The sequence below is a fragment of the Chelonia mydas genome, chromosome 9 (assembly GCF_015237465.2).
Source record: "Chelonia mydas isolate rCheMyd1 chromosome 9, rCheMyd1.pri.v2, whole genome shotgun sequence".
Taxonomy (NCBI): Eukaryota; Metazoa; Chordata; order Testudines; family Cheloniidae; genus Chelonia; species Chelonia mydas.
The window spans coordinates 77,472,989-77,693,659 of NC_057855.1; the positions used below are offsets into that span (position 1 = coordinate 77,472,989).

Below are 220,671 nucleotides of genomic sequence, written 5' to 3' on the forward strand. Positions count from 1 at the left end.
GCAGCACTGGCAATGAAGAGAATGGTAGAAACAAACCCTTTGTTTCTTCTTTTGTCTCCCTTCTTATCTACTTGATAAGAATAAAAAATCCTGTTTAGCACCACAATATTCTGTCTGCTCCTCTAGATTTTATTTCATTACAGTTTTGAATGAGGAGCAGAATCCGAGCTTAGGGAACGAAGATACGAACAGCATTTTAATGTTGTGGTAAGGAATGTACTGCAGGTGGCCAAGAGAGATAAGTAAATCCAAGCTCCTTTGCTGAAGGGGAAGGGACAGAGGAAGGTTCAGTTGTTAGTTTCTTTAATTACAGGTGAAACAGACAATCTCCAGATTGCAATGTTTATGCATAACTATCTCAGAATGAAGCAACAGAGCCCAACTGGAATAAGAGTGGGGTTATCAATTCTCACATGGAGTGGTCTTCCCACTGAGGTAGTAATGAATCAACATCCTGCCACAGTGCCCTGGGGATGAGATGTAAAACTCCACTCCAACACGTGTTCATTAAATATCCCCTGGCGCTTTCCCAAGAGAGCGGGGGCATTCACCCTGGCGTTCTGGACATATTCCATTTTGGGTATTCAGAGTAACAGCCATGTTAGTCTGTATTCGCAAAAAGAAAAGGAGTACTTGTTGCACCTTAGAGACTAACCAATTTATTTGAGCATAAGCTTTCGTGAGCTACAGCTCACTTCATCAGATGCACTGGTTAGTCGGATGCATTGGTTAGTTAGGTGCCACAAGTACTCCTTTTCATTCTGGGTATTCACATGCTGTCTCACTTCCCCCTGCAGTCCCAGCTGAATTCGTTACTTGTCACTTATGTACCTTGTGTGGCTAGGAATTGTTAATCCATTCCCACCTTCAGCACCAGAGAGGACAGCGTTAGCGTGGCACATGAAATAATGTGTTTTTAGGGGTTTCTCCGGCGTGAATGAGAGTTGTATTAATTGTTACTGTTCTTTCATTCTAGAGTTCAGCAGAGAGCAGGCACTCTCGCCCGCTCACTCGCTGCACGGTAGGTTGATTTTGCTGTGATCTCCTTCTCCCCTTCCTCTCATGCCAGTCAATGAATTCTCCTCAAGGAAGGTGCTCCCAAAGCTCATTACTTCAGCCTCTTCTTCATCCGTAACAGAGCTGATAGCTGGACTGAACTTGCCTATGACCTCAGGCCTTTTGTTCATCTTTACCTCACATGTCCGAAGTAAGCATGCCTCCCTGGAGCCTTGTCCTCTGCTTTATTCTTTCCAAGTGCTCAGGGCTAGGAATAGAGGACTCTACCTTAGCTATGCTGGCAGCATAATCAAATGAACTCTGGGGTTTTGCTGGGCCCAGGGTGGACACTGCGAAACCAGTAGCCTGAGCAAATGTAGCTTGCAGGCTGGCTGGGGAGTGGTATTGGTAGGCAAAACTGGGCCAAGGCCAGCTGGGGGCTTCCTGTGAACACCAAAATGGGGGTCCCCTCCCATTCCCCCCAAGATTCTGAAAATGACCTCCACTGATACTAGAGAAGAGCATCAGTGGAAACAGAGGTTTACAGGTACCAGGGGCTGTTCCTGGCACGATATTACTTGTGCATATATAATCTCGAGTTCTGCATTTGGCAAACCCAATCGGAGCTCTCCCAGGCTTAGCTGCATGAGAAAATCTAGTGATAGAAATGCCCTGTCATCCCCACAACTTCCTCTACACCAGACATCAGCAGACAAGAACACAGTTACTGGGCTGATCACAGGAGTGGGGGACAGGAACCCCTGACTTCTAGTCCTGGTTCTGACACAGATTCACTGTGACAGCTTGGCAAAGTCCCTCCTGCTCTGCTCTGTAACATAGATACAATAATGTTGACCTGGGAGGGACACCATGATGATGAATAGATTAATATCATAGTGTTCTCTGAAAACCTAAAATGCTACATATGTTCTGAAACATTTAGCTACCGTTTTATAGTTACCACAAGTGAATATGCTCTCCCATGTTGGCAAATAAACATTACAGCCCATCCCATTTCACACTTCCTGGCCCCTTCAGTATTCAGCAGTATCTGCCGATAGAGAAGCAGTATCTGCCTTCCATTTCTATTTAAACCACCAGAGTCCATTTCTCCTGGCATGTCACGCTTGATCTGCATCCACCTTAAGTGTTTACAGTGTCATGCAACATCCCCATATAGGCCACAGGGTTATCTAGCATCCCTTCTCCCATGTCTTGAAGCCCGAATAGCCTTGCAACGTAGACTTGGCTGCTGGGTATTTTCTCTCATTGGCAAGAGGTCAGTTCCTTCCCTTTGGGCCTCTCAGGATAACTTAGCAGGCTTATAAATATTGCAGCACTTGTCCTAACCCAGCATCAAGTAAATGTGCTTTGAATCTATGTAACAAGCTGCCAGGCTGAAATCAGAACAGGTTAACTTTCCAAGGTCAGGCAGTGAAGGTGTATGGATTCTTCTTGATCAGTCCTATAAACTGCTCCTTAGTGCCTCACTTGGAACAGGAGGGTGATGCTTGGGGAACAGCTCAGACACTGAGATGAAGGGCTGTCAAGTGGAGCTAAGGGAGTTTGTATAGCTGACAGAGCAGCACCCCGGGGCCTAATGGACATAGGGGAACCCAGAATAGATTATAAATCAAGATTAACACATAGCAAGGTGCATGGTTATACCGGTTGCATAATTTATGTCTGGGTTCATGGATGGACCAGATATACTCCTACCTAGGGGCAATAATCACACCAGGTATAAACTTATACCAGCTAGATACCTCCACCCTTTAATTAAAATTGGGTGTTTTACGCTTGCATAGAAATTGTCTAATGAATCCTGGCTGAATTCTTCTGGTCAGAACCTTGATTCTGTTTAGCTTACAATTCTTGCACAAGGTCCTCTTAATACAATGATGAATCAGTCCAAGAGGGATTTCTTTAGCGAATAAATGTTGTTATACAATACATGCACACATCATTGGACAGTATGTGTCTGTGAGCTGAAGCTGTATAGGTTTTGTAAAGTTAAGCACATGGTGTGTTTGCAGAACCAGTGCCTTATGTATTAATTCTAAGTGCCCATCTTTCTTTGCAGCATTTGGAATACTAAGCAATCTTGCATAAAATTAAACAAAAGCTGAACATAATGATCAGGAAAACCCCATCCACTTCATAAAAACTGTGTGTGGGGTAGGGGGTGGGGGGAAGTGTTGCACCATTTCACTGCCAGTCAATTATAGCATAGTTCATCTTCTGTGGAACAAGTTTGCTGCTGAAATATAAAACAGTATTACTTGCCATCTTCCAGCTAGATGCACGCACACAGGGTAAGCTGTTCTGGGCAGAGACCATTTTTTTTCATTCTGTGTTTGTACTGCACCTAGCACAACAAGCCCTGGTCCATGACTGAAGCTCCTAGGTCTGACCACAATACAAATAATGCCACCTATTTATGCACCACACAAATATTATATATCTATGCTAGGTATGTGGAGGTGATATCGAAATCATAAATTGGAGATAAAAATGATAAATGGCACTGGCATGAGATCAGTGCCTCACCTTTGATCACATCACCTACCCTCTGCCCAGCAATCCAGCTCCCTGGAAGCTATTCTGACCTTCCAAACATCTGTGTCACTTCAAACAGCTGCCTTTTTAAAAAAATAAAGCGACTACTAGTTTAAAGATTCTTTTCCCCACCAAAAAAGTGCAGGCTTTCAACTACTGCCCAGAGATGAGATCAAAGAGCAGGTCATTGTAACAGCTACTTAAACTGCCATTATCTTTCTTTGTACTTGACTTCAACCTGACAATGAAAATATATTTACAGAAGGGACCAGTCCTGAGATATGAAATAGATAAAGCAGAGCAGGGTGGTTGTTTTCTGCTGGGAGAGGTGTTCAAAGTATCCAGTTAGGTTTGTTTGAATTACCCTGCTGTAAACCTTGAATAAAACCCCCAGAGCTCATGCACAGTCACCTGCAGTGATCAGATCAAAACATGATTTGGATTTGTAAGTTGCTGGGCATACTGATAGTGTGTTATACTAAATATATAGTATAGATCTATATCAGCTGGACCAGATTTGTCACTGGCTTAACTCATCTGACAGCACTGGAGTTAGGCAATTCCATGAATGTGAAGCAAACTCCTAAGATAAGTGGGTTCAGTGGTCAGCTTTCTGAAAGTGAATCTGGTGCTGGTTGAAAGGTGCCGGAATGACAGCCTCTGCTTAGCTACAGAACAGGCACTGCCAGCTTCTCCCATGGTTCAGCACCAATGTGTATGCATGCCCTGCCCTGGAGGGCCCACCTCTAGTGGTAAAAGGGGAGTTCAGGCTCCCATTCATTCCTAGGCCCAAAGCTGAGACTGTCAAGGGGACCAATTGGAGCCACTTGGGATAGGGAGTCCTGTGATGTGGGATGTCACGGCAGTGGAGGGAAGGATGATCTCTTGGATGGCTAGGCTCAGTCCCCAGAGGGCTTGGAATATGAAGGCAGAGATCTTGAACTGGATTCTGTAGTCAATGGGGAGCCAGTGTAAACAGCAGAGCACTGGGGTGATGAGCTCACAGCAATCTATGATACTGAATAAAAGTGTTTTGTACCAGCTAGAGCTTTGTGAGGGTGAATGTAATAGGGGAGCGGAACTGAGCTGGGTCGCCCTCCACCAAGGAGACCTCCGAAGGTGAAAGTGGCTGAATGCTTCCAACACTCACCCAAGCTAATCTCTGCACCTTCTGAGGTTCAACCTTCCCGAGGAGCGTTGCTTCTGCTCCTGGCACCTGCCGGTCACCTAGGGACATAATGGATCCGGAAGCTCTGGCACCACTGCACTGAGGTTTGAACTAGATGGGACACCTGCCTTCTGAAAGATTTTGGTGCGAGTATGAATACCACAGGAGTGTGGGAACAAGGGGCTGCCAATTGTCTGTCTATAAAAAGATAGATCAGTTCAGCGTCTGCTCCCCTGCACTAGCCACACCCCCATTTAACGTCGTTAAAGAGATCAGTTTCCCCTGTGTAATGGCTGATGAACGCATTCTCTTTTTTGAAGCAGAAAAGCCTTACTGAGAAGCAGCATTTCACTTCAGAGCAAGGCAGCCATATATGTTACTGTTGCTAGGGAGATGAAGATGCCCAGAAATTACACAGATTAACAATGATTACTTGTAAGCGATCTATTCCCCTGAGCAATAGAAACCATTAGTCTCTTTTCCCAGAGGTAGGGCGGTGTGAGAACAGACTAGGCACTGGCTGACAAGGAACCCTGGTTCCCTACCTGAGCCAGCTCCACTTTGGGGGTCCTCAGACAATTGTTCCCCACTCGATCTATGAATGTAAATATTTTCCAGTGGCGGCAGCTGCTGTGACCATTATTAGTTGGTTTGTGACACATCCAGTTGAACAAAGACTGTATTTTCCCCTTATTTAGCAGGGTCAATATCTCGATAAAACCGGGCAGGAAATCAGACCCCTGAGTTCTTGCAGCCAGCCCGCTACTCCCCTGGGAGGGTGGGAGTGCCGTTTCAGAAGAGATCACAGGATTCAGCAGAGGTAGGTGTGCTTGCTGCTTCTGCTGGGACATAGCAGACCCAAATGGAGGCATGGAGCCTGAACTCTGGACTGGGAGATAGGTCCAGGAAAGAGAAAAGGGCCAGGGTTTTTTTGGACTCTTATCTAACTAAAGATCTACTCCTGACCAGCTTTGAATCTAGCCGATTCATAATTTCTTTTGGTTACACACATACATACTGCAACATACATGCCTCTTTTTGTTGTGACACGTGTAGCACTACACATGTATGCACACACACTCTGAGACAGTGCACACAAGTGTGCATACCATGGCATGCCTGTGTGTGCTGGGGTGGCAAAATCAAGGGGGCTTGCGGGGCTAGCACCCTCGCAATGGAAATATTGTGGAAGATCCACCCCCATGCAAACTCATTCATGCCCTGGGGAGAGACAGGGAGCCGAAGCAAGAGTGAGACCTAGAAAGGCTGCAGTGGCCACAGTGGACCAAGAGAGGCTGGAATGGGCCTGGGAGCAGAGAGGAACCCCCAGGACGCCCCTTCCCAGCCTGGAACCAGCTTCCCCCGGTCAGTCTCAGTACCTCCCCTCCCCTTTTTTCCCTTTGCAGGGAACACCCCCTCCCCCACCCCAGCACACCTATGGATTGTGGCATCTTCTTTGTTTCACATCAGACTATGATAAGACATCTCTCATGTCCAGTCATCCACAGTCAGCAGAGAAGTTAACTCTTTAGCATGCTGGTGTTTGCCAGCCAGCCAAATGAATACTGAAGTTAAGCCCAAGTGAAACTCTGCCATCCTGTAGACTAGAGCAGACGTCTCTGGCTAACAGATCAAGTCAACAAATGGCAATCTATAGGCTTGTAAAGGGACACCTTCAATCTGCTGTTTGAGACCTGATGCCGCCCTCTTCATAAATGACAGAGTTTAGAGACTAGAGACTTATTAGAGCATGAGGATGACAGAGAATGAACCCACCTATGACAGATGTTGGTCACGTTGGATGTAGCGTTTGGATGCTGGAAGGCATCGATACTACCATGACGAGGGGCATAAGAATTTACATAAATAAACAAAATCTTCCCGTCTCTGTCTCAGGGGTCATTGCAGAATAGGTACCAACGTTTTCTAATGCTTTGCCCAGTCTTCTTAGAGAATTCCTAAGAGCTGAAACCTTCCATTCATTCTCTTGGGAGACTGTCCTCAGCCCAGCACATCACATGGTCAGGAAGTTTCTCCTGTCTGTCTAAGTTTTTACCTTTTTTCATTTTGTTCCATTAATCCTTAGTTATACCTCAATTCAACACCCTAACCACTTCTTCTTCTCCTTCAAATACACATAGGTGGTTTAATAACAAGCTACATTCAAAAAGCCCGTAAGAGGGGACAATCAAAAGCATAAGCTTCATTGTTCATTTTTAAATGCTGCATTTAGCAACTTTATTCCAAAACTCAAATAAGATTTCACTCAGTCTACAAATACTCTGTGTGTCTGTGTGTGTGTATAACTACTTGCTATTTCATTGCCTTTGTAGGCTAGTTTAATTTATGCCTGTAATTAGTTTATCACTGGGGTTCACTAAAGAAACAATCTTATAATAAGACCACCGTCTCCTCCCCCCACAGGAAGATGATTGCTGCTGCCGGCGCCTAGCACGGTGACAGAAAATCCAATTACTGCTCAATGGCCCTTCACTGTGGGGGAGCATGTCGATAATAGAATTCATGGAAGATGAAATTCAGCTGATTCAATTTACATTTAAACCCAGTGCAAAGCAAGTGCATGTTTAAGATTCAGGCAGCCATGCCAGCTGGCTGGAATCCTCTGCCATGCAAGGCTTTTGAAGTTCCTTTCCAGAAACAAGGACGCTTTCTTGAAATGAAGACACCTTGAGCTATACTCCCAGCATTATTACACAGGGAAGAGGCTTCTCAGTGTCAGAGATGTGCAGCCCATAAGGCCAGAAGGGACCATTGTGATCAGCTAGTCTGACCTGCTTAACTCAAACCGCGGAAATTAATCCAGTGACTCCTGCATCAAGCCCATAATTTGAGGCTGAGCTGATGTGTATCTTTTAGAAAGGCATTCAATTTTGATTTGAAGACTTCAGGTGATAGACAATGCACCACGTTCCTTGGAAAATTGTTACAATGAGTAATTACCCTCACTGTTAAGAAATGTGTGCCTTAATTGTAGCCTGAATTTATCTAACTTCAGCTTCCAGCCATCGGATCTTGCTATGCCTTTGCTTGCTAGGTTAAAGAACACTCAACTATCCAAAATCTTCTCCCCATGTAGGTTCTTCTAGCCCATATTCAGCTCACCTCTTAACTTCCATCAGTTTAGTTTATCAAAGAGGGCCTCTGAAGTCTTTCACTGTAAGACAAGTTTTCCAGACGTCAAATCATTCCTCTAGTTCTTTTATGAACCCTTTTCAATCTGTGAACATCATGTTTAAAGCGTGGACACCCGAACTGGACGCAGTGTACTGGTCATAATGCCATAGGCTGTGGTAACCCTAGGCCATTCGCTACACAGTGAGTCAGGACTGATTTCATTATCCTTAATCCACCCATGAGAGTTATCGTCAAAAAAGTTGATAAATCTGAGAATCCAGGCATCCGCATCCTGTGCACAGAAATATTTCCACTTGTAGTTGCCTGCCCCCGCCCCCCCCCCCCCCCCGAGCTTTGATTTTCCTCATAAAAGCATGAGAATAACATCTCTGTCCCAGATTTCTTCCTTTGCCTTATTTAATAAACATCCCCCCACAACCCCCTGTATTTCTTATCGACCACACTGATTACTATATGGCTCTGCCATTGTTTAACCTCCCCATCTGTCATCAGTATCATCATCCCAGTTCTGGGGATAATGTTGATTTACTTCTGCTCCAGCTGCTGGGAATGTGTCAAAGGGCTGTATACCGAGTGGCTGTGGGGGAGGGGTCCCTATTAATTGCTTGGTGATGCAGTGATAGCTTTAAAAATATATCTGTTTGGACCGTGGATGTCATTTTCCATGAGCTCAAAACAATGTTAAGAGCAGTCAAATTCTGGAAACAGAACACTTGAGTGTGCCCTTTCAGAACATAAGATCAGGCCCTAACTTCCACCAAAGTCAATAGAAGACACCCGTTGGCCCATCTCATGAATTGTAAATTAAGCTCTAATACCTTCTTAAAGATGACGCCCCTTGTTACAACTGCCATGTTCCAGACCTTGGCAGTGAATCAGAAGGTGACTGACTAACCCAGTAATTTCAAACATGTAAGCATCTGCCTCAGAGAAGAATAATTAACGGCTCTCTGGTTCATCCACAGAGCAGAAAAAGTCTCTGTCCTACAGCTCCATGTGTGGGACTTTTTAAACAACAATTTCCCATCACAGCACTTAGCTGCTTTTAATTGTTGTGTCCCTGACAGGCATTTCAGCTAGTACGGAAAACACATAACCAGACACCGGAAGCCCTGGATAAACATACACAAAAAGACAGCACGAAAATCCACTGCTGCAAATGCTGGCAGATGTTCTAAATAAAGCAGTTCTTTAACTTTGCACTGAAGTCATCTTCCAAACATGGCTATGGAGCATGAAAGTTAGTTAATATTTGTACACACGATTATACCATGCACTATGAATCCTAAATATTGTTACTGCAATTATTACAGATCCTGAAGCCCTTCTGGTTTTACCATGTCCTTACTCAGGTAAAATTCCTACTGAATTCTTGAAACTTGTGAAAGATCTTCCATCCTTACCTGAATTCACTGCTGCTCAGTACCTTCCAGACAGGCAGAGGTACAAGTGCAAATCGATATGTCAGTGTTAAGATGGCAAATTAAACATGAACAATCAAGAATGCCCAGCTGATTGTGAATACTCTTGGGAGTCTACATCCTCCCAAGGCTCTAACCAGCAGCAGCTCATGAAAGACACACTGATCCTCCCACATGCCTAATGGCCAGATAGTACCTGTGTGTTTCTCACAGCAACCTTCCAAAAGGTCCCCCCACTCTCTTCTTAATAGGAAGGTTGAGGGAACATGGACTGAGCCCGTTTACTGGGATCCCTCACAGAAACAGGAAATGCTGGAACAGCCCAGCAGGGTTTGCCATACCAGCTACATATCTCACCACCTGCTGTCTATGAAACGGGACTTTGAAGCCATATTCTCAAGGGGTTTGGAATTCCTGTAGCAAGCTAGTGACTGACGTGGGAAAAATAATTCCTTCGGAGTAGACATTTAAGCAAGCTCCCTCCAGTCTATTTCCAATGGTCTGTCCTGGCACATCAGAGAAACTGTCGCATTCTCTAAATTTTGGTTTCCCAGCCAAGATCCTCAGTGATGCAGTAACCAAGGTGGCACACAGATATCTAGCTCCCTGCTGTGTAAAGTGCTTTGGGATTGCTGCAGTAATGAAACAGCACTAGAGAAAACAAATTCTCTTCTGTGAGCCTGGACCATAATAAACAATGAGGTGAAAATATTGTGGCACGAACAGAGACAAACAGCATGGAAGAAGATGATCATAACTAGAACTGGCCAGGAATTTAATATTTCATCTCTTCCCTGGTCTTTCTGGGCAAATTCATTTTGATTGGCAGCAGTGCTGGAAAAGCAGGATGCTAATGGCGAGCGTTAGCAATATAATGAAAAGTGAAAGAATCCTGCTATTTTAACCACACATGGCAATGGGCTGGGGCAGCGGGTGCCCAGCTCTGTATATGAGGATAGTGCTGCTGAGAGCTAAAAAATCTCTTGAACTCTAGACAAAAAAAGAGGGGAAAACTGGCTTGGTGTATTGAAGAGCGAGGTAGATCAAGGTAGAAATCTCTTCAATAATAAAACAAGGAGAGAATAAAGAAAACTCCTGCTAGAAAAATATCCACTTGGAGTTATTGTGTATGACTGCACTTAGTTCAAGACCCCACGGGACATGCATGTCACCAGTTATGGAGCTCAGCCAGGAGTTCACCTGCACTTTTGTTTTTAAGATATGATTTCAAGTTTACTCCAGAGTAAGAGTGCCAGTGTCACCCTGTGGCTAACTTCGAAAGGCACTGTGGACTTGTTGACGAGACTAGAATGGGGACCTGTCCCCCAGCATCCTGCAGGACATGGTGTGGGAAAGGTTGGGCTTGGGGCTATAGGACCAGGATTGGGAGTCTGGGTTCGGTTTCTACCTCTGCAACTGACTTCATGTGCAGTTTTGGCCAAGTCACTTAATCCCTCTGCGCTTCAGTTTCCCCATCCATTCAGTGCAGATAATAACACCTGGGGTTAATATTAATGTGTGTAAAAGCCAATGAGCTCCTCAGACATAAGGCACTAGACAGCAGGACATCAGTAGTAGTAATTAATTAATTTATTCTTATGCCACAACCTGAAACCATAATCCTTATCTCTCTGACATCACAATCATTGCTACCTCACCATTGTGGTGCCACTCAGAGGAGTCTAACCTTACCTGGGCAATAGCCAGGACTCTGTAGCACCAAAGATCCTGTTTCCCTGTCAGATACTCCTTGTAATAAAATGAATAGGGAAGAGCAATGCCTAAAGTGCCTGCTAGTAGGCAAAACTGTCTCTAAATAGTAAGCTTTCAGGGGGAGTCCTTAGCTCTTTAAATCTAGCAGCTTTCCAGCCTGTCCCCCTGAGAAGCAGTCTTCAGAGTAATACATGGCTTCTCATGCAGCTAATAATCAGGCTACACTTTGTATGACTTCGTGTTGGTAAGCACAGCTAAATGGGGATCCCAGACCCATGGCTCTTCCTCCTCCATTCAGCAGCATGCTTACAAGTGATGCAAGGACACGTCTGCTCAGAGCGCGAGGTGCAATGCCTGTCAAGGCCTCTAACTCTCCAGAGCAGCAGTTGCACAGGGAGCAAAGTGGCTGACTCTGTCATCCTGAAAATAATCTAAAACGGCTTATCAGTCCATGTTGGGCTGCTCACAGATCATGTCACCTTTTCATTTGATCCTTCTCAATGTGACCTGTAATCCCCTAGCCTTCTGTGTCTGCAGTTCCTGATTTCCCAGCTCTCTGTCGTCTCTGTGTCAAAGAGTCCCAAGGCACATTCTGAGTGAGTTTCTATGTAAGCTAAGCTCTCCCTTTGCCTCTGTCCATGAGCTCTTCCTGAAGTTCTCCCAGAGAGTCCTCACTTAGTAGGCGGATGTTCCTATCGCAGGATCAGATGCTGTCCCCCGTTGCAGCTGTGCAATTTCGCTGAGTCACTGAGATTATGGGAGACACTGGCCCATAATGCTGTGTGCGCTTTTGATCCAAAGTGAAAGTCACAATGATTCTCACACAGTGGCAAACCTGCTCCATTCTTTTTCCAGAGCCCACAGGGAAGTTCTTCGCTTCTTTACTGCATCGTGACTTTAGTAATTATATGTGTTCAGCTCTGTACAGAACAAGTAGAAAGACATAAGTCTCTGCATCCATTCTGTAAAGTCAAGCAATACATTAGACCAGAGGTGGGCAAACTATGGCCCGCGGGCCCATCCTGCCCAGCCCCTGAGCTCCCGGCCAGGGAGGCCAGCCCCCGGCCCCTCCCCTGCAGCTACGCCCAGCCCCCTGCTATTCCCCCTCCCCTGCAGCTACGCCATTGCACGGGCAGCACTGCTTGCGCCCGCCCACCTCCCAGGCTTTCCAATAAGCCAGTCCTGCCACTCTGAGCGGCATGGTAAGGGAGAGGGGGGCAGGAGGTCCTGGGGGACAGTCAGGGGACAGGGGGCGGTTAGATGAGGCGGAGGTTCGGGGGGGGGTCGGTCAGGAGACAGGGAGCAGGGGGGGTTGGATAGGGGGTGGGGTCCTGGGGGGCAGTTGGGGGCAGGGGGTCCCCTGGGAGGGGGCGGTCAGGGGACAAGGAGTGGGGGTTGGATGGTTCAGGGATCTTTCGGGGGTGAGGGTGTGGATGGGGTCTGGGCAGTCAGGGGACAGGGAGAGGGGGGTTGGATAGGGCGTGGGGTCCCGGAGGGGTGGTTAGGGGCGGGGGGTCCTGGGAGGGTGCGGTCAGGGGACAAGGAGCAGGAGGAGTTGGATGGGTCAGGGATTCTGAGGGGGGCAGTCAGGGGGCGGATAGGGGGTGGGGGCCAGGATGTTTGCGGAGGCACAGCCTTCCCAACCCGGCCCTCCATACTGTTTTACATCCCCGATGTGGCCCTTGGGCCAAAAAGTTTGCCCACCCCTACATTAGACACACTGAGCCGGGCTGTCAAAGTTAGGTATGTACAAAGCGTTTAGTGTATGTGTGCAAAATGTCCAGCATTCAGGCATAATTTCAGGAGGTTGCAGCAGTCAGTGTGAGAGATTATGGTTATTGCCAGAGGGCTGGAGAAGAAAGAGAATGGATTTTGGAACGACTGCAGGGGAAGAATCAATAAGAGGCAGAGAAGAGTTTAATGCAAATCCTGTTGTGTATTAAAGAATCACAAAGCACCCAGCTGGATTTCCAACAAAATGCTTGACTTATTAAATAATGCAAAGATTTCCATGGCATAATAGAAATAACAGCATTTTATCAGCTTAAATGCCTTTGGAGCAGCTCTCATCAGAGCTCTTCTGTAGACAGACACAGGTGCAGGGTAGAGCATTAGCTGCAATGAAGCATCCTCCCCTCCTCCTCCCCCCACATGCTCACAATTCCAGTCAACAGGACCTCAACAGGCACCCCATGTTTTTGTTGACCCAAGTGCAATAGACTCAGAGATCATTAACGTTTTACTTCCTGGAGTAAACAGTAGCATTATGCAAAGCCCATGTCTAACAAATGCAGCCTTAATGTATCACTACAAAAGAGGTCGACAAATTGAAGAAACTTTAAAAGAAAGCAACATGAATGATTGTGACTGGAGGGAGCAACTTGTGAGAAAAGATTACTGTGAGGTATTGAAAACGGTGATAAAATTACAAACTATCATTTTAATTTGTAAGGGGTTTCCCAGTCCTGCTTGCAGACTGGGGGGGTTTGCAGGGAAGTGTGCAAAAGGAGTCCTCCTGCCCAGAGCCAGCCTAGAAGGTGGGGTGAGTCATGTCTCGGCTTTAGGGAGCAGCTTGCTTTGTCTCTCTGTTCGGGGGTTCTTATGTGTTATCGTTCTGAATTTTAAGAAATGAAGTCATGTTACATTGCAAACTCCCAGCAAAAGTAATGTGTTTGTATCTTCGCCTCTCTGTGTGGATGCCATGCACACACAAATTACAGGCGCGTGTAAGTGATGAGTGGTGGGGGATAGAGAGATCTATAACTATTTGGGGCACAGGCGCCAGCTTCCAACTTTCCCCGGGGATGCTCAACCCCCACGCAGCCCCAGGCCCACCCCCACTCCACCCCTTCCCTCAAGCCCCCACGCCACCTCTTCCTGCCCCTCTCTGTCCCCACCCCGCCTCTTCCCTGCTTCTTCCCACCCAGTTCTGTCCCCTCCCTCGAGCACGCCGCATCCCTGCTCCTCCCCGTCCCTCCCAGCACCTCCTGCATGTTGCGGACCACTGATCACACCGGGCGGGAGGCACTGGGAGGGAGGGGGAGGAGTTGATCAGCAGGGCCGCTGGTGGGGGGAGGTGCTGGGGGGAGAAGGGGGAGCTGGCTGCCGGTAGGCGCTAAGCACCCCCTAATTGTTTTCTGTGGGTGCTCCAGCCCTGCCCTGGAACACCTATGGAGTTGGTGCCTGTGATGTGGGGGGTAAAAACACTAAGGCTGGGATCTTGTGGGGTCCCACAAGTGTGCAACTGGAAGAAATAGGATGAAATAAATAAGAGGGAAATTTAGGCTTACTGTCAGGAAACATATGTAGTCACCGACATCGGTTAGGATCCCCAAAAGAAGGAGCAGAAGCCCCGTTGCTTGGGAGCGTGTTGGTACGAACCTCAGGGCAGACTGTTAGGAACCAGGGCACAAACCCCAAATTGGTTGTAAGTTCTGTACTTAGATTTCACCAATCAATTATCAAGTGTCAACTTCTCAGTCATTATAATAGCATGGAGTCACAGACAGTCCTCTTGGGTATCTGATTTATCTTGCTACACAGGTGAGTGTACCTTTGTGACAGCTGGTCCCTTACACCAAGCATCACAACAATATTCAGATTACTCCCAGCCCCAAGGGACCAATCACTTGCCCCAGGTCTGTTGCACCTTAGATCTCACCTAAAGATATTAGGGTTGGAAGGGACCTCAGGAGGTCATCTAGTCCAACCCCCCTGCTCAAAGCAGGACCAATCTCAAATTTTTTTTGCCCCAGATCCCTAAATGGCCTCCTCAAGGATTGAACTCACAACCCTGGGTTTAGCAGGCCAATGCTCAAACCACTGAGCTATTCCTCTGTCCCCCCCTCCCCTGACTATGCTTGTAGACAATCCTATAATAAACTCTATAAAGATTTATTAAATAAGAAAAGCAAATGAGAGTTATTTACAAAGTTAAAGCAGGCAAACATTGATACACAAATGAGTTACAGTCTTAAGTTTCAAGAGATAATAGAAGCTTGTATAATAAGCAAGCTCTATAAGTCCCTTAGGGCTAATCCAGGCTAAGCAGCTGGGGATCTCTTGCTTATGCCTAGAAACACCTTGCCCCCCAAAGTCTAAGCAGCATAGAGGTAATAGTTCCTGTTTATTAGGGGTTTATTCCTTTCTTCTCACATGCTTTTGGCTGCAATATTCAGCTGATGGGAGAAGTACTTTGCATGATTCATCTTCATGGGCAGGAGGCAGAATAACAACAAAAGTCTTTTGTCCCCATGTTGATGCTACATAGGAAAATTCCAGGTGCAATGTGCCACAATAGTCTGTTGGGTATCTATGGGTCTTTTCTTTTGGGAAGGGCATAACACCTTCTGTTGAAGATCAGCCTTTCACCCTAATTAATGTCTCTTTTCTGTCTCCTGATTTACACAGTCACAGAGGATCCTAATACAGCTGCTCAAATATTACTTTACACGGGATACAATGTTGTAAATGAGATTATTGAATGCTTGTGGGTGGCTGCAATTATTAAGCCTAAACACTAAATACATTCTTATTCTAGTACCTATTTTACCAATACTAACACATAGGTGAGCCATAGCAGGTGATTCCAGCTATGTGTGTGTCAAAGTTCATTGGAGACATGGGGATCTTGGCATGAGCTGGCACCTGGCCTGCCAGCATCACAGGGATATTTAAAGCTACATTGAAGAAAGTACTTGAAAATGTACAGTTAGGACACATGGCACCTCTGGGCCCTTCGTGGCCTCCTTGAGGGCACTGCAAACAGGTCTCCAGCCTCCAAAGCCATCTCCTTTCTCAGGGCAGGAACCTGCAAGTCTCTCCCTCCAAACCAGGGATTTAGGCTGCAGTTCCTCCTGCCCTTCACAGTAATCATCTTAGGTCGGCTGAGTTCAGCAGTTGCTGTTTGTTATCTCCCAGAGGCTAGGACAAGCTTACGGGCGAGCAGCCAGCTTTCACAAACCACAAATCTGGGACAAAAACAGTACAGAGAAAACATCATAAAACAGAGAAAAACATCATAAAACAATAAACAGTCTACAAACATGCTAAATTTATCAGCCATTATTCATTTTCTACATGGAGACCCTGGTAGATTTCAGAATCCTTCAGACCTGTGGGTGAGAGCAGCACTCTAAGTATCAGAATGAAAAAGTACCCGCAGTGCTGGAAACACCACAAGAGGCCACTCCAGCTCCCCAAAAAAGTGCTGGAATGATGTTCTGGAGTCTTCCAGCATGATGCGAATGCTGCTTCAAACCCATCCAGCAGGTCTCTGCCCTCTTGGTTAAAGTCTCATGTCAGTTCTTAAATCAAGTGAGAGTCAACCTTGAGTTGTTTCAGGCTGATATGTCACAGGCTTTGTTCCCCAGGCCTCCTGAAAAAGGTAAAACCCCTCATTGTCACTTTCCCCGGAGAGCAACACTTGAAAGGGCTGGGTATCTGCATAACTGGCATTGGGACTCTGCCTTAATCTCTCCCCAGTGGTTCCAGATTCCACAGGCAAGCCACCCAGCGAGCCAGGAACACAAAGATACATATCATACTTATTGATACCGAAGTCTGTGAACAGCCCCTGTAACCATAACATCTGGCACATGTAAATGTAACAGTCTTTGAAGTTTCCATGCTTTCTGGGTCTCATCTCCACATCTCCCTCATCAGAAGAGAAAGAAATTAACTCCTTTGTCCTGGGTGACAATACAAGATGAGAAAGGAAACTGAGTCACAAATTTCTTTAATACAAATAAACCTGAAGTTTCCCAGTTCTCTATAGATCAGACCTAATCGGAGATGATCCTCTCTCTTATTTCTGATTCCGTAGCTCCCTGGAAAGGAGAGGTCCAAGTCAAAATCCTGACTAGGAACCCTCAAATCTTTGGTGGAATTTCACAAGCCAAAACTTGATCCCATTCCAGTTTTGTCTGTTCTTGAACCAAACCAAAATTCCAAACACCCCTGATCTTTAGGAGAGTTAAAAGTCTGGATCCAATTTCTGCAGCTCAGCCCCAACTTGGAATATTGTGGTGGTGTAACTTTGAGTGATTGATTCTTCTTTGATGTTGCATGCGATGCTGCATATGTGTAACTCCACGCAGATGTCTGACATACCAGACCCTGAAGTGTTTTCATAACATTCATTCTGGACTAATTCTGCCATTTTTGTGTTATTTTTGTAGCACAGGCATCTGTATTATTTTTGCAGCAGGCTGCATGCCCACAGGATTTCATTTCAGCCAGACACTGAGAATTTTCTCTTTACAAGACCTTCGTATTTTACCTTCCCATGTGTAGTCAGGACAGCTTTCCTCACAGCCTAATAGCTAGTCACAAGTCACACTGCTGGGTCCCTGGGAATTACAGGGTTGAAGCATCATCGTGTTTTGTGAACCCTCAACATGGATTTTCATTTTGGACCTTTGATTTGTCTTTTAAATAAGTAGCTGTGGTTTTGAAGTTTAAGCAGCTGATAATATCTGTCATTTTGAGATCCTAGTGCAGTGTCCCCAGTGTTCCAGGGTTTAAACTTCATTGTGTAGTGATGAAAAGCCAGCTTGCCCTGTGATATCAAGCCCCAATCTAGCTTCTAGTACAGCAAGCCAAGCTTCTAGCTTTGATGGTGCAAATCTGAAACCTCCACAAAGAGAATGAAATTTACACTCCTCTTCTCTAAAGAATTTTCACCAGGCTAAACCATTTTTAAACCCTTAAAAGTTCCCCATCCCAGGGAAACACAACTGCTTTCCCAACTACTTTAGTTTCTGTTTGAAAAAGAAACATTTTGATTCTCTGTGTTTTTTCCCCTGCTGCAATCTCACCGTGGTCAGTTTTTAGCTTCAAAGTACCCTTAGATTTTAAATAAATTTGATATAGAGCCATACACATTTTATGCCTGGACCTTTGAAAGCTCCTCTCTGCTTCCTTATGATATTGCGGTAAGAATGATTGACCTAGTCAATATCAGAGGGGAAGCCTGGGGGGGAAGTCTTCTCCCAGTGATCTCATTCCTTTAAAATTGGAGATAAAGGAGGAAATGTGTTACCATGCAAATTGCAATTAGCAATTCATTGGACTTCTTTGCATGCAGCAGAAGCCCATTGGCTGGGGTCTCATGAGAGGGGAGGTGTTATGTCAGGCTGAGTATTATTTCATGTATAAATGATCTGTAAATCAGGGAAGTTTCACACACAGCTTTGACCACGCTGCACTTCTGGAACTGCAGACTCAAAGCAATGTCGCTTGAAGGTTGTTTTTCTTTATGAACTAATATTGCCAGGACTCAGAATGATTGAAAGTGTATTGCACCCCTGCACCCCCCAAAAAACCCTCACACTGCAACAAACCCCAAAATACCCCAACCAGAGTTTTTGCAGCTTTGCCCTAAAAAAGGAGGTGATCCAGAGACTCCACAGAGTTCGCTCTAGAAGCTTTGCTTTTGCTATTGATTTTATGTGGAACATGCTCAGATACTAGGTGAGGGGCAGCAGTATAAAACCCATAGATTAGATTAGATTTAGATAGAAACCTGAATGACACCAGTGGAGGAGGCTCCTCAGGACAAGAAGTGTCAGTATTGCCTTCCCTCTCCTTTACCTACTGCTAAAGCTGGTTTGGTTATTCTTTTCCAAATCATTTATCTGCCATGTTTTTGTGTGTATAAACCATTCCTGGCTAATTTTGGTCTTTAGTCAGCTGGCTCTACAGAGAGTTGAATAACGTTTGGAGAAAAGTGTATTTCATGAATTTTGCCCTTCAGTCTAATAGATCTGTGAACAAATGTTGTCACTGTTCAACCGGCTGCAAACTGTTTTTTAATCCCACCTTCACATGCCAATTTTGTTTGCCCAATTTCTAATGGCACCAGCCTACATGGTGGCCTTATCGACATTAGATTGTTAGCCACTGGAATAGCTGCTCCAGTGCAAACCCCCAATACAGACATGATTCACACTAGTGCAACAGGATTTGTGCTGATACGGTTCACCCTGATTTCAAACAGGACACGTCCCAGGGCTTGGAAACAGCAGGTACATGCCTATATACACCTCACTGGCACCTCTCTGAAGCAGTTGCCCCCTGTTCTCCAGAACCTCAGCTGTCATGTAAAATAGAAAGCAAGAATCTAGGTGTTATGATTGTAGAGAAACTGCTGAAAGACGTGAACCAAGTGTAACTAATGCAGAGAGGCGTCTGCCCATTCATTTCAGGGAGGGGTTAACTCAGACGGACAGTGAGCATGATTTCAGTGTCAAAACTGTAACAATTTCATTGGTTATGTGAGAAAGTGGGGGGGGGGGCACAAAAATCTGCACAATTTACTGTGGGCCATGCTTTAAATGGGTGGCGTTTGGAATATATCAGCCCTTGTGACTTTCCCGCCAAAAAGAGGAAAGGCCAAGGAAGCAGACATTTCTTAGAAATGTTTTCACCTAGGGGGTTAGAGCAGCAACTTGTGTAGATTGGACTGCTGGGTTCTAATCCCAACACTAGCAGGCATTTGCTGTCTGACCTTGAGCAAGTTTCTTTGTCTCTCTTTGCCTCAGCTAGTCCATTTGGAAAACTCAGATTGCCTGCTAGGGGTTGTTGTGAGGCTCAGTCATTAAGGTTTGTGAAGTGTATTGGGACCATAGAATGGAAGGTGCTAGAGATGGACAAAGTAACATGGCTAAATTATAAACAAAGCCTGTACCTTGGCTGCTGATAGATCAATAGAAGACTAGGGGCCTGCTCCTGCCCCCAGTGACTGAAACAGATGCACAAGCAGGCTGAAGAGAGGTTTTCTTCCTGCAAATTTTGCTGCGAATGGGTCTATGTCCAGGAAGGATGGAAGGCAGATTGTGACAAGATACTGTACATAGTACATCAATTCCACAGACAAGCACGGTCCTTCAAGATACCAGTACCTGAGTGATGGCTGGCTGATTTCTTTGCCATTTTAAGGTCACCTTGGTACAGGGTTTTGCTTTGGAGGAATGATGGAAGAGACGTTGATCAGGGTGGGCCACCCAGGAGTGGCACCCCCTACAGCTATAGAATGGGGACAGGTTTCAGAGTAGCAGCCATGTTAGTCTGTATTCGCAAAAAGAAAAGGAGTACTTGTGGCACCTTAGAGACTAACCAATTTATTTGAGCATAAGCTTTCATGAGCTACAGCTCACTTCATCGGATGCATGCATCCTTTTCTTTTTGAGAATGGGGACAGTTACAGTAATGGGAGCACCAGGAACCTAATCTGTCTTGTCTTCAGTTCTGCTGGACACCTGTCCAGAGCCTAGATCGCTACCCTATTCCTTTCACTGAGGAAGTGAGTACCTGGCCCTTTTGTTGGTGCACAGAGGAAGGTGCAAAGAACCTTGCCAGTCTCTCCCCACTTCCTCCTCCTGCAAAGACCAGGCACAATTTTGATTTCTATGTGCAGAGAGACAGCTGTCTCTTAGGGCCCGCAAGGGAACTAGCAGGCCCAAAAGGAAGGAATGAGAGGAGGAGGGAAAGTGAGCCCATGGAAAATGGAGTGTGATGCAACGTGATGTGTGCAGGAGACCTGAGGCATAATCCATCCCAGAGCTCCCCAAGGATGGTACAACTCCATGCTGTCCTCTGTTTGGTCCTGTGCCCATCGAGAATAACCTGGCCCATTAGGAGGTTGTTACAGCAGGCAGGAAGATAAGCAGTGGCTATGGAGAGAGGCCTGATTTCTGGTTACATCTCTACTCCAGCCCCTATATAGTACTACAATTTCTCTGCTTCATCATCCCCAGCAATCTCCTTCCAGCAATTGCCTCACAGATCCCCAGGCACACAAGTCCCAGAAGTCAGTTGTCACTTCCAGTCCATTGGGGTCTTATGAGCCATAAATAAGCAATGTATATAAATTGCTCTATACATGAACCTTATTATTGAAGCTAGTGGCAAAGGCAGGAATAGAGCTCAGCCCAGGCTGGCTCCCGGTGCTGGGCTCAGAACCCGAGACACCTTTTCACAAATGTGAAGCAGTTTGCAGGAAACGCTACAGGTGCTCAAAAGTTTCATGAATTCAAAACCAGGCGTCTTTCTTTGAGCAAACCATGCACTGCTGCTATTTTCCCCAGCACTAGCTGGAATCCATCTCTAAGGCCTGGTTTACACACAAGTTTTGTAGCAGGGTAACTACTATTTCAGTTGGGGATGTGTGTGTGTGAAATTTTACAGTTATCCTAGTACAGAGGTGGGCAAACTATGGCCAGCGGGCCACATCCAGCCCGTGGGACCGTCCTGCCTGGCCCCTGAGCTCCCGGCCGGGGAGGCTCACCCCCGCCCCTCTCCTACTCTCCCCTAACCCCCGCAGCCTCAGCTCGCCGTGCCACCAGCGCTCTGGGAGGCGGGGCTGTGAGCTCCTGCCAGGCCGCGTGGCGGCGGGGCTGGCTCCGGCTGGGCAGCACGGCTGCCAGTCCTGATGCTCTGAGCGGCATGGTAAGGGGGCGGAGAGCGGGGGTTGGGGGGGAGGTTTGGATAAGGGGCAGGTGGTCCTGGCGGGCAGTCAGGGGACAGGGAGCAGGGCATGGTTGGATGGGGTAGAGGTTCTGAGGGGGGCAGTCAGGGGGCGGATAGGGGGCAGGGGCCAGGCTGTTTGGGGAGGCACAGCCTTCCCTACCCAGCCCTCCATACAGTTTTGGAACCCCGATGTGGCCCTCGGGCCAAAAGGTTTGCCCATCCCGTCCTAGTATGTCTGCTAGTGTGGAACCAGAGATATCAGTATAAAGGGGTCAGTTCCTCCTCCACTATGGGAATAGCCGTACTGATATAAGCAATTTTATATGGATATAACTGAGTCCATGCTAGGGTGGTTGTACCACTTCACTCATCTGTTATAGGTAAAGCAGTACAACTGTGTGTGTAGGCCAACCGGATGGAAGAGAGAAAATTGCTGATCTGAAGCAGTGTTCATTAGAAGTCATGTCCAGCAGAGGGCCCCCTTGCCAGGTCCTCGCTGTACCATTGAAAAAAATCACCCCCTCCTCTCATCTCCTACTCAGGACCTGGGCATCCTGCAGGGAAGCCACTCAGAGACTCAGCTCCCCTCAACTGCACAACCATGTGAATCAGCAGACACGCAGCAAGGACTAAAGGGTTGTTTGCCTTTGGAATCCTCCTCAGCAGAGGCAAGTGAAACAAAGCAAACGAGCCTTCTGCATTTTAAGCCAGATCCTCTCAGGTTCATGTGCCATTTCCCTAGAGGTAGGTGAGCCAGGTGCAAGTGGGGAAAAAAAAGTCAACCAGCTAACGCCCGTGGTGAAGGAAGATTCCCCACCCGCAAACGTAAATGTGAGGGTGAGAGGAACTGCAAATATCTTCTGGTCCTGGGGCCGCTTGCCACTTTCACTAGTTTGGGGCGCAGGAAGAAACGAGGCTTGATGGAGGCCACCAGCACCTTGCAGAGAGGAGCCTGCAGCATCTCCTGGGCTGGTGTGTGCAGTTGTGGGAGAGCAGAGCACATGTGCACCTATTAGCAGAAGAAGAGCCACATCTTCTCCAGAATTCCCTCCTCTCCTCCCCTTCCTCTTATTGCTTTACAGTAACCCAGAAGACTTCTCAATCTTTACTAGCCTGGGATTATAGTCTCAAGAGCTGCCGGCATGAAGCTTTTCCTCATTATTCTGCCTTCTCTTTTCCAAGCTGTTACAAGTAAGTGTCCGTGCTTGCAGTTCCCTTTATTCAAAATGGGGAGAAAATCAAAATGTTTGGTTGTGGGTTTTGGGAATGAGGGTTTTGGGGGTAGATCTAGCACATGTTAACTGGGATGGATGGATAGCTTGGAGAGCGGAATGCTAATTTCTGTCAAAATCTGCACCACTGTTGGTGTCTCCTTATTTCCTTGCTGCATCAGTTCTTTAGTTGAAGCAGAATGTCTTTGTGTCTGTATGCCTGTGCATACCTCTGTCCGTTCTGTCATCTGTTCTGGGCTTCCATGTTACCTGGCGTCTGAGAGGGAAGGAGAAACAATGGCAAGTTACAATTCTGTTGCTTGTCCAACAGGAAGAGAGAAGGTAGATTTGAATGACAGCAGATCGAGAAGCCATGTTAATTTCATTGTCTTAAGGTGAGCTGACAGACACAGGTATAAGTTTTGTGGCCAGAGTGGACAAAGAAAGGATGAAAAAGGGATCCTTAAAGCTGGATTTTAGAAAAGGATAAGGTGGCAAAGCCAGAAGTTCTTCAGTGTGCCAGTTTTACTGTGATGTGTTGTTTTGCTGTTTACCAATGACAATGGAAACTTTTCCCTGTCGCCACCTGTGGTGGGGAGAGGAGAAAGATATTGAACCCAGTGAGAAGGCCTTTACCCCCCCCCCCAACTCCCCCAAATCAAATAGCTTTTTATTAGCATCTCCCTTCAAATGATTTGGTTTTGGAGCAGCCCATCGCACCTCAGCAGTGAGTAACTTGCTGTTAATAGCGGGAGGGGTGTGTGTATTATATGTGCATGTTGTATATGAGTCTGAGCGTGTGTGCCAGGCAGGTACCTGGGCCAAAAGGGGATACCCAGACCTCAAGGGCAGGGGTACATGCCAAGGGGCCCAAAGGGCTCTGTGTAAGAAGACGTCCCTCCCAGGGGCTGCACGTTCTGGTCCTGTATCTGTGCTGCTGGTTTTGTATTTACTTGTTGCATTAGCTGTTTTATTTCGGGGGGATGTGGGGATTAAGGGAACGTTTCACCAAGTGAGAGGATTCTGTTGGGGAATTGATTTATTGAACTAAGTGTACAATAAGCTTAATATAACTCAAAACCAGCTCAGGGTTCTGATCTGGGGGGAAAGATTTTCTGATGGGAAAGAAACAGGTCCCCCAAGTCACATCTCTGCCTTTGCAATGTAGAGTTCTAATGTTTGTTTTAAGTCCAGGAAAATCTGGCTAAAGGCCCAGGAGATGGAAAACTGTGCTAGGGAACTGTACACTGAGATGATTATATATAGTGCTTTCTATTCTTGGAGAAACAGTAACTTAATCATCACAACTTCCTGTGAAGTAGGTCAGTAGCATCACCATTCTACAAATGGAATGACTGAAGTGCAGAGAAGTCAAATGATTTGCCCGAGAGCACGCAATAAGGGGAAGTCAGGGCCAGACCAAGAATTCAGGCGTGTGTGGCTCCCAGACCAGTGCTTAGTCCATTAGACCATACTTCTGTTCAACAATTGCTCGTGGTTGAGTTTGCTGCTAACCCACTCCCTTTGATCCTGGCTCTGGGAATCAGGAGAGGAATGCAACTCTCTAACTTGGTTCCTCTACGTGACAGCCGCATAATGTTTTGGGGAAAGCCAGGGCTGAATTTGGATTGAGGCTGGGGCTGGGTTTTGGGTGGACAACACATGGAATGCAGCAGTTTCAGATTTGAAACCAGGCAAAGATTGGTAACTTCGCCTGAGTGTCACTTGGACTGTTTGGATTGCTCAAACTCCAGACCCAAAGCCCAGCCCTCAGGGTGCAAGCCCCACATGAACCAGAACTGATAAAGGCCTCCCCCAGCCTGACACTGCCTGCAGCCTGAGACCATGGGGTGTCATGCAGTGCTAGTGAGCTTGCCACCAAGGCAAAAATCAGGATGTGACCTCAAAAATACTGCTAGCTCTGCAGGTTGGTATAACAATCCAGGCAATAGAATTACAGCTTCAGAATGCAAGCAGATCAGTTAAGACGCCAGGAAGGAACTGTCTAATACACAACACTGCAAAACTGGTCGCATGTATTATCTGCTGTCCTCTTAAACACAGAATGTATCTGCTTCCTTGGATTAGTTCTTTACCATCTCTTTTCCCTTCCTTCTCTCCATTAGTTCTTTCCTGCTTTTCCTGTGTGTCTCCAGTTCTTTTACCACCATCAGATTTTCTTATGCTGCATAATAATCATGTTCTTGGTCTCTGCATAGGGAAACCCCAAACTTTGTGCTATTCATAATCCAAACCCAGATCCACAAGGGACAGCTCAAAAGCTTGAGTTTGGCTGTGAATTTGTGACTTGACACCATCTCTTGGGAAAGCCTATGTGAATAAACTCTTCGTTGTTGTTTACACAGCTCCATATAGGGATAGGAGCTGTGCAACTGGGGCCTGATCCAATACCCAGTGAAGTCAGTGGAAAGATTCTCATTGACTGCACTGAGCCCTAAATGAACTGAAACAAAGAAATAGCAGGGACCCCACTTGATGTGTGAGTGCAATTCAATAACACCTCACTGTGTACGTCGAGATGGGCCTTAGACACAAAGTCCAGGGGCGGAGTGGATCCAAGATTCATATTTGGAATTGGACCCATCTTTAAATCCAGGGCAAAGAGCGGATGATCTGTGGTCCTCTAGCTGCAAGGCTTCATAGAAGAGGGGAGAGAGGAGAAGAATAAAGAGTTAAGCACTGTTTCTCTCCATTATTACTCTTTTCTTGCTCTCCCTTTTCTCTCCGGATACACTCTCCTCCAAATACAGCCTTATGCCAGAAATGTAAAAGGGAAAGCAATAGCCGTATTAAGGGCTGAGTTAAATGTTACCATTTCCTCCATCGCTCCCTCGGGACCTCTCTCCTCCTCCCTTTAATTACCTTTTTCTGCGCTTGTTTCATTAGGTTTTATCTGCAGTTGCTCTGAAATCCGGAGCCCAGCATAAAGAACCCGTGTGTTGAGAAAGTGGAATTGGCTCCAGAGGGGCTCATTTGTGCTGTGGCTCCAGGCACATCCAGGATGCAGCAAACACTTCCCTGAGCCAGGTCGTCCTCTATTCTTTAACAGAGCGGGAAAGGGCTTTTCATGGGAATGATGGCCTAGGGCCTAAGTCTTAGCTCTCTGGCTCTCACTCAGAATGGATGCATATGGCGTTCAGAGTGCTGCCTGTCAGCATCCTCATGGCTCAGACCCTTATGTCTTCACTGGGACAAACCTCTCATGGGCTATGGCAGGAGTTATTCCTGAGTCTGCCCTGGGTAGGAACTGAACAAGGAGCTCAGAATTTGGCCCTAGCATCACAATGCCAGCAACAGGTCCATTCAGTGGTACATTTGTGATATTCATTGGCTGCAAAGGGCAGGCGACAGATGCCTCTACAGCTGATGACTAAGGTCAATATGAAAGTCTCATGAAAGCAAATGATAGCACAACTCTCAGGAGGAGAAGGGGGGAATCTGTCACCTGACTGGGAAGTTCCTGCAGTTTAGACCTAAGGAGTGGATTTTTGAGGGAAGGAAAGTCTCTCTTCCCCCTCCCACTGGTTCCATGCGGCCTCTCTGGCCCTGGGTCTTTGACATACCCTCTGCCCCAGATCTCAGGGCTCCTGCGCTGGTGCATTTAAAAGGTTTTCCATTTGGCAGATCCTGGCAGCCTGATTGCTGTTTTAAACCCTTTATCTGCACTTTATCTTTGTTGGTGTTTTAATTCATGCCTGAATTGTTTGTGTTGCAGGGTACCTGTATAGCCGTGCCTGGTAGTGTCAAAGTACAGTGTGTGATCGGCATTAGGGGAGGAAAATGGTAACAACTGTGTTAACCCGTGATGTGACAGAGGTAGTAACAGACCCATTGTGACTGTGTTTTTAAAGCCTCCTTAAATAGACCAGGGAGCATCGAATCTAGCAGGCAGGTCAGCTAACCCCCAACTTGTCCACATTCTGTGCAGCCTGAAGGCGCTGTCTCTGAAAGGGTTTGGGGATCTCCTAGTACTGGTCACGACATCATAGACGCTGCTGTCGGACCCCCTCGAACCATTGCCAGCACCTCGTCATGTGAGTGATGCTGAGAAGGGACCAGCTGAGTCCCCAGGACAGTGTAGAAGAGGTGCACATGGGTCATTAGTTTTTAGCACCTCTGCAGCAGCAAATAGAGCTTTTGAAAGCCCCTATGTCTACACAGCAACTAGACACCCGCGCCTGGCCTGTGGCAGCCAATTCGGGCCCGCAGGGCTTGGGCTACAGGGCTGCTTCGACTTCCAGGCTGGGGCTGGAAGGAAGTCAGGCAAGAATGACTCTGGTGCAGGCACCACCTAGGGCAGACCCATTCATGTACGTAGGGCTGCTGGAACTGAGAGCAGGTCCCTCGCTGCTTGAGTTACGCTGGGAGCTAGTTTTGCCCCCTACCAGCCCAGAATTCCGAGAGAGCATTGGTGGGGCCCTGGGGCAGAGCTTGTGTGTTCTGTACCTCCTGGAGGGGCCACACACAAACATCACCCTATATACAAGGCCAAATCCCGCTTGTCTCGCTCGTAAGAATGGGCCCATGTAAGTGAAGGGGATGATTGGCTTAAGTAACATAAGCAGGCCTTGGCTGAGGACTCATTTCAAGGCACAACTTTCAGCTGCCTTGAGAAGCTTTACAGCAATATATGTCACAAATCTGTACTTTTTGACACAACGTCTTGTTTTTATGTAACTTTGCACTGCTGTTTATTATGGCCTATGATCTGCCAACATCAAATATTTTTAATAAATAAAACTCTTTTAATGAAATACATTAACACACGAGAGCCACTAGAAAGAGACCCTTACATTTCCACCTGACTTACATTTAGTTTTATCCCAGGCTCCAAACTTACAAATGGGCAGGTGCTGCAGAAAATTAAGGGAGCAGTCTGAACTTGGGTATGCCTTTGTCAATGCTTTAGCACGTGTTGTTTTGTATCTTGCAATAGCTTCTTGCAAAAGTCCCCATTTGACACGTACATTTAACAAAGTTTTTTGTTACTTATTGTTGCTAACTTCTTGAGTTTTCCAAGATTGTTGATCCAGACCCCATGTTGCACCTTCAGTGGTAAGGCTATAGTTTCTTGAAGAAGAACTGTGATTAACAGTTTTGACTTTTGCGGGGAGTTTCCTCATTTTATAATATAAAACTATTTCTGTGACTATATTCCAGAGTCCCATCTGCTCAAGCTTTCTTTCCAGCTCACTTAAAACTTTTAGCGTCAGAAGCAATCATAAATTGCATTTATTTCCCCCAAAAAACTGTGGCCAGCTGCCCAGCCCAGCAACAGTATGAAGTCTGTTGAGTCTGGCCTGTTCACGCAAGCACCATCTGAGGTACGTGAAGGAGATCGTTACTGACAAAGCTATGTCCTTGAGTAAGATAGTGTTCCAGACAATTTGAGTGTTCCACACAAATAATTTAACTCACAATGCAATATTTATGTTTGTTTTCCTGAAGGCAGCAGCTGTTTACCTAGAAACTATTCAAATCAGAGAGATTCAGGCAAGAATTAAAATTTACTGGTGGTCTGTTCAGCATATAGAAAGAACTTCTCCACAGCTAAAACTGAACATTTCTCCAAGATCCAACTACCTGTACAGTGAGTGCAACAGAGTTTGTAAGATTGTCCTTAATAGCTCAGTCCACCTGGTGATTTCAGGATATTACACATCCTGTCTATCTTTGATACTATAGTAATGAGGGCCATATAAGTACCTGAGTGCCTCACAATCTTTGATGTATTTATCCTCACGATGGCCCTGTGTGGTAGGGAAGTGCTATTGTCCTCATTTTTACAGATGGAGAACTGCAGCACAGAAAGGTTAAGTGACTTACCCAAGCGCACGCAGGAAGTCTGTGTCTATAATCTATTTATGGTATTCACAGGGTGACTAGCACCTTGGTATGTAAGCACCATATAAGAATTTAACTCCCTGGGCCTACATGCATTTGTAAGAGTTCTAGCATTGGGCCCTATGCTAGCAATCAAATCATAGTATTGTTCCCCTCTGTATTTAAGGGTAGGGAGCGTCCTTAGAAAATTAAACCTTTACTGCTAGCCATTCGTTGATACAGGAGGGAGACAGAGAGACAGAGACAGAGATGGAAGGTTTTCTAGATGATGTCAGTGTGTTTTATAGAACAAGCGAGAAGGTGAGATGATATCTTGAATCTTTGCATCTTTAGGAATCTCTGATCTTCTTCTAGTACCCTGAAAAGAAAAAGAAGACCTTTAGCACATACACAATATGCTTGCCCCACTCATCCATCGACTCTTGCACCATGTGTCTGTTTTACATCTGCTGTATTATAAGAAGAGAAAAGATATTCTTTGTCCAACTCATCGGACTAGAGGTGACACACAGATTTGCTTCATTCATAGAGAGAGAGAGAGAGAGTGGTGAAACACAGTCATGCTGTTTCATGAGGTATTGATCTGTATGTTTTCAAGCTTCTTCTGCACAGTGAAACACGTAATAAATATACTACCACCTCACCAGGAGCACAAGTTGTGCCAAACACACAATTAACACAACTATTTGTGCAAGCCACTTCAGATAATGTAGTAATAAAACATAAGTGAAATTACAAAGCTTGCAAAAATTAATATAAAATGAGGGATATATTTTAAAAGTTCCAGAGAAACATTAGCTGAAGTTCTTTTCATGGGTTGTGAATGTGTACAAAACACCTCCATATTTGTTTTGCATACCTTTGGTTTGCTTAGATATATTTGCCGCTGTCATCCCCAAAGATGTCAAAGCAATTTACAAAGAGCCCACAGAAGTGCAGCCACCTCTGGGGTGGTGGGCAACAGGGCCCAGAAGCACAGTATACTGCACAAAATTGGTAAGAAATTTTGGCCATGGAGACTGGGGTAAGCCCTGACTCTTACAGAAAGGGCCACGTGATCCCCATTGTCAGCATCTGTGTCCCAGGCCATTATTAATCCCTCTGGTATTTGTGGCAGCAACTCTGTTCATCTCCTGCAGAAAAACTCCTGGCTCTCAAATACAGGGAGAGTGTAACAAAAGGTGCAGCGTGGAAAGTAAGAGAGAGGAGAGAGAGCCTCACTGTTTGACTCACTTGAATACAACTTGGCGCCGCCTTTGCCGTGATTGGAGCCCCGTCCAACGGGCAGTGGTTTCCCTGAATGTAGCTCATATCTGCAAACCGTCCTTTGAAATGTTTGTCCATTTGTTTGCTGTCTCTAGCTTTCCACAAACGTGCACGGGCAGCTGTTCATAGATGTGTTGAGATCAGGCCTGGCAGAGGTGGGAGTACAGCCCAGAGCTCCTGACTGCAGTGTTTTACCCCAGGAGCACAAGGCTGTAATCGGCCACTGCAGTTTTTTCCTGTTGCTCTTTAATAGTATTTTTTACATCTGGTACACTCCACTGTATTTGAAGGGAAACATGGTGGTGCATTAAGATTGGATTCAGTCTGTGGGAACTACTCTGGATGTTCTAGCCATGAGTGTATCTCAGGCACTGAAGTGAGGGAACCTAAATAAGTTTGTTCCCTTCTACTCAGATTGACAGCAGCCTCCCAGCCGGTCACAGCCAATGATTAAGACAGAGGTGTCATTAGCAGGGACTGAAAGGGATCCTAATGTGACTATCGGTGAATTTCTGTGGATGTGAAATTCAAGATCTATTAGAATGTGCTGGGAGAGCACTTCACATTCATTTCGGGATCAGGAACCAGAGAAGGCTTGACGGTTGTCAGTAAGTCTTGGAGCCTTTCACCTGAAAGCCCTTTCTAATCATTAGCGAATTAATCTTCAGTCTGCCTATGGGGGAGGGAAACATTATTACCCATTTTCTGGAGAGAAATGATTTCCCCTAAGTCAGAGGCAAGCCTAGGACTCAGGAATTCTGGCCCCCAGTTCTGTGCTTCGGCAGCTAGACCATCCCCTCCGTGAAATAAATGCTGAGTCTCGGCCCATCTCCCAGTGGACAGGCATCTGCATCACTGAAAATACAACTAACACCTCTCGACTCCCCTGTAGGCATGTTTAGTACAGAAGTTATGGACTGACTGAACCATGGAGTTTGAACTCTCCTGCTGGTCACACTGGCGAGGGACACTTGCCCTGCTGCTACCTGGGCTGTCCTTCTTTTGTGGACATTCAGTCTCCAGGGCTATCAGTCTGGCAGATTTTCACCATCATGTTGAAGGAAGAGTAGATGTCCATACTGGCACTGTTAGCGCTACCTCTGATACTGTTGACTGAGAGAGGTTTTAGACTCCTGAAGAAAGTAGCAGGAGTGGACAAGGATGATCTTGGTGGCTCTGTTCATTCCTTACTGAATGGCTGGTGATGAGCAATTGCTCAGCATCCCTAAGCGAGCTGGGTTCCACCTTGCCTCCCCTCCTGTTCAATGAGTATATGGGGCTGCTGGGAGGGCTGATGGGGAGATGTGGGCTAAGAGGTTTCTGTATGGTGATGACATCCAGCTCATCTGACCCAATCAGTGCTGTTGAAAGCCTAGCCCAGGGTCTGAGACCAGGGCATGGATGAAAGCTACATGCCTGAAGTCCATGCAGATAAAACTATGGTGGAATTGGTTGGCAGAGGAAGTCCTTCTTTTGCCAGGTGTGTCTGCCTCGTGTGGTCAGAGTTTGCTGTCTGGGGTGAGTGCTGGTCCAGAGTTGCTGTTAGAGGCTGGTGGAGCTGCAGTGACCAAAATGGCTTTTTTCATCCTTGTTTGGCCTGAAGCATGTGATCGTTGCTATTGACATGAACTTTGCTACCGAAAGCCATGTCTTTGTCTCCTCCAGACTACACTGCTGCAACGTGGCCTACACGGGGAACTTCTGCAGACTGCAATGGTGCTCTATTTTGTTGGAATGGCACAAGGGCTCCAGAGTCAGCATTGGCTGCTACCTGTTGGCTTCCAGGTGCAGTCTACGGCATTGTGTGTTTTCCTCCAAAGTCCCCCTGAATAGCTTGGGACCTGTATGCTGCAGCAACAGCACTCTCCTTCTGTGGCATTGGGGGTACTCAAGCTGGAGCCCCCTTTATAGAGGAGAGAGGAGGCTGATTGATTGCAGAGTGTTCTCTGTGAGGAGCCCTCCACTTTGGAATGGACTCCTCGCTTGGGCTGAAATGGCTTGGTCCTGCTGATTTTCAGGCAGGGTACAAGACCCATCTATCTCCCCAGGCTTTTGGGGCAGATGTGGTGTCTGAAGCTCAGGATAGACGCGGCTTGATGTCTGTTATGAGCCTAAATAAATACATTCACTTCAAATAAGAGAACTACATATTCAGCGCTCTGCAATGGAGACGCTGACCCAAGGCAAAGAGCCTGAAATGGAATCCTGGGATGCCTCCAGTTCTGATGGAAGGAGAGCAAGCCCAGCTGCTGGAGATGCCCAGACATTGACGTGTGATACTGAATACTCCCCAGCTAACATCAGATGCTGCCTTCAAAACGGGAAAGAAAGAGCTCAGGGCGGCGGGGCAGGGAGATGTCCGTTTGATCCCAGTTACTGGATTAATTCTCAGGTGCTGGACCGTGCCCGAAGTGCCCAGGCTGCACCTAGAACAGTTCTAGGAAGTTGTAACTTTCCCGACAAATGGCTCTGTGTTGTAACTTAAGATGCAGCAAGGAGGACAAGAGCGGGCTGTGGCTGTTAGAAATGTTGTTCGGATCAGTTTTATGGCCTAAGATGGATGTAGCTCTCTCCAGCAGTTTTTGGGAAAGCTCCAGTTTTTAGGGAAAGATTCATGGATTCAAAGTCTATTGCTGCTCCAAATCTTAAACACTTTGAATCATGTTGATAAGCTCCAGCGGGTGTTGCAGGCATTTTGGGCCCTTGTTTCCCTCAGAACAAACATCCCAGACGCACCAATAAATCTGATAAAAGGCTAGCGGGTCCCCAGGGCCCATATGGAAGATATACGGCTGGGGACCTGGCCAGGATTTGCTGTTTTGCTGCTCCAACCAATTGTTACAGAGAGGCTGCTGAAACGCTGAGCTAATGTGGAAAAATACTTCCGATCCAGGCAGTGTCAGCTGTGAAAAGATAGGGCATTCATGCAGATGAGCCTTTGGGTCAGACAAACTGTGAGACTGTGTACTGTTCAGGACAGGGCCTGCCTCTGTCCAGGGCGTAGGAGCTTTTGGGTGCTATTTTGTACTATAAAGAATGTTACTGTGCACATTGTGTGCTCCCTGCTGTTAGCCACTGGGGTAGTAAATCAGAGGCAGCTTCAAGGGCGTAGCCTGTTGACTGCAAACTGCTTTGAGTTCCAGCTGTTCCTTTTCCTTGTCTTCTGGAGCACCTCTCTAGAAATGGGTCATCTAGAGAGGTTTCTATGCTTCATGGAAGGACCATCCTGATTAGAATCCATTTTGTGGCGCTAAAACACGCTCTCTGCATTTCTCTGGTCACTAAGGGCAGTGGCAAGAAATTGGGATCTTTGCTGCCTAAGAGTTCAGTGACTCCTGCTGCAAAAACCAGCTGCAATCTTCTCCAAGAGTCACAAGGGAGAGGGGTGCCGTGAACAGGATTGTGGTGACCCTGATGGTCTGTGAACTCCCCTTACCACCAGTAGAAGAAATTCAGTTAGCCCCTAAGAATCTGATAACCCTGTGACCTACCCAGAATAAAGCCATGTGTAGAGGGGCACTTGGAAGGGAGGAAAGGGTCACCGCCCTCTCTGCTATCCTGCAGCTGTGGCAGCTTTCCAAGCGCATAGCATGCTGTCTGTGATTCCATTGCACCCTGCTGCCCGTATAGATTGCCATATGCCCCTATACTTGGAACAGTCTCTCACTTCTCCTGCAGCTCCTCTTTGAGACTCACAGATCTCCCTTTAAAACTCATTCCTCTTGCCTTCCACCACGGGCCAACTTTGACTGTGACTGATGCCTCTCTCCCACCTCTGACTGTTTGGACTATAGCTGTCTAAGCTAAACTGCAAGCTGCTTGGGGCAGGGACTGCTTTAGATAAAGTGCCAGCTTCACACTGACGTATACCATGTGTCATCACTTACTCCTGAACCGGCAGCCAGTCCTGTCTCTACGTTCCTCTTCCTTTTATTACAGCTTGCCTCTGGGGGTCATAATAGTCTCGGTAAAATGCACCAGCTTGAATCCTTGGGACTCGGGGAGGGGCGGGGGAGGGTGAGACGGGGGAGAGTGGAGGAATGACCCAACCACCCAAAACACATCCATTGCCAGGTGAAACGGTGAGTGGTAGAAATGACACTCACTGCCCCTTTATGAAAAAAGAAAAGGAGTACTTGTGGCACCTTAGGGCATGTCTACACTACGAAATTAGGTTGAATTTATAGAAGTTGGTTTTTTAGAAATCGGTTTTATATATTCGAGTGTGTGTGTCCCCACAGAAAATGCTCTAAGTGCATTAAGTGCATTAACTCGGCGGAGTGCTTCCACAGTACCGAGGCTAGAGTCGACTTCCGGAGTGTTGCACTGTGGGTAGCTATCCCACAGTTCCCGCAGTCTCCGCTGCCCATTGGAATTCCGGGTTGAGATCCCAATGCCTGATGGGGCTAAAACATTGTCGCGGGTGGTTCTGGGTACATATCGTCAGGCCCTCGTTCCCTCCCTCCCTCCGTGAAAGCAAGGGCAGACAATCGTTTCGCGCCTTTTTTCCTGAGTTACCTGTGCAGACGCCATACCACGGCAAGCATGGAGCCCGCTCAGGTAACCGTCACCATATGTCTCCTGGGTGCTGGCAGACGTGGTACTGCATTGCTACACAGCAACATCAACCCATTGCCTTGTGGCAGCAGACGGTACAGTATGACTGGTAGCCGTCATCGTTATGTCCGAGGTGCTCCTGGCCACATCGGCCAGGAGCGCCTGGGCAGACATGGGCGCAGGGACTAAATTTGGAGTGACTTGACCAGGTCATTCTCTTTAGTCCTGCAGTCAGTCTTATTGAACCGTCTTATGGTGAGCAGGCAGGAGATATGGATTGCTAGCAGTCCTACTGTACCATCTTCTGCCGGGCAGGCAAGAGATGAGGATGGCTAGCAGTCCTACTGCACCGTCTTCTGCCGAGCAGCCATGAGATGTGGATGGCTTGCAGTCCTTCTGCACCGTCTGCTGCCAGCCAAAGATGTAAAAGATAGATGGAGTGGGTCAAACAAGAAATAGACCAGATTTGTTTTGTACTCATTTGCTTCCCCCCCTCCCCCGTCTAGGGGACTCATTCCTCTAGGTCACACTGCAGTCACTCACAGAGAAGGTGCAGCGAGGTAAATCTAGCCATGTATCAATCAGAGGCCAGACCAACCTGCTTGTTCCAATAAGAACAATTACTTAGGTGCACCATTTCTTATTGGAACCCTCCGTGAGGTCCTGCCTGAAATACTCATTGATGTAAAGCCACCCCCTTTGTTGATTTTAGCTCCCTGAAGCCAACTCTGTAAGCCGTGTTGTCAGTCGCCCCTCCCTCCGTCAGAGCAACGGCAGACAATCGTTCCGCGCCTTTTTTCTGTGCGGACGCCATACCAAGGCAAGCATGGAGGCCGCTCAGCTCACTTTGGCAATTAGGAGCACATTAAACACCACACGCATTATCCAGCAGTATATGCAGCACCAGAACCTGGCAGAGCGATACCGGGCGAGTAGGCGACATCAGCGCGGTCGCGTGAGTGATCAGGACATGGACACAGATTTCTCTGAAAGCATGGGCCCTGCCAATGCATGCATCATGGTGCTAATGGGGCAGGTTCATGCGGTGGAACGCCGATTCTGGGCTCGGGAAACAAGCACAGACAGGTGGGACCGCATAGTGTTGCAGGTCTGGGACGATTCCCAGTGGCTGCGAAACTTTTGCATGCGTAAGGGCACTTTCATGGAACTTTGTGACTTGCTTTCCCCTGCCCTGAAGCGCATGAATACGAAGATGAGAGCAGCCCTCACAGTTGAGAAGCAAGTGGCGATAGCCCTGTGGAAGCTTGCAACGCCAGACAGCTACCGGTCAGTTGGGAATCAATTTGGAGTGGGCAAATCTACTGTGGGGGCTGCTGTGATGCAAGTAGCCCACGCAATCAAAGATCTGCTGATATCAAGGGTAATGAGTCTGGGAAATGTGCAGGTCATAGTGGACGGCTTTGCTGCAATGGGATTCCCTAACTGTGGTGGGGCCATAGACGGAACCTATATCCCTATCTTGGCACCGGAGCACCAAGCCGGCGAGTACATAAACCGCAAGGGGTACTTTTCAATAGTGCTGCAAGCTCTAGTGGATCACAAGGGATGTTTCACCAACATCAACGTGGGATGGCTGGGAAAGGTACATGATGCTCGCATCTTCAGGAACTCTGGTCTGTTTCAAAAGCTGCAGGAAGGGACTTTATTCCCAGACCAGAAAATAACTGTTGGGGATGTTGAAATGCCTATAGTTAACCTTGGGGACCCAGCCTACCCCTTAATGCCGTGGCTCATGAAGCCGTACACAGGCAGCCTGGACAGTAGTCAGGAGCTGTTCAACTACAGGCTGAGCAAGTGCAGAATGGTGGTAGAATGTGCATTTGGACGTTTAAAGGTGCGCTGGTGCAGTTTACTGACTCGCTTAGACCTCAGCGAAACCAATATTCCCACTGTTATTACTGCTTGCTGTGCGCTCCACAATATCTGTGAGAGTAAGGGGGAGACGTTTATGGCGGGGTGGGAGGTTGAGGCAAATCGCCTGGCTGCTGGTTACGCGCAGCCAGACACCAGGGCGGTTAGAAGAGCACAGGAGGGCACGGTACGCATCAGAGAAGCTTTGAAAACCAGTTTCATGACTAGCCAGGCTACGGTGTGAAAATTCTGTTTGTTTCTCCTTGATGAAACCCCCCGCCCCTTGGTTCACTCTACTTCCCTGTAAGCTAACCACCCTCCCCTCCTCCCTTCGATCACCGCTTGCAGAGGCAATAAAGTCATTGTTGCTTCACATTCATGCATTCTTTATTCATTCATCACACAAATAGGGGGATGACTACCAAAGTAGCCCAGGAGGGGTGCTGGAGGAGGGAAGGAAAATGCCACACAGCACTTTAAAAGTTTACAACTTTAAAATTTATTGAATGCCAGCCTTCTGTTTTTTGGGCAATCCTCTGTGGTGGAGTGGCTGGTTGGCCGGAGGCCCCCCCCCACCGCGTTCTTGGGCGTCTGGGTGAGGAGGCTATGGAACTTGGGGAGGAGGGTCGTTGGTTACACAGGGGCTCTAGTGTCAGTCTGTGCTCCAGCTGCCTTTGCTGCAGCTCAACCATACACTGGAGCATACTGGTTTGATCCGTCAGCAGCCTCAGCATTGAATCCTGCCTCCTCTCATCATGCTGCCGCCACATTTGAGCTTCAGCCCTGTCTTCAGCCCGCCACTTACTCTCTTCAGCCCGCCACTTACTCTCTTCAGCCCGCCACCTCTCCTCCCGGTCATTTTGTGCTTTCCTGCACTCTGACATTATTTGCCTCCACGCATTCGTGTGTGCTCTGTCAGTGTGGGAGGACAGCATGAGCTCAGAGAACATTTCATCACGAGTGCGTTTTTTTTTTCTTTCTAATCTTCACTAGCCTCTGGGAAGGAGAAGATCCTGTGATCATTGAAACACATGCAGCTGGTGGAGAAAAAAAAAAGGGACAGCGGTATTTAAAAAGACACACTTTATAAAACAGTGGCTACACTCTTTCAGGGTAAACCTTGCTGTTAACATTACATACATAGCACATGTGCTTTCATTACAAGGTCGCATTTTGCCTCCCCCACCGAGTGGCAAACCCCTCAACCCTCCCCCCTCCCCGTGGCTAACAGCGGGGAACATTTCTGTTCAGCCACCGGCAAACAGCCTAACAGGAACGGGCATCTCTGAGTGTCCCCTGAAGAAAAGCACCCTATTTCAACCAGGTGACCGTGAATGATATCTCACTCTCCTGAGGATAACACAGAGAGATAAAGAACGGATGTTGTTTGAACGCCAGCAAACATACACTGCAATGCTTTGTTGTACAATGATTCCCGAGTACGTGTTACTGGCCTGGAGTGGTAAAGTGTCCTACCATGGAGGACGCAATAAGTCTGCCCTCCGCAGAAACCTTTTGCAAAGGCTTTGGGAGTACATCCAGGAGAGCCGCGAATGCCAGGGCAAATTAATCCTTTCACATGCTTGCTTTTAAACCATGTATAGTATTTTAAAAGGTACACTCATCGGAGGTCCCTTCTCTGCCTGCTGGGTCCAGGAGGCAGCCTTGGGTGGGTTCGGGGGGTACTGGCTCCAGGTCCAGGGTGAGAGACAGTTCCTGGCTGTCGGGAAAACCGGTTTCTCCGCTTGCTTGCTGTGAGCTATCTACAACCTCATCATCATCATCAGCTTCTTCGTCCCCAAAACCTGCTTCCGTGTTGCCTCCATCTCCATTGAAGGAGTCAAACAACACGGCTGGGGTAGTGGTGGCTGAACCCCCTAAAATGGCATGCAGCTCCTCATAGAAGCAGCATGTTTGGGGCTCTGACCCGGAGCGGCCGTTTGCCTCTCTGGTTTTCTGGCAGGCTTTCCTCAGCTCCTTAAGTTTCACGCGGCACTGCTTCGGGTCCCTGTTATGGCCTCTGCCCTTCATGCCCTGGGAGATTTTGACAAAGGTTTTGGCATTTCGAAAACTGGAACGGAGTTCTGATAGCACGGATTCCTCTCCCCATACAGCGATCAGATCCCGTACCTCCCGTTCAGTCCATGCTGGAGCTCTTTTGTGATTCTGGGACTCCATCATGGTCACCTCTGCTGATGAGCTCTGCATGGTCACCTCTGCTGATGAGCTCTGCATGGTCACCTGCAGCTTGCCATGCTGGCCAAACAGGAAATGAGATTCAAAAGTTCGCGGTTCTTTTCCTGTCTACCTGGTCAGTGCATCTGAGTTGAGAGTACTGTCCAGAGCGGTCACAATGGAGCACTCTGGGATAGCTCCCGGAGGCCAATACCGTCGAATTGTGTCCACAGTACCCCAAATTCGACCCGGCAAGGCTGATTTAAGCGCTAATCCACTTGTCAGGGGTGGAGTAAGGAAATCGATTTTAAGAGCCCTTTAAGTCGAAATAAAGGGCTTCATCGTGTGGACGGGTGCAGGTTTACATCAATTTAACGCTGCTAAATTCGACCTAAAGTCCTAGTGTAGACCAGGGCTTAGAGACTAACCAATTTATTTGAGCGTAAGCTTTCGTGAGCTACAGCTCACTTCATCGGATGCGTTCAGTGGGAAATTATCTAATAGATTCGTCTTCAGTGATAAACACAGACCGTCAGCCACTAATCTGTGGGAATGTTAGCAGCAGCAGAAAACCTTGAATGACAAGCCCGGGCTGTTCACGCTGTTCTGTCACAGACATAGACTGCGATAGCTTTCCCGGGCCCTGATCAAAGGCGAGTGCATGGAAACATTTTGCTTGATCTGGAGAGTGCTTTTGACACAGTTAATTGTAGGATATTAATGAACAAAGCTGAGTGGCTGGGGTGCTTTGAAGCTCTGATTGACGTTTCAGAGCTGCCTGATGGAAAGGGCTCAGCAAAGTGGAGGTTTAAGTTACTGAGGCTGATGATCACAGGGAGTGAACTGCACCTCAGGGGAGGGTGGCTTTTCCAGAGGGCTATGGAGTTGGTTTGTTATACTGTAGTTAATAATGTGTCTGAGTCTCTTCTGCTTTCCTTGGTGTATATAACTCCATGGGAAGACCTCCTGTTCCCAGTTCTGCTTGTACACCAAGCTGCCTCTGCTCTGCTGCCTGGGACCACTCAGAGAAGGGGCTGCCACTCCCCACGCCAGGGGGTCCCTCTCCGCTTCTTCCTGAGGTTGCTGCCATATTAGAGGAGCAGTCAGTGTGAGTCAAGCCACCTCCTGCTCCTCTGCCGAGGTCCCATCTAGTCCAGCCCCCTGGCCAGTGCAGGTTTGGCCCCTATAGTCTATTCTCCAGTCTGATTTTCAATGACATAAAGAATGCAGCAGCCACCATTTCACAGTCTAATAGATCTCCAGTTCCTTTGTGTCTCATTAGGGAGTGACCCAACGTTGGCTGGAAGTAACCTGGCCAGCCATGAAGATCTGATGTCTAACCCAGCAGGACTTATTTTATTCCCCTTGGAACATAAGAGGGTTTCAGCTCCAAACAGAATAGAAGTGACAGCGACCTCCTGCCTGAAGGCCCTTCTCTTGATTGTCACTGGCACCCCATCACCTCATACATACCCCATCCAGCATGGCCCACGTGCAGTGAGAATGCGGAGCAGTCCTGCCACCCGAAACCCAGAGGGAGGACGCTTTGGACAGTTGGGACATGCAGGCGAGAAGTCAGTGACGTGTCTTGTGTCCTTCTTTGTAGTTTTCTTGTGGTGGGGAAAGACGCTGGATTGACAGCCCTGGAGACCGATGGCCTCAATTTCTCCTCAGAGCAGGCACAGCACGGCGCCCCCTCTTCATCCCCCTCAATGTGCCTTATCCACCCCCATGAGACCCAACTCCCTAGGGGACTTCAGTCTCAAAGACCAACCAAATCCCTCCTGAACCTCACCCCTCTCCTGTCAGGCATTTCAAGGGACATTCACCCAGCAGATAATGAGGATTTAAAAACTAAATTAACCAAGTTACAAGAAGAGACCATGTGTCTGTGGCTGTATCGAACTTAGTGCCACGGTGGGCTTTGTACCACAAGAACCAACTCTCCCCTTACATAACGTACAGCAGCAAGCTGTGTGGTTCTCAGTAAATAGCAATAATCCGGTGGCAGAACCTATTAGCATTAACGTCCTGGTGATTTTGTGGCATGTCTTTCACGTCGGCCACAGAACAGCTGTTTGATGGGCACGTCTTGCTGTCACTGCTGACCTGTGCTGGATTCTTTTTCATAATGATGATTTTTCTGCATGCGTTTTTCTGAGATGCCTCCACTGTCCCAGATGGAATTGTCGGATGGCGGCGTAGAATTTGCAACTGCTTCTGTTTCGTGTTCTCTCATTTGAGAGGGAGGAGGGGAAGTGTCTCTTGGCTATGGTGAGACATCGCCTCATGCTGTTACAATGTCAGGGCATGTCTCCTCTTTGCAGCTCTCAGACCCTGCCAGAGCGCTGGGAGACAGCTGAACAATCAAGGAGCATGGTCCAGATGGACTGGTTTTGATACAATCCCACTGATTAGTCATGCCAGCTGGGACTGGGTTAATCTGCAGTAACAGGGTACCATACAGTAATGGGTTACCGTGTCCTGGCAAGATCAGCACTAGTAAGCCAAGGGTGAGAGGTGGTTCTTAAACCAGCCGTAGGCAGGGACGGGACTGGCCTGTTCAAGGATGCTTTTTGACTGTGTCTTGCTTTCCTTTGGCAGAGTCTCTTCTGGTTCATTCCAGGCTGGACAGCTATGCCTGCCCTTTGGGACAGTTCCCCTGTGGCAACCTGTCTGTCTGTTTACCCCAGCTCCTGCACTGCAACGGAGAGAAGGACTGCGACAACGGAGCCGATGAAGAGAACTGCGGTAATTAGCTAACCTCACAGCCTGCCCCCTCTTTCCATTTCTTCTTGCCGCCAGACCAAAGGCAGATGCCCTGTAGTTAATAAACCATGTGGACCTGGAAACCCCAGATCCAGAACCAGCAAGATTGTCAAAGGGATTCTGGGAACATGAACACGGGGCGGACTTTAAGGGTCACTTATGGTTACGTGGCTGCCTTGCAGCTATCACTGAAGGTATAAACCTCTTACTGGGAGAGTACAATTTTGAATCTTGCCCATATGCTCAGGGTTTAGCTGATTGCCATATTTGGGGTCGGGAAGGAATTTTCCTCCAGGGCAGATTGGAAGAGGCCCTGGAGGTTTTTCACCTTCCTCTGTAGCATGGGGCACGGGTCACTTGCTGGAGGATTCTCTGCTCCTTGAAGTCTTCAAACTACGATTTGAGGACTTCAATAGCTCAGACATAGGTGAGAGGTTTTTCGCAGGAGTGGGTGGGTGAAATTCTGTGGCCTGCGTTGTGCAGGAGGTCAGACTAGGTGATCATAATGGTCCCTTCTGACCTAAATGTCTATGAAATCTATGAAATTTCCTCTGACCTTCTAATAATGATACAGATGTCTAGGTAAGGGGTTGCTGGACGGAGATCACCCCAGCCTTACATGTAGGAGTGTAGGACCAAGCAGAAGAGGAATATTCTGTCAGGACACAGTAGAGAGTCAAAGGGGCAGGGAGCAGGAGCTAACGTAAACTAGAGATGGGCTTAAGTCACCAAATATGGGGCTGGAGGCAGGTTTTGAACACCCCATGTTTCAGGGGAGTCAGATCTAAGGCTTATAAAAATGGGCTCCAACGGCAAGAACCAGCTTCAGCTCCGATTCTGAATTCCCACGCTCTGAATGCAGGGCTATTCTGATCCAGGTGCTTGGTTCAGGCCCAGGCCCAGCATCTCTCGTGCTAGCGGTACGATCAGGAATCAGAGTGGGGGTGAGCGAGTCTGGGGGAGGCTGGGCATGGGGAGGAGCAGTGAGTGAGTCTGCTGTGAGCAGGGGGGCGGACAAACCTCCATGACTTCCGCCTTCTCTTTTCTAGTGGATAATAGCGGGTGGCTGCAGATTTTGGATGACATGCAGCAGACCAAGGGCAGCAGAGCCACTGAGGAAGAGAAGACCCCAGTCTGTGGTGAGTACTTCCATTCCTGGGGCTGGCTTTGTATTCCCTCCTCTTCTACTGTGTCTTCCCCAGCCTCCCCATGCTACTGACCAAGCCCTCCTGTCTCCCCCTCTTCCTCCCCTTTTGTGCTCTTTCTGCCCCCTTTCCCCTCTCATCAGCCCTCTGTTTCACTCCTTTCTCTTACGCCCCTCCCTCTGGAGTGGGATAGAGTTGCTCAAAGGTTTGAACCCAGCCCTAAAGGTGGGATCCTGGGAAGTTGGTAAAATTTCATCCTGGAGCCCCACCCAAAATTCAGACCGAGCTTTGCTCAGGTTTGGGGGAGTTCGACTCACCCTCCCTCACTCCCACCAGGGTGAATCAGATTTTTGGTTTTCCTGGTTCTGTCCGGGCCTGGATGTGCTGAAATACCCTGACCAAGGCTGGCCCTGCGAGATTCCCAGCCCAGGCCTGAGAAGTTCAAGAAAGCATCTCTCCCCTTCTGCTCTCCTCTCCCTTCACACACCCTGCCTCTCCTCTCATCACCTCCTCCATTCTTCCACTGCTACCGCATTGCTCTTTAGGAGTGTGTCTGCCGTCCCCTGCCTGCCCCTTTGACCCCGACATATCCAGCCAGCCCTGACCCTTCTCTGTGCACCAGTGTGTCCTTTTATCTGCTCACCTGCCCAGCCATACACTGAGATCCTGTCTGTCTCCAGTCTCACTGTTTCCTTTGTGCTTGTCCCCAGTGCTTGACCGGTTCCCAAAGGAATGCCAGTGTTGGGGAAGGACGATAGACTGCACCGGCCAGAACTTGCGCACCGTCCCCTGGGTTTCCTCCAACGTGACGAAGCTGTGAGTAACAGGGGCCACCATGGGGTAAATGTGCCCCTTTCTCTGCAAAATTGGAGCCAGTGGGAAATTCACCCTGGTGATTCCTATTTTTAGCCTGACTGTGCTGCCTCGCATCAGTCATCAAGGGGGTAGTGCCACCTAGTGGTAAGGCTGCAGAGGACGCTAGTTCCAAAGGTGACAATGCAGAGAAATGTTTGTGCCTGTTATCGTAGCAAACTGAGCCAGTGTATCATACGCAGAAGTCTGGAGAAGCTGTAAGTACCAACCCCTCAGAGCAGCCGGCTCAATGACAAGGGCACAGGGGGTGGTGAGGGAAGAGTAGCAGCACCACATTTAAAAGACTACACCCATATTATGCAGGGCCAGCTTTGGCTAGGCAAGAGATGATGACCTTGACTTCTTCAGTCTGGCAGGGCCCTGTGTCCTCAGAGGCTGCGGCTTTTCTCATTTTAATAATCCACCATCACATCTCTTGAGCGTTCGGCTTCAGAGTCAAAGGAGCAGAGAAAGCGGGAGGGTTGGGTAACCCCTTGTTTACAATTGTTCCTTAGTTAGTTATCACTGGGCCGTGGGTTGGCTGACTGTCAGTGCTTGTGTTACTTCACATATGGCCCATGGAAGTCAGTGGGTATCTGTCATAAATATCATGGACCCATACTGCACTGCTTCCATTATAATGTGCTAAGTGGGTGGTGAGGAATCAAAGTGACCTTTTGCTCGCATAACGTGGGGTCTGGGAGGTTCAGAGTCCAGCATGACTATTTAATGACAGAGGGGAGAACAGCAAACAGCTTTCTGTTCTGGAAGACTCCAGCACCTTTTCTACAAGTCATTTCACTTGGGTAAACAAGATCTTTCCAGCCTGACACATCGGCGTGTTTATGATCTGAGATCACTCGGAACGCAAGAGAACAGATTTTGTTCTTTCAGGTTGGAGCCTGGCCTAGCGCCCTTGCTTGTAATAATAATAATAGTAGCATGCTTGTCTCTAGTGCACCAGGATCTCAGAGCTGCCATTAATGATTTCCAAGCATTTGTTCTTTCATCTTCATGCCCCTCGGATGGGGAAACTGAGGCAGAGAATGCGGAAGTGACTTTCCCAAAGTTGCACAGAAAGTCTGTTAGCAGGGCCAGGACTCAAACCCTCAACTCCTGACTCCCAGTCCTGTACTTTTGTCCATAAAAACATCTTCCCCTTCACTGTGGTTCATTCCCGGTGCTGGTTTCTCACTCCCTGGGCTACTGGGGATGGGAGTGCTGTACATTGCTGTGCAATAGACGGTTTCATTTCTTAGTCCTGATCAATCTGGGGGGAGGGAGGGGAAGAGCTGCTAGCACTCTGTACTTCTGTGCAGAAGTGATACAGGTTTGATTCATTCCTGGGGACCAGGAGGGCCTGGGAGCACTGTGGAAACCCTATTAACCCTGAGATATTTCTGTTCTGTTTGTAAACAGCCTCTTACAACACAACGAAATCCAGGCAATACTGCCCCATGCTTTTGCTGGACTTTCCAAGCTTAAAATGCTGTGAGTAAAAGGTTTTCATGTTGTGGGTCACAGGGGCGAGGGGGTTATTGACAGTCTCTGTGTTTCAGCACTCTTAGCACAGAATGAATGGGAGGGAGGGATAGCTCAGTGGTTTGAGCACTGGCCTGCTAAACCGCGGGTTGTGAGTTCAGTCATTGAGGGGGCTGTTTGGGATCTGGGGTAAATATTGGGGATTGGTCCTGCTTTGAGCAGGGGGCGTGGACTAGATGACCCCCTGAGGTCCCTTCCAACCCTGATAGTCTATGATTCTGTGATTAATGCAGTCTGAACGCACGTGGTCTAGCAGCACCTCTGGAGACATGTGGCTGAACAAAATATACCTGCCATCCCCAGCAAGAACGATGTTTGAAATTACAGCACCATGTTATGGGGGAGGGAGGACTTCTGGCTCTTACAAATGTTTCTCCCTCACGTTCCCCTCCCCCCATCATTCATTCCAAATCAGGCTTGCCCCTGCAAAATGCAGATGACTTGAGGATATCCCCATTCACATCCCTAAAATAAGGCTTAGGGGAGCTGCTGGGGGGAAATGGATGATGAATAAAAACCAGTTTAACCAACAGCATCAACCCAAGGTCACTTTTCTTTTCTTCTCTTTAACAATTCCAGGTTCCTGAGTCACAATAACATCACTGAGCTGAAGCCAAGAGTCTTCCAGGATCTGCGTCATCTTGAATGGCTGTAAGTGCCTCTTTCCACTGGGTGGCCCACCGGGGTCCAATGAGGAGTAAGGGGATGGAATTGAGTTTAAGGCCAGGTTTGCCTGAATATCAGGGATAATACTTGCACAGTGGGATTCATTAGGCTGGGCAATTGTCTCTCCCCACACCACAAGATTTCGTTGAGGCCAAGAGTTTAGAAAGATTCCCACATGGATTAGACCTCTATATGGATAAGGAGAACATCACGGTGATAGTAGACAGGATTAAGCATATCAGAGATATAAACCCTCCTGCAATAGGGCATAAGACAACTGGTAACCTATGGGGTTAGGAAGAAACATTCTCTCTGGGCAGGTCAATCCGTAATTGCCCACAATGGGGTTTCTTGCACCTTCTGAAGCATCCATTGCTGGCTGCTACTGGAGACAGGATACTGGCCTAGGTGGACCAAATACTGGTCTGATCAGACAGGACAGGGTGTGTGCATGTGCATATACCAGTGTGGCTCCCCACAAAGATTTGGTGGCAGATTGGCACCCTGGACCACCCTGAGTGAGCTGCTCCTCAGGTTTTGGCTAGGCTATTTAAGGGAGAGGTTGGTTGATCATGTGACAAATTGTGAGGATAGGACTCTGAAGGGCTGGGAAGTTCTCTCTCCAGGCTGAGCTAAGCTCAGTAAGGCAGCCATCTTGCAAAGCAGACATTATTGTTCCTCTTCACTGGTAACCCCTGTATGGGGACCCAGGCAGTTCTTCCTCAGGTCTGTGGTGCTGCATATGGACCCCATACAGGGGGTCACTAGCGAAGTGGAACAATAATGTCTGCTTTGCAGGATGGCTGCCTTACTGAGCTTAGCTCAGCCTGGAGAGAGAACTTCCCAGGCTCCCAGCCCTTCAGAGTCCCATCCTCATAATTTGCCACATGATTAACCAACCTCTCCCTTAAATAGCCTAGACAAAACCTGAGGAGCAGCTCATTCAGGGTGGTCCAATCAGCCCCCAAATCTTTGGGGGAGCCGGATTTGCCCTTAACTCTCAAATTCCCCAAATGGACTTTTAATTTATCATTTATTTTTGTAGCAAAAGAAAAAAATCCAGCAGCCCCCTGAATGTGAAAGAAGCCAGACTCTGAACTCGGAGCAAGCACATCAGCCAGAATGCTCTGGGTAGAAATTCAAAGGGGTGGTCTATGTACTCATCTCCTCTGGCTTGGGCAGGGGATGAAGATGGCCAGGGGAGGGACCAGGCAGTGAAGGAGAGGAGGAAGCTGATGTTACTTGGATTTCTGCTGTCAGGGAGAAAGGGAAGAAACCATCTCCTTCAGGGACAATTTAGAGCTAAATGTAAGCCTGTGAGATGGTCTCTCCTTCCTAACCTCGTAGAGCCCCAACTTTGTTCCTATGGAGTTGCCTCTCCATCTCAAGACTGTTCTTCTGGGGCACCACCTTTCCCTCTTCTCCTTCCAGAATGCTGGATAACAACAGAATTGCCAAGATCCTCCCAGCGACTTTTGTGGGGTTGAAATCTCTGTACTTCCTGTAAGTCTGGAGCCAGTCCTCTGGGGTCTCTGGGGGTCCCACTTCCATAATGTCCTTGATGCTGCATATCTCATTCCCATCCCCTAGGCCAGTGTTTCTCAACCATTTCAGGCTGGTGATCCCTTACTTAAAGTGAACATTTTTCATGACCTCATTACATTTACTATAAAAATAAGAGTGAAAAAAATGTATAACGATAATGCTAAGGCTATACAATTGATGTGTATGTTTCAAGAGGTTGACAGAATGTGTTACTCTGAAGGAAAAGGGAGTGTGGGGATCGGGAAAGCAGGATTTTCTTTGCTTGAGATAATAATAAAAGTTTTAATGCTTTGGACTTCCCTTCCTCCCCCGAATTGTCATTTGTGAGTGACTCCCTCCCCACAATGCTTGTGACCCACCGGTTGAGAAACACTGATCTACACCTGGGTGGCCAACCTGTGGCTTCGGAGCCACATGCGGCTCTTCAGAAGTTAATATACAGCTCCTTGTATAGGCACCGACTCTGGGGCTGGAGCTACAGGTGCCAACTTTCCAATGTGCCGGGGGGGGGGGGGGGGGGCGCGCGCTCACTGCTCAACCCCTGACACTGCCACAGACCCTGCCCCCACTCCACCCCTTCCCACCCCTTCTCCTGAGCCTGCCATGCCCTCGCCCCTCCCCCAGAGCCTCCTGCACACGACAAAACAGCTGATCGGGAGGTTCAGGGAGGGATGGGGAAGCATTGATCAGCAGGGATGCTGGCGGGTGGGAGGCACTGGGAGCGGGGGGTAGGGAGCTGATGGGGGCGCTGCTGACGTATAACTGTGGCTCTTTGGCAATGTACATGGGTAAATTCTGGCTCCTTCTCAGGCTGACCACCCCTGATCTATACCATTCCTTTCCCTTGCTGCACTGTATTTAAGGCCAAATCTTACAGCTATTATTCTGTCCTAATGCGGGCAAATCTCCAGTGGGAGTTTTGCCTGAATAAAGATCTCAGTGTCTGGCACTTAATTATAGGCAGAGCTGCTACTGCCACCTATAAATTATGTTGCCCAACACTTCACAGTCTATGGCCCTGTTTTCATTTTCTTACAATTTTGCCAAACTTTAATTGTTTGTCTGACATTTTCCGTTCCAGGCATGTGCCTCAGGCTGAATGGTTTTGGGATATTTCAGCAAAAATGGTTCAATCGGAACAAGATTAGGGGGGAATGCTTTGTTTTGCTCCTGTTAAAAAAAATTCTACAGCCATTTTGTTGAGATGCTCGAGCACCTCCATGCCCTGGAGCAGGGACTTGGCAGGGATGTGTCTTTCGTTGTTCTTGGGGAAAACTACCTACGTTTGGCCACGTTGTAAACCTTTGGAAAAATCTAAGTTCCCACCAGCTTGGCAGAGCCTTGCTAGGGTTAGGGAGCTACATTCTCTGAAACTGCTGTCTGCAGCAAGCATGCTCCAGCCAGGGCTACCCAGACTGAGCAGGCCTTTCCCTGCGATTGCTGTGGGTTGCCTGTGCAACCTGATTTTGGCCCTCCTGTATGCCTGCATTAGGATACGGTCTGCCACTACACGATCATATGCCATCATTTCCACAGGAACCCCGCACCCTACTTTGCCAGGTTTGCAGTTCAGCTTTGGCTGAAGATAGTCTTATCTATAAATTGTGGTTATCTGTGTCAGTACCCTAAAGAAAATGAGTGAAACTAAGAGCAACCACTAATATCTGTGCAATGGATGGGCTCAATGATCTGTCATCTTTGGACACAGTGGATGTGACTCCCTCCTACCGCGGGAGCCATTGGAGCGCTGTCTATGACAGACAGACTGCGAGGACAGGCCTAGTGACATGTTGCACGTACTGTATTCTGCTTAGGGGAGTAACTGCATTTCAGGCTCAGAGGCATTAGTGACTGTCTGTGTACTAGGCACATGTACTAGGCGTTAATATAGGTTTCCTTATTGCTTCCCAACCAGGTACATGCTGAACAATTCCTTGAGTAGCATGCCCAACACTTCCATTTGTGCAGAGATGCCAAAGCTCAGCTGGCTGTGAGTACCTGCCCTGGTGTGGAGGTCTGGCAAAGGCTGTGGCATTGGGTTAGCCAGAGTAATGCACAGGCACCTCAGCCCACCCCCGCCAATGGCATTCTCGTGAGCAGGCTGGGTGGGGGTTTTGCCCGTGCAGGCTAGGGGAGAGGAGAAGCAGCTGTGTCTCTCTTGGTATTCTGCAGGGCAGCGGGGTAGACCAGATCAGAGCAGAGGTTAGCTTGAGGTGATTTGGCTGGACTTGAAAGGGGGCAGGGGCAAGGAGGGCAGAGAGGAGAAGGCTGCTGGAGACAAGCAAAGGTGTTTTAACAGAAGGCAGGGAGGGGAAAGGGTGGATATTAGATAGGAAGCAAGGAAAGGCCAGAGTGAGATCCTGGATCAGAGAAGGGAAACAATAAGGCTAGGGAGGTCGTGAGCCTGGGAGACGAGGGGATAGTGGAATTTTTGACAGTGACGCAGAAAGCAGGACCAGAGGCTACGATCTTTGGGGTCAGTTCTCACACCCCTGCCAGGCAACTGGGGTCAGGAGCTCTGCTCTCATGGGTGGCATCGGGATAAGCTCCCTTCTGTCCAGGGGGAAACGACAATTTGTCTGGCCGAGGACATCTAGGTTGGAGGGGAATCAATAAGGTGAAGGATTGCTATCCAAGAAATCTCAACTACTGCTCTTTCTCTAGGGAGCTGGAAGGAAACCAGATCCATACTCTGAGAAGCTCAGTGTTCCAGGAATGCAGCACCTTCACTGTGCTGTGAGTACCAGCCCTCCACCGGCCGAACACTAAGGTCGGGGGGGGGGGGCCGGGGGGGAGTGGGGTCTGGCATAGCTATGGAGTCACACCTTCAACCCTCACCTGCATGGGTGAAATCGCCAGGGACCCCATCTCTCAGCTGGGTCATGCATGTACAGTCGCTGGAAGGGACGCTATGAATTGGGTGTAACACCAGCGATCCTGGGCCAGGTTCTCAGCTGGTATAAATCAGTGCAGTTCCAATGACTTCAACAGAGCTAGGCTGCTTTGTCCCTACTGCAGCGCTTGCATCTTGAATCTATTTTATGGCACACAAGCTGTGTTTATAAACAGCAACAATAGAGACAATTTCGTGGTATTTTAAATATCGGTTATACATCTGCATTTATACTTGATAATGGGGTCCAGAGATTTCACCTCTAGTTCGCTGCTTTGACATCTGCTCAGGTTAGTAATGAGCAAAAGCCATTGATGGCCATCCGGTGACCAACAAGACATGAGCTGGTGAGTGTCAGTCCAGTGCCTGGCTAACACCTGTCCACATCACAGACCATGGAGAGTGAGCTAGTACCCCTGGATGCAGGGCTAAGGCAGAGGGTGATATGTGGAGACAGCTCACCTTTCTGCTGCCCACCCTGTAGCTGCCGTGTGGGTAAAGCGATTTGCTCTCCACCCAAAAACTTTCACTAGCACTAACATCCCTTTTACATTCATCTGTTAGCCTGCCTAGCAGGTTCTCAGCCTGTTAAACACCTGCGAGTTCTTTTTTTTGCCCTTCATTCCTAAAGCCTATTTTTGGTCAATTTAATATCTGGCCTGCAGTGTTCGTTTACAATATCACGTTATAGCACTAGTGCTTTCCAGGAGCTCACACAGCCAAAGAATTCTCCCAGAGACGATGCAGCCCTGTCCTAGAGTCTAGTTTTCCTAAACATGATGTTGATATATTTCCCAGAAGGCTCAGCCTCTGGAGCCCTGCAAGATAAGGATAATAAACTTACATGCCATGTATATGTTATTCATATACACAAGCTACAAATTGTCCATGGGACAGTGGCATGAAAGGAAGGAATGGAATGTGCAGTCAAGCCTGTCCTCCCAAAGTGAGGGGTGATTATTATCCAGGGCACTGGATCCTTTCCCAAAGCTGTTAGATTGGAGTAGGTGAGTAAATCCAAGGTTTATCCGAACAGTAGCTGATAGTGGCTTTGGCAGGATCCCATCCTGTATCCATAGGAAGATTTCCCCATTCCCCAAGCATAGTTATGATGCTGTGTTAACAATGGTATAATCCCCAAGTAAGCTTGACGCACCCAGTTACTCACTCACCCGGAAGGGATTTGGAAGGCTTAAATAATTAATCATAGAGCCTCTGATAGTGTGGCTGATGTGATTAGGCCCTATGATGGTGTCCCCTGAATAGATATGTGGACACAATTGGCAATGGGCTTTGTTGCAAGGATAGGTTCCTGGGTTAGTGTTTTTGTTGTGTGGTGTGTGGTTGCTGGTGAGTATTTCATAGGGCCTAATCACATCAGCCACACTATCGGAGGCTCATTCACCTGCGCATCTACCAATGTGATATATGCCATCATGTGCCAGCAATGCCCCTCTGCCATGTACATTGGCCAGACTGGACAGTCTCTACGTAAAAGAATAAATGGACACAAATCAGACGTCAAGAATTATAACATTCAAAAACCAGTCGGAGAACACTTCAATCTCTTTGGTCACTCGATTACAGACCTAAAAGTGGCAATTCTTCAACAAAAAAACTTCAAAAACAGACTCCAACGAGAGACTGCTGAATTGGAATTAATTTGCAAACTAGATACAATTAACTTAGGCTTGAATAAAGACTGGGAGTGGATGGTTTTACACAAAGTAAAACTATTTCCCCTTGTTTATTTCCCCTCCTACTGTCCTTGTAAACTGCAGGAAATGGCCCACCTTGATTATCACTACAAAAGGTTCACCCACCAACCCCCCGGCTCTCCTGCTGGAAATAGCTCACCTTTCCTGATCACTCTCATTACAGTGTGTATGGTAACACCCATTGTTTCATGTTCTCTGTATATATAAAATCTCCCCACTATATTTTCCACTGAATGCATCCGATGAAGTGAGCTGTAGCTCACGAAAGCTTATGCTCTAATAAATTTGTTAGTCTCTAAGGTGCCACAAGTACTCCTGTTCTTTTTACGGATACAGACTAACACGGCTGCTACGCTGATTCCAATTGAGGCATTTCATCCTCGAGTGATCCCAGGTGTTTCCAAATGCCTCAGCCCAGGGGACTGGACTAGATGAGCTCTCGAGGTCCCGCCAGCCCTACATTTCTATGAGTCTATGAAACCTTGTAATTCTGAGCTTTCCCAGACCCCCTGGGAACAAGCCTGCCGCTGATGGAGTATCGGCAGCACAGTCCAGAACTCAATACCCAGGAGTTCCTGCTCTCTCTGTGTATGGTGCCCAGACTATGCCCCTGTATGCTCCTGCCCCCTCTAGAGCTGGGGTTCAGCTCCCTGCAACTGAGGAAATGTCTACACAGCAACTAGACACCCGTGGCTGGCCCATGCCAGCTGACTTGGGCTCACGTGGCTCGGGCTAAGGGACTGTTTAATTTCAGTGTAGCTATTCGGTTAGCGCATGGTCTCTAGGACACTGTGACGTGGGAGGGTCCAAGAAGAGCCTAAACATCTACACTGAAATTAAACAGTCCCTTAGCCCAGCCTTGCCAGCCCCTGAAACAGGCCAGCGGGGGTGTTTGCTTGCAGTGTAGACGTACCCGAAGTGAGCCTGATGGCTTTGTAGCGTGTGGGCATTGTGGGAGTCCCAAAGCAGGGAGCAGTACAGTCTCCACTGAAGTAGCAGCCTTACAGCCTTTCACTTTCCTTGCTGGGCCCCGGCCCGTCTTTGGCATGCAGCTTTGGAGCAGGGCGCTTCATACTTCCCTGCCCTCTATAACCCATTTGTAGGGACTGCCAACACTTATTACTCCCAGGGAAAGTAAGAAGTGAGCAGCCATTAACAAAGGGACTGAGACAGAGACTCGTGCGTGTGTCGCACGGGGGCTGGATTGCAGACTGAAGATGCGTTTGTATTTTGCAGTGATTTCCAGGGGACGTTGTCAATGATCCACCCTCAGCTCCCCCCTTGGTACCTTCTCAAAGGAATGAATGCTTTGGAAGGACCTATTTTCAGCCACAGAAAGCTGGGTACAGCTCCTTGAACCAGCCTGTATGGGTCACAGAGGAGGCCACAAGACATTTTATCCCAAGAGGCTGAGCCCTGTGTTCCCTTAGCAAGAACTCTCCCTGCCCCATGCTGCCAAAGATGGGAGGAGAGTGAGTGGCTCCCTCCCCACAATGCAATGCTTCCTTCAAGCCAAGCAGCCAAGCACTTTTGGCTTTGATCAGGAATGTGTTTCTAAGAACAGTTATGTCAGCGTCATGGAAACATAAGCCGGGGCAAGATGGGAGCATAAACACGCCCTGCCATTGACACCAGCACAAGTGACAGCTTTATGAGGAGATGAAACAGACAGGAAGAGGCTAATATGTGGGGTAGTGTGAGACAGCGGGAAGAGCCTCCCCAGCCCAGCGCTCCTTCCCTCACTCTGTCTTCTCTCTGCGCCTATCCCAGCCTAGCTGAGGTCTGGTGATAGTGAGGATCTGACAACTAAGCATTTGGGGTGGATATTCCTATATTAAATATTTGGCAAGGACTTGAGCCTCTCTCAGTGCAGCATTCCCATTCGCTCCCCCACAATTAGGGCAGCCACAGCCTGGCTGGAGAATATCTTCCATAGACAATAAACACACACACACACACACACACACACACACAATGGTCATGAGCAAACTACATCCAGGGCAGGACCTCCTGTACCACAACTCCCAACCTGGGGAGCTGAGCACCATAGTTCAGCTAGTAAAAGGAGTAGCTGATGTATAGGTTTGAGGGGTCTGGAAATATCCTCCATGTGGCAGGGGCAGCAGTTCCACTTCCTCGCCAGAGCCATGAACGAATGTTCAGGGCTTCAGGAAGTTGTCTGAGCATGTTGTTCAGTTATATCCCTCCCTTGATTTTTCACTGAGGGCCTAGGGGTCAAATCCAGAGATTGCACTGAAACTCCCTCCAAACTGCCACCTCATTAAGTGACACAACGTGTGGCTGCACTGGAAAAACCATGGTTCATTCAATACTGGATACAGATGGTCATACCAAAGGTGCCCAAATCGCAGACAACGAACCCTCCTGAGTTCTGAATTTGTCTTGGAGCCAGCTGAGCTTTGTGCAGTGTTGGGTTGCACTGTCAGCTCTGTTTGGTTTACATTCATTGCATCTCTCTCTCTCTCTGGCTACCCAAATGGTCTCTGACAGAGTCTCCCCAGCTCAGGCTGGAGGTTCTGACAGATTCTTATGGACTCATCTGATTCTGTGTTTAGTTGTGAGCTGTCCCTGAACCCCACAGTTCACCCTGGAGCTGCTCTTCCCCAAATATAAGTGTTTGGATGTGGAGTTTGGGGCCATGTGAGTGTATCAGTGGGACTGTCACAAGTTTAGCAGTAAACACGTGCTATGTAAGGAATAGAGCAGGCCTGGGTGCGTGGCCTCAAACAAGCCTCTCAGAATTCCAACGTTAAGATCTCCTTCGTGCCATGCTCAGTTCTAAGGTCATCAGAGTCCCCGGAAGTAACTGGGAAATGAAAGGCTGCTTTTCACTAGAGCTTCTCTCTCCTCCATCAGGATTCTGCGCAGAAACAAGATCAAATGGATCCAGGAAGGGGCATTTTCCAAACTGAACAGACTGGTGGAGCTGTAAGTCTCACTGTTGATTTGCCCAGCTGCAGTGCCCCTCTCCCACCCCTCGTGATCAACGGCATGTCAGTGGTTGTTGTGATTGTGTCACTGTCTTGACTGTGATCATTTGCTCATGATCCTGTGGGGGGATCTATTCTTCTTCCCTTGGTGAATAGTTTCCTGACACTTGATGTGCTTGGCTGCTCCACCTACAGGTAGCTTTTAATAACCTCTACATCTATTTGATGTTTATGAAAGTGGAACGCTGATGTTGCTGGATATAGTGCTGGTAGGTGGGTCCAAGCTTCCCCTTCTCCCAGCTCTGCACCCTTTCCTGTTCCTGTCCTGCACTCCCACACAGGCTGGGCAATATCAGCATGTTCACAAGTGATCTGGAAAATGAGGTGCAAAATTTGCAGACGATACAAAATTACTCAAGATAGTTAAATCTAGGAAGAATTCCAAAGGGATCTCTCACCCCATCTCAAAAAATATATTGGAAAGACTTTGGAAAAAATACAGTGAAGGGCAACAAAAATGATGAGGGGTATGGAACGGCTTCCGTATGAGGAGAGATTAAAAAGACTGGGACTTTTCAACTTAGAAAAAGACAACTAAGGGGGGGAGACAACAGAGGGCTATAAAATCATGATTGGTGTGGAGAAAGTGACTAAGGAAGTGTTATTTACCCCTTCACATAACACAAGCACCAGGATCACCCAATTAAATTAATAGGCAACAGGTTTCTAACAAACATAAGGAAGTATTTCTTCACACAACACACAGTCAGCCTGTGGAACTTGTTGCCAGGGAATGTTGTGAAGGCCCAAAGTATAACTGGGTGAAAAAAAAGAATTCGATAAATTCATGGAGGATAGGTCCATCGATGGCTATTAGCCATAATTATCAGTGATGCAGTCCCATGCTCTGGGTGTCATTAAGTCTCTGCCAAAAGAGGGGACTGTATGACAGAGGATGGATCACTTGCTAATTTCCCTCTTCTGTTCATTCCCTCTGAAGAATCTGGCACTGGGCCCTGTTGGAAGACAGGATACTGGGCTAGATGGACCATTGGTCTGACCCAGGATGGCCGTTCTTATGTTATGTTCTAATGCACCACAAGCCTAACCAGCAGCACTGCCTGCTATTCCAGTCCTGGGGTCCCCCCTTAGCTCTGCCAAGCACCTCTGCCCTAATCTGCATGCCTTCTGCTATGCTTCACCTGCCCCCAATCCTGCCCACTTACAAAGAACTCTGCAAGCACCTTAACATGCACAGACCTGCAACGTTCTAGTTACTCCAGCTCTGAGCCATTCTTGGGACTATCATTTGCTACCCAGTTGTAACAGTTTTATGATGTGTGCATATAGTGCCCTTCCCCCCCCCCCCGAACCTCAACAACCAGCTGTCTGAAATCTTGCTTCTGTTTACACAGTGACCTGTCTAACAATAGACTGGAGGAACTTCCACCATCTTTATTCAGTAACCTGCAAGACCTCCAGCAGCTGTGAGTACTGTATTGGAGCTCCCCAAGCCTTAAACTGAGACGACCCTCTGGCATTTGTTACTATAAAGAGTCTTCAAGGGGTACCACAGGGAGCAGCATAGGCAGCCAGCTGTCCATGAGGGGTGCGCAGAGTGCAGCTCTAGGGGGACCACCTGGCTCAGGGGATTGTTAATGGGCTGTGACCAGGGTCCCAGTGGGGGCCAGCTGTGGTCACTCCATTAGGGTGAACTACAAAGAATGGGGCAGCCAAACCCCAAAAAGCTGGTGGATAGTCCAATACTTAGATTTACCAAGCCAGCCTAAAACAGCTTCTTTATTACCTCACTGGTTACTCAGAAGTCCAAACAACACAGTTCCCTTAAAGTGATCCAGCCTTAGGCCTCCATCCAGGCACCCACGTCAAATATGATGAAAATTTCTGTAAATCTTATTTCATCATATAAAAGAAAAGCTTCTACCAATCCCAAAGGATCAGACACATTACCTCCCAGGTTAATGAATATTCCAGATCTTACCCAAATACACACTACAGCCGATTCTTATTAACTAGACTAAAATTTATTAAAAACAAACCAGAGAGCGAGAATGGTAAAAAGATCAGTATACATACAGACATGAGTTCAATTCATTGAGGTTCAGATTCATAGCAGGATGGTGAGCTTTGTAGCTGCAAAGAGTTCTTTCAGAAATAGTTCATAGGTTATAGTCCAAAGTCATTGCAGGATGTTCCAGTTTAAGACTGGGATCTCAGTCCTTTTGCCTAAGCTCCCCCTGTATGAAGCCTCAAGCAGATCTGAGATGAAAGAATCAGGACCCAAGGGTCTTTTATACAATTTCATGTCCTCTTTGACAAGTTGGGAGTTCCTCGGGGAACAAAAGGTAATTAGGATGACTTTGAAGGAAGTTCATCACTGGTACTTAGCTAGAGAATTAACATAAGGCAATTTGCTTGTTCCTCCACCATTCACAGTACATTTCAAAGAGTGTTGAATACTGAGATATCCCGTGTTTACAATTCATTTAAATGCTAGGATGTTCTTTTGATTCAGAATACAGCATAGACAGGGACTGTTGATTACATTCTGGACCCTATTCATACATATGTAAATACACAAAACCATAAACATTATCTCCCCACATGTCTTTTGAGGGTTATTTGTTTTGCAGGATGTTTAACCCTTTCTGGCCATGCCTCACAGGTGCTAACCAACCTTTTGCTTCTGAGTCAGTGCGTCAAATCCAACCCAGATAAGTGACACCCGCAATAGCAGCCAGTTGTTGGTTGGCCTAATTGAAAGGAACCAGTGGTCTGGGCCCACAGCACTGCTTGGCCCTGTTCTGGCAGCTTCAGCAGAGGAACAATAACAGTACCCAGCTCTTATCTTGTGCTGTTCATCAGTCCATTAGACTGCTCTGCCTTCCAAGACACAGTGCATTCCCTCATACTTGCAGGTGGTCTCCCTAGGTTGACCGTGACAGTGGCAGTCAGTACGTAACAGCGGGTATGTTACTGTTTCAAGGGAGGCAGGGGAGTCTGAGGCCAGGGGAAGGTCTGCCATGGGTTTGCTCCTCGTGTGTCCTTGGTTTATGTGTTCCCAGTTAATAGTTTGCAGCTAAGGCATAGAACCAGACTGAACACGTTCGGATTCGAGCCTCCAGGGCAGTTACAGATTTAGTGAAGAACTGTGATTGATCCAATGGGGGATAGAATCAAAATAAAATAATCAGTTCAAACCAACAGCCATTACACTATAACCTCACGCTGCAGTGGTCCCCGCAGTCCACGATGAACTGGTGCGTCGGGGGGTGGGGGGGCTCACTCCCTGCATGAGAAGAAGGGGTGTATAATCCTTTCTCTAATGGTACCTTGATGGTGGATGAGCGTGCTAACCTAAAAGTAGAGCACTACCCTTTTATAATCAATTATACGAACACCCCGTAATCAATTAGCATTAAGCCTCCCTTTTACCATATCTATATTTCTGCTACCATAATTAAATATTTTTATTTTCTTATTGGTTATTTAACACTAAACATCATTTTAATTAACATCTGCGTAAATACCGCTCCGATAACTATCAATACAGATAACATGCTGCCAACACATTCACATTTTGTCTAAACCACTTGTTAAAACCAAAATATGTTTACAACATGACCTGGGGTTATATCCTAGCTTATCTCTAACTTGCCTCTGAATTGTCTCACTTCCCTCATATATTACTAGGCCTTATTATTATCAAGCCCAAATTTAGGCCCACAAACTGCTCTCTACTCACATTTCAGCATATTTCTATTTAACATAAGCAAGCATCATCTCTATGGGCTGCACTGGGGAGAGCTCTGCTTTCAGGTAGTGTGGGGAGTTTCTAGAAAGAAAGACTCTGTTTTTTCCATTTGCAGGAATATTTCCTACAACCCCCTGAGGCAGATCTTTGCCAACCAATTTGACAGCCTGCCCCACCTGCGCTCTCTGTAAGTGTAAACAGCAGCACAGACACTGAATACACTGAATAGCTCTGCCTCCCCTCAGGCCCCTTGAGCCTGTCGCCTCAGGCCAGGTGGAGAGCCAACCTAGCTCATGTCTTCTGTTGCATTGATTTTTACAGGAGTATTGAAGGTCTGGAGATCCCCAATGTCCAGACCCGCATGTTCCAGAAACTCACCAATCTGTCTCACATGTGAGTACTTGGGAGTGGGGAAAAGGATTGGGAGGGGGAGCTTCTGTTGCAGTGGTAGAAGTTAGTGCCAGGAAAAATTAAACAAACCCTGCTCAATCCTCAGTCGATATGTCCTTCTCCCATGCCCAGAAAACAGCTGGATCTCCCCAGATAGATATTCCTATGGCACCCCGCACAGAGGGTGTGCCAGGATCAAGACACTGCTTTCTGGGAATCCCTAGCTGGCAGAAAGGCCTCTCGAGGGTCATAGCCAACAAGGCTTAGTTTAGAGCAGCCACAGTCTATGTGCCGAGATGGGGGAACAAGTTCCAGGTCTGGGGACACACAAATGCCACAATATTTAAAGGTGTTTTATCCAGCATTAATCCGTGTGTGTGTTTGTGTAATGATGTGTAGCTGTGAAGGTTATAGAGTTAGATTATAGTTGACAGTGAAACTGAAAAAGGGACGTTTTCAGGCCAGATAGTATAAAGCTGTTGTTTAGTTCTCTGCAAACAACTGCTAAATAACCCAAATGAGTGGTCCTTTTGGCACACTGCTTGGGCATAAGGAGTTAAGAACAAGACTGATGTATTGATACACAAACTGGACAGGCATCTTGGAAAATGGGGGCAAATTTCACTAACCAGCCAGCTGTGAGCTGCTTTGTCTTTTCTTGCAGAGAACAAAGCAGTTAGTTTTCTCCAATTATAAATGTTTAAGCATACACAGTGCAAGGTAACTGTACATTTCACTTTCTGTCATTGGTCTGTTTCGATTAAAAACCTGGGTAATGTTAATGAGCAATAGCAAAGGACATCATTTTCTCCCCCCTTTATGTGTAAAATTAGAACTGAAATGAGCCTTGCTTTGAAGTTTGCCGTCCTTTTAAAATGCAGAGTTTTGCTAAGCTGATACAGGATTACTTTTATGAGGTTTTAAAAGACAGGATTTATATGAAATAACCCTTGGATAAAATGTGAATCCCTGTTACTGGAATTTTAAAGGTTTTAATGATGGATTGATTTTGAAATGTTGTATGTTGATAGAGGTCCTGAGTTGGAGGGAATCTCTGTACACATTAGTTTAAAGTACTGAATAGTTATTGATTAAAATGCATCATTACATAGTTCATGATTCAACAAAGCACTTAGGCACATGCTTAAAGTTCTGCAGATGCCTAAGTGCGTTGCTGAACTGGGGTCAGGATGCACCGTGAGGGCGATTGCTTACACGTTGACCTTGCATTTTGGGATAAAAAGCAGTTGTGATCTTGTACGAACGTGGGCATCCCAAACAAGGAAATTGGCCCATGGGTAGTGCAGAGCCATCACTCCCCCTTAAGGGATGGCCTGCGATTTTCAACCCCATCCTTGATCCTGAGGGGGTTCAGTGCTCGTGAGTCTAAAGGGCTGTATATGCTGGCTAGAGCCTTGCAAAGTCCTTGGTGCTCATCCATCGCGAGCTCTGCTGACACGTTCCCAGCTCCTGCCCTGTTCCCCCCGCCCATGCTGGCACATCTCACTCGGTGTTTAGACATTTATGATCCGTTTAGATTGAATGTGCTCCAAGGAGATGAAAAGAGTGGCTCAGGAAATGGAAGGAGAAGGGCATGGGGACTGTTTGGGAGAGGTGAGGTGGGGAGAGGAAGGAGGAGCACAAGGGGATGAGATTGGGGAGGTGCATGAGGCTCTGTGCCAGGCGGGCAAGCCTCTTCCCAAGTTAGCCTCTAGGGGTGGAGCCCCTGTCCTGGGCATGGATCTAACGCAGGCAATATCCCTTTGTCTGGCAGCTACTTTAAGAAGTTCCAGTATTGCAGCTACTCTCCGCACGTGCGCAGCTGCAAGCCCAACACCGATGGCATCTCCTCCTTCGAGAACCTCCTGGCCAACATCATCCTCAGGGTCTTCGTCTGGGTCATCGCATGTGTCACCTGCTTTGGGAACCTCTTTGTCATCTTCATGAGGTCCTTCATTGTCATGGAGAACAGCCAGCACACCATGGCCATCAAATCACTCTGCTGTGAGTCAGGAGTGGGGATGGAGGGGCTGGCTAGGACGATGTCAGGCAAGAGTGAGCGTGTGTGCGTGCATCCGTCCGTCCAAGGGCAACATTTGGCCTTCTGTTAACAGCAGCTGTATAAGGGCTTATTGCGCCCATGGGCCTGTTGCCAAGGGTTACCCTCGTGGGTTGATGCTCCACCATTGTCTCCGTCCCAGGTGCAGATTGTCTGATGGGAATCTATCTCTTCTTCATTGGAGCCTTTGATCTCAAGTTCTCCGGCGAGTACAACAAGCACGCCCAGGTGTGGATGGCGAGCATCCAGTGCCAGCTGGTAGGCAGCCTGGCTATGCTGTCCTCGGAGGTGTCTGTCCTGCTGCTGACGTACATGACCCTGGAGAAGTACCTCTGCATCGTCTTCCCGTTCAGCCATTATGGGGCGGGCAAGAAGCAGACCCTCTCCATGCTGATCGTCATCTGGTTGTTGGGCTTTTCTCTCACCCTCGTCCCCTTCTGGTGCAAGGAGTCCTTTGGGGACTACTACGGGAGGAACGGGATGTGTTTCCCACTCCAGTCCGACGAGACCGAGAGACCAGGAGCCAGGGGCTACTCCACCGGGATATTTCTGGGTAAGGAATCATCAGGACATGGGGCATGACTGCTCCGCTACAGCAGTACCACCAAGCCTTGGGGATGGTAAGCACCATGCAGCTGTAGACAGGGGTCTGGAACTTGCTTTCCCTGATGTGTGCTCTGCCCCAGAGTCAAACAGGAAAGTCAGCGTAATGGAAAGGTGCAGTGAGAGGCAGGATGGTCCAGTGAGCAGGGTGCTAGCTTGGGACACACAAGGTCAATTTTTTTGCTGCACCACAGGGGCCTGTGTGACCTTGGGCAAATTGCTTAGTCTCTCTGTGCCTCTGTTCCCCATCTCCAACGGGGATACCACACCTCACAGGGCTGCTGTGAGGATAAATGCATGACAGCAGGAGATGCTCAGGCCCTGCAGTGATAGGGGCCGCAGCAGGACAGCTGACGGTGATTGGTCACATGATTCCATCAACAGGCTGCTGCTTGTTGTTATCATCTGGCTCAGTTCAATCTGCAACCAGGATGCCAGGGGCTGAAATAGGGTTGATCCCGCACAGCTAAGGAAAGCAGCAGCCCTAGGTGTGTGGGGAAGGGAGGGCAGATAGGATGCTGTTGCTAGAGATGAAGGGAGAGTGGGGGAGAGCAGTCAGCAAACTAGCCCCTTAAGGAACATCGCTGCCAGGGGACCAGGGAAGTTTGCCCCTTAGGGCTGGTAGCATGTTGGCCCCGGTACACGCCCGAGGGCTGATGAGAAACATTATGCAAAACTTTGGATTTTTTTTTTGGCCTGCCCTCTTGACCCCTTCGTGGTCCCACAAAGCCCCCAAGCCTGGTGCAGCATTTCCGTGCTCTCCGTGGGAGGGGTGGCGTACGGAAAGGCACAGCACACGTCCATGCCTGTGGCAGCAGAGCTGAGGGTGTGCAGCCATGCAGTGCCAGCGTCAGGGAGATGCTGAGTATTGGTGTGTAGATCCAGGAGCTTTAAGGCAGACCCAGGCTGCTGTTATAAATCACTGCTCACCTGCTTGTTACTGCAGTAGAGGGAAAGTGGCTTAACAAACCTCCTGCCACTCCACAGGCCCGAGGCCACCTCCAGCTAAAGCACTCCTGGGAGAGCAGGGCCAGACTTAGACCCTAGGAGACCAGGGCCTCATGCGTGCAAGGGCTAGAAGATTAGCATGGTGCAGACACATCTGAGGAGCAGGTGGGGCAATGAGTCCTAGCCAGGCAGCAGGACACCCACAGCGCTGCTGCCCTTGAGTGCTTCACCAAAGCTCGCCTGTTATGTTAGCAGGGCAGAAGCTTACTGTTGAATCACATTACGGCTCAGGTTGGCTGTGTCCACGTGGCTCTCACTGCTCCCTTGGGGAAGAAAGGGGTCATTGGCCCTAAGAGGCTGCTTTATTAGAAGGCATCTGCTAGCTGATGTGTCACCCACCGTGTTTGGCACAGGCACACCTGGGCTGGCTCTCTGACACACTCATAGCTGGTTGTTGTCCCCCCCAGGTCTGAACCTCATTGCCTTCGTCACCATCGTGTTTGCCTACACCAGCATGTTCTACTCCATCCACACCACAGCCACCAAGACGGCTGAGCGCAGCGTCTTCTCCAGGGAAGTGGCCATCGCCAAGAGATTCTTCTTCATCGTCTTCACTGACGCCCTCTGCTGGATCCCCATCTTCCTCCTGAAGCTTCTCTCCCTGCTGCAAGTGGAAATACCAGGTGACTGACCTGGCTAAGCTGGGGCCCACGCCAGCATCAGCCTTTCTGTACAGAGAGGCCTTGATATGCAGAGCAGTGCCATGCGGTGGCTCCCTGCATGTGTCCCTCATGCGCTGAGTAGGCACCCCAGAGCACCTGCATTACAATGAAGCTGTACAACAAATGCCATGCTAATCCTGGCCTCTTACCGGTTTCATACTACCCCATCTTGCCAATGCAATCCCTCCAGCTTACAGCAGGGGGCACCTCATTAGGCCTGAAATCTGTGCAGAGCTGGCCTGCAGCGTCTGACACCCATGCTCAAAATGCTCCAACCCTGAGAGGTAAAAGCTGAGAGACAAAAGCCAGACAAACTCACATCACTTCTGTCCCTTGGCCCCCTGCTGAGCCCAGGCAGCACCTTCCATCTCCTGTTGGTTGACAGCCTCTTGCCACCAGCCTCATCTTCCCATACAGAGATGCCCTGGAGTCTAGGCAGGTTCCTCTCCAGTTCTGGCCTGCCAGCGCATTGGAGCTGGCTCCCAGCCTGCAGCTCAGAGAGGCTGGGGCTGGGGAAGCAGAGGTTCAGTCTCTAGGCCCAGGTCTGTGGTGGGTAGGGGCAGCCTCCTGTGATGGGGGGAGTTGAGTCTGCTTTCTCATGGCTGAATTTGATTGCAGATATGTTGGGGATGGGGCAAGCTAGGTAAAGGTGAGAGAGAGAGAGTATGCGGGGGGGGGGGGGGGGGAACGGAGTGGGAGCAGTTGATCTCACTGACCTCCTTTAGTGGCTTTTCCTGCCATGCACACTCCCAGCTCAGTGTGCAAGGCTCACCTGGTTTGCACCCCTGCTGAACACCAGATAGGTGGAAGTTACATCAGCACTTGCTTTGTGATCAAAGTACACCCAGTGTGTTACTTTCTCTGCCATGTGTCACCGCTGAATTCAGCCCAGAGATGGGAGTTGCACTCGCCCTAGATCCTTAGCTCTCCCCCATTATGCCTGAGTAATTCAGCCCTTTGCTGTAAATGTCCTTTAGCTGAAAGCCTCGTATTGCACAATGGGGTGACGTGTCTGTAAATGATCCTCCTCAGCGTGTAATGTGTTCAGCGCTAGAGGTGTCCGAGCAGGTTAATGCATTTTTCTTTGAGCTTTGGCGCCCTGGGTTTGAATCCCAGCTCAGCTCACAGGTGGTAATGAGTTTGGTGCCTCTCCCATCCTGGTCCCTCTTTGCTCACATCACAAAACCAATCACAGCCCGCAGACGGGCTAGAGAGGCTGTGCATTGTCAGCTACCACTCATGCCTGGGGAGAGCCAGCCTCTGCGCTCACGTAGGTGTGAGATCTGGAGTAGCTCTTACTTAAATGGGGTTCTTCTGGCTTTATGCCTGTGTGTCTGAGAGCAGACTGTGGCCCTGAGGCTCCAGGCTAAAAGCCTCTGGCTGAATTATTTCCTAGGAAGTGGGCAACCAACCCCCATGATTACTAACATACTCTCCTTATTGGAACAGACACCGTGACGTCTTGGGTGGTCATTTTCATCCTGCCCATCAACAGTGCCTTGAACCCCATTCTGTACACCATGACCACCACCCCCTTCCAGGAGAAGCTCAAGCTGTATTTGCAGAAGAAGCAGCTGCAGCAGTTGTCACTTCAGGACCCAGAAGAGTCCAGAAAGAGCTTTACCCTGGTATCCATACACACCAGCAACTCCTGACAGTCCCCAGCAGCTTAGCCTGGGATTGGTGAAAGGCCTCACTGCTTCATGCATGTAGCTATGAAGGACCATGTCTCTGTCCTCCCCAGGAACCTCCCCTGGCTGGTTCATTGCCCACCCCAATAATAGCCATCGTGGGGGCAGAAGATGCCAAAGGGGAGCTGCCACCACTTTCCAACTGGTGTTATATAGAGGGCTACAGACGAAATGGTCACAGACAGCAGATGGGGCCTGAACTTCGCTCGTGTGCCCCACTGTTGAAAGCACTGGAATGCTGCCTGCCCCATGCAGGCTCATTGCTGTGCGTCAGCACTTTGGGGCTGTGGGTTTAGCTGATGCTGGTTCAGCACAAGGATTAACCAGCTGCTGTGAAAGGGATGTTGTATTTCATCCTAACCCTCTGTCTCTGTTGCATGGTCCTTGTAGCTCCCTGCCCCTTCACCCTGGAGAGAAGCCGCAGGGGCAGCTGCTGCACCAGCCTTTGGAACCGCCGCCCCCACTGCAGAGCCCCAGAGAGGTGTTTTCTGCATTGCCGGAAGCAAGTCTGGGTCCAGGGGAAGGAAGGTGGGATGAGAAGCCTTCAGTGCTTTGATTTGGGGCCAGAGGCAGCTCGAGCAGATGCCAGCGTGATCCTGGCGAAAGTTGTGGGCCACTGGTTCTGCCAGGTGGAGTGATGAACTATTGAGGCCACCCTCAGCCCTTGGGGAAGCCTTGGCTGTGGGACCCAGGCAGCAGCTGCTATTGTGGGTGAAATGCTGCAGAAGGTGTTGCTGTCCCCTGATACTTCCTACACCACCCTGACCGCTAGGCCCGTGTTCAGGGCAGGTGTCCCCATTCAGGGCCTGCTACCCCAGCCACTACGTTCAGCAGGGACTCACAGCCACGCCCTGTTCTCCACTCATACCCGGGCTAGCTCCTTTAGAAAATGAATCCTTGCAACTGAGGCACCAACTCCCCAGGGCTAATGCAGCCTGTGCCCCAAACCATTCCTAGGGAACTGCTGCCAGCAGTAAAATAGCAACCCGGGGGCCGGTTGGTGTTCCTTCCCTAGCCTCTGCTGCGCTCTGATTTACTCCTGGGAAGGAGGCAAGAATTGCCCTTCTCCAGGGGGTGGCTGGGCTCTGCCTTGGCAATAGCAGTTCTGTCTCCCTGCCATACGCTGCGTGGGCTGGCTAGCCCCACCCCCAATCCCAGGTGAGATTAACCTGGCAGGGCGTACCACCCCGAGCTCCGCTGGTGGCCTAGAGCCAGTGAAGTTTGTTTCAGCCGCCCCCAGGGCCGGAGTTACTGACGTCCCCCGTTTGGTTTTGGAATGATCCCAGCGCTGGAGCAGCAGGCTCTTGGGGCACGGCTCGCTCTGCGGTGGGGCGGGGAGAGGGAGCAGAGCAAGGGATTGAAAGTTAACAGCTCTCAGCTCGCTGGGGTTCTCTTTGGGCACAGCCTTAGGACCACAGCATGCTGCACATTGTGACGATGGCCTGGAGTCCCAAGGGAGCCACCTCCACGTGCGTTACCCCCCTGCATTGGGGTGTGTGAGGTGCACAGAACAGCGAGCAGGAGAGACGGGCTGTGCCTCTACTCTCAGGGAACCCAGAAACCGTCTGCCCTAGTTTTGCATGTTGGATGCCACAGCTCCTTTTGGAGGAGCTAGCATCTGGTTGAAGCCAAGGCACTTGCAGCTGCAGGGTAGGAGCCCTGGGCAGGTGACCAGGTAGATACCAAGTGCTGGTAGCAGGGAGGAGGAAAGAAAAGGGAGTCGGGGAGAGTGCATCAGAAATGCTGCTTAATGACACTGTGGTTCTTCTGGAGGGCTATGTTTGTACACGTCTTGTGCTAAGTGATGGGGGCAGCTGGTAGCTGTGGGCAACACTGCAGGGCTCCAAGTAGGCTAAAAACCCAGAGGGTACCACTCTGTGAGCTCGATGAGACGCTGCATTAGCTGCCAAGAACAGTGGGGCTTTGAGAGAATGAGATTAACACATGGAGGCCTTAAATTGACAGGCCGACCCACCCCTTGAGGCATGGATATGACCATTTAATGCACTGCTTGCCGGTCTGTCCTCCGCCCCCTAACTCCTTTCAGCCCTCCTGTGAGGCCAGCAGTTCAGATAACACCAGCCTCGTTCATGGTAGCGTACTGGCAGCCTGGGCCCAGAAGGAATTTCCATTGCTTAGCAAACACACTGCCTACTCCATCAGTCCACCCTAGGGTCCTTGCTGTCTCAGTTGGTGCTGATCAGAGCCTGATGCTGAGCCAGGCAGGGAATCTGGAGGAAGGACAGCCCAGCCCCTGCCAGCAGCTCAGAGGAATAGAAAGGAGGGCCGGCCATTTGTACTCTGGGGCCAGAGGGAAAGTCAACGGGGAAAATCAGATTGTTTGGGAGCAACGGGAAGGGTCCTCTGATGGGTGTGAAGCTAACTTGTGTGAGACCCATAGCAACTGCCCCCCAACTGCAGCAATAATAATAATAATAGCCCTTGTCCATTTCTTTTTGCCTTCCACATGCTTTACAAAACACTAATGAATTACACACTGCGCCTCATTCTGTCATGACATGGGGCTGTGGTCAGGTGGCTTCACACCCCCGCTCTACTGCCCTGGAACCTGTGCCAGGCTGGTGCTGGGTAAGAAGGAAGCACAGACCTCAGCAGTAAGGGTCCATCAAGGTTTCATCATCAGCCAGCGGATGCCATTAGTACTTTATTATTACACGGCGGGGAAACCGCTGCCCCCTTTGGAGTCAGACAATCTGCAGCGGCTGCATCTGATACAAAAAAGAAGTCCCTTAAATAGAAAACACACATCGCTCTGGTGTTCATCATCTAGCACCAAGCTCTTACCGCCTGAGTTATATATTAATATTCCAACTGTACAGTATTTATAGATAGAAAAAGAAACATAAAAAAATGAGGCAAGAATCAGTCCCAAACGTTAGTTATACAAAACCAAACACAAACAGAATATAGCTGGTGTGCACTAGAAAGAGGGAAAGTTTGTTACTGGGGAAACTGACAATTTCTACTGCCAGTGGGTTTTGTTGCCTTCCAATTGGAACCATGTCCAGTTGTTTGGGTCTCTGGTTAAAAAAGAAACCCCGTCAAGTGCATGTCATGGTCAGAGTGTTTGTGAGCTTGGAGGGAAAGTGGTGGAGTGACATAATCACAGAAGTGGGATCCTTGGATCAAGAGTTATGGCGTTGCCTTTCCCTCCCCTCTGCAGTGCAGCGAGCACTGCTTCTCTGGGGGGAGGGAATTAAGGGGAGATCAAGTGTCCATAACAATGTGAGCAAACTAGACTGTACTAACCCAATCCCTGCCCATCTGGTTGACTAAAATGGCACTAATGTAGCACAGTTTGGGGCAACTCACATTACTCTCTTAGTGGAAGCAGACTCTGCACAGTGGAGTTATGAGACCAGGCCCCCTGCACTCCCTCTGGTCACACCTCACTGGCCAACGCTATTAAACCTCCCCTGCATGCAGGCTATAGTTTTCCAGCAGGATGATACATTTTTAGGGTGTCTTCATGTAATGGAGGGGGTTTTCTTCACCTCCCGCACACCCCAAGGCAAATGGAACTCTGACCCTGGGAGTACCTTGATGCTTACTAAACCCAGCCAAAGGGGGATCAGGGAGCTGCACTGTGCCATTTTGGTCTCACCCCCAGCCTTGTAATGGCAACCCTCCATGTACAGCTGACACACAGATACAAGGACAAGGGTGCATGCTTTGGAATTTGGACTCATCAAACTCGGATCTGATCCAATTCATTAAAATGAATGGCTAAGCTCCCACTGGATTCAATCGGGATTAGGACTGGGCCCCTGGTTAGCAAAGCATTTGCACCCTCATTCATCGGTCCACATGGCCCTGTGCTAAAAACAGGGGTGCTAGAGATTCCCTGTGTCTGATCAAGTAGAAAGCACTGACCTGGAGTTCCTTCCCCAGTGAAATTCAGCACCCAGAGTAAAATAGCTTCCTTTTTGCCATTCAACACATGGCAGTCATTAATTATAAACCAAAATAACAACAGCATCCATCTGACATTAACCAGCTCCTCAGACCACGATTGCCTGTGCGCCACGCTGCTAGGTACAGCACACACACACTGTAACATCCCTAGCAGACGCTCCTCCTAACACCACACACGGCCATACAGACACTGCACCAGCTCCGCCGTCTCTCACTTCTCCTACACATCAGCATCATCCTTGGTCACTTCAAGCACCATCACTCTTGTGGCTGAGTCCAGCACCTGGGCTGAGAGGGTGAGCCCATGGTCAGTTTGGCAAAGGGGGTTAATGGGTCTGACTCTGGTCCAGTTGCTTCACGGCTCAGCCTGCTGTATGGACTCCCCAGCCCCACTCTCCCCAGGGTGGGTGGGCGATTGCTGGAGAGAGCTGTCCCACAAGCAGCACACTGGTTCGTTTCTGCAGAGCTGCTCTTCAGAGCTTTAGGGCGGAGACTCACTGCCTTCCAACCAGCAACGGGCATTCTGGAAGCAGGAAATGATGGCTTCCGTTTGGCCCCTGGTGCCCAGGAGGGCATGTTGCTGGGCACAGCTCTGAAGGTCCCTGGTGTGTAAGAGAAAAGGGATCACACAACGATGGAAAAAACAACTGGCTCGTTCAGGGTTGGTGGTTGGTTCAAAGGAAGGCTCATCCTCAGGTGCCTGGAAAGGCACTGCCCCCACCCAACCAGATGCCAACAGCCTGCTGATGGCCATGTTCCCTCTCCATGCTCCACCCCACGTTGTCTGGGAGGTTCATGATCAAACAGGAGCGAGCATCTTCCAGTCTCCTCAGATCTTTGTCTCAGGGCCACATGGGTTAAGCACTGAGAAAGACTCTCGTATCCTTGCCAGCTCCATGGCACAAAGTTGTCCAAAGACCTTGCTGTACCACTCGGGAGACCGGCCCCTGGAGAGACAACAGCACAGAGAAGAAGCCATTGTCAAATGCTGGAGAATAACATGGTTTTTCATGAAAGCAGGGCCCATTTCAGGATAAAAGGGACTATCAACATACATGCTCTGGGGCAGTGTGAGCAAGCACCAGCAGACATAGGGAATATTCCCTTCCCCATTCTCCCACACTGCATATGCCATGCAAGGCATGGGCATGATTATAAAGCAAGACTGAAGGCTGCACTGGCTCCCTTTCCTAGCTAAGGCTGCTCTACCCTAGTCTAGTTTGCTGCAGAAAATTAAGGGATAATGCAGAGGGTCTTGTTTTTCCCAGATATACGGTACAATTAGCATTCCCAACAGAGACACATGAGCCCCTAACACTGCTGCCTGCCAGTGTCTCTCATCCCAGCCTGGAGGGACTCCTACCAGTGATGCTATGGGATGCCAGCAGCCTCCAAGGAATTGGACTGGGATCACCAGTGTGTTACACACAGGCACCTGGACAGCCATCTGACGGGAATGACTGTGGGTCAATAATGATCTTGGACAGACTGGAAGCTGTGACCCAGCAGTAACTTGTCTGGCCAGCTCCCTGGGGACCTGCTGGGGTAAACCAAATTGCTAGAGGATACCCCTGTAACTTTTGAGATCCTACATAGCTCTGACCCCTCCTACTTTCCATCCTTCTGATCACTTTGGCAGTGCAGGCGTGGCCTCGAGGCCCCATTGCTCCCACCACCATCTCTGTGCAGTCTACTAAACTCCCCCTTCTGAGTTGGGTCACAAGGCCTCTCTCTCACCAGTCATATTCCTCTAGAAGAGGCTGAGAAGCCACACAATCTTCCCACAATCTTCCTTCCTACATAGACTATGGTAGTAGCCGAGTAAGTGTCTCTCAGCCATGACATGGATTTTATCCATGTGAGCTAGGGAAGCAACACCCCCAATTTACAGATGAGGGACAGGGTAATTAAGGTCACACATGAAGGCCGTGTCTGAGCTGGGAATGGATGTAGATCTCCTGGGTCCTAGGCCAGTGCCCTATCCATAGACCATCCTTCTTACCCTAGGTTGCAACCCTTCTCCAGCCTCCACCACTCCCACACTTGTGTTTTGCTGCACCATGTTGAACTTAGATTGTAAGCTCCTTGGGACAGGGATCATCTTTGTGTTCTCGGTTTGGATAGTGCCTAGCACAATGGGTCTTGGCCCATGATTCCTTGGTGTTACTGCAGCGCAACTAATAATTTACCTGCCTGTGAGCCATCTAGCGTGTTTGTGTGGGGGAGGTGTTAAATAATAAATGATAATTGATGGAGGGGTAGGGAGTGCTAGCAATGATTGTATGTATACGGCACAGTGCGGAAACTAATTACACCTCCCAGCCCCCCTGCAAGTAAGTGTGTATGCTCCCCATTGTGCAGACCAGAGAGGTCACAGTGAGTCACTGTCGGAGCCAGCGTTGGTACCCACAGCTTCCTCACTCCCAGTCTGTGCTCAGATCACATCTCACACTGGACCAGCATTTGGCAAGAAACAGAGTAAAAGGCCTTTACCTGAGATCAGCTCTGCAGACGTGGGTCACTTTGGACTGACCCAACCCACATGGTTCAATCAGATACTGAGATGTTAACACCACAGCCCTGACCCCTCCTTCCACCTGCAGCTTTTCATGTTCCAGTGACATGGAGACCAACAGGCAAGCCCCTCGCAGTAGGTCCGTGTGCCACTTCCTGTAGGAGGGAACAAGCAAAGCTAGGGTGTCCATATTTCCCCAAGGGAAAACAGGACAGTGCGCGGGCCCAAACCGCTCACCCGAGCCCCTCTCCCCTCCCCATGCAGGGCTGACGTCGCTGCTCACACAAGCCCTGCCTGCTCCCCCACACAAGGCTGGTGTCACTGCTTGCTCAAGCCCTGCCTGCGCCCCTCCCCAACCCTGCTTTCCCCCTGCAGGGGGCTGGCATCACTCACTATTTTGACAAAAGTGGGCATTTGTTGGCAAGAGCAAACAGGACAAATGCCCACTTTTGCCAAACAAGTCAGGATGGCCGGGACAGGGCTTAAAAAAGGGATTGTCCTTGCCAAAATGGGACATAAGGCCACCCCATCGTCACTCGAGAGAAAACGGAGCAGGATGCTGCAGCCACCCTCACCTTTAACACAGAGGTGCAGCCCACAGAGAATACGCTTCCCAGAAGGAAACATGCCTCCTTGATCTGTATCTGTCTAAGGCATTTTCAGGCTGCCCAACCCCTGAGAGCAGTATGTTGTCGCTGATGGAGAGGGAGCATTCCCAGCCAGGACCTGGAATCTCCACATGCCTCAGGGCAGCCACACCGCAGACCTCTGGGGACCTCCTTTGGTCTGTAGTCTGCCTGGGTAAATTGCGGGTGGGTACGTTGACCACCCTCTGATATAAAGGCACGGGACATTCCACACCAGGACCAATAGCTCCCTGCCTAGATAGGGGAGTTGGAGAGATTGCACCTTGCCTCCATGCTGGTCCAGATTCCCTCCCCTCGAAGTGCTTCCTCCTCCCACCTCACCTGAGAACGATGAAGTCCCTGCGGGGATGGGGCGCCATGCTGTCCGTGACATAGTGATAAACCTCCATGTTCTTGTCCAGGGCCTCTATCACTTCACCTTGCAGCAGGTCCTCATCCCAAAAGTGACGCTCCCGAAGTACCCTTTGCAGCACCATGTAAGGAGGGGCCTTCATCTCTGTGGAGACCTTCCACAAACGCAGCGGATGTCCGTCACCAACCTGTGGAAGCCCGGAGTGGAGGAACTCAGTCAGGCTTTCAAGCCAAGAAACCTAAGGGCAACAAGTGGCCCCTTGAGGCCTCCCTGCCATGGGGGCAGGGGAACTGCCTTACATGGGCTGGCGACTATGTGCAGCCTGCCCCCTACTTGATGGAACAGGGGAGACCTGCTCAGGTGTTAGCAGCTCACTGGGCCTACTCTATTGGCTCACGGGTGAGAGGCCTCTATGTCTGAACCAGCTCATCTGCAGTGAATATAAAGGGGATTCTTTAATGGGCCTGCTGGCACAGAGTACTCTGTGCTTGTCTCTGGTTATCCAGTTCCTTGGCTTCTGCCAGTTAGTGTCATCACACTGCCATGGAAGGAACTGCTGTATACACTACCTAGCCAAAGGGTATGAGGTCTAGTTGACAGAGCAGTTTAGCTGGCAGCCATGCTGTGTGTATCTGTGGCTCACGAAGAAATCTACCAGGATGCAGGTCCACTGATTAGTCTGATGCTGAATATCTCCATATACTCTAAATACACCTGCATGTGCAAAGCCTTCCCAGCATGGACGTTACCTTTTTGCAAGAGAGCTCTGTGTTCTGGGGCCCTGCGGTGCTGAGCCACCCTTTGAACCTCTCGGAGGACTCTTTGAGCAGGTTCTGCACGTTGTCTTCCAAGTAAGCCTGGACATCCTTGCCCTCCCCTTGCAAGCTGTGGCTCAGTAGCTCAGCCAGGGAGAGCGGGTGGGCGTCTGCTGCCACATAGGAGTTGCCCAGCTGAAGCATCATGTCGGGGGGTATCTAGAAACCAAATACATGGGACTGAGAAGTTTAAAAACCCAAGAGTCGTCGCTAGTAATTGCTCACCCACTCTGTCTCCTGAAATCACTCCGCAACAAACCCCGAGCTCACCTCTCTGACCCAGACTGACTCTGGGATGCCAATACCAATAGCCCAAACAATGCTGCACACCAACCAGCAGGACAGATTGGGTCCAGTGACATCGGGGCTCATTGGGTGTCGTCACACCTCCCCCACCTATCACCTGATGTCCCAAATGTTAAGATGGGAGCAGTCAATTTAGGGAGGGTAAAAAAGTATTTCTACAAGGGAGATAAGCCTCCCTGCTTCAGGGCCATAAGCCACTAACTTTGGGAGTTAGACAGAAACATCCCCTGCGGGCAGCAGGTTATTCCATAACTGCTCACTGGGGGCTTCCTGCACGTTCCTCTAGAGCATCTGGTAGTGGGCACTGTTGGCAAAAGGAAACTGGACCAGATGGATTCTTGGGCCAATCCAGTGCAATTACTAGGTCCCTGGAACACTGAGAAAATCCCACCTGGACAGTGGATGAATGAGGAAGATACAACACAGCCATCCTGTCTGGGTCTGTGCCCTGTGATAAGTGCTCTGCAATGCTACTTGAGACACACCTGGGATTGGTTAGCAGGCCTGGCCTATTGCTCCCCAAGCTGGGATTGCTGCGTAGCAGCACAGTGCGTGCTCAGGAGCATGTGGGGAAGGGGAGCCCCGCTGGACAAACAGGAGAAATGGCCTGAAGTAAATAGGATGAAATTCAATAAGGGACAAATGCAAAGTACTCCACTTAGGAAGGAACAATCAGTTGCATACATAAAATGGGAAATGACTGCCTAGGAAGGAGTACTGCGGAAAGGAATCTGGGGGTCATAGTGGACCACAAGCTAAATATGAGTCAACAGTGTAACACTTGCAAAAAAAGCAAACATTCTTCTGGGATGTATTAGTGGAAGTGCTGTAAGCAAGACAGGAGAAGTAATTCTTCTGCTCTACTCCACGCTGATAAGGCCTCAGCTGGAGTATTGTGTCCAGTTCTGGGTGCCACATTTCAGGAAGGATGTGGACAAACTGGATGAAGTCCAGAGGAGAGCAACAAAAATGATGAAAGGTCTAGAAAACATAAGCTCTGATGGAAGATCAAAAAAATTGGGTTTGTTTAGTCTGGAGAAGAGAAGACTGAGAGGGGACATGATAACACTTTTCAAGTACATAAAAAGTAGTTACAAGGAGGATGGTGAAATATTGTTCTTGTTAACCTCTTAGGATAGGACAAAAAGCAATGGGCTTAAATTACAGCAAGGGCGGTTTAGGTTGGATATTAGGAAAAACTTCCTGTCAGGGTGGGTAAGCACTGGAATAAATTGGCTAGGGAGGTTGTGGAATCTCCGTCATTGGAGGTTTTTAAGAACAGATTAGACAATCCTCTGTCAGGAATGGTCTAGTTATACTTAGTCCTGCCATGAGTGCAGGGGACTGGACTAGATGACCTACTGAGGTCCTTTCCGGTCCTACACTTCTCTGATTCTATCGCACTTCATAGAGTTTTCCTCGGGCAGGCAATGAGTAACAGTGAGTGGTTTCAAAAGAGAATCTTGGCCTTTCCCAGGTACCATGACAAGGCGCTGATGGGTGTCGGGGAGGAGTATATTGGGATGAAGGCAGACTCTGCTGTGAGAGTTGAATTCCCTCAGAGCAGCATTCTACACAGACTGGCACCGTTTCTGTCAGATTCCTCTCCAGTTGTAAGCCAGTCCCCAGAGCACACAGGGAAAGTGCACGGGCACCTGCTACTTCTACACATCTCCTCCCAGACCCTTTCCACAGTCGTTTGACTTGCCGAGAGGAAAAGGGTTTCATCGTTACACGATCACAGGCGAGACAGGGCCTGCTGCTGGCTAGCTTCTGTACGGCAATGGCAGAAGGATGGTCTAATGCCCAGAACTTGGAAGAACTGAGCTCACTTATCAACCCAGCCAAGGACCTGCCATGTGACTTGGGCAAGTCACTTCATCTATCGTATATCTCAGCTGTACCGGGCGGAAGGCAGCATTACCCTACTGAGCAGGGGTTCTGTGAGGACAAAATCCAGGGGTGCTCAGATTGTACAGCAAGGAGGGGCCAGGTAAGTACCTAGACAACGAAGAATCGCTCACCTGGAGCTGCAGCTACCTACCTGGAACAGCTTCTTACAGTCTGTGATCATATGGGAGAGCCCCTGGGTGGCAGCCATGTTTTCATTCAGGTCCTTCTGGTCAGGCTTTCCTATGGTGCCTCTCTTCTGAATCATCCTGCCCAAGAGAATGCAGACTAGTGAGACCCAGCAGACGGAGTGACTGCCGCGAGAGAGCTGGGAGTAAGGGTTCAGCCGGAGGCACCCTATGCATCCTTGCAACAGGGAGGGATACTGGCAGGGGAGGAATCACTGTATTGTACTAATTGAAAAGATGGAGCCCTAAGGAGAGTCCTGCTGACACCCTGTGGTGAAACATCAGTACTGCAGCTTCCTAATCCTATCAGTTTTCAGCAGAGCTGGGCTGGCCGTAGACTCCTTCCCCTCCTGCCCTCACATTGGGAACCTCACTATGTCCCTCACTGGGGACTATATGCTGCTGTACTACCACCAGGGTGATTACTCTGTTACTGCTGTGCTCAGCCCAGGAGGAAGATTAGGCTGTAAGCTCCTTGTGGCCCAGGCCTTATGCCACTCGTCCGCTGTGCCCATGTGGCATAAGGTCTGGCATAAGGCATAACTCTGTGCCTGTGTCATGGCTCTCAGAGGGACTCCCGCAGCACTGTGCTTGAGAGTTAGGACCTTAGCTGGAAGCTCCTTCCCCTAGCATGTCCTCTAGGAGTCCCTCGCAGCCCCTGATGGAGAACATGAGCAGAGGGAACCCATTGGAATGGAAGCCCTTTCCCCCCTTTGTCTGACCCAGCCTCAGTGTAGATGGCACAGCGAGTGCACCAAAATCTAACTGGGCCAGCCAGGGTACCACCAGGCTGTGTCTCCAGTACGGAAGACAGGGAGAGGGATCGTGGAGGGGAGTGCTGGGAGTCTGAATTGACTGTGCATTACCTGGGTGAGGTGCTCTCCTTTTTGGACACGTTGAGGTGGAAAATGGATGGGGCCAGACACACCGCCAGGTTCCCGGATGTCATCTGGTTCTCCTCAGCTGAGGCAATGTCACTCAGGAAGTACAACAATGTCTGGAGCACCTCCCGGTTCTCATCTGGCATCAGGATGATGGCTGCCTGGACAGCTTGCAGCCTCTGCTCTTTTGGGACAACTGAAGGCAAAGCGAAGGAGCCTGTGGTCAGCCAGGCTCTGGGACCCTACACCTTAGGAGCTCCTCTAGACTTGGCTGATTGAACCAAGAGGCAGCTAGGTGTGGCCCCAGAAAATAAGGGTACTTGCTCTCCTCATACCGAAGCTGCTGTCCAGTCAAAGAGCCCCAGGATACCTTACTGCCGGCCTCTCATTGTGTGGAGCTGGTCACAGCAAAATTTGTTCATAGGCCATTTCACAGCAAAAATCTCCCCTGGTGACACTTCTCTCCTAGCAGCATGTTCACAGGGCCTGGGATGAACCACAGCCCATGTATTCCTCTGAGGGCAGCACTGGGTCACAACTAAGAGCCGTGCAACTGCATGCCAACAACCACCTCAATGGTGCCAAGCAGTGGGGACTGAAGAAAGGGCCCAGCCATGCTCTGAAGCACCCCTCACTACTCCGGCTCTGCTCCCTGGTTAGAAGCCTATGCCGACCAGTCAGTTTTACTCCACTGCTGCTGGCAGAGCGTTTGCAATGGGGTGAGGCTATAGCAGTGGGAAGTCCCCTCAGGACGCAGAGCTAGAATAAGGCTAAATAGAGCCTAGGTCCAACAAATCAGCCCCCTTACTCCACAGATCATCTCTCTCCTCTCCGTTTCCCCATCTCTCAAGCAGACGCCTCTTCCCAACTCCAATGGGTGAGCTCCTAGGTCCTTGATTTTCCTCCCAAGCCAGGCAGCCCAGCCCAGCGGCCACCGCACCACCTCCTGCAGCTTTGACCCAACTCCCTACTGAGCCTGGACCCACTCCCAGCCCTGAGGGCCCTGCCTAGCTCTGCCACGATGGGGGCCTCTCCCAGGGAGACTTTTGGTGGCACTTACACTGATAGATCTGCAGGAAGGTGTCGGTGAGCTTGCTGGTGAAGATGGGCTCTGGCAGGTCGCGGAAATACTGCTTCAGCAGGTCAGCCACGTCGTAGGCCGACTGCCCTTCATAGTTTACATTGTCGGGGGAAGCTTCGTTCATGTGTCTGAGCACCTGGATCCGAGACTTCACCCCCGACTTCCGGAAAATGCCAATCTGCCCAGGAGAAGCGCAGAGTCCAGCAGTCAGCCAAGGCAACCCTGAGCTCCAGACAGAGTAACTGGCTCGGTCTCAGGCAGGTGCTGACAGCCCTCAGCTCAGCCTCTGCTACCCAGTGAGAAGCCAAGACACCCAGCTGGCCAGGGAGTCTCTGTGGTGCCCATCAGGAGACACCGTCCCAGCATGTCTGCGTTCCCCCATCCTGGGAAGGGGGCCCTGGGCAAAGGAAGGTCGAGGAGGCAACAATGCCTGAGAGGAAGGGTGTCAAGTCACTGACTAGGTAAAAGGTCGTGGGCTCCACTCCCCACACGATGGCAAGAACATTGTTGCCCTTCCTGAGATGCTCGCTGCTGTGTGCGGGCTGGGCCAGGGCACCCAGGTGAGGCACCTGGTTTGGCAGGCAGAGACTGGGGTGACCACAAGAACAAGCCCCAGTTTACTGCAGTGCCCCAAAGCTCATTACCACCTTGCTGGCCTTCCAACCAGCCCACACACCTTCAAGCTTCCCCTCAGCGACAGGTCCATACCCCAGTCGGCTGTGCTGGTGGATGACGCAGGGGTACCAGCAGGGGCTGACACTGGTTCCTTAAATAAAGTGCAATCTTCCTGCCCCATTGAGAGGGCTGCAGGGCTGCGGAGCTACACTGGAGCCCAAGGCAGGGGCTGTGGGCAAAGGCAATGAAGCTGTACACAGTTCTAACGCTGCAGTACGCTCCTATGGCAAGCAACTCTGTATCTCCCCCTCACAGCAATCTGAATGCATTGGGGTTAAGGAGCAGCACCCTACGGAGTTAAGCCAGTGGGGCCAAAGCGAGAGGTTGCCTCCATCACTCATGCACCCTGACAGAGACACAGAGATCCCCGGAAAGTGAGCACCCTGATTACCATGGCTGCATCTACTGCAGGGCTCTGGCAATGTTGAGAGGACCCAGCCAGCTGACACAAGGTGAAATGAGGGTGGGTGAGCTGTGGGCAAGTGAATGGGAGGTCAGGGTTGTACTGCAGACGGTTGGTCCTCACCTGGTCCAGGCACTGGCTGCGGATGTGGCGCATGGCTTGCTGGATGCTCTGCGGCAGAGGCTGCCCTGTCCTCTGCATGTTGATGATTGGCGGGACCCCAAAGACCATTTTGTCCCTGTAGTCGGGGGCTTTGCTCCTCTTCATGAACTTGGGGACAGTCCTGTGAGATGGGGACAGGGGGCAGACAGGCCAGTCAGAACAACCACCATTTGCCTGGGGCAGAAGCTCACAGCCGCAAGCAGGAGGTGAGGTGGGGACACGCGCACACCACGTGCACATACACGTGCACGCATGTACACCTCATGTCCATGCATGCACGCCCACGTGCACACATGCCATATGCACCCCCCCATGTGCATGCGCTCATATATTTACATACCATATGCAGGGATGCACACATGCAGCATATGCATACATGTACACATGGTGCGTGCACACACACTCACATGCATGCATACACACGAGCGCATAACCACATGCTCACACGCAAACAACTCTACCTTGTACAGATACTCTCAGGTACAAAAGAACCCCACCCCACCCCAGTAGTCTGTTATGTTTCTACAGCACCTTCCATCCCAAAGTGCTTCACAAACAATCCGTTCAGCACTGCTGAAATGCAGTCATTTCTGGGGTGGAAGGCAGGGGCCAGGGGAACTGCCTACAGCAAACTCCTACAGGGAGCCCAAGGCAATGTTCCATGTGCATGCAGAGCAAAGAGGGCTTCCCCTTCATCCCCCAACACACACACACACACACACACACACACACACACACACCCACACACCCACACACCCACACACACACACACACACCCTCACTCTCTGCCACAGGAGGATGAAAGGCTGAGTCAACTCTGCTGGGATCTGAAGCTCTGGTTTCAGGGAGCTCATGCTTGGCCCCACTCAATCATGCCCTGCAGCTTTCCTTCCCCACCCCCATTTCGCCCACACTCACCAAGCCCAGGCCTGCTTGTGGGGCACAGAGTGCTTCTCCATGATGGCAGTGAGGCGAAGCAGTGAGCACTTCTGCAGCAGGTTGAGCTGAGCGGAGGACTGGCGGTTGATCTCCAAGGAGGCAGAGTTCAAGCTGGGACGATGGGAGTTCTGGAAACTGTGCCAGCGTAGCTTCCTGCAGGGGACAGCAGGGTGAGGGAGCAAAAGGTCACACTGGCAGCCATGTCACTTCCCCAGGGGAGGAGGACGCCTGCTTCCCACGCTGCCCAGTGCTCCTGAGGGCTGAGCAGGGGTCCAGCAGAAGTAGCACCCTCATGCCACCTCCTCCAGCAGGGACTGGAATACGAACTACCCTAGGCCGTGGGAGGGATGGACCCATTACAGTGTCCAAAGCTGCCCTCCCGTGCAATACGAACACAGCAGGGGCATTTCCTTTGAGAGCCCCAATGCTGTGGTTACTGGTCTGCTGAGCCTGGGGATTTAGAGACCTGCTGTCCTGGGGAGCAATGGGGGCACTGGGTGGAGGGCAGTGGCATTTTCTTTTGCTTCCCGGAGCTACACCTTCCCCCGGTGAAGTACACAACACTGGCAGTAACAAAGAACCCCGCTATCTACCCAACCCTACCGCAGCAAAATCACAATGCTCTAGGGCCACCATCCGGCTCATCAGTAACAAGGGATCCTGATTTCCACAAGTCTGTACTGGGTCTCATTCTCTCTCTCTCTCTCTCTCTCTCTCATTTATTTATTTATTTATTTTTGCATAGGACAGGGGCAGAAGGGCCTGGCCCAGCAGCAGCAGGAGGAGCAGCCTCCCACCTCCCTCCAGGCCAGAGGGCTACAGCAAAGCAGTCCTGTTGGGATCTAGGAAGTGGGCGGGCACTGCTAAAGGACCGCCCCCCAGCCTAAGGGGAGGATCCACAGGTCCGGGATTCCAAATGATTGCAGGGGACAACTAAAGGGATAACAGGAACGGGAGTGAGGTCACAGGGCTAAACGAAGGGAACCTGACAGGAACACCAAGCAGAGAACCCCGGACAGTGCCCACTGCTCCTCGAAGGCGGCCTCATGGAAGGGCCTAGACTCCTATCTAGCCATCCCGCCAGGTCTTTACATCACAGCCAGCCCCAGGGTATCAGTGTCTGGGAGAGAGACGCAAGCCTGCAGGTCTTTCACAGAACCCCACATTTGCTTTGCGTGGGAGGCTGTTGTGTTCAGATAGTGGGAAGCAACACCACAATTTGACCCTGTGTCATCACTGTGTCATCACTGTGAAATCAGGGTGACACAAATACCCCGAGTCAATGCTTACTTTCAGCAGAACGAAGGAAATCAAACACCCTGACTGACTCGCTGTAGGGAGCTTGCTGGTGAGCTCTGACTCTGCTGAACTTTCCCAAGTCCATGTTGTTCTGAAAGGCCCTGGACATCCACCAATGCACTGGCATAAATCTCCAAGCACAGGGGTGGGAGTGACTTTCCCCGCTGACTTGAATGGGTCTAAATCCCCACCCATCAATCACCTACCAGCAGAGGAGTTACCATCCACTATCTAAACGTGCAGGCACCAGTTAACTTAGGGCAAGTGGGAAGCTGAGCAGATGCCAGAGCTTTTCAGAGGGATTTTCATACCAGGCAAACTACCCCACTTGAGCCTGTTTAACAGCAAATCCATGGACAGTAACTTCCTGATTTCATAACTAATAATTTTAAGTCAATGTGGCAAAGCACATCCGGGGGGAAAGGGGGTGGAACCGGGTCTGTGTGTGACACAACAAACATGCCCATATTAATGTTGCCTTCAAACTGGCAGTAGTGAAGGGTAGATGAGCATACAGGTCCCTCTGAATGCTCTTGGTGCTTGCTTCAGGCCACTAGAGGGCACCAGAGACTAAAGCGGTGTTCACCCGCTGCCCTTAGAGACCCAAACTAAGTCTCACACAGTGCAGCGGCTCCTGGAGCAACTGCTTCTGAACAGGGTCTTCATTTGTTCCACGCTGGCTCAGTCCCGGCAAAAGCAATAGCATACACAGATGGCACACTCACCATGTCTGTCACCTACACCAACGCCAGCCTGCCTCGGAGACCAACATCACCGTGACATTCCCTCCTCTCCCAAGTGCTGGTGGCCCAGCGGAGCTGTGCAATAAGCAAACGCCAGGGTTTATCCAGGAGATGATTTTAGATCTAGGGTCTCCAAAGGGTCTCCCAGAAGAAGTAGAGCCCCTCACACTGTTCTCTAGTGGCCTCTCAGGATTGATCTACATACGAGCAACACTGAGGCATCGGACAGGGCTTGCTCCCAGCTCTGGGGGAGACTGGAATGCAAACCGCCAGCAGAGGCCTGTGAGCACCCTCCCAAAGGAAAAGCCTGGTGGCGACTAGGGGCCAGCTGGTTGCGCCTGTAGAAAGTCAGCCCCAAGACTAAACTCTCCACCTGCCACACACCTGCTGTTAAAGGGACACTGAGCTGCCAGGGACAGCGGTGTCTGAGGGGAGTTGTGCCTAGACCTGAGCTTAGTGACGCTTCCAACCCACTTACCTGCAAGGTCTGGTGAGGGACGCTCCTACACCTGAATCCCTGCGCTCTCTCATCTCGATCTCCTCCACCTCATTCAAGGAGTTGCCTGTGCTGTCGAAGTCGCTGGCAGAGGTGCCCACGTCAGATATGGACTGCTCTTCCAAGTTCAGATTGGAGGGGAAGGTGGGCTCCCCTCCTGAGTCCGTCTCCTCCTCCCCTTCCCTCTCTCCCTCCTCATCCAGGTTGAGGCTGAGCGCCTTAGACCAGAGCTCCACCTTCCGCTGCAGCCCCCAGACGTCCTGCAAGATGTCATCGAGATTTTTGTAGCTCACCTCCCCATCCATGCTGAAGAAGTCTTCGCTGCTGCCAAACTCGGGCACGTTGTCATACACGCTTGTCTGGCTGCCCACGGAACTGCATGAGCCCCGCCTCTGCCGGCACGCAAAGCCCCGTGGCGAGGGGTCGTCCATGCTGCTGCTGCTGCCGCCCTCTCCACACCCCGAAAGCCCCACCGCTTTGTTCCCAGCTTTCCAGTTGGCCAAAGGGCTGCCATCGAGAGGACACAAGCTTTCGATGGAGAGAGATTTGGGGAAAGTCCCCGGCTTGTGGTCCCCAGGGAGGTGGATCAGGCAGTCACCCTGGTACACGTGCCGGTGGCACAGTTCTCCAGCAGCCCAGCTGGTGCTATTTTTCAGAGCCGTTTCATAGTCCTCCAGATAGATCGCACCGCATCTCAGTTCAGAGCCCGGCTTCCTCTCACCCGAGTTTGACACGCCATTAGTCCTGTAGCCCACCGAGAGAAAGTGTTTGTTGCCATGGAAAGAGGAGGACGTGGCTCTTCTGGGGGAGGTGGTCATGGCAGCAGTAAGCTCCCCATTGCCATTCACAGAGTCCCACCCTGGTTTGGTCACTGTCCCGCCGCTAGTGCCATCCTTCGCTTTGGAGTCAGATTTCTCTTTGTCCTTCCTTCGGAAAGACTCTATCCTTTTTAGGAAGCTGAGGGACCTCCGCGTCTTGGACTTTTCCTTAGAACTCCCATTCTGGTTTGGGGATTGGTCTGTCACGAAGTGGTCGCTCAAGCTCTGGCTGGATTTGGTGATGTTTGGAGAGTCCTGGCCGGGTGACCCGTCAGGCAGGGTGGCCACAATGCCAACTGTGCCAGCAGTGCTGCCCGTGCTGGTGTTGCTGTGGAGCGAAGTGGCTTCCAGACTGGCACTGGGGTCCGTAAGGATGCTCTCACGGCTGGATGTCTGCCGCATGGTGGAATTCAGCACCTCTGGACTGTGGGAGAGAAAGTCGACAGAGCCAATTCTGGACCACCTTTTGCTGTCCCTCTGGAAGGCCCATCGGTCGCTGATGGCACAAAGATCTTCTTCCTCTGAGTCTTCATTCTAAACCAAGAATAAGGATCACAGAGTAAGACACAATCAGCTGGGTCAGCCAGTCTGACCACCCTCCCCCGGAGTTTTGCATGTCTACTCACACCCACCAACCACAGCTAGGGTAGGGGAATTTACAGTTGCATAACCATATCTTCTCTTGATGTGGACATGTGCTATGTACAATACACTTTACGAGACCCAGCAAGCACACTCCACCTTCTATGCAATTGCTTTCCATAGGAGAGAGATAAAAGATCCATTAAGTCTCATTCTGTCCATTCTCTGGGGGCTAGCGCAGGGTAGTTCTCTACAGCATGTTCCTGAGGGCTCTGTCCATACTAGTTCTAAATGTTTCATATGGTGGATCCAGCCAGTTCACAGGGTTACAAAGCAGGGGGAAAACACCATCCCATGCAAACAGACTCCAGAATTGGTAATAGTGTCCTGATGCTCTGCCTGTCTCTCTCCTGCCAGGACAGGTGGCACACTGGAGAAGCAGCTCAGCAGAAGCACACCGTACTGTTGTCCATTAGAAAGCACTGTCCCTGCCATGCAGCCAATCCCAGAGCCTTTAGACTTAGAACAGAGGGTTCCTTGCCACACAATGGACTGAGTCCTACAAAGAACAGACTGCTCCACTGTAACTGAACCAAAGGGGGAGGGGACAGACGGAAGCTGTTGCTTTCTAGATACACTTGCTGGTATGAAAAGGGTTTCTGGGGCCACAGGTCAGGTGCTGGAACAGAATGGCTCATGGCCTTGCCAAGCCAACATACAAATCAGAGATCAGGTGAAGCTTGTCTTCTGGTGTCCCCAGGAGTTGCTACAGAATATAAGCTTTCACTTCAAACATTTAAGCCTCTGTTAGACCTGCAAGAACGATGCAGCTGGGCTGACTTACTGTAGCTGAATTAAAGGGCCCTTTGCTGTAGACTGGGGTGGAGGGGGGAGGGACAGCAAAACTGTGAACTTCCACCATACTCATCTAAATAGGGTGTTCACTCTGAAACCCAATGATGGCAGCTTAAATATTAATCATGGTCAACTATTTCACTGCTGATCCTTTTATCAGAAACATCCCACTACCATGGGGCTAAAGGTAGCTATCGGGATGGAGGGCTGGTTTTCAATACAGCAGCACCTGCCTGAACACAAACAAAGGGGAATTTGGAGCAAGATGTGCATATAAATAGCAGCTTCCATTCCTTTAATACCAACTGTAGTACATCACACACACACGTGCCATTATTTATCATTTATTGAGGGAAATATGGAGGCCACAAAGTTTCCTGCTAACAGGACCAGAGGACTTTATTGTTCCCTATCTAAAACCAGGATATTCAACTTCCTGTTAAGGATTCTAGATAGTGTTGTCCAACACAGAGGTTCTCAGACTGGGATGCACACCCCCTGAAGGGGGCAGAATGTATTCTGGGGGGGCATGAGAAGACACTCTGCCTTCAGAGCTGGGTGGCTGGAGAGCGATGGCTGCTGGCTGGGCAGCCAGTTCTGAAGACAGCTCCATCACTGGTAGCAGTGGAGAAGTAACGATGGCAATGCCATGCCATACCACCTGCTGCTGGCGGCGGCTCTGCCTTCAGAGCTGGGCAGCCATATATGTACTTGTGTGGCAGGAGCGGGAGGGAGAGAGAGCATAAACTACTACAGACACAAAGAAGGGAGGCGCGATCAAATACGTTTGAGATCCACTGGTCCAAGAAGCATTTCCTGTAGTAAGGAGCAGTATCATTAGAATCACCACCAGAAAGCACTCAAAACACCATGTGTATGTATCCCCACACTGTAGCGACCAAGCACATCATGTACACTACAGTAGGAAAATTAAAGCAATTTATTGTAAGACCTGGTCCAAAAATAGGGGGGAAATGGGCCGATATATTTTAACTGTTTCCTATCAAAAGTCAATATTTACAAAAATATTCAGCAAAACTGTGAACAGTTCTAGTTAAGTGGTAAGAATAGCTCCCCAGCAATCACGCTGCTTTGGTGGTGAGGTAGGGTATGTTCGGAGTTAACAGTAGCAATGCCTTCTGAAGAGGGAATGCAAGGGCAAACAGCTACCACCAAAACCTGTACTGGGATTACAGTTTTGGGGACAGCTGTGACATTTCTCCCAGCCCACATACTGATTTCTTGATCTGGTCAGTCACGCAACATTTTTACTAATTCCTATTAGATTTATCCCCAAACGCCATTGTCCTAGTGACAATCTCCTCTATCTGTGGCATTTCTATGTTTAATATAGCTACCTCACTGTTTCTGCACTCGGTGAAACTAGCGCAAATAGCTTGAAGCTATCCACTCGGCCCTGGCCCCCTTTCCACCTTCATTTTTTTTCTCTTGTTTGTGTTCTGCAGAACCAGAGATCCGGACACCGGAACAATGTTCCAAAACCATGACCCCTTCCTGCAATTCTGCAGGACAGGTGAGAACCTTTGGCACTAAGGTGCAGAGCCTGCAGCCGCCACAGGGTGCAGGTGGGAATGGAAAATATGAAACCACAATAAACAATGTTTTAAGAAAAGCATTTTATTGTCTGAGACACATGGGTAAATTTTATTCCCCCCTGAGGGAAACTCCCCTCTGGGGTTATGTTTCCTCACTAATCCATTCTGCCAGACATTTGCTCAAGGAAATCCCCTTCTAGTTCACGTTTAATGGCATGGCACTGCATTAGGGCTGGCCTGGAAGCAGCTGCAACCAGACCCTACTAATGGTTACCATATGAGATATCTGCAGTAAGTCTCCTGGTGATGGGAGCTCACCACAAATCAGGGGCCTAAGTTCAAATCTGGATGAGCTCATGAAACGGGCTTGCTGAAGCAGCTTCTCCAATGGTCGGAATGGTTACAATTTGGATCTCATAATGGTTACACTGAAACTTGACAAATGGGAACACAGAACTGGCCATGGACAAATACAGGCATTCAGCAGAACAAACCAACAAACAAAGGAGGGGGGGGGGGAGGGAAAAGAAAAAAAAATCAGGGTTCTTCCCCTGTGAAATCCTCCCTCTGACATCAGGAGCAGGATGACAAAAATAGATATTAATATATGGGAAGCAAAAGCAATGCTGGCAGGACCCCAGATAGCACAGTTTAAAAAGCCAGCCAAAGCCACTTGTCCCTGGCGATCTGTTAGAGCAGGGTTCTCAAACACCCTCCAAGAGTGCACCTGAACTTTCTGGAGAGATTGTCTTGTTGACTCACACACACCCCCTTCCACCTGCAGGGAAGAAAACCATTCCCTGGACTCCACCTCACCCACCGACCCCGCACCCTTTCACAGAACATCCTCATGGAAAAGACAGCAATTGCTTATGTAGAAATCTTACCATTCGGAAAGAAATTTCGGTGTAATTTAGCAGCTGAAATGAGGAGGCTCAGCACAGTATGACAAACCACGGAGCACACACTGACACAAGCCTTCCCTACCTCAACCCTGCAGCATGCAAGCAGGGATTCTAGATAGCTGTGCTCCTTCTTTACTCAGCACTACGCAGAAAGACCCATGACCCAGGACAGAGCAGGGGAAGGCATCTGATCCAGGAACGATACTTTTCTACATGAATGAGCAGTGTTGGAATTGTTCGTTTTTAAACACAGGCTCATTGCCCCATCCGTGTGCATGTGTTTTCCCCACAATGCACCGTGGCTTTGTTTATACCCTTGAAACCTCACCACTTACCTGTTTACGCTGAAAGTGGACTTCCAGCTTCATAGAGGCACATGTGTTCAGTGTCATCAGCCTCCTGCAAACAAACAAGAGACGCTTTTGTCTGGTTTGGCTTTCGCTGCGGCAGTTTGTTTTTTTCTCAAGGGCTCATGTTGCGGCATTGTCACCTGTCACCAAACAGCTGGGGAGCAAGCGGATGTGTGGAGCTTGGGACAGGCCCAAGATCATTTCCCGCCGAGTGCACATTTCCCAGCTGCAGTGCTTAATTTGTGCCAAGACTTAGCCCCATCACCTCTAGGCTTGGCAGTTCACAGCCCCAGCACCTTTGCGCTTGGCAGTTCACAGCCCCAGCCCCTCTGGCCTTGCTGCATCAGGTATGAATGCTAAAAAATTGCTTGAGCCCCAGCACCTAATTGCTTGAGCCTGGGCATCTCTTTCATTACAAATCAAGCGCTGCCCAGCTGGCACAGAAAGGAGAATGGGAAGACGCTTCTTTGGACTCCTCGTGTTTCCCTTTTCCCAAGGGTGAAAGCAGAGCCACATCTGCCTCGGCATCTCCCCTGAAGAGTTCAGACCGCTCCAACATGCCTGTGGCCTGAGTGCTTTAATGGCTCGGGCCAGAGCCATTTCACAAGTATCCAAGCCAGAGAGATGCCCCACTGCTTTTCAGTACAAGTCCCTGGATGCTCTGGCCAAATTGCAAGTACCTGCAACTCCTCTGGTTACACTTCAGCTTACTACCCCTGTGGCCAGCATCAGATTCAGCACCCACTGCTGCACACATCCACCACTGCCAGCCACTGTACATTGCACCCCTTCCTGCGATTGACTCTCGCGTGGATTCCGATTACTTTGTACGTCCCATATTTGACTTGGGACCAGAAGCCACTTCCTACCTTTTGAAGTTTGTTTCTTACCCTTCCCATAGCTACAAGTTAACCCCGTTCACTGCTGCTGCAATGTGACTGGCCTCCATAGAATGTCAGGCTGGTCCAGGCACCTCCGGTCACGTTGGGGACGAGGGGAATGCATTTAATGGAAATACCCAATACTTCACTCTGGCCCTGAAGAGGTTACACATCTTAAATACAAAAACAGCCCTTTCCCCACAAGATAAAACAAATCCATCCTTTAACAGTCAGAAGAGCCCCTCTCCAACAGCACCCCTAAGCCCTGATCTCACACTGATTTTCAGATGACAAGGAGAGGATTTAGAAATAGGAACCCTATAACTACCTCTAGGTAATGGGGGGGAGGGAACAGTGGCTCACTGGTCTTAGTGCCCAGGCCATTTTCATCTCCAGAGGCCTCAGATCTTCAGTCCACACCTGAACATGTGTTTAGCTGGTAGGCAATCTTTTCTCTTCTGCTCCAGAGGAATCCAGGACTGGAGTAACGGGGGTACTGCCGAGCAGGATTAGGGTGCACTGGTTGTGCTTTTGGGAGCGGGTCAGGTATGGCACAGGATGCTGCAGACTAACAGGGAAGTGCATTGGCATAGCTGTGCAGAAGTGAAGGACAGGGAAGGTTGGAATTGAAATGCAAGGGAATAACTGGAATAGGAGCAAATGCGCCTTCATCCAAACCTGCAGCATCAGCAGAGGTGGGCAGTGCCCAGCTTGGAAGCTACAGGTCAGGAATGAGGTGAATTGAGAGGACTTCAGAACACAAGATTAAACAATACGTGTGATGCTGCAGGCCAGGACTCAAGTGAATTGGCAGAGTTTCCCCACTCCAGCCTTGGACTACAAAGGAGGGCCTGCAGAATGTCAGCATGGTGGTGTTTTGGCAGAATTGCACAGAGGAAGCTGAACTGATCTTGGCCACATCACACTGGACTCTGTCCAGCAATGTGACTTCACCATCCCTTCAGCACTGCATTCGGAGCGGGTACAGAATGATTCATTCCAGTTACTGCTCAATCTGTTTGCTCCGCCCCTGTGGTGACCTCATGATGAGATTCCCTCTAGGGCACCCAGGTAGTTTCCGCTATTTCCAAGGTTGTTGGGCACATGCCTATAAACTTTAGAATAGCTACAAATCTGCCACCATCATTTAGTGGCTAGGAGCCTATCTGCTCACACTGGAGTGGAAAGGCTAAACTTGGCGGTTGGTCTGCAAGAACCGTTAATCTCCAGGTCCAGAAGTGATTTACGTCTGTGTGCGTGGGAGCTAATTGGAGTGAGAGACTGGAGTATACACTGCAGTTTGTCAGCTCACGCTCATGACTGCAGGAAACAGACTTAAATACAACACAGGGCAGCTCATTGAAAAGTGAGATAGAAATCCAGACAGCTTCTCTCCATGCATGGAAGCAAGTTGCTAGTGTGAACGAGAATGAGAGAGTAAGGAGAAGAGCTCATCACGGCTGGCCTCTTGTAGATGTCTTAGCATTGAGGCCATGGAGGCTGGGTCTCTCCGCTGGAGCTGGTTCCTTCACAGCAGTGGCGGGAGCTGACTCGCCACCGCCCCGGCATACCTGCTCAGATGATAAACAGAGGACTCCAGCCTCCAGGGCTGCAAACCCAACGCCTTTCACCAGCAAAGAACTCTCCAAAAAATAATCTCTCTTTTAAAAAGCCAGGGGAAGGAAGTGGCAGCAGGAGGTGAAAGGAAACGAATGAACTGCATCCCCTCACAAGGCGTTTAATGAAATGCTCTGAGGCGGGGGAGGGAAGAAGCTGGCTGGTTTGGGCTCAGTCTCTGCTCTGAGCATGAGACACATGACCTGCTCGCCTGTTATTAACTTGTTCAGAGCAATCGACTAAACGGCTTTGACACTTAGCTGACAGTGGATTAAGCCTCACTCCCTTTTCCCATTGTTTAGATTCCGGGCAATTTAATAACAGTTTCCCCAAGGAAGCTAATAATATAACGGGCAGTGTACAAGCAGGGAGGTAGAGAGAAAAGCCACCAGGTGGGATGGCAAATCCTCGACATTAATTTAATTAAATCTCTGCCAGCCTCTATTGAGGACACCCATTCCCTCTGCATTTTCAAGGACCCTGAGAAGAAGGCAGGTGTCGTCTATAAAGCACAATGCGGAGGAGATTCGCAGAGTTCGCTGGAGGAGGTGGTTAGCCACCCAGTACTGACAGGCATTAAAGGGCTATAGTTTCAAAGGGGCTTCCTGAACTGGTTCCACAAAAGTTATGAACCAGCCAATTTACATGCATGAGTGCAGGTTTTGCACATGGAAATGGGGGGGCATATGTAACATAATCGAAGGGGGTTACACATGCAAGTTCTGCAGGCACAACAGAGGGGCACCTTCAAACATCTGACACGGAAAGAAACGCAGGCTATTCAGCGAAGAAACATGAAGTGACTCTGCCAAATTCACAGAGGGAATCAGAGCTGGGATTAGAACTCAGGAGTCCCTGGCTCCCACTGCTGAGCTGAGACCACTGGACAGTGCACCTCCAGGGGTGTGTGGACTAGAGTTTGTGGTCCTGCTTTAACTTGACTTAATAGATTGCCAGTTAACACAAGTTAATTAGCACCTTTGTCAACGTTAATATACACACTACACAAAGGTTCCAGGACACAAGGGCTATGTCTTCAGGGCCAAGAAAGGTATGTTTTAACAGCAAGGTGACTCACACACATGAGCTATTAGCGATCTCATTGTAAAATCCTGGTGGAAATAAGGCTCAGTTGTTTTTAACACCAGATGGCAAGGAGAGGTCAATCACGGGTGGGTGGTATAGCACTGATCTCTCCTAATCACAGTGAACAGTCATTAGTTATCCTGCTGTAAAAAAACCCACCATTTCTGCAGGGAAGATAAAGCCAGTCAAAAGTTTGTGGTTTCCCGTAGGGCTCAAACTAGTATTCAGCTGACAGTTCGAAGAGCTGGTTAAGACTGGAGTGAATATTCGCAGACGTTTTCATAAACTGGGCAGAAAATCTGAGATGCAGGCTGCAGAGGGACTGAGACAGAGCCTGTGTTCATAAGAACATAATGATTCCAGGGGTGAGGAGGAAGATTTTCTAGAACTGCCTCCTTCCGGGGCAGGGGCAAAGGGATCAAGTGGGCACTTGGAAGCACAAGAAGTGGTTTGATCCAATACAGGCAGCTGCAATGCCAGACGCACGCCTGGCCTGCCACCCATCTGGAAATAAGTCAAACAGCCTTTCACTTTGTCTGTTGCTGGCTGGAGAAGAAAGTTCAAAAGCAAAGGGATTAAATTCATGAACTTTTGGCAGAAGGAAGATGAAAGAGAGGGAGAGCAGGAGGGGTGAACACGTGTGTATGGGATTTCATTTTCTTGGAAGAGCCATTTAATTTCCTTTTCTGACCTGCTAATCAGCTAAATGCTGCATGTGGCCACCTTGCATGCCCCAGAGATTACTGGATGGCTTTGGAAAGCTGGCTTCAGGCATGCCTGTCCAAAAGCCACGGGTCTACCCATGCCACCCACCGTGTGCTCTCTTCCCAAAGGGGTTGGCAAGGATGCAGGCTCCACTATGTAAAGTGATCACCTGAGCAGGCAGAAATGACCTGTTCCAGGTTACCGGAGCGAAACAACTCCAGAAACTCCTCGAGCCTCCTGAATGCTAAGCCACAAGTGGAAACAAAGAAACAGAAAAGCCTTGACAGGGATGGACTATCACCCAGGAACTTCAAAACCTTCATACAACCTCCACTGCACTGCCCCAGCAAGGAGAAGCAGCTCTGATCCACCCACAGGAATCACAACATTACAGCAGCCTCATTATGGTAAAAGCCTAGCAGAGATGTTTCCATTGCTCCTGTGAGCGAGAAGGGCACTGATCATAGTAAATATCCACCCGACCTCTCAGCTAGAGGGTCACTGCAGGGATGTAGCTATGGAGAGGAGTATGGGAACCCAAAACATGGGAGCTAAAAATCCTGGATCATTCACAGTCCTGGACTGGACTAGGTATTTATAGTCACAAACCACAGGGGATCTGACAGCCCCTCTCCATTAAGTATCCCCCCTTGGTCATGACAGTGGTATTAATAGTGTCCACCATAGGGACCAGGCCACCTCCTCTCCCCAAAAATATATGTACAGAATCTAGTGGTGCTATTTTCAACCCTGCTGATATAAAGAGAGAATGTGTTTTGGTGCAAGGACTCCATAGTTTCTCCTCCCACGCATTTGGGATGACTATGTTAATCATATGAACTGTACTGACACTTCCAGACAATCACTTCTTCAAAAGGAAATCCTTACTCAGAGCAACCAGACAACTGTTTATTCCGCGAAAGAAAATTAATCTACAAGTAAAGAACCCAAGAGAGATAAGGTGGATCCAATCTTTTATTGGATCAATTTCTGTTGGTGAGAGAGACAAGCTTCAAGCCACACAGAGCTCTCAGCCCACAGTAAAATGCAAGGTGGAACAGATTACAGGCTAAACAAAGAATCAGCTGAAGAGAATCCACTACCACAGAACAAACACACAACTACAGGATCCACTGCAGAGTCTCCACTTCCTCCCAAACCACTGTAAGGGATAGTTGACAGGGTCTAATATCCATGTAGCATCTTTTATTTTTCAAAAGCTCAGTAAATCACTCACGGAGAGTTTTCTTTTATTTACACATGACATACACAAGTCACCCAAGTGAAATTCTGCTCACAGATGGCGTTTCTGGCATAAGGAGCCCTGTTGTGAATCCAGTCTCAGCAGAACAACAAGAAACAAAACTCCCGCACTGAAGCCTGGAGAGAGGATTTTCAAATACTCTTCAATTGTTAGAGAAGTGATGAAGCACCATCACTATAACATAGATCGGAACAATGGGAAAGTGCTTCACTTCTTTCTGGATCCCATATGCACAGGGAGAACTATGTAGAAGCTAATGGTAAAAGAGTGGAGAACGGGCAGATGGTTCAGACACAGAACAAGTCCCTCCTTGAACCTTTGCCCATTTTCACATCCCAACCCAAGTGGAATCTTCTAGAAAAGTCTGAGATCTTTGGTTAACTTCTGTGCCCACTCTTATCTTTCACCTTAACTGACTTGGTGTAATTTCTGCTCCTCTCTGCACATCTGGGCAGAATGGGAAAGGGGGGGGGCTACAAGTCCTTACGAGTGAGGGCTCCTCGTACTCCCTGGCCAATTCTGAAGTCCCATAAAGTCCAGCAAAGACTGAGAGACATGGCCCAACTCGGAGATGCTCACCCCAACCACATCCTTTTGGGATGGATAATCGATGGCCAGACTTTCTGCACGTAGCACCTGTTTCACTTCCAAACACAGCCGCAAGAGACTGGGATTGCACAAGCAAAAAGTCAAAACACAGACAAACACACAAGGTAAATCTAGAAAGGGCATTTTTTGGAAGATGTGTCTACTGTTCAAGAGCTCGGTGTGTGTATAAATAATACAATACTTGGGTCTTGCACCTTCTATCCAAGGAGCTCAAAGCATGTTACACCTGAATGAGTAAAGCATCCCAACACCCTGTTGTACAAATGGAGAAAGTGAGGCTGTAGTCACTCAGTCTCTTTCAGCAAATCAGTGTCGGAGACAGGGTTAGAACCTACGTCCCCTGAGCCCCACTAGCCTGTGCTGTCTCCCATCCATGTTACCCCTTTCCTGGAGAGTCTCAGAAGGCTCTCTGAGGACTAGCCCTGGGCCTGGCACAACGCAGCACAAGGCAGCAGAGACAGAGACAGCCTAAGGCACGGTTCCTCCATTCTTTGCAGAGGTTAGTTTGGTTTGTGGGAAGCTTTACCTGCAAAGGGATTTGAGGGAATCCTGGTCCAGAAAGCTGTGGTCTTTCTTCACGGACGTGATGTCAATAGGGAACAGCGAGTCTGAGGGGGAGAAGAGGAAGAGGAGAATTACAGTCACAAGTTGAGTCAGCAGCTCTACCAGGAGACAAAGTGGGCACATGGGGGAGGGGAGGGAGAGGAGGTGTGACCTGGAGATGGGAAGAGCAGGGAGGAAAATGGGAGAGCCACAGAAGGGGGGAGGGTGGGAGGCTTCTGAACCCCAGCCATGAAGACTGTGAGCAACAGGTGAAAGATAAGATTAATGCTTGGGCAATGCATCTGCGTTCCACATGGAGCAGCTTCGCCATGGGACAACATCCGGACACTTCCTGGGATGGTAGAACGGGAGGGAGAAGCAACATTGTCCTTCCCAGAAGGTAGCGAGCATCATATCACCGCTCTCCAGACAGCCCCGAACTGCCAAGAGGAGCTCCCAAGGGGCAGGGCTCAAGGGTCACACTCCAACAGCGCAGGAAGGAGGCTGGCCAGACATTCCCCACTGAAGGGACAACTTGCGGCTTCATGTTTGGCAGCTTCTGTAGGGCAGCCGGAAAAGGAGAAGGGGGAGAGATCCGGAGGTGGAAGAGGGGAGACTCAGTGGTGCCTAGCTGTCATGGTGATGGGCACAGGAGAAATGCAGAGATGAAAAGGATGAGTTAGACTGTGGAGATGGGCGGAGGGGGAGAAACAAAGCCCGCAGAAAACGAGAGGGCAGCACCAGGGATATAAACCAAAGCACGATGTAAAAAGAGCACTAAGAAATGTAAACCCCGTTACTCAGCAGCTGCCTATCTCACCTGCTTATTCTCAGACACAGTTTCCTCCCTGCAGGGTAAATACTCCATGGTTAAATGACCCTGGCATGTGCTGCTTGGAGCCGAGCGCGCCTCCCGGGGAAACACTTTCCATTTTTTTAACCTATCCCATCCAACTGTATTGACAGATCAGCCAATTCACAAATAAACACCCATCTGCACTCAATGTCCCACACAGCCCTCACGCATCCACGCCCCGACAGGTAAGCACATCTCTCCCCCACCTTGCCACATCTGGAACGCAGGCTGCAGTCACACCCATGGGAGGGTAGAGTGCTGGCACTGCAGAGGGTAAACCTCTCCCTGCACAGGGTCTGACTTCCCCTTTGGCACTTGGCCAGCTTTCTGAAAGTACCTGAAGGATGAAAGCAGAGGGGAGAAGAGGTCACCAGGAAAAGGGGAGGGGAATAGGTTACTGTATTATTTCCCTCTTCAAACAGCCCCTTCGTGCTTAATTTGTTAAGCCACGTGTTCCTGAATACTTAGGGTTTCATTGGGAGCTTTAAATTAACAGGTACATGTATGTGTCAGAGCACAGGTAACTGACCCCATCCCCAGTGGCTACCCAAGAGAGGAGGCTGCAAGACAGCAAGTTATTCCACCTCAGGGCAGGAATCACTGATGCTCCTGAACTCGTTTCAGACAGTGATGATAACACTATGCGTTTCTCTCTCCTCTTCCACGCGAGGATCTCTCCCTGCTTGACTAGTGGGGGTATGATGATCCCTGCTAAGTGACTTGCCCAGGGTCCCACAGTATGTCTGTGGTGGAGCTGGGGACAGAAGTCCGAACACCTGACTCCCTCTAACTTGTTAGATCACACTCTCTCTCGAGTATGCAGAATAAGAATAATCTTACTAAAGGCACCTGCCTCTGGAGCACCACTGTCAGGAGTGGGGGAGACACATGGATCTGGACCCATGCCATTTTTTTGGAGTGTGGCAGCATCCCCAAAATCATCTGTTAAGCCTCTCAGCCCACTACCAAACAACCCACTTTTGGAGCCAAGCATGAGTGGCTCAGACGGCAGAGTTGCACTCTCTGAAAATGCACTGCTCACAGTGTTTCCAATGCTCCAAATCTAGACCCAACCCAAACAATAAGGCCCCTGTTTTCTGGAGAAAAGCCAGTTGTTCTACATCCAGTAGCCACAGCAGTGATGTGACGTATCGGGGCTTCCTACTCAGCCAGCGAGCATGGACGGGCCCCCAGCTGAGAGTGGCTGGTTTGAATATCTTTCATCGGCATTCAAAGCGCCCACAGCTTTGGCTCAAAGGAAAAATCCACATCTGCACCCACAGGAAGGAAAAGAGGAGAGCAGTGAGAAGGGTCAGGGTAGGGAGACTTCATTAGCTGTGCTGCAAACTCTCTCAGACAGACACTCTCCCTCTGCTAACCCACCAGGCCTGTGTCAAGCGAGTGGTATGGAATGTGCACAGCAGCATGGCTGCTCCGGGACCTCACTCAGCCTCTCCCAGACCTGACTCAAAAGTCATGAGTCAAGTTTCGGAGGACAGACACGTTGGCTGGCGTCCGGGCAGGGGCTGGGGGGAGGAGGGAAGCTAGCATATGTTTAGAAGAGTCATGTCTTTAAACACAGCTATCACTAGCAAACAGCTATCATAGGGTTTTCCATAATGCACATCATCACTGTAGTATCTACAAGCCTTCCAGGTAGATTAGATCTGCATAGCAAGGTCCTTAGAAAACCACATGGAACTTTCTGCTTCTTTCCCTCTTCTAGGAAGCTCTGCTGGGGACATACATATATACTTTTTATTCTATTCATGAGGGCAGAAGCCTGATTGTAACTGAAGCCATCCAGTGCAGGTTGCAACACAGGGATGAAGGGAATGCTGAGCCCACAGTGAACAGGAAGAAGTTGAGAGAGAAGCTGCAGAAGGATGTAGAAGGCTTTGTTAGACCAGCACTGAGTTTAGACTGTTTCTTGACAGACTCCAGTGTCTAGAACCCAATTCTTGTCTCGCTGACAGTGAGCTGTAACCAGCCCACAGGCAATCAGATCTGGGCCAAGATTCCAGAAATCTGGTCAGTCTTTACACTTGGATGCACGCAGAGGTCACCCCTAAAATAGAAACTAGAAACAAAGAGGCAGGCTGTAAAGCTATCAGCAAGGAGGGACTATCTTGCTTTGTGTGCTTATGTTGCTGGGAGGGGGCAAGTGGAAGTGTCCCAGCTGAACAATAGCTGGCTTTGCACATTGCCTGGAGGCCAGGCTTCCAGCTATTGTTCTAGCCTCCTCCTTCCTCAGGCTAAGCTGAGCCAAAGCTGTGATTTTTCAACCTCCATGGGGACCACTGGCCTTCACCATGTGTTAGTAAACAAAGTTGGGTCCAGAAACACACTCTGCAAGGGTTCGTTTGCAGACGGGGTTTGTGAACCCTGGTCTACACTACAAACTTATGTCAGTATAGCTACATCGCTCAGGGATGTGGAAAACCCGGTGTAGACAGTGCTATGTCGACAGGAGAGCTTCTCCCATCTACGTAGCTACTGCCTCTCAGGGAGGTGGATTAACTACGCTGACAGGAGCAGCTCTCCTTTTGGCATAGGTAGCGTCTTCACTAAGCGCTACAGTGGCACAGCTGCACCAGGGCAGCTGCATCAGAGCCACACTGTACATGTAGACAAGCCCTGAGAAACACACAATGCATGAGCAAGTCAGCTGGATTCATCCAGCCGCCTCTCCTAAAATATCCTTCCTTTTGGGACCTCCCAATAGAGAAATGCAGCTCCCAGCACGGAGGTGCTATACGCGGGGAGCGCACAAACCTGGCTCCTGCATACTGAGTTGGGGAATGGCATTTGCCAACAAAGACAGTTAAGCAGAGTGAGAAAGAAATCTTCATTCCCACTCCTGTGCCATGGCCAGTTCAGCTGCACATGCATCACCAACTCCAGCAAGAGCTTATTAAAATACCTGCCAACACTGTCATCTATGCAAATCTGTCTTCCCCCTGGCCTGGTCAGGCATCCTGGGAACTTTCTAGTGGTGCTGCCTGAAGGGCAGAGGTTTAGGAATGCAGAAAGGCCGATAATAAGACTCGTTCTCCAGGCCTCTATCAAGTCGGAAGGCTTCAAGTTGTAACATATAATCATACAATTAGCAAACTGCCCCCTCCATCTCTTCCTCTTCCCCAGTATTTCAGTCTGGCTCCAGTGATCTGAGAACTTCCCCTGCCATCTGCATCTAGTTAAGACACACACACACGTCAGGTATTTCTGGGTCATCAAAACTGGAAAGAATAGGGAAGGCCTGGAATGAATAGCCCCATGGTCTGAGCATACCATACCATCAGGTCTACTCCCCAACCCAGGCTCCAGCTAGCCAAGACCCTAAGCACAGCTGCCAGGGACAATGTTGTCATGGATCAGAGCACAAAATCAGACAGACAGTCACTACCACAGTGACAACAAAAGTATAGCTGCCACTCTCGGGTAGCAGCCATCCCTGATCACATAGGGAGAAGGCTGCTGTTCAGACACATCTCCAGACTTGAGCAACCAGCTACACCCAGTCTCACTCTGCAGAACCCATCCTGATGAGGAACAGGATGATCCTCTGGATTTGTTCTCATTTTCCCATCCATCCAAGGCTGACGATACCTGGAGCTGATCAACACTGCATCGAGCACTGGCCCAAGAGCGCTGGGCGTCATCTCTCCTCTTGGGAGTTAAGTGCTGTCTCACGGGTTCTCTCAGCTCTTCCTGGCTAAGGGAGCACGTGTAACAGCTCAGGACTAGAACCCCAGTCTGGTGGGACTGGCATCCCTTCTACACATGGTGCAGTACTGTTTTCAAAGGCATGCTCTTGGAGAAATGAGAGTTCTACCTCTCCCCCCAGCGCTCCCCCAATCCAGAGAATGCAGGAGAGGTGACACTTACCTTCATAAAGTTGTGCATACTGAGGAAATCCTGCTGCACGCAGCCAGTCACAAGCTTTCTTGGCCTCGACTTCTGAAACAAAGCAAACGAACTACTTTGAGAATCTCAACTTCATTATCTCCGAAGTATGGCAACATGCACTAGGGTCTGGGCCAGTCCAAACACTCCCGAGCTTCTGAACTACATCTGGATCCAACCTTCGTGGCCTGAACCCATTTTTAAATGCACTCCAGCCAAAGTAAATATATTTACATGAAATGGGATGTGTAAAACCCACAAATCCCCCGTTGGCAGCATTCATTCAACAAGCCTGGGCTAGCACCTATGCATGGGAGGGGAGTGGTTAGAAGGAAACGACATCAGGACCCCTGAGAGCACAACCCAAATGGAGCATTTATGGATTCTATTCTAGGATCTATTCTCCTTTAGCATTACAATAATGCACCTTATGAGAGGGGCATTGGACCCTCACCCTTTGTTCCCATTTCTGTGCTGCAGAAATGTAGTCTCCTTCTCCCATCCTCTAACAGGACTTAGTCTCCCTTAGCATCAGCACAGAGAGGGTACGGAACGGACTATGGAGTTGCAACATAGGGATCTGACCACAAGAAATGCTTTTAATCTCCTGCTGAAATATTTGGTTTCTAAACTCCCTGAACTGAGTGACATTTTGCCAGGAGAGAGGAAGAATCTTTAAAAAATAAGTTAGGGCTCATAAAAGTTTGGGAGCTGATCACTTGACAGGCCCCCTGCAGGCTTCCACCACAAAAGAAGTCTAGGACCAGAGACTGTTAGCAACCCCACTGGAATCAATGGGACTAGTCATGGAATTAGGTGCCTCTTAATATGAGCAAGGGGGCTATAATCAGGCTTCCTCATTTATGACATATGAGGGATATGAACTCTGACCTCCGGATCCCTGCTCTAGGCTATTGCCCTGTGGTCTGATTTTCACAGCCCCCATTGACTTTAATGGGAATTCAGAGCACTCAGCAAACATGAAAATGAGGCCACAGGGCAATACCTCAGACTACTGCCAGCAACCAGCCAGAGAGTGTTTGTGAAACAGAAATCAGGACAGCGACCAGGTTCTTACAAAACTTAGTAAGGGGCCCAGCTCTGAATTACTGACAGTGCTATGGGTATTTGCTTATACGTGGCTTGAAAATCCCCTGGGAGAGCCAATAGAACAGCTGACACTTTGTTTTCTAGGAAATTTCTAGAACTTTCAGAACCCGAGGTTGTCAGCCACAATCCCATGCAGCTGAGGGAAGCTGTTGTCTGATGTCAGCAGTCATCAGACTGCTGGGCAAGATTAAAGTTTATGATCAGGACCAACGTATTTTACAAGAGAGAAAATCCTACTGTAAATTCACATAGATTCTTCCTTGCCCACTTTCCCCTTAACAGCAGCTCTGCTGTCCTATAGATGGACAAATGGCTGGTTCAGGCAAGAGCATCTTGGAAGGAAGCACCCCCAATGACATCAACAACCCCTGTCAGGAGCACTCAATATATTTATTATAGAGCAATGGAAAAAAAGCACAAAATAAACATTTCACTTAGAGATAGGACTGAGCTAAAATCTTGGGTTCAAATGCCTCTGGGCTTTGGAATATCATTCTAGATCAGGATCCAGATTTTTCAGCTGCCCTTAACTCTGTATTGGGCCAAACCAAAACCCTGGATCTGGATGATCCACCTGAATTCTGAGAGTCAAAATCCAAAAATGTAAATCCGGATCCAAATTTTGGCACTCCAGTCCAGCTGTCATTTGAATTAAGGTTAAGTTACTTTGGAAAGTAGTTGTCATTTTAATTCAGGGAAAGTTACTTTGGAAAATGTGCTCATAAGCGTGTGTTTGTCTCCTCCAACCCATATCACGCAGTTGTAAACTGTATAACACAGGAGACTTGGAACAGCAGCACAGAGCAAAGTGCACCATATGCAAAATATAAAGAGCTCAGAGAAGCCTGATAGAAGGGATCACTTTTTTCTGATAGGGTGACCAGATGTCCCGATTTTATAGGGACAGTCCCAATTTTGGGGGCTTTTTCTTATATAGGCAACTATTACCCCCACACTCCCTGTCCCGATTTTTTACACTCGCTATCTGGTCACCCTATTTTCTGATCACTCGTAAGGACCATGCGGTGTGACTTCTGCTCCCCCTTCTTGCACTGGAGGTATTTCCAGATCTTAGGGAGGAGAGTAAATCCATATTTTATGTCCTATTTTAAAAGGAGAAAACATTTACTGGCAACCTAAGGGCACCGTGCTTAGCTGAGCACAAGCATTGGGAGGAAAGCCATCAGGTCATTCCCAGTTAAACACAGATCACGCTGCAAAGACCGTGCGAACACGAACCCTTGCCTGCCCGACTGCACATCCCATCCAGAATCGCAGAATAAAAGACGTTTCACCTCCTTCCATTGCAGGGGGAATGCTTTTTAAAAATGTGAATGTTGTAACTCAGCTGCAGGAAAATACCCATGCTCCATTATCTTCTGTCAAATCAAAGTCGCCAGGTTGACAGCCCGGGAGAATGAATCTCTCTTCTATTCGCAGAACAGCTGCGGCCCACACACCTCCTCACCCAACATGCCTTACTCTGACCTGGAAGGGACCCCTACTAGAAATGAAAGGGGAGATCAGTTTCTGCAGTCCATTAAGGAGGCCAATAAAAGTGGCAGTTTTTGTGATGGCGATACCTATTTATCAAAAACTAGACGGAGACCCTCCAAACTCCACTCTGGTCACCAAACAAGACCCTGGATCTTTTTCTTTTTTAAAAACAGAACTGACCGGGGTGAGAATACTTCCAAAGAGAAAAGCCAAGAAACAAACAGGAGCCACAAAGGGAGTTTTGTGATCCCTTTTTTAGCACACACTGCTGTGCTGAGCTTACCTCTTACAGTAGGCAGATTGAACTGATAAAACAGCATTGCAGAACTGACGCCGAGCAGGCTGATCAACCATCCATGCAACCTCTGGGACTCACAGGAGCAAAAACAGCCACACTATGGTGTTTCCTTCAAAGACTATTCTAGCTGCAGACAGATAGATGGCGGGAGAGGGAAAGGACGTGGAATCAAAGGATTCTTGGCAGAGGCGGGCTCCCACCTACCCCTCCAGAAAGGCAGGGAATGGCATGCGCTCACTTGGCAGATCTGGGATCTAAATGAACTGTACTTCACATCACCAATGGAAACGTGAAGTCAGAGAGCGACATTTCCTTCCCTTGTACTGGAGTCAGTCCAAAATGCACTGGATGGAGGAGGGGGAAATCTGCCTTTTCTCTAGCTTGTCGGAATGGAGCTCTCTGCCTTTTAAACGGTTCGGCCTTCAATGGTGATTCCTTTGTTTTCCCCCAAACAGTTCCTCTAAGAATGGGTTCCCAAGATCAGCTGCACTGGGAACATGGGGATCATAGCTCCAACAGCCTAACCACCCATGGTAAACTCACCGCCACCACCAGCCCCAGCACCGAAAAGGTTTCAAAGTGTTTCTGTTCAGGCCAAGAGACTGCGGTCAATTTCCTCTTCCCCTCCCACCCTTTCCATGAAAAGTACTTTCCCACGGAAATCCTGAAAAGGATCTTTCTGAGCCGCAAGAAGAATGGGTAGAACAATAGTTACGACAATAACTCAAATGGATTCCAAACTCCTGACCAAAGGAAAACAACATCACAGCAGCACCCAGAGAGATGTCCCGGGTGCGCATGCTGCAGCATCAACAAAGATTGCAAGACAGCCTGCGAGATTTCCAGCCAGATTCCTCTTTCTCACCCACGCATTACAAGCTCCGCAAAGGCCTTGAAACCATGATCAGCTTAGCAGCTCACTGTCACCAGCGGAGGTCCAAAACGGGGCAAATTCTTCTCTATATTATACCAGCGTAAAACCAGAATAACCCCACTCGACTTCAAAAAAGCCACTGGGAGCCATTACTGCCTGAGTAAATACCCTTCCCAACCCAGCTCACCAGCCCAACACCCCCTCTTCCAGTCTCTCTAAAATATCCACTTCTTCCACAAGGCCCAGAAGAAATGAGGTTATGATTTAAAAGAGAAAAAGTCATGCAAAGTACCCCATTTCTATGATTCCCAATGTGTCCCACTTGCTATGAGTCCATATCCCAGACTTTGCGATGCAGGATCTCTCTTTATTTTGCATATGGTTCAGGCTGAACTGTGGCACAGTGCCTTCTAGTGGTTCCCAACAGGAAGCAGGCTAGAGAGAGACATGGAGACCAGAGTTCTCTGAGTCAGACACTGGATACGGTTTCATTCATCATGTTGTTGATGGAATTGTCAAATAAAAGCATTGCCCCGAAACCTCCTGCTTTCCTGAGAATCCACCATGAACAATAAACCACAAATAACATGCTAAGCTGGTGTAAGAAGATGCCAGGATTTAGCCCCATTTGTGTTTTCTTGGTACCTTTTTCATTTCAATTAAAATAGAAGTTTTATTTTTAATTTTCTCCGCTGCCATGTTGGGAACCCAAACACAACAGCACCAAGCTACTGAATGAGAGTCATAAAGGGAAACTGACTAGAAACAACGTGAAATTTATTCTAGTTTCACTACTGAAAGTGCAGAAATTACTGCTGCTCAAATGCAACACAAATGACCTTAGAAACTCTATCATAATCTCTGTGGTTATCAGTAATGCAGATTGTTTTTTTGGTTTTTTTTTTTGTAAATAGGAATTTTATGTTGATGTAACCCACTGACGAATGTGTGAGATAGGTCTCTGAGCCTGATCCACAGAGGATATGAGTCTGTTGCATCCGCAGCCACAGAACTTAGGTATTTAGCTCGAGCTGTAGTAGCTCACCCATTTAGCTCTGGGGGTGCTCGGTTCAATCCTAGGCGGGTTGGCCATGACAGCAGATATCATCCTAACACATGCACTTGAATTGCAAAGAGAAAATACATTGAGTGTGCAGAGCAATCAGATCACCCCCGCCCTTCAGCCTTCTCCTGGAGAGGCAGTGTGAAATGTAAGGTCCAGTTCTCCGCCTTTTGGAGCTGCAGCACATAAGGTGCAAACCCAAGGGGAGAATGGGGCAAAAATGGCTTTAAATCACCTTTGCACCCTCTGGATTCTGGGCAGCTGTAGGCCGACATGTCCCACACAGAAATTAGAACAGCCACAGAGGTTGCTCAAAATTATAGCAGCCTACCAGAGCTGTCTCTCGGCTGTAACACTCTGTAGTGCCAGGGGTGATAGAGACACCCCCACCCCACTCCCAGCATGCACTTACAGTTGGCGTTTGCATTGGCGCTTACAGGAAGAGAAGTGCAGGATAATTATGCAGGCCTGGCCTAAGCTGTGCTTGTGCTGAGGCAATTCTTCTCTAGTCACTTTGGGCACCTTTAGGGCCCCTAAACACCAGCTAAAGTGGCAAATAGGGGCCAGAGCAGGGGACAGAATCTCTCCCTCGGTGTTTTAAGGGACTGTGGAAAACCCCAAGCCACTAATGACTGCTCAGTTAAGCCTTGTGACAGAAAGAGAGAGAGAGCTAGAAAAACCAGTGGGGTACAATAAAACGTGGATCGGTCTAAAACCAGCAAGGCACAAACAGTGGAGGCAGATTTAATTGCAGCTAGAAAACTATTTCCCAGAGCTCCAGCTCCGCACCTCCCCTTACAAACAAAACAAAACAACACAACACAACCAGGGTTCCAGAATTTCAGAGCAAGTTTCCAAATTCCTCATAAAAAAAAAGTCTCACACAGGCAATTAGTGTGTGAAAAGCAAACCACATCACAAAGATGCCCATCATGGAAAGCTATGAAACAAGATGCTGAGCAGATGTGAGGGGGAATGCAGGCTCTTTCTATTAGACTCCATCTCAGCTCTGGCGTTAGTGTGTGCAGCACTTTGGTGTGGGTTTTGTTTCCATCCTGGTTTAAAATAAACGATTGCATAATAAGTTAAATATGCAGAAGTGGAACTTAATTTCTCTCCCTAGTCTGTAAACGTAAACGCCTTCCTATTTATTATGGAACCTACAGAAAAGTCTGGTATGTCCGCTGGGCCGTGGAGAACACATCTGTTTCTTAAGAGGACTGGGCTCTGAAATAGCAAATTTACATGTAGGACTCAGATCCCTACTTATGCTAAACATATTGGGCCAGATTCATCCCTGTTTTAACTATACTGGAGTTATAGCAGGAATGAATTTTGCCTGTGGTGCCTAGCTCTGCTCTCACTGATGCTGCTGCAACCTCATTGAATTTGACGCTGGAATCAGATTGCACAACTGTAAGGGAGAGCAGAATTTGACCTATTAAGTGCAGAATGCACTCATCTCTCTGCTTGATATCGATGATAAATATATATCTATAAAACTAAGCTGGAGAAAAGCGGTGCAGAACATACCATTAGGAACTATCCCATGCTAGCAGTTGGGTATTGAGCATATACTGTTTAAATAGGTCTTTTTCAGCAGTAGTGCCATCAGGGGTAAAACTCAGGTCACCTGAGTTCACCTGCTTCTCATCGGGGGAACGTGGAGCTTAGCTTAGGTTAGTTAACTCAGCTCACTTCTTTTTTTAACCACATCCCCGTGTTTTCCAGTTTCATTTTCTATAATTCGGTGATATTCTGCAGGCCTGATTCTCCTCTCTCTTACACCAGTGTTACTCTACTGAGGTCTATGGAGTTACTCTTGATTTACACCAATGTAAGGGAGAGGGGAATCAGCTCCTATGACTCCTGCTCACACCAAGACGTGCAGAGGAAGCAATGCAAATGGAATTATTCCATCCCTGACCCTCAGAGACATGTAACATTAAGCAAGTGAATAGTGATATCCCAACACTAGAGGCTTCCAGCCATGCACTAAACAGCTCCCTTCCTATGCTCTCACCCCTAGCCACCCAAGGGTTGGGAAACCCAGCTCTGAATTGTGCTCTGGACCCATCTCACATATAAACCTGCGGTGTGAGGAGCAGTTTTTTAGAATGGGAGAAGTGTGCCAAGTTTTTACATCCTGTATCCCAGTAGCATTCATCAGCCACACCTGAATCAGAGCCTCCACAGTTTGGCACACCTCACTGATAAATAGTAATTGATTTTGTCTATTCATGTAACTCCCAATACAATCAGCCAATCTCATACACTTTAACAGCCACAAGCACAGATAGAGTATGGAGACAAGAGTAAGAAACTCCACTGGACACTGTCCCAGATGCAGTGGGTTTCCATAATTAACCTTCACACAGTTACAAGGGCTTGCAAGCTTTGGAAACTGCGCCCTGCTGCACTGCCAACAAGGGATTGTTCAAATGCCTCCATCACATTCAAATCCTGAAATAGTCTGTCTGCTTTTAACAGCACTGATTCTGTCACAATTGAGGAACCCTTGGGAATCTAAAACACTGGCAGGCAGAAAGCCAACAGAGAGCAGCCACGGTTTGGGGCCTGGCTGGGAACTGGAGCTGCAGCGGAGGAGGAGAATTCACGAGTCAATGACAGAACCAATGTAGACAATTGCACAGCTTAAGAAATGGATCACTTTCCCGTTTACAACCCAGACATTTACTGTACTGTGCAGGATAAACAAGAAGAGTGATCTGGAGGAAGGAATGCTCTGAGTCAGCTGAGGACAAGAGCTACTTAACAAATACAGGCAAGTGTGTTGTGTGTACATGTGCCTGTTTGTGCACGTGTGTGTACATGGGATAGGCACAGTCATCTTTTGGGGAGGTGAGGGAGGTCCCTCCCTCTAGGAGACCCTTATTTCTTCCCAAACATCCTTCAATAAGGTCCCAGATCACATCTACATTTGTTCCAGCTGCAGAGGGATGGATACTGCTCTCTCTGAAGTGCAGTCTCACTGGTCTGCAGTCAGACCAGACTAATGGTCCAGTCCAGTCCACTCCCTCTGATCCTGCAAATCCAGTCAAGGCACTAGTCTCTTTCTCCTCTGCAAATCCACTGGGGGAAGAAGGAGGGGTTGCTTAATCACCAGCTCTTTGTTTTTCAGTAAGCCAAAGACTCACCAATTACAGAATACAAGCACCAAATGAATGTGTAGGGACAAGAAGAGCAGAGGTCTAAGATACCCTACCCCCAACTCAAATTGTGCCCTGAGCCTGGGCTCTGGCAGGTATAGGCTCAGAGAGGTTGCAGGACTCTCCATATAGTTAGCAAGCTCTCCTCAGTACAGAGAGAGTTGTGGAATGAAGGGCCCTGACAAGCTAACAAGCTGCTGTTCTATTATCAAAACAAAGTTTTCAGACAGGACAAGATGCTTGCTTACTCCCAGCCACCTGCAGTCGACAAGTGCCCCCTAGACTTTGCAGGCGCTCAGTTCTTTTCTTGAAGTGTCTGTTGAACAGCTATGTGTAAGGCTCCTGACATTTTCTTCCTTTGTCCCCCTGATGTCTCCTCTCAGTTCCAAGGGCATCTCCCCTCTGTCCCACACAAGCCTTTGTAGGTTCCTTGCCCTGTTCATTCCCATAAGCACTGACATTAGAAGTAAAAAAATCTCACTGCACCCTCTCTGCGTTAATCCCCCTACCTCCCAGCAGGGTTGTGAAGATTCAGTAATGTACCTAACAGGCTCTGAGGCTGGAGAGTGCTCAGTGCTACAGTCTGAAGAAATCTGGTTTGGAAATTCTGCCTATGCACAGGGTACTATTTCCCCCACATGCCCAGGCACGCATCTGCAGCTCCATTCACTGAAGCTTTTATTTCAACGCTGGGCTATTCAGTGAGCTGCTGTCAGTCACTGTTCTCTTTCTTCCTCTTTTAAAAGCAAAGGAAATTCAATACTAAAAGCAGAACTTACTATGAAGTTACACCTTGTATTTTACAAGCACTGACGTCACAGTGAGGTACAGAGCGGTATACGAGTGAGCACTATGCAATATGTAGAAATATATAACTATGGGCCGAAAGACCAAATTCTGCCCTGTTGTGCAGCCCCACTGCCATAACTTAAGACTTCCCACCTTGTGTATTTAAAATCTCAACCCTAATGATGCCTTAGACTTTAAATATAGTCCTTTGAACATCTGGAATGCCTTACACTGATGGCTCTCAGCAGCCTTTTAAAACGTAAGGGCCCGATTTACATTCATGTGTGCAGCTCCCAGCGACTTCAATGGGAATTGCAAGTATCTTTTTCCAAGGGCAGAACTGGCCCCCAAATAAATTAGGTCACACTCTAGACCTTTGAGAGGTGGACACATGCTATTCTTCCCATTTTATAGTGTGGGAAACTGATGTCCAGCTCCTCCTCATTCAATTTTTTGCCTCACTGGGCCAACATATCTTGATATTCACCTTGAGAGAAGCCACTGCTCACTTTATGCTGCACTGAAGATCATAGGATTACTTCAATCAACCAAACTGTTGCAGCTTTGAGTACAGGGCAGCACCGCAGGCTCAGATTAGAGGGGCTGCAGAAGGCCTGCTTTGAGGGAAAAGACAGAGACCGACAGCTGTGGGCTGCCTTCCACTAGGCTTTTGTTGAGCTCTTATCTTCAGCCTTCTTGTTTACTAGCTAAATGAAGCAGGAAGTGGCCAGTAAGGCAGATGGAGTTTACAGCAGAAGGGGGGTTGTGTCTGCTTCTCTCTGTGCTTTGGCTTTACAATCGGGAACATACAGTGGACAAGGATAGACCTAGCCAGATATGCATTTAGCAGGAGTAGGTCACATGTGTTTGTGTGTAGGATGAAATTCTATGCGGTCCCTCCATCACAGGTAATTATATACACATGTCCCCACACACATTTCCACCCTTCTCTGCATTTTAACTCTTTTACTCCTCCTTGGCCACAGCAGGATGCTTCTTCTCATGACCCTCAGCTAGTACCTGAGAGCAAGAGCGTGGTGGTCGCTCAGGGGTTAAATGTGACGTATTTAAACTTTGCAGGGGCATAACACATGTCTGGCGGAAACAAAGGAGAGTGAAGGGTGCTAATGGGAAAAAGAAAGACGGGGCATACAGCAGGCAAGACCCCAATCAACCCTTCTTTCCTCCTCCCCCACCTGCATTTGACCAGCTTTTCTGGTCAAGATATATGAAGAGCTGTGCCAGGGAGACAACACAGACACCTCTCCCGTTGACCCAAGGATGACACAGTCAACTCAAACCTCAGTTCTTTTTTGAGGATGGGAGGCCCAAAAGACCAGGGCAACTTAACCACTGTGGTGCTTGGGAGTTGGGACAAGGAGATAGCAAGGCAAACTAACAGTATCGGAGGCCCTCTGAGCTTTGGTTTGGCAGGATCATCCACCTCCTGCATCATAGGATGGTTACATTTGCCTGGATCTAGATCTTGGGCTGAAAAGTTACCGTTTTTCTTCTGCACACTTTAAGCTATTCTCTTCCTGACTCTTATACTAATGCTATATTTGCTCCATGTAGTCAGTTAGGATCTTTTTAAAGAAGTTATATTGAATCTTTCAATAAAAATAAAATGAGTTTCAAAATGTGTTTGGCCAGACCAAACATCCAGCTGGGACTAATCTAGAACTCACACAACTTGCTGCATTTGTGTCTCGGAAGAGAAGAGTAGCCCACCTACCTTGACCCCCTCCAGCCCACAGGCTCTCGAAAGTGAAAGTGGAGTGAAGCACAGACACACAAACCAACCAGAGGGAAACGCACACAGATGTGCACAAACAGTTCAAGTTCTGCTCTGAGTGGTAACCACACAGATTCCAAGAATCCCCAGAAACGTTACCCTCACTCCGCTGCACACTGAAACAGGTTTTGGTAGAAATGCTGGAAGCTAATTTGTGAGGGGGCAAGGGGGTAAGTGTTGGGAAAATAAGGATAACAAACAACCTTCAAATGTGAAGGGAAGTTACTATTTCCAGTTCACAAACCCGTAACAAGCTAAAACACCAAGACACTCCAGTGCAATCTACAGAAACAAGAACTTTAACAAAACTTCTGCCACACAGTTGGCTAGACAAAAAGAACAACTGCTTTTCAAAATGCCCTCTAATTTCTATCCTTCCCCACCCCTACCCCCACATAATGTTGCACCCATAATCAGTGTCAGCATGGTCAACCACAGGCACAAATGGCAGCATTTCGACTTCTTAGCACCCAATCTGGAGCCACTGTTAGGTAATTAGACATCTATGTTCTGTCATTTGAACCTACAACCCAAAGGTGGGCACATTACTGCAGGTGCAAAATTATAGGCAATGTTTACAGAGCTGACCCAAAGAGCAGATTCTTTCAAAGTGGAAGTGATGTTGGGTAACTAAGGGTACCTTCTTCTCAATGGTTAAGGAACAGAAGTACCTCTGTCAGCCTGCCTCCCTTAAAGATCACACACAAAGGAAGGCATCAACACACACCTTTGATTGCAGCAGCTCCTTTACTACACAAGGAGTGAGCAGATATGTATCTCTCCCTACTCAATGCTCCTACGTGACCACCCAGCCATTAATGTATTGATATATTTAACTAATTTCTATAGCTCTTAATACAGTGGAAGGTGGGTGCTTTAATTACAGAAGATTAAAGGCACAAAAGAACAAAACAAAATCAGCTACTCCGATGCTACACAAAACAAATGTACATACCCCACCCTCTCTGGAATTGCGCCATCACTTTCCTGTTAATCGTCCTACTGATGTCAAAAACACTTTGTCTGGACTAAGGGACGCCACCTTAATCTGAACTCAGTCAGCCATGGGCCAGTCTGCTCATCTCAATGCTGAGATGCTTGCACTGTAGACACTTTGATGGTGAGAGGATGCAGCATTGCATCATGGCCACTGTAGTTCAACACAGCATCACCACACTATTGCCTTCTCTATGTTGGCCAAAAAATGGGACCCATAACTCACCACTACTTCTAGCAACAGTGGAAGCCATAGTGTAAACAAGGGACAGGAAATTTTAATGCTCAGAGAACTAATGTACCACGCAGTGGAAATAACACCTGATCCCACCTGAGTCTTGTTCACACTAATACTCCCAACATGGCTACAACCAGTGGGGCTGCACCAGTGGTGAAGTATGGGTGCCATTTTTGCCAGAGAGCATTATTGTACCCTATGTGAAGTCAGGACAGTGAACAAAGCCAGCCAGATCCAGGACAATTATTTTGCTAAAAAGTTTGAATGGGTGGCAGCTCTAATTTTTGCCAGTCGTCACTGCACAGAACTGCTTTCCCTCGCCGGAACGTGGTATTTTCGGCTGCTCTGGGATCAGCAGAGCCAGACTTCTTACCAACCCTACATACTGTTTGAAGTTTCCTTGCTGCACTAAAAACCTACTGGCTTTTCTCAAGGCCACTGACAAGCAGGCACACTCTCAAAATGCTTAAATCCAGGCATTAAAAAATAATAACTTGCTATTTCCCTCAATTTTTAAGTATCCGTTAATTATTTAGAAAGGTCAGTTTTTGTTGCTAGGAGAGAATTAATGTACTGCAGCCTTTTTGCAGAACTATGAAACACTCCATTTTCTAGGCCAGCAATGTAAAGACGCCAACTAACTTCAATGGGAGTTGGACCTTGGTTCGGAAGAGCTGAAAACCCAGATCATTATTTGCCATAACCAGCCGCTAACTTAAATGCCGGCATGGTTAACCGGATTCCATCTAGTCAATATGCTTTCTACAGTATTGCCAGCACAAGCTCATGTCCCCATATATGAAAACTGCTGCCCAGACACACTGTCCAGGAGCACTGAAAGCTGATTTCCCAGCAGAGGAACAAGGTGCTACTTTAGGCTTCAGGCCTGAAGAACAAATTTCCCCGCCTTTTATTTTTAAATGTGCTGCCACTAAAGAATGACAATTCCAAATAGTTCTCCAGCTCTCTGGAACAATCTGCCTCCTCTCCATCTCACCGATCCCTGCACTTCAGACACTGCAGGTTTGTCTCTATGAACATTTAGTTCACACAGGGTTGCCAGGGGTCCAGTTATTGACCGGAACACCTGGTCGAAAAGGGACCTTGGCAGCTCACCGCTGACCAGGCAGTTAAAAGTCCAGTCGGGGGTGCAACGGAGCTAAGGCAGGCTCCCTGGCTGCTGTTGCTCTGCGCGGCTCCCGGAAGCAGCAGCATGTCCTCTCTCCGGCTCCTACACGTAGGGGCAGCCGGGGGCTACACACGCTGCTCCACCCCAAGTGCCAGCTCTGCAGCTCCCGTTGGCTGGGAATTGCGACCAGTGGGAGCTGCAGGGGTGGCGCCTGCAGACAGGGCAGCGCACAGAGCCACCTGGCCATGCCTCTGCATAGGAGCCAGAGTGGGGACATGCCACTGCTTCCAGAAATGCTTGAGATAAGAGATGCCCCGAGCCTGCACCCCCGACAGCCTCCCACCCCCCAACCTCCTGCCCCAGCCCTGATGTCCCTCCCACCCTCCAAACCCCTCAATCCCAACCCAGAGCCCCTTCCTATACCCCAAACCCCTCATCTCCAGCCCCACCCCAGAACCCGCACCCCCAGCCAGAGCCCTCACACACACCCCTGCACCCCAACCCACTGCCCCAACTCTGATCCCCCTCCTGTCCTCTGAACCCCTCGGTCCCAGCCTGAAGCACCCTCCTACACCCCAGATCCCTCAGCCCCAGCCCAAAGTCTGCACCCCCAGCCAGAGCTCTCACACACCCAGCACCCCAACCTCCTGCCCCAGCCCAGAGCCCCCTCTCGCACTCCAACCCCCCCCAGCCTGGAGCACCCTCCTTCACCCCAAATCCCTCATCCCCAGCCCTACATCAGAGCCTGTACTCCCAGCCAGAGCCCTCACCCCCCCCCGCACCCCAACCCCCTGCCCAAGCCCAGAGCCCCCTCCTGCACTCCAGACCCCCCAGCCTGGAGCACCCTCCTGCACCCCAAACACCTCAGCCCCAGCCCCACCCCAGAGCCTGCACCCCCAGCCGGAGCCCTCATCCCCTCTCACATCCCAACCCACTGCCTCAGCCCAGAACCCCCTCCCACACCCTGAACTCCTCATTTCCGGCCTCACCCCAGAGCCTGCACCCCCAGCCGGAGCCCTCACCTCCTCCTGCACTCCAACCCCCTGAGCCAGCCTGGTGAAAATGAGCAAGTAAGTGAGAGAGAGTGGGGAGAACGAGCGACAGAGGGAGTGGGGAGTGAACAGGGTTGGGTCCTCAGAGGAGGGACTGGGCAAGGGTGTTCGGTTTTGTGCGGGTAGAAAATTGGCAATCCTAATTTCACAGCAAGTAGGAGTGGGAATCTACCTTGCACTAGCCTGCTGCAGACTAACTGTCTGTGTGGACCCTGATGACACAGTTAATGCACTTTGATCTACAGGAGAACCTCAGAGTTATGAACACCAGAGTTACAAACTGACTGGTCAAACATACACCTCATTTGGAACCGGAAATACACAATCAGGCAGCAGCAGAGACAAAACTAAAAAAAGCAAATACAGTACAGTACTTGTTAACCAAACTACTAAAAAAACAGTTTTTAAAAAAAGATTTGACAAGGAGCGGAAACTGTTTCTGTGCTTGTTTCACTGAAATTAAGATGGTTAAAAGCAGCATTTTTCTTCTGCACAGTAAAGTTTCAAAGCTGGATTAAGTCAATGTTCAGCTGTAAACTTTTGAAAGAAGAACCATAACGTTCAGAGTTGCGAACATTTCAGAGCTACAAACAGCCTCCATTCCCAAGGTGCTCATAACTGTGAGGTTTTAACGGAGTCCTGTTTCAAAGAGGACTAGAACATAGCACGTTACTGAACTGTTAATGAGCATCAGCAGGGTCCACATGGAGAGTTCGTTTGCTGCAAGCTAGCACGAGGTAGAAACACACCCGAGATTGCTGTGAGCTAATTATTCACACAGACAAGCCCTGAAATGTAATTCCAAATCCACCTCCACTACTTCCAGGGAGCTGTCAGCCAGTAGCCCAGACAGGCACTTACTTTGCCCAAACCTTGCCTCATCCATTAGTCCCATCTGTATCACACGTGGTACATTGGGAGCTAGGTATATGAACAAATTTAGGCTCCAATTCTGCAGAGATTTAGGCCAGGTCTACACTACAAACATACACTGGTTGACTATATCGCTCATGGGTGTGAAAAACCACCCCATGAGCAACTCTTGGTGTAGACAGCCTATGTCAATGGGAGAGCTTCTCCCGTCAACACAGCTACCGCTCCTCCTGGAGCTGGATTAACTACACCAACAGCAGAAGCTCTCCCATTGGCATAGTAGTGTCTTCACTAAAGCGCTACAGCAGCATAGCTGCATCGCTGTACATGTAGACAAGTTCTAGGACACGTGTTGAAGCTTTAAACATGTGAGTAATCCCATCAAGCTCAAGTGAACTCTTTGTGGTGTGTGTGTTACTGTGTGTTAGTCTGCCAGCTGCAAATTTTGAGAGTAGAAGTGATTTTATTCCCCAGAGGGGAGCAACACAGTAGACTGTGCCTTTCACTAGCAGTGATTCTTAATTTTGTATCCATTCTAATATAAAGAGCTCTAAGAGGCTTTGGCCTGATGGAAGGTTGTGTTGTATTGTCTGGGAAAGCTGCCAATTCCACTGCATTAGCGGTTGATATTTTAAAGTTGCTCCAGAACAGATCCTTAGCTGTAACGTTGCACATTACCGCCTTCGGCTACAGCAAACCAAGCATTACAGCAAACACTCTGTCACTCTAGCCGTTATTTCCGTTAGCATCCCATTGCTAGTCTCAGCTCGTGGGACCCCACTACCCTTCCACAGATGATTGGGAGAGGGCTAGAAAGCAATGCGTCAAAAATGAATAGAAACTAAATGAAGCAATGAGCAACAGAGGCCATGACTACACTATGGAGACTGTAGTAGCATAGCCGTCCTGTAGCTATGCCGGCACTAACCTGTAGTGAGGATGCAGATGACAGCTATGGTAGGGTTTTTGCTGTTGCTGTACATACTCCACCTCCCTGAGCAATGGCAGCTAGGATGACAGACGTATTCTTCTGTTGACCTAGCTATGTTTGCCCCAGAGGTTGGGTCAGTAAATACCCCTGAGCGCTGTAGCTATGGTGACCTAAATTTTAAGTGTAGACCAGGCCTAAGAAGTAAATGTAACAGGACAATTCAGATAATGGGACAATTGAGATGATTAAAACCCGAATATGTGGATGGAGGGAGACCCACAAAAGAGATTTCATCTCCCTTTTTATTTTGGCACCTCATTATGCTCTGCCCCTTTTGATGTGTGGTTTTCACTTGGTGAGTTTTGTGTATACATCAGGAAGCGATCCTGAAAACGCTTACACATGAAAGTAACTTTGCTCATATAAGTAGCCAAATATAGTCAATGGTACTACTCAAGTGAGTAAAGTTACTCATGTGTACAGTATAAGCGTTTGTAGGAGAAGCTCCCGTGAAAGGATTGTACAATCCCTGTGGCAGGGACCTTGGCTTCCTTCAATCTGAAAGGCCATTGTCTACCTGCAGCACTATGGAATTAATAAATAATCATCTGTCTTCTCTTGCAATCCTCTCAACGCACCCACTTCGTTTGAATACCATCAGCCTTATTACTGCATTTGTCATTAATACAACTGCATAATTCTCACTGGCACAGCAATTCTCATTTGCACTGAGTACAAATGAATCCTTTTCCCTCCTAGCAACCCGCCCCCATAACTCCATCTCTCGCTCTCTCTCCAAAAGAGAAGTTTTTAAAAAATAAATCTTCCCAGGCTACAGAATTCATCTATGGCATGGATGGCACGTCAGTTATTTCTAAGGCTTCCTGCCAACCCCAGCTCTTGTCCTTACCTGCTCTCTCTGCAGGAGGGAAGGTAGAGGGTCGGAAAGCACAGAAAGGCATATTGGCATGCGCACAGGAAGCAATAAAAGTTTAGTAGAGCTGGCATGCGAAGGAGTCAAGAGAACTTTTATCGGTTGGGTTGACTGTGCAAGAAATAAGCCCAAATATTAAAAGGGCTAGAGAGTCTTACTATGCCTGGAGTGCAGATGAAAACTACACACAATGTAACAGTCATTGGACTATGTTCCGTTGCTCCCACACCCTGAATTCTAGTGCCTCAGCTTATCAACGCTTTTCAGGACTCACATCTGGTACAGCGGCAAACGGACTGACTGCGGTCCCTCCCTCAAAAGAGAATATGAGGTGGAGGAAATCACCTTTCAAGGCGGCAGCTGCAAACTTGTTTCAAGAAAAGTAAAAACATTTTTTCTAAAGGAAAATCTCAACATAAAACAGAATTAAATCTCCAAATCCTACCCCTACGCCACAACATAACCCTCCGCCCCCAACAAACTAACAAGCTGCAAGAGGAAATACAGTTTTCTAAAATCCCTTTTGCAGCAAAAAGGTTCATTTTACAAACTACTTCCACCTTCCCCTGTAAAGCCGACTTGCACACGGAAATCTTTTACAGGGGTGGAAATGCAAAGCTCAGACACAAACAGACTCACCATGGCTGAAATTGTTAATCTGGGCTTTGTTCATTGGAAATTGCAGATTAAATGAAGAAAATAAAAAAGAATGACCACCATCCCCCTTCATCCGCTCCTGCAGCGAGCCTGAGCACCATGCACCGGAGATGGGAGGATTCCCAACCCAAATTCCTTCCTGCAGGCAGTAAGCTGGAGATCTGTGTTCCCTTCCACCCAGGCCTACGGTACTCCACTAATAAAATCTGCCCTCGCTGACCTCATTTGCACGGAGAGCCACCTCGTTCGTTCCTAGGAACTAATGGGATATCTACAGCTTATGCAGTCAGGGGGCTGAACCGTTTAAATAGCAGGGGTGGGAGTAAGAGAGAAAGTGAGAGCAATAACGTATGTACGTGCATGCAGCGTAACCATTTCAAGCTCTTAAACTCTGCCTCTGACGGAAGAAGCGTTCTCTCCTGGAGCAACTCGCTTAAAAGAACACACGGCCTCCTGGCGTAAGGGAGTCACTGTAGTAGAAAGCGAGCATGAAGTACAGCAAATAAATAAGGTGCCTAGGAGATACATTATAGACGCTCTCCTCCATTGGCACATGGGGCGTCCACTAGACTAGATGAGACCTCCAATCTCTGTGGCCAAAATTTCAAACCTGGGTGCTTAACCATGGTGCCTATACCCATATCAGACACCAAAATAAAAGTTTACAGAAGTACTGAGCACACCTGGCTCTTATTTTTCAGGCATACCTCCCCCTCCCCACCCCCCAATCCTCACTGTCACCGTCACGCAACTTCCTAAAGTGGACCTGGACTGGGAACATGCGATATTACACAATGCCATAACCAGGTGCAGGAAAATTGAGTGAAGGCATGAAAATATGTCCTATTCAACGAGAGACTGATCACTCAAGTCTCTCACATCCGCTTTCAGCTGGGTGGCTTTTATTAGCAGAATATGGGCTTTAAAAAAGGGGGGCACTATAAGCTAGATTCAGACCTCGAGAGTTGGGCTGTACCCACTTAGAGCAGGTCTGAATCTGGCTCTCTGAGGGCTTGTCTTCACTACTGCGCTGTGATCGATGTAGCAGCACCGCTGTGATCGATGTAGCAGCATCAACTTAGCAGTTCTGGTGAAGACGTGATAAGTCAATGGGAGAGCGTCTCCCGCTGACATAGCGCGGTGTAGACACCGTGTTAAGTCGATGTAAGTTGCGTCGCTCGCACAGAACAGTGGTAAACACTGGTCAATCCCTCGAGAACCCAGAGAGGGGCACAGGCTATGGAGGAAGGATGGTCCAGCAGTCAGAGCACTAGCACCCGGCATTCAGGAGACCCAGGTTCAATTCCCTCCTCTGCTGCAGAATTAAGGTGTGACCTTGGGCAAGTCACTTAGTCTCTGTGCGCCTCAGTTCCCCACCTGTTTAATGGGAATGATAGCACCTCCCTGCCTCACAAGGGTGGTGTGAGGATACATACATTAAAGATGGTGAGGAACTCCGATCGTATGGGGATGCGGGCCAGATAAACGTGTTACAAAGACTAAAGCAAGAGACGTGGGAAATGGGAACCTTCAACAGTGATGGGATTCATCTGTGCAGCAAAAAGCACATTCTCTGCTATTCCTGAGTCAGTGTTTGTGGCATAAATAATGTAGAGTATGAGCTGAGAGATCAATGAGTTTGTGAGAGGCACCACGGGGGAGGATTTGGGGCTGAAATGAAGGGGACAGATTGGGGAGAGGTGCAATGGTAGCTGCATCTTCAAAGGGACTAAAATGAACCCATCCAGTACACGATAGCAGAGTAGGTCCAGGTGACAATGAACGAAGGCAGACGCAAAGGCGGCTGAGAGGCAATCCATGCTATCAGGCACTGTGTGTAAAATTCCCACCAACACAGGAGTCGTCAAAGGTCACTTCCAAATGAGATCTCATTTGCTTGCAATGTAAAGAAAGTGCAGGGCTTTAGGCCATGTCTACACGAGTAAAATTACAGCAACAGCTGTACCGATGCAGCTGCACCACTGTAAGATCACTTGTGTAGCTGCTCTATGCCGACGGGAGTAAAACCACCTAAACAAGAACCAGAAGTTATGTCGGCAGGAGAAGCTCTCCCGCCGACATAGCGCTGTGCACATGAGAGCTTATGCCAGCAAAATTTATGTTGCTCAGGAGCATGTTTTTTCACACTTCTGAGTGACATAAGTTTTGCTGAGATAAGTGGCAGCGTAGACATGGCCTTAACTCTATGACTGTGTCTACATGACACAGCTTTTAGCAACATGGCTATGTCGCTACAGCCGAGCCACTAAAAGTCGCGCTGTGTAGCTGCTGTTTAACTTCCACCCCCAACGAGCGGCGTTTGTGTTGTCAGCAGAAGAGTTCACACTGGCGCTTGTCGCTGCAAAACTTTTGTCTTTCAGGGTTTGTTTTTTTTAAACACCTCTGAAAGGCAAAAGTTTTGTCGTTCAATTGCCAGTGTAGACATAGCCTAAGTGTGCACACGCTTATTTGGGAATAAGATTGTCCACACATGGAGTTGGTCAGGAATAGCTATTGTGCTTTAAATCCACAGCCTACCTTAATCCTAATTAACTTTCAAATGTAGATAATCTCTGAACACTGTAACAGGCAGGCTGAATCTCTGAACTATGTGCCCTTGATCCTTTTAAGTCTGCTAATACAGTCAGTCTAGCAGGGAAAGAAGATCAAGTATTTCTACTGTCCCACTTGAAGATGAGCCAGGACCAAAGACAGATATCCCACCAATAATAAATAATAATTATATTTAGATTTTATAGGGCCAAGGAAAAAATTTCCCCATCACTGACATGCAGCCACCTCTGGAGTGGAATGTGACCTCTGTTAAACAGCGCACAGCACTGCTGCACAATAGTTTAGGGCAGGACGTGAAAAAAAAAATCCCATATCCTGCCAACACCACAGGATGATTTGATTAGGAAGAATGACATTAATCAAACTGGAATTTGGACAAGACACTCATACTAAGAGCATCCACACCAGTGTGCAGATTAATTCTCCTCCTTCAGCATACATAGAGAAATGGGGGTGTGCGTGTGGGTGTCCAGGATATTTGTGATCCTTTCCCCCACTCAAAAGGCTCTCAGCACAATTCTTCTCAGGAAAAGCCTCTTCCACGATTATCCCAGGCCGGACCTTCCTGTTGTTAGTGCTCCAGTGGCGCCACAGAAGGAAACCAGACCATAAATTTCCTACAGCAACGAATGACGATCAGCTGCCTCATGGGTGTGGAGTCAGCCAATATTTCTGGGTGGGGGAAAAGGGAGGAGAGAATCTTTTCTGGTTCCAAAGAAGATGGAAGAGACAGTTTGTCCACTTGCCTGGAGTGAGCTGAAATATTGCCCAGAAGAGAGGACTGAGAAGGTCCAGGAAGCCAACGGCTCCTTCTCTGAAGGGAGGAAAGTACAGAGTAGCCCATGTGCTACTGCTCTTCTGCAGGGCTGGAGAGGAGCAACAGAGGAGCAGGCTGGCTGGGGCACAGGGAAGGGAGAGCAAGGGACAGAAGAAAGAAGAGCTAGGAGGCCTAAGGCCCCACAAGTGTCCTGGGGGGTGGCAGTCCCAGAGGAACCCTTCCAACCCTCCCAGTCAGGGGCCCCCAACATTCATTAATGTGAGGAAAAAGAAGAAGGCAGAAACAAATATTGCAGGATCTGAGGCTGGCCTTTTCAGCTGGCAGCCAGCCATTCTCAAGGAGCTCTTCTCATCTTACTTTCAAAGTCAAATCTGGAGGAGTCATGAAGTGGTCCTATCTGTGCCAAAAGTCACACAGTGAGTCCTCATTCTTTCCTCCTGACTTGCGGCCACTAGACCAGTCTCCTCCAAAGACCATCATCTGCTGCCACAATCATCGCAGAACCTGGAGCTGCTGGATATGCTGGTGAGCAGCACCCACTGCCTGTACATGAAACAATGCCAGATCCTCAACGGAGAATAAGACTTGGGCATTTCGTACTGCTGGCCAAGAACTTTCCTTCAGATTTTAACTCCATGTCTCCACCAACAGCATCAGCCCCCTCACTTCCTAGAGATACAGGGCCTCCCTGGCAGAGAGTATTCATGTTCTGATCCAAGAGACAATAATCCCCCCCAAACATTACTGTCATCTACCTACTGGCAATTACACCCAACTACAATTCTCCAGCAGGTCTCCATTCCCCTAGACTGTAGCGGTGACACTAATGCAGCGAAGGAGGCCAAATAACCTCCATGCTTTTGGGGTGTTAGCTGATGACCTGTGGGAAACAGAAAGGGATTCCCCCCATCCCCAGAAGATACACTATAGCACAAATGGCCAGATGCATTGGGTTTGCTTTCTTAGAGATATGATACTGGACCACCTGGACCATTGTGACAATTTCTGCGTACTTAACCATCACCATAATCCAGACAAAATCCTATTCCAAAAACCAAACTCATGGAGACATACTGCAGTAGCAAAGCAAACATGGAGCTAAGAATCTGCTGGGCATCAAGCAGGTAACCTTTGTGGAAATGTGGAGGCAGGAGTAAAACCTTGGAATGCAGTAGGAGCCCAGAGAATATGGACCTAAATTTTATATAGGTGACCAGAGCCAACTTTGAGACTTACAACCCTTTGTCTCTTTGTTCCGTTTGAAGATGATGTGGTGGAAGGAATCGAAGACCAATGCTTCCTTTCCATTATAGAGCAAACGGCAGCCACTGGAGAGACTAGGCCAAATGGCTTTTGAGAACTGGTTTTAAAGGACATCACAGGATTTCAGAAAGACAAAAGAGCAACACTTTAAAAAAAAAAAAAACATAGAAACCTCCTTGCCAGGAATGTGAAGAATGTCAGGGAATATTACAAAACAGGATGCAAAGAGAAGCTGGCCTCAAGCTCTATCACAATCTCATATGTTGGCCTGATTATCAGATGCTGAATCCTGATGGAAACCTATCAGTGCATCTGCCTGGGAACCAAGGGCTGAGCTCAGCTGGGTTGATTCTGCCTTTTCTTCTGATACCAGAGAAGTCAGCCGAGCAGCCTCTGCTATGGTCAGTCTGTGGAGGGATAAAGCTCTGCCCATCTGCCTATCCACTATCATAGCCTTGCCATACAACACATAACATTCTTTGTGTCTATAGTGCCTTCCATTTAAGGAGCTAAAATGAAATGAACCCCTTGGGAGGCAGGTCAGTGTTCCTATCCCCATTTCACAGATAGATAAACTGAGGCACTGAGAGGGGCTAGGACTTGCCTGTGGTCACACAGCGAGTCAGTGGCAGAGTCATGCACAGACCCCAGGAGTGCTGATCCCAGTTCCCCTGCTCTAACCATTAGGCAATACTTCTCAGCTCTTAGACAGCTTCCTTTGACACTTTTGCTAATTTACCAAATACATTTGTGCTTTCTATGGCTTGTACATCTCCCCCCGCCACCTGCTCAGACCTGCAGGGACATTCCGATGCCGAACCTGTGGCATTACAGCCCCTCCCACGGCTGCAGACAGTAAGGCCAGAAGTTCGGGAAGGCTACGAACCGGCAAGGTCAGGCCCAAGGAGAAGCAGGGTTAGGAAGGTGCAGGAAGTTCTTATTCAAGACTCCAACATCCTCAAGAGCAGCACAGGCAACTGACACCAATTACTAGCACAGAAATGAGTATTTTTTTCGAGCTTCGCCTCCGTGTGACAGTTCCTCTTTAAGTAAAAGAAGCTCCATTTCCAGGATCAGATTTGTCATACCAGGACTTATTTGGGGGCTTTTTGCCCAGCCGAGCATCAACATGAAAGAACACAACAGATCTGCCTATTCACACAGCCCGAAGGGAGGCAGCCTGCACATGAAAATAAGGTGGGTGCTCTGTGGCGGGGCAGATGGATACCTAACCACAGTCACAGCTTATCAGGGGTTACCTTTGTAAGGCCTTGGGCTTAAAAAACATAAGGGAATTTTTACTCAGTGATACAAAAGGCACCTACCTCCTACGACCGGGGTAATTACAGGCCTGTCAGTCTGACATCGAGTCCCAGGCAAGATAATGGAGTGGCTGATATAGGACTCAAATAAAGAATTAGAAGAGGGTAATACAATCAGTGCCATACAACAGGGTTTATGGAAAATAGAGCCTATCAGATTAATATCGTATCTTCTTTTGATGAGATTACAAGTGTCGTTGATAAAGGTAACAGTGTTGATAAAATACACTTAGATGTCTGTAAGCCATTTGACTTGGTATTGCATAACATTTTGATGAAAAAAAATAGAAAGATACAAAATTAGCATGACACACATTAAATGGATTAAACGCTGGCTAACTAATAAACCTCAAAATGGAACTGTAAAGAAGGAATCATGAAGTAGGTGTGTTTCTAATAGTGTCCCGCAGCAGTTCTTGGCCCTAACACTATCATCATCATCATCATATTCCTATTACACCTCTGGCTTTTAGGGCAGTAACGAAGCTCCTCCACTCCTGTCTGTTTCTGGCAAGTCTTTCAGTGGTTCCCAGCTGTGCCCCAGGTTTTTCAGCTCAGCTTCCATAGCTCTTCGCCATGTTGTTTTCAGGTGTCCATCTTATTACTACTCTGGTGATGGAATCAGTTTTCATCCAAAGCACATGACCAATCCATCTCCAATGCCACCTGGCAATGATGGTGCTCAGATCCTCTTGGCTGCACTGTGTCAATAGATCTTGGTTTGAGATTGTTCCAGGCCAAAAGATACGGAGGATTTTTCTGAGGCAGGTTGTATGGACATGTCATACTTTCTCATTACCCAGCATTCTGTAGTGTTGAAAGTATGCAGCTCTGATAAATCCTGAGTTTGGTTTTGGTATTGTATTTTGATGATTTCCAGACTGTATTGAAGCTCCTGAAGGTGTTCCTGGCTTTACTGATTTTGTTCCGGATGTCCTGGCTTGTTCCACCATCCTGGCTGATGGTGCTGCCCAAGTATGTGAATGTTTCTACATTGGTGAGAACATAATCCTCTATCCATACTGGTGATGGTGAGGCAATATTAAAGGTCATGATATCTGTCCTATTGCGGTTGATTTTCAGTCCAATTTTCTGGCTGAATGCGTTGAGTCAAGTTGTTTTCTTCTTGTATATTGTGTTGGGTATGTGATAGGAGAGCGACATCATCTGCAAAGTCCAGGTCTTCAAGGGATGAGAAGAGTGTCCATTTAATGCGTCTTGGCATGTCTTCTGTTGTATGCTGCATTACCCAGTCGATGGCAATGTTGAAGAGGATTGCAGACATGACACACCCCGACATACTCCTGTTTCGATTTCAAAACTGAGCTAACTGTGATCAACACTGCATGTAAAGGTGAAACAGAAGCTTTTGATTATGTTGATTTTGCGGGCATATGGAATTCCTTTCCGTATAATGCGCCATAGGCTGGTCTTGTGAATGCTATCAAAAGCCTTCTCAAAGTCTATGAAATTTATGTAGAATTGCCATTGCCATTCTAAGCACTGTTCTATTATGTTTCGCAGAATAAAGATCTGGTCTGTGCATGCACGCCCTTTCTGAAAACCAGCTTGCTCTTTTCTGAGAATGCTATCAACGGTCTCTGATATACGCTGGACTATGATCTTACACAATACTTTGCTTGCCACAGATAAAAGTGTGATACCATGCCAGTTATTACAATCACTGAGGGGGCCATACTTACAGGATGGGGGACTCTATCCTGAGAAGCAGTGACTCTGAAAAAGATTTGGGGGTCATGGTAGATAATCAGCTGAACATGAGCTTCCAGTGCAATGCTGTGGCCGAAAGGACTAATGCGATCCTCGGATGCATAAATGGGAATCTCAAGTAGGCGCAGAAAGGTTTTTTTACCTCTATATTCTGCATTGGTGCAACACTGTTCGACTAATGTGTTCAGTTCTGGAGTCCACACTTCAAAAAGGATATTTAACAAATTGGAGCATGTTCATAGAAGAGCCATGGGAATGGTTAAAGGATAAGAAAACATGCTTTATAGTTACAGACTCAAGGAACTCAATCTATTTATCTTAACAAAGAGAAGGTTAAGGAGTGACTTGACTACAATCTGTAAGTACCTACATGAGAACAAATATTTAATAACGGGCTCTCTAATCTAGCAGAGGAAGTTATAACATGATCCAATGGCTCGAAGTTGAAAATAGACAACTTCAGACAGGAAATAGGGCATAAGTTTTTAAACAATGACGGTAATTAACTGGTGGATCATGGATCACTGGCAATTTTTAAATCAGGAGTGCATGTTTTTCTAAAAGAACGAATCTGGGAATTTGGGGGAAGTTCTCTGGTCTGTGCTATACAGGAGGTCAGACTAGATGATCACAATGATCTCTTCCTGCCTTGGAATCTATGAATCTACAAAACATCTTTAGGCAGTGGCCATAAACAAAGCACACAGAAGCAAAATGACACATGCTACAGGAGGCCTGGGCCATCTCATTGTAAAGAGAGGCACTGACAAGGCTGATTAGACCTACAGTTAGACAAACTGAGTTTTGCTGTGGTTCACTGTAAGCCCAGCTAGAGCTAGAAGACTGCTTGTGAGGACACCAAGCCTCCCTCTGACCCTTGGACTTTCAGTAGCATTTCTGTAAGTGACAGATTCTGTCTGCCCTGCATCAGAATGGCAGCTCTCCATGAAAATGCTCTCCATGAGAATGGCACATGAAAGTAGGACAGAAAAGGATTCATCTGGATAGCTGCTCCCTTTTATTTCCAGGGCAAAACCTTTTATTCAGTCCCTTGTATCATCCATCAACATCTCTAGCCAGTGATGAGCTGCCAAAATCGTAACAACCGGTTCCCTCCTCACCCCGTGCCCGCGCCCGCGCCCGCCCCCCAGGACTCCTGTCCCATCCAACCCCCTGCGTTCCTTGATGCCCCCCCCCCAGGACCCCTGCCCCATCCACCCCCCTCCTCTGTCCCCTGACTGCCCCCGGAACCAGGCAGGAGTGTCTCGTGGGCCACTGTGCTGGGTGCCCACTGCGCCCCGCCCATAAGAGCTAGAGGGACCTGCCTGGGGGCGAGGTGGGGAGTCCCAGCGGTGCTTACCTGGGGCGGCTCCCTGGAAGCATCCGGCAGGTCCCTCTGGCTCCTAGGGGCGGGGTAGCAAAGCTGGGGGGAGGGAGCAGCCGCTCCCCACACTGATCACATCAAAAATGGCGCCTTAGGTGCCGATGCCATGGGTGCTCTGGGGCTGGAGCACCCACGGGGAAAATTTGGTGGTTGCAGAGCACCCACCGGCAGCTCCCTGCCCCACGCCCGGCCCCAGCTCACCTCCACTCCACCTCTGCCTCTTCCCCTGAATGCGCTGCCCTGCTCTGCTTCTCCGCCCCAGCCCCCGGCTTCCCGCAGATCAGCTGTTTGCACGGGAAGCCTGGGAGGGCTGAGAAGCAAGCAGCGCTTCGAGCTCAGGCCCAAGGAGGCGGAGGCGAGCTGGGGCGGGGAGCAGTTCTACTGCGCCCCCCCGCCGGGTCACCTGCTGCGGTGCGGGCGGCCCTCCTCGCGCCTCCCCTCCCCAGCTCACCTCCGCTCCGCCTCCCTAGGCCTGAGCCCGAAGCCACCGCCTGCTTCTCAGCCCGCCCCGGCTTCCCGCACGAACAGCTGATCCACTGAAGCGGGGGGTAGGAGAAGCAGAGCAGGGCGGAGCGTAACTCAGGGGCGGAAGAAGCAGGGAGGTGAGCTGGGGCTGGGCGTTGCGCGGGGAGCTGCCGGTGGGTGCTCTGCACCCACCAAATTTTCCCTGTGGGTGCTCCAACCCCGGAGCACCCATGGAGTCGGTGCCTAAGGAGACACTTTTGGCGGGTTGTTAAATTTAGAAGCCCTTTTAGAACCAGTTGTCCCTCATGGGCTTCTAAAAGGGTTTCTAAATTTAACAACTGGTTCCAGCGAACCGGTGCGAACCGGCTCCAGCTCACCACTGTCTCTAGCCCACCCTGCTCAGAGGCAACGAGGCACAGAGCCCAATAAATACCGTTGGATCCAGAGCGCTTGGTAGACAAGTTGCCAAACAGGCTGTGATGATTAGCGAGCGGGTCTCTTCCACACTGCAACTTGGCAGTACTTGCAGATCGGGACAGTCGGTGCCCAGCACTGTATGCGGTTTTGAGTTCCTACCTGCTGGAGCACTGGCAGGAGCACCAACACATTACTTGAAGAAGAGGAAACCAGAGGAAGAGATTGTAATTTTGGGTCTGATCTAGTTCCCATTGACTTCAGGGTGGACTGGGAAAGGCATTTACATTGTAACTCCTGGAGGCAGGGATCATACCCTCCTGCCTACATTGTGCTCTGTGCTGTATGATAACGGAGCTAAATAATAATACCCAACGTGTTTTGCAACATTGCAGAGAGCAGCACTCCCAGCCTGGAGCCTTACAGGGCTGCTTCCTCCTTGCTTTTAAAGAGTTTGAACTGAAGCACCTCACACAACCATATCTGATCTTACAGCATGGTCATTTTTGCACTTGTTAGAACAGTATTTTGAAGGCACCTTCTCTTCTGTGGCAAGGTTTATTTTTCAGAGCAGCCAGTGCTAATGGGTTTGCTTTCTGACATTACTGTAAGGAACTCTTCATCTCAGGAATGAGGAATTGAATGCTGACTCAAAATGTAGTTTGTGCTCAAGAAATCAGCCCTGCTTCACTTTAAATGACCTCCGTGGCTACTTTTATAGGTCACTAATTTTGAGTCACTGGCTGGAATTTTCAGAAAGAGCTGAGCACCCACAATGGGAGCCAGATTGCTGAGCAATTTTTAAAAATCTGGCCCTAAAAGTGTCAAAGTGGAAACTGCGAGATGCTGTGCATTTGTGAAAATCTGGCCCCACTGTCTCACAAAATGCCCCTGCCTTTGAGTCTTGCTAGGGTGAGAAGCGCTGACCCCTCAAACACTCTGCTGTGTATGTTATGAATGATGTGTCTGCATGAAGATGGCACAGCCGCCTGCTCTCTGACACAGCCCAGCAGAGTTTGCATCTCCCTGCAGCTTGAAAGATGTGAGTTAAGCTTTGGTCCTGAATAAGTCACTAGCAGCTGCACGTATTAGTGAACACTGAAGGTACGTCTCCATTGCCTGTGGTCAGCCTGCCGCAGCAAGCCTCCCAGTCCAGGTTGAGAGATTGGGAAAGCAGGGCTCATGCTAGTGCTGTTCACACTATAGTGTGGCTCAGGCATGGGCTCTGAAGCCTAGGAAGAGGAGTCAGCTGCAGAACTGGAGGTCCAGCCCCAGCAGCAACTTCAAAGTGCTGTTGGCAAGGTACTAGCATGAACACTGTGCTAGCCCATCCCTTGATCCGCGCTGGGAGGCTCACTGCAACGGGCAGTGGAGACATAGCCTGAAGGGCTCTGTCGTTCCTGCTAAACACCTACTGGATGTTTTGATGCTGTTTGCCAGCAACCCACTTGTAAAACTAGACATCAGTCTCACGAGATACTCTCTGTCTAACTTATTAACGTTGAAATAAAAGAGGGAAGTAATTTTGTTCTCCCAGGTGAATCCAGAGGGCTGTGTCTGGGAGGCAGACTAAGTAAGCCCATCACATTTGGTCTCTTTTGCATCACTCTGCACTCTCTGGCAGCAGTGAAAAATGGTCAGGGTCACTAGGGGACAGGGATGGGTGCTGTCCACTAGCCAGCTCCCATAACAAATTAGGGCAATACCTCTGGATCTTGAGGGAACTGGGATTATTTAAATTCAAGAGAAAATGATTATGAGGCACCTGGCTGAAATATTTAATCTAAATAACGATTATTATAAAAGTACATGTGTAGATCTGTTTGAGGCTATTGGAGAGACCAGAATGAGGAGATTTACGGTAGGTTTAACCACACCCACCCACGCGCATACACAGAGTATCTGAAGAGATGATAATTTACAGAGATAATAGTGAATAGAACTTAAAGCCAGGTCCCTCATGGATATCCATAGTTGAATTTAAGGAGCAAGACATGCATGAAGAATTTGCGGAGGTTATATGCAGAGAGTAACGACAAAGTGAGATGGCCTTTCATCTGGAGATGGGAGAAAAGGAAGGAAAAATCTGCATGGAATTTGGAGAAGAAATATTTGCAATTTCGTTCCCAGACATTTCCTAGGAATTTCACTTTCTGCAAACTTATCAACAAAAATTCAAATAAGCAACACCCAAATTTCCACGTTTCATCACACACACTGATCTTTGTCCAGTTTAAATTGCAGATTTGTAATTCTGAATTTTGAAATTGAAATAAGGAGGCTGCTTAGTTGGTAGTGACAAGGGTCCATTTCCATTCAAAATGAGGGGCTGTTGTGGGGGAATATTTGTGAAATTTCACAGATGTTCAATGAATTCAACACACCAGGAAAAATCATTCCATTTTTAAGTATTCAAAAAGCGCTGACCTCTGTCCCAGTCCTACTTTCAGCCAAGCTGGTGGAGTTGAGCAGAATTAGTATTTCTATGCAAAACTTGGAATAAACTGGAATTTAACAAGTAACTTATTAAACTCAGTCAGGTTTGTGCCGGGGGAGTGCCTGAAGGGCATTTGGGGGATCAGGAGGGAATTTGCCACTGATTCTGCCTTTTCCTCCAGACTAGTTATTGCTTTTCTTTGCATGGACGTTGTTTTGCTCTACTTTAGCACAGGAAGTGCTAAGGTGCATTGCATGCAGGTGTAAATTATTCATCCAACATTCCAGAATGATGAACCTGTAACTGTTTCAGGTCCCTACACAGCCATGTGTCCGCCTCTAGTCAGAGTACCATTACTAGACTAGCGAGACAGAATTAGCATTGTCTTTTACTGCCAATAAACTAAACCCCCAGTGGTTTATTTACTCCTCAGGCAGACCTAATGGAAACTTACCTCTGCTTGCCTTACCTGTGTATATCTCATTTGCTGTATCAGACAGACACTTAAGCTGTTTCTAATGTTAATCTTTCCCCCCTTATGGATGAGGAGAAGTTACTGCATTATGGCAAGACATTTCGTATATTCAAACAAATGCCAACTGGTGGGCAGATAAGAAAATGGAGACCAGGCATTACCAGAGATATTGGCCTCTCTGCTCCCCAGCAACACACTGAAAAGATCCTCCAAGCTATCGAACCAATCTAAACCTCAGCGACAGCCTTCCAGAGTTACCCTCCACCCTCCCAGTGTAAAAGGAAGCTGGTCACAAACAGCTGTGTGGGCAGGATCTACCTACCACTTCCCAATTGCTCTCACCCAACCCTCAAGGTAGGATTCAACCTCTCTAAATGCTTTTCATCTGGCTAGTGGAAGGGAGCTTCAGAACATTTATATCTGGGCTCTCAAAAAAATTCTGTGCGATTACCTGCTGCTTCAGCTGACCATGTGTTTCCTAATGACCCAGAGCAAAATGAAGAACAGACAAAACTGGAACAACTTACATTAAAAAACAAAACAAAACAAAAAGTGACAAAGCTGCTATTGTAACAGTCAGAGTCCCAATGAGCTTAAGAGCCTGGCAAAGAAACAAAAGTTCTTCAATATTCTTCAGCACATATAATTACACAACATCCCCTTATATCTATCTGCCTATCTATGTATGCCACACTGCCAAGAGCCATTTACAGATATGGTCTCTGTTCAAGAGGTGACAGGTAAGAAGAATAGCAAGTTCATGCTTTCACTGAATGTACTGGTTGGGTGTGTAATCAAAGGCACAGGGGTAGCCAAAGTGCAGCCCTAAAGAGTTCTGCATTGCTGCCTTCATCTTCAGTAAGCAGATGATGCCCACGGAGACTACAGGTCCCAAGATGCAGTATTCCATCTCGAGCTGAGTGGCCCAGACCCTAACAGTCAGGAAAGCTGGTAGCGCCAGGATACAAGTTCATGATCTGTATTGCTCAAGAGGGGGCCAGGAAGAAAGACCACCAAACTACAGCACTCAGCCACACCCTTGGTGCTGCTGCCTGCACTATCCCTCAGGAGTTTTGTGGGACTTAATTAGTTGATTGTGAAAAGCTAGGAGTCCCCTAGTAGAGTAGAAGTACCATTAACACAAGCATTTATTCTGTCTTAAACCTGAAGAAAACGTTGGAGAGAATGAAAGAAGCAAAGTGTGCAGCTTCACTGCCACTGGCCGCAGCTGGCAGGAAGCATAAGATGCACCCAGATCTCAGGGGCCAGCACCGTCACCTATCAGCTCTTCCAGCACAGAGCTGTTCATCACGTCAAGAAGCCTTCGAAGCCACGCCCAGTTACTTTTAAACACAGCTGCCACAAGCTTAACGAAAGAGAAATGCAACCTACTAAAATTCGCCTAATCAGACAGCTGCTGACCAGCAGGCTTGTTCTTTAGACCATGTTTGAATAAACCCTCTTCCACTAGGATTCCCTTGTGGTTGCAGTAAGATCGCCCCCAGCAGCCATCCAAATGGTAACAGCCTAAGCGTCATCTTACTGTCTCCATGCAGTATCACTCCTGGAGTTACTCTCAGGCCCATCTCCAGAATCTCGCCATACTCATGGAGGGGACACATCCAGAACAAGATGAAGTCCTCCGAGTGAAGAAACGTGGCAACGTAACCCACCCCAAGCTCTCAAAAATCATGAGACGTGATTCTGAAGCCAAAGAGATGCATTTTGGGTGCTTTTTATTTCCCTTCTAATATTTTGGCCTTTAGAACTTCCCAGCTTTTCTCTGCAACAGCAAGGACCAAAACCTCTTTTTTTAAATAAAAGCAGAGATTCTCATTTATCCACGTCTCCAGAAGCTGGGGCTATCAGAAGAACACCAAACATCATGAAACTCATGCTAAAATCAGGAATGCTGGCAACACTGCGTGGACAATAGTAACTTCCCCTCTTTGTGTTTTGTTTGTTTTACAAGACCCTTATCACCCCTTTGATGGCTGTGGGTATTTCTGCCCTAGCAAATTCACATCTCCAGAGGCATACCTGCTCATTTCCACTCCAAGAACTGGACATTCCCAATCAGCAGCAAAGCAAGCACTCACTGGCTTTATTTGCTTCTTATAAAGCCCAAAGCCCACAGAGCAAGCCCTGAGCAGAGAAGGCAGCAGACATCCAGCAGCCCCTTTGGTAGAAGGTGATAGCATTTGCAGACGACATCAGCCAGACCACCACCCTTTACGTTTGCACCTTTCCTGTCTTGACTTTAGTGACATGCAAGCCAGCAGTTGGCTTTAGAAAAAGTTTTTAATCCCCTTTTTCTTTTTTCCATGAGCCTGGGCTCAAAGTCATTACTTCAGAGGTGACCTTCAAAGGTCAAGTACCAAATTCCTGCAGCTTTACCAATATGCGAGGATTGACTCCAACAGCCAAGCTAAGCGGAACTTTTAGCGTCTTACTACCCAGACAATGACTTTACTTGCCTCACTTCTTATTAGGAAATAATGTGAGGGGCCCAGGCCAATGTTTTGGAGGCCTCCACCATATCCTTGTACCGTTACTGGGACTTTGTATTTAGCAGCTGCAGGTCGCATTTAAAAATGGGACTGGGCTTTGATGTTTCTGGAAATAACTCCTTAATATGGTAGAATAGGACCACGCAACTTCATAATTATAACGCCGACAGACCCCAGTCATTGGAGGGATCGAACTGGGGACCTCTGGAGCTTAGTGCATGAGCCTCTACCGCATGAGCTAAAAGCCAACTGGCTGTTACCTAAGGCTGTAGAGCAGACTCATTTTATCTCTCTCTCTAAGTGGTCTCATTGCCAGTAGATGGGACACAGCACCACACACAGGAGGTGTGTGGGTTACATAATGACAATAGCTTTATTAACCACTAAGCAGATGGTCTTTTAAATGCAAGCATTTGCACCTGAGAAATCCACTGGGAGGAGGTCATCAGCACAGAAAAAGAACTATAGATAAGCAAATAATAATTCACAATGAATTAACTTGACGACTGAATTCAACCTCTCCTTTGGCTAGCAGCTATGCCAAGAGCAGATCACAATTTTCTCAGATACATCCTGTGACAAAGTTCCTCCTCTACTTTGGTGGGTCTTGCGCTTATTGGTGGATTTACTTGCCTCGGAGCTTCATGGCAGCCCACAGTTCGGCCGTTTTCGTGAACCCACAGTTCAAGCCAACACCTCCTGTGTCTGACCAGGAGTTGGGAGGTTTCGGGGGAACCCAGGCCCACCCTCTACTCCGGGTTCCAGCCAGGGCCCTGTGGAATGCAACTGTTTAGAGTGCCTCCTGGAACAGCTGTGCGACAGCTACAACTCCTGGGCTACTTCCCCATGGCCTCCTCCCAACACCTTCTTTATCCTCACCATAGGACCTTCCTCCTGGTGTCTGATAATGCTTGTACTCCTCAGTCCTCCAACAGTATGCATTCTCACTCTCAGCTCCTCGTGCCTCTGGCTCCCAGCTCCTCACACACGCACCACAACTGAAGTGAGCTCCTTTTTAAACCCAGGTGCCCTGATTAGCCTGCCTTAATTGATTCGAGCAGCTTCCTGATTGGCTGCAGGTGTTCTAATCAGCCTGTCTGTCTTAATTATTTACAGAAGGTTCCTGATTGTTCTGGAACCTTCCCTGTTACCTCACCCAGGGAAAAGGGACCTACTTAACCTGGGGCTAATATATCTGCCTTCTATCACTCTCCTGTAGCCATCTGGCCCGACCCTGTCACAATCTGTTATTCAAATGTATTGCAGGAAAATCTTCTCATATTTTTTTGCTCTACAGATTGATTGCAAATATTCCAAACTTGAACTGTGCTGCTTAGCTGTGATTGCTCAGATTAAATCACATGGTATTTTCCTGCTTCCTGACTGGATAAGTGCACAATACTTCTGCTGTAAATCCCTGTATACGCAAACTTAAAATTTGGTGTTCAAGAACAGTAGCATAAATTCCAAAAACATTTTAGCCAGTGAAACCTGATTGATGCAGAAAGCGAAGGGAGAAAGGCGGGGCATGAACATGGCCAACGCAAAGTCACTTTGAAATTGAAACATGGAAAGTTTATTGGTTCATTATTTGCCATGCTCTAAAAGAAATCTGTTTGATGAGGAATATGCATTTAATTAGCATTGTGCAACAATGCACCTGCCAACTCGTTTCTTCTTCCCCTCCATTTTTACGATAAGTAATTTCATTCCCTTGCTCCACACCCTTCCAGGCAATCTGGCCTCCCTGTTTAAGGACACAGAAGGATGTTCAGCTACTTGGATACTGACTTCCCCATGCAGGTTTTCCATATGCAGGAGAATATTCCAGCTGAACCAAGAAGACCTTCCACTGAGTGTCAAGAAAAATACTAATCCTCACTAGACCGAGCAGAACTTCTCCAGGAAAACTCAGGAAAAGTCCCTCTAATTGGAGTGACCTCTCTTCTACAAACAATCACCCTTTGATAAGCAATAGCTCTCTCTCTCTCTCACACACACACACACCTTGGATATCCTCTCGTCTTTCCTAGAAGTTCTACTCCCTGTACAGCATGAAGAAATGGACCTTGTTCTAACACCTCTTCTGAAGCACAATGAGAAGTAGCTATGATGAGCAAGATGTGTGCATGTGTGTTTGACATGGAGAAGGGTGCAGAACTAGGGATGTGCAAAACTCCCCGTTTTAATTTGTGAACTTTCAGTAAAAGACTAGTTTATTTCACGTATGCACTGGTGCTGTAGCTGTGTTGGCCTGAAGAAGAGCTCTGTATAGCTGGAAAACTTGTCTCTCTCACCAACAGAAGTTGTCCAATAAAAAACATTACCTCACCCACCTTGTCTCTCTAGTTTATTTCAGGCCACTTGATGGGCCCCAAAATTTGCTTTCTTTTAAATTTTTATGAAATGGCAGTTTTCAGATAGTAGTGGGTCAAACTTCAAAATATCAATGCAAACAAATTTTTAATTTAATGAAATTCCACATTTAAAGATCTTTTATCAAAAAGAGGAGCATTTCTGAGGGAAAATGGCCCTAACTTTGACACAAAACTGAGATGGGAAAAACTGCAAAATTCCACCAAATGAAATTCTGAAGTTTTGCGTGTCATTGTGAATAGTTTGCAGAAGTATCCCAACCCGTTAAGAGAAACATCTGTGGTTGCAACTAACTGAAATGCCCCTGCTTGAAGTCTAATAACAAAACAATTGCTCAATGACAGAATCTAGGAAAGTGGTTCCCAGACACTATGCAGCCCTGATACCTTCAAAACTCTTCTTTCCCATGATGTGCTGAGACTACTGCCTACGATGCTGACCAATATTGTCTCATTGTTTCCTTATACTCCTCCGTCTGTCAGTATCCATCTGACATCTTTTTACTTTGTGTCTGTTCATCACCTAGCACAATGGGGTGCTGGTCCATGAATGAGGCTCCAAGGTGCTATCATAATACAAATAATACAGGCTTCTGTGACTGGTGTCCATGTTCCTTCTGTCCCTATGAGACACTTGCCTTAATAGCAAGTCTCTGTGCTGGGCCCTAGTGCCTGCCTTCCACTCAAATGCATGTCGTCTCAATTGCAATGCAATATGTGCAAGACTAGTATTTGGAGCACTGTGGGTTAGAGTGCACACAATTTGGGGGGAGGCAGCTGACACCAGCTGTTACAGACAATGTCTTATCTGATGAACTGGTAGAAATGCTGGAAAAGGTTGACAGCCACTGATCAAAGAAACAGTCAAACAGTAGTTAGCAGCCTACTGGCCCACAATAAACCACACCAGCCTTTTAAATCCACACAATGGGAGCATCTCCACTGAGCCTCTAAAATGTTTTCAAAAGACACCTAGAAAATATCACATTCCCATTTCACCTCTCATTTCTGGTGGTATTTTCATGGCGCTGGACCCCAGAGTTCAGCTGTGCTACCACCGGCCCTACAAGACACAGGGCTGGGAGCCAAAACAAAACAATGAAAGCTATTGACAGGGCAGGAAACGGCATCTGCTGGATGAAACGCTATCTTCAGACAAGACGTGTTTGGATAACTCCAGTTTCATAACTCGCCTCTTCCGAGGTTAGGAAATCACAGTAATACAAAGAAAACAAAATGGGGAGAACAGCACTGGCAAGCGGGAGAAGCACCTGAGAGAGAGAAAGACTCAGAGACTGCCCTTCCCTGTTGACCCGCATGAGCTACTCTCACAGTCACCCATGGACTTCAGTGGGGCTGTGTGAGAGTAAGGGCGTCATTGAGCATTAAGAGTGAATTAGTTAGGTCTCCACCATACTTGTGAAGCACATTTGTTGGTCTCTCTGTGGCCTCACTCATTACATTGTATGTGGCCCTTAAAAAATGGGTAGTTTCGCATCAACAGCTATTGACTTGGGATCAAAGTGGAGCTCAGTGATGATGATTATTGCTCAGACATACAGGATGGAACTGCCTCTCTCATTTCCGGCCAGAATGCCCTTCATCACCTCAGATGTGCTGGGTAGGAACTTTGGGGGAAAGGAGGGCAGGTCAGCTTCTGCCGGCGTGGATCACCGGTTAGGGTGAAGGAAGCTTACACAGCTACTCTTTGCTATTTCAAGAGTCCTTGGACCTTCTGTTCTCTGAATTTATACATAAAATGGGATGATCCTCACCTAAAAGCCCTTATAGATACCAAGGAAAACCTGTAGGAAAACCTAAGTAGGTTACTAGATAGATAGATAGATGCTAATGGGGGTGGGGGGAGAGAGAGACAACTGCTTGCACAGTGCACAACCAAGCCAGAGAGACAGCTGCTTTCTATCATCTTAGGCCTAGTGGGAGCATGACATGAACTCCCATCACTGCATCAGCATGAAGTACAAGAGTTTATTTTAACCTTATATTATTCCAAATCAATTAGTACTGATCAAACTGTGACCTAGAGAGAGAGAGAGAGAGTGTGTGTGTGTGTGTGTGTGTGTAAAAGAGTGAGTGTGAGTGTGTGACACACACACACAAACACACACCTTGACAGGATTATAAAAAAACCAGACCATTGTGATCATCTAGCCTAACCTAAAATGTACTTTGCTTTTTAAGCTGGATTACTTATGTTTTTCTACAAAAAATAAAATGCACCTATACTCTTTTACTGGGGAGCGGGGGGAGTAATCAATGCTATCTACCTGTCTATAATTCTCTAGCACTCCAACAATAATCACAATGTGCACTGCCAGTTGCTTGTGAGCAATCTACAAGAAATCAATGCGTGCATGGAACTAGTGACCCTACAACAAACCAGTGCCCACAGCACAGAACTCACGAGCAACTCTACAGTAACAAATCCATGTGCCATACAATAACAGCAGTGACATATAGGAAAAATGTGTGCATGCACAACAGAGAAGACACATTCCATTTAAAATGTCAAAGGAGACAGAGAGAAAAATATTAAGATGTCATAAATTGCTGATGGATTTTTGTTCCTATTTTTAAACACTGAGGGTTTACATGTAATCAGTGTTGTAGTTGTTTTCACAGTCTCTTTCACTGTGTGTTTGGTCTGATCCATCTGTGCAAATGTGTATTTTGGATCTGTAACACTCTGGCGTGAACTATTGTTCATGCAAATCCACAACAGACTTCAGAATGGCTGGAATAAAGGACTGGGGGATCCTGCACCCGGCTGCCTCCCTTCCAAGGGGTCCCACTCAGACCAGGGAGTTAGTTTCCAAATTATTGCTGCTTCTGCCACTGATTTTGACAATTTAGGAAAAGGGGCCAAAGATTAGATTCTTCCACTCCTGCCTCTTGACCCCTTTGCATCAGCCCCTCCTCTCACCCCACTCACCAATCCAAATATAAACTCGCTTTCAGGAAATGCCTTTAAAGAAAGCGGCACCTCCCTGGATCCTGAAGAATGCCCAGAAAATAAACTGTCTCAGGACATGAAGGAAACGGCTTTTTTCAATCACACTGCACAACGGACTTAACCCCTTCTGTCCCAGCTGCCAGCACTCAGCACCTCCTGCACCCAGGGGGGGCCTAAAAACATCCCAGTTAAGTGAGGAAGGAAAATCCAAGGTGACCACCTTTCCCGCCCCCAACAGCTCAAGGTAAAATTCCAGATTATCTCTACTGGAGGCAGGTTGTGAGGGGCAGGGAGACAGTCCCAAACCCAAATCCCCGATCTGAACCCTCCTGACTGTCAGGAACACTCAGATCCTCACACCAGCATCATGGTCCAGGCACAGCTCTAATTTTAGATGTATCTAGCCTCCAGTGCCAGAGCACCTGGGCACTGTCCGACCACACACAGACACATGCACAGCCTTGGACAGAACATCTCCAGAGGGCACAGATGGGAACCCGGGGTTGCATCTGTGTTTCCCTTTTTTCCTCCTGGGAAGCAGTTGCGTTTAAATGGCCTGCCCTGAAACACATATCTCCCCCATTCAGGAACTGTTCCTGTTTGCAGAGACAGCTGCATGAAAACGGAATCTGGGTCCAGCTGCTGCTGCCCATTCCCCTGTTGAAGGCAGAACTTTCCTGCGAGCGGCAGTCCACAGCAAACCATTGTGATGTCCCAGAGGATTCAGACTTGGTATCTGGCACCTAACGAGAACTTTACATTTCCAAAGTGCTTTATGGACCTTAACTAATCCTTACAGCCCCAGACCCCCGTGTGAGCTGAATCAGTTCCATCCCCATTTTACAAACAGAGATGTTATTTCAGACATGTTCAGATACTAAGGTGATGGGCTGCAGCATTAAACCCTAAGATAGAAACAGAGGACCAGAGAGGTGAAACGACTTGGCCAAGCCCCGCAGCAAATTGGTGGTAATGCCAGGATCAGAACTCAGCAGCTCCCAGCACCTGTTTGCTCCAAGCTGCTTCATTTACTCCAGCTGGGTTGGGGAATAAGCAGCAGATGGAGTCCTAGGAAACATAGATCCTCTTTTCACGCCAACATCCTTACTTTAAAAAAATGGAAGAAGAAAGAAAAGGTAAAAGAAATCCCGGAAATCCAGGCTACAGAGAGGAAACTGTCTCTAAATAGAGCTCATCCAAGGTTTTGCAGGAGGTTCTAAAGAAAGCAGCTCAGCATGAGGAAAGGTCAGCTCCCCTTCCTGGCTACCACCCACTGAGGGGAAGGGGAGGTAACCCTCTCTAAGCCAGGAGGCCCCTTACATGAAGCCTTTTGAATGTCAGCTTTTAACCCTTGGGGACACATAGAAAGGAGGCAAGTTCACTCTGACGGCAGCTCACTAATATCGGTGGTTTGGTTAGAACTATGGCTATTGTGCACTCCCACCCCCAAAGCAACAGCAGTAAGTTATGAGGCACAAAAGGGCAGGTAATGTAATAGTTACTCAGTAACGATATTTAGCATTTCCATGGTGCTTGTCATTCATCAGTGTCAAAGTGCTTTACAAAGGTGGGAAAGTATTCATTATCTCCATTTTACAGATGGGGAAACTGAGTCAAGTCTTGCCTAAGGCCACAGAGCAGGCCAGTGGCAGAGCCAGGGTCTCTGTACTCCCAAATCTACAGTTCTGTTCACTAGACTGCACTGCCTTCCTAAATGTGCCCCATTAAAATGTACACTAGGCTCTCTGGTTAAATTTCAAATGCACAAGGCGGTCCCATACGATTCAGCTTGTGCTGCAAAGTGCCCAGTATGGTTTTTGTGTCCATTACCAGCAGGGACTGGGAAGGTTGCACAGCAGAGGAGCACAGAGCCACAAGGGGGGTGGGGGGGGGGGGAAGAATTGTATTGCCTCACCATCTGCTCTTAGAGCAATCGTATGGGCTCCAAAAGAAACAATATCTGGCCGTTCTGAGCCAGGAGGAGGATGTAGAGGCTTAGAGAGAGATAATCCCCTTCTCCAAACAAGAAAGGACAAAACTTCTGTTCCATTTTACACCATTCACATTTTCCATCCAGGTACTTAGGTTATATGGCCCTCAACACTGTAGTAAAAGAGCCTGCATAGTATCTGCATATTATTTCGGATGGTAACAGCAAAGGTCTTGGAGAATATTGTAGGAGCAGGATGGTCTAGTAATTCAAGCATCCACCTGAGACTTAGAAGACCTGGATTCTATTCCCAGCTTTGACACAAACAAACTGTGCGACCCACAGCATGTTACACAAGTTGTGTGCCTCAGTTCCCCTATCTATAAAATAGCAATATTACTTCTCTACCTCACAAGGGTGTTATGAATTTAACCCATTAATTAATATTTCTCAATGCTAATGTATTCCAGTGGAAGGTGTTAGAGAAGAGCGATGTGCTGTAATTAAACAGCAGATCCAGGAATTCAGGGTATATCTTTTTTCTAGCTAAACGTGCATAGTTTAATAGCTGGGCTTCCCTGGCAGTTGAGATCCCTGAGTTGGGACACTAATGGTGACAATTCTGTGGCGGAAGAGAAAACAAAAAGGTGCAAACACATTCTCCAATAAAGTTACTGCCTGATGACAGCAGCAGAAGATTGTCAGGACTCACTGGAGCTGGAGTTTGCTGTGTTTACAATGTAGTTGTGCAAATACCACAACAGAGGCCTGGTCAGCTGGAAATAATTATTCACAACTGAATTGCAAGAAAAGCCTCAAAAAGAGAAGAGTAGCAAGGTGTGTGCAGTCCACAACAACCGATTCTGACAAGTAAGATCTGTTAACATGTAATTGCACTTCAATCTGACCAAGGGCTTGTAGAAATGCCTCAGTTAACATCTCAAGGGAGAGCAAACCCCAGAGATCTGAGGCTGCTTTAGTTGCGTCAGAAACCGCAGACCAAAGTTCTCCAAATTTTCCTAATCCCCAACTCAGCCCTCGGAACGTCTGCATACACAGAACACAACAATCTGGTAAATACTTACTTCTCACAGACCCTGAGAGACCAAGTTCAGACATACCTGAAAATCCTATCCATCAGGGTAATGGAGGGCACGGGAACATCAGGGAAATGGGATATCTTCCATTATTGTTTGCAGTGTTGCTGTAGCCGTATTGGTCCCAGGTTAATCAGAGGGACAGGGTGGTTGAGGTAATATCTTTTATTGGACCAAGAAGACAAACTTTCGAGATTACACAGAGCTCTTCTTCAGGCCTGGGAAAAGTGGGTTCTATTCTTGACTCAGTGTGACGTTAGGAGAGTTACTTAAAACATTTGGGCCTCAGTTTAATCTTCTGCATATTGGGTATAATAATATCAGCTACCTCACCCCTGTAGTGTGACAGAATTCATGAGTGTTTGTAAAGGACTGAGATTCTGGGATGGAAAGCATGACAGATGTACAGTTCTTTCTCTCTAGGCACTGATACGGCAGTCATTACCATGGTACACCTGTATACAAGATGGGCATCCACTCCAATATATATAGAAACTGGTAACTGGGTTCAACTATCCAAAGACAGTGTCTGCTTCAAACTGGCAATGAAAGTTCAGTGACATGTGCAACTGACGAAAGACACAATCATGTAAAAACTTATAAGCAAAGCTCACTTCATTAGGAAGTTGTAAGCCAATATTTTGTTGCACACAGTTTCTAATAGATGAACACAAACAATGCAGAATGAAACAAAAGGAGAGCACAATAAAAACGCTGTGAGAGGACCCACTGGACTGACTGCGGCCCATATCTCTGAATTCGAAGTGCATTCCTATATACAGACAGAGAAATGCTTTTTGGGATAGGGAGGTCAGGAGGAGGAGCAGATTAATTAAAGGAATTCCAGCACCCAAAGAGTTAAGGACAATCGACCCACATTCCCATATGGACCGACGCAGCCCCCCCTCTTTTTTTTTAAGCCCCTTTTTTTTTTTTTAATTGGGTAGGAAATCTGCTCCTTCCCAAGCATTCCTCAGATCCTGACACTGCTAAAATTCAATTCCTCCCTTTCATTTCTGCAGACTTTGCATTTGCTTAGCCCTGGTCTACACTACAAACTTACGTTGGTATAACTACGTCGCTGAGCGATGTAGTTACTCTGACCGAATCCCCTCTGTGGATAGGAGGGCTTCGGCAATGGACGTAGCTACCGCCTCTCGGAGAGGTGGATTACCAACGCTGACAGGAGAAGCTCTTCCGCGGGTGCAGGTAGCACCTTCACTAAGACCTGGTCTACACTGTGGGGGTGTGGAAGAGGGGTGTCGATCTAAGTTACGCAACTTCAGCTACGTGAATAGCGTAGCTGAAGTCGATGTACTTAGATCTACTTACCACGGTGTCTTCACTGCAGTAGGTCAACTGCTGACGCTCCCCCGTCAACTCCGCCTCCGCCTCTCGCTCCGGTGGAGTACTGGAGTCGACAGGAGAGCGCTCGGCGGTCAATTTATCGCATCTTCCCTAGACACGATAACAATCGACCCCTGCTGGATCGATCGCTCCAGAGGGAGCTAAGTGCCCCAGTGGCGCAGCTGCCCCGGTGCGGCGCTGGAAGTGTATATAAGCCCTTAGCCACTGTAGGATCTCGCTGTAGTGTTTTGCTAGACATCATGACTAGGCATCTTGCAGGGTTTCCTGTATGTTTTAAATATCACTTTGCAGAGGTGGCTGTTTTCAGCTCCCCCCTTCTCCTCTCTCCTCTAGTTGAGAGAGGCAGTAAAATAAAAACCTCAGGACTTCATTCCATGTGAAGTACCCTAGACCCACCCACGTAGCTCAAGGCACTGGGATTAGGCTACAGAGAGCCTTTAATCTCTAGGCCACAGAGTTCACATCCAGTTTGGGTCAGTAGGAATGATGCTTATATGGTGTCTGCTCTATGTGCTGAGAGATGAGAACTGGTGGTTCTCAATCCAGTTGCTAACAGACAATTGTCCATGTGAGAAAAAGTCACCACTGACACCGTGCTCAGGCCTGGAAAGCCAGACAGGAATGGCTCTGACAGGCAGATCTGAGGGAGGCTGCTCCAAAATGAGGGGGCAGCCTGATGAACAGCATGGAGTTGAAAGCAGGAGATGGGGACAAAGGGAACATTAAGGAGACTCTTAAAGACAGACTTTGAGGGGAGGGTTATTATTTACCTAGGAAAATTAAACGCAGATGCAGGATCTCATTACCCAGAGGTTCTGCTTTAACCCAATTACACAGATGAAGTAAGACAGGCACCAAGAGGGTCAAGTGAACTTTGAGTCACCAACCACAATGCATCAGTGTCTAGATCTGGCCTTGTGACCCTCCCACTCCTCTCCAGTGTTTTGCCTTCCAAGGGAAGGTTAAATGAGTCATTCCGCCCCACACCGGCATTGAGGTCACTGAGGGTGCAACACAGGGAAAGAATGAACCCCAGCTGCTTTCTTCACACCTGGCTTCCAAACAATCCAAGAACTGCCACCTCTCAGCACACACAGTTCCATTACATAGAGGTACCACCAGTGATGAGCTGCCAAAATCTTAACAACGGGTTCCCGCCTCACCCCATAAGCGGGTTGTTACCCACCCCCTCCCCCCGGGACTCCTGCCCCATTCAACCCCCCACATTCTTTGATGCCCCCCCAGGACCCCAGCCCCATCCACCCCCTTCCCCTGACTGCCCCCAGAACTGGGCAGGAAGGTCTCGTGGGCCACTGTAGTGGGTGCCCACCCCACCCCTAAGAGCCAGAGGCACCTGCCGGGGGGCAAGGTGGGGAGTCCCAGAGGTCCTTATCTGGGTCAGCTCCCAGGAAGCATCCGACAGGTTCCTCTGGTTCCTAGGGGCAGGGGAGCATAGCTGGGGGGGGGAGCAGGGGGAGCAGCTGCTCCCCCACTGATCACATCAAAAGTGGCACCTTAGGCACCGACTCCCTGGGTGCTCCGGGGCTGGAGCACCCACGGGGAAAATTTGGTGGGTGCAGAGCACCCACCAGCAGCTCCCGGCCCCAGCGAACCTCACCTCCACTCCGCCTCCTCCCCTGAACACACCACCCCTCTCTGCTTCTCCGCGCCCCCACCCCTGGCTTCCCGCGAATCAGCTGTTCGGTGGGAAGCCTGGGAGGGCTGAGAAGCAGGCCGTGGCTTCCCACTCAGGCTGAGGGTGGCGGAGGTGAGCTGGGATGGGGAGCGGTTCCCCTGCGTGCCCCCCCCCCCCCGGGTTACCTGCTGTGGCATGGGCGGCCCTCCTCGCGCCTCCCCGCCCCAGCTCACCTCCGCTCCGCCTACCTGGGCCTGAGCGGGAAGCCGTGGCCTGCTTCTCAGCCTGCCCCAGCTTCCTGCGCGAAGAGCTGATTCGCGGGACGCGGGGCGGTGGGGGGGGGGGGCGGAGAAGCAGAGCGGGGAGGCGCATTCAGGGGAGGAGGCGGAACGGAGGTGAGCTGGGGCCGGGGGTGGGGCGGGGAGCTGCTGGCGGGTGCTCTGCCTAAGGAGCCACTTTTGGCCAGTTAAATTTAGAAGCCCTTTTAGAACCGGTTGTCCCTCGTGGAACAACCGGTTCTAAAAAGGCTTCTAAAGTTAACAACCGGTTCTAGCAAACCAGTGCGAACCCGGCTCCAGCTCATCGCTGGGTACCACACAGCACAGAGGCACTGGCCCACCTAGGCGGAGGTATCTCCACACATTAGCCCTACAGAGCATTTTATCTTCTTGTTCCACCTAGACTGACTGAGTCCCCCTCCCAAAACTCTTTCTAAACAAAAACACTGAAACAAAGCCTCATTTTCTTCAGTACGTTTTTTCCCTTCAACATTCTCTCTCTCTGCACGCCCCACACACTCCGTCCCTCCTGCCTGATCAAACCGGTGTCTCAGAAATGATTCTCCAGGTGAGACACTAGGACGTTAGCAGGAGTTATTTCCTGCAATGGCCTCTTCCTGAGGGAAGCTCAATGCTTCCTGTGCCCTCAAATGTCAATGACACAATCTTGTCATTATCTGAGATGAGACCCTGATCCTTACAGGAAAGCTGCTCTCCTGTGGGTGAAAGAGAGTTACTTATACTCCTGCTCCATCCTTTCACAATCCCCAGGCTGCAACAGACACATGCAGCTCTGGGACATCACCCCCCAGCTTTGCAAATCTATTGCTTTGAAGTTGGTGTTGCTTTCCATAAAAATGAGCAATGACATTCACCCCAAAGCAAAAAGGAGAGAAGGAGCAATACTTTGTTGCTGTTCTGAGAAGAAGCGAGGAGGGAATCTGACCACTTTGAACTGCACATGAGAAAAATAAACACATTCAAAAGCTGTAGTGTGATCATTTCACCCTCAACCAGAATCAATGAATTCCTGCAAATTTTATGTGAAAAATTTCTATATTTGCATGCAAAATATATGCAATTTCATTGATCTGCAGAATCTCCCCCTCACACACACTGCAGAGGTGTATGTGCATACACTATTTCCATTAGCATATCAGGAAGTAATTCACAGACACTGGGGGCTGAACATACTATTGAGAGAATATGCATTTTCCTTTTAACACTGCTTAAAGCTTCCATCCTAGAAGCCATGAATGTATTTACCAGTGACTGCTCCAGAGGGATGCAGTAAGACTATGGCTAAAGAAGACAGAGAACGCTGTTTCCTAATCCTGCACGCATTTTACAGTCAAATGCTTTTCACTTGTTGAGATAAATGGCAGGAAATCCCCAGACCCACCCTTCACTCAGGCAGCGTGCTGGGCGCCAGCAGATCTATTGGTACAGCATCCTGGAAGAAGCTGCTCAGTTTCTGGTCCCAATTAAGCAGAGTATGGCTCGCATCCTTGTATAGGGTCCTTGGAAAAGATGTCCAGATGTTCAAAATCCTTCAGACAGCTCCAGCAGCGGCAGCTGTAGGCGCCCACTGAAACGTAACATTCATGTGCACTGTTTAGGAATTGAGTGCCTGGCCATTGTGACTTCCTCCCCTTTATTCACCACCTCAGGACATCCCATTTAACTAGATCACCCCACTTTGAAGCTGAGGACACAAAATGGGAAGGAATGGAGGGAAATGCCCAGAAAACCGCCCCTCCTTTCAATATTTTGCAGGAACAAGCCTGGAAGAGCAAACCTTATGCTTCTGGCTTCCTAGGTGTGTGTTCTCAAAGAGTCATCCCCAGTTCCAAAGGGGTTCAACATCCTAGGAGAAATGGCATTTGTTTTATCAGAGTTCATGGAAACCAGATAGCACTCTAGACCAAGCAAAGCACAGGCAGAGGTTGAGCAAGTGCTCCCCCCATGCAACTCTGCCAATGCACCTCAGTCCTGACCTGCAGCTGCCCCCCTCCCCCCACCACACACGTGTGCTTCAATACTTCCCTGCACCCTTCCCCTGCAGTGCCAGAATTGGACGACCTTGCACAGCCCTGCCAAAGATCCCTTTCAGCCCTGCTATTACAGACACTGGCCCTAGACTGGTCTAGCACCGCACCTCCAGCCTGACCTGCAGCATTCCCTGAAGTTCAGTTCCCAGGTCCTACACACAGCTCAGCCAATGTGCCTTAACCACCTTATCTTTCATTCCTGAACTGCCCTTGAATTGGCACTGGCAAACGTATGCTGGTTTTGTGACATGGACAAAGAGTTCTCAGATCCATGAGACAACCCAGGGGAAGCAAGGGAACAGGGTCCCTAAACATGGGTGATTTTATTAATAGGTAAGAACCTTAAACTGGCATCAAGCCTAGGAGCGGCGTGGTGTGAAGCCACCTGGCCCATTGGAGCCTTATCTGCCAGATTATGAAAGGTCACGCAAACTGTTTTGTTCAACAAGGCCCTTTCCAGATCTGTCCGTTAATATTTCCCTCCACTTATTCAGCTTGTTACCGGCACCGGATGGCAAGCACCCTTTTCTGATAAGGAATCTTTAAAATGGCTAGTTAAACAGGGCCGTTGCTGTACGTTCGATAAATGTTCATGACACACGCTGCAAGGGTAATGTGTCACTTATTAACTGGCAGCTGGGCAGCATTCACCTTGCGATGGGAAGAGGGGCAGAATCAGAGGCGAAGAGACACATGCCTGAGATATGTGCAGAGACCAGTAAAGAACACAATGTTTAGAACCCCCTGGGGACTGAGCCAGAGTCTGGTTACTCTGGTGCAAATTCAGAGGCCCTCCACTGACTTGCATGGATTGGCTGTGGGGTTACATCAGAGCAGCCATGATTAGAAAAATCATCACCCTCAGAAAAACAAATGAGTGGATCCAAACTGTATGTCAATGAAGTTACTGTCTTTGCCGTTTTGCTGGCAAGCCAAGAGTAGACAGAGCAGGAATATGGGAGGGGGGGGACAGGGAAAATGAGAATGAACAGGAGGAGGGTGGAAGCCCAAGTAAGAGCTCTGGCTTTCTACCTGCAGACCAGCACATAGCAGCACCTGTGTCACCGTGACATTGACATTGCAACTCAAGGATTCTACACCACTAATGTGTCCTGCTGGAAACCCAGGACACTTTAAACTATCCACAAGCCACTCTTACAGGATGCAACAGACTGTGGAAATGGAGACCTGCACAGGAAAGCAGGCAACTAGCTTGGTAAGGCCTAAGTTTTAAAAAGGTGCATGAAAAAGTGTAACCACAAGTAAATGCCTGATTTACCTGCAGTAACCTCAGTCTTCCATGCAAGTCTGGGAGTTGTCGATTGTAAAATGCAAATGCAATCCACCAATTTTCACATCCACAATTGTGGTAAATGAATACAAAATTAAGAACAAATGAGGCCCTGGCTCTGTATTTACTACCTCATACATATGACAGAGTTTCATGTTGAAAGTGCATAGAAAGAAAAAGACCCTGTCTCTTTAAATCTCTGCACCCAGCTCCTACAGCCTAGAAAAGTTAATATAATTATCTGGAGGTGACTTTCAGAGAGACTCAGCACAAGGAGGGTTATTGTGACTCAATCATTAACTGAGTCGGGGGACCCTGGCTTTATCGGAATGTGGCCTCACTCTGCTGCCAACATTTGTCACCAGAGACTGTGCTGGAGCTGGACACAAAGGTTAATTAATGCCTTCGCAGCTCTAGCATTCGCAGCTCTAGCATTAACCCCCAGCCATTAGATCTCTGGGAAGGCTCCTTCGACACTCCAGCATGCCTCTTGCGTCGCTGCTAAATCCAAATCGGTTTGCCGTTTCTGGCCACTTGGAGCTGCGGGGGGCCGTGCCTCCGAACGGTCAACATAAACAAAATGTCTCGCAGCCCGCCTTTGGACTATCCTGATGGGCTAAGTGCTGAAGGTTGCCGACCCCTGTGCTAGCGAGTTAGCCAAGCTCAAGTGAGTGCAGCCACACTGTGAAATAACTCTCAAACTGCTGTGTCCTCACTGCCACTGCACCCACTTGTGTGTGGCACCAAGACTTCTGAGGGCATGTCCCATGGTTCTTGGCGCTGCACTAATCTGAGCTCTGCTTTCACACCTGGAGGGTGGCACGTTTCACCCATGATCCTGCAGGCAAGAGAGGTAGACCCCTGGGCCTTTATTTATCAACTCAGGGGGGCTGAAGACAGAACCCCTCTGCTGCCAAATGAATTAATGAAGACAGTGAGACACAATCCCTGGAGTAAAAAAAAACAAAACATGCTCCCATACACAGAAGGCACCTATAAACTCCTGGTAACATCAGTGGAGCACCATCCAGACACAGTAACAGACCTCGGTATTGATGAAGTGCGGGAGGTTATATATTTTGTTGGTCCATTAAAAGACATTACCTCACCCACCTTGTCTAATATCTTGGGAGTACCACAGTTACAACTACACTGCATACTTGGTATTGATGGCATTTACTGCCTTAGCAATGCCATGGTCAACAGCCACTGCCTACCTTCAGATAGATAAGTTATCCCAACATCCATCCATCCATAGAAACTGCACGTGCAATTATTCCACTCTCTGTCTACTAGCAAGCTCCACCAGGATCTTGTGGAAATAAATGGTTTATGTGGAGAGAGGGGGAATCAGTCTCCTCCCTGTCTGGGCAAGGGGTAGTTTTTTGCTCCCCACAGGATAGATAACAAATGGCTTTCAGCAAAGTTTCTGCTTTTTACCTACTTTCCCATCTGGATTCACTAAGGCCTTGTCTACACTCTACAGTTTTGTTGACAAAACAGTCGAGGTGTACCCACTGAAATGCTCTTCCTGCTGATGTAATTCTCATGCTATGCCGACATAATAAAACCACCTCAACGAGAGGCGCAGGGCTTACGTCTGTGTAGTTAGGGTGACGCAGTGTCTACACTGCGTTCCTTACATCGGTTGTTGGCAGTCATTCTTGTCGATTTCCAGGCTCTGCTGTAGCTGTGATATTAACAAGAGAGCCAGCTCCCTGGCTGCTGCCCGTTCTCCGCTCCAAGCCAGGCTGCCATCAAGGCTCCCGGCTTAGGCTGCCGCCCTGGCTACATGCTCCGCACTGGGAGCCCTGCTGCCCCCCATGGTCCCAGCTTCCTGCTCGCCAGGAGCACGGCGGCCAACTGGACCCCCGATGTGGATCTCCCCACCACAGGTAAGAAGCTCCAGGCGGCTCCCCGTCCTACTCCTGGCTGAAAGCGTGGAGGCAAGAAGCCCAAAGGGACATCTGGGCTCCCAGTGGGGAGCTCCATGAAGCTAAGAGCCCTGGCTCTCAGTTTCCCACACTGCCCCTCTTCAGTTGGTGGAATGCTCCTGGTGAGGACGCACACCACTGACAGAAAGGATTGTGTCCTATTTGAGCAGGGGGTTGGACTAGATGACCTCCTGAGGTCCCTTCCAACCCTGATATTCTATGATTCTATGAGGGAGGGTGATGTGGACATCAGCCACCGCAGTAATTAATGCAGTGGCTGTAAGTCGATCTACAGACATAGCCTTAGGTACAAAGAGGCCAAGTGACCTGCCCCCTAATATCTCCAAGCAATAGCTCAGTCCAGATTAGCTTCTTAGCCCCGTCCTTTCACCAGCAGGGCACACAGCAGACTCCAGGAGTGCTGACATAATTCTTGGGCAAAAGGCACCCTGCCTTCACCCTTCCTTCAGCATTTTCTCTACTTAAAATCCATTTTCAGAATCTCAGCGTTGACTTTAAATGGTGCAACAATCAAAGGGAAACAGTGAAAGGATCTCAGCACCCTCTTCATTTAACCACAGTCACTTTTGTTCGTTTATAAAACTAAACCACATACAGATTCTGCCCTGTGCTCAGGTTTGGTTATTCAGGACAAAGTGGAGGGAGAATAGTTAATAAAATCATATGCAGTAGGCATTTTTAATTTATATTAAAAGAGTTTATTCAAGGAAGTGAAGGCACATTAAATATATATGTAGTTTATCTGGGTTTTTTATCTGCTTTGTATTTGTATCTGACTTCTGTCTCATTACAAAAAACAACAAGTTCACTTAGGTATAAGGGTCTAATCCAACTCCTGCTGAAGTCAATGGAAAGACTTCCATGGATTTCAACTAGAATTCAATTGGGCCCATATTCTTTATATATCCCACCTTAAACCGGGGCAGTCACTGCTGACATACGTGGGCACAGAGGAATGAAGACATTTTTTGTGTTTTTCAGCAATATTTCAATATAAATTAATCACACTTGAATTAAAATGTAACAATTTACACCTGAGTATAAGAATAGTATTTTAAAAGCCACTGTAGAAAAATAAATTACAAAACCAAACATGATGAGGAACATTAGCATGGGATGGAATGGGGACATTCCAAGAAGCGTATGCATTAATAAGTCCTGGAAACCCCACCACAGAAACCTCCTTTGTAAAGTGCTTTGAGAGCTAAGTTTATCATCATTACATTATAGACTACAACAGAATGGTGACACAGAGATCACACAGAGATCAGCCTCTACCCAGCACACAGTGGTCTCCAACACAGGGCAAAGGATTTAAAAGTATGCAGGTTTGGAAGTCAGGATATGGAGCTTAGGTTTTTTGCTCCTTCACTTCAGTCTAAGGGCCTGATCCAAAGCCCAGTGAAGGCAACGGAATCTTTCCATTAACTTCACTGGACTTTAGATCAGAGCCTAAATCTGTGTGTTTTCAGTCACCAATCGAACCTCAATCAAAATAGCTGTGCCAGTCCCAGCCAAAGGATGGGTGAGGCAGTACCCAGAGAAAAATCCATGTAGCCCCAATCAGGCAACCAGCACATCCACTTCATGCTGGGATTTCTTATTTTAGGGATTGGTTTGCTGTGACTGAAAAGATCAACTGCATGACAAGTCAAAAAGCCTCGCACACACGGAACCTGAAAACTCCAAGTTAAACACACACCATAGCGGCGAGAATGGAAATGTGCCCTCTAGTCCAACGCACTTTGCCGTGACTCAGCCTGGGAAATCCAAAATTCAGTAACAGGTCGAGTATTGCAGGAAACCTCTGTAGCAGCTCAGAGATTCTCTTTCCTTCCCCTGTGCAACAACAACAGCCCAATACTAACACCGTCAATCAAGTTATTTGGACATGAATGTCCCTTAAATATCAGTTATGGAACAACAAATACTCAAGCTGACAGCCCCTCGCTATTCCTGGAGGCAAATTCATTTGGCATTGTTCCGTGAAGAGCATTATCTGCTATTACATGCATTGATGATTGACACATGCTGCCTTACAAAATAATTCACATCTCACACATAACACACAGAGGCATAGAGAGAGCAGCACCAGACAAGGCACCAAGCAATTGCTGAAATCCATGTATTTGATTTACCTTGAGGTTGTGTCGTGTCTCCTTCAGCTCAAACACACTCCGTGGGGAACAGCTGCCTAATATCAGCTAACAGAAAAACTGACGAGCAAGCAGCTCAATGGTGAGAATCCTTTAACTGTTCAATCACTTTCTTTATTGCAGCAGGAAGATGACAAAATGAAGTTGAATAAGTTATAGATTTAAACACACACACACGCACACGGGTTTTTTTTTGCTAGCTTAGGCGCTGCTGCTCCTTAGCTATTGTCAGTGTAAGTAAGTTTCACGCTCAGGTGGCCAGACCCTAGGTCCTTGAGCAGTGGCTGTGTCCGCCCTCCACTGCCGTGGCCAATCACTGAAAAGTAAAACCAGCTGGGCCCTCTGGAAAGATTTTTTCAAGAGGCGTTTTTTTCCCCCCATTTAGCCAATCATAAAGCAGCCCCTTTCTTTCACAGCATTTGCTTTCTGATGATCCCACACGCACAGAAGAGAGAATGAACTTCAAAAAGTCATCTCCCAAGTACTTCCAGCACCAAAGGAGTGCCCAGCATATCTATTTACTCTAAACTAAAGATTAATTACAGCAGATGAGGAAGGAAACATACTGCCAGATATTCACACTCCACTGGTGGTAAAACAGATCATCCAAATAGCTGGCACACTGAATGCAGACACTGGCTGTAGGCAGGCATAACAAAGGCAAGTACTGCAGAAGCTTCCCTCCCACAGCTCTGCCAATGCCTCTCACTTCTGGCCTATAGAACCGCCTATTATTCCAGCACTGGGCTCCCTTCACACAGCTCTGCCAATGCCCCTCACTTCTACCCCACAGCCCGCCGCCCCATTATTCTAGCACTGGGGCTCACACAATAGGCTGAAACTCTGCTGATGCACCTCAGTCCTGAGCACCAGCACACCCAGGTACTCAAGTCCAAGGTTTTGTCCTCAGCAGAGGCTGCTAATGGTCTCGAACACTACCAGACTCCATGACCGGGCTGTCATGTGAACACATCCATTAGGAGCTGTGCTGTGAGATTGTCAGTCTTTTTACACCTGAGGTCTAAGACAAATAGAAATGCAGGTCTCCAGAGGTAGAAAGCAAGAGCATGAGCTCAATGAGATACCTAGATGTCATTACAACTGGGCCAAACCAATGTACCAGATCCAAAACTTGGGACAGTTCCAATCCAAACCCCAACTTTGCAGCATGACCTGTCTCGAACCCTAAGTTTTAATTAGCCACATGGAGTGGGAAGGAGGTTCAAAGAGGGGAGAGCCTCCAATCTCACTCGCCAAACACAAGTAAAACAAGCTCAGTGCAAATGCAAAAGCAGCTCCCCAAACTGCCCGGTGTGCCCCAAATACCAGATCCTACTGCTGCTGTAACCGTGAGTTCTGGGTATCTGATATGTCAACAAGCAACACCAAGCATCCCAACAAGGCTCTTAATCCCTCTAGCCAGCAAGGCCACGAGTAGCTTTGTAATGTAGAATGGGAGCCGCCCAAGGCAGGTGTCAAATCACCGATTTGTGTCATTATTATATCCCAGACAGACTGTCAGCTTCCCGCACTGCTACTTAACACTGTGCAGGTTCTGGCTTTGTATTCTCAAACAAGCATTCATTCTATGACCCTCCTTCCCCCATCCATCTGAAAAATGGCAGCAACAACTGTAGACCCCCTCCTGCCCCGTGCCAAGGTTTGCTTCTGGATCCTGTCCCTACTTGGTGGAAATGGACACTCGGAAACATGAGAAAGGCTAGGAGAACTCCATAGCTTTAGGAAAATTAGCTGCAGGAATGGGACAGCTGCAACCTCCCAATGGCTCCTGCCTGGTTGATACATAAATGTGGCTCACTCCCTTTTCCCTTCCAAAACTGAGCCCCTGGATATTCCTTGGACTGAAGATAGACCGGTACCTAACTCCCCCTTCCCATCAATCATAACAGGTACCCTGGAAAGGGATTCCGGAGAGGCAAGACAGAGCCAAGGAAGCGGCATTCAAGTTGTGTGTGGTTTTTTATTCTCTGCAACACTCTGGTCACAGATGAACTTTCTTGGCTTGATATTTGTTCTTGTGCTGTGTGCCCTCCAGGAGGGAGAGGCTTGACAGCAGTAATGCAGAGGAGCCCTTGCACCTCCCAGGGCACAAAGACGCCTGGGGTTACCCTGTGCTGGGAACTCTATCCAAGCTGCTGGACAGACAGACAGACAGACCCTGGTTCTCTCCGGCTCTCTAGATTCCAGACTAGATGTACAGCCTGTGCAGCCTAGTGTAAGAGCACAAGGACTCCCTAAATCCCAGCCTGGGACTTGCAAGAAGAGAGGCTCCCAACTCCAATTCAAATACAATGCAAAATGTAAAGTGTCAGCAGTTGGTGCTGGGGAGCCATGCGGGAGACTATGAAGAAGAAATGCCATTTAAGGAGGGATGTGGGTGCGGGAGGGGGCTTGTCCCATGGCAAGTGGGAAGCTGTGCCAGATGCCAGGGGCAGGATGGTGGAAGGTGCAGAGCTGAGAGCAGGAGTGTAGAGTGTGACTGGGGGAGATGACAGCACAAATGGAATAAGGGCAGCATCACGGCGAGCCTTGACAGTGACGATGAGGAGCACAGACTCAAAGCAGGGAGAGACAGACAGACAATGAAGGGATTCTGCAGAGAGGAGTACCCTGGTCAGAACAACAAGGAAAGGTCCAGGTCAAGAAACCACAAACCACCTTCTTCCCTGGAATTATTGACAGGGACACTGAGGGCTTACCTAAGTGCCCCAAAGTGCCCAGAGTTTTAACCACCCAGTTTCAGCTGGCTTTGCTGAACTCTTGACACATAGCGCTCTCCAGCCTCCCCCAACCACAGCCTCGTCCCCAACCCCAAGCTTTCCGTCAGCCACCCCAGCCTCTTCCCGAGACCCCAGCCTGCTCTGCGTCTTTCCAGGTCGGAGGAAGTGGGAAGTTCTCGTGCTCTCTAAAACCGCTTTCATAACCTGCCTCCCCTCACCCTCCCCCACACCCCCCACATCCACCCAGTCCAGGGGAAGCCTGTATTCATGCAGATCTTGTCTCACAGTGACAAGGGGGCTTGCTGAGCAACAAGTCCCCTACATGCAGCTGTTGTTGACACTGAAGTGTTTGTATAGCTTTGGGCGATGGATCCCCTTACTGGCCACAGACCATGGGTATGGAGGTGGGAAGGAGGGGCTGGTGGTTCCTGTTGGTGGACACCGTGGACTCTTGGAGGATATTCAGTCACTGCTGCTTCCTCTCAGCACAAAGGGGCTGTCTCTGCAGAGAAGGGGATATTTATCTATGGGGGTGGGAGGAAATTATTGGAATATAAAGAAAATAAGGGTTATCTGAAGGAGAGTCTGAGCACCAAAGCATCCTGCAGGGGCATCAGAAGAAAGAGATGTGGCCTGAATACAAGAACCCCTGAGTTCTGATCCCGGTGTGACATCGGCCCCCTTGGCAATGACTCTCACTCTGCCTCATTTTCTCCATCTCTAAAATGCTGCTGCCCCACCTCCTCAGGGTGCCGTGAGCAGTGACAGGCCTGCAAAGATCTGCACTGTTCCACAGCTTGGGAGGTTGGGAATGAGCCCGCCTCCTGTTCTCAAAATGTGCTTCTTCAGGAAAGCCTCCCAGTGCTGACACCGGAGCCAGCAGAGCAGAAGGACCCATTAAAACTAAACACCATGCTGTAGCCCCACCACACACCCACCTGCTCCTCTATATATGTGAATGCTCCAAGCCTTTCATAGAGCATCTGCTCTACGTTCTGTAGGCCCTAATACAACAACAGGCATGGCTGTAAGGGCTGACAGTATGTGCAGAATGTGTGAAGACTGAAACATGCTATGTATTACTGGAGTTATTACTTCCTCAAGCAGAGTGACCTGGCAGTGACAAAAATATACATCTGCAAAGGGCTTCCCAGTCCTCCATTTTGTGAGCCCCCTGGCTAGCCAGGTGTCAACAAATCTGCCTCTGAACTAAAAACAGAAAGACTGAATGAATACAAGGCACTGAATTACAGGGCTGCAATCTCGCTGAGGGTCACACCCTGTTACAGTCATTCAACTCATCTCAGACCTTGCTGACATGTCCCCTTATCTGGAGGATTGAAGTGACACACCCAGTGCCTGCAATGACTTCAGTGTGGTCATCACTAAAGACTTGAGCTAATCAGACATGCCAGCGGGCAATACACGGCACTGGCTCCGTCCCCATATCCAAGGTCAGCAGTGAGCCCTTTATAAGGTTCTTCCACAAAGGCCTTTTCCTGCTCAGAAAACAAGACTCTTATTCACCCAAACTCTACAGCGTGCTCCTATTAACAAATCTCCAAGAGGCCCTAACAAGATGCCCAGCCACCCAGTTCAGCACAGCAAGTTGGTGCAAGGTGTGTGAGCAGAGCCTGCACAAATAGCCGAGACCTGCTGTTATATTTCCAGGGTCACTGACAGCCACAGCAATTCCACACCATGACATGCTGCAGAAACAGGTGCCCGGACAGTGGCAAAACCACAGGGAATCCATCCCCCAGCTCAGATGACTAGGTAAAGACAGAGACTGCCAGGTGAAGGCCACACAACTAATTAGCAGCAGAGCTTGGATTAGAGCACAGATCTCCTGGCTCCCAGCCCTGTGCTTTAACCACAAGATCATCCTCCCCCTCTGAATGCTAAGGGATTTGCTTTTCCCATGTAACATGAGTTGGAGGACCAGAGCCAGGTCTAGAACTCAGGAGTTCCTGGCTGCCACTCAGAGTTCAGAGCCTCACCGCACACAGCATCCCAAGTCGCAGGACAGTGGAATGTCAGAGATGGACTAGGGGATGGCTGACCAGCATTTGACTCCTGTACTCACAACACGCACCAGGGGCAGGGTTTACACACACCATCCCCCATGACAGGCTGCCCTTTTGGGTTCGCTTACCAAGCCCTGATGAGCTCCAGCTACAAGAGCGCTGAAATGGGCACCTGCTCCCATCAGCTCCGGGGCCTGCCAACCCCAAAGGCCAAGTGACTTTAGCTGCCCAACAGACATTGCTCTGGAAACAGCCATCACACACTCCTCCCTCTGGGGCCGCGGGGGAAGCTGGGACTTTCCTATCCAAATAGCACCAGGAGCCCAGCGGCTCCGAACTCCAATGGAAAAAGTGCTCAGCACGGAGGAGGATTTCAAACATTTTCCGCTCATGTCCTCATTCAAAAAGGGACCAAAGGGGGCGGAGGGGCAGGAAATATCTCTGAGACACTGAACTATAAAAAGGAAGCAAGGGGGGGAGGCGCCAAACCAGCCAGTTCAACACACACCCACTCCTGTTTGTACTGAAAAAGGCCGACCTCCGGGATGCTACTGAGGCAAGATGCTGGGAGGAGAAAGAGAGGGAAACAGTGTGCACCACATGCTCCTCCCAGCCTGGCTGATGAATGGGCGGCATTGAGAAGTCTCACGCATAGGGAGATATTAATAGTTCATAGCACATTACTGAGGAGCGGCGGCAAGCCCCAGGGCCCTGCCTTGGCCAACACTGCTGCTCAGACAAGGAGGCCAGTGTGCTTGTGAGCACACATGGGGACGGGGGCTCAACAATGCACATGGCTGGAATTCCTTCAGCTCCCCAGAAGAGGGAAGTGCTGTGTTGGGCACAGACGTGGTGGACAGACTGGCAGGGAGGAAGGGAAGGGGTGGAGTGGTGGGGACGAGAGAAAAAGAAAAGAAAGAGCAAACGTGGGTCAGCAGCAGCAAAGGAGTGGGGCTGAGTACCATAAAGATCAATGTGAATTTGGAGGGTGTAGGTAGCAAGGAGGGAGAGCAATTGTTTAGAGTGGTCCATGGGCCCTCACTAGAAGCGATAGGTGCCATTGAACAAAGGACATTTTAGGCTGAATACCAGGCAAAATGTCCCGGAGGGGCCATAAGACTGTGGAATCGTCTCCCAGGGGAGGGGTGGGAACCTCGTAGCTTGGGATAGTCAAAGCTAGACAGGACAAAGCTCTAGCAAAAGGCTACACCTCCATTACAGCACCTACAGCTCTTGTGGTGGAGCCGCACTAAGAAGACAGGAGAGAGCTCTCCTATCGGCTTCATAACTCCTGCCTCCGCAAGAGGCGGTAGCTATGTTGGCGGGAGACGCTCTCCCGCCCACATGGCACGGTCCACACCAGCACATAGGTCGGTTTAACCTACGTCACTCGGGGTGTGGATTATTCACACCCCCGAGCGATGTAAGTTACACCAAAGTCACCTGTAGTGTAGACAAGGTCTAAGGAATAATCTTGCTCCGGCTTCAGAGAAGATGGACTAGACGGGACCTAACAGAGCCTGCCAGTCTCTGATTCTCCTAAAGGCTTGTGGGGCTGAGCGACATGCCACAGGCTGAACGCATTCGGATGCAGGCAGCTGTACAGGTACAGCCAGACCTGGTGAAATTCTGAGTCCATTTGCAAAGATCAGTGTGTACACAGCACACCGCATGGCAAAGGCCTGAGGGTAAAACCGTTTTCGGGGAACTAGCTCCTGCTGCTCACACTGCAGCACAGCAGGCTGGATTCTAGTTTGCCTTCTACCTCATCACCAGCCAACCCCAGCTAACCTCCATACCCTGCACCCAGAGCACAGCTGGGGTTTACAGACCTCGCACTGAGGAGGCAGCACCAGTGGCTAGCAATATCTCATTACCATGGGCAGGTTGTGCAGGGACAAGGTGCAAATGGTGGGGTTTAAAGAGGGTTGCCTTCCCCTCAACTGTCACAGTTTTGATGTAGTGGTAAGAGCAGGGGACTGGGAATCAGACACTAATGACTGATCCCCAAATCTGCCACTGACTCTTTATGTAGCCTTGGATAAGTCATCTCAGTTTTCTGTGCCTCAGCTTCCCATCTGTAAAATGGGGACAGACACACTGACCTACTTCCCAGGCAGCTGTGAGGCTTAGGTAATATTTTAAAAGCATTTTGAGATCCTTTGGAGAATGGCACTAGTGAAATGCAGAGCACCAATAATTATTAAAGACAGGCTTGGATCAGAACCCTGGGTCCAGGCTCCCCTAAACTTTGGGCTGGCTCACAATCCACACCCAGATCGGGCTTGGAATTATACAGCTGGCCAGACTAAAGCCCCAGACTCAAACACCCCTGAGCTCTGAGATGAGAGGGGGGCTTCCAAATCTGAATCTAGGAATTAATCCTGTGACTTGAGCCCTTCTCTGTTACTAATAAAATGGAGTGGTCAGGTGGGGGTGGGCACCAGGCTCTGAGAAATCTCCAGATTTCTAATGAAAAGTTACAGAACAGCTGATGTTCTCATAGGAAAGCCAAGATCCCCTCAGGGACCCTATCATTGTGCAACAACAGCCTGCTCAGGTCAGAAATGGATCTGCAGCCACTGCCAAAGTGCTACTCCACTGAGGGAGGCCAAAGGCATTTACACGACCAGTTAGCAGCAACCTGTCAGCTATGTAAACTATAATGAGCAGGAAGGCCCCATCCTCCTGATCCCTCTTGCAGTGTGGGGCGATCTCTCTATGTGTAGAAATGATCCTGAATGATGAACATTAGCAGGGTATTTCCTCTGTCCTGGCTAGGTGTTTAGAACTCTTACATGCAGGACTAGAGAGAGAATCAGATGCCTGGAGAAATCAAGAAAATGTTTTCGAAACAAATGCTTTCCAACTAAGGATCTCACAGCACTTTACAAATATTATTATTTGAGGCTGCCAGCTTCTCTAGGAGGTAGATCAGTGTTGTTATCTCCACTTTACAGATGGGGAAACTGAGGGGGCAAGTGATTTACCCAAAGCCACATAGTAAGTCAGTAGCAGCAGAGGCAGGAGTAGAATGAAGGCGTCCTGACTCCCACTCCTGTGTTCTAACCACGGTCAAAATCATCTGAACATTGCAGAAAGGTCTGCTGCTGCGTTTCTGTACAGTATCTACTGATGATTGCCCTTCAGCTTCCATATAATTAAAGACAAGCTGTATTGAAAAGGAGGACACAGACATATCCTGCACCTTGAACCCCACTGTGCAGTCTCCCTTCCAGTTGACAACACACTTAGAAACGGATCATGAAAAGGTGCCCTCTTCTGGCCAAGACACCCATTCGTCCACACGAAATAAAACGGTTGCCAAACACAAATGTCAAAACAAACAAATCAACAAAACAAACAACTGAAGATTCATGGGAAACATATCTTCACTCCATCTGGCCACTCACTCTTTTAAACAAAAACAAAACAAATGCGTCTGCAACAAACAAACCACTCACCAATCCTGGGACTGTCATTATCTGGCTCCTTTCCTCCTGCAATTATGTGGACAAAACCAAAACACACTACAAAATGTTCAGTCAGGTGTATATATACAACTTGGCCAGGGGGAATGAGAAAACCAGAAGTGGGTGTTCTGGGCTAAGCTGTTCCATGTACCTATGTATGTTTGGTCTTAGCTTACTAGGTAAGTAATGCAACTGTTCTTGTTTATCATTCACATTTTGCTACCAACACAGAACAAAGAGGTTTTCAAGACAATCTCTGTTGTCAACACAAGCACTAGGGAAGCACAGCTGCATCAGGGCTCAACTGCTTGTTAAGGCTGCACCCCCCCACCCCCCAAATAAGTGCCCTATTTGTTTCTTTCCCCTCAGGCATCTGACTGCTGAGCAGTTGTTAGGAACTTGCTTAATTTGCAGCCACAAACATACATCTCACCCTTCTCCCTCCCCACTGCACACCATAGTCCCAGTCACAAGCCTTGCTGAAGCTGGCTTTTATTTACAAAAATCCCTGATGCCAATTTTTATTGTGGTGATTCTTTGGACTTTTGCACATCTCCAATAAAGCCAAAGACACCCAAACAAAGCTGCAAGTACCCCTGGACCTGGAATATAGGTGACCACCATGTACATGCGTCACGCCACACCTGGCAATGGCAGTACGGCTGGGACATTTGTTACAGCAAGAGGGATGTGTCTGTATTGCAAGGGACACACAGATAAATGTAAGTAGCCAGATAGTCAGGTAACGGGGGTACTGTTCATAAGCGAAGAGAGCAATGAGCCTGGTTTGGTATCACACACAAAGTTACTGGAGCTCTTAAAAGTACAGTCCACTACAGAGGGGATATTTGGACCAAGGGGCTTGGTAATGGGATCCTGATATTTTCATGTGAAATTAACTGATAGCCACAGTCGTAATCTTGTCCATATCTAGCAGGCACATGAATACACATGGAAGTTCTTCCCCTACATACATTCCCCTGCTTCTCTCTCTCATCAGACTCTCAGGTATGTGCTGCACTGGTAGACATTGCCAGGGGGTGGGGAAGGACACGCTTCATCCAGGCTAGTTTTACAACAGTAACATTCTGCACTTCTATCTCACCTTCCCTTTGAGGAGTTCAAAGCTCTGGGCAAACATTAATTCATTCTCCTGGAAAGTTGGTCAGTATCAACAGCCCCATCACACAGAAGAGAAAACAGAGGCAAAGAGGTTAAGTGACATGCCACAGGTTACACAGAAAGTCAGTGAAAGAGCCAGCTTTCCTCAGCCTCAGCCAGTCCCCTAACACAGCGGTTCTCAAACGTTTGGGGCTCAGGGCCCGTTTGCAAACCTTGGAGGCCCGTCACCACCCAGTAAATGATGTTAGTACAAAACCCAACATCTGGCTTATGATATATTTCTTACCCATGCTGTCTAATATGCACATTAACATAATCATAGTGGCAGCTTCTGTCCCCACTCCACTCACTCAAATTTGGCCCGGCCAGCCCACAGCATTATGACAAAGGGGCAGCTGGGACAAACCTGAGTGGTGATGTGACCCCATGCACAGGTTCCAATACCTGGAGCAGGATGCTAAGCCCAACCAGCCCCATGGGACCGGAGCCACAGGAGCCACTGCTGTGAGCAGAGTCCAGGGCAGGCTCTGAACCCACCCCCGAAGTCCTCGCACATCCTGGGGGCAGGGCCCAACCTCCTTTCCCACCCTCTCCCCCCAGGCCTCCCACACAATACTCTGACACATTCTGGCAACCCAGTTTTGGTTGCAACCCACGGGTTGAGAAACCTGCCCTATTACACCATATCATGCTTCCTCTCTAGCTTTTATATGGCTCACATGTTGGAGCTTCCTTGCTTCCCTTGAGAAACTACTCCACAATTTAGGGCAAGTCTACACTTCAAAATTAAGCCGACCTAAGTTATGTCAACCTACAGCCACCACAGCAATTTAATCGGTTTTACACATCCACACTACACTCCTTGTGTCGGCAGTGCACGTCCTCACCAGGAGAGCTTGCACCGGTTTAACTGCCAGTGTGGGGCACTGTGGGACAGTTTCTGAAAAGCAGCAACAGCCAATGTAAGCAACGCACTGTCTACACTGATACACGTTGCCTTAACTACATAGACTTAAGCCCTACGCTTCTCGTGGAGATGGAGTTATTAGATTGATTTAGTGGGCGAGTTAAATGGGTGGAAGCTATGTTTTAGTGTAGACGCTTACAGTTAGGTTGACGTAACTCTATAGCAGAGACCAGGCCTAAGAAATCTCAATGTTAGGAAAGGCCAACATTTCCTTTTCCTTAGGGCTGGTCTACACTACTAAATTAGGTCACCTTAATTTAAGGGCAGTGAAAACATTTACACCCTGTGTGATGTAATGAAGCCAACCTAAGCACCGGTATAGACACCCCTAGATACTGCCTCTCGGAAGGGTGGATTTACTACAGCAATGGAAGAATCCCTTCCATTGGTGTCGTATGTGTCTACACTACAGAGCTACGGTGGCACAGTTGCAACTGTAGCATTTCTAATGTAGCCATACCTCTTGGGAACCCCTTATGATTGCTCTTTCTCCTTGAGGTTTACACCCTTCAGATACAGGTGGCTTTCAGAGCACACAACAGTGATTTGTTTTTGCAATACGCATTGCTTTGTAGAATAATGATGTAACATTTCCTTCCCCCAAAAGCAAAGGAAAGAAGGGCAAGAATTAGACTTTGCGACCACAAGGATCTCACATGCTGGGCATGGATGTATTGCCACTAGGATCCTCACAAGCTGTCCAGACAGCAAAGACACAAACACAGATCCTAAAGCAAATAACAGGAGAAGAAAGGAATATTTACTGCTGTTTCTTTGAAAGTGTTGGGCCAAATCTATCCCAGAGGATTCCAGGAACCAGGCATAAATTTGGTCCATTCTATCTCAATTCAATAGGCACCAGTTTCATTCTTCAGCAGTATTGACAACTGCAGAAATACACCAGGCAGGCCTAGTTACGCTCTTACCAAGCCAAGGGTATTCTGATGGCATCAGGTGATGGGTATTTCATTGAGCTCTCACTGCCATGTCTTAATATGTTGGAAATCCCAGCACTTGCATTTTGATCCCATCCATTTGCTTCATCAGGAATAAGTCAAGACAAAAATTAATTCCCCAGTTTCCAAAGGAGTGGGCCGGGGGGGGGGGGGGGGGGGGGAAGAGACAGACATACAACAGCATCATTCATAGGATTTGATTTCATGTAACAAGGGTCCTGTGTCTTTCCCAGTGCACAGGGCGATTGAAACAGCAGCCACAGATCTCAGCGAAACAGCAGGAATTCAGCCAAGGAATCTGGATTATTCAGCCACTGCTGAACCAGAGTCAAATGTCTCCAGCCACTGCAAGGGGGACAAGTTACTGAACAGAGACAGGAAGCAACCAGCTCAGCCACCCCAAACTCATCTGTTTCAAAAGTCAGAGTGCTTGATCCTGCTCCTGTTCAAATCAAGGGGAAGGGAGGTTGCTACTGAATTCAGTGTGAGCTGGCCCTGAAATTGCATGCCAAAAGTAGCCCAAAGGGACCACCAGAGGCAAGGGTGGTGATGAAGAAGCAAGTATCTCGGACCTCTCTGGGCCCTGCAGTATCAACCGGACTGCAGCTGACCAGCCAAAATAGCCTGGTGTGGGAAGTGGTTATTGTGCTTTGCAATCAGGTGACCACAAAAGAAGCCCACCTGGGGCATGATAAAAAGGGGGAACGTTGGGAGGGAGGGAGGCTGAGACTGATGTATTGTTCCCAAGATAGTGGGGGGTCGTTTGCAAGTCTAGGGCAGTGTTTTTCAAACCTGGGCTATGGTCAGGGAGCAGAGTCCATGTTTACCAAGATAAACAAAAAGGCATAGCCACAAAGCAGACAAGATATTGGCTAATCCCACAAAAATCCTTGAACGGGGTCTGTCTGGCTTGGGAGCAGCGACGGCTTCTGAATACCATATCCTCAATAAGGATGGACGTACTGAGCCCTGGAGCACCAGTGCCAGGTCATTCCAGAACACACTCCTACCCCTCTGAGCTCTCTCTCTTCACCAGCAAAGGTGGCCCTCGCACCACAGTGTCATCATCCAGCACACTGAGATGAAGTCCTAGCACTAAAAATGATTGAGATCCGAAATGCCAAGTCTGGAAGTTGCAGGAAACTTCAAGGCCTGTCAAAGAAACCTAGCCCACAGCACGTCATGCTGCATCCTCTGCTGACCATAGCCACGTCCTTCATTCTGGGCATTTGACACACCTCTGAGGGTTGGGCCTGTGACACACAAGAGATTAATGGAAACATCCTTTCAGGGTCCACACACAATTCTACAGAGTTGGTTATTTCAATGGCAAGTTTCTTTAGGATCCCCTTATTCTCGTTCCTTTGTTTCTCCTTTCCCCTGGCAACCTAACATTTCCTTCCAGGTAAGGAAAGTTGTATTCAATCTCCTCCAAATCATGTCTATGCCATTCCTGAGGGGTCATTTGATAGCACCACAAGTCACTCACTCTCCCTTGGGGCTGTGGGGCAGGTACTAGTCACAGACTCTTCACTAAGTTGAGAAACCGAGGGGGAAAAAAAGATGTTGAGAAAAAATTCAAAGTTTTCCCATTGCACAGAAGTCAACATGGATCAATATTCCTGTCTGGCTTTTGAAAAAATTTCCCCTATTTTTTTTCATCTATATATTTTTATCAACACTTTTATTCAAATAATTTTCAAAATCATTATCAAAATTTGTTTTCCAAAACTGTGGGTTGGTTTGTTTGACTAAAAAATGGGCTTCTAACACAAAGTTAAAAATTATTTTAAAAGGTTGAAAAAAGCTAGATAAAAAATGTCACAGAACATTTCAGAAAATATTGATAATGTTAACAATTGTTCATGAAAAGTTTTGCTTTTTAAAAAAAATAATTAAAATTTAAAAATACTTTACATGTAAAAATTTGTGAACTAAATCCATTGATTACACTCCCTGTCAGAAGTGAAAATCCTGGTAGCTAAATGATGTATTTCACAATGCATCCGGTCTAGAAAAGAGAGACTAAGGGGAGACGTAGTCATCTACAAATACACTAACAGGATATATGCGGGGGAAAGGAATCAAGTATTCTACAAGAATGTTTTTCACTGGGTGAAAAGTTATACCCAAAATACAATGCTTATAGGAAGGGTACCAAGACAGCAAACTCAGTAGGGGTACAGTGGATAGTTATAACTAGAGCAGGGCCAAACATTTCCAGCGGAACAGTTTTCTATTAGAAAACACTGATTTGACAAAATCAAAATGTTTTGCAAGAACTTCCCCCCGATGATCCATGAGTGGTATGTTGTATAGAGAAGGGAGGATAACACGTAACAAAAAACACTGGCCCTGCCTCAAAAACCTGAAAAACTAAGCAGGGCTAGTATTTTTATTTTATTTGGGTTTCAAATAATAAAGACATCTAGGTGCCCTGATGTAATTAATCACATAATAAATACAATTAAATTAAACCTCAGCAGCATTAAAATCATTTCCACAGGAACTCAGACTGCCAACCACCCACGCCCTTAATCATCCTGGAAACACAACCTCAGCCTTCTTTAGAGACCCTGTCTTTTGCAGTGTGCCCAGAAAGTCACCGAATTTGAGCTATTTCAGACCAAAGTCTCAGAGACACCCTGCTATACACTGCCCTCTCTCTTTTATAGATCAGCCTGTTTTTTCAACCCAGCGCCATTAAAACGGCTCCTAAGCCCTAAACCTCTTGCAGCCTCTCCATACCTCTGAGCTACACACCCACCTGCCATGTCTGCATGCCGTTTTCCCCCATATACCACCCTCCAGAGGTCTGCACATCTGAGTCTCCCCCATGCCTTCTCCCCAGATCATCAGATCTCCATTGGGAGGATGTTCTGTAACATGTGCACAATGCCTCCCACTCTAACTCCACCCCTGAATTTGCCCACAATGTCCAGGCTATTCTAACAAGTGTTGATTCCAACCACCCGTCTGTGAGCCCACTGGAGCCTAAGTTCCCTAGCGACATTCCTAACGGGAATGTTAACAAGTTTGATCATTTGCCATTAATCAATTAAATGTTGGTCCTGGACTTGTGATCTCTGCTGAAGTCTGTCTCTCTTCTTTCCTCTGTTTTGATGCACGGCAGTAACAGAGACGTCAGAAGACTTTCGAATCGAAACCTCGATTTTTATGGAGCCATAATTCAGAAACCATTCACCTGAGTCACTACAGGTTTGCGAGAAAGCCCCTACATTCGGCCCAGATGTAACATACGAACTTTGAGGCTCATATGACTTCTTTTGCGGGGGGCGGGAGGGAAGGGATTTTAGAATGGGGGTCCAGGTGCCAAAAGCCCAACTTATTATAAACACGCCATTCCGCCTTCATTCCGGAGCAGCTGCCATCATTCCATAATACTTTATAGCTTAGACTCATACTACATCGCAATGGATTTGTCAGCCTGACGGCTAGTTGCTAGAGGCTTCTTCTGGATCTAAATGTATTTAAAACCGAACAATGGTCTGAAATCCCTCCACCCCAAGCACAAGGTTAAATCTGTCACTTCCCAAACGTGAACAGCTCCCAGGTTACAGGCTGTTTGTAGGACAGGGAGTGCTTTAGCAACATCAGCTCCCAAGAGGGATTTAAAACCAAACCATAGCTCAGTGTCCACATGCAGCCACCCACCCCCCAATCCCTGGAAAGTCTGGGACTTTTCTTTTGATTTTCCTCCCCCTGCTGCCTCCCACTCTCTTCAGATCTAAAACATATGGAAACGTGGAGAGTGCCCAGATCAGACACGTGGCACTGAGAGAAGGGAACAGCTCACATAACCTCCAGTCCCTGTCACACTGCAGGGCTGCTTGCAGACACAGGGACAGAGAAAAGGGCAGACACCAATAAGGCAAAAAGAGTGAAAGGGGGACAGAGATCCTAGGAGAGAAGAAGGAAGGGCAGATGCTGAGTGAGAGACAGAGGGATGAACAGATGGTGAAAGGACACACAGGTACAGGAAAGTGATAGACGGACAAAGGTCCTCTTACTCTTAGGACAGAAGGAAGGACAGACATTGATTGAGCCATATAGGGACAGGCACTGGGGCGGGGGAAGGACAGACAGATGGGGAAGACAGATCATGGGGCAGGGAGAAGGACAGACAAGGGAAGGCAGTGAGGCAGAGTCAGGAAGATCCTGGGGCAGACGAAGGACAGACAGGATCAGGCAGATCATGGGGCAGAGGGAAGGACAGACAGAAAAGGGAAGACAGATCCTGGGGAAGGGGGGAGGACAGACAGGGTTAGGCAGATCATGGGGCAGGGGGAAGGACAGACAGACAGACAGGCAGGGGAAGGCAGTTAGACAGGGGAAGACAGATCCTGTGGCGGGAGTGGGGGGAGGACAGACAGACAAGGGAAGACAGAGCCTGAGGCAGGGGGAAGGACAGACAGAAAAGGGAAGAGAGATCCTGGGGCAGGGAGAGGACAGACAAACAGGCAGGGGAAGGCAGTGAGGCAGGGGAAGGAGAGATCCTGGGGCAGGGAGAGGACAGACAAACAGGCAGGGGAAGGCAGTGAGGCAGGGGAAGGCAGATCCTGGGGCGGGGGGAGGACAGACAGACAAGGGAAAACAGATCCTGGGGCAGGACAGTCAGACAAGGGAAGACAGACCCTGGGGCGGGGGGAGGACGGACAGACAGACAGACGGGGAAGGCAGTGAGGCAGCGGCAGGCCAGGCACTGCCAAGGGACAGACAGAGGGACGGACGGACGGAGGGGCGAGCGGAGCTCGTCTGCTCACCTGGCCCCAGCTCTCGGCCGCCCCCTTTCCGGCCCCACCGCCTCCAGGTGCAGGGCGCCGCGGCCCGCTGGAAGCGGAGCTTGAAGGACCGTTTGCTCCAGGGCGGGGGGCGCCCGGGCTCGGCCCGCAGCCGGTCCGGACTCCCCATGGGCGCCGCGGTCCGAGCGCGGCGCGGGCAGGGCGAGCCGGCCTTTCCCCTGCTCCTGCCCACGCTCTGCCCCGGCTCCGCCGCCGGCAGCCCCCGCCCCGCGGCCGGGGCTCACCCCCAGGGCCCGCCCGGCGGCTGCGGATGGGGCATGGCCGGGCGCCGGATCTCCCCGGGCCCAGGGCCGCCGCCTCCTTCTGCCAGCCCATCCCCGTGGCGCCTCGCCCTTCCCGCAGCCCAGGGCTCCAGCATCCCTCGGCTCCCGCCTCCAGCAAAGCCCCTTCCGGGGTATCCTCCATCCCCTGCACTGCCCGCAGCGCCCCGCGGGGCCTCGCCTGCTTGTGCCGGCTTCAGAGCGCCGGTCCGCACCCGCGGGAAACTAAAACCAGGGCATAGCCCTGGAGAGCAACCGCAGGTACCCCCCGGGCTCTGCAGCGCCCGGGGATCGGGGGACCGAGCCCGGGCCCCCAGCTGGGGTTCTCGGGGGACCGTGCGCTGCGCCGCCAGGCGAGTGCCAGGCAGCCCCTAGACCTTGCATTGTCATCAGTAAATAGGGGGAAATGTCATTTCACCAACCACACCCACAGACACACGTCCATCAATCACACTCAAAAATCAGGCATCGGCAAAGCCAGAAACAGGCTGCTTGAAAACTTACCCCAGTGGGATGTTAAGGGCACTTGGCAGATTTTGACGTGATGTCAACAAGTGGTGTTTTAACAGTTCTAAAAGCTTTCACTTTTTGAATCTCAACCTGGACTGTCAGTAAATAATTAGTGTCTAGCCCTCCCATCATTTCCCACACTGGTGAACCTTTACATTGGAAAAAAATGCTTACAAATATTGATATTATGAGTCAAAATTATATATATACTATATATATATATATATATATATATATATATATATATATATATATATATATAAAAACAACTCTGCCCACATAACACACACTCAGAGCTGCACTTCAACGCGCATGTCCTTTTAATTTTCCTTCCCATCACTTGGTCCCTCTCCAACTCCTTCATCACTTCTAACATGCAACCAGTTGCTTTTTTCCTGTAGGCTTAAGCTCATTGTTGATGGTGCTGCTTCTTCATTACAGGATCTTACCAGTGACAGGGGGTTTTGATGGGGAGGAGCCTTCCCCGTCTAGTCACAGCCCTCAGTGTTCTCTGCTGTGCTTCCCCAACTCCTCATGCTCCCACATTGCAGTCATGTGCCTGCTGCAGCCAACAGAAACTTTCACATCCTTTCAAGATAGGTCCTTACATGGGTAAGGGGCTCACAGAACAATGAAATGAGGTCAGGGCCCATAGGCAAAGTACGCTGCTTCTGCATCATCTCAGCTCCTGCCAGGTCAGTGTGCTAAGCAAGATCAGGAGTCAAATCCAAGTTTCCCAAATGACAGCCTAGAGCACATATCATGGGGCCACCAGAACTCTGTGACTTACAGGTTATTTCTCTTATTATCCCATCTGTCTCAAAGTGTATTCAACAGCATCTTAGCTTCTCTGGGTACATCTCCACTGAAAGGGAAAAATGTGTGTTTTTAATTTGGGTTACCTTGCCTCAGTTAGGTAACTCAGATTAACACAACCATTAAGACACAGTAACTCGTCTTTTAACTCAGGTTAGCAACTCTAGCCCAACCCGTCTCCACCATCAGTTTGAACTCGAGCTGCTAAACCATATTAAAAGAAGAGTTGCCGTGTTTTCACTGCTATTTTAATCTGAGTTAGCTAACCCAAGTTAAAATCCAACCTATTTTTGCAGCGAAGACATACACTAATATCGCTCTGAATACCAGGAAACACGTAGCTCTCTTAGGCCACTGAACCATCTCTTAAGGGAAGGAGTGGGAGCCTTAGCTCAGGACATTTAAGATTGGACTGCAGAATACCTTTGTTGACAAGCAGGTGGAGCAGACCTGGTTAGACCAGACTTTAACAATGTCTGCTTTTCTTTGATCTTATTAGAATGTTCTGAATAACTCTAGATCAGTGGTTTTCAACCTTTTTTCATTTGCAGACCCCTAAAAAATTTCAAATGGAGGTGCAGACCCCTTTGGAAATCTTAGACATAGTCTCTCAGACCACAGATTGAAAAACACTGCTCTAGGCACATGCACTACCGTATTACAAAGCACCCACCGGCCTCTTGCATACCGGCAGGCCAAGACTGTAGAGATCTCCCCAGGCAGAAGTAGGAATGGATCTAGTAACAGTGTCCAAAGAGGAGGCATAATGTTTCTTTTGCATGTTTAATGCAGATTATTTGTAGAGGCTCTTACCATAGAAAAACATAGGCACAGCTCAATTTCTTTGCCTTTCAGTGCATTCCTTTAATTCTCATTTCATGCAAGTAAAGAAATGCACTCACATTTGTCTTATGGTCCTTTTGGTCTCGCACAAGCTGTCCAGAGGATGTGCATACTAGTGTACTTTCTAGCCTGCAATTTCTTTCCTGTTTCCTTTGCAGCCTTGGGAAAAAAAAACAACCCATGTTTTGAACATAAAGAAGCAATTCCTTTGGTATCAGACAATTGGGGCCTTGTTGCCTAATTATTCCCCACACTCTCTTCTTGTAAACAATTTGTATTCTGGCCAATGCAAGGAAAAATCCCATTCCCTGGCGATGATTCTTCTAATTCTGTCCCACAAAGAATATCCCAGGGTGTTTGATAGGATCAGGTGTTAAAAGTGGGATCAGCACATTGTCAGCTGCAGGACACAGAAGAACTTTCAAGTCTGAAGTTAAAACCCCAGAAGGATGTGGGAACCAAAACAAGGGATTGGAACTGCAGTTCAACTCCACAATCCAGTGACTCTACTCCAGAGAAGGTTTATGGTAGGAAGAGAAGGAGGAAAGAAATGACTGCACAAGAAACAGTTGGGCATTTCATAACAAGCTGGAGATGCTTCTTGCTTCTGAGAGTTAGTTTCTAAGGGACCATCTATGGGGAAAGTTGATGTCTGTGGCCAAATTGCTCTAAGCAACAGCTTTTATGATATAGTTTTGGTTTGTTTCACGGGAGTTAGTCACTGTGGCATCAGGACGATATGAATGCAGAAAGCTGCCCTTTGGACTAGCCTGGAAAGGGTGGATGGATATGAGGATTGTTTTATTCAGTTATGTTTGCATGTGCTGTGACTTTCTCCTAAGGGCCTAAAAGGGGCCAGGTGACAAACAGGAGATGTTCAAAATTGTAGTAAAGTAATACTTTTATTTAACCCCTCCCCGTATAACTGCCTTGGAAAATCCTCCACGCCCGATGACTTCATATGGGAGCTACATTCCCAGAGTCCCAATCAGGACCATGAGATGGCAACTCCTGCTGAGAGTGGCAGTATAATGATATCTGCCTCTGGGTGACCATTCAGAGTTATGGAAACTGCAGCGTGGAAATGCGTGTTTCCAAGATCAGCTTTGAAATTGTATTTTAGTTGAGCAACATATAAAGCCCGCATGGATAAAAACATCCCTGGAAGACAGGCATAAACTATCAGAGTTTATAAATCATGAACTGGACTGAATGGTTCAACTGCAGAGTCTCCAGCACCAAACCACCTTGCACAAGGGGGGCGGGGGGGAATTAAATGGTCATGGATAAACTGAACCAAACAGAAAGTGCTTAGAAGTTCAGAAACAATCGCAGAGTCTCCTTTTGGGGCAGAAAGAGGGATTTCCAAAGATCCTACCATTAAGGGGAGACTGTCTCCAGATCCAGAATGAATCTAAGGCCTGGGCTACACTGTGGGGTGGTTTGAACTAAGATATGCAACTTCCGCTAAGCTATTCGCGCAGCTGAAGTCCAAGTATCTTAGTTCGAGTTACCTGGCCGTTCTCAAGGCGGCGAGTCAACCGCGGTGGCTCCCCCGTTGAGTCCGCTTACTCCTCCTGCCGAGGTGGAGTACAGGCGTCGATTTGGGGATCGATTTATCGCATCTAGATGAGACACGATAAATCGATCCCCGATAGATCAATCACTGCCCGCCGAGCCGGTGGGTAGTGAAGACGTACCCTAAGGAAAGAAAGCAAAGGCCACCTGTTTGCTTTCAAATTGCCTTGGCATAGGGTGACCAGACAGCAAGTGTGAAAAATCAGGACGGGGGGAGTGGGGAGTAATAGGAGCTTATATAAGACAAAGCCCCTAATAACAGGACTGTCCCTATAAAAACAGGACATCTGGTCACCCTACCTTGGCACGGCAATTTTTAATGAATATATTCTTACTTAGAAAGTAAGGATTTACCTCCTTAAGGCATTTGAACTAATCACTCCTGTTTTCCAGCTGTTTGATCATAGCCTCCGCTGATGCAGTTCCATGCTGGGCATTGTAGTGGGACAGGAAAGGGGCCACTTAAAAAGCGGTGACTTCCCCCCACAAAACAAAAGCAGAAAATCCTCAGAGGCCCCACTCCAGTCACACAGCCAGAAAGACTCAAAGATCTTCAGCTAGAAAGTGCCCAAGACAGGTGGGGGAGCAAACAGCCTTACCAGGAGGGTCTTGTTTCAAATCTGCCTGAGACACAACAGAGGGGTCTGGAAGTTTCTTTTTTAACAAAAGGTACCAGAGCTTCAGAATGACTCATCAGCTGAGCACAAGGCTGACCACACAGATTGAAAGAGAAAGAGAGAGAAAGAGAGAAGAGGAAGGAGAATTGAGATTCCCTTTCATCACATGTCAAGTCAAACAGCAGCATCAAAACCACTAATAATCACATTCAGCTCATTTTTTCCCTACCTCTGCAATTGGAACCCAGACTGATGACTGTATTTTCCACTGTGTAACTAGCACCTTTTTTAAAAAAATTGTTCAAAAGTCCAAATGGAAACTGGTCATCATTTCAAATGTTTCCCATCCCCACGTGTAATGAGTTTGTTGGCTCTTTCCAGTTGACTTCGCCTTTTGCGACATTTCCGTTCAGTTGTTGCCTTGGCTTAGTGGTCAAAGGCACTCAGAAAGTCAGAATGAGATTTAACCCTTTTTTTGTGGAATTGCTTACCATCCCATTACAGCTACCTGCAAACCTTGCTGCCACCATGAGCTTTTGCTGTGGCCCTTTCAGCATGTCTCAATATCCAAATTCCATTCTTTTCACCAGCTAAACTAATGCCCAGTCACAACCCATGCTGGCCCACTTCAACCATCACCCAGTTGCATTCAGTCTGTGTGTAGGTCAATAGCAATGGGAGCACTAAAAATACAAATTCTGAGAGAGAGAAACTGCTCTCTTTTCCCAGTTACTTGAGACCAGTGCCCAAACACAATCTATTCGGCGCTTCCTGTTCAACCAGTGACTCAGACCAAATCCCAACCATTCTCTTCAGACAACTCAACCCATAACACAATTAAACAAATGAACAATGCCGCAGCCCAGGGAGTGAATGCAGACTTGGTCTGGGACAAAAATAGAAGGTCCAGATACCTAAGCCAGAAGGCTGGAACCTACAGAAAACGACTCCAGAAAGCTTATGTATAAATATAAAGCGAGCGTAACCCAGCTGTGATGATAGATAGCTAACATTTTCATTGAGTTATTTTGGAACTCCAAACACTGCATACTGACCTATTCCCCATGTGTGTTATCTCAGAGAGCTCTGCTGAGGTAGCCCACTTTGGAGAATCACTGTTGCTTGATATCATTTTTTTGTTTAAAAGACATTATTGTTAGACCTCACCTTGTCATCAGCCGCTCAGCAAGCTGCATGGGGTTCCTATTTCTTGCCATTTATCTGGTTCCCTGCGTTTGATCCTTTGACTGCACTCCTGTCCCTGTTATTCATTAGTTGTCCCCCGTAATTATTTGGTTTTTCAGGTCCTGTGGACCCCCACCTTAGGCTGGGGGGGGATCCTGTAGCAGTGGGTGGGCTTTGCCTGCCCACTTCCTGGACCCCAATATGGCAGAGGGCAGGTAGGAATTACCCTCCCTGTAGCGAATGCTCTCAAGCCTTGTTTCTTGGACGAACATTATATAGATGTATTTGTATTTAGAGTGTGGCCTGTGTATAATTCTTTCCTTCTTGTTTTGCTCAGAACAATAGATGGAAAGTTTGGTTAATGTCATTAAGGAAGTGAAGGGGTAGGACACCTATGAAAATGTAGCCTCAGTCCTTGAACAGAATCTGTCTGAAAGGATAGGCTTGGTGCCAGGGAGTACTCACTTTTTGTGTGCGAGAAACAGGGCAGAGCTGCCGTGTAAGGTGGGAACACAGCAAAAGGGAAGGGAGAGAGGGAGAACTCTCTACTGGGAAAGACGGGAGCCAATGGGATGGGGCAAAGAGGCAGTAGACTTAATTAATAGTGTCTGGGGATGGGAGGGTCCATAGCAGAACGACTGAGGTTTCCCCTCTGTTTAGCTAATATCCTGGCAGTTAGTGAATGGTTCTAGCTATTTCAGTCTCAGGATAAAATTATGCCAGTTTTCTGGGGAGCTCAAGGGATTAGCACAGATATCTGGAATGTTTCATCTCTCTGGATCCTATATAGGCAGGTTAGTAGCAATGGCTGTTTGGTGGCCTGTGCGAAATTTAGTGGGAGTTTCAATTCAGTTCTGAATGGACAAAAACCACCATCACAATAAGCATTGATTGCCATCAGGGGCAGGGACAGTCTTAGCAGAGTGGCCCCAGATTGTATGAGCCACAGACACTTGAACCCCTCCCCTCCTCAAAGAGATGGGAAAAAATACAGATTTTCATTACTGACAAAGGGCTTTGATCATGTCATATCCAGCTATTCTGTGAAACAACAACAATGGGAATTCCACAGAACAGGAGGTCAGTTAGAGGGGTCACTGCAGCATGACCAGCTGATCTCAGATCCTGCACGTTAATAGGTAGGGTTTTAAAAGGAATTTGAGGACTGTTTTTGTTGTGGAACAGGAAATGGCCCAGAAAGTCAATCCAGGTAGTTTCCCAGGGGACAATGGACAGAATTATGGAGAAGAAAGTATTGTGACCATGCTCTGCAGAGGATGGAAGGACTAGGACAGGCACTTTCCTATTCAGCTACAAGGCATAAATATGGAACAACCTCCCCGCTCCAGCAAGCGGCCTCTCACCTCTTGAAATCCTACCTCTTTCATGAGGTCTCTAACACTGTACTCACCCACAAAACCTTCATAACCTCTCGCTCTGAACTGCTGTCCTATCTACCATACACACCTACTAAGATTTACAGATGGGCCTGAGCTACAAAGTTTGGATACAGATCCCATCTCTCCCAATGTTCAGGCAGGATCTCTAATTAGATTAAAAGCTCTTCAGAGGAGGGAACTTCTCTTGTAACTGTGGCTGCCACATTGACTGAACTACTATAGCCAGGGTTTTCTTAAACCCGTGGTGTTTCGGCCTGGGCTTCACCACTCTGACTCTTCTTTCCGGAAATATCAGCAGTGGTACCTGTATCGTTCTGGTAAATATATAGGACATAAATCCACAAGCCTACATTTTAACGGGCCAGATATCAATGTCTCTTTCATTAACCTTGCCCTTTGATATTTGATACCTGTCTGCAGACAAGATGTGGAGTGAATGATACAGAAATAACCAACTATGGCTTCAATCAGTCCATATAATTGCAAACAACACACATGCAAATTCTCGAATACAAAAATAAAGAGCCACTTATCTAAGAAAGAGATTTTATTAATCCTTTGTTCTGAGCCAAAGACTTTGTGCAGCTCCTCATTAGTGTCCCTCTAGTGGCCAGCTCCAGGTGACCCAATAGCTCCAATGTCCCCGCATGTGTAGAGATGGCAGGGAAGATGTAGAGCTGAAGGACTGTGAAATTAAAGGTAGTGCTTTTCTAGTTTAACTACATATTTGCCAGGAAGCCCTGATACTATAGATGTCTTTAACCAAGAAATACCAGTATCATCTTTTCCCTCCCCCAAAAGTCTTAATTGTGGATGTGATTTGTTTGCGGGGCAAAATATCTCGCTGGCCCTTTCACTTGCGCACATGGCTCTTTAACCTTCATTAACAAGCTCTCAAGATTCATGTTGTTAATCTCCCCAGTGAAAGGGTGAATAGAGACCACCCAGGATTACTCTCCAGTCCCCTTCACAAAGCACCCCTTGTTACCAGGAGCTTTCCACCGGCTAGGGCTCAGAGCTAAATCTAATCTTTTAGTGGCTGAAAAACAAGCAAGGTCATTGCCCTCCAGTTATGAAAACTACCTTGGAGATCCCCACCCATATACCATGAGCTAGCAACAGTAATGTGTTTCCTGTTTCACTCTGGAACAGACTCCAGTCATCAGTGAGCTCCTTCCTCCCCCTCCCCTTTTCTGTTGCTGCCCATGGATAATTATATAAAGGGATTTCTCTTGACCTTTTCTGTGTAAAGAAAAGAGGAGAGAATGTGGCTTTAGGATGCTTCAGGGCCCCTGTAACTATTTACAGGGCTGCTAAAACTGACCTTGTCTCAGGAAACCACAAGGCAAGGAGCGGGTGCACGCCAGCCTTGTTCTCGGAATTCCCATGCTGCAGGGGGCTTACAACACACCATGCAGCCAGAGCCAACAGCTACATCTATTCCCAGAAAAATCCCTGAACTGTCATTTTCCCTCAGCACAGTTCCATAGGTGGGAGCAAAGGTGGAAGCTGCAGATAAGGGGCAGGTGTTTTCACCCTAGCAGGTTTGGAGGACTTGACGGTAAAACTCCCATACCTTGTCTGCACTCAACCTTGCTCCCAGCTGCACCAGTGGAGAATTACAGGTCCAACTATCACGAGGGCAGATACAGCCAAACACCCTCATGTCACAAAAGAGAGATTTTTTTAATCACAAACCTGGCAAGGTAAAAGAAGCAGGTATGATAACAAAACGAATCAATGTACATCTCAGCCACAGAGCTACTGACAGCTGGGCTGTTCCTCTGCATCAGTGGACTTTAAAATCAGTGCGGAGTGTGATCACAGTGCATTTCTTCACGCCTGCTATCCATCAGCACGGCACATTACAGGCCTTTAGCCTGAGCTGCTAACTCCTTGCACACCCAAAGATGCCAGTGACTCCAGAAGGAATTTTGGGCGTGCAAGGAATGCAGGATTAGGCCTTGAACGATGGCTCTCAATATTTTTGGGCTGCAGTATTAGTTTACCAGGGTGAGGCCCTCAGCCTTTAAGGTGCTGAGGACTTCCCATGAGGTGCTGGGCATTGCCAACTCCCATTTAAGTCGAAGGAGGTGAGGGTGCTCAGTATCTGGCAGGATCAAGCCCTAACTCCTCAGGAGTCTCAGCTAGCATGCTCTAGCCACCTTTCAGCTCTGCAGGCTGCTTGTGCTCCTGCACAGTCCAAGCCCAAAGGCAGGTTAAGGTGCACAAAGCAGAATGGGGAGTGGACAGTGGCAATGCAATAGGGCCCCTCACTAAGCCTAGTCTATCAATCACTGAACATTCATTAGTATCTGTGCAGCACTTGGGCAAGGCAAAGCTCTTGTAAACAAACTCAGTATCTTAAAGCCCTAACTATGAGAAGAGGCAAAAAGCCCTAACTATGAGAAGAGGCACGTGTCTCCCATTACCTGGGAAGCAATGCATTATTCGTACTAGAGATAGCCGGGATGCCCACTGGTGCAAATGGAAGCAAACATCGATTGTAAGCTCACACTGATAACAGCTGCTTCCTGGCCACTGCTTCGGCAAAGGCAACAGAAGCAGCAGAGAGGAGCTAATGCCTCTTAAGATGCCTTTGTAAGTCCCCCCAAAGCAGACAGAGCCTAGAATCTGTGACTCTCCCCCTTCCTCTAGGATAGCCCAATCAAGGCCTCATTATGAGAACTCGGGTTTGCACTAAGCCAGGGTTTTAAACTGGCCACTCCAAAGGTTCCCAGTGACACTGGTTCAATCACCCCCTCTTCACCCAGCCCAAACAAGAAAATCCCAAAATGAACACGTCTCCTTTTCCTTATACAGTAGATTGCTAACTCCAATTCCTTAATCATCATTTGTTATCCATTTCAGAATCCCCTCTAGTCTGTCAGTGTCTTCCTCACATCAGGACCCCGGGAATGACAATACAAACTAACACGGAATATTTGGCCCCTCTCTAGTGCCGTCCATCCAAGGGCCTCAAAACACATTATAACGAATTCATCCTTGCCAAACGCATTATTCAGATGGGGAACTTGAAGCTCAAAGCAAAGTGACTTGTCCTAGGTCACAAAGGGAATCAGTGGCAGAGCCACAAACAGAATTTAGGGGTCCTGGCTTCAGGTTCACAGCTTCTGACCTCTGGTCACCACCCCATGCAGTTTGCCACACGCAGTCACTCCAATGCCAGAGTGAGGAAGTTTCCACTGATGCTGCACACTGTGAGCTGAGGGAGTATGTTCACCCAGCATCTCTCCAACAAAAACAGAACCGGAGAACAGCGAGAAGGGAAAGAAAGAGGAGCACACATTTGCTGACCAAGGCAGAGTTAACACTTTAAAATAGTTGTGTGTGTGTCGGCAGATACAGCAGTACAAATAAGAGAGGGTGGCCACTTCTCCATTCCTGCTTCTAAAAATCAGGATTTCCCCTTGCACAAAATGGAAGGGATTACACCCACTTTGCTGACAATTAAAGCAAATTTATAGGCAAACCAATATTTTATCTTAGGGAGGGCATGGGGTGCAGGGCCTAGGCGGGTGGGAGGGGACAGGCACAGTCTGGGATAACAAGAAGGGACGCTGATGCACACAGGTTCTCTAGCACCCACATAGTGCTTTGTGCTTGAGATGACATGTCACCTTTATAACAGAACCTTCAAATCTGGTTCACCCGCCTAAGGCACAGAGGCGAGTGGGGAAACAGACAAAGGGAGCGGAGGAAAGAGCTTGGAAGGGAAACTGGAGACTTGCAGGGAGACTGAAAACCCAGCAATACCCCAAGTCACTCCCTTGGAAAGGGAAGGACACCCATGATTATACACCTCTGCATATATCCTCGTAGCTCCGTCACCAAAACATAGATCTAGAGGCGACAATGAATATATTCTTGCTGATAAAAACAGAACATGCCATCTCCACTTACCTGGGTCCCTTTTATCCTCTAGTAATGTGAAACACTGTAAAAACAAAACAAAACAAAAAAGAAAAATAAATCACTTTACAATCTCTTATATTCCTGGTCATGAACCCCTAAAATTTCTGTGTCTTCATCACAAACCCAACTAAAGCTCTCCCAGAAGATGGCAGCTTGGATCAGATTATCAACTTAGTCTGCATGATGGAATTAAGTGGTGTTTGGGGGAAGTAAGCTAAGGAAAGGAACCCCAAGGAGGTGCTGTAATAGAAGCAGGATTTCATTAACTGGCTTTTGCTATGGCAGGTAACAAACGCCCACAAGATCTGAGCGCAGACTGGAGATGCCAGCACATGAAGGAGAACAAATTGCAGAAGGCAACATTCCATATAGAGCAGAATCATTTCAGCTGGCAAACGCAAAAGGAACTGAATTTCAGAAGGGGAGGAGGAAATATCGGTCCCCGAGGCCAATGACTACCTCCCCTCCATGCGTTGTGGAGTCAAGCGCATGGGGGATGCTCAACACGTTCATCATTAAAGGGGAGAAACACTGGGGATGGAAGCACCATTTTCCTTCTCAAGCCAATGAGAACAATATGAGGGACAGGACAGATATTTCACAGTGATGGGTAATTCCATTGACTGTAGTGCATTAGTCAAAAATAAACAGGGCACAATACATTGGGAGAACTATAGAGAATAGAACACACCTGATTTGTGACTTCAGAAACATTGTGTTCAATTTCATGTCTGAAAATTACAATGGGATTTGCCTGCAAAACTTCCACTAAGAGTGTTTCCATCACCGCATGGACCCCTCCCCCCGCCCCCCGGAAAAGCAGCAGCAAGGGGCCTGGAGCTGGACTTAGAGATGAATGAGCCACACAGAGAAAGCAAATGAAGAGACTTGCAAAACAGAGGGGAGCAGCAGGGAGGAGACGATTTGGGAAGTGGACCCTTGTATTAGAGGTTCTTTCCAACCCCGATTCTACGGCCAGGTGTACGCTACCAAGTTTTTCCAGCATAGCTGTGTCAGTTAGAAGTGTCAGTCAACCCCCTGACATAGCTATGCCAGCTTAACTGTACCAGCAAAATAACTCCTTTGGCCAATACAAGCAGAGTCTCCACTAGGGGGCTACAGCTACCAGCAAAAGCCTTTCTGAGGTAAGCTAGCCCTAGGATGGAAAGACAAATAGACAGAGACCTTTAGATTGGGAGCCAGGGAGTGAAAGAAAAGAGGAAGGATGTGGTTTATTGCTCTGAACTAAGAGACAAGCCTCATCTGCTCTGAGTCTCTCCGGCCTCTGGGTGCCGCTTGTGACCATGCTGTATGCAGCTGTGCTCATGCTGCAGCTTGCAGGGCTCTGCAAATCTCCCATCCTCCCCAGCGCTGCTGCAGGCAGATTCTCTCCTGCATGCTGCCTTTGCAACCTCCACCTGCTCCCTGAAAATGTGACTATCCAATCAGAGACACTGCCTGTTTTTTCCTGCTCCTCCTGCCAGGGCTTTTGGTGCCCAGCACCTGAGTGGACATTGCACTCACACAGGCTCTGCGAAAGGCCCATTCTCTGTACTCCAGACGCCAAGCTAGGGTTAGCCACTTGAGCCAGATATCAATATATTAATATATATTAATATACATGGATCCTCAAGTGACTCCCCCACCCTGGTCCCTCATTCCACAGCATCTTAGTCACCTCCTGACAGGAGGAGCTCTTATTCCAGGGCATGCTCGCAGATTGGCTCTGATGTGCTGGTAGGCAGGGATTAATAATCCATGGCCACAGGCTGAGATACCAGTCACCAGATGAACCACATGGAGGCAGCACTTCAAATATGATTCATATCTCTCCCCTCTGTCAACTCTGACCCTAACTTTGGATCAGAATGTCACCACACTGCGTGATGCACAAGTTAGTCCCATGGGACAAACTCAGGAAGAATGGTAGCCTGCTAGGGTAGCAGTCCCAAAGCCTGAAATACTGGTGCTGGGCAGAAAGCAGTGCCTGGGAGCCACTGCATTACATCTCTTCCCTGGGAGCTGAACCAGGGTCACCCCACATGGGAAAAGGCTGCAATGTTCATGCCAAACCCCTCTGTGCTAAATGAGTAAGAAACACCTGGAATGGAATGAAGAACAATCCTGTGTATTTGCCTTCTGAGCCACCAAGCTTTGCACACTTGGACTGAGCTATTTAAGGAGCCCTTTTCCCTTCCGGCTTTCATTGTAAAGAAATTTCAACACAGCTAGAGCCCTGGGACTCAATTAATCCCTGACTCCAAACGCTCAGCTTTGGACTAACTCCATTGGCGTCAAACCTGGGGCCCTCAAACAGAACTAACCAAGTCCCCACTCTCACTCTCCCCCAGCCCACCTTTCCTCTCATGGATCCCACAGGGAAGAACTAAATGTTGTAATATTTATTGCTATCTGATGGCGGTTTGAGGGACGGTCTAAAAAGAGTTTGTTGGGCCTCAGCCCAGATCGTTGTGGACACTTGAAACAGCAGCACAATTGACACTGACTCCCTCACTGGCAGATTCAGTAGGGAGGCCAAAGAATGAATGAGCCACAGAGGCTGAACTCCCTTCCAGCTCTCAGAGTCCGGCTGAGGAGTGTCATGGCAAGAGGTGCTTGCCCAGCCACTGCTCGTACTCTTCCTGTCCTGGGGCTGAACGCAGAACATCAGCCTCCAAGACCATCACTTGGCAGCTTTTGTGAGCACTTCAAAAGTTCTCACACACCCAAACCAAAGCCGAAGCTGATGTCCTGATTGTTTCCAGGCCAAGGTCACCAGCACAGGATGAGGATTGTGCTGCAGAGGCCAGCGGATGGGGAAGCCGAGCCGGGAGAGGGAGAAAATCCTTAGCAGACCACTCTCTTCCCATGTTCTGATTTATTTGGGCTGCCAGCTCTTTGGGGAAGGGGCCTTGTCTTCATGAGTGTCTGTGGTGGACAAAATCTCCCCTGGGGATTTTGGGTCTCTCTTCCCCCACATACTCACACATCTGATTCTGACTGGACCTTTTAGGTGGTCTTGAACCATTTCAGTAAAAAGTGGTCAGGCCACCTTCAACCAGGTGGTCTACACTAGGGCTCCCACTGGCTTTCAGAGTGGTTATAAAATGTGCCCAGTGTAGACTGGCCCCTACTGCCACAGAGGAAAAGTTAGGCCTCTCACAGGGCCCGTCTCCCGAGGCCCCGGCAACTGCGCAAGCAGGAGTCGGTGAGCAGGGGATGGCCACATTTTAATCATATTAGCAGGCTCTGGAAGTGGCAGGCAGAATGGACTTTCCAAGCACAAAAAGCCAGGGATAAAAAATATAATAGCAAAGAAAGGAAAACACAGCCCAGCCTCCTTTGCTGGGCTCAGTTCTTGGAGAGGCTTTGCCTGCATTCCGTTCTCTCCGCTTTGTTAGAAATGCAGCAGCCTCTTTGATGATGAAGGGGCCCACCGTGAGTGAGTGCAGCATGCTGCTTTCTCACATCCCCCCCAGCGCTGCTGGGCGGATGCCCCTGGCACTGGCACAAAGAGCCCAGGACTTGCTCCCCTTCCATTGCTAGAGGCTTTCTGCAGGCATAAATAAATGTAACTAAATCTCATCAGAACAAAAAAGAGATGACCCAAAATGGCATGGCTCTGCCTGAGATACCCCAGGCACAGGGCATGGCCGGGGGACCGATGGGTGGGAGTGCTGCAGGTACAGGGGAGAGGGGAGGGGAACCTATGGCACTGCCCACGGTACTGCATGTAAGGGGTGGGGGAACCCATGACACTGCCCTAAGGTATGAGAGAGAAATAGAGATCCCCAATGACCATTCCTTCGATTGGGTTGGAAGGCTCGAGCCAGGAGGCACCAAAGCCCACCCCTACCCAGTCCCTTTAGGGTCCCCACATATTCTCACAAGCCCCCTCCCCGTCCCCCTCACCCCGCTACTTCATCACAGTAGGAGGCCCAGGCCAAATCACACCAGATGTGCTTGAAGGGCCTTGGGGATAATGTTAGGAATGTTACATTCTGGTGAGTCTGACTTTCCCACAAACCGGCAGGGACCCTTCTTCCTGTCTGGGGCACTGGGGGGGCTTGGGGATAGCACACAGGAAGAGGTGCTTAACCCCTTCATTTCTGCTGTGTTGCTCGCAGCAAGAGCTGGGCTCAGCAAATTCAAGAAAGAGTACAGTGATGTGGAGGCAGTGAGCGTGGGGTTATCACTGGGTCTCCAGAAAAGGGCTGTGCCCATTGGCATGCAGAGCTGGGTCCTTGGATTTATGCGGGATTTCTGAATCCTTCCCTCACAGGTGAGAAATGGGACAAGCTTTGCTGTCGCTAGCCTGTGTACCTCTGTCCAATCCTGCACTGCCAGGAAAAGCCCACGCAGAAGCAGCATCATTGCTGTAGCAGTACAGAGGAATTAACGATAGTCAAAGCTGAAAAGGTTCGGATGCTTAGTTAAAGCACTGGGGCATCTATAGCTTCTTTCATCTCAAAGGATCCTGCAAGCTTCAGCCAGCCAGCCAGCCAAACACACACACATACACCACTTAGCACCCCCCACTGAAATGCAGCCAGCTCTGGGCATGGCATAGTAGTTGGCTGAGCAGTGTACAGCAATGAAAAGGGAAGAGCAGTCCCTTAGGATCTAATAAGCATTAAGCTATTCCAACCTTGGGAGGATCCCTCTTCCAAATGTTCCCTGGCTTCTCCTGCAATCTTCCAAGCAGCTCCTGCTCCATCTCTCAACACAAGGGGGATTACAATTCTATCCTTGGAACCCAGTGCATTTTTTCCATGTCAGTGGATTTCTAGGGATTCTTCTGTTGCTTGGTTACTTGTTAGGAAAAACACAGCACAAATGACTCCTGGGACCAGGGAGAATGAGATGAAACCAAGAGAGCCTCAGCCCTACTGCCTGTCCCAGACCCTCAGCGATTCCTGTTGGAAATATTGAGCAAGAGGTGGTGTCCTCTGTCCCTTCTGCTTTCTGAAAGCACAGCTGTTCCCAGAACTGGCCTCCCCTTCTCCTGCCCTGTAAGGAGCCCGCAGCAATGGCACGGCCCAGGAGCAGCACTTACCCTGCTACCATCTCCTGGGAACGGCCAGGCTTCTAAATTTTAAGGGGTTTGCTCAGTATTTTTAGATTGAAGCTTGTAGCAAATCAACTCTTATTTATTGTTGTGGGGTAGGGAAGTGATTAAAATGGGGACAGGGGAGAGAAGAGGACTCGGGTGGCTGTGAACCCAAGGAGGGCAAAGATGGAGGCGGGGGAAAGAAAAGAGAACCCCCCGCCCCGCCCCGGGGTTATCCCCTGCAAGGGGTGAAAGGAAGTTGAGATAGCACCCGAGGACAGGAAAACACAGCCAAAGTGGACGTACAGGCCCTGAATTTGGGAGTAGGCACTTGCAGTGTCTAATACTGATCCCTTCACAAATCCTAACCTCTTTGTTGACAGGCTTTGTGCCTCTCCAGTTCAACACAAACCTCAAGGGCTGAACTAGCAAGGAAGCATCCAAAAGCATCACCCTCAGGCAGAGGGGCTCATTTATCATCACGACATCAAATTGAAGGGCGGAGCTAAGAAGTGGTGTGTTGACCCCAGGGTCCTGGATAAATTCCCTATTTGGGAAATTCTGGTCCACCTCCCAATATACACCCTGCAGAGGCAGTGAAAGGCGTTCTACTTACACCTGTTAGGGCAGGGGTGGCCAACCTGTGGCTCCGGAGCCACAGGCAGCTCTTCAGAAGTTAATATGCTGCTCCTTGTACAGCCACGGATTCCGGGGCTGGAGCTACAGGTGCCAACTTTCCAATGGGCCGGGGGGTGCTCACTGCTCAACACCTGGCTCTGCCACAGGCCTTGCCCCACTCCACCCCTTCCTATCCTCTCCCCTCAGCCTGCTATGCCCTTGCTCCTCCCCTCTCCCCCCCCAGAGCCTCCTGCATGCCACAAAACAGCTGATCCGGAGGGAGGGGGAGGTGCTGATCGGCGGCTGCCAGTGGGCACTGGGGCAGGGGAGCTGATGGGGGGCTGCTGACATATAACTGTGGCTCTTTGGCAATGTACATTGGTAAATTCTGGCTCCTTCTCAGGCTCAGATTGGCCACCCCTGACCTAATGGTTTTATCTAAAGAAATTCCTAGGTCACAGGTTCCCCAGAGTCCTGCTCTGCCTCCTGTGAAGCCAGGGCATGTGCCTACACTCAGGTTCCTGACAGGTAATGAAGTTTCAGAGGCCAGCAAGAGATCAGCATAGTAATGAAACAGACCCATATAAATTAGTGGTTAGACCACATCGGGTGGTCCCCAAAAGCCTAGGTTGGTTTATATTTAAAATATCAACCACTCCCTACAGCTGTGAAAAGGCAGAAAGAGAGAATCTGAGAACACTCTCCAGATAAAGCAAATTCACTTGATGGTAATCGTGGTCCCTCTAACTCAACTGCTGCCAACACTCAGGCAAGTGAAGTGTGGTTTTCACAAATGTCTGCAGAAAGAGACTGTGATGCAAATACTTGTGCGAATATTTGCATAAACAGGCACACCAGAAGGGTTCAGCGGTCATGAAAGTGCGATGTGAGGTCAGGATTCCTCCAATCAAAGCAAAAACAATACCTGCAACTCAGGTGACCGAACAGTACAAGTAGCTTACTCATAAGTAGCTCAGCATTGTACAGGATTGGGCCTTTGATGTGCTATTACGGCTGAACTCTGCAATAAAAGGATGAAGCGATATGGCATCTTGTTCCTCTAAGGAAGACAGAAGAACATTCCCATAGGTTGTTGGCATGGGAAGGCTTCTACTAATGCTGTTTATATTATTTCTGGTTTGATATCTAGGAGAAACATGTTTCTACTGAACTGAATGCAAGCTGAGAGCCCAAGAACAACCAGCTCCAGCACAAGCCCACTGTGTGGTCATAGGAGAAACCACTTTGCTTCACTGAGCCTCAGTTTCTCCATCTGTGAAATGGGATACTACTACTTAGCACTACAGGATTAATGAGTACCTGTAGAGCCCTTTGGAGGACTAAGAAATTTTCAAAACAATGAGGAGTCCTTGTGGCACCTTAGAGACTAACACATTTATTTGGGCATAAGCTTTCGTGGGCTAAAACCCACTTCATCAGATGCATGGAGTGGAAAATACAGAGGCAGGTATAAATACACAGCACATGAAAAGATGGGAGTTGCCTTACCAAGTTGGGGGGTCAGTGCTAACGACCGAATTCAATTAAGGTGGAAGTGGGCTATTCTCAACAGTTGACAAGAAGGGTTGAATACCAAGGGAGGGGGAAAAATCACTTTTGTAGTGCTAATGAGAACAATGTAATCAAGATGGCCCATTTCAAACAGTTGACAAGAAGGTGTAAGTATCAGCGGGGGAAATTAGTTTTTGTAGTGACCCATCCACTCCCAGTCTTTATTCCGGCCTAATTTGATGGTGTCCAGTTTGCAAATTAATTCCAGTTCTGCAGTTTCTCGTCGGAGTCTGTTTTTGAAGGGGTTTTTTTGTCGGGGGAAGAATTGCCACTTTTAAGTCTGTTATTGAGTGTCCAGGGAGATTGAAGTGTTCTCCTACTGGTTTTTGAATGTTATAATTCTTGATGTCTGATTTGTGTCCGTTTATCCTTTTGTGTAGAGACTGTCCGGTTTGGCCAATGTATATGGCAGAGGGGCATTGTAGAATATCATTAATGAATTCTACAAAGATCATTGTTACCTTCAACTCCGCTAACTGCCTCATAGGTAGTATGTGTAGTGGGTGTATTTTATCTTGACATAGGCACTACCTCCTATAAGGTACTGGCTGGAAAGGATTTTAGTATATCCCACAATCAGTTGGAAGCCTCTGTAACCTGCGCCTACAGTATCCCCATCACCTCTCAGACCGACCTGTCATTCTATTGCACAGGCAACAATACAGCGTGTCTAGCACCACAATGGCACACTTGGGGAGAGAAAGCTGTGTTAAAGAGACAGATGAAGAACTAAACCCAACCAAAACTGCTACCCGCCATAAGAAATGTTGCCACAGGAAATTAAAAACTAAGGGCCAGATAGTGGCATCAGCTACTCCAGCGTAATTCTAATTGTAGTCACTGAATTATACCAGATTTATACCTTCGTGTCCCAAATCTGATTCTGGCCCTAACAGTTGTGGCACACATGGCCTGGGGCCGTGCCCCTAGACTTCCTTCTGTGCCATCCACCCAGCTGTTCACTGAAAACATGAGGTGCTCCTCAGACAGGACTTAGAGGAAGAAAACAAAACTACAGAATATTGGCACAGTATAAAGAAGACATGGGGGAGTTCAAAGTGACAGGTTCTCAGAAGAGGGAGCTGAGCACACAAACACTGAGTGTGTCTTCACCTGTTCCAAGGGGGCAACTTAGGGTTTGCATCAGGAAATGAGTCACAGATGTCTGCACTGTTAGAGAGTGTATGTGTGGCTCTGACTCTGTCCGTAAAGAGTGTGTTTATCTGGGATCTCCCTAGGGGTTGAGGGAGTGTGAGTGACTGCAACCAATGTGACACAGGAAAGAGAGAGACTGAGTAATTTTCTACAGCAATATCCAAAATCAGAGGATGGGCAAGGAAAAGATCTCGTCCAACTATCAGAAATTATCCAAGGTTTTTCCATTAAAAAAAACTGAGGAAAAAGTTTGCCTACTCCAGAGAGAAAGGAGACCGCAGAAGTGGGATCACGCTTCATAGCATCTGCTACCAAATCAGGAGTGGACATGGGGGGGTGGGGGGGAATAAAGCCAAGTCGTAGGCAGATCGGACCTGTCTATGACAGAGATCTCCATGTATGACTTGTCATGCAAATCAATTCCTGAATTTTAATTCCTGAATGTGAGTGTGTCTGTACATATGCCTGAATACCTGGATCTATCCATACAGTGGATGCATGCCTGCATAGAGTACCCACACATGCATGTAATCCATAAAGTGCATATGGCTGTGTGTGGAATATCTGCATCTATCCACATACAGTCAGCATCCAGCACCTCTCATTCTTCTCTGCGGAAGCTGTTGAGTGCTAAGCACTTTTGAAAATTTGGCTATAGTGCTTGTCTCTCTCCACATAGCACACATATATGCATCTGTGTGTACTGTATCTGCATTGAATCATATAGTGTATGTGTGTGTACACACGTACAGATGTCCTGGGAGCACACCAATACCCAAACTCAGGCACTGCCAGACACCCCCCACCCATCCCTTCAGACCTCTTTCCTGGCAGCTGACAGGGAGTCTGAAAGCCTGGACAAGATTTAAATGGACAGTTTCTTACCTTTGCTTTTTTGAAGCAAGCCCAGAAAAAATCCAATAATGGCATGATGGGCAGGGCAGGGGAAGTCTGTGGCCCAGCCCCCTTGCACACTCAGCTATAACATGGAGTACCCCCAGCCCTGGGGAGAACCCTTCCCGTCAGATCCATAAGTGGCTCCTCGCAGCACAGAGCTGCTGGGCAGAGAGATTCAGCCAGGAGAGAAGCTGCTGTACAGGGAGAGAGGGAGGGACAGAAGGAGGAAGCAGTGCCCAGGGAGGCGGGACGGAAGATTCAAACCCTGCACCGTTATTCTGTTGGCTAGAAATAGGCTTGGATGCCGATTGAAATTCCCCGGACATTATGAGTTTTAAAAAGACATGGGCTTTCCTTCCTGTCTCTTTAATGCACCATTCAGCATTCCACACTCCCAGCCCCAGGCAGCCAGAGAGCGCAAGGGTAGAAAAAGAAGGAACTACAAAACATAAGAAATGAGACCTTCAGTGTCAAAGACACACACAGGGCATTGGAAATCCAAACCCCACAAGGCTGAGATTTTCGATCCAACTCCCACCCTCCTTTCTTAGCTCATCAGCCCCACACAAGGGCTTTCAATATTTCCTCCAGAAAGGGGTAAACAGCACCCTAGGTTAACCTTTTCATTATTGATCTCCTTTACCATCACCCCACACCGTCTCTAAACTCAAATTTGCCAATTGCAGCAAAGGCTCCATAGCACACGGAGGAATTCAGTTGCTCAGCAGTACCTTTGGCAGCAGCAAAGCAAGCTTGTGATTGTTACCAGAGCTGGTTGAATATCGTAGGAAAAAACAAATGCAATCCAAGAACTTGCTTGGACATTATTCACAGCTCCTTATTCACTTTTTGCAGATGTTTGTGTGAGCAGGCATTTGTTCACAAGGAAGTTCACTGAAAGACTGCCATGAACACTCATGCACGTATTTGTCTCTCTCACATGTATGGCATCCGCAGAGCAACAGTCTATAGATGCAGCTGTAGGTCCATAAGCCATTTCAAAGCCTCCCCGGTGATACTGTGACTATCATCCAATTAACCTTTGAATCCATATGGGGGGCACCATGTTATGATGTGTTCGATGGCTTGGATGTTCTCACCACAGTCACACAAAGGGAAGTCTTGGACTTTCTACATGTGCATCAAGTAGCCGCATCTTCCATGGGTTGTTCAGATGCAGTTCAGTGTGGTCCCAAGTCTGCACGGCTGGTCAAAACTGGGAGGATAGCTTGTTGGATCAGTGATAATGCGATTGTTTGGAATGGTAGATGAGGTCCAGATGCTTTGCCCTTCCTTGGTTGGATCCAGAGACATGAAGTGGTCTCGTGTGGTCCACAGTGGTTTGTGAGATTTCAGGCACTGTTGGGGCTTGCCATCCATAACCTGCCAGATGGGAAGGTCTGGGCAGCTTTTGGCACCTTTAAGTTCTCATGCTGTGGCTGTATCTCATCAGACAGCTGGAGGTTCGGTGTTTGCTAACACAGAAAGCCATGGCAGAGGTGTTTATTTTAAAGTTCCTGCGATGATCCGCATGATCTGATTCAGCTGCCTAGCCAAAGCTTCTTGTCCACACTGGGCACAGTACTCTGTAGCTGAGTGAACCAGGGTCATAGCGCCCGGCCAGTTGATCTCCAGCTTCTTCCTGCTAACTTTTGAATAATGTTGATGCAAGTCTTCGCTTTAGAGGCTACTTTCTTGAGGTGATCACGAAAAGTCTGTATGCGCTCAAGAACAACAATGAGATATATTGGCTTTGGGTCATAACACACTGTTTCCACCACAAAACTTGGACAGTTAGAGTGTTTTGTGCAATTCTGTTGTCCAGATGGGAAGTACAGACTACAGATTTGCTCAGATTAGGACTCTCAGCTGCCACTTTTGAAAGTACCCCTCCATGATCTTCAGGTCAGATGTAAGGGTTACTGCAAGTTTTCTAAAGCTATAGGCCTGAGTTGCAAGTGCCAAATCATCAGCATATGCAAACTTCTGCACTATCATTTCAGGCATATCGCTCGTGTATGCATCGAAGGGTGTTGGAGCAAGTACAGAGCCCGTGGTAGCCCATGACTCAAAGTCATGGCTTGCTGGTTAGATCCCCGAGATATACGCAAATCCTTCGGCCACTAAGCATGGTGTTCAGCAGCCTGAGAAGCCGCACACAGGGGATCACTTTGGCCAGTTTCAGTAGCAGACCGTCCTTCCAGACTGTGTCATATGCTGCTGCCAAATCGATTAAAGCAGTACCAGTACCATGCACTCCAGTGTCCCAATGGTCTGCACCATTCACAAGTAAGGACGTTGAGGCAGAACTGGGAAAAGCAGTGGGAAAAGATCGTATCTGTCCTGAGTTGCCATATCACCTGGGTCCACTGGCATGGAAACTGATGACGAAGCTTTTCACCAACATCCTAGAGACTGGTGAAATCCCCCATGTGTGGAGAAAAGCCAAGTTCATTGCACTCCTAAAGCCCGGAAAACCTGCAGAGCACCCTTCTAGTTATAGGCCAATATCCCTCTTGAGCACCCCTTACAAGGTGATGGAGCGTGTGATCCTGAACCAAATCAGTCCCACTGTGGACTCCAGCCTGCCCCATAGCAAGCGGGGTTTCGATCGCACAGAAGTTGCTGCAACCAGGTCCTGGCCCTCACAAAGAGCGAGGCGGCATTCCAGTGACAACTCCAGACCGGGACTGCTTTCACATAACTGTGTGAACAGGCATTTGCACTACAAGCCTCCCTGTGAACATGGGAGAAGAAACACCATCTTGTGATGTACATGCCCAATCACATCAGAAACTCTGAACAGCAAACCCATGAAGAAATGGTCTTGGTGAATAGGTTGGGAGCCACCCATTGGCCGAGACATAGTTCAACAAACAACGGACCAATCATTAAAAAATATAAAAAGTCTATTGACAAATGATTCCCAAGCAGAAACGGGACGAATTTGCCAACAGAGGCCCCAGTTCCGCAATGAGCTCCACATGCACAGACCCCTGTGCCCACATGGAACTCACAGCAGGATCAGGACCCAGGCTGTTTGCTGCGAGCAGTTTACCCAACTCTCTGTGTGAACAAGATTCTGTCTACATTTTAAAACCCCAGTGGAAGCTGCATGCAGCATCTGAAACCTCTGCCAAATGCCCAAGAGTGCTGTTGATCACTAGGGGACCAGATAGTTAGGGGGGTGGGAAAGTAATATAAGGCAGACTACTCCTGTCCTAGCCCTGGAGCTGGTAGGGATTTGTTGGGAAATTGGCTCTAAAGCGCTTCAGCCAGCTGCTTTCTCCTCACTGACTCCCTTCAGACTCCTTTTGCTTTGTCTAGATGAGTGGTACAGAGACTGCTGCTGCCCTGGGCACCATGACAACCCTGAAATCATCGCTCATGCTGAGGAACAAGAACAAGAGCAGCGCCAAGAAAAGTAGCAAAGACACTAACAAAACCCACCCTCCCGGCTCTGCACTAATTGGCCTTTGTCGGCAGAAGCAGCAGAGACCACAGTCTGAATGGGCCACAGAGACTGAAACACAGGGACACGCCGAGGTGCATGAGAGCTCATCTCTGCATCCGTGCACCAGTCGCAACGCTACGTGTGAGAGGCAGAAAAGCCCTGTTAACTCTCAGAGTCCATCCTGAGGTAGGGGGAGTGTAGCACCATCTTGCTCCCTGCAGTCTATTTTCCAGGCTTCCTCATCCCTTACTCTTCTGAATAAAGTAGGTGTTTGCATTTATTTTTTTATTGGGGGTGGAGAGAGGAGATTCTTCCAGGATCCTCTTATTACAGCCCCTCAATGGCCCCACATGGTGTCAATCACCGGAGGGGGGCTGGAGCCCGGCAGTCCATGAGTATCAGCCACATGGTCGTTCAAATGCACTGTGAAGCCCCAGTCCATCAGTGTCTCAGCCTGCTGCCCCCACTACTCTCCCGCACATTTTGTCCCTTTATTTTATTCCACATCTCCACAGATGAGAAGATGCTTTGTTTTTATGGGCAGGGGCCTGCTCTTTGCCCAACACAGCAGCCCCAGGCTGTTCTGCACAGGCACCATTTACATGCATGGGTCACGAATGGGAGCTAAATTCACAGGCCAACAGTGGGAACCTCTGGGTACATGTACAGAGCCAGCAGCACCCCAGGGCAGTGAGCCTTCCCGCCAGGTCAACAGGTTGGGGCTGGTATGCCATGCTAAAAATAACTGCGGAGACAGTACTTTTAATTTGCAGCTCAGGATCTGAAGCCCACTCCCCGACATAAGGTCAGAGCCCAAGCCACAACGTCTGCTGACCCAGGCTTGGGGGCTCATTGCCGCAGACTGTGCAGACATACCCTGAAAGGTTCTAGGCTTCATGGTCCATCTAGCCCTGCCTCAAGGGCTGGAGCTTTTATACTGGGGACTCTCAAGCATTTTTCTTTGGTGAGGGAGGAGGCAGGAAGCATGCCTATTTCCAAATCACTCAAAGCCCATTCAGGGCTGTGGCATCAGGCTTTTAAAATTCACAGGTGAATCTCTTGCCCCTCCTGGCTCATTCGAACAATCATCATTATTCAAGCCAGACTGCTTTGTTGTCAGAATAGGAGCAATTTTGAGGGGTTAGTCACCCATTCACCGCAGAGTACTTAGTAGCAGGGGATGCTCTAGAACAGCAGGGAAGTTCATGGGCAGAGCTGGGTGGGGAGCCCAGGACTGGACTCGTAGGGTATGCTGCAGGTCAGGTGCATTAGAAGAGCTGGGGGGGAGACGGGCAAAGGAGCGTGTGCACCTGTGCTTGAGGAACACACACTCTACAGTATGGTTGCTGCCACAAGCAGCATATTCACCATAATTTATTTTTCTCAGATTGACAGGGCTGAGCTAGTTTTCCATGGGGACAACACTTCCCTGAGAGCAGGGACAATTCTGTGCTGGCTCCTACCCTGTTTCTCTCTTGGCCTTGTCCCTCTTTTAATTGGAGTTAATGGCTGCGCTACATTTAGATGACAAAGTGCCACCAAGATGTTTATTAATGGTGGCTTTCTAGTTAACACATGCAAAATGTCAGCTGGAAAGCAAAACGGCAGCTGCAAATTAACAGTGACCAAGTGACACTGCCTCTCTCCCCAGGGAGGGCAAAAAACTCCTTCATGGAAGAGGGAGAGACATGCAGCTTTAAGAGGAAGGGGACAGGTCCCGCCCGCAGCATACACTTCAAAAGAGGAGGCAAGATCCAACCTTTTAGTTTTTGCTAGTTTCATAGGCGGGTTTAAGTCATTTTCCTGCTCCAATCCCCAAGCCCACTCATTCTCAGTGCGCAGCAGCAGGAATACAGAAGTCAGAGGCAAATACCCACCTGTACGTCTAGGCAATTTTGTATCTGGAAAACTTACATCACCCCCAAAGCATTCAGACAGGAGACCCCTGCAAGTCCCATGCTGAATTTGGGACAGTCAAATCTTGTCCAGTTGGGGGAATCCCCCAATCTTTCAAATTGGGGGATTCTCAGCAAATAATAATGGCACTCTCAGATACTGTGGGGCCCAAATGTTAGGTCTGTTGAAAGCATGGCAACAGAAGCAGATGATTGGCTGAAGTTTGTAAGTACCACCTCTACTGGTGGGTACTTCCCAATAAATGATGCCAGCACATGAAGACCTTTTTACCTCACTCATCTAACCATCTATGGTATTTCTATTGCACTCCCTGTTACCATGGTACCTACTGGTGATGGTGAAGAATACTATTATTTGTATTTCAGTAGCACCTTAAGGCTCAGATGGAATCAGAGACCATCTTACATGGGAAGCCTTAAAGAAAACTACAGACTGTGGACTCAAATCCACATGTTCCCACACAGCTCTACTTCCAGCTTTCTCCCCACATTTACCAGGGACCACACCCTATCTAGAACTCTATACAGCACAAAGAGACACCTAGTGGCTGTATCATATACTGCAAGTAAACATATCACCCCTTTCTGCCCTGCTCATGCTGTTGAGTGCTATTTTTTGTTGACGGGAACAGCATATTCTTGCAACAGCTCACCAACTGTAAGATCTGATGTTGCCTCCAAGCAGGCCTGCCTCCAGCGAGCTATTCCTGTCCCATTGAGGGGCTATTATTATCACTGCCATTGCTCCATAGTGTTCAGGCAGGGTATTAATAACAAATCACAGGCTGGCAGCCTTCCAGCCGCAGTCCAGGGCTGTCAAGGCTGACAGCTGCAGCTGCTGCTGCTGAGGCTTCTCCTGAGGACCAGCTCCAGTGCTGTTGGGGAACATGGAGTGGCGGAAGGAGTGTGAACATTGGGCTCAGTGTTCCTCCGTAGCAGCTCCAGCAAGTCATTAACATGCAGTGATTTTCCACTTTCTGCTGCACACAGACATTTCCCAGAGGTCAGGCAGAGAGTGGCTACTTGTGGAGCAGGCACTCAGCCCATTAGCATAGAGGGAACAGTAACCCTTTTATTTTAATAGGGCTGAATTGATATGCTGGTGCCGCAGCACTGGAAGCAGAGCAATGGAGGGCATGAGGCAGTGGGGGGGGGGGGGGGAGAAGGAGCATGAAACCTGCTGCCCACAAGAAATGCTACCCATTTCTAGAGAAAATGCCTCTCGAGTGACAGCATTTAACTCCTTCTGCACTGGATCACTGTGTCTTCCCTCTGTGCCAGATCCCCTCTGGGAAACAGCAGGGGGTGCTCTTTGAACATGCCTGATACACTGGAAAGAGCGGACCAAAGGGATGACTTTGCCATGTGCCCCTAGGACAGGCAGCAGCAAATGAAATGGGGTGGGGCTGGTTTTTAGCGGCGGTGGACAATCTCAGTATGCATTTCAGTGTGGACTGGAAGGTGCTGGATTGCCAGCCGTGGAGGCCAATGACCTCTGTTTAACCAGGTCTAGCGTAGGCAGCAGCAACGCCAGTTTCCCCTACACCCTTGCCCTGTAGGAAGCAACTTTAAGGGCCAAAGGGCAGTTCAGCTTCCATGGGCTACTCCCTCTTCCCCTCTCCAAGGGGGCACCTGTGCACTGGGACATAGACTGAGCCACCAAACTCATTTGGCACAAGGTCAGCTGTATAATGACAAAAAGCCGCTCAGAGCTGAGAGGGCTGGATAGCAAAGAGAGCCAGAGTCCCTGCCAACTCGGAGTTTCCACCTTCTCTCCCTGACGCCGTATCTGTGCCCCCAGTATCTAACAGCGAGTCAGGAGCACGAGCTGACAGCATGAATGGCATTCCCTGTAGCTCACGAAAGCTTATGCTCAAATAAATTGGTTAGTCTCTAAGGTGCCACAAGTACTCCTTTTCTTATTCCCTGAAACTAGCATTTCCAGGAGGGATTTCAACATCCCAGAAATGCTGCTCTCAGCAACAGCAAGTCACAGAATAATGAGCAGATCGGGGGGTAGTCAGTTTCCATGACCTTCCGGACTGGAGATCCACAATGCTGTCCAAATCAATGAAGGCTCCCCTCCACCTTGATGGAAGCAAGCGGCGTTGGGGTGGATGATCCACGTAAAACCCATTGGGACATGAGAAAACTTAAATTCTTCCTGCTTCAGCATCTGCTTCCAGCCATCTTGGGCACAGCCGCCCTGCACGGTGCAGTTATGTGATTGCGAGTGACTCAGTGTGCTCAGACTGTGCTGGTCACAAATGTTCTTGGATCATCTGGTCCACCACAATCTGATGATCCAGCCAACAGCCTACTTCCTCGCTGCCACTGCCTACACAGGAGCATGATGGGCGCATGTGCTGTGCTGCCCCATCAAATTCAGAGCACCGAGTCACAGCCACTAACAAAAGATTTTCTAATTGGCTTCTTGGAATCAACTTCCCTCGCCCAGTAGCAGAGCGTCCAAGAGCCTTGGATGGAGAGTGGAACAGAGTATACTCTCCATTCCCATAGACTTGGATAGCCAGTACGTTCTGTGGCGTGCAATATAATTTGGGAGCATTTCTGCAGAAAGGATAGTGGCTGTCCAAAGAATTAAATCTGGCAACATAGGAACCTCAGCTCCTTTGAGAGCCAGTGCGAGTAAGGAGCTGAACCACAGAACACATCCTTGGCATCTTTAAGCATTTATCTCAATTCCTCCCTCCCCAGCAGATCCACAACATGGGTGAGGTTTCATACCCACGCATCATTAGCGCCTCAGTGAGAAGTGCGGAGCCGTACTGCATACTAACAAGCCCTCCAGCAGGAACACAACTGGGTGCGCTGTGCCTTCAAGGGATCACAACTCAGCCTGGCATCTCCATTAAGCATACACTCAAGCCAGATCTGCTCAGGGTTATATGAAATGCTTGGGCTTTGCCTTGTTGAGGGAAAGAAACAGTGGATAAAATTGTCTTGAATTTGGGCTCAGAATTCTTCAGTCTCCCCCCAATATTCCCCCCGTATCATGGTCACTCTGATTACTTTTTATTCTCATTTTCCCCATTTTTTTTTTCAGTGCCAAGCAGATTTAGCCAATGAGTCTAACACACCCAATTGTTCCTGGCAAAGATTTGTGAAACTGCCGACAGAATGGAGCCAAAACATGCCAGGTTTCCTCCCATCCCAGCTCTGCTTGTTCAGATCTTTGGAGGAGATGCCTACCCATCTTCTAAGGGTGAGGGGTCAAATAGCCAGAGGCATGAGGTTTCTTCCCACCCCAGACACATGGAAAGAGCAGACAGTCCACACACTCCATGGCTGACTTTGACCCAACTGCTCCTTCCATTTTCCTTTTCATCAGTAAATCAGCACAAACCCCTCTCGCTTTGGAAAGGTCCCGTCATCCCCTAGGCTTCGTATCAGGCCATTTCCATACAGCACAGAGGTTTAAGAAGGTGAATTTTAGATTTCACAAGGAGATGCAAAGTTTACCAAACCTGTGTCCAACACGCTTTATAGTTCCCTGGTTCCTCCACTTTGCTCTCTAATGCTTCTCTCCTATAGAGTCCTTCCTTAAAATAAACCTCACAGACACCCTACCACCATTTCCTGGCAGCCTCCAGTATTATACTGCAGCAGTGGTTTTCAGCCTGGGGTCCGCAAATCCCTGAGGGCGTGGGGGGGGGGCAGACTATATCTGTCTATGGGGTCCGCAAAAAATGACTATGAAAATTAAGTTTCAGATCCCAGAAAGGGCATTCTGGTTTTCTGATCAATCAAAAAGTATGTGAATATCCCCACCTACAGGTCAAAACCGGAAGTGTTGTCGTTACCATAGAAGCCCACAGTGTAGCACCCTCTCTCACACTGCATCAAATACTGTGCCAAGCACCTGCAACATTTGTCGCTGAACTCTGTTCAGTCAGTTTTCAGCCTTAGACATCTGTGGAAGGGGTCCGCATACCACAGGTTGAATTTACAAAGGGTACCGCTCCTCCATGCAAAATGTTCTAGGGATCCGCAAATGAAAAAAGGTTGAAAACCACTGCATTACAGCAATTGACACCAATACCTTACAAATGGCTACTGAGCTTAACTGGCAGCTTTTGCTTATAACAACAACAATTTCTCGCTAATAAAAGTGTAATTTCTTGGGATTTGTCCCTCATACTCTAGAAAGTGGCTCTAGGCTTCTGCTGCAGAGCTAGCACGAGCTGCTACCACCACCATTTGTCCCATAGCCTGAATGACACTTCTAGTACTTTCCTTTCAGCATGGTTGGTAGCCCAGTACCTCAGGAAGTGACTGGCTACACTAGGTCATCACTACCTGGTAATTCCTTGAGGAAAAGAGGAGACACTGAAACAGACACCGTAAGATGATAATCGATAAAGAAACAGCCCTGACATGCTCAATACGACAACAATTGCTTATATGAGGGCCTAAACCAAAACAGCTTAATTTGACAGGAGGACAATGAGAAAGGCCATTAAGTGGCAAAGGAAGTTATTTCCAATAGGGGTAGTTTCCATTCCTGTTTTGAAGGATGATGGGCAGCCTATTAATATGCCAAATGAACTCATACTATGACCAAAACAAGGGAAAATATTCTGGCTCTGTCAATAAGTCACATTTAATTCATCCAGCAAATAACCCCGTTCTTTATTCTTCCACCGTTCCACAAAACAGCCCTTTGTGCTGGACTGCTGGAAATGGCAGCAGGGTGAAAGAAATACGATGTTCAAAAAGGGACTTGCTTCAAAAACTACCACCACGTAAGCTCACGTTCTGGAAGAGCAGAGGGCGCTGGAGGTCAGGACTAAGGCACGTTAGCAGAGCTGCAAGGTGTGCTTGCAGGGAAAGGGGGCAGAGCCCATGACTGGAACAGCAGCCGGTGCTGAAGATCAGACTGAGGTGCACTAGCAGAGGTGCTCTGGAACAGCAGAGAGATTAGCATGCATTAGAACAGCTCCGGAGCACCGTCTCTTCACACATCTGGTACTAAATCCAATCCCTCCTGAGCACTGGTCACCCAGGGTTTGTTTTATATTTCAAATAAGAAAACAAAGTATTACTGCCATCAGGTTGTTCTGTAGCATCAGGAGCCAAGAGCATTATGTAATTGCTCTCAATAACCCAAAACTTTCTGTTTCTCCCATACAGATTCTGACTTGCTTGAGTCAGGCGCTGTTTACGAACCCAGGCAGCTCTCTGCAGCATACTTTCTCACGTGCTGTTCAGCACAAGGGGGTTGTTGGAGACACGTGTGTGCCTCAGGGCACCACTATTTCTGCAAGTGGAAACCAAATTCTACAAAGAAAAGCATCTCTTGCTGGGAACGTTACATGTAAATAGATAATTACTTAACCTCCACATGTCAGCTCCTGTGGTAAAGAGAATCACTTTTCTGGCTCAGGTTAGTTCACGTTAGATGCAAGCCTCTGGGACAGAGGATTTAATCTTTATAATCCTTCACAATCAGAAGGCTGAATAGGAAAAGTCCAGCGGACTTTGCCCCCAATTACAACCAAGTAACCCCATTTTATTAAGGCTCACACAGATGGAGCTAAACAAAGAGCAAAGCACTATGCTCTCACTCACTATTTGTTTATAGCATTGGCAATTCCCATATCATCTCCAGTTTCAAATGCCAAAAACATTCTCCCTTTACACTGAAATTTTCCACCCTAGAGCTCAACCAAAAAGAGAACTCATTTGGAAAGGTTAAGCAAAGTCTATTCCCCCTGTCTGAAGCATTCAAAGCTGTGAAAAAAATACCCAACCCCAAAACAAACCTTTTTACAGCAGAAAAAATTAAGAGTCTTTTCTCATGAAAGACACAGATTTTCTTTAATTAGCACAAATAACTAAAAGGGAAAAAAAAGCCTGAACTTTCTCAAGCCAAAACTTGCCAAGTGACTAGTCCTCATTGAGGTGTGGCGTGCTGGTCAGCTGGCTAAAACCCATCAAGAAACTGACTATTGGAGTTATAAAGAAATCTGTCAAGTTCAGAGTAAAGACACTATTTATGAGGCTATGAAATAAATAATACTCATACTAAACTATATAAGTCCTTCTGCTTTATTTCATGGAGTTCTGTAAGACACAATCCCGTAGCCATTAGTCAGGAAACCCACAGAGTTCAACAATGGGAGTTTTGCATCAGTTAGGACTACAGATTCAGGCTTAAATGACCAGAGTTTTCACTGTGTGGCATGTAGAAAGACAATGTGATATCAATAGAGTTGTTATACGTTTAAATGAGTGATCAATATGTCCAGCAATTAAAAATGTAGATTGCTCTCTTTTTAGGAGTATTTTGCAACTCTAAAAAAACAGTCACCAAAAAAAAATCAGGGTTTTTGATTCTGAAAAATATAGTCCCCTTAGTTTGAAACACCTTCTTCCCCGGCCCTTGCGGAAAAAAATAAGGCAAGTAAATACAGAAAACTTCCACTAAGGTCACGATTTTCATATGTATTGTGCTGTATTAATTCCACTGTCCTGCATTTTCTGAGGGGTGGCATAGACGCCACATGGCTCTCACTGCAAGCCTTCTGCAGAGATGTGGCTCACTAATTTCTGCTTCCACTGTATTGCATACAGGGAAAGTGACGTGAGGGGTGAAAACAGCTTCACTGAACCATCTGTGTGAACCATCAGCTTCTCTGAACCACTGTAGAAAATAGACTGAATACAGTACATATCAATGGCCTGGCTTTTGCCCAGCAGGCACCCCCAAGGGTCAAAGGAAGGTCCAGTCTTTATTTATATCATATATGCTAACATCTTCCATGCAGCCACAAGACAGTCATATGAAGGGGTGGAAAGTGTTACAGCTCTTGCCAGGTGAGACATTAAACTAAGCTCCCGGCTGCCCACTGATCTGGACAGTCACTAGGGAAGCTATAGATCTGAGGGAATTTACTGGAAGAGTTAGCAATAACTTTTGCACTCTCCTCTCAGCGTCTGAGCTAGCGCCAGGCACAGAACAATTGCTTTGTCCCCCCGCCCCGCAAAAGTCACCACCCCCAGAATCTCATCTGCTGATGCCCCAGACTTCCCCCAACAAATAACCCCAATATTTCAATCGACTGCAATAACCACTTTGTACACACATGCCAGGGAGGGGGTGGGGGCGATTACTTTTGATTTTAATTAACATTTTCCCCAACACAGCATGTCCAGCCAGAACTTGGTGCATGTCCAACCAGCAGACAACCCACAAGAATGGCATCTGAGCCAACGAGAACCTCGAATAGACCTTTCGCTTGCCCATCACGCCACAAACACAGCTCCCTATCAGTGAAGCACAGTAGCAAAAATATTCATCTAATTTATGGGTAATCGGACCCCAGCCTCCCCCAGCATGGAGAGACAAGGTCCCCGAACCTTCCTGCACTAACCTTTACACAAGCCGCCTTTAAGTTACAGTGACTCAATCCTTACAGGACAACAGCAGGTGTAGCAGGGGCTCAGGGTTCACTCTCACTCGCAAACAATCTCTGCTTTCAATCAGGTCAGCACAGGGCTGAAAGGCAGGAGAAAGGGATGGAGATGGAAGACAGACACCAGCAGCCAGCAGGGGTAGGCACATCAGTGTGTATTCAGTGGCATATTGCTCTCTGACAGAGGGGCAAGAACCATATCTTTTTTACAGGTCTCTATTTAGTCTTCCTTTATTTTGATAAGTCCCTAGCTCACATGGCTTAAATAGCCCCAAGAGTACACGCCATACATACCAAAGGATCCATAGACTTATAAAATAGCCACCAGTATTAACAACTTGTTTTCCTATTGCAACTTGCCCTTTTCAGCTAGGATCTCAAAGTGCTCTGCAAACATCTGTGAACTGAAGCTTCACACTCCTCACCCCTGTGTGGTAGGGGAAGGTTTTATTCAATTTAAAGATGGGGAAACTGAGGAAGAGAAATAAAAAAAAATCTCAGTCTTCACAAACATCCACTAATTACGGTGCCCTGTTTTTGAGTGCCCAATTCAAGACATCCAAGGCCTGATTTACAGAGAGATGCAAAATGAAGAGAAATTTTGAAGATTTAGCAGTGGCCAAGTTACACATAAGTAAAGTGATCATATGTCCCATTTCTAGGAGAAGCCCGGGTTTTCAAATGATGTCCCAGGAACGTCTTTCAGGATTTTCATTTCATCAATCAAAACTTTTTGTTTAAAGTAACTACCAAATGTTTGTTCCAGACACATTGCTATACTATGTAGAATTAGCTCTGTGTTTAGCAAGAACAAACAGTCTATTGATATAAGCATGAAGGGTGATGGACAGTGTCGAGTGAGCAAAGACACTCCCACAGCTGTTCTTCTGCTCAGCATGAACGTTAATGCCAACTTGTTCAGCATTTTATGATAAGCTCACTGAAAATACTAAGTTACTGGGAAAAAAATCCTCCACTCAGAAATATGCATGTGTCACTATGGAGTCAGAAGCTGGCCGCAGTGACACCCACACACATTATAAAAAAAAAAAGTGTACTTTGTGTTTTGAATGACTATTTTCTGACCCCAAAAATTTTTGCCACAAGAATGTCCCCACTTTTGATCTTGGAAATATGGTCATTAAATACCTAAGTCAATGGCAGAGTTGAGACTCAAGCTGAGGTCTCCTGACTCCCAGCCCCTACTCTAATACCTGGACAATGCCCGTAAGAATATTCAGAATCCAACCAGCTCATTCCATAACCCTGACAGTCACACACCTTGTGATAATGGGCTTTCCTATAGGACAGGAGAGAACATCATTTTTTTTAAAGTTTCTAACTAAAAATAAATAAATAAAGGCTTTTGTGGGTGCTTAATAATTGTTAACCCAGCAACCTGCCCTGGTTTCTTTCCATGTCAGAGCAACTTTGTATTCTCAGCCCAACTGAGTCACAGCTTCTTATGTGTCCCTCACAGCTCTTTTAGTCTGCTCCAAATGACCTGTATGAAGACCCAGGTAATAGGCAGGCAGCATTACCAAGTAATTAAAGGAGGACACCTGAATTCAGGACTCAGGAGTTCTACTCCCAGCTCTACCACTGATTCATTATGTGACCTTGATCAAGTCACTTGATCTCTGCATGTGCCTGTTTGTCCACATTTGAAAGGGACTTGACAAATATGCTCCTTCATGATGGAGGACAGATCTCAAAGTAGCTTGGGTTTTGGTTTCGACTTTTTTTAAGCATTATAAAATTCAGTTTTTGCTGACCAATCTTTTTCTGAAGGACTCTATGGATGACTGGAAAATTAGGTAGGTTTGTAATACCAGATAACAAGGATGTGAATCCTAATGGATGGAAAAGGCATGTAGATTTTACTTTTGTTGTGTTACGCAGTCTCACTTTGGCGTGAGTTTGTTTTCTTGAAACCCCTTTAACTAGAACACCTGACAAACAGTTGGAAGAAAAGCTCTCTTTGTTAAAGATTCAGTCCCCACAGCTACTGGTAGAGACCTGTGGCAACTCCCTATCCGCATCCAAATGAGACCTTCAGCAAAATCAGGAAGACAAAACTGATCATACTAAAAATTAATAAGCCAGCACTTTAAAAAAAATGGAAAATCAAATATAGAACACACATAGTTTATGCAGCAGAAAGCAGCAAAACAGGGCAATAGGGCATAGACAGGTGATTTTTTTTTCACCTGCTTGCCTTAAAAACAGGGATAATATAACTTGCACAGGAATGTGTTGAGAGGCTTAGTTAATGTTTATCAGGTGCTAGGAAATCCTTAGCAGAGCAGCGCCATAGAAGGGCAAAGAATTATTAGAATCTTTTATTATTAGCAATAGCAGCATATCTCACATGGCAAACATATAGAGAAAGTCCTGCGCTATTTACAGCCCAATGACAGACCCAATCCTAGGGCATTGCTTAACTCTGTCCTGCAATCCGCACCTCTAGAATGACCATCCCAAACACCAAGGCTTTAAATAAAAGCTCTGCCCCAGGGAGTACACTTAATAAAGGTACAAACTCCCTTTGTGCCCTTTCCAATTTTCTATTGGATTTTCTCCTGCACAGCTCTGCAGCTCCAGCTGCTTCTTCAGAGCTTTCACAAAACAGAAAAAACAGGAGATCGCTGGGAAACCCAAATCACGCCAACAAAACGTGTACATCTGGCAGGGCTGCTGAGAATGATCCAGGAAAGGTTAGTGTGTTACAAAGGGCCATAAACACAGGAAACACCCGCATAGTGCACAGAATCCAGTTAGTCGACTACATGATGGCTCGTCCCTGCTAGTGCTTGGCCACATATGCCTCTGATGGCCAAAGCATTCTGATCCACTACAAAATACACAGGGAACAGAGAGACTTTTGTCTTTCCAGCTTTCATGAGCAAAAGACATGGAATAAACATTATCAATCTACCTGTACATTTTAACACATAGTTCTAATGTCCTGGGAAGATCCCAGCCATGTCCCTGAGCAGGATTTTGAATTAACTAACAGTGAGCAGTCTGCATCCAGAGAATCCATGTCAGATCTACTGAGCTCACTATAGGCTAGGCCAGGATTTTGGGAGTTTAATCTGTGCATCATGAATTACCCACACATAATCGCTATCCTATCTCAATGCTTGAAAACTTGAGGAGCTTTTGGTCATGTGGGATGGAATATTAATTAATAAATAATTTAGCAAGAGCAACACAGGACTGAGGTAACAGAGGACTGCAGGTCACAAGTGAGGTGCACCAGCAAAGTTGCATGAAATGCCAGATCCAGGACATAGCAGGGGCCTGCAGGTCAGGACTGAGGTGTAGCATCCTAGGAGTAGAGACATGAAACTTTTATGGCACCTGCTCACCACTCTGCTTTTCTTGCCATCATTGCTAGCAGCCTCTTGCTTTCAGGGGCACCACAAAAGGTATCTGAAATGAGCCCACATAATTCATAGCTTTCCTTCAACAGCCTGGCATATTCATGAGAAATCCAGTCATTGCCAGAGATGTTTATAAGAATGATGCAAGCTTCTAGGTGACGGGAAGCCTGCAGGAACACGTCAGGCAGAATCCAGCTCTTGTGTAAGTGGACCCAATTCCACTGATGTCAATAGTTACACCAGAGCTGAATTTGGGCCATTTGCATTGCTGCTCACACCCTTTGGAAATAGAAGAAAAGTCTGCGGGAGCTGCAGAAATCAGATTATTTTTATACAAGCATTATTTACAGAAAATTCTTTAGACATGCCCCCTCCCCCCCACAACTCAGATGGTTTCTATAGGACACAAGAGGAGTACAGTATTTCCTTACTAGAGGGTATGCTGGCAGGAAGGCCACTGGGCACTATCTGATGGGAACATGCTGCCACTCAGTGGCTGTATTTAGAAATGCAATGACTCTCAGATACCCTGGAAAAGGGCTGGGCTGGCTTTGTCCATGGAACCTCCCTAGTCTAAAGTAAAACAAGAACTAAAGTTAGAGGAAGAAAATGGACCACAGAATTTTTTATTTTATTTTTTGAGAGAGGAACCTTTACTCTGATTGTTTTGAGACTGAAACAGCAATGTTGCTCCAAACCCAGAACAATGCTGGGTTATATGGGGTCTTTATTTGCTTTGCCTTGCCTTCCTCCAAGCACTCAAAAGGATTCTAATGAAAATTAGATTAAAAAACCCCTTGTTTCTGGGTTTCAAATTCACCAGCAAAGTTTCATCCAAAACCAAATTTTCAAAGTCAAGTTATAAAGCTCTTGACAAAAAAAAAAGAAAAGAAAAGAAATCCTTTCCACTTTTAAATCATAAAAGCACCCCCAGGCTGATAAGTGCAAGCCCAGCTGCCATGAATGAGAAAATTTCTGCACCCCATAACACACTCGCCTGGTCCCTATTCCTCACAGGGTGCCTCTTCCCCAGGAATCTCCCACAGAGAGAGCGGGCGGGATGCCAGGCCACAAGGGTTACTTTGCTGATTGCAAGCCTGCATTGTTTAGGGCTTCTGTCTCCGTCACTGCAAAGAATTCAGAAGCCCTGAGAAAGAAAATATGCAGCAACCACATCCCAGCTTTCTTGGCTGCCTTTGTTTGTCTCCTTAAAGAGGGACTGAATTGTGGGGAGAGGGAGGTTTTAAATGAGCGTGCTGTATAAATGACTACGCCATCAGTTTATAATCCCCAGACAGTAACACAATATGAAGGTTCCAGGCTTGAAAGGAACCAGTAATTACAACATAAGAGAAATTCAGCAGTTCCTGCTGAGATCTGAACTTCAGTTTCTGCATGCCTCTTGCAGAAGTTGATGGCATCAACACAGTCCCCTGCTCAGCCTTAGGTGGGAGTGGTAGCATCAGTTACCACAGGAGAAACAGAACTTCAGTCTCAGGACTGGGCAAGTAAAGTGCTTTCCAGTTCACATGAAGGAAGGAGACAAAAAGCAGCAAGACAGTGAGGGTCTGAATGCCCTCCTCTTTCCTACCTGCTGCTGCCCTCCCCTGCTCTCATCCCTGGTGGCAGCAGGTAGTAGAGTCATAAGCTCTCTAGGCCTGGGACTGACACTTGTGTGTTTGTACAGCACCTAGCACAATGGGGCACAACTACAATATAAATCATAAAAGGTAGCAACTTTGGGCTGTTTAAGGGAGCTGAAAATACTAGTTGAAGCCATTTGCTCTAGGTAAATGCAGAGAGGGAAATGTTTAACTAGAGATCAGCTGGAAGCAATAACCACAGTGATGCGGGATATGTAATACATTATTAACGTGATTTTTGCTTTCGCTCCACCCATGCTGCATGGGTAACAGCCTCTTTCACATTCTCTTCCCACTCATCTTTACCACACTCTCTGCTGTTTCCTCCCTGCATATTTACACACTTTCAAACTGTAAGCCCTTTGAGGCGGAGCCCTTATCATCAGATTTCAGAGTAACAGCCGTGTTAGTCTGTATTCGTAAAAAGAAAAGGAGTACTTGTGGCACCTTAGAGACTAACCAGTTTATTTGAGCATGAGCTTTCGTGAGCTACAGCTCACTTCATCGGATGCATAGCATATCGTGGAAACTGCAGAAGACATTATATACACACAGAGACCATGAAACAAAACTTCCTCCCACCTCACTCCCCCGCTGGCAACAGCTTATCTAAAGTGATCCTCAAGTAGAGCCATTTCCAGCACAAATCCAGGTTTTCTCACCCTTTCCCCCCCCCCCCCCCCCCACACACACATATACAAACTCACTCTCCTGCTGGCAACAGCCCATCCCCCTTTGAAACCCCTCTTTATAATGCGCATGATAATCAAGGTGGGTCACCTCCAGCACTAATCCAGGTTTTCTCACCCCCCCCCCCCCCCACAGTGTCTGCAAAGGGCCTCACATGCCATTAAGGCCACAAACAATGGTGACCCGCATGTGAAAAAATGGTGAATCCAACCACTACAAGTTGGAGGCTCACATGCGAGTCTAATGCTGTTCCTTGGAGATGGTGTTTAATCCATAGCCGACACATTTCTTCAGCCTAGGGATACCTTGGGCCATCCGCTGACACCAACCCTTTGCACCACATAGATGAAAGCTCAGCCCTTGTGCGGTGCACAGAGCAGCAGAGCATTCAAGAGCACTGAGAAATCCCACATGTGGAGAAGTTGGCTCCTGTTCCTGAGACTGTGAAACACGCACATTACAACAACAAGAAAATGCTTGTCCCAGGAGACACAGGCTTCTCATTCCAGACTCTCTGCTCAGAGGCATAACAGGGCTTCAAAGAGCCCACAAACACCTGCCACAGGACATGCTTCATGGGGGAAGAGCAATAGGGGCTGGCTATCCTGCAGGTGAATCAGATCAGGGAGCTCCTGGCTTCTTATCAGCCTTTCCCAGCCGTATCAGATGCAGTAAATTACTCCCTCCAGTTAGCTCATGTAAACAAACTACCACAGTACAAAGTACCACAGTAATAAGCAACAAGAGCCAGGGAGCTTTACATGTCCAGCAGATCTGGGACTATAACCTATATCTGCCAGCTTCTAGCCTCTTGCTCTATCCTGCAGACATAGGGTGACCGGATGTCCCAATTTTATAGGGACAGTCACGCTATTCTGCGCTTTGTTTTATATAGTCTCCTATTACCCCTCACCCTCTGTCCCCATTTTTCACACTTGCTATCTGGTCACCTGAAGTAGGCCTCACTTTGCAGCCCCTGGGTAACCACTTGTTCTGCCTGATTGTGTAATAGAGCACGATCCAAATTACTGCATGGCATAAGCGGTGGCAGGTGTCAAATAGAACTCAGTTTGGTTTGGGGTATCCGTTTTCTTCAGGTTGCCCAACCTATCCAACTCTGGCTTACACAGAGTCTACCACATCTTTTGTAAATAGAAAAAAATAGGGCCACTCTGTTCACTAGGTGCTCAGATTCCACAGAGATGGGCCCGGGAAAGGCAGAAAGTAGTAGAGACAGATAGTTCTCTAGAGCAAAGGAATACAGCTGATCATTCAACTAAAATGATCATTAACTTAGAGTAATAAACAGGGAAAAGGTTAGGCAAAGGGAACAATGGTCATTTTGAGACCCTAACCATTGACCGACTCAGCACCGAGTTTTATTGTGCTATTACATACCCATGCTGCAGCAGAACAAGCCTCTTCCCCACGGCCCCCAAAGTGGAACAACTGTAAGCACAGGGTTAGAATAAGGGGGAGAAATGCAGTGGAGCAGCTGGCTCAGCAGCGAAACAACAGGCCCAAAGTCAGCATCAAGTTCTGTTCCACAGGCTTTTAGTTATGATAAAACAAAAAAGTGGTTTTGCCTTCCCAGAAAACACCAGGCGGGGTAGAGCCCAACCCTGTAACAGCTGGGCACGGGGCTCCCTTCCCATTATTTAGGGGTTGGTTTGTTTGTTTTAAATAGTGTTTCCTGCAAACCCTCCAAGAGCCTGACTGGGCCTTCAGTCCCCAGATGTGCCTCATTATTCCACCCTGTACACCTCTGTGAGGTCTAAGCAGGGAGTTAATTCCCTGCATGCTGTAGGACCTCTGTATAGCAATACAAGAATAGTCCAGGCTATAAAGTCTCAACTCCATACACAGAGGTTGAGCTGTGCAGCTTCACAGGCCTGAAACTAAGAAACCCAGAATAGACAGAGAGATTCAAAAGTGGCTAATGATTTTGGGTGCCCCTCCTGAGACACGTTGGAGGGGCCTGAGTTTCAGAAAGTGCTCAACACTTGCTCTCTGAAAACCAGGCCCCCTTTCAGGCATCTTAAGGTAGGCACCAATGATGGAGGCGGCCCCCCAAATCACCAGTCACTTTTGAATGTCTTGGCCCTGTTTGAGCATATGCCCCAAAGATGGCAACAAGTCAAGATGAACTTACCACACAGCAGGGACATATCTCCGCTTCCTCGGGGTCTGGGCGGGTATGAGAACATATGTATTTTCCGGCTCCATTGCTCTCACAGGGCAGAATGCATCGGTCTCTCTTCAGTTCTGGTCTGTGGTGTTCAACCTGCCAGGCTGGATCATCTCTTCTCTCCCATTCACCTCCGGGTCTGCGTTTCAGATGAGCAGGGCCATTAAAGATGAATATGTTAGCACTGCTGGGAAGTCCATTCCCAATAACAATGCTCCCTCTGCACCAGACACAATCCTCAGTGAAGATGATAGCACTCAGACGATGCTTCAAGACTCTCATGGGTTTGATTTTTATTGTCCGTTCAGGGAAAAGTTCTTCTGAGGTGGGTGGACACTCATCTGCTATTAATGCAGAGTCAAGCTCTTCTTCGGGATTAGATGCATTGCACCTCGTGCAGAAAAAGCCACAGAGACCTTCTTCACCTCGAACTACAGGGTCAAAACATAGGACCTTATCATTCTGACCTGGAGTAAAAGACAGCTTCCTCCTGTGCTTAGCATTCTTCGGATCCATGGCCCACGAATGGAGATTACCACTTGATTAAAGGGGCACTAGCAAGATAAAAAACAGATATTTAGCAATCGTTCTTCTCTGTGTTAGTGAAAAACACCTGGCAATGCTTCTTTAGATCTGTTTGCTTTACTGTGCTGCTTGCTCCTTATTTCCATTTCTCTCAGCTTGGACAGGGACACTACGTTATCTGTGGTACTGTGGAGTGCAGTCCACTCAACTGAGACTCAGAGTTCTATTCCTGGCTCCACCACTGGTCTGCTGGGTGACCTCGAGCAAGTCATTTCACTGCTCTGTGCCTCAGTTTCCCCCGTCTGTAAAATAGGGACAAGGGTACTGATGTCCTTTGCAAAGGGCCTTGAGCCCTACCGATGGAAAGTGCTATAGAGATAGGTATTATATGCTCCCCTTATTGTTCTAGCAGAGCACCTCACAACATACAATATATTTATTAAACACCCTGTGAGGTAGGGCAGTCCCATTATCCTCATTTTACAACTGGAAAACTAAGGCACAGACAGGTTAAGGCCACTCGGGAATTCTGGAAAGGAACAGGAACTTGAGCCCAAGTCCAAGACTAGCACCTAATCACTGGACCTTCCTTCCTATCCACTGGCTGTTCAGTTAGCTTTACCTTCTGGTTTTCTCAGTGCTCCTGGTGCTTGTACTGCAAACACTGCAGGGGAACAAGTCTCTTTTCACTTTTTTTTTTTTTTAAATCATGAAAAATACATCACTATCAAAACAGCCAAACCCACAAAACCTAAAGTAGTTGGTAAGAGTCACTTTTATGGATGTTCTCACATCCTTGTTACTTTCAAACCTTGCAGAGACCCTTGTTGGGGCAATTAGGCCCCAATCCTATAAGACAGACCTAATGAGCTGTCCCTGCACAGCCCCACTGACTTCAGTAGAACTCCACACAGTCATAAGCATTCACCTGCACAGATCCAGCTGCAAGTCTGCCGACATAAGCCCCAATTCCAGAAACACTTTTGCACATAAGTAACTTTACTCACAGGAGTAAACCTTGCTCTCTTTCTAGAATGGAAAATTAGTTACAAAGTAAGGACATGTGCAAACCATAAGCCTGCCTCTTGAAAATCAGGCAGTAAGTGCTTCACAGAGTATTTAAAATATGAAAACAAAAACAGAGCTCATAAGAATTCTTAAATAGAGAAACAAAGCAGCAACAACCTATATCACCATTCTCTCCATTGCAAAGTACACAAACCACCAACCAATCAAATTCAAGTTTATTGCTTCTTTTTTTAATTAAAGAATCCTGTGAATGGTGGGTTTTGGTTCGGTTTTAGATTTACCATGTAAAGCACAGGTTGCCTGGCTTTCAGAGGTGGGGAGCTCTAGTGTTTTAAGATAGGTGCTCTTGTATGTGTTGAAACATAAAATGAGTAGTAATAAATATGATTGATAGCGTTCTCGCAACATTATTTCCCATCTATTTGAGATTATCTCATCTTTGGGAGACAGGCCATTTCTTTATGGTCACAATTCCCATGTTCCCTTCTACTTGGGTTTAACGCTGTACATGTCTTATTTACAATACAGAATTCCTCCTACCTCTTAGAGAAAGCCAGCATTTCAGAGCATGTTCTGTGCACTAGCAAGGTGAAGAAGCTCAGGGAGTAAAAGGGTGTTGGGAGTGGTCCTGTTGAGGCATATTCCACCTGGATGCTGTTGAAAGTTCTCTTTCATTCCATCAGACACACAAACACACACACAACCCAGAATATGGTATGTCAGGTCTATAACACACACATGCAAGAGGAAAGTTAACCTAAAATAGATAATAATTGCCTCTCTAGCTTGCAGTGTTAGCAGAGATACCTAGGGGTTTGAATGAGCCACAGAGACCAAACTCCATCTCCAGCGGGTCCTGTATCAAGTATGAAGCATGTTGGTGTGGAGGAAACTTGCACAACTGTTGCCCATCTTGCATCTCTCTTGCAGACAGAGGATTTCAATCTCCAGGGCTTTTATTCACATAGAGCTCCCTTCCACTGCTCCAAAATACAAGCCCACACAAACATCAGATTGAGCCAAAACAGAAGGCCTGGGAATTCCATGGGTGTGTAGCAGTGCCAGAAGTACCAACAATTTAACAACCTCCTACTATTTATTTTGCTGCATGACTCAAGAACTATCTAGTTATATCTATCTATCTACTACTATACACACACGCTCACTCAAATTGGCTGAGTTTGGAATAATGAAACTATACTGTCCATATGGGTAAATGCATTTTTTTTTTTTAAAGATTTATATTCTCTCCAGGATTTTGTCAGTTTTCCCTTTATTTCTAACCCTCAGATGCCCTCAGTCATGTTCACACACACTCCAGAGACATAAGGTTGGACACAGCTCTCTCTAGACCCTGTCACTGCTGCTGCTGCTGCTGGACTAGCCAGAGAGAATTGCTAGGGGGCATTGTCTTGTTCTACCTCTGTGGAGTGAAATCATCCACTTACTAGCTCCCCACCACATCATTCCTCCTCCTGTGCTTCAACTCTTAGACTGCTCCATGCTTTGATCAGACACATTCTGCCTGATGACAGGACTGCATGTAACCTGTATTCTCCTGAATCCAGCTTGCCAGTTCCTACTCACCTTATCGGTCCGTGGAACAACTCCATCCATAGCCATCCTCCAGCAGGATAATGCTTCCTAAAGTGAGCACCCCAGCTGAGAGAGGCCAGGGACACAGCATCACACCCGGTAGGAGGGGGCAGAGCCTTTGTTCCAAGGAGAATACAGACAGCATAAGGATTTAGCAGTCCCAGGCTTGACTTCAACCTCCTGCTGTTGCTGCCATTTCCTCAGTCACCTATGAAAAAAGGCAAAGGTCGATGAGATTCTGCAGTTTTAATTCAGCTTTATCTGCAGACTTATCACAGCCTCCTTCCTCCCAGAATTCCCCCAGATGGGGATTTTGAGTCTTCTGGGCAGGTTTCTTTTCCATTATTAATTTTTGGCTCCCCTGCCAGGGACATCCCAGTCACCTGGGGAGAGACCCAGCCTGAAGAGAAGGGCTTCAGAGAAAAAGGGGAATCTGAAATCAGGCGTTAACTGGAAAGAGGCTAGTGATTAACACCAGAGTTGCATCCAGGAATTTAATCCTTTGGAGAAGAAAAGTTTCCTTTCAAACAACGTTCCTACTGCACTTCCCAAAAAGAGCCCGGGGAGAACCTCAGTATCCAGGCTGTAGCATACCCTCTGACATTCATGACTGCAAGCAGCCGGCTGAGGGCAAAACGGTTCTCCCCTTTGCCTGCCCGGTTACTGGGCTGCCACCCTTCTAACTCAGAGGTCGGCAACCTATGGCGAGCTGATTTTTAGTGGCACTCTGCTGCCAGCTTGTGGTTCTGGCCACTGGCCCCGCTCAGCCCGCTGCCAGACGGGGTCTCGGCCGCCGGCCCCTTGCCAGACGGGGTCTCGGCCGCCGGCCCCTTGCCAGACGGGGTCTCGGCCGCCGGCCCCTTGCCAGACGGGGTCTCGGCCGCCGGCCCCTTGCCAGACCGCAGCCTGCCTGGATGAAAGGAACCTCTCTCTCCCAAAAGAAGATAATGTATTTACAGGCATTGGAAAACTCAGCAAGGAAAAGCAAGGGCAAGGCTCACACTAAACTGATAAGATCTGCATTTTAATTTAATTTTAAATGAAGCTTCTTAAACGTTTTAAAAACCTTATTTACTTTACAGACAACAATAGTTCAGTTATATAATACAGACTTATAGAGGGAGGCCTTCTAAAAATGTTAAAATGTACTGCTGGCACGCAAAACCATAAATCATGGTAAATAAATGAAGACTTGGCACACCACTTCTGAAAGGTTGCCGACCCCTGCTCTAACTCTTGGCTGGAAACTGCTCTGGGGCACCTGGAACACAGGAAGGGAGGTGAGAGAGGCGCTGCTGAACTAGAACCCCGGGTCTGCCCGCCAGGTCTGGAGAGTTCAGAATTTCAGGCCCCGGCCCCATCCCCTATCAGGGGCTCCGGCAAGAAGCCTGCATTCCCCCAGGTCTGAGCTGGCTCTGTGCTTGGCGCGGAGAGCCCCGCCGCACCCTCCAGGAAAACGTGAACCCTTCAACCCCCTTCCTCGGCAGCCAAGAGGGGGCATTATCTCAAGGGGTGAGCGACAGACTTCCAGCCTTTTCTTTTCCATCTACCCCACCATGAAGTCCTCCAAGCAGATGCTAATAACCAAAGCGCCCCTGGCGCTCCCCGAAATACGACCTGCAGCGGGTGGAGCTTCCCAGCGGCAGGCCGCTGGAATCAGAGCCGAGGGCAAGCCCCTGCCCCTGGGGCCTCTCCCCTGCGGCTCCCGCAGAGACCCCGGAGGAGCCAACCTTGCGCCTTTGCAAGAGCAGCGGATCCCGGCTGCCGCAGCCGGGTTCCTCCCGCCCCCTGCGCCGCTGCCCGGAGCGGCGCTGGCAGGTCGCCGCTGAGGGATGCGCGGCCCCGCGGCGCCTTCTCACCGCCCGCGGTCCGGCCATCGGCCTCCGGCGCCTGGCTGCATCTTCGCCCCGCGCTGCTCCCAGGCAGGGGCTTCCCCGCTCAGCTGCCAGCCGCGGGAGCAGCCGCGGACGGGCTGGGGTCCCCCCGCCCTGCCATGACATCACCCTTCCCGGCTGCCACACGCCTACCTGGGGGAAGCCGTACACCGGGGGGGGGGGGGGGGAGAGAGGAGGAGGAGAGCTTAACCCTTTCCTGCCCCGGCCGGGGAGGAGGGCTGCTGCTGGGCTCTCAGCGGCCCAGTTTTGCCACTGACTCGCTCGAGGGCAAGTAGCACAACCGCCTTCGGCCTCATCTTCCCCGTCTGTAAAAGGGGTCTGCTGCTGGCGTGCAGCGCGCTGAAGGGGAAGCCTTGGAGCAGGGCCGGGCCTTACTGCCCCCTGGCTCTCATGGAGGGGAGCTACTTCCTAGTACAAAAAGCTCAGACCGCTTCAGCTGGGGCAGCTCATAGCCCTCAGGGGTCTGGGTTAGCCCAGCTTGCTAGGTGGAGATGTTGATCCTAAATCCCAGCCACCGCTGCTGGAAGGGGTGGAATATGGCTGTGGGGAAAATCCCCGGGTAGGTTGCCTCCTGGCCAGCGCTCCCTGCTCCCCAAACCATCTTATCACAAGATGCCTCCAGGCACAAGGGGCAGAATTCTTGCTGCCACAGCAAGTCTGCCAGGGGAAAAGCCCCATTGGGATTCACCTGGTGGACCTGCAGAACACTCCCAAGTCCTGGGTCCCAGAGTGAGGGAAGAGGATCCAGCACTGCACTTAGATCTGGCTTCAGGGATTGACATACCTACCTTCTGCTGCTTTGGAGAGCAAGAGACTACTTGGATCCAGAATGCAAACAATGTTCTCTATAACAGAGGACTGTGCTACCCTTAGCTCCAAGGCCAGATTCTCAACTTTAAGCTACCTATGCACCTCCTATGTTCTGGGGTGGAGTCAGAGCCCAATGTAAATTAGAGCAGCCTCTGTACTGCTCTAATTTACACTGAATCTGTCCACAGCCCCCAAGAGTGTATTCCAGGGGGGAAATCTGCTAATTTAGATCTCATCATGTTGTCAGAGCAGCATACGTTACACCTCAGCACAGCAGAGCCTTAGGTCCCAAGGCTGAGGACCTGGGTTCTCCCACATGACAATGCAAAGCACAACTGCTAGGTCACTTGGCTGACCCACAAGCTCCTACTAGAAGAGTTTGTTTAAAAGGTGGAACACACATGCACACTCCACACCCTTCGTGTTATCTCCCATTAGAATTGAGACAGAAAAGTCCAATTAGATCATTAACCCCTGTCAATACAAACCTGCCCCAGGTAGTGCATTCCTAAGGGTTTTGTCTGGTCCAAACATGAATAACTCCCTCAGTGAGAACTATGTTCCCTGGTTCTGGTCCAATTGACCTCATTGTGACCTAAATTTTCCTTTGCTCACTCTCATCACTTTCTTTCTACTAATTGAAACCCCCCTGAAAGGGACACAGTCAACTTAGAGTTAGACTCTAAAAAGGGGTTAATTTTTGACCAGCTCTACCTTCGAGCAAAAGGGCAATTGAGGGTGGAGGGGGAGTGCTGAAAATATGTTCTGGTTTTTGGCCAGCTCTAGCTTGAAGTAGTTTCAGGTCTATCAATACCCTTATGCCCCTCCAAAACCCTTGCGGGTTTGACAGTCACATTTTCCTATTTTTTAAAATGCTTTTCCCTCTGCACTGTAGCAGCGGGAGAGACTCTCACAAACAACTGATAGTACGAGGCAAAAATGACAAGCTAACTCACTACACAGGGAAACTAGTGAAGCTGTCAATACCCAATCTGCTAACAAGTTCAAAAAGCGGAAAACTGAAAATGAGAGAATGACACTGCTCTGGGATCTTTCTGTTCTGGTCATACCAGGTGTCACTTGTAACAACAGTAAGTGCAAACTTTCAGAATTTTCGCTTGCATTTTGTTTTCACTCACTTGTGAATTTCTCAGAAATTTTCCTCGGGCGCTGAAACATCACATGCTTGGTAGCAGGCCAAAGGTAAATGGGTTAGAAAATATTTCAGTCCCCAACCTGAAAACTGCCTATCTTAAAGAATTATTCAGATTTGTTTTGGGAAAACATACGATGTGGGGTGACAGGTTTCAGAGTAACAGCCGTGTTAGTCTGTATTCGCAAAAAGAAAAGGAGTACTTATGGCACCTTAGAGACTAACCAATTGATTTGAACATGAGCTTTCGTGAGCTGTAGCTCACGAAAGCTCATGCTCAAATCAATTGGTTAGTCTCTAAGGTGCCACAAGTACTCCTTTTCTTGATGTGGGGTGAGATTTTCAAAGCTTTCTGCAGGATTTTAACCACACAACTCCCTCTACAATGGATGAGTGTAGTGTGATAGAACTTCCACACTGCTCTGAAAATTCCAACCATGCTAAATAACCACCAACTTCCTTAAAAGTATAAGTAGAGCTGGGCAAATATTGTAAACAAATTTCCAAGTATTAGTCCAGACTTTAAAAGAATTTGCTTTGACTGTAGTCACTTCCTGTGACTTTTCTAGCAAAACTAGTTTACTGATTAAAAAAAGGTTGAGAGGTAAATAGCAGGGTCCCCACAAGGATCTGAACAGGGACCAGTGCTGTTCAACATACTCATAAATGGTTTTGAAAAAGGGGTAAGTAGTGAGGGGGCAAAGTTTGCAGATGATACAAAATTATTCAAGATAGTGAAGTCCAAAGCTGACCGCGAAGAGTTCCAAAGGAATCTTACAAAATTGGCTGACTGGGTGACAAAATGGGAGGTGAAATTCAATGTTGATAAAACCAAAGTAATCCACACTGGAAAACATAATCCCAACTATATATGCAAAATGACAGGTCTAAATTAGCTGTTACCACTCAAGAAAGAGATTGGAATCATTGTGGATACTTCTCTGAAAATATCTGCTCAGTGTGCAGCAGCAGTCAAAAAAGCTAACAGAATGTTAGGAACCATTAGTAAAGGAATAGATAAAACAAAATACCATAATGTTACTATATAAATCCATGGTAAACCCACACCTTGAATACTGTGTGCAGTTCTGGTCACCTCATCTCAGAAAAGATATTAGAATGGGATAAAGTACAGAAAAGGACAAAAATTATTAGAGGTATTAGAGGAACAGCTTCCATACAAGGAGATTAAAAAGACTGGTTTCAGAGTAACAGCCGTGTTAGTCTGTATTTGCAAAAAGAAAAGGAGTACTTGTGGCACCTTAGAGACTAACCAATTTATCTGAGCATAAGCTTTCATGAGCTACAGCTCACTTCATCGGATGAAGTGAGCTGTAGCTCACGAAAGCTTATGCTCAGATAAATTGGTTAGTCACTAAGGTGCCACAAGTACTCCTTTTCTTTTTATTAAAAAGACTGGGATTGTTCAATTTAGAAAAGAGAGAACTAAGGGTGGATATGATAGTTATAAACCCATTAACGGTCTGGAGAAAGTGTTATTTACCACTTCACATAACACAAGAACCAAAGGTCACCCAATGAAGTTAACAGGTTTAAAACAACAAAAGGAAATACTTCTTCACATAATGCACAATTAGCCTGTGGAACTCATTGCCAGCGGATGTTGTGAGGCCAAACGTATAAACCAGAGTTCAAAATTAAATAAGTTCATGAAGGACAAGTCTCCCAATGGCTCTTAGCCAAGATGGTTAGTGACACAGCCCCAGGCTTTGGGTGTCCCTAAACCTCTGGCTGCTAGAAGCGGAGACTGGATAACAAGGGATGGGTCACTCAATAAGTTGCCCTGTTCTCATTCCCTCTGAAGCATCTGGCACCAGCCCCTGTCAGAAGACAGGATGCTAAACTAGATGGACCATTAGTATGATCTAGTAGGCCATTCTTATGTTCTTAGGAAAATAGGTTCTGTATTCTATTCCTAATTCCTGGGGGCATCAAATCCCCCTGATATAGTCTTTGTTAGATTTAGTGACCTAATTTATCTATTTCTCTGTGTGATTCAAGATATCCTCAAAATAGTTTTCTCAGCTTGGAGACAAGGATTTTGCCCTTTACCCCTTCCCATCCTATCCGAAAACCACAAAAACATGGATTTCAAATACAGGCATTAGCAAAAAGCTTTTGACAGACTAATCTTGCTAACATTCCTTTTACTAATATGTAAAAAAAACATAGCAGCTTGCTACCAAATAGCAAATACTCCATAATCATAGTCCTATCTTTAAATCTGTCTAAGCAAAAGCTGACAGGTGGGCAGAAGTTTAGTACTAATTGCGCAATTACTCTAATGTAATACCGATCATAAGATGCTGTGAGCCTAAAAGTGTCTTAAAATTATCACCCAAATGCAGTAATTATAACTCATGTGCTCAATTTTTCACCAAACCAGAGCTTGCCAAGAGTAAAATTACATTAGTACTGAGCAATTACTGCAAAAATTGCAAAAGCAAGGCAAGCTATTGTGTTTAAGAACTTTAAAGGACTGAAGAGAAGACTGGAAGAAGTCTCTTCCATCTCTATGATTTTCTGCAAGCAATTTTATCTGATGTATTGTTATGCATCGCTTATGTTTTTGGTTGTTTTCTTTTTAAAAACAATTCCCATTTAATCCTCCTCCAGTGACTTAGCATTTTGTTTAAAAAATACCCTGTTCCTTTTAAAATAAAATCTCTCAACTCTCCCCTCAAAATACAATAAATGAAGTTACAGAAGGGGGAAAATTGATAGAATCCATACAGTCAAACTCATTCAAATGACAGAGAATCTAGCAAGCTGGTCATTGCAGAACTCTAAATTCCATGTACTGCATTTCACGGCAGAGATTATGCTCACAAAATAGACTTGGAATGAAAGAACAGGCTGACACATGTTTCTTAAGTCTTTCTTGGGAGGTGTGAAGGGGGACTGTGAAGCACAGAGATGCAAATATTCATTTCTGTTCTTTATTGAGGCAATTAAATAGTAATTTCTTTTTAAAGGTAATGCTGCCCCCCTGTGGCCACTTGGGCAAGAATATTTTTCAAGTAAATCAGATTTGACATTAACAGCATGGTACACACCATTTTGGAGGGCAAGTAGCTAACCACTGCTTATTTAACACTGATAATCCACATATAGGCATGGCAGCACAGCAAGTAGGAAGCACATCAAGAAGGTAATATGTTTAGAGAGTGAAAAATGTGATTGTGTTGTTTCCCTAGTGCTAGCTCCCCAACAAGTGTGACTGGTACTTGGAATAGCATTTGCACTTTGTAACCTGAGGATAAACCACTACCGGTACTATATAAGTACACCTTTAGGTAGCTGGCTCAAATCCAAGCCAGGCTGGAGTAGCTGAAAGTCCTCATCTGGTTATTATTACCTGCCAGGTCTTTGCAGGCTAATAAGTAAGCACATGCTATTGTTACTTCCTCCTAGTTCAGTACCTGATTCAAACACAGTAGTGATTAGACATATATGCATGTTTTGTGCCTGTTGCATGATCATTAACAACAGTTAGCCCCTCAGGAAGTAAGTAGTTCTTTGGCTGAAGGAATACAGCTCTTAAAAAGGTAATTTAGTTCCATATACAATTTTATCTGCTTGGAAGGGAGGTTACTACAGGGCTAATCAATGCAGTAAGGAGATTCAGCATGAAGAGTGGGTTACCTATGCCTTGTAACATGGCCTGGCTGTACAATCATGCAGTGAGAAATATCACTAATAGAAATGTGCATCTAAGAGATTATTAATCTTTTAAAACCAGATATGGATGAATTCATTCCCAAGTCTTTCATTAGAAATATGGGTAACTCCAAATAATAGCTCAGTAAGTTATACTAAAAAGCAGGAGTTCTACAGTACCAAACAGGGTCACATTATGACAAAAAGTTACAAGTGGAAAAGCTCCCTCATTGCCCATGTCTTGAGAGACTACACATTAGTGTTGGTATGTTTTCAGTGAATCAGGGACAACAGCAAATTACTCCTGCAAAATAACTGAAATTAGGTTCTTTGTTTCCTGACGATCAGCTGCATTCAGGGACACTGAAAGTTTAGTAACCCTTTCACCTGAAGAAGCCTATGTGAGTGGACAGGTGTGAGAGGGGCACAGATTAAGCAGGAGCAGAACCAGTATGGATCAGGATCAGACGGAGTACAATTATTAAACCAACCCACAGAAGTGTTAACAGAGTGCCCTGATGGGAGCTGTGTTCCTCCCCTAATAAAGGAGGTTTTTAGTACAGTGAATAGGATAAGTCCTGCTAGGACTTTTTCTCCTCTGCTTTGCACCTGGGTGTGTACACATGTGAAAACGGGGTCCAAAATACTACCATGTCAGAATTCACCAGTTACTTATACCCATGGGAGCATTTTACAAGCACAAAACCCAAGCCAATGGAGAAAGAAGAAGTGCTTCTTTCCCCATCCTTCCTTAATTCAGACCATCTTCCCTGAAGACCACATAAAACTCATGTTCCTTTGGACAAAGGCTGGATAGGATTTCCTTTAGAGCCTGTCACAAGAATGCTCTTGGCCCCACAGGTAGCTGCTGTGTTCCCTCCCAGGTCCTGATAGCTCAGGTTGCATAATGCTTACCACAAAGACTGTCCAAGTTGGCATTTAAAAAATTATTATTATAGAGAACTGCCAGCTAACATAGATCCTAGAGTGCAGTCAGCAGTACAGCACATACACTACTTTCAAACCACACAGTGTCCTTTTCAGTATTTTAATATATTACTTTAAAATTTAACAAATAATTTACATGTTCTCTTTTTCACAGGTCCAGTAGGTATAAGGGAAGAAGACTGAACTTAATTCAGATTCAGAGGGGTTTTCAAAACGTACAAGTGACACTGCCAAAGTTTGAGTGGGAAAAGAATACCGGTTTATGCATCAGAAGAGCATCTGCTTTCACTACAGAAAAATTATACATTTCATTAAGGCAAAAAGTCTACTCTACTCCCCACATCCTGACCTTCCCCTCTCCCCATCACCAGCGTTAAAATGGAAAAAGAGACACTGTTCCCCTTGGTAAGTAAGACAGCAAATGACCATATGCATCCTCAAACCATAAACAAATGAATATTGTGCTTATATGGATTAACTGTACACATTCTTTTGGAGGAATACAAAGATATAAGCCAGATAACAATGGCTATATGATTTACAATCAGATAAGCATGTTGAAAGTAAATTTAGAACCACTCAATATATGTTACCCCGGACTACTCATACAATGCTGCAATTTTGAAGGAACATAGTCAACTGGAATTAGTTTCTAAAGATAAATTAGAAGTAGGGGCAGGTGTAACACCTGCCCATATTTGTGATTTTAGAGTTACATTTTCCTATTTTAAAATCCTTGACCTCCACCCAAATGCTGTGGAAACAATCAACTTAAACAGCGGTAAGCTAACTGTACACAAAATGCTGTCAAATTTTATTCAGCTACAGTCATATTTGTACCTGCTGTTAATAACAAAAAAGGCTTCAGACAGAAGTGTGATTTTTTTCAGTTGCTGGTATCCCTTTAAGTGTGTCCCCAAACCTCACAAAGAGAAGAATTGCTGCACAAACATAAAATTTCAATCATAACATGTTGTGAACAATACATGAAGAGTGCAAATCTTGTCTCTCCATCTGACAGACGAACATCTGTAGCTGGGTGCTTTACCTGTCCACATATTAGTATGGAAACATTTTATCAGTAGGTACTTCAGGTTACCCATAACTATTTTAGGTGTATTTTAACTACAGCAAACATGAGTAATGTGTGCGTCTTGGATAAGTCACTCCAGAACACATATATTTCGGACATCACAATCAAACTCTTAAGATGGAAAGTCCTCAGGCTATAGTAATATCTTTGATCTATAATCAGTCAAGTTCCTGTTCACAAGAATCATAGAAAATTAGACTAATTTTAGCTTCTAGCTTTTATGAATTGAAATAAAAATCAACAGAAA

The 220,671-nt window shown here is 47.9% G+C and overlaps 2 protein-coding genes across 12 annotated transcripts; one reads left to right on the top strand and one right to left on the bottom strand.

The window, feature by feature from the left end:
* The first annotated feature begins 11,831 nt into the window (after positions 1-11,831).
* Positions 11,832-69,263, top strand: LOC102947088 (relaxin receptor 1). Its single transcript, XM_043521752.1, has 18 exons — positions 11,832-11,913; positions 21,864-22,674; positions 41,034-41,180; positions 42,248-42,337; positions 43,054-43,159; positions 44,615-44,686; positions 45,317-45,388; positions 46,835-46,906; positions 48,864-48,938; positions 49,613-49,684; positions 54,437-54,508; positions 55,926-55,997; positions 58,401-58,472; positions 58,607-58,678; positions 60,450-60,679; positions 60,877-61,287; positions 62,753-62,968; positions 64,457-69,263. Exons 2-18 carry the CDS (start codon positions 22,626-22,628, stop codon positions 64,660-64,662), a joined length of 2,106 nt encoding a protein of 701 aa, XP_043377687.1. The 5' UTR covers positions 11,832-11,913; positions 21,864-22,625; the 3' UTR covers positions 64,663-69,263.
* On the bottom strand, positions 67,351-213,016 carry STARD8 (StAR related lipid transfer domain containing 8). Of its 11 annotated transcripts, none has more exons than XM_043521749.1 (17): positions 212,872-213,016; positions 210,836-211,052; positions 207,659-208,248; positions 177,672-177,705; positions 98,542-98,613; positions 93,781-93,862; positions 87,078-87,141; positions 82,009-83,378; positions 79,468-79,641; positions 78,511-78,670; positions 77,289-77,487; positions 76,214-76,424; positions 75,314-75,428; positions 72,898-73,122; positions 72,118-72,335; positions 71,128-71,304; positions 67,351-69,581 (listed from the first exon to the last, which is right to left on the bottom strand). In XM_043521749.1, exons 3-17 carry the CDS (start codon positions 208,208-208,210, stop codon positions 69,464-69,466), a joined length of 3,771 nt encoding a protein of 1,256 aa, XP_043377684.1. In that variant the 5' UTR covers positions 208,211-208,248; positions 210,836-211,052; positions 212,872-213,016; the 3' UTR covers positions 67,351-69,463. The 11 variants fall into 11 exon arrangements, with proteins under 11 accessions (XP_043377684.1, XP_037764703.1, XP_043377685.1 ...); XM_037908775.2 differs by lacking the exon at positions 212,872-213,016 and adding an exon at positions 212,575-212,817; XM_043521750.1 differs by lacking the exon at positions 212,872-213,016 and having other exon boundaries at positions 207,659-207,839; positions 207,885-208,248.
* Positions 213,017-220,671: the final 7,655 nt, after the last annotated feature.

Bases quoted from the DNA above. Each gene is read 5' to 3' on its own strand.
- LOC102947088 (XM_043521752.1), top strand. From the start codon at position 22,626: ATGAAGCTTTTCCTCATTATTCTGCCTTCTCTTTTCCAAGCTGTTACA. The intron at 54,509-55,925 runs GTAAGTCTCACT...CTGTTTACACAG, and splicing joins CTGAACAGACTGGTGGAGCT to TGACCTGTCTAACAATAGAC. The intron at 55,998-58,400 runs GTGAGTACTGTA...TTCCATTTGCAG, and splicing joins CTGCAAGACCTCCAGCAGCT to GAATATTTCCTACAACCCCC.
- STARD8 (XM_043521749.1), bottom strand. From the start codon at position 208,210: ATGGATCCGAAGAATGCTAAGCACAGGAGGAAGCTGTCTTTTACTCCA. The intron at 87,142-93,780 runs GTAAAGCTTCCC...GTTTGTTTGCAG, and splicing joins TCCCTCAAATCCCTTTGCAG to GAGGCTGATGACACTGAACA. The intron at 72,336-72,897 runs GTAACGTCCATG...GGGCTTCCACAG, and splicing joins CAGAGCTCTCTTGCAAAAAG to GTTGGTGACGGACATCCGCT.